The sequence below is a fragment of the Notamacropus eugenii genome, chromosome 2 (genome assembly GCF_028372415.1).
Source record: "Notamacropus eugenii isolate mMacEug1 chromosome 2, mMacEug1.pri_v2, whole genome shotgun sequence".
NCBI classification, from domain to species: Eukaryota; Metazoa; Chordata; class Mammalia; order Diprotodontia; family Macropodidae; genus Notamacropus; species Notamacropus eugenii.
The window spans coordinates 184,007,851-184,229,260 of NC_092873.1; the positions used below are offsets into that span (position 1 = coordinate 184,007,851).

A 221,410-nucleotide genomic window follows, 5' to 3' on the forward strand; every position below is an offset into this window, starting at 1 on the left:
TCTTCACAAAAGCCAAATAGAACACTAAAGCAGCCTTGGATATAGCCTGATTGCTGAGGGGTGAATAATCATTTATGCTAATTTCATTCAAATTGCTACTAGTCAAAGCTATCAAAAGCCAAACATTGCAGCCTGTGGCATGTAACTAACTAGCACTGGATTGTCAGGTGATAAAAAAAGTGCAATTCTATACCCAGCTACTAGAATTGGCCTTTGAAAGAAAAATGAGCTGGATTGCCCTACAGAAGAAATAGCCATTTGCATGGAGCAGAGTATCTTAGTTCAAGGGCAGGGCTATGGTCCTGAGAAGAGATTGCTTCTTGCCCTCCTGTGTACATCACGTGGAACACTGCAAGCAGTCCGTGCATTTGAAGGACAATAAAACCTGAGAAAGGTGCACTCCCATCCTCCCAAACTTTGCAAAAATATAAATGGCTAAAAATTGAGATAGCATTTTCATAACTGAATTTATGTCCTTATTAGAAGACTTTGCATGATTCTTTTTATAGTTGATAGAGAAAACCAAAAGAATAATGAGCACCTGCATACCACCCAGAGTAAGCGAGTTGTGTTCTATTTTTGAGTGCAATGTAGGGAAAGAGATCAAGGAATGATCCTTGTGACTGATTGGCCCAGCATGTTAGTAGCTTCAGTCCACCTTCAAACAGAGGATATTTTAATTGCCAATCTTTTTTCTTTCTTCTTATTATGGCTCGAGTTTATTTTGCACCAGTGCTATCCCCAAGTTACTTACTGCTAGTTGTATTTAGTTTTGTGAATAGAGACCCATAAGTGTTAATAGACTTTGTAACATTCACTGTAAGGTGAATTATAAAGGACATGGGAAATCTCATTAAGTCTTAAAATTAATTTAAATTAATTTATCTGTTTCTCTAAGAAATGTTTATCATAAAAATATATGTATTTCCCCTTTGGTTATAAAAACTGGGAAAGTATGTACATGTGCAGAAGCACTGACTTTAATTTTCTAGATGTCTTAATGAGATTTATTTGTTTTAGAGAACACCTTGTGGAGAACATCCAGTTCTCTCTTACACATCTATCAGCAACCTCTTTGAAGATGTGGTGGTTGTATTAGCTGTGTCATAATTGTTGAGATCTAGGAAGAGGTTGATCTATGAATGTTTAGGGCTTTTTTTCCATTTTGTGCTTTAAATGGGGCTGCAGAATTTAATATTATCATTCAGAGAAAGAAGAAAGAGCTGAGCTATGTTCTATACCTGTTGCTTAACACAGTTTAGAGAAACCAGCTTTAAAATAATCGTGTTGGGCTACCTCTTGAACTCCTTTTTAGCAATTATTGGCAACCACCACCAGCCTGGCTTTAACTAGTATGTGATGCTTTATGATGACAACTATAACCATACTAGAGACCAAAGTGAACACTGATTTCTATTTGTCTTTAATACTGTGTCTTATCTAGTGTTTTTTAAATTATCCTATGTAGTGTATAGATTACCTCATTGTCCATTTTGACTCATGTTGTTTACAAGCTAAAATAAAAATCACTTGAATTGTATGTTTTTAAAAGGAAGAAAAGAGTTAGATGTTTTGAAGGGCATTTCATCGGTTTATGGTCATCTTGCTAGACTAAAGCACTGATTGCCTTTCTGCATATCATGTATTTTATATTCTCATTTCATGCCTAATGTCTTATTTCTGTCAATCATGGATGTTATGAGGTTTCAAAGAAGTACTTGATTAAAAATAAAACATATAACGTTGGCATTTATAGTGGCCTTTGGAGCTTGTCTGTGATTTCTGGGGTTGAAGGATGATGGCTGCTCTCCTTAAGTGTTCACACTCACCCGAATGCAGAGAATGGTTTATAACATCTCATCCAGTAAAGGCCATTTTAGTATGAAAATCACTGCTTATTCACAACCACATGTACCCAAATGGATAAGTTATTTCGGGGTTGGGTCAGCTGTAAAAATTCTTCCCACATCCTCCAGCCATGAAGCCATAAGAGGTTATTGCTTTTTAAATCAGTCCAGTGCATGTAGCCTGTAGTCATCCCAAATCATCAGACCTACCCATTTTCAAACACCTTTGGAGGAACTCTTTTCTCATTTTCCTTCATCTTTTTCCATCTACTTTCAATCATATGAAAGCATAGCTAAAGTTACTATGTCATAGCACTGTACCTGATATGTGAAATTCTAAGTATAGATTTAATGTATTATACTTAAAGCTACATTTGTTATTCATCATGTGACTGAGACCATAATAATGAATCTGTTGGATCTCTCAATTACACAGTTCAACCCTGCAATTAGATGCTTAAATATTTTAAAATAGCCCTATGAAAGACTATGTATTTGGATGTTTCCATAAAAGCTATTATATGAGTATATTTTCATGACTTTTTTCCCCATTTAGGTTTTCTGTTTCTAGGTGTAGCTTTCTCTTAGCATAAGCTTCATCTTTTTTAACCTGTTGAGGAGACTTCATTTTATAGAGAACCCACATAACCAGAATCTTAATAGTTCACACTTATGTAGCCCTTTAAGGCATACCAAGCACTTTTCTCACAATTCCTTATTCTACTCACCTCACAACCCTTGTAAAGTAGGTGATATACTTATATTACCCATATTTCACAGATGTGGAAACTGAGGCTCAGAACTGAAGGGACTAGTGCAAAGAACTAGAGCAGGGGTGGGGAAATGGTGACCTATCAAAGTTCTCAGGTGTGACCTTTTGACTGAGTCCACATTTTACAGAACAAATCCTTTTATTAAGGGGATTTGTTCTGTGAAGTTTGTATTCAGTCAAAGGACTGCACTTGAGGACCTAGAGGGCCACATATGGCCTCAAGACCATCCCTGAACTAAAGCTACTAAATGGCAGGTTTTGGATTCAAACCTACATCTTAGGACTCTTTCTGCTACATTATGCCACCTCTAACAGTGTAAAAATGAATACTACCTGGAACATCTATGTTATAAGTAAAAGTGTAAAGTACAGAAAGACAGGGATGAGCTTGTATTTTATTGAATTACAATACATTACTTTTAGCCAGTACGCAAGAGGTAGATATCTCAAATTCTTGTTGGCCACCATACAGAGAAGCACCATGGCATCATGTTACCTACGGGACATTTTTCAGTCAGTGTTACAGACATCTTAGAACTAGCTTCCAATTGCTTTAGTGTGTGGTTGTTGCTTCTGACCCAACCTTCTACAGCACCTTTCTCTATGTTCTCTGAATGCTCTTTATTATCCCTTGTATTAGACTTAAGTTCATACCCTAATTGCTGAAATTTCATGCCACCTTTTAAACATTTCCAAATTACAGAATCCTTGTCAGCATAGTTTAATGATGACTAAAGCTAAGCAGTGTACTTTTGAGCTAGTATGGCTGACAATCAGCTTTTATCTTCTCCAAGAAGACTTAAACCCAGTGAAGAAGATAGATCATGTCTAATTGGAAAAGGTCTGGGTTTTGCAGTAAGAAAGCAATATCCTGGGATCATAAATTACTGAGTTACCATATATTAAGTTCAGCCTTTCGGAGTGAGCTAAACTTAGTATGTTGATTTAACTTATTTTCCTTTGTTCTGATAACTGTTTTCCTTCGGGAAATAAGCAACTTAGCCTGAGTCAATAATACTCATTTGGTCTTTTCCAACAGTGTAGTTTTTCCAACTGCATCCTGGAGACTAAGTTCCAAGCAATATGTTTCACAGAGAAGTGGTCCAGGGTTACTTCTCAGTTTTCACGTTGAGCAGATATTTTTAGGGAATCGGGTTTTACTTAACAGGTGTAATCACTTGAGGCTGAAAGGGTGAATTTTAATAGTGGGCCTGCAAAGTCTTTTATCTATGCAGATTTAACTCCACTTAAAGCAAGATGTATTTCTGAATTATAAGTAAATCAAAGAATTTTCAATATAGTGAGATAGCTGGCTATTTGCCCATCACCTCCATAGTCATTTAATTGTTCAATGTGTGTTCACTTTCTTAAAGTGAACCACATCTTTGTACCTTGCATTGTTTTTGCACTACTAAATGAATCGTGTTTAGTCAGTTCCATATTGTGAGACAAAACACTAAGCATTCTCAGATGAAGAGTATTAGCTTCAAAAGTTTTTTTTCCCCTTTACTTTGTTTCTGGTTGAAACATACATTCTGTAAAAACAATTCCTTTCTCTTTTTGCTTTTCCTTCTGCATTAATTAACCTGTAGCCGTGGCACACCACAGTCTAATATGTATGATACTGAATGTTGACATAGACATGGTGGATATTACAAATTTAGCTTTGTGATAGAACCAGAGAGCCTTGTAGAAAGGAGTGGGCATGGACAATGAAACATTTGTCCCAACTTTATAGAGCTGAGTGATCTGACTTGAGTTAGAAGAGCTGCTTTGGAGATACAGCTTTGCCCTTTAATGACACTGACCAAGTCTTCCCTTCTCTGATGTTCAATTTCTTCACATGGAAAATTGGGGTAACGGTACCTGCCCTACCATACTCAGTGTTATTGGGGTAATTCAATTAAAATCTGCAAAGAAGCTTCCTTAAATATAAAACCCTATATAAATGGAAGGTATTATCATGGTTTATACTCCTTTAAGACTGTTTTAAGATAGTGTCCAGAATCCCACCTTCTTTGAAGTAGATGAAATTTGAGAGGATTTTTAATTTTCTTTATTTTAAATACAATTTCTTTTTTTTAAAGAGCTTCTAATTTAACTGTTTCAAAAACAATGTGATTTGAAGGGGAAGTGTAACTTCACAATATAATTATTCTCATTTATACCACCTTGCAAAGAGTGGTGCATTTGGCAGCGCAATTTCTTTTTCATCATAATCTGCGATCTCTCCAGTTTATCATAAGTAAAAAGCCACATTCCAGGTCTATCTACTCATTGGTGTTTCGTTGGTGTTGCAATAGCGGAAAAAGGCTGTCCTGCGAGGAAATCAAATTAATGGCTATCCACATTAGCAAGGGGGAAAGGTTTTGGGCTTTTGTGTTCTCATTTGGACTAAAGTAGAACTTCTCAGAGAGCAGGCAAAACATTAGACTATCTAAAATGTGTCCTTGAGAGTCCTCAACTCATAGAATGATTCTTAGTAAACAGTACCCTTAACTATGACCGTATGTATCTCCATGGCCAGGGTTGATGACAACAGCTGCCAAGCTGTGTAAAGCTTCTTAATATCCCTCTTTTCATGCAAACTACTATTCCCTAGGCAGTCCCTTATAGAATCTCAGAGCTGGAAGGTACCTTAGAGGACATTCTAGTCCAGTCTATACTACCAAGAATCTCTTCTAAGTCACCAGGAGGTCATCCAGCTTTTGTTTAAAGACCCCCCAGTGATGGGGAACCCATTGCCTCTCATAACAGCTTTTGGGGGGAGCTCTAATCATTACGAGGTTATTGCTCACATTGAGCAACTTGCACTAATTATTCCTATTTCTTCCTCCTGGGATCAGACTAAGAGCATGAGTCTCATCCTTTATATATGACAACCTTTCATTTGAAGAAAGCTATCACATCCCTACATAAGTTTTCTCTTCTCCAGACGAAACATCATTAGTTTCTTCATATAATCCACCCAGGGTGTAATTTTTAGACTTTTTGTTCTTCTAGATGACCTCCTCTGAATGCTTTCATCTTTATTGGCATCCTTCCAAAAATGTGGTTCCCAGAAATAAGCACAGTAATTCAGATATATTTTCCCCAGGGTAGACTCTTGGGATTAGCACTGTTTTTTGTTATTTTTTGTCATAGAGCTGAACCTGAGAAATTGACCAAGAATTCCCTTGCATAGCACTCAGGAGTCTGGGATGGAGCCATACCCAGGTCGGATGTGGGAAACAAAAAAGCCATAATGCTGCCATAGTGGAGCTTGAATGAAGTAGACAAATACCATATCTCCTGAATGACCTCTTGGAAATCGGGCAAAGAAGGAGCAAACCATGACTCCTACTACAATAAAAACGTCAGATGGAGTAATATAGGTCTCAGGCAAATATAATGGGACTAGGCAGATGATAATAGGATCATAGATTTAGAATTAGAAGGACCCTTGAAGCTCATCTTTTCCAACCACCTAATTGTTATGAATTGGGAAACAGACCTGGACAGGTTAAATAACTTGCCCAAGGTTTCATATGAAGTAAGAGCTAGGGTTCAATTCAAGGTTATCTCACTCCAAATCCAGCATTCTTCCCATTGTGCCACAGCATTGTAAAGAAGCAGAAATGTTATTGGAACAAACGCACATGTAATTAAACTTTGCCTGCTGAACTTGTACATGTAACGTTTTTATTAAGTTTTACCATATGAATATGAATATAAGTGTTGAGAAAGTTATGGGGCAAATAGTAGTCAACCTCTATTTCCTTGGATCTTGTGATCTAGTTGGGAAAACATGAAAGAGATGGATAATAACATATATGGTAAAAATTTCAAATCTGTACTAAGTACAGTAAGTAATTCAGGAATTAAAAAAAGGAAAATATTGTGATTTGGAGAATAGTACAATGGTCAGTAAGCTACAGCCCAAGGGTCAAATGTAGCTGGCTGCATGGTTCTGTATAACTTGCAAACTAAAAATGGTTTTTACATTTTTTAATACAATACAACTTTTTTTTAAAATGTAAAAACCATTCTTAGCTCTTATCCTACAAAAAAAGTTGCAGCTGGATTTGGCCTGCAGACTGTAGTTTGCTCATCCCTGATGAGGGAGATGGAGTTTGAGCTGGGTCTTGAATGAGGCATAGGCTTTAGAGATGAGGAAGGACATATTAAGTGAAGAAAGAGACTCAACAGAGACAAGGAATTGAAAAGAGCATGTCACTTTCATGAACCATTATGTCTCTCAGTTTGGATTAGAAGTTGGAGGTCTGGGAATATAGCAGGTTCAAATTATGTACAACCATGCTAGATAGTGTAGTGAATAGAGCTCCTGGCCTGGAGTCAGGAAGATCTGAGATCAAATCCAGACTCAGATACTTACTAGCTGTGTGATTGGATGGTCAATTTAGCTTCTGTCTTTCTCAGTTTCCTTATCCTATACAAAATGGAATAATAATAAAACCTATCTTCCAGGGTTGCTTTGAGGGTAAAATGAGATAATATTTGTAAAACACTTCATATACTTTAAAGCACTATGCAAATTATTTGGAATTTACTCCACAAGCTGTGGAACCAAATAAAGGTTTTTGAGGCAAGTGAGTCATAACATGAGGATATAGGTATTTTTGAAGGTTCATTTAGTAGCAATATGCGGGATATGTTAGGGGACAATGTAGAGACTGGAGGCGTGGAGAACAGTTGAAGGAGGGGATCACTCACCACAAGGATGGTGATAGCTGGAGCAGAAAGGAAAGGATGTAGATTTATTCAAGAAAGAATATGTATGAGATAAAAAAAGAGAATGAAGAGTATTTAATTTTAGGCTTGGTGGCTGGGACATTGTGCATTAGTAGAGATAAAGAAGACAGGTATCCCAAGATTCCGAGATCAGTTGCAGACATGTTGAGAATGAGATGGTTGTTGAGACATCCGTATGGAAAAATATACCTGGAGTTCAGGAAAGAGGAAAGTTTTGGATAGACACATTTGAGAAGTCTTTTCCATAGAAGGAAGCATGGTATTAGTTGATATTGCCCTGGACTTGGAGTCACAAAGACTTGAATTAAAATCCCACCTTAATAACTGTGACCCTGGGCAAATCAGTTCATCTGTCTAGACCTCAGTTTCCTCAGTTGTAAAATAGAGTTGGACTTGATGAGCTTTGAGGTTAATTCTGGCTCTAAATCTCTGATCCTATGAAGTCTCAACTCTGAGAAGAAATGGTTGGGCTCCCAAATTCCTGAGCCTGCTGGTACCTAGATTTTGTAGCACTTTGGGGCCCTAAGTCTAGATGCATAGAAGGAAATTATTCATCAGGAGTACTCCTTAATAACCCCCAGTGAAATGGGGAAACTAGAGTTCTGGTATGAGGATTTGGCTAAAGTGACATAGGAAGTCAATCTATGTAGTAGAAGTTCTTAATCTTTTGCATGTCAAAGACCCCTTTGCCGGTCGGTGAAGATTATGCATCCCTTCTCAGAATAATGGTTTTAAATCATTGAAAGAAATGTTAAATTTCAGTTAGAAGTTAGTGAAAATAAAGATGGACCTTTTTTCCAAGTTTCTAAGTTCCCCAAAACAAATCATTCCATTTACTCCTTAGGGGTCCATGGACCCCAGGGTAAGAACACCTGTTCTATAAGCTTCATAAATGCTTAGAAATACACAGCTGGTTCAAAATATTCCCAAGTGTCCTAGTAGAAATAGCATTAGTTCATCCCATTTTTTCTGTCCAGTGAGTTCTATTAGGAAAGGTACAATTTTTAAATCCTAGTTGGGAAAAAGAAGAAAATAAGTAATGAGTATCAAGATACCTGATGTGCATGATTTATACATACAAATAATAATAAATCAAAAGCATATTTAAGACAAAGGGCCCCAGAAATGTTGTCCCTGAATTATATGGGTATGCACCCCATCTTCAGGCATTAACCAAGGGATCTTACTGTGGCCTTGATGTGCCATTTTTATAAGCATTTTTTGTGAGGAGCTTTTGCTTGCTTTGCTATTAAATCAAAGAATTGCTGAGATGACAACCCATCATTTTCTGATCGATAACCCTCATGTTTTCTTGTTATTTTCTTGAAATTGAAAATGTCTGTCAAATGTCCTTTCCATGGGCTTGCCTGCTCTGCTTCCTGGAAACAATTAGGGTTAAAAAGTAAGCATTCACTCCTCAAATTTTCATTTCCATCTTTTTCAATTTAAAGATCAGCATATGTTATTCTTTGTCTAACTAATTCTTCCCCCCTCCCTCTGCTCACCCACACATGCATTTTCTCAAGTGGTTTCTCTGTACTCTGGGGAACTAAATGCAAGGCTTTCAAGAATGTACATCCTATGGGCCTCTTAGCACTCACTCTTACCACTCAGAAATGTCTTGCTCCTCAGGCTCAGTCTTCCACCATGGAAACAGCACTTATATGTGTGTTTATTTCTAAAGTGACCCGAAATTCTTGAAAATATGTGTGTGTGTGTGTGTGCGTGTGTGTGCATGTTTCATGCTTTCTGAAGATCAAAGGTCTCAAATTTTCTTTGGCTTGGGAACTGCCCAGTAGCTGTACTCTAACATAAATGCTCCTAGGCTCTCTCACTGGCTCAGACCTGCTGTCTTAGGTATCTTTTCCCATGGAAGTGCTGGCTCAGTCTCTAGTATGAAAGCCATCAAAGGTCTGATCTCATGGCTGGTACACCAGGGCTTATTTGGGACTACTGGGAACTCTGCTAGGGACGAGTTAAAAGTTTTAGGGAAACTCTAGTTGACGTTTCAACTGTTGTTGTTCAGTTGTTTCAATCATGTCCAACTCTTTGTGACCCCATTTGGGGTTTTTTTGGCAAAGATATCAGAATGATTTGTCATTTCTTTCTCCAGCTTATTTTACAGATGAAGAAACTGAGGCAAACAGGGGTAAGTGACTTGCCCAGGGTCACACAGCTAGTAAGGGTCTGACGACACATTTGAACTCAAGTCTTTCTTATGCCAGGCCTGGCACTCTTTCTATCCACTGCACCACCTAGCTGCAAACATTTCAATCACTGTACATCAAAACTTTTTTTTTTTTTTTACATTTGACAGTACCCTTTAATCTTTTCTTTACTGCTTTTCTAAACATAATGGCACCAGAAGCAATGTAGAAGGTGGGTTCTCCCCCATTATTGCTAGAGTCTCAAAAAACTATTCATCATATTTCTCATTTCCTCTCTTTTCAAGGAAATTTGGATTGAATAATAGGATCATAGATTTACAGCCATCAAAGGCCATCTCTCATTTTATAGATGAGGAACATGAAACCCAAGAACATTAAATGACTTGCCCAAGGTCATATGACAGCTAGCAGCAGAGAGAATGTGAACACCAGCTCACCCTAAAGAGACAATTCTCTTTCCACTGAGATGGTCGCAGAAATGGAGATTTGTATTGGTTTTGCAAACCCTCTCTCTTTCTTTCATGAAATTCATTGTGGACAATTGTTTTTCTTTGTTTATTCTGAATCTCTTCTTATTTCGCTCTTATGAATGCTGCTTATCATCAGTCTCCCGATGTGACCCACCTCTAAATACCTATGCTTTTTTCACCTGTCCTTCTAACATTATCCAGACATACTCTGTACTACTTCCTCTATTTCCTTCTTTATCAAGGATTCATACAAGAGCAGGGCTGCACTACAGAAGAAAAAAATCTATAAATGACTGAGGATAACAAGCATGACAAGAAAAGCTATTGGAGTAGCTTGAAAGTACCGATGGAATCAATATTGGAGTTCAGTTTGTGCAGGCCACAGGAGAGGTGTTTCACCCATGAGCCCACAATGGCTATAATTCCCCCCATCCGAGGACCAGGGAAACAGAAAGGCAGCTGCAAGAATTCCCCAACTGTACAACATCACTATATTTCACTGTCTTCTAGCTGTTGGACCCTGCAGGGATTCAAAGACCTTTTGGACACTTTTCTTTCCTTCCCAGAAGCTTGTCACTTGCAATCCAAGGAGCAGTTAAGAGAATTAGTAAAAGCCTACAGCTAGGGATCATCTTTGAATTTCCATTTCTCCTGAGCCTTCCCTGAAGGATTTTTCCCAATTCAGCTTCTAATAATGATGTGTCTGCTTTCTAAAATAGCCGACTATAATAGTCTGGAAGGTCAGAGTAAGAATACATGGGATACATTCCCAAAGGGGAATATTCCCAACTTGGGAAGTCATGAAGCATAGTATAGGAAAGAGGATGTCTGTTTTCCCTGTTACACTGAAGATCTGATTATGACTTACCACGAATGAGAAGATGGAGATAAACCCAGAAGATCAGATTTTCCTCAACAACTGTAGGATATATGGATTAATTCTGGATCTATTACTTGTGCAAATGATGAAACAACTAGGTCTATTTCCAGAATAACCATTATGGGTATTCAGAGATTCAGAATAAGAATACAGTGGTTATGTAGGTCTTGGACTGTAAAAGAAAATTCGTCTAACTAGTTGTGCTTACTTCTATATCCAAGATGGGATACTTAATTTACTTCTATCCAAGTCTAGCCAGTCACTTGAGTTTTTCTATGAAACAGACAACAGGTACATACATTCATTAAAAAACATGACTCTAACATGCCTACTTCATACAAGGCATGGTGTGAGAGTCCCCGAAGGGGCTTCTGATGTAGTAAGTAAAAAAGGATGAAGCCTATTTCATTTCTATTCTTTAACTCTTACAGGATCAGAGATTTAGAAATGGAAGAGACCTTAGAGATTATCTAACCCAATCTTCCCATTTTACAGATGAGGAAAAGTTGATAATGGACCTAAAGCACAAATAAGTCAGACTATATCATTCCCCTGCTCAGTAAAATCCAGTGGTTGACTATTTTATCTAGGATCAAGTGCAAAATGCTGGCCTTTAAAAGCCCTTCATGATCTAGCTCCAACTTACCTTTCCATTCTTATGGTCCAGCAAAACTGGTCTTCTTGCTGCGTTTCACCTACGCCGTTCCATGTCCTGACTCTCTCTTTTTGCACAAGCTGTCCCCCATGCCTGAATGCATTCCTCTCAATCTCTTAGAATCCCCTAATTATCTTCAAATCTCAGCTCAAGTGCTGCCTTCTAAATAAAAATATTTCCTAATTCCATCAGCATATTTTAGTTTTGTATGTATTTCATATATGATTGAGAAAGAAACAGAGACAGAGAAAGATGTGCACACACACACACACACACACACACACACACACACACACACATCTTGTCTCTCCTGATAGAATATAAGCTCCTTGAGAAAAGGGGCTGTGTTATTTTCTTGTATCCTTAGCATCTAGCTTGGCTCCAAAATAGGTTTTAAATAAATGTGTATTTATTGATTAGTGGCCATGGCACAAATAAGTAGTAAGTGGCAGTGTACAGCTTCTTTTATTTAGAGAAGCAGTGAAAAGCCGTGGAAGGACTCACGTGATAACGTGATCCCAGTTACTTTTTAGTCTGCTATCGTTCTCCTGACATGTAGGTCATATTTAGAAAAGAAAATTTTTTCTTAGGATAAAGTAATCAGAAAGAACTTTGGGACATCACAGTACCATAGATAAGAGTCTAAACTTTTTAAAAAAACTACCAGAAAAGGAAATTCCACCAGCTCTTGTAGGAACTAATCAAAGCCTAACAATTTCACCAACAGTCCTCAGGAAACCAAGGTCCATGTTGGGCTAGTGACATCATTCCATTTACAAGCACAAGGCTGAAAGTCTAAATTGGTCCTTTTGAGTCTACCACACTGCCTCCCCAAACACACACACAGTGGTTTCTTAATATGACACAACTCCATCTAGAACTTTTTCCACTGCTAAGAAACAGCGATATGAGTAAACGATAAGACACTGCCTAGACTATTTCATATGTGCCGTGACCTAAATAATATAACCCACTTGTTGTATGACATGTATCTCAGCCCATTGCCACACTGTCATTCTATACCGTGGTCTTTTAGAAGTGTAAAAATATGGCTTGTGGTGAGGATAAAGTTAAAACTGTTTATGAAAACGTGGGTGGACTGTCATTATGGTGGTCTCATGATTAGAGGCCAGGTGCAACTCAGTTTAATGGCAACAGATTGCCACGAGAGGGTGCTCTTGTCTTGCTTGCTTGTACCCAGGTTTGCATCTTCTCTTATCATAGAATTTATTATTGACAGAATTACCTAGGGAACCCCATGACCACATGTACACATATATTTATATAAATATATAATTATATGATTTCATATACTTATTTTTGTGCAAATGGCTGCTTCAGAGACAATTTGGCCCATCTGGAGCTAATGTGGCACCCTTCTAAAGTCCAAGGAACGGTAAAGTGGAACTCACCTAACCTAGCCAGTGGTTCCCACTACCATGTGCTCTACTGGAAGAAATTCAGAGTTTTGTGTGCCAAAAAGCTTCAGTACTTTGAATGGACAGAATCTTAGCTTATTAGGATTTTCAACCTTTCAGTTTCCATCTGCTTTCAAGAAACATAAAATACAGTGATCCCAAAACTAAGCTCTTGGTTGGATTTTACAGTTTCTTATAGCTTCTGCTGCTTTCTTTCCCATGCAGACACAGAATTATCACAAGAATTGGGGTACCCAGCAAAAATTCATTTGGGAAAAGAAAACTCAGGGATAGACCTTGGGACTTTGCATACTAGACTTCATAGGGAGAGACCTCATGAAACTACCACTGGGTGGGTGGGACAGAAATACTAGTTCCCATGTGTTTAGATCACCTCCCTTGTTCCCTCCTCCGCTTCCCCCAATAGGGAGCCAAGTAGAGCACAGTCATGAATGGGCTCACCAGGAGTGTAGCAGGGAAAGGTAGGTGGGCTGTGGGACTAATTATTGTTGCTAACTAGGTACCTACTTCCAAGGAGCACAAGCGCCATTGGTCACCTGGGTCAAAGGGCCTTGATTTGAGGAAAAAGTTCCTGCTATCAAGAAACTTGCATTCTATTAAAATGACATTCTCACAGATAAATAAATAAAGATATCTACTTCTAATCCAGTGTCCCTCTGCCCAGTACATTCTGGGCTTCCATAGATTTGGGTTTATCCTGGGGTCATCAGCCCCAAAAGGGTGTCTGTCTCTGGCTCTGTCCCAAAACCTCCAGGGAAATCTCTGAAACAATCAATCTTCCCCAAAGCAGAGAGTTTCCTCTGAACAGAAATATTCAGTGTATAATATGGTACAGTGTATAATATGAATCACATTTTTCTTTCTTCCAATGTGGAACTGCAACAACAGACAAAGGACCCAGAGGTAAGTATTACCAAATGCAATGGAAAACACTCAAATAAGCCCATTATACTCATCGTGCCAAAGTGATTTTCCTAAAGTGAAAATGTGACCATGTCACCTCCTAACTCAATGAATTTCATTGGTTCTCTATTACCTCTAGGATCAAAACCAGATTTTTTTGTTTGGCATTTAAAGCACTTCATGAAATGTCTTCCTTCCTCTCTTTCCAGTCTTCTTATACTTTGCTTTATACTTTCCTCTCATACTTTACTATATGCCATCCTTGCTGGCCTACTTGCAGTTCCTTGTTCATGACATACAATCACCTCTCTCCAGGTTTTTGAACTGACTGTCCCACATTCCTAGAATGCTCTATTAGAATCCCTGGCTTTTATTAGGATTCATCTCCAACACCGTCTTCTTCAGGAGGTGCCTCCTGGCATCCTTCTGAATACCCCCTCCCTCAAGATGATAGAGCCTTCCCCTCCAAGATTACTTTCCATCTACTCTGTATCATGATGAGCCTAATTATTTACATGTCTCTGCCATTAGAATATAAGCTTATTGAAGGCAGGACCTATTTTTTTTTTTTTGCATCCCAAGCACAGTGTCTGGCTTATAATAAGTGGTTAATAAATGCTTGTTGATTGATTGGTTCTCCCCCTCCCTTAAAGTAAAGATCCTTTGTGAGTTGCTTAAACAGATATTTCACATTCACTTCAAATATGTACCATCCCAGAAAATCACAGCAATTATCATGGAAGTTTGACAAGGTTCAAAGTGGGACTTTTAAATATGGTTTTAGTCCTTTTGCAGGATGATCCTGTTGGCTCCTTTCTCCAAGAAGCATACTGTTTAGACAGTCTCCCTCTAGAAAGCAACCACCTCACTCAGGAACTTGGGAACATTCAAATTCAGTATTACCTGGGAGTTAATCAACAAGGCTAGGAACATCCATATCTCAACATCTCTACTCACTGACCTGTGCTCATTCAAGGAAAGAATAAAATAGAATAAGGTAGACAGGGTCTTCAGTCTCAAGCTTCCTTGGCCATGCACAAATCTTCCACTGCTGAGCATTTCTGCTCTAAGTCATCATTACTATTTGGGATAGAAATCCTCTTCTTCTACCCCTTATTGAAAGAATAAGGAAGGTAAAAGGTAAAAAAAACCAAACAAACAAGAAAGGTTCAACACACCAAAAGAGGGCAAAATAGATAGAACCATATTAATTTGCTTTTCAGGGAGAGTTACTCTAACAAGAATCCATCTTCCTGGAACTCAAGAGGGAAGCCCCAGTCACAGGCGAACAATCAGGAATTGCCTCTGGCCTTTCAACAGAGGTGAAAGGAAGCATGTTGAGTTCCATGAGAAACAAATTTAACACTCACCAATCAACAAAGTCCTCCATTAAAGTCCTTTCCTATAAAAGTATATGGATCGGACTAAATAACCTCTAAGGTCATTTCCTCCATTAATATCCTCCGCATAAAAGTATGTGAGTTGGACTAAATAATCTCTAAATTCATTCCCTCCATTAGCATTCTATGGTTCTATTTTGGAAAATATGAATAGCAATGCAGATCTTGATATGGATACATTTTAAAATATACTTTAATTGTCATCTTTTGCCACTTCGAATTTAGGGTCATAGGTAAAGATCATCTAGTTCAAGGGTGGGGAACCTGCCTCTTTGAAGCCATAGTGTGGCCCTTTGACTGAATTCAAATTTCACAGAATAAATCCTCTTAATAAAAGAATTTGTTTTATAAAACTTGAATTCAATCAAAGGCCAAACCAAAGGACCTACAAGGCTACATGTGGCCTCGAGGGTGCAGATTCCTTTTCCCTGATCTAGTTCAATTTTGTCATTCTGAGGTAAGGAAATTTGACAAGGAAAGATGAAGATGTTAGGACTTAAGCCACTTAGGATCCCATGACAGTTTCTGTAAATGGAATCAATCTCTAGCTCTTGTCAAGGCTTAGCTTATGTGCCAACTCCTAGACCAGCCCTTTCTGGTTCTTAGTACTCTCTATTCTCACCCCACCCTTACCTACCATCACCAAATTGCTTCTATATTTTGTTGTTATTCAGTCATTTCTGTTGTGTGACTCTTTGTGAGCCCATTCTCCTGTTCATTTTACAGATGAGGAAACTGAGGCAATAGGGTTAAAGTGATTTGCCCTGGGTCACACAGCTAGTAAGTGTCTGAGGCTGAATTTGAACTCAGGAAGATGAGCCTTTCTGACTCCAAGCCCAGCACTCTATACACTGTGGCACCTAGCTGCCCACTTCCATATTGAATATATTTTGTATTTGAAAGGCAGTGACAAGAAGACTAGCCCAGGATGACCTGGGATCAAGGTCTGACTTTAACATAAATCTGCCATCTGATCTGACCCCTCAGCAAGGTATTTAACTTCTCAGTATTTTAGCCAACTCTTGAACACTGTAAGTTTGGGGCAATTCTCTAAGACTAATTTTCTGAGGAGTCTGCACTGGTGGAGAACATTTCTGCACCGTGAATTAGCTATACCAGTGAAGCCACACATCTGGCTAATTGAATCAGTCAATAAAAATAGAATTCACTCATATATACATTTATTTTTTTCCCACCCTGAGAAGGTAAGTGAATTTAGCGCATTACTCACTTTGTTTTTATCTTTGTAGTGTAAGATCCTAGGACCATGTTTGGTACAGGGGAAGTGCTTAATAAGTGCTGATTCAATTGGAATGAAGGTAGGTGGTGGGATTCCAGTTCCTTGGAGATTTGCAAGCAAAAATTTGCTTTCCGGACAACTTGTTCAGTTGTAGTCAGGCAGTTAACAAGTATTAATTAAGAGCCTGATATGTGTCAGACACTGTGATGAACACTGTGATGCAAAGGATCTCTCAATGAGCTCATAGTCTGAAGGGGGAGACAACATGCAAACAGTGGTGTACAAATATACAGGATAAAATAGGCATAATCAACAAAAAGCAGGTACTAGTTTTAAGAGGGTTCAGGAGAGGCTTCTTATAGAAAAAGAAATTTTAGCTGGGACTTGAATGAAGACAGGGGATAATGGAAGAACTCCACGCATAAAAGAAACAGCAGACATTCGAAGAGTCAGGAAATGGATTGTTTTATATGAACAGCAAGAACTGTGTCACTAGATTGTAGTGAGTGCAGCCTGGAGGCACACAAAAGGGCCACACTTGAGGACCTTGAGGGCTACATGTGGCCTCAAGGCCATAGATTCCCCAGTCCTGGTTAAGTCTCTCATTTTCCTCATCTCAAAAATGGGAATAATGAGACCTCCAGTACCTGCCTCATGGGTTTATTGTGAGACTCAAATGAGATCATGTATGCAAAGTACTTTGTACACTTTAAGGTGACATATAAATGTCAGTTACTGTTGTGCTCTTGCTGAACTCAGTTCAAACTGATTAGTATAGTGAGTCCTCAGTTTTAAATTTTGAATTTTGAAGAGCAGATGGCATTACCAGGTACTTTTAAATCTTGTGCATGGCTGTCACCACGGAAAGGTTAAGCTAACTTCCCATCATTTTTCTACCATCGAAACTCTAAGAAGCATCATGAGCAAGATAAAAACTAGAGTGAAGCTGGAGTCAAAGATGTGGGGCCAAACCCACCTCTAACAACTTTCTGTCTGTGTGACCTTGGCCAAGTCATTTTTATGCCCTTGGGCTTTAGTTTCTGCATCCATAAAATAAAGCAACTGATATAGATGACCTCTGAGGTTTTCTCTAGCTTGTAGATCTATGATTTTAAGGAGAGGGAAATTAGAAACAACCTCAAATGCTCTCTATTCAATTGTTTTTGAGCAAAGAAAAATCTTCTTTTGTTCAACATTGCCATCTGAACACTGAACTCCAGTTTTCCTAAGTCAAGAAGCACCCTGGCATTGATTTGAGTTCTGAAGTCTTTAAGGGTGATTTTCCTTTATCTCTTGTGAAACTTAGCAATTCATGGGTAAGGTTGGAGCTAGAAAATGATCTTTGGCAAGATCCTAGGACTTCTGGGTCTTTGGTTCTATGAAGAAGAGCCAAGGATACATTTCCTAAAGTTAAAAATAAGACTTTTGGCTTCTTAAACAACTTTACTGTAAGGACAAGGCACTAATAGAAAGAGTACAAGGTTAGAGTTCTAATCTAGGGCAGAATAACAGAGATTCCCCTGTTTTAGATTCCAATACATAATTTTAAATGTCACTGCCCCTTTGCTTTTCAAAAGTATCTAGGCGAATTTTTAGGACATTTCCAGAAGACGGTGAATTTTAAAGCTCTCATAGCTTAAAATCAGAAGAGCTTTAATAGCTTAAAACCATACTAAGATTTCTGGAACACCCTGTGTAGGCATACATATATATACACATGTATATAATATAAATCAAGTTCTTTTCTGTTTCAAGATGGAAGTTCCTTAAATAATCCAAGGAAAACAGCTACGACCAATCAAGATGGCAGTAATTATACACACAAAATCACAAGGATTAGAGCAGAAAGGGAAAAGAAGCCTAGGAGAAATTTGATTGGAGTAATTAAAAAAAGTGAATGACAGGCCCTCAGGTTGCGAACAAGTGCCAATTTGAGAAAAATAAATTTAGAGAGGATGAAATGAACAGTAATCTTGCTTTATGTACTACATAGCCCACGCGTAGAAATCAAGAGCAGAGCATCTAGAAAGGTAATAATAGCTAATATCTATAAAAGGATTATACAGTTCACTGTAGCATTTCTTGAGATCCATATAGATGTTTTGTACTATTATATTCACTCAGACATAAATGTATATTTATTGATTATCAATTTTTAAAAATGTTAATGCATTTTATATATTTCACTTGTTTCTATCTTCATATTTCATATTTTTGTTATAAAATTTTACTACAACAGCTCAATACATTCTATAATCAATCAGCAGGGCAAATTCTCACAGCTGCCCTTTGAAGTCCATGTGGATGGTGAAGTCAGGATTTTGATGTTCTTGGTGTTAGGCCACACATCAAATGGTGCCAAAGATCTCCTCTCCTATATTCAATTGAGGTAATCTTCCATGAAGAAGATGGTCTGCTATCAGTGTGTGAGCTCATTATTGAAGTTGGTGATCAGATGTGGTTGTAGTCATTCCTCTTCACTTGTAGGAAGAAGGAGGAGGTGAAGGTCATGTTGTCCACATTCATTGTGTAGAAATCTGGCTCTTTGATGAGGCAGGCATTGGTCCCCAGCCACTTGGAGTCAATCACATTAATGAGAGGCTCTTAGATGGCCATGTCTTCAATACAGAATGTGTCAAAGCCATAGATGTCCTCCCCTCATTGGATCTTGTAATTGTTGCACTGCTGGTCCTAAATGGTGGTAACACATAGTGTTGCCTAATGAGGAAAGATGAGCATATCAGGGCCCAGCCACTTGTGTTGGATGTATAGAATAAAGTTGAGCATGGACTCATTGAATAAGCAATACTCTATCCACTCACTACTGATCACATCCACCTTGTCCATGGATATTTCCATCTCCTTCATACTTCTCTTGATGATGGTCAACACACAGTCTAGCTTTTTGGCTTTGACAATCCTCATAGAGTAGTCTGAGGTAACAGAGCACTCAGTCCCAGTGACCTTGTGGGCCCCAGTTTTGGTTGCAAACATGAAATAGATGTCAATACCTGGGCCTATGTTGATGGATTTTGTCCTTAAGCATATGCCAGTTATGGAACATGAAGGTATGGTAGGTAAGCATCCATAGCTCATCCTTGAGCATCTCCTTGTACATCCCAAAGTGGCCAAAAAAGTCTAAGAAATAATCCTTGGATGTCAGGTCCTCAAGCATTGGGATTCTTACTGTCCCTTGGATTATAGGCAGGGTACCTCCATGATGTATTCAGGTCTTGACTGCTACCACCACTCTCTCCCCTATCATACACACCTACTTCTGTAAGAATCTTCCCCTCAAAGAAATCTGTTTTATGTTTCTGTTAACTTACTCGTTGTGGTAGATGATGACTTAATTTTGTTTATTTGATTTGATTTTGTTGCAAGCCAATTCAGGCTCCTTTAAGAAGTTAATTTGAAAAATACTGAGTCATGTTGTGCCATTCAGTGTAGGAGAAAAATGAGAAATAGTAGACAAAAATGAGAAAATAAATACCTCCAACATAAAAGACAGTTTGGAGTAACCTTTTGAAAAATGCAGAATGAAGAATAAGAGAAAATGGCATCACCACTGAGAGTTGGGCAGAGGTTTGGAGATCTGTAAAATGTAGCAAATTAGTTTAGGGGAACTTGAGGTATTTTTGCTCCTAGTAATAGCAAGGAGATAGTAATTTGTTATTTCACCCTTGGAATCTAATTTTTTTATTATTAATTAATTTTTAGTTTTCAACATTCATATCAGATTTTTGAGTTCTAAATTGTAATCTAATTTCTTAGTAGCTGAAAAAAGATGGGAATATAAAAGTGGCTAAGGGGCAACCTATGCTAAGAAGTAGCACAGATGAAAGAAAAGATTCAAAACTGAGCTTTATATCAATTTAAGGAAAATTGCACAACTTTTTTGCTTACTTTTTCTTTAAATCCCTTTTTCTTTCCACTTGCTATATGGTATTTCAGAGTTTATATTTAGAAAGTGAATTTAATTTAAGTAAAACCTAGTGATATGAAACTGTAATAACCAAAAACAAGAGGCCTTACCCGACTTCTTTGCAGAGGAGGGTTTTGGCGGGTGAAATATTGCATATAATATCAGATTTTTTCAATACATTGGTTAATTTTGCTGAACTTTTTCACCACATACACACACACACACAAACATCTTTTAAAAAATTGTCATAAAGATTGTTTTCTTGGGCTAGAGAGAGGAATACATTAAGAAAAAGTGTTGTAAAGAATTTTACTTTTTTTAAAAAGTGAATTTAAATAATTTCTGTTCTGGCCTCTTCATAAGAAGTGTGTGTGTGTGTGTGTGTGTGTGTGTGTGTATGTGTGTGTGTGTATGTGTGTGTAGTGGTATATCTTTGCTGAATTTAGTTTGTTGATACTTGAAATCAGCTGGGGCACAGTTAATTACATGGCAGCAACTACCAGGTAAGGACAAGAGTCCAAAAAAATAACTCTGGAGTGCGTAGGGTTAGGCTCTTCTTGCTGTCTTGGTTTTCCTACAGATCTCTTGCAGAGTTTGTCCTAGAGTCTTTGCATCCTAACTCTCCTCACACCCACCAAAATTCCTGGAATACATAGATGACTTCTAATGCCATGCCTTGCACAGTCTTGTACTTGTAGGGACTGTATAACTCTTTGAAGATTTAAAGGGAATTAAATTATTTACCTCATTCAAAATGGCTTAGGTACCCTAATCTGTTGATAGACAAAAGCTGTACCTACCCTAGGGATGGTTCTCTTTGGCTCTTAGAGGGCTGACTACCTCTCTCCTCTAGCCCAGACCCTTTTGTAGGTCACAGATTTTCTATGCAGTCTAAGAGTTAAGAATATATGTGTCATTGCAGGTAGGAAATTGGATTTGTCTTGCATATTATCACTGGAACATATCTGTGTAAACAGGGTCTTGGGGACAAAGGATACTTCCCACTACCTCTTTCCCCAGATATGGCATCTTTATCTGAATAGCATTAGATAGGCTGTGATACTTTAAGTGGTAGTGTGATGAATCCAGTACTTAAAACAGACTGGCTACCAAAGGAGTCTGACAATTAATTTATGACAAATCATACTGCTTCCTTAGTCATCACTGATAATATTACCATTTGAAATGCTTATACATGGTTCATTAAGGTAGTTAATGTAGTTCAAATCAACTTAATATTCACAGCTTTGAATTACAGTCTGGTCAAATGAATGAATTTTCAATGGGTTTGATTAGAATAGCCAAATGAAATAAGAGAAGAAGGAACCGCATTGCACAATTTCCTCATTTCTACTACTTAATCAAGTGTGCTCCGCATCAATCTGAGTGATATTCTAGCCCTTTCACTTCTGTCTGACATCCACATTCACACTTCCATCAAGCATTTAGGAAGATGAAATGTCAGGGATAATTAATTAAGACAATGTGCTTCTTTTATCCCTTAAGCCTTTATCTCTATTAGAAACTTTTCAAATCAGAAATAGCTATGGCCAACTTTGACGAGAGGGAAAAATATTTGATTTATGAATATAAAAATCTGTGTAGACTGTATGTATGTAAATATATACATATATGCAAATATATACACATATATATGTAAATATATACATACATATAAACCCAGAAATAACTGAATAACATTTACTGTAATTAATTTATGTATGTGCATATAATGTATATGCATATTTAGGCTTTATGGATATATAATTAATATAACATTTATATTGGCGCCTATGATTCTAAGTAGTATGACTGCTTGTTGACTGATAACTACAATTCAGGAAGCTTGTATACATAGCTGTTAGCCAGAAATGAAACTATTAGCCAGTCACTGGCATAGGAACTGATAGTTAGATGGGTACATTTTTTGCCTGATGGCAGATTAGTGTACCAAAATCATTTTGAATGAAATAAGTTATTTACTCATCAAATTTTTGTCAAGTCCATACCAAGTACAAGACTCAGCATTTAGCATATTCATGATTTCAGATACCATCCCTGTGCTCCAAAGTGTGTGTGTGTGTGTGTGTGTGTGTGTGTGTGTGTGTAGCATATTCAATCTTGTTGAAATCTAAATAAGGTACACCTTTGCCTGCACACATGCAACCTGCTTTTTCATTGATGTAGGAAACCTCCTGATAAAGTAACTCTTTCTTCCAATTCAAGTTAGCTTTTTTTTCTGTAACTGAATAGTCTGAGAGTTACTTAGATCCTCCTTACATACACATAGGAAATTGAGTTAACAAGCTTCTCCACCTCTGCAGGCAGAGAATCAGCTCTGAGAGATTAATGACTTACCCAGGTCACACAACCAATGTGTGTTCCAGATGGAACATTGTTGTTAATGTTGCTGCTTGTCCTTTGTTCTGGAAGAGGACCGTGACCTCAGAAAGGCGATGCCATGATCTACAAGTGAACTGGATTTAAGTGAGGGAGGGCTGTGCAAGGTCGCCAGCCTCACTTTTTCTTCCAGAACCATCCGAGTTCGGTGGCAAGATATAGATCAGGGCAACTGGAGATAGGCCCCCAAAGATGGAACATGACTAAGCTAGTGCTCTATCCACTACACCATGCTGACTAGAGTCTAGAGCATAGTTGGAGACACAAAAACAAAGCTGAAACATTTTCTGTCCTCTAAGAACACACATTCCACTAGGGGGTAGGGGTGAGAATGTGAGGATGGAGTGGTGAGTACAGCGCAAACACAGATAAGTAAAGATAAGGTAATAAAGTTAGTAAAAAATCATTCTAATAAGCAAATAAATTATTTCATTTCATTTTATATTGTCCCTAATTTCAATGACTGCCTCTTTATTCTGGTAGGATGCTACCTACTCAGAGCTCTGTTTTCTCTCTGTTGCAGTGTTTGAACAGCACCAAATACCTTAGCAATCATTATGTCTGCATCTATTTCTGAGTTTGTGTTTTTAATGAGACTTTATCTGTGACTAGGAATTGTTACATTCAGAAATAGGACCAAGAACCTCTGAATGATTTTGATTCTGGTACATTCAGCATTCCATAGTTAGTTCAGTGGTACAAATGGTCCCAGTGCTTGTGATGGCAGATCACAGGAGCATTTGTCCTCAACTTGCTGGGTTTTCACCCAAACACAACTCATACTGGCATTGAGGTAGAAGTTCTATTTTTTTATGTTAGACCAAAGAGAAATTGTTTTGGATCAACTAAAAATTTCATTAATCATTTGATTGCTCAAATAACTCTAAAATTGTAGACTTTAAAACTAAAGCTAGGTAGTACAATGAACTCATATCTCATCAGTACCCCTTTGATACTGAAGCCCTTACCTCTGATTGGAGGGAGTAGAGATGTATGTGTTCATCCTTTGTTTCCAAAGAAGACCATGCCATCAGAGAAATGATGACATGACTAGCACTTGACTTTGTTTTCAGTGAGGGAGGGCTGTGCAGGTCACCAGCCTCACTTCTCCTCCAGAGCCTTCTGAATCTAGTGACCAGATATTCATCAGGATGACTGGAGATGACCCAGGATGAGGCAACTGGGGTTAAGTGACTTGCCCAAGGTCACACAGCTAGTGAGTGTCAAGTGTCTGAGGTGAGATGTAAACTCAGGTCCTCCTGACTCCTGCACTGGTGCTCTATCTACTCCACCACCTAGCTGCCTCCAGGGAGTAGAGATAGCTCCTACCAGAACCCTCATTTAAGGAGGGCACTGAAGTCATTCATCTCTTCATTTCCCCCTCAGCTTCATTCCTATGAACTTCTCATCATTTCTGTGATATATCCCTGCCCCACCCCTTGTAATGCCAATGAGATATTCACAGCACCTACAGCAGCCATGAATATCCTGGTGCAATTCTGAATCATGAAATACAACAGATTCTCCACATAGAAGACAGAACCAAAACATTTATTCAGACATCAGAAAGCCTAATCCATCATAGTAACAAAAATCTATACACAATAACAATGCAGAGGACAAAATCATCCCCAAGCCTTCCTCCTAGTAGGGTTTCTTTAAACAAATCACAAACAGGCTTCCCTTAAACTCTTATCAGCTATCTGACTTTAGGCAAATAATCTCTTTGAACCATTGGCAATTTTGGGTTTTTTTTACACTTCTCTTTGGAGTTGGTTTGGAGAATACTCACCTTGACAAAATCACAGATATTTAACTATCTGATGTCAGTTTTGAGTTTCATTTCACTGTAAAATAAAACTGACCTAGAGTGATTAAGTCCCAAGCTGCTAGACCTGTGAACAAATAGTTTTCTAATCCTCTCCCTAAAGGATCTATTTTCCTTGATGCACAATCAGCAAATTCACTACTAAGGAGACTCGGCATAGATATCTACTTCAGAAGTCACACTGGATGTGGTGTTGTAATGCCAGTGCAATGCCCATAGCAGCTGCTATGAACATGCATGCCTATTTCTAGGATAAATTTGCAAAATATAATAATAAACTCTCTTCCTCAAAGGCAAACCCAAATTATTTATTTGGGACATCATTAGAGTACCAGGAGGTAAGATTTAACAGGTTTCTTATCACTAATCCAAGGGAATGCTGACATCTTAAACCTTCTTTCTGTCACAAAAAACAAGCTCCCTGGACAAATTTTCTCGCCCTCCCACTCACAGCTTGCTTCTCTCTCTCTCTCTCTCTCCCTCTCTCTCTCTGTTTGTGTGCTCTCTCTTTCTCTCCTCCTGGGGCAAGCTCCTCCCAGCCCATGTGGACCCAGGCTCTATGTGACCACAGGCTCCATGTGTTAGGCCTATTAATGGATGGGGAAGACCTTCCTATTCTATTAACATTACAGGTATGATCCAACCAATCCCAGGAGCCATTCCAGTGGTGCTTATTCAAGGGAGGTATACTGGCATCATTGAGTTGACTGTCTGATATTTGCTTGAAGAATCTATGTCTCTTGGCCTCTTGCAAATTTATCAAGTATTGAGGAAACTTTAGTGGCAGGCAAAGAGATAAGCAGCCAGGTATCCATTGCAAGTTGGCCAAAGTAAAATTTTGGAAGGAAATCCTTTGTTCTTATGCTACAGGTAAAAGAATCAGACTCTTCCTTTCACTTTGAAGAGACAAAGGGAGGATATTCTTCTGTTCCCAGTCAGGACCAGAAAGCACACAGTAGCAATCAGTAAAAAGCAGAAGAAAAGGTTCCCATTGCTTGAAATCAAGAGTTCTTATGTATGTGTCATGGACTTGCTTGGCAGTCTGGTCAGTATGTACCCATTTCACAGTGTTTTTAAATCAAGAAATAAAATTCGTGGAATTACAAAGGGAAAAATATTTTGAAAGTTATTAAATCCACATTTTTTTAATACTCAAGGACCCCAGGTTAAGAACTTCTGCATACCTGAGACATTTAAAATCAAAAGTTTAGTTGGGTTTTTTAAACAGCAATTTTGAAGGCCTTTCAGGTAAAGTGTTGGATCAAACCCAGTTTATACAGGCTGGATCAGCAGATGCATTCTGTTTTTGTTTTACTGCTCCCAAATAAGGGCTGATTCGCCTCACTTCAATGCCACAATCAGAATCTTTGCAACTGGATGTCACTTGTTCAGTTATACATACTTCTTAGAGTTCTCTACCTGACCCAAGGTAGAACAGAATGTGCCTCCTTTTCCCCAGGGTATGCCTTAAGCACCTTTAAACTCAGTGTCAAAAATATAGCAATTGCACTTTACCTCTGAAATTAAATTGATTAATCTGCCATGTTCTTTGGTTCTTTTAATGTAATGAGTCCAAATAGGAAAAGAAAAGAATGGAATAGACAGCACACTGAGTTTAGAATCAGAAGACCTTGGTTTGAGTTCTAGTGACAAGATCATGTGCAAGTCCCTTCCTATTTCTGGGCCCAAGTTTCCTCATCATTAAGACAGGGATAATACTGCTTGCATTGCCCTTCTCACAGAGAAGTTCAGAACATCAAATAAGATAATGCTGGGAAAGCATTTTATATCCTTAAAAGTTTAATATAAACGAGAGAGTATTATTATTTTTTAAAAGCCTCCTAATTAAGAATTATTTTAATTGGTTAATCAATCAGTAACTATTAGGCTCTTACTACATGCCAATCACTACTTTATTAATGTTGGTAAGGATGACATTCACAGAGAATGGGACTTTTAAAAGAGATGCATTGTACATGTATGCTGGGAAATGTTGATAGTAAAAAAAATATTAAAAAATAAGGCATCAATAAAACCTTAAGAAACATTGCTGCTGAAGATTCCTCTTGCAAACTTCCGACAGATAACCAGTACTTGCATCAATTTTTCAGAAGGTTGCAGGTCAGGAATTCTATACGTTGAGAGGACTATGCCCTTCATCTGGAAGTACCCAAGGAGAGGTTCACAAGTTTTATGCTCCTTGATTTGTTTCCACTTTAGATCTGACTATAATTCAAATCCTTCAATAACCCTTACTGAAATATAACAGTAAATAAAGAAAACTTTATCAGTCAAAAAGCATTTATTAAGCACCAAAGTATGTGCCAGGCACTATGCTAAGTGCTAGAGATATAGAGAGACAAAAGATAGTCCCTCCCCTTGAAGAGCTCACAATCTAATGGGGGAAATAACAAACAAATACACACATATGTATACACACACACACATGCAAAGGTGTGTGTGTGTGTGTGTGTGTGTGTGTGTGATAAATAGCAGATAACTGGTAGGGGGACAGTACTAGAATTAAAAAGGATTACTGAAGTTTTTCTATGGAAGGTGGGATTCAAATTGGGACTTGAAGACAGGAAACTCCAGAGGCAGAAAAGAGGAGGGAGCATTTCAGACATGGGAGAGAGTGAGAGAAAATTGTGGAACAGTGAGAAAGCCAATGACACTGGATCAGAGACGCTGAAGGGGTATAAGATCGGAAATGGAGAGAGGAGGGAGGATGTTATGAAAGGTTTTGAATATTTGATCCTGGAGGTGATAGGGAGCAACTAGAGTTTATTGGAAATGGGGGTGACATGATAAGACCCGTCTTTTAAGAAGATCATTTTGGCAGCTGAATGGAGGATGAACTGGGGAGAAACTTATGTCAGGTAGACCCACCAGCAGGCTATTGTGAGGGTTCAGCTGTGATGTGGTGAAGGCCTGCACCAGGACGATGGCAGTATCAGAGGAGAGAAGGGAACATATTTGAGAGAGATGTTGCAATTTGTGATTAAAAAGCATTTCACAGGCTTTTTTTTTTTCCAAAATCAATACTGTGCAGGCAGTAATGGATAGTAGTATAGTAAGCCACATTTTTATCCCATAAAAAGAAATTTAGGAATTTATAAATTCATCAATGGAGATTTTAAAGCAGAAACTTGATGAGCACTGGTCAGGGATATTGTAGAACAAATTTCTGTGTAGGAATGGGATGGATTTGAAAACCTCTAAAGTCATTCTGAGATTTCTGTGATTCTGTAAGGTTAGTTTTGTTTTTTAAAAAGATAATTAGGTCTCTCTGTATCTCATTAAAATTTAAGAATTAAAAAGAATAAAGATCCATATACTATGCAGAGTCTTCCTAAAGGCCCTGTTCACTTTTAAACTAAAGCTATTTCTTTTTGTGGTGGCTAAAAATAGGAAATAAAGTGGATGCCCATCAATTGGGGGATGGCTAAACAAACTGTGGCACATGATTGTGATGGAATATTATTGTGCTATAAGAAATGATAAGCGGGATGATTTCTGAAAAACTTGGAAAGACTTACATGAACTGATGCAAAGTAAAGCGAGCAGAACCAGGAGAATGTTGTACACAGTAACAGCAACATTGTACCATGAAGAACTGTGAATGACTTACCTATTCTCAGCAATACAGTGATCCAAGAGAATCCCAAAGGACTCATGATGAAGCATTGTATCTGCCTCCAGAGAAAGAACTCATACTTTCTGAATACAGACTAAACTATGCTATCTTTCTTTCTTTCTTTCTTTTTCTTCCTTCCTTCCTTCCTTCCTTCCTTCCTTCCTTCCTTCCTTCCTTCCTTCCTTCCTTCCTTCCTTCTTTCCTTCCTTCCTTCCTTTCTTTCTTCCTTTCATTCTAGTCTTCTTGTACAAAATGATTAGTATGGAAATGTTTTACATGATTGCATATGATTTCTTGCCATCTTAGGAAGGGAGGAGGAGAAAGAGGGAGGAAGGGATAAAATTTGGAACTCAAAATTTTTAAAAAGTTTAAAAATTTATTTTAACATGTAACGAAGGGGAAATAAAATATTATATGACAGAAAAAATTAACTAGAGCTGTTAGGAATAATAGTACACACTGGAAAAAATTCATGAATTCATGGGGCAAGTACATTGCATAATTTTTTTATGCAACTTATTTTTTATTACAGATCCAGGACAAACAAAATATAACTACCATGCCTTAGAAAATAAGTTGTCTTATTGTGGTAAACAGAATAGATGTGCCTATTAGACATGGGAAGAAAATTCACTACTAATCCCCTGGTTTCTAGGTGGCAGCCATATCTATAACTAAAATTGTTTTTAATTTAATATTTATGTATTAAAAATGCTTTTAAATGTAGTATGTGTTCATGAAGACTATGTGAATAAGGAGTCACAAATTGCGGGGAGGGGGAAAGAAATATTAAATGAAATGATTAAACACTCCTCTTACAAATTTTTCTCTTTCTCAGTTGTTCTTAGAAGTATTTTAATAGTTATGAATTTAGCAGCCCTAGTTAAGTTTGTAAAAAAAAATTTGTTGATTTTTTTTCTTAAAGGTTAAAATCTACAACCTTTCATGTTATGAGTACCAATGTGGTTGGCTTTTTCAAATTCTTGAATAAAACAGACCTCAAAGGGTGTAAAATATTACCATGATTCACTTAGTTTCGTATTCAAACATAGGGCATTTCTGGTGAGATCAGTCAGTCAATCATAAGCATTTATTAAGTATTTACTACGTTCCAGAACAGTTGGTAGGGAATGGGGATACACAGACAAAACGAAAAACTTCCTACCTTTAAGGAATTTAAAATTTTTATTAATAACATTTTATAATACATTATTTAAACTACATTCAACAACCAAAAACAATTCCCCAGTGATTACAAAAACATAGCACACATTTTTATGTTAGTAGCTATGTTTTGTATACATATTTGTATAGTTAAGTGACTCAATGAATTTTAGAAGGCCTCCAAGAAAAGGATTATATACTCAAGAAATTTTTCTTCCCTTTCTGAGTCCCCCACCCTTTTCATTATTTGTATCTGTTTTGTTTTGTTTATTGTACTTGTTTTTCAGCCTATGCATGAGAGAATTAAAGTCTATCCTCTTCTCTGCTTTCTTCACAAGTCATTTCCTTCTATAGCTGGTTGCTGTTTCCTGTTCAGTTTCAGAACTTTTAAAAAAATTTCAGATCTTAATACATTCTTTATGGGCACATCATCTATTAACAACAAAAAACCAGACAAAGCTCTGAGATCTATTCATGTCAGCAGTTTGCTTCCTTAAAGATTTACTCCCAGAGTGGCAGGGGAAAAAAACCCAACCCTTATCCAAGTCAATTTCAAGTAATTACCCTCTCATCTGTCTGGAAGAGTAAAGTGAATCCTGCTTGAAGGGAAGGAGAGAGATTGATTTCAAGCTCCCTTAGATTCAACAGCCCATGTAAAAGCTTGACCCATCAGCATTCGGCCCCCAATTCCTATCTGGTTATTTCCAGTCTAAAATGATTTGCGTACCAAGGACCATTATGTCAAATGGGTTTATTTGACATTCTGGAGTGATCTTTGTCAATTAGTCTTATGGAACTTAGAGCTAGTATGTCTTATTCCAGTACTTAAAAGAAAGTTGTTTTAAATTCTATCTTAATATAAGGATTCAAATGTTCTCAATTACCCACCAAACTACTTAAATTCTCAAAAAAACCACATCCCATTCTAGGTACTTCAGTTTGCAAAAATAATTTCTGATTTAAAAAATAGAAGGACTACAGATATACAAAGTGAAAATAGTCCTTTTAGTCTATGAATTTAATATTTTAGGAAATAAAAAAAAATGACAGGTACCTTGGCTAAAATTCACACTTTACTGGTGAAGGGCAAGGGAGTTTTTGTTTTTCTGATATTTAGAGAAATACTTGCAGTTCTTTAGAAACATATTCACAGGAGAGGCAGCCTGGTAGATAAAAAGTAGTCCTCAGAGCCAGGAAGAAGACATAAGTTTAAGTAGCACCTATTGTGTCTTTTATACAGGTTCTGGGACCTTAGGTAAGTCATTCAACTCCTTGATGCCCCAGGCATCAGTTTAGGACAAGAAGTTGCAAGCTTTTGCCTCTCTGCTTTAGTAGAAGGATTTTCTTCTCTGGAAGTTGCCTAATGAAATCTCAGACCTGGTTTTCTTCCCCTCTTCCCCACTGTCTCCTAATAAAAAATGGGTAGAGGTGATGAACTACAGGTATGGAAGGAAAAATATTTTGTTAAAAATGGTCAAAGAATTTAAGAATACCTCGAATGGCCAAGCTGCATCCATTGACACAGTACTTTTAAAAAAGTCTATAAGGTAAGGAAAATAGATGTAGAATGAAAATTTTTATTTTGAAACAAAAGTACTAGATAATTGTGTCAATTCATGCTCTGTTCTTATAGATTTTAACTGTATTTCATTGTCATAAGGGAAGATTATATTATGTGTGTGTGTGTGTGTGTGTGCTTGGCAGGGGTGTGACTTAGGAGGAAAGAGACATTAATAACAAAGAAACAATAATATACATATATCTTAAGTGAATGCATTCTGAAGCAATTATTTATGTTAAATCTTAGATAATAAATACAAGAATTATGATATAGCAAACATTTGAAGATAAAGAAACCCAAACTTTCTTGTCCACTTTCTGAAAACTGAAAACCAGTCAACTAGATTTCCTTTTTTCCCCTGTTCCAATACACATTTCTAAAATACATAATTTGCATGTCATCTATGCAAACATAATGCCATTATGTGACATGAGTGAACCAGTGAGAATTTATTCAAAATTAAATTATTAAGATAATTGACTTGGGAGTTTAGGTTAAATGGAATAAGTATATCTACAGGCACGTCCCGATATATATATATATATATATATATATATATATATATATATATATATGAGTGTGTGTATGTGTGTGTTTGTGATAAAGAACTGCCTCAATCTGTATCTATGTATGTGAAATAAATGGACACAGGACATAACCAGTTTGTATAACTCATCATGTTTCGTCTGCTCAGACTACTCTGATGACCATCATTCATTCTGACCCAAGTCACACTGTGCCTCTTCCACTTAATGCCACTATTTGAACAGCCACAATCCCAATTAACAGATGAAAATTTAACTTAAAATCACATCCTATAAAGCCCTCAGTGAATTTTTGCATTGCCTTGGCTATGCATCTAAAATGATCTTTTGTTACTAATTTGTTTATTCTGCCTGAGATGAAGCTTGGGGCTCAAATTTTGGATACACAGCCCATGCATTAAAGAAAAGCATGGTAAGGGAGCCCCAGGATGAGAATTCTGAAAATAGAATAAAATGAGGTTAATCCTGGTAGTCCGGCATCCCTGTGGCACCACCCTCTCACCCCCATCAACAATGGGTCCCTCTGCTTCTCCAGCTACCCTTAGCATAATGATACCAGGCCTGGGATGGAATGGGAGTGAAGGGGCAGAAGATAAAAATTAGATGAAAAGTCATAAGATTGTCGATAGAGACTAATGACTGAAAACAGATTCAGTATACTTTACTCTGGGATTGACATTTTTTAATCATAATGCTAACTAGATCAAATGGTGAGTGTGAAGAGCTGTGTTCTTATTAGGCTGACAAAATAGTGCATTTAGAAATGGAAACAGTAAGTTATACTAGGGAGGACTAGGAAAAAAAAGCAATCCACAACAGCCAAACTAATCATTTCTCTGAAATCATCCAATAAAATAAGAAATCTTGTAGCCTCACATAGACAACCCAAGTAAGTTTGTTGGCTTTTCAGTGCCACTTAAAATGAACTTTATTATGATTCAATATGATTAAAATTGTCTTTTGAATAACTGAAAAGGATTGTAACCACTATAGCTGTGCTTCATAATGCTGAATTGATTATTGTTTATGCAAAACAAAAACAAAAACCTTGGGCTAGAGTCAAGGCAAGAAGACCCTGGGAATGATATCTGTGTCATATGGTGACACATCCTGGCAAAAGACCATAAGGCAAAAAGTGTGGATGGTGATCACTTTTAGGGGGAAAAATATGCCCCCACTCCAATTTTAGTACCCTGGGGCAAAGCCCTGCTTGTTCCTTGCTAGTGATAGCTGTTTCATAAAACATATTAGAGTATTGTAGGAGTCAGAAGACCTGAGTTCAAATGTAGACTCTACCAGTTACTAGATGTGTGATTTTCAACAAGTTATATAACCTCTCTGAGCCTTAATTTCTTGCTCTGTAAAATAGAAAAAGTAATATGTATTTGCACTACCTACCTCACAGAGATATTGTAAGAATCAGATGAGGTAATACAGGTTAAGGGTGTCATAACCACAAAGCACTATGTGAACGTAAGCTATTAAAATAAAAGATGGGAAGTTCTATATTAATTATAAACCAATCTAAGAATGTTGGCTAAGTTATAAAATGTCTAGAACACATGAACATTTGTAGGGCTAAACAGAACTTTGCTCAAATCAAGACACATAGTAAAATGAACTATTAAAAAGTTAAACAGTAAAAAATAAAAAAAAAATATTTAAAAAAAAACACCTTATCATCACTGACCGCCAAATTTCAACAATCTGGATTTATCATGGAGTTCAGTTTGAAAGTAATGAAGAAAAAGAAAAGTGCTGGTAGTTTTCAGGATCTCTTTAAGAAGACTTTCTGAAAACTGATCAGAGCTTCAAAGTCTTCTTAATCTTGAAACCTTTGTATTCTTGGGTGCAATCAACGAACTTTACTTTTGACTGGAGATTCTGGTTCAAAGACGTCATCTTCAACAGCTTCTTCAATGGGCTTCATTTTTTCAGAGCCTCTCATGTACGGGGAGGGTATACCTGTCAACATTTCATAGAGAAAATTGATTAATATATCCTGATATCCATCTTCAAATTGTAAAATCTTCCAAATGTATGGAAGTCTAAGGATTGGCCATGACTCAGCTCAACATTTTGTTAAACACCTCCTATGTGGAAAGCAAAGACAAAATGAAAACTAGTCTCTATGCGGAAAGGCCAGCAATTCTGCTGTTTTTAAGGAAACAGAGATGTGGGGAAGGGAAATTTGCCCTAAGTCTGATTTTTCTTTGTCATATAACAAAAAAAGCAAAAAAAACCCCTCAGAATGGGGAATAACTGTTTAGCTGGGCTTATCTATTTGGGGGAACATTCTTATATTGATTTTGGCAAATGTGCTTGTGTAATATGAGTTTTATTGAATACTCATTCTGACTAGAACCAAGGCAATAGTTGGATATTTAGGATGTTAGTTGAAAAACCGAAGTAAAGCATATGGAACCCAAGGAACTGATACGGGGGAGTAAGTTGTCTAAAAGTAGTAACAGACATGATTAGAAGTAGCATGGGATTTTCTAATAATGCAGCAAACTCACCAGTTTTATGCCTTTGTTTTTCTTAATTAGACAAAATAAGGACAAAAATATTGATATACTTATGGGGTATTTAAAGGCCTCTGAATAAATGAATGTATTTTATAGATAACTGTGAAAGCTTATTGGTGGGTGATTATGATGGAATCAAGATCTAACAGGGTTCTACCCCTCCATGTAAGTTAGAGTAATTTTTACCTAAAAGTTAAAAAAGGCTCTCCTTTAAGACTTTATGGGCCTAGAGGCTAAAAGTCAAGGACCAAGACTACTGACTGTGAGACCTAGTTTCTTCTGTGTTGATATGGTTTCCAGATTATCCAAGGTCTAGATTATCTAACAGATCCATCTATCTGTAGTCAGGGTCTTTCAGACTTGGCTGATGATCCAGGGCCCTACACTACACCCTGCACTTCTATATTTCCATATGGAAGTGAGGCTCCCTTTCATCCCTACCCTGGTCCCTACCCTTTTTTCGATAACTTTTTTACATTATGGCTAAGTAAACCTTTTATTAACTGTTACAATGATCTGCAAGTGTCATTGGACCTAAAGCACTATAGGACCAACTTGAGTAAGGCCTATACCTCAAGAGTGATAATAGATGATCAATATACACCTTTTTTACATGATATCACAAACAGACCTTCCAACAATGCCATATTCAATATCTGGATCAATTTGATCAGAATTTTGAATCTGGGTCTTTCACACCAACCCAATGTCATGTTTACTGCTCAGAAGTAGGACCAAGCTGACAATGATGCCATCAAGTTAGAGAATTCGGTCAGCCCATAAGCCCTGAAGAAAAATTCACTGTACGGCTGACTTTGGAAAGCAATTTGAAGCCAGTCATGTATTTGCCTCACTGGGAGCAGAAGCAGAGTAATCCCCTTCAAGGCAGAAAGAAAAAATACTAGAATGTCCTCCTGAAAGAGTATAAAATCCATGCCAATGCCAGCTAGGAAGGGACAGCAGTGATCACAGCAGCTGGTGGTCTGCCTACATCAACATGCAGCAGTTATGAATGGAATGGTTCCCCCTGGACCAACCCACTATTAAGTAACCAAAGGTCTGAAAGCAGCTGTGGAGGTAGCAAAAAACCCTGATGTAATCCCATGGACTACCCATGTGGCACCCTTCCATCTTTAAAGCTGTGCTCAGACTGAGCTGAGACCGAGAAGAAACGTCAGCAATAACTGCAAACACCAAAGGACAATTTTGATACAGAGCATTTCAACTTTCACATACTTAATGTGCAAGCCTCTCAACCTTAATGGAATAGCTCACTTAGTAATATAAGGGCAGCAGTACTGATTGTGGAGAGAACACTGGATTTGGGTTTGAATCCAGCTCTGCTGATCACTACCTATGTAACAACTTTTTGAGCCTTCATTTCCTCATTTATAATATGAGGACTACATAATCCATAATATGACCTTTATGGCCTTTTCCAGATCAAAATTGATCAGTCTAGCCAGGACCCAAAACCCATAAGTCCTTTGACACCCCCCACCCCCCAGGTCACCACTCCTTCTTCCAGCTGTGGTTGCAGCCCTTGCCTCCTCAGTAGCCACAAGTATTAAAGACCTGGAAGGGAAGATTTTTGTCACCAGAGTTTTTGTCACTGTCAAATGGATATTGTTATCTCAATTTTATTAAAAAAATTATCAAAAGAAATAACACTAAAAAGAAGATGCTTGCTTATCTTTTTTACACTTAATCCAAACTGAATGTCTTACCGTTTGGATCTCTTGGCCTTACCCCCTACCCTGCTGCTGCACCCTAATCACCATGAATCATTTTTATCCACACTTCAACCATTATCAGCTTATGTATTTTCTCTCTCCCTATTAGAATGTGAGGTCTTAGAAAATGAGGACTATCTCACTTAAAAAAATTTTTTTCTAAGCAATTAGCATAGTAATTTTACATAGTATGTATATACCAAATTATTTTTCATTCATTAATTCATCAATCAAACATTTATTAAGTGTTTACTATGCACTAGGCTAGGTGCTTGGGATACAAATATAAAATCAACAGTCCCTGCTCTTCAAGAGTTTACCTGATTATTGCTGAGTAAAAACAAAATAAATACAAAATTATTTCAGAAGACAGAGTCCAAACAGAGCAATCAGAAAATAGCTTTATAAGTGAGAAAAGAAAAATCAGAAATTAGAGAAGTCAGAAAAAAGCTTTACAAATGAACAATGGTACTTGACCTGAGATGGAAGAGAACTAGATTTTCCTAGAGAAGAAAGTAAAGACAGAGAGCATTTCCAGACATGGAGGATGGCCTGTGCAAAGGCTCTGAATTGAGAGAAAGAAAATTATTACAAGTACAACAGTTGGGCTGAAGCCCAGAGACCATGACAGGTCACAATGAGTAATTAGAATGGGAAGAGTTTTAAATGCCAATCGGAAGAGTTTGTATTTTATTCTAAAGACAAAAGGGAGCTATTGAAGCTTCTTGAGGAGAGTAGTACTCAAGATCCTAACAGAATAAATGGCAAAGTAGCATTGGCCACTACAAGTTTCCTTCAACCAACCATGTGGTCTCTGCCCCCCACTACTTGAGAAAATGCTCCATGTCTGTGATGGAAAGTCTCAAGAATCTTTTGAAAACAATCAGAAAACATTAGAGGTAGCTAGGTGGCACAGTGAAGAGAATGGTGGGCTTAGAGGCAGGAAAACCTGAATTAAAATCTACCCTTAGATCATAACTAGCAGTGGGACCCTGGGCAAGTCAATTAATCTCTGTCTACAACAGCTTCCTCTTCGGCAAAATGGAGATTTTATGTAATAGAAATTATTTTTCAGGGCTCAAATGAAATAATAAATGTAAAGCACTTAGCGTAGTGCCTGGCACACAGAATGAGATAATAATTAGAAGGCACTTAGCATGGTCCCTAGCATGTGGTAAGCACTATATAATTATTACTTATTACTATTAGCTTTCATTCTTAGTTTAGGCAACAAGAGAGAATTATCTGAAGTCACCATGGGCTGGTTCAAGAACCTTTCATTCCAATGCTAATCTGGATTGGTGTCACAGATAGCACCATTCCACTCCCTAAACCAGGGGTGGAGAACCTGTGATCTCCAGGCCACATGTGGCCCTCCAGGTCCTTAAGTGTGGCCCTTTGACCAAATCCGAATTTCACAGAAACAAATCCTCTTTGTAAAAGGATTTGTTCTGTAAAACTTGGACTCAGTGAAAAGGACTGCACTTGAAGACCTTGAGGGCCAATATGTGGCCTCGAGGTCTCAGGTTTCCCACCCTTGTGCCTAAATCTTTCCTGTTGTGAGAATCCCAGAATGGTCTTGAGTGCATGGACTGATATTCAGAGGAGGTGAAAATAGGAGTGGCAACCTATTTCTCTGTTTGCAGCAGTCACTGCCAGATCAGTCTTCAAATGCTGGGAAAATTATTTCTCAGGCTTGGTGTTTTTTTTGATAACAGATCCAAGTTCTTTCTGGGAAAGATTTAGGTTTCAACATAAAATAAGAATGAACATTTCCTTCACTAAGTAAATAAAAAAAACCCAATTTGGAGTTTGAATAAAAATGAGAGAATTGAATACTCTGAGAAAACATTTTATATAACTCAAGCTGGATGGTGATAAATCCTTTTCTATTCCTTTGCCTTGTTTCCCACTAACTTTTATAACTCATCAGGACTTTGCCCAGAAGGTGCAAACTAATGTTGTTAGAAGGAGGGGCTGGTGGTGAAACAGAGCTTATGCTCTTGGAGATTGGTCACCAGGAAGTTGAGCACCTCATTAGTAAATATCCAAACAACACATTTATCCAATACCCTCAGGAAGGCTCTTCAACATTCACACTTTTTCTAAAGAACAGAAATACTTCCCTAACTTCTTAAATAGAGCATATTGAACATAATTTAATTTTTTCCTCATGGCTCAGAATAATCATTCTGAATACCAGATACATCTGGCCACTGGACCCAGATGGCTCCAGAGCAAAAAGTAAGGCTAGGACTTGGTACAGCCCTGTCTCACTTAAATCCAATTCACTTGAAAGTCACGGCATCACCTTCTTGATGTCATAGTTCTCTTTGAGAACAAAGGACAAACCAAACACACACACATACACACATACACACACACACACACACCAACAACACATCTTGTAAGATATCATAGGGATCTGTATACCCTCAAGGTTGTTAAAGAGGGCAGAACTATCTGTCTACACTAAATGACTCCAGTGGTCTATGACTTAGTATCAAATTCAGATTTATAGTTTTTGTTGCTCCAACTTTGCTGTTTTATGGTACTTTTGCTTCTATCAACCAGAATCACAGCTATTTCTCTGATGGACAGTGGCAATCACCTTTTAGTCTTCTATGGGGGCACCTAGGCAGCACAGTGGATAGAAAGCAAGGTCGAGAGTCAGGAGAATCTGAGTTCAAATTAAACTTCTGACAGTTATTAGCTGTGTGTAACAGCAAGAATGTCCAGAATGACCTATTAGTACAGGTTCTTGGACCTGATTTTCTTAAAGGAAAGCAACTTTAAAGGGGTCAACCATCTTACTTTAATCAAACACACATATTATTCACTTAGTTCGGGGCAAAAAGTCATCACCCTAAACTTCAGAGAAAATCCAAATAGAAATTACAAGCAGAAGTTACAAACAGAGAAAATAACATAAAGACCAACAGACAGGGCTTCTAACTGTATGACCATAAGCAATACATACATCACAGATCAACAGACAGATTCAACTGTTTGACCGTTACATACATACATACATAGTTACCAGAGAGAGAAACACCAACATGTGGGTTTTCAAACCTAGGAAGGCTCCTTAATGGCTACCTAGTGTCTGGTCTGGCCAAATCACAAAAACATTTTTCCAATAAGTGAGCCCCAAAGCAAAATGCTAATCCTAGAATATGTATAGAGTGAGAAGGTATCACAACTCAGTACCTCAGTGCCTACTTAACAAAAGGTATGAAAACCTTCAAGCAAACAAGCCTCCCCTAAGCAAACTTCCCTCAATGGGCTCCAAGTGAAGCCTTAATGGGTCAAGAGGAGCTTTGACTCCCATTAACATTATACTGTATGACCCTGGGAAAGTCACTTAACTCTGTTTGCCTCAGTTTCCTCATCCGTAAAATGAGCTGGAGAAGGAAATGGCAAACCACTCCAATATCTCTGCCAAGAAAATTCCAAATAGTGTCACAAAGAGTCAGACATAACTGAAAATGACTGAACAATAACAGTCTTCCTTCCCACATAGCTTGTTGAAATTGTATGTAAAGATAGAGTAAACAGGTTCTGAGTAAGGGGCCCTGAAAGACTCACCTATGCTTTACTATATAAACTTTGACATCTGTTTCAGTCTTATCTTCTTCTGGTTTTGAGGCTTGTTCCAGGAAGGTGAAATCACTAAAGTCTCACCTTAAACTAAATAGAACATTACTCTATAAAGTTTGTCAAGGAACCTTTCCCCTCCCCTCAAGCAATATGCTTAAAATATATATGATTTTGTAAACCACGAAATGAAATGCCTTGATACTTCTACATCCTGGAAACTTTGACGACATTTTAAAAATTTCTTTGAAAATGTTATTATTTTGATTATGTTAAGCCATCTGGCCAACCAATTCAGTAAGTAATTAAAACCTTCACAGGCCTTTGAAATCTTCTTTAAACTTATATGTTTCTTAGATTTATTTATTCAAATTAATTAGAAAGGGAAAAGCTTTAGCACCTTCTGTAGAAACATATATATATATTTTTTCTAAAATTTGCACTTTCGTCTTACTGGCTTGTTTCCTCATTAATTGAAGGTGCTCAAACTATTACCTTTGACCCTTGTTAATGATCATGCTGAAATGGTTTTATATTCTTTGTTACAGAAAAGAATGTTCCTGGAAATAGCTCATAGGATCTGTATGAATCTATCAGAATGCAGGTGGAAGGTGTAGAGCAGGTGGGGGAAGAAATAGAAGAGTAGTTAGTTGCCTTTTAAACATGGAGTTTCCTTAAGAGAGCAACCCAAAAGTCATAGTAGAAAGGTTGCATTTAAGGTTGCTACTAAAAAATTCTGCTCTTTCAAAAAGGGCCATTTATAGTGTTGATAGAAGGGAATATTTGATAGAGGTTTTATCTCCTGGGTGTGGGTATTTGAAACTATTGGAAACACTGGATTTTACATGCAATACACTCAAGCTGAATTCCCTGAAAATTCAGGTCTCAATTTGCAGCCTGTGACTTGCAAGGGGTACTGCAAAAGGTAATGGGAAGCAACGTAGGATTGGAGCAAAGGATGCCTCTCTGGGAGATAGCTAGCTCCCTTTGCTACTTCATCATTGTGTCTGCCCAAAGTCAGGCCTGGGTACAGTGAACCCTGGGAAGGGTGGGGAGCAGGAGGGATGATGAAAATTGCTTGAAGGCACCAATAGTCAGGATGTGTGATTTGATCTAGCTCCTAACAGTTTTCGATTGTGTGAGCATTTACACATCACAAATTGGCAACACTACATATCAGAGCTTGATCTATTGTTGTGTTCATTGTCTCGATTTAAGAAAGTAATGGAAATAATGTAGATTAAATTATCCCCCCTTTCGCTCCCGCAGAGAGCTGGTTGTTAAACATTTACCAGTACACATTGCTTATATTATGACAAGAATACTGAAATTCATTCAAGAAATATTTCTTGAATATCTACTACATATCATTAATATATTCATTCACTCTGCTATTTGTTGTTTTTTTCATTTTGTCATAATTGGGAATTTCACTCAGAAAAATGTTGAAGGCCTTTGTTCTTTGTTTTCAATGGTTCCTTCTCTTCTCCCATCAATTCAATTCATTCAAGTCAACCAGAAAACATCTATTAAGTGCCTATTATGCACAAAGTATTGTACTATATGCTTGGAATATAAAGAGAAAAAATGCTCCAAGAAAGAGTGCAGCTAACAATTATTCGAAAACAATGCATTGAGGGATGATTACCTTTCCTCCTCTTTTCCTTCTTTTTTACATTAATTATGAATAAGGAACTTTTTTCTTAAGATTTTTATCCAAAAGAAATAAATCCAATGGACCCTGCTGATAACAGCCAAGGAGAATGCTCTTTTTCAGACGATTTGTGTAAATTTGGGCGTTATCTCAAATCTCTAGACCTCAGTCCTTCTTATTTGCAAAATGAAGGTCGGACTAGTCTGTTCTGTCATTTTTCAGTTTTGTCTGACTCTTCATGACCCCAGTTGGGGTTTTCTTGGTAAGGATACTGGAGTGGTTTGCCATTTCCATCTTTGGCTTATTTTATAGATGAAGAAACTGAAGCAAATGGGGTTAAGCAACTTACCCCGGGTCACAATGCTAACAAGTGTTTGAGGCCAGATAGGAACTCAGGAAGAAGAGTCTTCTTGACTCCTTGCCCAGCACTCCGTCCATTGCGCCATCTAGCTGCAGATTTAATAGAATTTAGAGTTGGAAGAAACCACAGAATTTATCTAATTCCTAGGAGTTTTTTTTTTCCAAATTTTTCACGTTTTTATTTAAAGTTTTGAGTTCTCAATTCTATCCTTCCCTCCTTCTATCTATCTCTATATAGATATTCTCTATCTATTCCTCTTCCCCCCACACCGCAGAGGTAAGCAATAAGATATAGGTTACACGAGTAATTATGTAAAACATTTCCGTATTAGTCATTTTGTATGAGAAGACTCAAATAAAAGAAAAAAAGAAAGAAAAATTAATTAAGGAAGTGATTCTGTAACCAGACTGGCCCTAGGTGATAGAAAGAATAATAAATTTGGGGGCAGAGGATTTATTATTACTCAATACTGTATTACCTCAGGTAATTAAGCCTCTCTGAGTCTCAATTTCCTCATTTGTAAAATGAAGGGGGTTAGATAAGATGATTTATAAGTTTCCTTCTAAGCTTATATCTGTGATCCCATGATCACTAACCTCCCCCTTCTTCATCCTTCCTTCTATGATTCCAAGCACTAAGTATCCACCCTTTAAACCTATCAAAAATTTCTCACAAGAAAAGGAAAGCTAAACTGATTCATGTTAATGTACAAATGACTGATAAGACTTCATAGTTACTACACTAGGAGATGTTTCCATGTTAACAGAGGACAAGAAACCTTAAGTATGAGCCTAAATATAGAATTTCAGGTGCTAGAAAATAAGCGAGGTAGGTAGTCTTTTAAATATTATCACTAGCAAACAGATTTTAGTCCTCAAATGGGCAAAACACTGAGAAGGAAGAAAAACTTTCTCATTGTACCATGAATAGTAAACCACAGAATGAAATGCCTTGATACTTTTATGCCCTGGAAACTTTGATGGCATTTAAAAAATTCCTTTGAAAATGTGATTATTTTGATTATGTTCAACCATTTGGCCAACCAACTCAGTAAGTAATTAAAAACTTCACAGGCTTTTGAAAGCTTCTTTAAGCTTATATAGTTTAGCTTAAATAGTATAGGGGGTGAGGGAAAAAATAGAAGAGTAGTTGTCTTGTAAACATAAGGTTCCTTAAGAGAACAACCAAGAATTCATAGCAGAAAGGCTGAATTTAAGGTTGCCACTAAAAATTCTGCTCTTTCAAAAAGGGCCATTTATATTTCAGTTGATGGAGAGGAAGACAGACCAATTCAATCTCCACATAAGGTGGTCACAACCTGATATTCTGAAATAAATAGTATCATGGTATTTAGAACTGGAAGAAATTTTGCAGATCATGTCAGATAGTCTCCTTTTAGAGATGAAAATATGAAGCTCATAGAGTTTACATGATTTGTCAAAAGGAAAACAAGCAATATTGAAATCAAGTTTCTCACTCTGGGGTTCTAGTCACTAAACTATTCTGAGAGTCAATTCAATTCAACCAGCATTTATTAGGCAAGGTCCTGAGCTAGGTGCTTAGGATTCCAAATACATGAAATGGTCTAGTCTTCAAGAAACTGGCACTCCATTGTAAGAATTGTTGGACCACACTACGTTGTTCTGAGCCTGCAAACTTGATATGGAGTGCCTGCTTTGTGGTGTCAGCATGAAGGATACTGGCCATGTTTCTATTAAACTAATTGCATTTTCATCAACATGGAAGAAGAATGGTACAGTGATGTTGCCAGAGAAACAAAAATTAGAAAATGCAGAGAGACAAATATGTGAGACTCACATATTGAATTTTAGGAGCAAACATCTATTTTGACATAATTGTAAAATACTTTTTTTGTAGAATTAATTGTCTAAAGAAGAGGATTTTAGGAATGGAGAGAAATTTCATGGCAATAGCGGTAGCAATCAAAGATACTACCTAGAAGTTTTTAAAAAATTACTTCTGAGGGGTGGAGCCAAGATGATGGAGTAGAAAGATGGACCTGCTCTAGCTCTCCCCCCCATAGTCCATAAAATACCTGTAAAAAATAACTCTAATCAAATTCTAGAGCAACAGAAGCCACAAAACAACAGAGTGAAAGAGATTTCCAACCCAAGAAAGCCTGGAAAGTGGACAGGAAGCACCAGGCTCAGAGCAGAGCACAGCCCAGGTTCAACCATGCAGCACTGTATGGATAGGACTGGAGGAGGCTTCAGGGCATGGGGTCATGGGTAGCATCTGTGGTTCCCAGATTTCACTAACCACAAAGGCCAAAAACAGCTTCAAAGGTCAGTAAGAAAGCTGTTTCACCTGGGCAAGAAGGGAATGCAATCTGGCCCCAGTCCTGGGGCAGAAGCAGCCACTGCAGCAGCAGCATTCATTTTTGGAGCCCTCAGCCTAAACACCCTGGGGGAATTGAGCAGCTAATCTGGGTCTCAGTCATCAGCAGCAGTCATGGGGTGAGGAGAAGCACTGGCATGGTAGAGCTGGCTGAGGCTCTGGAAAGGGAATCCTGCTCTCAAATCCTGGGAAGAAAAGAGTGCTTGTGGTTGCTCCAAGACCAGAGCTCAGGTCAGGAGAGGAATAAACTCTTCTTCCTTGATGGTGCCACCTTGGAGGAACTGAGAACTTACAGGTCCCCAGAGTATACCCTTCTCTTGACAAAGAACCTAAAAGTCAAGTAACTGATTGGGAAAATGCCCAAAAAAAGGGAAAAAAGACTATAGAAGGTTACTTTCTTGGTGAATAGGTATTTTTTCCCATCCTTTGAGAAGAGGAAGAACAATGCTTACCATCAGGGGAGGACATAAAAGTCAAGGCTTCTGCTTCCCAAACATTCAAAACAAATATGCAATGGGCTCAGGCCATGGAAGAACTCAAAAAGGATTTTGAAAATCATGTAAGAGAGGTGGAGGAATAATTGGGAAGAGAAATGAGAGTGATGCAAGAAAATCATGAAAAGTGAGTCAACAGCTTGCTAAAGGAGACCCAAAAAAATAACACCTTTAAAAATAGGTTAACTCAATTGGCAAAAGAGGTCCAAAAAGCCAATGAGGAGAAGAATGCTTTCAAAAGAAGAATTAGCCAAATGGAAAAGGAAGTTCAAAAGTTTACTGAAGAAAATAGTTCTTTAAAAATTAGAATGGAACTGATGGAAGCTAATGATTTTATGAGAAACTAAGAAATTATAAAGCAAAACCAAAAGAATGAAAAAATGGAAGATAGTGTGAAATATCTCATTGGAAAAACAACTGATCTGGAAAATAGATCCAGGAGAGAGAATTTAAAAATTATGGGACTACTTGAAAGCCATGATCAAAAAAGAGCCTAGACATCATCTTTCGTGAAATTATCAAGGAAAACTGCCCTGATATTCTAGAACCAGAGGGCAAAATAAATATTAAGAGAATTCACTGATCACCTCCTGAAAGAGATCCAAAAAGAGAAACTTCTAGGAATATTGTGGCCAAATTCCATGATTCCCAGGTCAATGAGAAAATATTGCAAGCAGCTAGAAAGAAACAATTCAAGTACTGCAGAATGAGATAACACAAGGCCTAGCAGCTTCTTCTACATTAAAGATTTGAAGGGCTTGGAATATGATATTCCAGAAGTCAAAGGAACTAGGATTATCGTCTACACAGCAAAACTGAATATCATACTTCAGGGGAAAAATGATCATTCAATGAAATAGAGGACTTTCCAGCATTCTTGATGAAAAGACCAGATCTGAAAAGAAAATTTGACTTTCAAACACAATAATCAAGAGAAGTATGAAAAGGTAAACAAGAAAGAGAAATCACAAGGGTTTTACTAAAGTTGAACTGTTTACATTCCTACATGGAAAGATAATATTTGTAATTCTTGAAATTTTTCTCAGTATCTGGGTAGTTGCAGGGATTATACACACACATACACACACACACACACACACATACATATAGAGAGAGAGACAGAGAGAGAGAGAGAGAGAGACAGAGAGTACAAGGTGAGTTGAATAGGAAGAGATCATCTCTAAAAAATAAAATTAAGAGGTGAGAGAGGAATATATTGGGAGGAGAAAGGGAGAAATGGAATGAAGCAAATTATCTCTCATAAAAGAGGCAAGAAAAAGCTTTTCCAATGGAGGGGGAAAAGGGGAAGGTGAGAGGGAAAAAGTGAAGCTTACTGTCATCACATTTAGCTCAAGGAAAGAATAATATGCACACTCATTTGGTATGAAAATGTATCTTATACTATAGGAAAGTAGGGTAGAACTTGATAAGTGAGGTGGGGGGATGATAGAAGGGAGGGCAAATTGAAGGAGGGAACAATTAGAAGTAAACACTCTTGGGGAGGGACAAGGTCAAAAGAGAGAGTAGAAGAAATGGGGGGAAGGATAGGATGGAGGGAAATATAGTCAGTTTTACATAACATGACTATTAGGGAAGTCATTTACAAAACTACACATATACAGCCTGTATTGAATTGCTTGCCTTCTCAGTGGGGATGAGTGGGGAGGGAAGTAGGAAGAGAAGTTGGGACGCAAAGTTTTAGGAACAAATGTTGAGAACTGTTTTTGCATACAGCTGGGAAATAAGAAATACAGGTAATGGGGTATAGAAATTTACCTTGCCCTACAGGAGAAAAGAGAAGATGGGGATAAGGGAAGGGAGGGGTGTTAGAAGGGAGGGTACATTGGTGGAAGGGGCAATCAGAAAGCAAGGTGTTTTGGGGTGGGGGGAGGGGAGAGATGGGGAGAAAATTTGCAACTCAAAATTTTGTGGAAATGAATGTTGAAAACTTAAAATAAATAAATAAATAATAGTTTAACCCAAAAGACAGAAGAGGTCCAAAAAGCCAATGAGGAGAGGAATGCTTTAAAAAGCAGAATGGGCCAAATGGAAAAGGAGGTTCAAAAGCTCACTGAAGAAAATAGTTCTTTGAAAATTAGAATGGAGCAGATGGAAGCTAATGACTTTATGAGAAACCAAGAAATTACAAGACAAAACCAAAAGAATGAAAAAATAGAAGACAATGTGAAATATCTGATTGGAAAAATGACTGACCTGGAAAATAGATCCAGGAGAGACAATTTAAAAATTATTGGACTACCTGAAAACCATGATCAAAAAAAGAGCCTAGGCATCACCTTCCAAGAAATTATCAAGGAAAACTGCCCTGATATTCTAGAACCAAAGAATAAAACAGAAAGGGAAAGAATTCACTGCTCACCTCCTGAAAGAGATCCCAAAAGGAAAATTCCTAGGAATATTGTAGCCAAATTCCATGGTTCCCAGATCAAGGAGAAAATATTACAAGGAACTAGAAAGAAACAACTCAAGTATTGTGGAAATACAATCAGAGTAACACAGGATTTAGCAACTTCTACACTAAGGGATCAAGGGACTTGGAATATGATATTCCCGAGGTCAAAGGAGAGAAGATTAAAACCAAGAATCACCTACCCAGCAAAACTGAGTAAACTTCTTCAGGGGAAAAAATGGACTTTCAATGAAATGGAGGACTTCTAAGCATTCTTGTTGAAAAGAACCAAGCTGAATAGAAAATTTGACTTTCAAATACAAGAATCAAGAGAAATATGAAAAGGTAATCAGGAAAGAAAAGCCTTAAAGAACCCATTAAAGTTGAACTGTTTACATTCCTACATGGAAAGATGTTATTTGCAACTCATGAGACCTCTTTCAGTGTTAGGGTAGTTAGAGGAAATATATATATGTAAGTGTGTATGGGTATGTATGTATGTATATATTATATATGTGTAGGTATGTATATGTACATATATGTATGTGTGTGTATAAATATATACACACATATACATAGACAGAGGGCACAGGGTGAGCTGAATATGAAGGGAGAATACCTAAAAAAATATAATTTACTGTTGAATGGAATGTACTAGGAGTAAGAGAAAGAGAGAGGTAGATTATAGCAAATTATCTCACAAACAAGAGGGAAGAAAGAGTTTCTACAATGGAGGGGAAGAGGAGGGAGATGAAAGGAAATAACTGAGCCTTACTCTCATGGGACTTGGCTTAAGGAAGAAATAACATACACTCAGTTGGATATGGAAATCTGTTTTACCCTGCAGAAAGGCAAGGGGGAAGGGGATAGGAGAGGGATGATAGTAAAAGGGACAGCAAATTAGGGAAAGGGATAATCAGAAGCAAACACTTTTGTGGGAGGACAGGTCAAGGGAGAGAATGGAATAAATGAAGGGCAGGATAGGACAGTGGTTAGTCTTTTACAACATAATTATTAAGGAAGTGCTTTGCATTGTTACACATGTATGACCTGTACTGAATTGCTTGTTTTCTCAATGAGGGTGGGGAGGGAGGGAGGGAGAGAGTATGGAGCTCAAAGATTTAAGAATGAATGTTAAAAATTGTTTTAGCATGCAACTGGAATTTAAGCTATACAGTCAATGGAGCATAGAAATCTATTTTGCCCTATAGGAAAATAGAGGGAAAGGGGGATGGAAGAAGGGTGGATAATAGATGGGAGGACAGACTGGAGGAAGGAGTGGATAGGGTGCATGCTGTCCTGGGGTGGAGGGTGAGGAGAGATGGGGAGAAAATTTTGAATTCAAATTCTTGTGGAAGTGAATGTTAAGAACTGAAAAATAAAGATATTGTATATTTTAAAAAATTACTTCTGGTCTCTATGCCAAGGATGTGAGCCTGACAGTAATTACTCTTTGGAAACACTTTAAACCTTTGATTGCTTCTGAATCTGTTACTCACTTCCTCAGAGACTAAAAAAAAAATCCTGACTGATATGAAAGACAATGGAGAAATGGAAAAAACAAAGAACTCGGTCTCAATTTCCCACATACGAAAGTTGGCCTAGGATCTCTAAAGTCCATTTCAGCTCCAAGGTCCTTTAACTGCACTGTTTTTTTTTTGTTTTTTTGGTTTTTTTTAAGCAAGACAGTTGGGGTTGAGTGACTTGCCCAGGGGCATACAGCTAGTAAGTGTCAAGTATCTGGTCTGAGGCTGGATTTAAACTCGGCCCCCCTGTCTCCAGGGCTGGTGTTCCATCCACTGTACTACCCAGCTGCCCCAACTTCAGTGTTTTTAAATCCTTGACTTTCCATTTAAAAAAATTTTAAATCTTCTAATTAATACTGTATTTTACATATGGTTCTGCTAATCCCAAATTAGACCATACCATTATTATTCAAAGGTAATTAAAAGGCTACAGAGTTATTTTCTTATTTTAAGCAGAAGAACTTAGAATAGTGGCTATTTTGACAGAAATGATTTTATGCTCTGTGAACAATGAGTATATATAGGATGTTCTAGGAGTGAATAGTTATCATTTGATAAAATTAGTAAAAATATAATCCACATCTGCAAGGAACCTACAATTATTGGATGGATTGTAATGGAGTAAACAATCTGAATAATTTGGATTTAAAATTTTGCTTTCTTTTTATGGAAACATATAGCACTAAGGTTTCTTTTTGCATTCTGAAACATTAAGATAGAATATTAAAATAACAGCCTTGTCTAAAGTCCTTAGGCTCACTTGAACCGAAAACCTTATTTGTACTTCTTCAAAACACCAATAAAAATATGCTAGTTTCTTCCTTATCAAAGACCTAATCAAGTTTCTGTAATAGAAAACAATCAAGTTCAAGGAAGAACCTCCTAGAAAACTGAAAAGCTTTTATCTTGTCTGTGGTGACCAAACTAGAAGAAATATCTTTAACTCACTGAAGAGAAGCGTCTCTTGAACACACCTTTGAATACACCCCTAATTTGAAGTGGGGGGAATCCTTTGAGAGAGGAGTTTCAGGAGGATTGTCCTTTTGTTGACTAAAGCAGGTAGTTTTGTCCTGGACTAAATCAAGGGAAGTGACCTTTTTGATCCACCTTGGACTTGACCTTGGTTTTTCCTATGTAGCCAGATGTATAACTTTCAAAGTAGACATTTCTATAGGTCTTCTTTTAAATCAACCTTCCAGAATGAAGTTTACCTTTGCTTTAATCTTTCTGTGGAATTTAACGTTGAGGTCCCAAACGCTATAAGTTGCAAGTCTCTGACTTGAGGCACAGAAAATTCCAAAAAGAAAGAATAAACTGCACTTTGGTCCTCTGTCTCAGCATAACAATATGTAATTAATAAATTTGTTTCTGTCAAATTTGTGTCAGAGCTCTGTTTTTTTCCACATTTTCAATAGTGAAGATTATCTTAGTTTTAATTTTCTACCTATCTTTGCCTGTGCACTTGAGGCCCAATGATGACCAGGTAATGTAGGATAAACTCATCAAGCAAAAACGATGATTTTTTATTATTTCAATGACCTGTAACTTCACTGGTGTAGAAATTGCCTCTACCAAAGTAAATTATAACCCATCCTCTCAATTCTCCCAAACGGAAAATTTAGATATTTTTTAGGAGTTGTCTCTTAAAAACTCCACCTCAAACCTTCTTTGATGCATACAATTAAGTAATGAACCTTTTTAAATATACATGAATCTCTAGAAAAGAGACATATAATTGATCGTCAAACCCATGCCTGAAATCTTTCCAGTTTGGAAAGAAGCTACCAGGTTTTGGGTTCTGCTGGCATAGCTTCTAAAAACACTCAAGGTCACTCCTCACTCTGATGAGGCATCAGAATAGAACATTATTGATAGCATACATCAAGCATTAGAAAACAATAACTAGAAATGACAGTAATGTCACTGAAGGGGGAAAAAAGCCCCACATTTTCCTTAAATAGGGAGGATTAAAATTTTTTTCTATAAGTACATTTCTAAACCTTGAAGCTATGGCATTTGTTGTAAACAGGTAATTATAGTTCTCTTTGCCATTAAGAGAACTTAGATAAATGTGATCTGAGCACAGTTATGTAACTATGTACATTTCCAACAGACAGTGCCAGGGGACTAAATTGATTCTCTTTACCATCTGTGACAGTCAAGGGTCAGTCACTGTGCCTGTCACTGAAAATTTAATATACTCTGATGTCCCCTGACAAATTCAACTTTAAGAAAAATAATTCCAGCACTGTTAGTCCAACCCCCAAGTTTTATAGACCTAGTTCTCTAAATAGATTCCAGTTAATACCACAACTCTTTCCTACAACCCAAGCTAGTTTCATGGGAAGAAATCTTGTGTTAGTGAAATAATGAAACCAGTAATTCATTGTGGATGATGATATTGGATGGGATGGGGGAGGGAGGGAATTTAACATCATGAGATTTAGAGCAGGAAGGGACTTCTTAGAGCATATGCCCCACTTTTCCCACACCTACTTTACAGAGGATGTAATTGTGACACAGGGATGTGAAATAATTTACCCACAGTTACACAGATAATAAGTAGAAAGGCTAGGATTCAGATCCAAGTTTTCTGACTCCAAAGCTGTGACTCTTTTCACTATATCATGTCACTCATAAATCAGAGTTTTTTTTTAAGAGCCTGTATTATATTCTTTTTTTTGGAGGGGATGAGTCAAGGCAATTGAGGTTAAGTGATTTGCCCAAGGTCACATGGCTAGCAAGGCTAGATTTGAACTCAGGTCCTCCTGACTCCAGGACTGGTGCTCTATCCACTGCACCACCAAGCTGCCCCAAATCAGTTTTTATGGGCTCTTTATCTGGCACCTTTATATCAAAATTATAATGAGAAAAGGATAGGATAGATGTTCTTGGAATGTAAGATGGGTGGCTAGACAGAAAGGCAGAAAGGGGTTGTTTGACAGCACAGTGGATAGACCGTTGAGTCTACAATCAAGAAGACCTCGGTTCAAATCCTGCCTTAGATACTTACTCATTGGTTGTATAACCTGGGTAAGTCACTTAATCTCTGTTTGTTTCAGTTTCCTTACCTGTAAAATGAGGATAGTAACAATACCTTATCGTGAGATTCATAAATGAAATAATAATTGTAAAACAATGGGTACACAATAAAAGTTACATAAATGTTAGCTATTATCATGATAGCATTTACCTTACAGGGTTGTTGTGAAGATCAAATGTGATAGGATTTGTAAAATCATAATAAAAGCACTTTGCATAGTACCAGTCATTAGTAGGTATTCTATACACAATGCTTATTCTACCCTCTTCCTACTATATTTTAAAAAAGATAACTTACAATTAGAAAATACAATATTTCAAGGTTGGTAAATGTTTTATAAACATCTGATTTGATACTTACAACAACTATGTGAAAATAGGTGCTATCCCATTTATACATGAGAAAACCGAGACAGCAAAATGAAGTGATTCTCCCAGGGTAACATAATTAGAATACATCTAAGATGGAAATGGACATATATACACTGCCGTCTATTTATGGATAAACCTGTCAACAAAGTTGTATCCTAATTCTGCCTGGTGGGATTAGAGGTCTTAAGATCACAGAATGACAGAGGTCATTAGTCTAACCCTCTCACTGTATAGACATGCAAACAAGCTCAGAGAATTTACCTGACATGCCTATGACAAGTCTATAGGCAGACTTGAACTCAAACCCTCTGGCTTGAGAACTAATTGTTTTTTTTCAATGTTGCAAGATGCTTTCTCTCAGGAAATTGCCCAGAAAGAATAGATTTATCATTCCATTTTCTTGCCACTTATTTGGCACATGGAGAAAGTAGGATGCGTTGTTGTGTTAGGTCATTTCAGTTATGTCTGACTTTTTCTGGCTCCATTTGTGGTTTTCTTTGCAAAGATACTGTAGTAGGTCGACATTTCCTTTTCCAGCTCATTTACAGAGCATGCAACTGAGACAAAAAGGATGAAGTGACTTGCCCGTGGTCCCAGAACTAATGTCAGAGACCAGATTGAAACTCAGGAAGATGCTGAGCCTTCTATCCACTATGGCACCACCTAACTTCCCTCAAAACTAGAATAGCCAAATGACAATGCAAACTAATCAGTTGAATTTAAGCAATAAAGAATAGTTTGAATTAAGTGACTCCTATAGTAACAATTAACCACTTTCCTATAATCCTTGTATGTTTCCGAAATAGTACAAATATCTATGCATGATGTATCTTAAAGAAAGGAAAACTGGCTAAAAGTCTTAGGGTGCTTAGATATTTGCCTCAGTATTTATATTTTTCCTAATTATCTGTGTGTGTGCATGTGTGTGTGTGCATGTGTGCATGTGCATGTGCGCACGTGTGTGTATGTGTGTGTGTGTGTGTAGGGAAGGACATTCTATAGCTATCCACTGAAAATTCAATGCAAAAATGCAAAAATAGCACCATCCCATTTATTTTTAGTCCCTCCCCTCAAAAAAGTGAAATGCAATTCAGAGACCATTCTGGGACATTTGATCCATTCTAGAAAGTTTCTTAGTGGTCAGATTGATCTTGAAACCACTGAGATTTCTTCAGGATGATTTGGAATTTGGGGAAGGATTGGTTTAAAGGGGAAACATGAGATATCTAGTAACTATCTTTCATTAAAAAAACAAAATGGATTCTAGACTAGCTGTTACCAGGTGGTACCATTGACAGGTCCTTCCACAGCTGACCGTACATAACTTGGGGAATCCTACCAAATTTCACAGGAGCTACTGGAGTTCTTCTGCTAGTACTGGGAAATCAACTACTGTGAATGGGCTTCTGAACCATGCTTTAAGAGATGCCAATGACCTGCATTTTGCATAATGCAGAAAACTGAAATTAGGCTAGCTATTACTGTGGGACATGACAGTATTGATAAAGATGTGTGTGTATACATATATGTGTGTGTGTGTATGCACACACACACACACACACACACACATATATATATATATATGCAAACCATTTCCAAGGTGTTTAGTTTTTCAAGGGAAATACTTGAAGTAGGCACTTTAGAATGACATAATCTTTCTTTAGGCATAGATATTCAACTCTGATGAATTTCACAAAGGAAGAGACATAAGAGGTTGTTGGCCAAGGGAAGAAGAACTTTCTCCATTTGTGTTCCCTTCTTTTATTTTCAGGCTAATTATCAAATACGCTCCCATAAGCTGTCCTCTGGTTATGACAAAAATTTACCTGACATTACAGATCTCTGCACTATGCTGAGGGCATTGATTCTTTTCCTGATGTCTATTTAATTTAGAGTTCATTAACAAAAAGATTTCTTTTTTGCCATTTTACTTTTTTTGGTGCTCAGCTCATTTTAGGATTAAGGAAATTGAAGCAAACAAGGTTAAGTGACTTGCCCAGGGTCACATAGCTCTTCAGTGTCTGAGGCTAAATTTGAACTCAGGTCTTCCTGACTCCAGCCTGATGGTCTATCCACTGTGCCACTTAGTTACCCTCTCCTTTCTGCTACACAAGAATGTCCAGTGTATTAGAGGTCTTTAGTAATAATAAATAATATAAAATAAGCTCCAACCCTTGCTATGTTTTCAAGAATATCTTGAGGAAGTACAGAATGTTTTCTCTTTAGCATGTCTAACGAATTTCTATTTTTAATGACCTATGCAATATTTTTCAGAGCAAAAGACAAAATAAAAGCTTAAAATATCAATAAAGTTTTGTTTGTTTTAAGGTCTACAACTTTCTCATAAGTAAAGATCTACTTCCAAATGACTTCATTTCAACTTTATAGCCTGTTCATTTGACAATCTATTGTCATAAGTTACAGGCCTATCGTGAAGCATCCATTTTTATTAACTTTGTGTTCTACTTATTACTGCCATTTACAACACTTTACTTGGTCATAAAAATAAACCACTCTCAAAAATTCTACACCTAACCTGGGAACTGGTTACATTCCAAAGTCCCTTTCTAAGTAGATTTAGAACACAATTTTCCAAAGAAATGAGGCAATATGAATCAGTCCACTCACAAAAGCCTATTATACAAAAGAAATGCAAAGCTCAGTGGCTTGGTCTGTAAGTACATATATCCTGTACAAGTATTGTATACCAGTGGATATGACCTCAGCCCAGATTTCAACAGAATTTAGGATCGATTTGCATTTGGGAAACTTCACAAGGTATTAAATAACCCTAAACTGCTTGCTATCAGAAAAAAGTCTCCTTTTAATGTGGATATTCTCCCAAAGATGCTCTAAGTCTAGAAATCACAGAATGTCACAACCTCAGAATTAGCAGCATTGCAAGAGATCCAGAGGAGAATCGAAGGGTGCACAGCGTAAAGAGGCAACGTGGCCACCCGTGACTTCGATTTAATAAGTGGCGCAAAAGCATCTTTAAGAATGTTAAGGGGACCTGCCATAGTGGAAGGAGTGATAGAGTCTGTGGCTCCTGCTTCAAATCTTAGTTTCCAGTGTCTCTGTGACCTTCAGCAAGCTACCTGACCTTTCCTGGCTCCGGAATGCTCATCTGTAAAAAGAGGGTGTTAGACGAGATGCCCTCTCAGGTCCCTCCCAGATTTAAGTATAATACTGGAAAACACGAGGCAGTCATGAGAGAGAGAGAGAAAGAGAGACAGAAAGAGACAGAGTGACAGAGAGAGACAGAGAGACAAAGAGAGAAAGAGAGACAAAGAGAGAGACACAGTGAGACACAGAGAGACAGAAAGAAAGAGAAACAGAGAGACAAAGAGACAGAGAGACAGAGGGAGACAGTGAGACAGAGAGACAACGACAGAGAGAGACAGTGACAGAGAGAGACAGAGAGAGAGAGAGAGTGACAGAGAGACAGAGAGAGAGAGGGAGAGAGAGACAGAAAGAGACAGAGTGACAGAGAGAGACAGAGAGACAAAGAGAGAAAGAGAGACAAAGAGAGAGACACAGTGAGACACAGAGAGACAGAGACAAAGAGAAACAGAGAGACAAAGAGAGAGACAGAGAGACAGTGAGACAGAGAGACAAAGATAGAGAAAGACAGTGACAGAGAGAGACAGAGACAGAGTGACAGAGAGACAGAGACAGAGAGAGACAGTGAGACAGAGAGAGAGAGACAGAGAGAGAGAGAGACAGACAGACACAGAGAGAGACAGAGAGAGACAGAGAGAGTGACAGAGAGACAGAGAGAGAGAGAGACAGAGAGAGAGAGATAGCAGTTACGCTGGCATCCATGAAATATTGGGTAATATCACTTACTACCTCCTTTGTATAGCAGCTACAAGGGTCAAATGAGATGTAAGTTAAACATCTTGCAAACTTTAAAGAACAGCGTTAATGGTTAGTTACTAGATTAGATCTGATGTGGAGGATTTATGGAAATTCTCACGCAGGTTGAGAAGGCAGGGATGAGTCTGATTTCTTCCTACTACAGCACTTGCTATGTGTAAGGCAATGTGGATGATCTGAGTTGCTGGAGGAAGTATTCACAGGAATGCTACCACTGGTCCACTGGTAGAACAAATACCTAAAGCACATTTAATATTCTTAGTAAGACAAGCTCTAACCACCTGGTTTCAATCAGTCAGTAAACATGTATTAACCACGTACCTTGTGCCAAGTACCGTGCTAAACCCTGTGATTACAAAGGCAAAAAATAGTCCCTCTCTTCAAGGAGGTTATATTCAAATGGAGGATAGAACCTATAAATAGATACATGTGATACAGACATACATATAACACATCTGTATACACATATATGTGTATACACACACACACACACACACACACACACACACACACATACACATTGGCAAAAAAGTAGCCTTAGCGGGAATAACCTTAGAGAGAGAGACTAGGAAAGGCCACCTGGTTTAGTATTGTCTCTATGGCAAAATATGTTCAGAGTTCCAACTCTGGATACCCAGAACCCATACTTTACAACTGAAGTGAGGCTAAGGGCTCCCTTTCCCTTACCTTTCCATCTCCAGGCTCTTCAGGATGTCAGAGGTATGTAGCTGTGGTGCCTCCTGCCATTGTAAACAGTCCTTGCTGGTGCGGTCACCCACCCCCTCTCTTTTGCAGTTCCCATGGACCCCAGGAATTCCCTTGGCTGCTGGTGCTTCTGACTAGAGGGTATCTGTTCTCCCTTGGCCCTCCACTGGAATGGAATGCAGCCCTCCCGAGGTTTTCTAAGGGTTTTTACTGCTAGTAACAAAAGGGAACCAGACAGAGGATCAAAAGGTTCCTTTTTAAGTCCACTCCAAGTTTTCCCCTTTGACCAGACAGGGAAACACGATCACACGTAGGTGCTATTGTCGGGTCTTTGTCCAGAAAGGGCTAAAATTTATCTACATTTTAAAAGAAAACCCAGCTGGCCTCCCTTCTCATTTCCTCACTTTAGCTGGGAATAGGGCAAAGGCCATTAGTTGGAAAGCAAGGTTGGGTCCAGTAGCAGGTAGGGGAATGAGACCAGGATGGTGTAGGCAGCATAGGTAGATCTTTTAAGAGCATTCTTGGGAACAACTGTAATAGTAGCTGTCAAGTATATAGCACTTCAAGATATGCACTTGCATTACATGTATTATCTAATTTGATAGATTGATTTTACAGGTGAGGAACCTGAGATTAATAGAGGATAAGTGACTTGTCCAGGATCACACAGCTAATAAATTTCTGAGGTATAATTTGAAACACACTTCTTCCTGATTCCAAATCCAAATCCCAGCTGCCTTAAAAAAAATCAGCGAGATTAAGGAAAGGGGAAAGGAGCAGTTAAGAGGTTTGTTTCTCTTACCCCAATATGAACACTTCTTGACTTAGAACAGCAGATTAAAAAGTGCCACTCTGGACCACCTTTGGTATAAGAGAAGCATGGGTGTTAAAGAAACAGAGAGGTGTTTCTAGAAACTAGTGAAGGGGGGAAAGGGAGACAAAGAGAGACAAAGGGAAATCCCAGAGTGGCAACGGGGTGGGTGAGAGACTTGCTGTGGCCATCAGGTATGCAGGCACTTTGGTATGAGGAAGCAGAACATGGTTTCAAGGCTAGCTTTAATGCTCAGACCACTTTCCAACATCCTACTTGCCCTATCCTAAATCATCCACTTCTAGTTGGTGAAGTTCTGTGAAACTAGAAACGATGTGAAAATTCTTGAAATAGGTTATTGATTTAGGTGGATCATTTCATTTTGAAATTGCTTCTGGTTTGCTGGAAATACCCGTGTTAAAATTAGATGTGTGATTACTGCGCCCTGTCCTAGGGTAAATAGACATACCCTGGACCTTAAAGACATCTGTCTGAATTGTCAAGGCAGGCTAATTTGGTCAGCAAATCACAAGATCATAGACTTAGAGCTGGAATGGAGTCATCTAGCCCAATTCTTTCATTTTAAAAATGGGGAAACAGGAGGCCCAGAGAGGTCAAAGTGATTTGTCCACTGTCACACAGGTAACCCATGGCAAGACTAAGATTTGGACATATGTCCTCTCTCTCTCTCAAACCAGTACCCCTTTTCACAATCCCATAGAGAAGGTCCAAGATTTTTAAAATTGATAAGAGAATCATATACCAGATCATCAATAGATCTGAACACAACCCAGATCAAATCATGTCCTCTAAGAAAGGGGTATATCTCCTGATATAACATGCTTAGCCTGTAACTGAGTCAGCTCTGCCCCTGTGACATTAATACTATAAAAGATTCTGCTTCATATTTCATAAATTAAATTAATTTGCCTGATTGGAAACTGTATTTGGAAATATCCTTTAATGAGTTAGCATTAAAAGGAAGACTATTTTCCTTTTTGTTTCTTTTCAGCTAACTGTACTAAATTCATAGCAGCAGAACGAGCAGACGCTCAGGCAAGCATCAGACTATGCTTGCCTTTTCTGATAGGGAGGGTACTTTAGCAGAAATACAAAAGGAGCCCCCATAGGCACACACAGACCATGTGAGTGAGCAGCTAACGCACAGCCCCTCTGACAGAAGAAAAGCAAATACAGATAACCTGGTGAAATGAGACCACTCTGATGGCCAAGGACCCTGTCTCGGCAACAACCACAATAAATAATAACAACTATGAACCTTGAAGGAGGGGGGGAGGTAATTTCTCCTGCCTCTTGGAAAGTAATTTTCTGATTTCTATTCCAGAGGGCCCTAAAAGAAAGACAATAAAGCCTGAAAAACTAAAGAAAAAAACAGCATGCTTTCATAATAAAACCTTTAAAAGCTTAAGCCCAACTGATTGCTGAAGAGTATGCATCAAGATAAAAAAAATCTACCTGAAGTTATTTAGCCCAGATCAACTAAAAAATGGAGGTCTGAGGCTTTCAAGAAAAATATAAAATATCTCTTGGTTACCATGACAACACCACTGCTGTTCACCACTTGTCAGTGATGAGATTGCCTTGGCAATCTCTTTTCTCTCTGATCACTAGAATGGTGAGAGTTGAATACCTCCATTTTCTAGTGGCCCAGACTGAGAACATAGGGGGTGATAAATAGTGATAATGATAATAATAATAGCTAAAATTATACAGTCCTTTCAGGTTTCTAAGATGCTTTGCATATATTATCTCATTTAATTCTCCTCACCTACCTATGAAGTAGGCACTATTATTATCCTCATTGAACAGATGAGGAAATAGACTGAAAGAGGCTAGGTGACTTGTTCAAGATCACATAGCTAATAAGTGTCTGAGTCAGAATTTGAACTCAGGTGTTCCTGACTCCAAGCCTAGTTTCTACTTGAGGTTCAGCTGCAAATACCAGAAAGCTTCAGTATATTTTAAATAATTCATTCAAAATCTTTCCCCAAATCCATTAAAAGATCTACCTTTTTCTCATCTTTTCCAGCAACTAACCACTCAATAAGAACTCACATTTATATACTTTTTCTATATTTTTCTTACACACAACTTCATGAGATAACTACACAACTAATAGGAGTTAAAGCCAGGACTAGAACCTACATGTCTTTACCACGACACCATGGCTGCCTTCTATTTGTATGGTTCCTTACCCAATAATATGATAAAAAAACATGAAATTGAATTCAGTTCAGCACATACTAAAAACCTATCATCACGTGCAAAGCCCTGGGAGATGCAAAGACAAAAATGAAATATTCCTTGCTTGGAAGGAGTTTGCAGTCTACTGAAGAAATCTGTCATGTGCCCAGATAAGTAAACAAAAGGTACTTTGAGAAGAGAGAGAGATAGTTAACAGGGGATCACATAGTCTTCAAGAAGGAGATGGCAGACAAACTGAGCCTCGAAGGAAGATGAGAATTTTGAAAAGAAGAGTAGAAGTGAATTCTAAGACTTGCTGTTCTAAGGCATGCATTTAGGAGACAGAATGCTCAATTCCGGGAGGAGCTAATAATAATTCAATTTGGTAAAACATTGGGAAGGTGTGGAGGGAATAATGTGAAATAAAGTTGGAAAGGTATGTTGGAGACATATTTTGGAGATTTCTCAGTCCGTACTGAGGATGTTGTATCTTATTCGAAAGACAAGAGGGAGTCAATGAAGTTTTTTGAGCTAGAGAGTGACACAAACATATATGTTCCTTAGAAATTTTGGATGAGACTGGAGACAAGAGAGATTGGAAGTGGGATGTAAACATAGAAAGAATCAGGTAATTTTCAACAACGAGTTAAAAGTCAACATTAGCCTGAAGAACTGGCTAAGGTTCAATGTGAACAAGCAAATCTGACTGTTTCAGGTGTCAGCAATGGAATTTACCAAATCAATTGGGTAAGAAGCAGTGTAAAGAATATTGGATACAGAGAGGACTCTGATCCAAATTCTGACTCTACAGCTCGCTACTAATGAAACCTTGGGCAAGTTATATCACCTCTTGGGGTCCCTCTTTCCACATATATAACATTACAGCATTGGACTAGATGACTACTTAGGTCTCTTCCGGTTCTAAATCTGTAATTAGGCTCAGGACAGAGCCTTGGGGGAATGCATCCACACTGGGGCAGGAGCTATATGATGTAACAAAGAATATTGAAGTTTTGGATATATGGGAGAACCAGAAAATAGTAGTTTCACCTAAGAAAGATAGAATAACCACGAGGAAGGGGTGGTAAACAATATAAAAAACTCCATAGAGGACAAGGAAAATGAGAACTGAGAAAAAGGCCATTATATTTAGCTGCTAAGAGGTTATGGATAAGCTCTGATGAAGCAGTTTCAGCCTAACGATGGGGTCAGAATTCAGATTATGAGTGACTGTGAAATGGTTGGCAAGGAGTGGAGGTAACCACTACTGACAATTCTCTCCCGGTCACGTGAAGGTTTTTTTAAGGATGAGGGAAACTTGCACAGATTTCTATGTAGCAGAGAAAGAACCGGTAGGAAGGAAAAGATTGAATATAGAAGGGAGCAGAGAATAGTTAATGAGAAAAGCTTCTGGAGGAGAAAGGAGAGGAGCTCAAGGATAAAAACAGAGTGTTCGCCTTGGCAAGAAGAATCATCTTTTCCTCAGAGAGTGGAGTGAAGAGTTTGACAGGCAGAGATATAGAGGGTTTTTGAGGTACAGGAAAGGGGAAAGGAGGGAACTCTTGAAAGATAGCCTTGATTTTCTCAGTAAAGTAGGAGACAAAGTCATTTCCTGACAGAGCATGGGGGCACCACTGTGGGGAGACTGATAAATCAATTAGAAAAGTCCAAAAAGATAATTGTGTGGCACTGAGAGTCTAGTTGAGATTTAACGAAATGAGTTTGTGGTAGACTTGGCCAGCAAGTTGGTAACTTCCAATAGTGGGATTCAGGAGCCTTGGGAATAGGCCCATGCTTCAAAAATAATGCACCCAATATAGTAAAACTGGTAAAAATACAGTATCAGGGACTGCAGATGGAAGAACGAGAGCCCAAAATATGGATGATAGATATCCAAATGAATACTCCTAAATTCGTTCAAATAAACATATGTAGCTTCAGTGAGGAAATCTGGAATTATAAAAGGTATTGTCTCCTTACAAAACCCTTTCTATCTAAGGAGGCTAACATGCTTTAACAATATACTCTAATATCATCCTTATCTTCATCTTCACCCACTTCCTATCCCCTTCGCCCATGTGATTTTATAGTTCAGAAAACTACAGAAAGTTTAAGGGACTTAAGTGATTTCATGTAATTCAATTTGCTTAATCTCAAAAAATATCTATTAACCATTTATTAAGAGCAAGGTGCTAGGGATTCAAAACCAACAAAACCAGTCAAGAAATTTGCAATCAAATCTGGGATGGTGGTGAAGGCGGAGATACAATATGTACAGAAATAAACACGATAGAATGTAGAAGGTATGAAAAGCAAAAGACAGATCCAAAGTGATCTAGAAAAATGAGGGTGGTATCATTTTCAGCTCCTACAGTCAAGGAATCAAGCAAGATTCCATGAAGGATGTGTTACCTAGATCTAGATCCTGAAGAAAGAGAATTTCAGAAGTGAGAGAGAGGAGAGACAGCATTGTCTCTTCATAGAAGATCATTTGAATCTATTTGAAAGAAAAAAAGTCAGAGTATGGCACAAGATCAGGAGTGATAGAGTTTTGCTGAAATGGCTAGTGTATGAGAGTCCTTTGAAATAAACCTGGAAATGTCCATTGTAGTTGGTCTTAATATTTGACTTATATAATAACTCATATAACTTATATAATATCTTAATAACTCAAGACTGAGTTGGAATTTTGTTTTCTAGATAAGAGATCCAGAGAGGTTAGTGATTTGCCCAAGGTCAGATCTATATATTAAGAGAACTGACTTGATTGTTGAGTGAAGGATGAAGTGGAGGGGCATAACAAGAAATTACCATAATACAGTTGAAAACTGATGAGAGGCTGAACAAGAATTGTAGAATAAGAGTAGAAGAAAGGGGTGATGTGAGATGTGAGATTGTGGAGATAAAATTGACAGCATTTGACAATTGGTTATATTTGAGCAAGGGTGTGAAGAAAAGTTTAATCAACTTTGAAGTTTCAAGTCTGGGTAACAGGGAGAACAGCAGTGTTGATCACAGAAATGGGAAGTTGGAAGCAGGGGCAGTTTGGGGTGGTGGAGGGGAATGAATGTGGAGAAGACATGGAATTGGAGCTCAGGAAAGAGACCCTGGTTGAAGATACAGATTTGGGGATCATCTCACCTACACAGTGATTATCTTTTGAGCCATGGAAGTAAATTAGATCCCCAAAGAAGAGAAGAGGAAAGGGTTAAGGGCAGATATCCATGTTTGGAAAGAGGAAGACAAGGAGTCAGAAAAGAACATGAAGGAGTGGTCTGATGGAACAAAGATAGACTGACAGATGTACGCAGAGACAGAGCATTAGAAAGGCTTCCCATCAACTGGGGAATTGCTGAACAAGTTGTGGTATATGATTGTGATGGAATACTATTGTGATATAAGAAATGATCAGCTCAGTGATCTTAGACAAGCATGGAAAGACTTGCACAAAATAAAGAGGAGTAAAATGAGCAGAACAAAGAGATTGTACACAGTAACAGCAAAATATACACATACAGAAACAGAGACACAGAGACAGAGACACAGAGACAGAGAGAAATCAAGAAAGTCAAAGTGGACATGGAAGGAGAAGAGTATCCATAAGGAAAGGGAATGAAAAGAGCTAAATACTGCAAAGAGATAAACCAAGATGAGGTTTGGCAGGACAAAAGCACATTGGATATGGCAATTAAGAGGTCATCTGTGACCTTGAAGCAATCGGTTTCATTAGAATGGGGTGGATGAAAACCTGACTACAAAAGGCTGAGGAATGAATAGGGATGGGGGGAGGGGGTGTTCTATTAAGTCAATCTGTCAATAACCTCACCCTACTTATTCTGATACCTTTATGAGATAAGAGAATATATCAATGAATTCAATCAGAAGTGTGAACCAGGTGTGAACAAGTCCTAGATATCCACATAGAATCAATCAAAGGCATTTCAATTAATTTCTTGGACTTGTAGGGGAGGAGTCCCTGTAAGAGTTATATAGTGTGGAGTCATCCAAGTACCTGGTAGCAGAGTGGTGAAAGTCTCATGCCAAGCCCTTGCAAGGAAATTACTTTGAGAAGGGAGGGGAAATGTTTTATCCACCCCACTCCAGCCATTCTTTTAACTGGAGGAGGATCTTGTGAACTTCAAAGAGTCTAGAAGATTTTGAACTTCTTATTAAGACTAGCATACCCAGACAAATGGTTGGTCTACACTGGGAGCCAAGAACAAGCTGGATATGATAAGTAAAGGCAGACTGAAAGTTCTACAAGGAACCTTGCAGAAAAGATCCACTATAACTCATTGTAGCACCTTGAGAACTCCAGCAAAAGGACATTCAGGAGTTGTGAGTTTCCATTTTACTACGTGTGCTCTTTTCATTTGATTCCACTTTCCTCTGGGTTCTATATCTACTTAGGTGACACCAATTCATAGATTTTATAAGAGGGGGAGAGGAGGAAGGGAATATATTATAACAACTGCTCTTACTATAAGCACCTCAACAAATAGCCCTTTCTAAAAGCTAGTTAAAGTTGGCTCACTAATGAGTAGCAACTGACAACACAGTTAAGAGAATACTGGATGAGATACAGTATTAGGAAGACACCTCATCAATTAGGGAATGGTAGAAAAGTTGTGATATATGATTGTGATGGAATGCTATTGTGCTATAAGAATGATAAACTCAGTGATCTTGGGCAAGCATGGAAAGACTTGCATGAAATAATGAAAAGCAAAATTAGCAGAACCAAGGCAACATTGTATATAGTAACAGCAATGTTATTGTAAGGATGACTTTGAGTGAATAAGTTATTTTTACTATTATAAATACCCAAATTAACTATAAAGACTATATAAAGAAAGATGCTATCTGCATCCAGACAAAGAAATAATAGAAATATGTGCAGAATATTTTTACATATATGTGCATATGTGTGTGTATACATATATATGCACACACATATATGTATAGATATGTATACATGTGTTTTATATATGTATGTGTGTATAGATATACATACATACACACATGTGTATGTGTGTGTGGTTTGTGTCTACTGGTGACCATCTCTAGGCAAGGGCATGGGGAAAGGAAGAAAAAAGGAAAAAAAAGAAATTTACACAATAATTCTGTTGTATATTTAAAAATAAATAACGAGTTGCACATAGTAGATTTGCAGTTTCATGTTCAATCATCTTTTGCTTTGTACTGTTATGGAAATGCTTGTTCCATAAACTAAAAATAAAATAAATTTTAAAGAAGAAAACTACTTTATGACACCCAAACCCTTAGGGTTACCATAGAACCCTGAATGAAGACATAGCAGACACCCTCTGGGGCCCAGCTGGGGAGTATAAGCAGTGTTTGGAAGGACAGCTCCAGAGCCTACACTACAAATGAAGGGTGAAGATGTAGACCCAGTGATTGCAGATAGAGCTGGACATCTGTCCATGACTGAACTAGTTATATAACCCAGGTGCAGTAGTTAATAGCCTCTTTCCACTCACATGAAACTCTGTTCACAAAATAAGCATTGAATAAATAGTTCCTAGGATCACTGATTTAAAATTGATAGGTACCTTGGAAGTCATCTGATTTGATCTCCTCATTTAAGGATGTTACCTATCACACAGAGAACCAGAATTCAACTCCTAATTCGTTTATTTCGAATCCAGTGTCATTTTCACTCAACCAAGCTGCCTCTCAATCATGGATATCTTACCCAATCTCATGGCTTCCATTGCACCTCTACGCAGATGATTGACAAATCCTTATCTATAGCCCAAACTGTTCCTGAGCCCTAATTTTGAATTTTCAAGTGCCTGTTCCACATTACCTGTATATATTGGTGGTACCTCAAACTCAACAAGACCCAAACTGAATCAGTTATTTCTCCCTCTTTGACTTCTTTTTCCCACATACACCCCAAAAAAAAAGAAAAGAGAAGAAAAGAAAAAAGAAAGAAACCACCCCTTTCCTGCTAACTTTTCCCCGTCAGCTAGTCAACAAACATTTCTTAAAACACTTCCTATGTGCTAGGTACTGTGCTAAGGACTGGGGACACAAGCATAGCAACAGTCCCTGTGCTCAAGGGGTACACATTTTAATTGGGGGAAGATGTAAATATCTAGATATATTAATATAAGACATATACAGAGTTGATGTGTGTGTGTGTTCATCCTTCATTGCCAAACAAGACCATGCTATCAGAGAAATGATGACCTGACTTGCACTTGACTTTGTTTTGAGTGAGAGAGGGCTGTGAAAGGTCACCAACCTCACTTGTCCTCCAGAGCCATCTGAAACCAGTGACCAGTGATCAAGATGACTGGAGATGACCCAGGATGCACTGGGAGTTGATGTAAGGTGATCTCAAAGGGATAGGTGCTAGTAGCCAGGATGACCAGGAAAAACCTTGTACAGAAGATGGAATGAACTGAGCTTTGAAGAAATCCAGGTAAACTAAGAAGCAGAGATGAGGGGGGGTAGGGCATTACAGTCATGGGAGGTGAGGGAGAGGGAGAAACAGCACAAATGCAAAGAGATGGGAGATGATTTAATGTGTGTGAGAAAGAGCAAGTAAGGCACTGCAGATATATCTTAAGATTGCGAGCAGGGTAGTAAAGTGTAAAAACTGGAAAGATAAGATAGGATCATGTTACAGAGAGATTTAAATACCAAAAAGAGGAGTTTGTATTTGATCCTGGAAATAATAGGGAGTTACCGAATCTCAGTGAGCATAGAGAGAGACATGGTCTGCTCTATACTTCTGAAAAATCACTTTGGAAGCCAAATGGAGCATGGATGGAGTGGCAGCAGAGAGAACAATTAGAGGCTATTGCAATAGTCTGAGTAGAGATGATAAGGGTCTGTGAATTAATGGCTGTATGTGGGAAGAGAAGGGCATGTATATGAAAGATATGAAGTTGGAAATGATAAGATTTGGCAAGAAGGAAAGTGGCATCACATCGATTCAGGCTTGTAACTTCAAAGCCATGTTTTATTTTTCCTTCTTTTCCAATATTCCCACATCCAAATGAATGAATTCTGAATGTTACTATTCACACAAAAAACAAATTTGGCTTGGTCCAACAAATTCTATTTTTGTATCTTAAAGTTATTCCTTATTTAAGAAATAGGTTCACCCCTTTTTCTCAACCAAAAAAGTTACTCTAGAAAATCTCAAAAGGTATGAATTTTCTGTTTCTCCAATGAACAGATTTTTTTTCTGGAATTCCTCCTTCACACTAAACACTTAACTCTTCAGATATCTTCAGATTCTACAGACACAAAGTTTGCCATCTTTGGGTATGAGATAAACACATTTGATTACATACGGTTGAGTATTCATAAGATCATAGGTTGGAGTAAAGAAGGACTTTGGAGGCCATCAAGACAAACTAACTTCTTCATTTCATAGATTAAGTGACTTGTCTACGGTCACACAGGAACTACAAAACTACATCCCAGAAAATTTTTTACTCTTTCCATCATATTACTATGTACCCTTTTTAAAGGACAAGGAAGAATCAAGGTGTAGCGGAGAGAGAACTGGCCTTGAAATCAGGAAGACCTGGTTTTGAGTTCTATCTCTGACATACTAGCTGAACAAGTAAATTAACCATTCAGTTTCTCAGGGACAATTTTCTAAAACTATAAACTGCAGAAGCAGTTGTTTCATCACTAAAGTTCTTTCCATCAATTAAATCCCAGGTGGTTCTGATGAAGATAAAAGCAAAAGCAAATAAAACCATCTTTCCTCCTCCCTCCCAAACAAGGAAGAATTAAATGATTTTTCTTCAGCTAAAATTTGTTGAAGGCAACTTTATCAAGTCACGTTATATGTGTGTGAGTGTGTGTGTGTCTGTGTGTTTCCAGTATTAGGCAACATAATTGGTAATATGGACGAAATTTAATATTAAAAAAATGACCTCCAAATATGCAAAAGCAGAGGCTATACAGAAGAGAGTTTCAAAGGGAAAAGAGAAAACTATATTCAGGCTCCACTGAGTCTCTGAGACCTAAAATACAAACAAGATTCAAATCCAGGCCTGGATCAGTTCTTAAAAATCCTCTTAAAGAGAATGAAACAACTCACATTTAATATTAATGTGCTGATCTGCTTCAGTTTCTCAGTACTCAAATACTAGTATCCCATTAAGCAGGGGAAGAGGCCAAGAAATTTAAAAAATAAAGTCAAGGACTGTCAGAAAAGTCCAGTACACACTACCTGCAAAGAGTTTATTTTGTAGTGTTTTATTTCAAAGAATCTGCATCAGGGACCTTAGACTTAAAACAGAGGAGATGCAAAAATGTACAGGCAGGGAATCCCTGAGTGCCGCACAGCTGTGAATGTGACAGTCAAGAAGATGAAGGGGGAAAACATAGAAGTCAGATCCAAGGTAGGGAAGATATACTTACCAACAGTTCTTTGGGCGGGGGGAGAGAGGAATGTTCAAACCTATAATTGTCCATGAGCAGGCAGCTAGACAGTACAGTGAATAGAATGATGGAAGAACTCAGAGCCTGGAATTCCTGTGTTTCCAACACTTATGAGCTGTGTGACCCTGAGCAAATCACTTTACCTCCCCCAGCTCCAAATGGGGCTAATAATTAAAAAAAATAACAATAACATAAGGGATCAATAGTAAAAATAAAATAATAATTAAATTAATAATAAAAATAAATAATTTATTATATTATTGAGTTGATAAATTAATAATAAAAATAAAAAAACTATCTCACAGAGTTTTTGTGAGGATCAAAGCAGTATGTGTGAAGTGCTTTGCAAACCTTTGACCACTATCTCCAAGCTAGCTATTATCACCATCACCATCCAGGTTGAGAAATATAGAAGATAATTCCACCCCTCAGCTACCCTGCAGATTACTGCTGCTGACGGGAAAGCCTTCCTAGTCATTTTTTTTTTTCCAGCTGCTTTACTTTTAGGAGACGCTGCTTTTTTCAAAAGTGGCCATAGGCAAGGCAGTATTCAGATTAAATACCACTATTATCAATGCCCCAGGAGGCTATTAGAGGAAATAAAATGGAATAAAGGGGCCAGTCCCAGATGAACAGTACTAGACCTGAGAGCCTGAGCCATTTAACAAAGAGCAGCCAAGAAGGGTTCTGGACCAGCTGGATGTCCAAAAGACTGGCTTGGAGACTGAACAGGGTAAGAAACCCAACCTTATTCCTGATTCAAAGACTTTCCTTCAAAGCAATGTAAAGTAGGTTTGAAGGACTTCTAGATTTATGTGGTTGATGCGGTCTCGGACAATCTGGGCTAGATCATATCTATAGGTTTTATTGTGTTATGCCTGTCCATATGTAGAATTTCACATATTCCAAAAAACATCCTGTACTATTTTTTGTTAGAAAGGTACAAAAGAAATGAGAACCAAGTAAAGTCCATTTAATCTCTGTTACATATGTGACTGTTCCCAGGAGAAAAGATATTGTACAGGGAAATGAACCAATGAACTGAAACCATTTTCTTTATATTTTTATTTTACCTTATTAAAAATTTCTTACAATAAAAGATCATATGTCAACAAAAATAATATATAAATAACGATATATACTATGAGGCCTGCTTTTGGTATATATCCAGTGCTAATTAAATTAATTAAATTAATTAATCAAGGAATTAATTAAATTAATTAATCAAGGAAAATATGGAATAATAATTATTGCATAACAATTTATTCAATAGGGAAACAGGTCAATCACATGGATCTTAATTTTTGACTTCACAGCTACCTTTGTAGTGGTATGAACTGTAGACCTCACTCAGTTCAACCATATACCTTTGTAACTTCTATCCATACAGAAAATTTCAATGAACTCCACAAAACTTTTGAACACATAGGCCCATCTAAAACATTCTGCTTGCTACCCTATCACTTCAAGACAGTAGACAGTCTCAAATAGAATGGAAGGTCTATCTTCATACGTTAGAAAGTGTTCTAAATTTAGTCAAAATCAGTTAACTCCTTTGAAAATTATACTGGAAGAAACCTAAAGACAACTCACTATTTTGTATCTGAGGTGAAATAGAAACTATATAATTTTTTGGTCATCAACAATTACTGTCCATGCCTAAATGACTCTTTGAAGGTCTGTATGTGCCTTGGAAATCACTTTTTTCCTCCTGAATGCATTAATAACCAGAATCTTTGACCTAATTTATCTATAACATATAAATTAAATAAGATTAAAACACATTCAAACACATTCAAACACACAGACATTTAGGTTTGGGAGATAAAGTCCTTTGTTACTTAAAGTTAATGGAAGTTTAAAATCCAATCTAAAGCATCAATAGAAGTCACTTAGTATATGCAAGTGTAGGAAATCCACAGATTTTATGTTTTCCCTTGGATTTGTTGAATAGTCTTCAATATGCAGTAGCAGCAGTAGAAACAGTGGTGGTGGTGGTGGTGGTGGTCATAGTGGTGATGGTCGTAGTAGTAGCAGCAGCAGCAGTAGTAGTAGTAGTAGTAGTAGTAGTAGTAGTAGTAGTAGTAGCAGTAGTAGTAGTGTTAGTCCAGAAGGCAAGGAATGATAATTTAGCTTTTGATCTTCAATATATATTTATGTTGTTAGCGTTCATTAATCGCCTTTTAGCTATCTTAGACACAGATGAGTCTTCCCTGGGTAAATTATTGTCTTGTAGCATCAGCAGCTAGAGTAGTCTGAAAGGTGTCATTCACGAAAGCTGTTAATTTCTCCCACTCCCACTCTCATCTTCAGGGATATTAAGCTTCCAAGCCAGCTGCTCACACCTGGCTGCTCACACTAGGAAACAAACAGCCAAGATACAAATATCCAGCTGTCTTCATTACCATAGCTCTTAGTGGAGAATTAGAACTGTACTAGGTTGTACTTCAAAGGTCTAAACAAAGTAACAGAGACTAGTCATCAAATTAGGTCCCAGTGAATATATGGATAAATATGCTGGTTTTATGTAAGTGGTTCAATGTATTAAAACTTTGAATATAAGCTTGTATATAAAATAAGGATCACAAAAATTAATTAGCTCTGGTTTTCTTTCTTATTTTTCCCTTATTTATGAATGACCCAATATTTACTTGCAAAATTAAGAGACCAAGCATGCAACATTCTGTGGTTCTCTTACTACCTCTGCATGAGGAAGTTAACTACCCATCGTTTGTCATCTCTCCATTCACATTTGCTCATATCAGATGTCTTCCCCATGAGAACGAATTTTTTTGAGAACCATTTTTAAATCAAGACATAAATTTACATCATCACTTTTTAAGTTTACTTACGAATAGAGGATGCTGTGGAGGTCCCGCGGAGGAAATGTTGCAGGCCATCTTCACTATCACTTGAACTAGCCATACTATTTCTCATCTGCATCACTGAAATCTGTGAGCAAAGACTGGGCTTGCGTTCCAATCTTTTGGCATTCTATAAAGCAAAGATTTTGGATGTATCTTCAAGCAGTGTGTATGGTCAATAAATGAGATTCTTGAGTAGAAATTCAGATTCTTCCTACACTGAAACAACTCCTTCATTATAATTTAACTGTCTTTCTAAGGGAAGCTTTTACCTTTGCAGGTCTCCAAATGATTACTGACAAAACTTACTTCTTCAATGTACTATTAAGTAGAGTATTTATCAAATTCTTTAAGAATACCCAATGAAGAATAAAATATGTCAATGTTTATTGTGACATAATTTGTATTAAATCTTAAAACTGCACCAAGACTTTTGGGATAGCACACACACACACACACACACACACACACACACACACACACACTCTTTCTCAGCTAGATTTTAAAATCCTCGAGAGAATCACTTTTATCTTTGTCTAGCCAGCACCTATCACAGCACCTGGCCCAAGAAGGTGCTTAATAGATACTTGCTGGCTGATTGCTAATGTTTTTAAAGAAATGTTATTAGAAGTAAACTATTCACTTTGGGAGATGGATGAACTTTCTGGTAATGCTATTTAGCTATGAAATATATACTAGCTTCAATATGCTATTATCATTGGTGGCAGTTTACAGTGCATGTCCCATATTCAGGACCAAAATAAAAATGCAAGAATAGACAAGTCAGAACCAAGGGAACTGTTAGGGATGTTATAAAAAAATAAATAAAGTCATATGTACTTTCATCCAAAACAATTTAACAAGAGCAAAAATATGTAGGGGGATGGTATTCTCAATATAATTTTGATGTACTTTACCATGAGAAACTCTAGTCTGTGAAAACCCAAATTCATAAAAATAGAAAAATGAGATTACTATTTATAATACTGTGAGGAAACAATGACATACACCTGTTTTATACAAACTACCTCATGTTTAAACTGTGTTTTAAGATATTTAAAGGGTGAATGGAAAGGTTGACTGCTTTTAAAGATCAGATTGGCCTAAAGAGGTTTTACAACTGTACGGTTTAGCAAGGAAGTAATTCAATGACAGCTAATACCTGCAACAGAAATGAACTGTTAGTGATTTGGTTGCTAAGGTAACATTTTTCCCAATGAAAATAAATAATCACAAGCTTAGACATAGACTTTATACAGATGGCGATAAGATAAGTGTGGACAAAAAAAAGATAATGACAAGCTCCCCTCTGGCAGAAAGCCTGTGGATGGATATCCATCATGGTAAAGTGGATGGGGCTGGAAACTGTCTGAATTGAAATACGGGAAATCGCTGGAATACCTCCCTCCTGCTCCCTGTGGCTTTTTCTTGTAAACACCCTCCCTCCAACTTAGAGGTCCTCATTTAGAAGGAAATCACAAGCCTTTATCATGTTAACCTCACATTTCCAGCCTTATTAAGTAATGACAAAAGTCATTTCTTAAATGCTTTAGTACAGATTTAAAAAAAATATCTAAGAATGATTCCATTCACAAAGATTCAAAGTATTTATAATATTTATGAACATATTTCACTAATTCAAAGATCTATGATTTCATTGGTGTGAGTATTCCCCTATCAGCCATGCAGATTGCAATCCTATGCTTTAGCAAATGATTTAATAAGTTGCTGTGGCCAAAGACATTCACTGCTTGGTGGCCAACCTTCTGGTAATGAGCCTCTTGGAGCTTAGCCAGGCTGATCCTTATGTAATAGACATACCGGTCATCACAATGTCTATATCTGAAGCATTTCCACTTGGTATGTCCTTCCAAAGTTTATTTTCAGCTGACAGGTTCTGAAAACCCAGAGTTAAATTTATGCCATTATAGATATCAGTATAGATGTTCAGTGAACTTTTGGGAACTTATATAGCTTAATGTATAAAAAACTGTAGTGTGTGTGTGTGTGTGTGTGTGTGTGTGTTTACAAAGGAAAAAACACAAAAGACTACAGGTTGAACTTCTAAGATATCTTTTAACTTTGAAATACAGTGACTTACCTTATCATTTAATGTGGGATCATTCAAGGAGTATAACTTATTTGTGATATCCTTCCCAATAAGGTATCTAAATATTTCATAAAGAAATGGTTCTGATTCCAGAAAAAAAGTTAATCTCTCTCTTGACCAACACAAGAATCTACAGGTGTCATCCGCAACAATGGTGACCTGGAAAAGATACAAACATGCAGGGGAAAGAAACTGAATAGATTTGGTTATGTGAAGTGTGACGATACCACGCTAGAAGAATGGACAAATGGGACAATTTAACAGAAATTATTATTGTAACAATTATTTGTTCAATCGGTTCAATTAATTCAAAATAGATCCACAACACACAGGTCCTCTCCTGTACATATAAAATTATAAGATATATTAAGCAGTACAAAAGCAATTGCTCAGCTAAATAAAAACAACCTTACAGAGATCTGTGTTGCACCTTTCACATCTTAGATATCTTGTAAATAGAACAAAGGGGTTGGAGGGGCAACCTCACAGGATATCTAGGTATAGATCAGGGTTGTTCAATATACTTATCACAAGTGGCCAATCAGTTGATTAGGGACCTGTGGTGAATTGATATTCCTGGTGCAGGGAGGATTTATGGCAACTGATCCTGAATAAAGTTTAAAGAGACAGAAGCAAGTTTCTCAAGGCAGGAAATGGATTAATGAACTAGGTTATCTTTGCACATTCTTTCATTTTTAACAACTGGCTCTTGTGAGAATTAATTTGATATCCCATGGCTGGTTGCCAAAGCAAAAGTTTGGCTTGTGAGTGGCCCTCTGTTGGGAGCAGCAGTGGGGAAGAAGGGGTAGGGAGCTAGCTCTATTGTTTAGCAATCCATCTAGTAGTACTTTATGGATGACCCAGCAGGACCAGTCACAACAGTTACTCTTACAAACTGGGAGATAAGAGCTAAAAACCTAGACCACCTCTTTAAACTTGATTATGGGAAAAAAGAAAGAAAACTTAAGAGTTTCCAAGATAAAGCATGTCCACTAATTATGTAATATTAAATTCTGTACCTCCAGAAAGACATTCAGAAAAGCTACCTTATCTACATTTTATTTGAAAAAAAAAACCCACAAAAATAAAATAAACGTATCACTAGCCCCTTTGTAATACAGGAATTTTTATGGAAAGATAACAGTGAAACAATTTTCTCTCCTTCCTCTCTGGACACTTATACCCCTAAATAACTGATACTTAGCAAGTTGGAATATTTAACTTTTTAAAGGGGAGAGATTGGATTCAATGAAAGATTAAAAAAGGGGTGTTGGGAATTCTTCTAATCCAATCTCTCAAATTAATTGAGGCTCCAATAGGCTAACTTGTCTAAAGTCACAGAGTAAATAGTAAAGCTTTGATTTGATGAATGAGTGTATTTAAGCATTTACTGTGTGCTAGGGCAGGGGCAGGGGCAGGGGATTTGGTCTGTGAAGTTTGGAGCCAAAGGCCAGCACTTGAGGACTAAGAGGGCCACATGTGACTTCGAGGTCACAGGTTTCCCACCCCTGTGCTAGGCATTGTGCTGAGTGCTGGGGATGTGAGCAGAGAAAGCAATCTAGTTTCTTCTCTTAAGGAACTCATATTCAAATAGGATAAAACATCATACAAAGGAAAGTTTAGGTACAGGGTGGATTGAAAGACCCAGAAGTCCTAAGGATGCAGCGTCTGGGCAAACAGCAGGGACCAGGGATCCTTAGGAGGACATCGTCAGTAAGTCATAGAACAGTTCATAGGATCTGCAGGGCACAGAGGCAGTAGTGGTAGGTTAAGGGTTTAAGACCTACTGGTCCTTCTACTTATTGGTAGGAACAGAGTTGGTGACTCTCAGTGCATCCAAGCCAGGTGAGTAATAAAGCTGCCCAGGTGGTGAGCAAGCAAGCAGCCTAGGTTTGAAGTGACTGGGACTGGAGCACAGGAAATTGAGAAACTGAACCCAAGTGCCTTGACTTGAGAATCAAGAAAAAGGAATGAGGGGTGACCAAGATAAGTTTAAGTATTCCTTAAACGGAAATCAATAGCAAAAAAAACCAGTGTAATGAGTCTTAAGATTCCACAAAACTCTGCATTAGAAAGCCATGGTAGTAAATAATAGTACTGCAGATTTGAAGAGTATTTGCAGATTCTTCATAAACTTTCTTCTACATCTATGAAATGATGCTAGCAACACTCTAATTGAAAATATCATATACTAATTTTAAACCAATTTCAATACTAATTTAAATTTAATTTAACTAATTTTAAAGATAAGGAAATGGAGGGATAGTACAATAAATGGATGTTACAAAGCTAACTAGTGATAGCTGTCTAACCTGTTTACTGACTACTAGCCCAGAACATTTCATAGGACTAAGCATCATTTATGTCCAGAACTTCCTCTAAAATTCCACTCCAAAGACGCTTCACAACCTAAGGGCCATCTTTGGATCTTCAGGGCTATGCTAACAGTGCAAAATCTCTAGCAAGTTGGAAAATCTTTAGGCATAGTCCTGGCAACAGACAATGTCTATTATGTCTACTTTTTGGAGGAATATAGTAGCTAAATATGGAGAGGCTCATTAAGTAGGCTAGCAACTTGGAGATGAATTCTTTGGCTGGGGCAATCCATAAAAAAAGAAAAATATAAATGGACCCCAATCTGTGTGATTTCCTTTTGTTTCTATAGTGATATTAATTAACAAAGTTACAGGAAAGGGGGCAAAAGGTACTAAGAATTTTTAGAATGTCTACAAACATTTAGCTCTTGGTACTTTAAATGTAAGATTCATGTACAAATAAGTGGATACACTATTGAAAGAACTTAATTGTATTAATCTTTCACATTCATTGTGAATGAAAGCAGAAAACAAACAGGATACTACTGTTAAATGGAAAGATGACTCAGAAGTTCTCACAGATGGACTTAGCAGAGATGGTTTAATTGTGGCAACAAGAATTTCACAAGACACTCGGTCATCTTATATTTCAGTACTCGTGATAAATATTTGCCAAAAGACCAAGACATTTTGAAAGATAACTAAAACTTATGTACCAGCACATGTTGAGGAGGATGAAAAGACAGAGAAATTCCACAAAGAACTCAGGAAGACTTTCCAAATTATATAAACATATACCTTGAAATACAGTAATATCAATGCAAAGAGTGGTTATGTCAGGAACTCATAAAATATATATTGGAAACTTTGGTTTTGTAGCAAAATACAAGAGAGGCTACAGATAATAGTCTAAGGAAAACTTTCATGTGTACATATCATAAATACTTTTCTTCTTAAAAAAAGAATTGGCAGATGCTAGCCATGTCAAACACTGACAGCACAAAATAATGCAACTGGTTATATACTTTAACAGACAGTAAGAAATCTGTTACTGATAATGGGAGTCATTCTCAAATCTTATGTGATCCTATAATCTTATACAGTCAGACTTCTAATTTGTAAAGATCGAAATAAGAAATGAAATGGCATGCAACTAAAACATTTCTCTTCCAACATTTAAATAGCTGTTGGTGCCAAAAGAAACTAGATGGAAAAATGGATGTTGACACAGATTACAACCTTTTCTTAAAGAAATTTAACTGGTGGCCAATAATTGCCATAATGAAGAGACCATAACAGCTGAAAAACCACTTGAGCCAGTGAACATTTAATCTCCTTGTCAAATTGAGGGATATGGTAACCAAGGGCAATGCCAGTTTAGAATACAAACTCATTTATAGAATCTTATGGAGAAGATATATATATATGTATATATATTCCTATAAGATGTTTAGCACTATTAACAGGGGAAGTCCAGTTCATAGCCCAAATAGAACAGTGAGTCTCTAGAAATCGCAGGATCAGAGATTTAGAGCTAGAAAAAACTTTAAAGGTCGGGTCCAACTCCTTTATTTTATAGTAGGTAAAGAAACTGAAGTCCAAAGATATTAACTGATTAATCTAGGGTGAAAACTAATAAGTGTCTGAGAAGAAATCCAAATCAAGATCTTCTTGAAGCCAAGTCCAATACTCTGTCAACTCTAACTGCAATTCTCTGGATTCTCCTATTTTTAGATATAATTATACATCACGCCCTAGAATACTGTAGTTTCCTTAATGAGAACCATAACTATTCAAGAGTACAGTGTACTCAGAAAAAAAATAAGTGAATGAAGAATGCTTATTGTCCAGATTACAATATACAACTGCATGGGCTGCCCAAAGAGCCTGTCTGTGAGGACACAGTAACAGAAAGGTAACACAAATAGATAGCGAGCTGGACCCGCCACAGAACACCAGGGAGGGCAGCAGACCAGACTGCCTTTGGGGAAGTGCATGGTTATTTCAATGACACCAAGCTTCTCTCTGAAACAAACAGCCCATTTTTCGAATACCATTATTTGTCTGTTGGTGAAGCATCAATGCAAGTCAGAGAACAGAAGCAGAGAGTCTGAGTTAGAAGAATCTCAGCAACTATCAATTAAACCCATACGTGAACAAGTGGTCAGTTAGTCTCTGAAAGATAAGGAAACTGCCCTCACTTGGGTCAGCCCATTCCATTTTGGAACAGCTTAAATTGCTAGGAAGGTTTTCCTGCCATCAAACCTAAATTTTCTTCTGCCTTTTCCACACATGGCATCTGATTCTGCCCTCTGGAACCGAATACAATAAGTGTAATATTTCTGTTCTCTGTGAGCTCTTCAAACACTTGAAGACAATGAGCACGTCTCTTTTGAGTCTTCTCTTTTCCAGGATAAACATGTTAAATTTCTTCACTGATCCTCTTCTAACATGGACCCAAAGTCCTTCACTGCCCTAGCTGCCCTCCATGGGATATTCTCCTTTTTATCACTGTCTTTCTGTAACATTCAAAACTGAAGAAAATACTTAAGATTAGGTCAACAAAGGCAGAGTGCAGTGGGACTATGCCCTTTTTCTTGGAAACTATACTTCTTTTAATCCAGTCCAAGGTCCCATTAACTTTTTTTGCTCCCCACATGCTACTGATAGCTCATATTGTGCTTATAATCCACTAACAACACTCTTCCCAATCTTCTTCAGAGCAACTGCTTTCTAAACATTCTTCCCTTATCTTGTACCTATGAAGTTAATTTTTTAATTTTCCTAAGAATGATATTTTATATTTGTTCTAATTGAATTTCATCTTATTAGATTCAATCCAATGCTTTGGCTTGTCAAAATTCTTTGGTTTTTATATAGTCTATTATTTTTATTTTTCGTGACAAATTTTTAAAATTAATCTGTTCTTCTCCTTGCTCCCCCCACTAACAATTGAGCAAAAAGAAAATTTTAAGCCCCTCAATATATAGCTGTGTAGTCCAGCAAAGCAAATTCCTGAATTAGCCATGTCTGTAAATGTACGTCTCTTTTTTTCATTTTAAGATCAATGACTTCTAGGAAGAGAGTAGCATGTTTCATCTTTATTCTTTTGGACTCATGGTTCATTGTGTTGACAAGAATTCTAAAGTCTTTCTACATTGTATTTTCCTATAATGTCACCATTGTATAAAATGTTCTAGTTCTAATCACGTCACTCTGCATCAATTCATAAAGATCTTTCCAATTCCATGATGAGCAGGGGGACTTCAGACTTCTGCCTGGAAAAACTTTTATCAATTGATGCTGAGTGAAATTAACACAATCAGGAGAACATTGTACACAGTAACAACACTGTGTGATGACTAACTTTGATACACTTGGCTCTTCTCAGCAATGTAAAGATCTAAGACAACTTCCAAAAACTCACTATGGAAAATGCTATGCTCATTCAGAGAAATAACTTTGGAGTCTGAATGCAGATGGAAGCATACTATTTGCTCTCTTTTTCTTCTGTTGTTTTGTTTTGTTTCTTTTTTCTTGTGGCTCCTCCAATTAGTTCTAATTCTTCTTTACATCATGATTAATTTGAAAACATATTTAATATGAATGTATAAGTAGAGCCTATATCAGATTGCATGCCATCTTGGGGAGGGGAGAGGAAAGGGAGGAGGAGAAAATTTAAAACTCAAAATCTTATGGAAGTGAATGTTAAAAACTAAAAATAAATAAATAATATATATGTATATCTTTCCAATTTCTTTTGAAATCATCCATTTCAGCATTTCTAATGGCACAATAATATTTCATTACATTTCTATACTACAATAGGTTTAGCTATTTTTCCAACAGATTTGTATATTTATATATATTACATATATATTTATAGATAAATAAAATTTCTCTAGTATTTTTATATAGAAAAATACCAACTTAGTTTCCAATTTGGGGCTACCACTACAAATATACTGGTATACATAGAACTTTTTTCTCTATCTTGGCTTTCTATTTAGGTCTATCTACAGAATCTGGTAACCTTTTAGGCATACTTCAAGACCCAAAAGTAACTTGTCTCCATCATTCAGTATATTCGTTCTCATAGGTACACAAACCAACTAATGCAAAAATAGATAATAGAGTCAGTCAACAAGTATTTATTAAATGCCCATATGAACCAGGTACTATGCCAAGTGTTAAGCAAACAGAAAGATAAAAGAAGTTCTAAAAAGTAAAGATATAGTAATTATAGTGATGCAATTACCATAAGACTGACTTGTATCAACTTGCTGTATAGCACCAATACCAATGATAGTTGAATCCTCCTGTCTAAATGATGAGAATCTCCAGAGCCTGATGAATACAATGGTGTATTAAAGGCTAATTTCTGTGTGACTTACAGAAATAGCAGGATAGGTACATGAAGAGCAATTGATGATTTTGTAGACATTAATAGGGAGATGGCAGGCAAACTACATGAGGACTGAACTCCAGTAGTCAAGCTGTTGTGACAATAGGGGTAGCTTGACTGAAATAAGCGAGAGAGATCTTCCTTAGTCCTATGAGTTATCATCAGTGATTTTAAAAAGTGCAGTTCATATGCAGTAGAGAAATGGGATAACTAGGTTGGAAATATTCTAGGAAACAACTGGCCCTAAGAAAAATATTTTTATTGCTGCATCTGGAATCTTAATTGGTCTGTCTCAAACCTCCCTCCCCTCCAATCCCTTCTTCACAAACTGCCAAATAAATATTGCTAAGATGCAGATCTAAGTCATTCCTGTACCCTAGATATTCTAGTGGCTCTCTATTGCCTCTAATATAAACCACAAAGTCCTCTAGATGATATTCAAAGTCCTTCATAATCTAGATCCAACTCACCCTTCTGGGTCCATCACACATCACTCTACGTTTCAGACAAACTGGTTTACTCAGCGTCCCTCAACCACGACATTCCACCTTCTAACGCCTTGCTATTACACTGACTTTCTCCTAGGCCTAGAAATGGCTCTCCTTGTATCTGTTCCTTAGCATATCTGAACTCTCCTCAAAGTGGAACTCAAGCCAAACCTCTGACACAGGGCTTTTCCAGATCCTCAAACTTGCTAGTGCCCCTGCCTCTGAAATAAATTTGCACTAAAATTTGCAATGCATTTTTATTGTATCCTCCTACCAGGGCAGTTTTGTTTTTACTTCTAAGTCCCCAGTGTCTGGCACACAGAAAGTGCTAAATAAATATTTATTGAATGAATGAACAAATCCTACCAACCAATATTTGGACAATCTCCCTGAATTTTATACTGAAGATTCAATAATAATTTTAAAAATATATTTATATCTGAAAAATAACCATTATCTTAATTTTAACTCATGTCATACTTTATTTTTTAACTTCAATAATGTAGTTAACATTATAAATTTTATATATACATATATATATATGCTTATATTCTATATGGCTTTATCAAAAGCAGATCATGCCAGATTAATCACATTTTCTTTTTTTGGTAAGAGTATTAGATGGATAGATAAGGGAAATGTTACAAACAATAATTTAACTAGATTTTAGCAAAATATTTAATACTTTCACACTATTCTTGTGAAAAAGACAGAAAGATATAGGCTAAGTAAAAGAAAAGTTAGGTGGATTTAATCAATCAATCAACATTTATTAAGCACTTACTGTGTGCCAGGCACTGTGATAAGCACTGGATTTAGAACTTGTTGAATAGCCAGACCCAAAGAAAAGTCATTACTATTTCAATGTCTGCTCTGAAGAAGGTCTCTGGCACAGTACAGTCAAGCTAACACTGAAATAAGGACCACCAAGGATCCCTGTGGAATGCATATTGGCTTAGAAAACTACAGATTTGCATAATCTATGTTCAAGTGTATTTTTTTGTTAAATATTTTCTAATTGCATTTTAATTGGATTTGAGCTATTGTTAGGAGTGTATCAGGCCCCATGTTTGACACTTTTGCTACAGTGTACACACCAAGTATGAGTGCTTGGCACTGTCACATTTTCACTAATGCCTTAGATAAAACATATATGTCATGGCTGTTAAATTTATAACTGCCACAAAGTTGGGAAGCCTTCATGCTCAAAGAGGACCAAGCCATCAAGATGACATGACTTGCAGTTGACTTTGATTTGAGTGAGGGAGCACTGTGCAAGGTCACCAACCTCACTTTCTTCTCCAGAGCCATCTGGGTTCAGTGATCTGATATTTATTAGGATGACTGGAAATGGCCCAGGATGCAGTGGGAGACCCTGGCCCTTTCAGGCTAAGGTCTTATCACATTCTCAGGTTAAGTGAGATATACTCATTCAATGAGTAGGCTTCTTTAAATTGTTAGTCAAGGGATGACCCATTTAATAACAATAAAAAAAGTAAAACTAGGAGGGGAAGACCCTTAGGGTTCCTGGATAAAAGAGAAGAAATTACTATTTAGTAGGTGTTACACTGAAGGACAGATCCTAAAAGGTTGAATGCTTCCTGAGGCTATCCACCAGGATGATGATCATGCTTATAAGGACCAATCAAAGCAAATGGGACCAATTAGTCTGAAAAAGACAAGATTTAGTGGGATTACGATAGTCAAATTCAAATATCTGAACACTGGTCCATGGAAAGTGGAATAGACACTTTCTGACTGACTGCAGGAAAAGAGAAGTAAGATCAACGGATATAAATTGTAAAAAAGGCATATTCAGTCTGGATGTCAAGAGTAACTTTCTAAAAATAAGAATTATCCAACAGAACAATGAGCTCCCTCATACAGATAAAATTACAAATTGCAAATCCTATATCTCATGTGAAAACTTTCCCATTGCACAGATTAACAATTCAATCGTTTTAGAATTATCTGTTATTTAGAAAGTAAATTTGATTAAATCCAGTATGCTGACCTATTAGAGACCTTGGTTTAAAAAGGCCAAAATCTTCCACTGCATCCAAGGCCATCTCCAGTCATCCTGATTTGTATCTGGCCACTGGACCCAGATGGGTCGAGAAAATAAAGTGAGGCTGATGACCTTGCATAGCCCTTCCTCATTTAGATTCAATTCACATGCACATCATGGCATCACCTTCTAGATGTCAGGGTCCTCTTTGAGAGCCAATGACAAAAAACAGCAACAATCTATGTCTAATACCATATACATCCATACTCATGCATGCATCTCTACTTTCTGCAGAATTGCCTAAAAGACTAGCCTAGAATTAATTTTATTATTAATCTTAAGAATCAAAGAATAGAAAAAATTGATAAAACTAAAACTGTATGCATTCTTTTGGAAAATTATTAATTATTTTTGTCTAAGACTTTCTTATTTATAGACTTTACATTTAAATGAATATCCTTAAAGCCTTCTAGCCACATCTAGTTCTAAGACTCAAAATTATCTAGATATTTTGGTTCTAAGAGTATAGAACCAGACTGAAAGGAAAGCTGACTTACTGCTATTGACTAATTGGTTTAAAAAATGTGGTCTGAATGGGCAAAGAATCTTAAGTACAGGATAATTCTTCAGGAAATACAATTTTATTATTTTTAAATATTATTGAATACCTAGAACTAAAAAATGTTATCAAAAAGAGATACTTAGAACTGTTTTAATGGACAAGAATGATCTGCAATTCATAAATTATGTTTATATATCAATATGAGTTTTAAAATAATTGAAAACTCAAGTCTCTTTGGTAAGTCAAACATTTTCTTTGAAATCTTCTGTACTAATTTATTTATTAAATCCCTGTCCCACAAATGGTATAAAGGTATATTTCAGTTTGGTCCTTAACTGATGACAAATTCTGAGTTAAGTAGAATTCAAAATGAGAATATTTTACTGTAACATTTATCCACAAGGTTTGAGAGGTAAATACTTCTTTCTATTCCTCATGAGGTTATTTTGATATGGGGTTGGTCACAAGCATAATGACTAAGGCCATTCAATTTTGTGGGTAATGGTTTATTTCTGCTAACTGAGCAGTTTTATCTAAAAGCAGAGCTGTCTCACCAGTTAGCTGACAACAGACTTCTATAAAACATGAAAGTTTTATAATAGATTCCAGGAATTTTTAAAGCTACAGTAGGCTAAATTTGCTTCCAGACCAATTAGTGGGACTCTCTTCAATGCCATATTTGAGTTTCTGCTGAGGAAATATAGCTCATAATGGTATCAAGTTAGAAGCACAAGGATTTCTTTTTGGTTTGGGAATTACAGTAAACCTTCACAAACTTCCTCTCCTGGGCCCATACCCAGGGGAGGGGCTGCCTGGCAAGCAGTCCATCAAGTCCTGACTTTAGATTCCAAACCCATCCCACACCCTTTCCAACATAATGAGACTGTAGCTTATTCAAGCCACCCATGGCCACACATCAACAGTTTCTTTATTCTTAACATTTCGAGAAAAACATTCCCTATTTGCTTGTTGGCCATAAAAAACACATATGTTCTCAGACTCTTTGCCACCTAAAAAAGGAAAGTGGATTTGACAAACAAATAAAAAAAAATACTAGCATGAAAGGGGCAAGAAAAAGAAGGAATTTCTCAACAATTTAGAACTGGAAATATAGAACTCTGTTTAGTCGGGAAGTGTTGGCTGTCTTCATTCTGTGGAAAATTTACCTAATCTTTTTGGGCACGGTGCCATATTACATACACCAAGAACAAGGGAATGTGTCCTGAGAAAAAAGGTTTATTCATTCTCTTAATACTTATTGAATTCCCATAGGGTGCCTGGAACTGTATACTAGGTACTAAAAGATATAAGTTTGGAAACTGGCCAGTGACAGATGGAATTACTTTACTGCATAATTTGAAGTTTTGCCTTTGTAAATTAAGATCCTGTTTTATGTGAGTCCTGGTTAAAACTTAAGAGTTCACCCACTTCCTACCAGCTTGACAGCCTGTGAAATCAGCCAGGTCACTTCTACTCTGGGTTTGAATTTTTGGCAAATATGGAACAGAAGCAGGCAAGCTGTTATCCATGGAAAAATCCATTCTTCTAGAATTCCCCCCTTCCCCACCTCCCTTTGGACCAATAAAGCTTTGGTTTCCAAGCCTTCAGGCCACAGAACAAGCTGTTGATTTTGCTAGAAAACAACAGCAGGGGGGCAGTTTTTATATAAAGTTTTATAGAAACCTCAATTTACATAAAAAACAGTTCCACTGCCAGAGAGACCATCACCCAAAGAGATTAGCGTTCTTCAGTTGGTGACTTTAGGAATCAACTAGCTAACAAATCATCTGTGCTCCATGGGAAAGGGACAGAACAGAAAGCCAAGTGATCAGACTGCTCAGTTTTACACACACACACACACACACACACACACACACACACACACACACACACACACACTACAAATAGCGCTTCTGGCAGTGTTACCCCAAATCTTATGCTCTGTGAACTATCATGTTCATCCTGTCCATTTGACTTTCCCCTCCTCCTAGCTTTAATATTTGTTCAATCTCTCTTTTATGACAACTGACAACTTTTACATTTTTATAATATTTAAAGTTTATATTAATAGCTAATTGTTTTAGAGCGCTTTATGGTTTGCAGAGTGTTTACAAATACCATTTCCTTTGAGTGTCATCACAGCTCTGTAAAGAAAGTGCTATCATTACTATCACTCCTATTTTACAAATGATAAAACTGAGGTTGAAAGGGATCGATTGGACATGATCAGGGTCACAATGCTAGGAAACGGGCAAGGCAGGATTTAAACTCAGGTTTTCCCCGACTCTTAAGTCCAATACCCTATCCAATACACCACCTAGCTGCCTAACAATAACAAAGAACTTTCCTTTTAAGGAACCTTGGGGTGGGAAGGGCAAGAATTGCATCTTCATTTTGAAGAGAAGGAGAGGTTAAATGAAGTGTTCTCTGGGGGGAAAGGTCACAATTCATAGCTAAAATGAAGGGGAGAAGAACTATGATCCATGGATTCAATCATTCTCTCATTGGCACAGGTAAGAGAGCTGGCTACATGCACAGACTTGACCATCTGTGAACTAGCTTGGCACATGGCGGACATAGATATCTGAGAACTATTTTTATTCTTGAGCATTGCCAGCAATAGAATTTTTGAAACAACAAAACTATAATGTCTCTCATGAGCTTACATTGGCCACTCCTTTTTCTAATTATAGAATTCTAAGGCATGGCAAAGTGGATAAAGTCCTGGACTGGGAGTTAGGAAGGCTGAAGTTTGAATTTCAAGTCAGACATTTGTTAGTTATGAAGTCACTTAACCTCTCCGAGTCTCAGCTTCCATATCTATAAAATGGAAATAATAACAGTACCTACCAAATAGGGTTATTTTGAAGATTAAATGAGATAACATAGGATAATAAGCATTTTGAAAATTTCAGAGGTTCTTTTTCTATAACCACAATTATCATCATTATCAATAATAATCCATTTCTTCACTGAGAAATAGCCCTCTAGGCACTTTCTACAGAGATAAGCTGAGCAAAGCCTCTGGAAAAGTGAAGACCACTATCCTTCACCATGCCATATTTTATTAAGAATCAAATCTCTTTAATTCTCAATTTCCAGGAAGAAATAGCTTAAATTAATGGAACAACTTACTTTGGGAGGGTAGGGCATGGGGCAGTTTTATATTAACTACTTTGCTATCAGGAAGGGTAGAAAGTCAGTAAGTAACATTTATTTAGGACCTACTCTGTGGCAGGCACTATGCTAAATATTAGGGATACAAAGAAAGACAGTAACAAGTCTCCATTCTCAAGGAAATCACAATCTAATGGGGAAGACAATATGCAAACAACTATGCACTTACAAATAAGATTTATACAGGATGAACTAGGGGTAGTCTCAGAGGGAAGGCACTATGGTGAGTCTTTAGCAGAGACCTGACAATTCATGAGTCTCTGCCTTTCTCAAAAACTCTTTCTGTAAAGTTGCAAAATGTAAAATTTCACCAATACCCATTACTTGACCTTTTCTTCCCAGTCACCTCTATACAAAGAATTATGCCACCCTGTTCCATTCTACTGTTTCCTATATATTTCAAGACCCATATTTTTCATGAGATTTAGCCCACTCATAGCTTAGCCATTTCTAAATCACATAGCTTTTTGTTGCAAGATGATAAGATGGAAGCAATATCCACAGTGATGAAATCACAGATCTTTCAAAGTATGAATGAATCAAAGTTATCACTTGGCCAAGAAGGAAAATAACAGCTAAGAAAAAAAATCCTTCATTATCTTCCTAGCATTAATGAAGTAATGGTTACTAGTGAAAAGGGGCAGCAATTTTTTTCTTTACTTTAAAAAGAAAGAGAGAGAGTGCCAGGGTATGAGGTAGTTATTCCTTTCTGAGGACACAAAAGAAATTAAGCATACTGACTTGTTCACATATAAATTATCACCACTATAAAGAAACTCATTCTTAAGTGTGTTCATTAAGTATAAGGAAAGTTAATTAGTCTCTCCTCTATAATAAGGATTTTCAAGGTTCCATTAAGTTCTATAGAACCAAACCAAATTGTAGTTTTGTCTGAAAATGAAAGTCATTGATTTTAAGTGAACTCTGTATCTATCCCATGGATGTTGTACACTGATAATTCACAGCAACCATTACTTATGGCCATCTATTTGACTTTTGTGGCATTATGAGACAGTTTTGCGTTTTCTTTGACCTATACCCAGTTATTATAAATCACACTGAACCATACCTGAAATTTTTCACCCCGGTTCATTTGAGTTGATCGAAATTCAGGGGAATCTATAAAGGCACAGGGGTAAATATTATGCAGAAAATGTCCTCGATAGGAGACCTTCATTCTGATGATAAAAATATTTGTTAATAACATGCATATAACATTTTAGCAACAAATGGTAATATGAATTGAATCTGAACATTTACTATCCTCATCACTTCCTGGGGTTTTGAAGTTCTTTTGTTTTTGAAGACTGACCACAGGTGCAAGACACATCTGAGTGTTCTCACTCGATCTCTGGACAAATATTTAACCAATGAATTTTCTTGACAGTGCTTTCTAGAGCACAGAACATCTCTCCCAAAGGCAGAATCCATTTTTAAAGCCGTGATATCTCAAGTCATGGTTGTTTTAACATAATAATTTCAATCCTATGATGTCTGGCATCACTCTTAGAAGTTCGATTTCTGGAAATCAACAAAGAATAAAACAACCAAACCTGCTTTTTTTCTCCCCAGAGGTAAGACTTAAAACATTGCATCAAAACTTGAAGAAGAGATGTTATTTCTTATTCTAATTTTATTGTTATCCCTTATAGCAAGTGCAATTCTGACCCTCTAACTTTAAAAGGCAAAAAAATAAAATATATATGGAGAAATAACCATCTTAAAACAAGTGAGAATTCTGTGAATTCACCGAAGTGTATAGAAATAAATTCTAACCATCTCTACCAGTTATAACAAACAAATCCAATTGTTTTCAACAATTCTAACATTTACTGCTATCTAAAGTAAGAACCTCAATTTTCGTATAGCACCTACTTTCCCTTCAGTAAGATACTTAGGCGGTCATCCACAGATGTTTTATCCTCGGCAGCATAGGTCTGGCCCCTTTTTAGGGTCTGAATACTGCAAAACTGTCCAGTTAATCTTTTGAACAATTCTGGGGGTACATGTAGTGGTTCAAACATTCGCCGGTATACACCAGTGAGTTCCTTTTCGATTTTTATCTGGAATACAAAGCATAAGAACTAGTTGAAAGGGTTGATTCAGTAAACATAAAAGATATGTTTCTATATTCTCTTCTTAAAGGGTAAACATGTTTCTAATTTATATTATGGATCTTCTACTCATCTCAATATACTGCTTGTGGAAAGATGAAGTAATGATACTGATTTCTATTTTACATTAATTTTTAAAAATAAGATTTATTGATACCTTTTGTTTTTACAAAGTCATTTCTGGATATGCAACTTTCTCCTTCTAAAAACAACCTGACCCACAATAAAAATCTTCCTCATAATAAAGGGGAAAAAATTTAGCAAAAGCAACGGATACTGTAACCTTGGCTGACAACATAGGCAATATTCTTGCCTATGCTCTACTTCAAGGCAATAGTTTCACTGAAATTGAACAGTGTAAAGGCATAAGAAGGCTCTTTATATTCATAACTTCTCTTCCTATGGGTTGTGAAATAACCGAGCTTTTAGTCACAATATATTATCTGTTGTCACAATATAGCATAGCTGTCCTTTCTAGTTCTATCAATAAAATGCTGAAATTTGCCATAACTGGAATACCTTTTTAAATAATATATATGGACTGAAAAAATAAAACAAAACATGCTCACTTTTAAATACTGCATCACGATTAGAAATAGTCCACAAAATAGCCACTATCAGAAAATATGCAGCAGTTCACTAAGCATAGTCTATGGAGTTCTGGGATGTCCCCAAGGTCCAAATTATTTTCATAGTAATACAAAGACATTAGTTGCTTATTAAATTACTCTTCCCTTTCCAATTATTTATCTGTAGGAGGCCAGATTTTCTTCATACACTTGAACCAAAACAAGTCACACAGATTGAAAGCAGAAGTACGTGTAAGAATCTAGCTATCTTCTATTAAGCCAAACAATTAAAGAAATTTTCAAAAATGTGTAAAACAAAGCCACTCTTCTCACTATTTTTTTTTTTGGAAAATAGTTACTTTTCATAAAAATTATTTATGTTGACATGTCATGGGTCTATTGTCATTTTTAAATGATTTAATATTTTTAAATGCAGGTTTTAATTTTTAATATGGTAAATATCAATAGATGTAACTCACACAAACAAGCTCTTTGGAGTATCCTCAATAATTTTTCAAGAGTATAAAGAAGTTCTGAGACCAAAAAGTTTCAGAACCACTGGACTAGAGAGCAGAGAAGTTAACTGACTTGCCCAGGTTACATAGCCAATATATGTCATAGACAGCACTTAAATCAAGGCATTTCTTAATCCCAGGGCAATTCTTTATCCAGTATTATTCTCTGCCTCTCACTTACATATCATTTTTTTCATTACTTGTCAATATGTCACATAGGCTATTATAGTATAAGATATAATACAATACAATATAGTATGGCATAGCATAATATAATTAATATACCATTCTATAATATGATAAAAAGGTAGGCAACCTCTGGATCACAGATTATTTAATCTTTATAATTCCCCTTATATGATCAGCCATGTTTGGCACATAGAAATACTTAATAAGGTTTATAAAACAGTGCTTATTGGAAAACAGTCATTCCGAAACCACACTGCACAATTTAAATGTATCTATTGTTTGATTATTCTCTGATCTGAGCTCCTCTCCCTCTCTAAGAAGTGACTCTTGAATCCAATGACCTACGAGAACAATGAAAAATGACATAGCAAAGCGTGCACAATTGTAGGGCCTAACGCAGGCCTGGGGAACCTGTGCCCTGGAGGCCACATGAGGCCCTTTAAGGTCCTCTGACTGAATCCAAACTTCACAAAATTTGGATTCAGTCAAAGGGCCATGTGTGAGGACTTAGAGGGTCACATGTAGACTCGACCCCACAGGTTCCTCACCCCTGGCTCACTCAACAGCTCTTTGGAGCACCAGAGAGCCTACAGGGCCATGACTCTACTGAAAGTTCCTGAGGATTTATTCTAACTTTTGGCTTTTATGAATTTAATTGAATGAGGCCCACAAAAGTGAGAAATGCCCACAAAAGCAAATTGATATTTACAAGATTAAGAATCATACATACAAATATGGTATCAAGCTAGTGCTCCTGAGAAGTAGTATTGTGTGTGTCTAGTTCAGATTAAAGATGCACGCCCCTTGAAGGGTTTCCTGAATTTTGTGGCTCTGGGAATAGGAAATGCTTGGGGGTCCTATGAGAACTGGATTTCAGTTCACTGAAAATAATTCGAGATTAACTCATCTCAAAGTTACTAGCTACATTTTCCACAGGCAATCACTTAATTTCTCAGAGCCAGTTTGTTCATCTTTAAGATAATGACAGCTTGGTTTCAGAGACCTGGGTTCAGGTCTTGCTTCTGACATGCACGGGCTATGGGACCCTGAAAAAGTGACTTCTTAGGTCTCTCTCTAAGGCTTTAAGCTGCAGACCAGATATCTCTTGCAGCCATGGCCTCATCATCCTTCAAGTCCCAGTTCCAGTGGCCACATGCTCAGAGAATCTTTCTCTATGAAGCCTGTCCCCATTTAATTCACCTTTCCCTGCCTGAATTCCTATTGCACTATTGCCTGTAACTCATAATTTTCATTTTGTGCTCTAACTGTACTTTTGTGTAAGTTCAGTCTTTCCAAGAATAATGTAAGTTTCTTCAAAGTATTCTGTGTGCAACACTCCCTCATGCTGGGCACAGAATAAGCAACATCAGCTATAGTTATGATAAAAAGATGACATTTTCCATATTCCTTTCCATTATATCTTTAGCATCATGTATTCTTATTTAAAATTTTTTAAAAAGCCAAGCTAACTCATAATGTAGAAGGAGATGCTAAAATGATACTTTTGGAATAGCTAACAGGATAATAATATATCTAAATTTTAAGCGTAGGAAAAAATTGAAATAAATATTGCCTGAAAGGCAGAAGTGATTTTGTGAAAAAAGATCCCATAAACTAGACATCACATTATTGACTAGCATTTAGAATTTGCTGATTCTCAATCAAATTTTCTCCTAAATGAGAGGTATTCAAATGTAATTCAGGAAGATTAATATACCCCCATTACTTAGCTTGTAATTTTTACCTTGCTTTATGAATTCTAAATAAACTCTTAGTTTTTATAGAACTTTTTTGTGTGTATATGTGGGGAGGGTTTCAACCTGTGATTTCATTGGTTTGAGGCAGGTGTGGGGAATCTGCAGGCCACATGTGACCTTCCAGGTCCCTGGGAATGGCCTTTTGACTGATGATTCCAAGCTTTCCAGAACAAATCCTTTTCTCAAGGGGATTTCTTCTGTGAAGTTTGGATTCAGTCAAAGGGCAGCACTTGAGGACCTAGAGGGCTACATGTGTCCTTGAGGTCACAGGTTTCCCACCCCTGGTTTGAAGAAACTCACTCTGCCAACATGCAGTAATTATTCTGCAACTTAGATTCTTAGGGAGTTGTTTGATCCAATGAAAATTTAAGTGATTTGCCCAAATCATACAATTAATATATGCGAGAGGCAGAGCTTGAACCCAGGTCTTGACTTCAAGGTTGGTTCTCTATCCTCTATACCATGCTACTTTTCTAGGAAATGTTCTACATGTTCTAAAACTACAAATTTCTGTAGTTTCCAAAAATGTTACTTTTATATGTACAGAAACAGAAAATCCACTAGAGAAGTCAGAATATAGAAGAACTGAAATTATAGGAAACTCATACATGAACCCTAAAAACTCCTGTTCAAAATTCCCTTTAAACTTATACTCATTATTAACCTGTGAGAGGAACTACATACTGGTCTCTTTTTGTACAGCAGGTACAGAAAATGCAACAGGTTGATAATCAGGAATGCCGAGTTCCAGATCATTATATCCAAAGCACACCGGTAGAGTGTAGCCCAGACGATAAAAAGGGCACATCCTGTCAAATAACAAAAAAAGATAATTCAAGTCTAATTTCAACACATATGTAAAATATCTTCTCCAATATGAAATAATACCTGACAGATATTTCTGGACCACTTACACATTGCGGAAAAGTGAAACATTACATTCATTTTGTTTTGTTTTGTCTTGTTTTTACTGCTGACAAAATGCCCTAGGAGCTTTCTGTTTAAGGCTTTGATTTTGAATGAAAGGATTTAATGAATAATTAAAACTTCCAACTGATAGAACTGGAAACTGAGAGAGGTACCTATCAACTGAGGAATAGCTAAACAAATGATGATATATGAATGGGGTGGGATAATAATTTTGTCATAAAATGATGAAAACATGATTTCAGAGAATTCTGGGAAGACTTGTATGAACTGGTGCAGAGTGAAGAGAACAGAATGAGGAGGATAATACTGACAAAAACAACAACCTTGTAAAGCTGCCAGCTTTGAAAGAAAAGACTTAAGAACTCTGATTACTGCAATGACCAGTTATGATCCCAGAGAACCAATGATGAAGTTACTACTTGCCGACTGACACACAGGTGATGGGCTCAGAGAACAATATATAATTTTTTTGGACATTACCAATATAGGAGTTTATTTGCTTGATTTTGCATTTTTATTACAATGATTCTCTTTAGATTAGAGCGAGGTAGAAGGAAGAAGAAATTGTTTTATATTAATTAAAAAATAATTTAAAAACTCCAAATTGTTAAAAGACTAAATTTATATCTAGGAACATAGGAACAGAGGCAATCTAATTCCCAACAACAATAAACAAAAATAATTCATTTAAGAATTTCATCTGACATTTTTGTATATCATTAATAGGACCCAATTTATGGTGTATATAGAATAGGTATGACCCTGATCAAGTCACAATGTATAATACTTGATACAACTCTTATGATGTTCTGTGTCAACTCTTCCTAACCTGGAGTTACCTATTCTAATAAAATTACAAGTCTGGTCCCAAAAGTCTCCTTAGTGTACATTCAATAATAACAAATTCAAATGCAGATTTTCCCCCCATTTAAACTCTCTAAGTTTTTGTTTCTTTTTACATGAAATATAGCGGCTGTACTAGGTCATCTCTGAGAATCCTTCTAGCCTTAAATTCCATGATTCTGCTTTAATATATTCTTAGCTTTATTAAAATAATATAGAATTATCTCTTCCCTTTTTAATAAGGTTAGCTCATTGACACACTAAAGGTAAGATTCTCTGTCAAAGACCACAGAATCTTAGAGCTGGAAGGAACCTTAAAGGGCATCTAGTCCAGAACTGAACACCAGAAAGAGAAGGGACTTGACCAATGTGACAGAGGTAAAGACTGTCAGTCAGGATTTGAACTCAGGCTTTCTGACTTCAAATCCAGGACTTTTCTGTCACATCATACCTAAATTGAGGCTGTCATTTATATATTCCAGGCAAACCCTCTGATTTTGCCTAACACCCAGATAACCAAGTCAAAAAAGGTTTCATTAGCACTGCTGATCCTGAATAGGTAGGTGATTCAATCCTCCATTTTGCATTACTGACATCTGAAACACTGAAAACAAGCCATCAGAAAAGCCATGTAATCACAGAAGAAAAGTATGGAACATAGCAAAATAAAAAGAACACATGTGCCTTTGCTCAATAAATCAGCACCTCAGTTGGCTCTTTAGGTTGTCTGGAAATAATAAAACCTTTGATTTCATTTCGTCATATATAAACCTGACAAAAAGATAAGATAAATTGATCAAACCAAGAACCATATCATGACAATGAAAAAAAATGATGAAAAAATGTTATTTCACTTACCTATAGTTAACAACCCTCTAAGAAATATCATATGAAGGGTCAAAGTAGTTGGAATAACCAAAGCAGTTGCAAAACAGATATTTGCTACATGGAAAACCAGATGATGTATCTCTCTCCAGTTTTCACAAGTGGTTTCATTGGAGGGCACAGGCATGAGGTTTTGAAACTCAGATGCAAGACCGCTTGTTGTTAATTCATTCAGTGAACTGGGATCTGTGTGATTCATTGTGAAAATTCCTGTTAAGAAAATAAATAAGAAATGCTAAAATTTAGTCATATTATTTAATACTCCATGAGAGTTTCTTGCTTACTTAGCAACAGAACCATTGGCTGACATTATAGAAATAAGTTATGCCTAATTTTACTCAAATGATTTTCTTGAAAAATTTCTTAGAAGTTGAATTGTTAAAAATGAAATCATACTTCAAAATGTATTGAGTTTCAATTAAAAAGAATCCCAATTATAGTTACTTTGACTATTGTAAATACCCAAATTAACTATAAAGGACATATGAAGAAAGATGCTCTTCTGCATCCAGAGAAAGAACAGATAAATAGATGTATAGAATAATTATATACATATACACATATATGTATATGTATGTATGTGTGTATACACCTATTTTTTTCTAATGGTAGCCATCTCTAGAGTGGGGGTAGGGAAGAAAAAAAGAAATGTATGTAATAAATTTGTTGTATATTTGAAAGGAATAGTAAATTGTGCACAGTAGACTTGTAGTTTCATGTGCCATCATTTTTTTCATTGTATTATGTTATGGGAATGCTTGTTTTATTCCATTAATTAAAAATAAAATAAAAAAGAATTCTAATAAAAAAGGAATCTTAATATATTCCATATGTTAAAAGGAATCCTTATAGTGAATTATTCTGTGAAATGAATATAGTGGAAGCACCTCCTAAGGTAGATTTAATTACTTCTTTAATTACTTGAATCATCAAGGATCTTTGATTTCATCAATGTGGATCCTTTCAATGATGCAGCTTTAAACTCTTACAGTGTGTTAGCCAGTGGTATTCATGGGTTGCTATAGCCATAACACTTCATCACCTGGGGCTAACCTTCCAGCAATAAGCCTTTGCTCACTTAGCCAGCCTAGTCCTCGGAGGAGAGACAAAAATTTTGGCCATCACTGGGTCCAGACTTCAAGCCCTTCTACCTTGGAAGGACCTGTTAGACCTTATACTCCATTGACATTGCAATTAAGAATTCAGGATCACCTCCATGGACAACTGGAATGGGACTTTAATAGAGAAAGTTATAGATGAACTAATTGGGGTATATATAACAGAAGCTTACATATCACTGGAAATATCATAAATTCCAGCTGCCTCACTTTTTGCCTGAAGTGGAGCATCTATTATATCCAAAAGTACTAAAAGGAGGAAGGAAATAAGCGGTTATTAAATTCCTACTTCGTGCTAGAAATTGTGCTAAATGCTTTACAAATCTTATCTCATTTGATCTTCACAAGGCTGGGAAGGCTATCATGCTCAGTTTATGATTAGGCATAATAAAAGGCAAATAAAAGTTAAATGATTTATCGAGGCTCATGTGAGGCATAGAGTGCTGGGCCTGGAGTCAGAGAGACCTAAATTCAAATTCAAATCCAGCCTTAGATACTTACTGGCTGTGTAACCTTGGGCAAGCTACTTAACCCTGTTTGCTTCAGTTTCCTCAACTGTCAAATGAGTTGGAGAAAGAAATGGCAAATTACTCCAGTATCTTTACCAAGGACATCCCAAATGAGATCACAGAGAGTTGGACATAATTGAAACAACTTGCACAACAGCAGAAAAGGTGCCATACCTAGTGTCTGAAGCTGGAATTGAATTCAAGTCTTTCTAACTTTACACTCAGTATTCTATCCTCTGTACCATCTATCTGCCTAAAAGAATTTAGATCTAATTTTGCACACAAGATATAAATCTTCTTTTGTCTTTTGTTTCTTTTTTTCCTGTAACGAGAGGGAACAGCATGAGCCTGTGTTTTCACTGAAGTGTAGAAAACTACTTCTTTCCAAGCAGAACAGCAACCAGTCTGTAACATTTAATATTAGAGAACTACTGAAGGCATTAAAAGATTAATGGTCACACAGCTGGTCTGTATGAGGTAGGATTTGAATCTAGGACTTTCTGTTCCAAGGCCACACTCTAACCAGTAGAGCAGAACTCTACTTCTCTTATAAACTACATTGTGAATCCAAAAAAGCTCATGACAGGCAATAATAATAATAACAATAGATATAGAAGTGAGCCACAAATTTGTTAATTTATTACATAATTAAAATAAGTTAATTCACTGATCAGGGAGGGGAAAACAGCATAGTTATAAAAGGTTAGTCAACAAAGTTCACTGGTTAAAAACATTACAAAATTCTTTGTATAGAAAAAGAATAAAGCTGGTAAAGTTAAGCTTCAAATGTTTCATGTGACCAAAATGCCTTTATTAATTATTTTTGAAAGCAGCAGATTTTTGTAAAGGTAATATCAATTTCTTCTTAGTTCATGAACCACAGATGATAAAGTAATCTCTGTCTCTCTCTGTCTCTCTCTCTGTCTCTGTCTCTCTCTCTCTCTCTCTCTCTCTCTCTCTCTCTCTCTCTCTCACACACACACACACACACACACACACACACACACACACACACACACACACAGCTTAATTACTTCTATTATTATCATCATTAAATCTTGCTTTACTTTCCAGGTAGAGATTTCCCTATGATGTACTTCAGAAATAAAAATCATACTTCTGTGCAGTGAAGCATTATTCCCTCTTCCTGGGGCAGAGGTGGTGGCCTACAAGTGAAGCATTAGGTATATACAGTTAGACATAGCTAGGAGGTTGGTTTATTTCACTTAGTTGTTCTTTGTTGCAAAGAAGGGCTTAACTGGATATGGAGGTAGGGAAGTCACTGGAAAGTTGTGAAAAAAAAATAAAGAAGGAGTATCAAGGAAATAATAATTAAAAAAACAAGGTCATATGAATAATAAAATTAAAGATATAACTTGAGTATTAATTTAATAAAAATTTTAAAATGAGAAAAACTATCTGTTTTTAGAAGTCTAAAATTTGAAAACTTAGAAATTCCTTCTTGTAACGCAAATATCTTATTTTGGTATACATGACTATTTAATAATTTTTTTAAAAGCTTATGTCTTTACCTAATTGCCTAAATCAAATTAGTTTCCAACCTTATACCATTTTGCGCTTACTTCTCAGTTATCCAACTATTTATTTAAATACTCCTATCTTTAATAAACATGGTTTGGAGAAAATTCATGTGGTTGGTGCTTGCTTATATAAAACTCAACACCGAGTGGCACCATTTGCTGAGTCCTTTATCATTTATCTTTAACAAAAAGGTTTTATTATGAACTCTCTGAAACCTGATCCATTACACAAACTACTCGGCTTTAGGGGGAAAAACTTAAAATATTAATGTAGCTGTTTCAGAAAAATAATTACTCAAATGCGAACAGTTTATTAGACAATTTTACCTCTTTCAGTTACTGAAAACATGCAAAATAAAGATTTTAAGAAATAGAGTAATTAGTACAAATTAGGTATTCTGAAGAGTCAGAACTTATAGTCAGAGTTAAACGAAATTTTTGAAGAATTCCACATCTATTTAAATGCTGAAAACTTTTGTTTTCAGCTTTTGCAAAATTTACACAAAACATAATTAAGGTATTTGGAATTCAACTTCTTCATATAATAGAAGAGTTACTGAAAAATCATTAAATAGCTCTGATAGATATCTACTAGAAGCAACATCTAATTTCTGCATTATTCTGAAGCTCAAATATATAATAGTACTAGCAAAAGGCTAGTGCTGACTTACACATCAGTTTGCCAGAAAAAAGAAAATAAGATATCCTAAAATCCAACTACATTTAAAATGTCCATGTAATAAATGCATCCCTATTGAGACTTACCTAATGATTTATTTTACATTAGAATTCACTCATGAAATTCATGTTTTTTGATAGCCAACCACATCTATACCCTATGTAGAATACAAATACTGCAACTTCTTTCACTGCAATTGAATAAACATTCATTAAACCTGTACTGTCTGCAAAATATTATGCTAAGTACCTGGAGAAAGATAAGTTCTGATAAGATCCACCTCCTCAAGGAACTTACTGTCTAGTAGAGGAATAAGAAACATGGAAATAACTAAAATGCAGGATAATCTCATTAGATAATCATAAAACATCCAAATGTTATAATTTGAGAAAGGAAAAAGCCTGAGGTTAAATTTCAATTTCTTTTCTAATTTTCTAATTTCTAATTTCAATTTCTAATTTCTAATTTTCTAAACCTCACAGTCCATAAATTAGCTCTGATCACCCCAGGAAGACATATTAAATATGTTTGTTGACATGAGTGGTAGCTGATGGAGCATTTCCTGTTAGTGAATGCTCCCCCACATTAGGCTTAATTTTCCCTGAATAATCATTCTTTTTTAAAATCCTGGAGAAAAAAAAAACAGATATTCATATTCCAGCTACAGCTAAAGACAAGTCAGGAAGAGCTGAAATCAATATGATCAATAGTTTTTACTAACATATTTCTATGATATTTTAGCCTACTAATTTCTCTTACTGAATTAAGGACAGGGAAAATTGTAGGCCACATTATTATCAATTGCCATAGCTTCCCTGTGGGCATGATTTCATCAATGAAGTACATACAGGAGATCTGATTCTATACTACAAGATGTCTATAAAACTAACTCAATCAGATGACTGGAAGAAATGGACCTTTTGTCAGGTAGAATCTCAGAAGGTTTAACGTGGAATTCTTAGTAATGTTACTTTTAAGCTGTCAATGATATAGTACACTATTCACTTACATAAAACATATAAAATATACTTGCTATATATATATATGTACATATATGTATTTATGTATTTTAAATATCTGAAGAATCAACTGAAATTGTAATCAGTATCCACAGCAACAACAAAATATTTAAAATTTCCTGAAGAGGAGCTTAAAGTCATATTTCCCTCCCAATACACTAAAATTAAAATACAAACAAAAATTATATTGTGATGCCTTGATTACTGTGAATTAAGTTTATTTATAGAAAATGTTATTTTAATAGGAGACTACAGATTAAGATGTAATTACTTTAAAAAGTATAGCAAAGTAAACAAACAAGATTAGCTGAAGAGTTAAAGAAATTAAATTAAAGAAGAAACAATGTTAAATTCCAAAAGACTTCACTGTTTTGCCTAGAGAGCAATTAATGAGATTTTCTGTACTGAAAAGATTTGTTATAGCATGTTATAGACATAATTTACTCCACAAAGGAATTCATTAAGTGATCAATCCAAAGAAAGTTGGAATATGCTATGACTACAATTATTTGCCACAATTGAGACTACGCAAAGAAAGTGGATGTAGAATTTTTTTAATCCACTTTTGTAGATTAAATGAGTCACTCTTTGGGAATCCCAGAACTACTTAGAAGAGGTGTTCCTGAGCTTTTGGTTATTGTGATATATTATCATTACTGTCATTGAGAATTTTTTTTAAAAACATCCTTTATTTCTCATCATTGCTTACCCCAACCAGTTTCTTAACAATAAATATGACAAAGCATATTTCTACAGCTCTTTACAACAAACATTATTACAATGCTATAAGGGAGTTATTTTAAGCATTAGAATTGCTACTTCATATATAAAGAAACTGAGTCTTGAAGAAGTCCTTTGCTCAAGGTCGCAAATGTTGGAGGCAAAACTTAAATACAACGATCTATTTACTATACTGTTGTAACAATGTGACATGGCATATATTCTTAAAATTAAAGTTAATAAAATTAATTTTACGAAATTACCCCACTGAGGGGTTGAGTCAGAATTGTGTTTCTGAATCTCCCTATGCCAAAGGATGGTATTTAGTTTGTGATGGAGAACCATGGATGTAGAGAACTATCTCTACATTTAATAGTTAAATAGAATATTCACCAGTCTTGCACAGAATATTCACATAGTCTCTCTTGGAGAGAGAGGTTTGTAATCCAGCAAGTATGGTTGTAAATTATAAGACTATTAAACTATTATGAAAGGCATAAAGGTATTTCTCCCACTTTTTAGGTCAAAACAGAACACTGAACAGGTGGCATTATTTAACAGATAAACTGATTTGAGTCAAAATCTTTGCTTTCTGTCAAATTCCCAATTATAAATTCTCATGTTTTAAAGTATAAAAGTTCAACACCACAAAACCTGGTCCTGCTTTTATAGTACCAAGATTCTTCTCTTCAAAATAAGAAACATGGCAGCATTTGAGGGATGGTATGAATATGCATGAAATCTGACTGGATGATAAGGGCTTTCAAACTACTTTATGCCAGTCAACTACACCATTTAAGAATTTTCTTCTTGCTCTAAGTTTTCAGAAAAGTTCTACGGAGAGCCCAAACCAGTTAGTAATATACCATAATGTGCTAATTAAAAATGCAAAATCTACTGGTTGATGGAAAATGCAAAATCTTTCATAAATTATATAAAATTATACAAATATAGTTATAAATACACATACAAACATGTAATTATTTCATGAATACATTTATAATCATACAAATTATGCAAAATTTAAATAGCTCACATGTATGTGTTTTATAATATTTTAAGAGCTTTCCTCCTTCTAAGACAGGTAGTTCATTCTAATTACTTTTACAGATGAAGAAACTGAGGCAGAGAGATTAAGGCGACACAGCTAGCATTAATAATATCGACATTTCTATGAGTGTCTTAAAATTTGCATAGCACTTTTAAATGTGTAAATGTATTTAATTTACATCTTATTTAAGATGCACAACAACCCTTTCAGGTAAGCACTACAAATATTATTTATTTTACAGATGAGGAAGTTGAGGCTCTCAGAGGTCACAGCTAGTGTCAGGAAGGAATAAAGTCTAGGTCTAACTGACTACAATCAGCATTCTGTCCACTCTCTCAGGAACTTGTGAGGGATCTTTGAGACCATTTCAGAAGGTGTGCAAGGTCAAAACCAATTTCATAATACTACTAAGAGGTTTTAATGTCTAATACAGCAAATATAAATAGATATAACTCACATAAACTAAAACTCTTTTCAAGAGGGTAAAAGGGTTCAGAGGCCAACAAGTTTGAGAATCATAGCACTTTGTCAAACTGGCTTTCAAGTATTAAACATCTTAATATATTATTTGGCAACAATACATTCTTTTTTTTGAGTATGGAAAAAATAAGGATAAATGAATAGTAATGTTGAGTGAATACTAGTCAAGTCAATCAACATTTATGAAATCCCTATTATGTGCTGGGAGCTGGACAGCATTTTTTTTTTTTACATTTCTGGGGTTTCCTGCCAACCACCAAAATAAAAGACATGATTAAGTATTTGGTATGTGTTGGGGATATGCGAGAGTATTGTCTTTTGGTCTGACCTATGATTTTATCAGCTTAAAAACCTTGGTATGGAAACTCCCTCTATTGATGGAGATCCAATACTTCATAGTAATTTAGTAACATTATCAGTAAGGGGCAAGTTTTTGAGCTCAGAGATGTGGAAACACTAAAGCCATGGTGCTACTGCACCACAACTGTCTTACATACTAAATAAATTTCTGTTACAAAAACATATGCCCTAGAGAAATTCCATGTTGCCAGTTGTCTATAAATGTTGAACAGATCTCTCAGCTCCTGGTTTACTAAGAGGGCAATTTAAAAGAATTTAAGAAAAACAGCCTCACCCACCCATCTTTCCTTCTGCTGTGATACATATTACATTGTTCAATTGTTACACATAATTGGAGTGATTGGCTATTAAAATGGCATACTGGGGGGGGGCAGAATTTATCAAGAAATTATGACCACCATCCCATTCATTTTTAAATCTCTATTGCTATAATTACCTGCTTCACAACCTATTTACATTTTTATCATGTTTATATCTGCTATGCCAAATGGTATAGGTGATGAGGAAAAACACCCCAAATCACCCCTCAAACTGAGTAAACACAAAAACCCAAAGAAGTATGGGTGTGGGGAGAAGAGGCCACTTAGGATCCCTTTGGTCAAAGTTTAGGATTACTTGTTTCTCTTGAAAGTTGACTACATTCTGTACACCTTTTGGAGAAGCTGAGGGTCACTGCAAATGGTGTTTCACTGCTGACAATCACTGGGCACAGGTCTCGTTCTTCAAAGGAGGGCCCTGCAGCTTTGGTGCCCAACCTGTTAACTAACCACCTTCAAACTTAGGCCCAAGGGGGGTGTTTCCACTGAAGCTCTTATCCCAGATGCAAGTTCACACAAGATCTAGCTTACCTTGTTCCTTCCGGAGGCAAACCTAAATAGCTGTTCTCATGTTCTTCTCAGCTTAAATTGTATGATTCCTGGAGGATGAAGTTGCTAGTTTCCCCCCTGACCTTCAGATTTCCTGGACCCTAGCAGGACGGAAGAAAGAGCAGCCGGATCTGGTGAAGGGAACCTGCAGGTAGTTCGACTTGACCAGAAGTCTCTCCACCTTTTCTGGAGGGCCAGACTAAATCCTCTGGCCAATCCCCCTCCTCCTGGCTCCACCAGGGCTTCTCGGACGAAACATAAGTACTTTCAAAAGTAGGGGTTGAAGGAATGATAAGGTGCAAGGGACCCAGAATGTCCATCAAGTTGGGCACGATAGCCAAAGGGCCATATGTTAGAGGTCCAACTCATTTTATAGGGTAGGAAACCGGGGCCCATTGCTCAACAAAATCCTGTAAATAGTAAGGAGTCAAGCAAGGCCGCGGTCCTGTGACATTTAAACCTGCGGTGATTCTGAGCTTACCCCTGGGAGTAAAGGACGCAGGGAAAAGGAGGTGCCGCGAGTCCAGAACTGGGGCAGAGGAGCCCAGCCACGGGCTGTCGGCTGCATCCCAGAGCAGGGGAAGGAAAGAAGGGAGCGGAGTCCCCAGGAAGGGCAATCTGGGGCGTGGGCAGAGCCTTGCCCTCTAGAAACCTCGGGAAAAGTTATTCCTAAACCACTGCTCCTCCAACTTGCGCTTCCAGTTTTCACCCACAAGGTGCAAGGTGGCGAATACCCCCCTACCCTCGCGGCAGGAGTGGGGAGGACATAGGAGAAAGGGACTGAAACTGGGGCGCTTATCTCCGCAGCCTAGAAGCTCTTACCTTTCGCTCCTCACCGCGGACAAGCGAGCTCACATGGGCCAAAGTTTCTTCCAAAGCAAGCGAATCAAGCGCTCCCAGGATCTGGAGCGCAAGGTTCGGCGTCGGCGCTGCGACTCCCGGGGGGCCTGCAGGTGACGGTCCCCAGCCACTCTACACTGCTCAGCCCCTTGCCTTCGGCCCCAGCCCCTGCTCCCAGCCGCAGCTAGGACTAAAATAGGCATCGGAGCCGGGAGGAGGTGGCGGCAGTGCCCGGGCACGGGCTGTCACGGCGCACGCGCCCCCCAGATGCGCCTACAGCTGCAAGTGCGGAGCAGCTTGGCAGGCGGAGACACTGAGCCCCGCCGCTTGCTTAGAACCGCTTAGAGAGAAGGAGCAGAGGAGGGAGCTATCCAGGAGTTCCTCAGAGGTCTCGAGCAGGGCTCAAAGGTTATCCCACCGGCTTTTCTTTACTGGGATTCATTTCCGTGCTCCGTTCTGTTTTCATTTTTGTTCAAGGATCGGAGAAATGAATAGCAAACAAATTACTTGCACTAGGCGCTTTTCACGGCAAAAACGGGTAGCCCTGGTGGCACAAGATGCGCCTGCAAGTTTTGTGTGATTTCATAAATTTATGAAAGTCTCTCATCAGTTACAGATTGGATACTCATCTGTGACTTCCAGGGATAGACGTTTTCTCTGGCGATGCTAAGAGAAGTTAAGGCATTTGCCCATGGCCAAGTGGTTTTCTGAGAGGCAGAAATTAAATCCAAATCACTCACTCGAAAGCCGACCTTGTGGCCATTAGTCCATGCTGCCTCTGTAAGACCAAGTAACCAAAATAAACCTCGAGGTGTGCTTCTTTCCTTCCTGATTCCTTCTTGGTTTACTTTGAGGCATTCACCTTCTCTGTGACCCAAGTTGGGTATCCACCCCAAATACTCACTTGGACTATCTGTACCCAACTTGTGGAAGAGAATTCTGTGCTGGTATTGGTCTGATCAACCACAGTCAGACACACTGAAACTTCATTTTATCGTGGTGATGTCATTTTGGTGCTCTTCCAAAACTAAGGACAACAACCAACCTACCCAAGTTGGTCACAAGTCGTAATATGAAATGGAATACTTCATTTCCCCTCCAGTTCCATTGACACCATTTCCTACTTTTGCCCAACTCCTTGCTGAATCCTTCATCCCTCCTTCTGAGAGTCATCTGCGGTGAAGTCCCATGAAAGTATTGTTTGGAAGCTAATAAGTTTACTTGCATAAACGTGCTTTAAATAAATAACTTGGTTTAGTATACTTTTTTTGGTCTAGCTTCTTAGGCATCCATTTCTTTTAAGACACCTTAGGGTATGGTTAAAACAATTTAGAGGAAGAAGGCATGTGAGGACCTAAATTTAGAGCTTAAAGACTATCTAATACAACCTCTTCATTTCAGAGATAAGGAAACCAGGAAGGTCAAGTGACTTGCCCAGTTATACAAGGCATAAATAGAAGGGAAGATTTGAAACCAGATTTGAAACATCTGATTCTAAATCCAGCACTTTTTCCACTGCAGTCAGATCACAACTCAGTAAGTTTTTACTGAAGACCTACTATATGCCCCTCTACTGTGATACACAATGTAATATTCTGCCTTATCAAGGATTATATGCCCTTTAATGCCAACTTTGGGTGAGTCTAGGTCAGAAGAACAGATTCAAGAAGAGGTTCCAGAGCTCCTTTGGTCCAGAATGTGAGCCAAAAATCCTTGCAAGTCCAATAATATTGATGGTGCTTACCATACCATAGGGACTAAATAATTTACTGCCATTTTTCTTCAGTCCAAGTCACAGCGAGACAATTCTGGAACCACCATTGAGATGAGGCATGGGTAAGATAGGTAACAACATGAAGAACATAATGGAAAAGTTTTTGGTATTAATTATTATCCATATTATCAACATAATGTATTACATATTATTACTTTTACATCATATCAATGTTACAAAAATTCCATGAGATGGAGGTATTTATTTGTGATGGGTTAATTTTTTTTAGACATTAACCAACTGAGACACAAATAATATTTATGTATGCTAACTTCACAAGCCCTTGACCTACTTGTTTCCACAGTATTCCTAAGAATTAAAGGACCCTAACTTCTTGTTGTTGGTCTAAAGTCCTAAGTCTAATAGCTTAATTTTAGACTTAATCTCAGATGTTCCCCTACCAACAATCTCTAATTTAAAGGGTCTGGTATTAAGCTTACAAACCTTTTGGCTATAGGAAATTGCCACTAAGAGTAGGGACAATGCAGGGAACCAATATCTCCCCAACTTCATGTCAATTCCAGGTAGGAGCAGATTGTCAACTTGCATTCAGTCAGGCTTAAAGTCTGCCAGGTGTCAGTGGGGAAATTGAGTTAGAAGAATACTACTTCAGCCCAGGCTGAACAGCCGCTCTCTCACCCTTCCCATGAGATCACCTTTTGCAGTTCATACCAGCATCTCACAGGCTTACTGGCATCATGGATTGGGAGCTCAGACCTCCTTTCTTGCTTTCCATACCTGGAGTTAGACTCAAAAGAACAGTCACTTAATAGTCCCACAGCATCTTAAAATAGCAAGTTCCAATAACCAGGTTTCAAATACAACTGTAATTGCACTTTGGCTAAGGAACATCTTTTGAGGCAAGTCTTAAGTGACTTACATGCCTTTCTATATATGTTCTAGTTCCTGAATAAATAGCAATCATAAAATCAAATTTACCATTAAAACCTCAACTTTTCCAGGAAATTTAGACTAAAATTCTTTTCCCCAGACTGAAGATGTCTTTGATTTATTCTCAGTAATTAATTTAGTCAATTGTTTTAATACTAATTGCTTTTACATCACTTTGTAACATGTCCAGTTTTTCTCCCCATCACTCCCCTTTCCCCTGTTTCCTAATACCTTGCATTCTAATTACCCCTTCCCTCAATGTACCTTCCCTTCTATAACACCCCACCCTTCCCTTATGCCTATCTTCTCTCTTTTCTTGTAGGGCAAGATAAGTTTCTATATCCCATTCCCTGTATTTCTTATTTCCTGGTTATAGGCAATAAAAATTCTAAACATTCATGATTAATACTTTGAATTCCAACTTCTTTCCCTCCCTCCCTCCCTACCCATCCCCACTGAGAAGGCAAGCAATTCAATACAGACTAAATATGTGTCGTTTTGCAAAAGACTTCTATAATAATCATGTTGTGTAATACTAACTATATTGCTCTCTATCCTACTCTATCCCCCCTTGTTTTTTTTTATTATTTTTTTGTTCCCTCATTTGACCTTGTCCTTCCCAAAAGTGTTTATTTCTAGTTACTCCCTTCTCCAATTTGCCTTCCCTTCTATCATTCCCCTCACCCCACTTGTCCCCTCCTCTCCTACTTTCCTGGAGTGTGAGACAGATTTTCACCAAATTTAGTGAGCATGTTATTCCCTCCTTAAGCTGTATGTGGAGAGAGTAGCTTCACTTTTTCCCTCTCCCCTTCTCCCTTTTCTTCTCCATTGAACAAGATTTTTCTGATCTTTTTTATGAGTTATAGCCTGCCCCATTCCATTTCTCTCTTTCTCCTCCCAGTATTTTCTTCCCTCACCCCTTAATTTTTATTTTATTTATTTTTTGTGTGTGGATATCATCTCTTCTGATTCAACACAACTTGTACTCTCTGTATATATGTGTGTGTGTGTGTGTGTGTGTGTGTGTGTGTGTGTGTGTACAATCCCTCTACCTACCCAAGTACTGAGAAAAGATTCAAGAGTTATAAATATTTTCTTTCCACGTAGGAATGTAAACAGTTCAGCTTTAGAAAGTCTTTTATGATTTCTCTTTCCTGTTTACATTTCATGCTTCTCTTGATTCTTGTATTGGAAAGTCAAATTTTCTATACAGTTCTGGTCTGTTCCTCAATATAAATGCTTCAGAGTCCTCTATATCATTGAATGACCATTTATTCCCTTGAAGTATTATACTCAGTTTTGCTGGGTAGGCGATTCTTGGTTTTAATACCAATTCCTTTGCCTTTTGCAGTATCCTATTCCAAACCCTTTGATCCCTTAATGTTGAAGCTGCCAGATCCCATGTTATCCTGATTGTATTTCCACCATACTTGAGTTGTTTCTTTCTAGCTGTTTGCAGTATTTTCTCCTTGATCTGGGAACTCTGAACTTTGGCCACAATATTCCTAGGAGTTTCTCTCTTCGGGTCTCTTTCAGGAGGTGATCAGTGGATTATTTCAATCTTTATTTTGCCTTCTGGTTCTAGAATATCAGGGCAGTTTTCCTTGATAATTTTATGGAAGATAATATCTAGGCTCTTTTTTTGATCATGGCTTTCAGGTAGTCCCATAATTTTTAAATTGTTTCTCCTGGATCTATTTTCCAGGTCAGTTGTTTTTGCAATGAGATATTTCACATTATCTTCCATTTTTTCATTCTTTTGATTTTGTTTTGTGATTTCTTGGTTTCTCATAAAGTGATTAGCTCCATCTGTTCCATTCTAATTTTAAAAAACTACTTTCTTCAGTGAGTTTTTGAACATTCTTTTTCATTTGTCTAATTCTGCTTTTTAAAATCTCCTTCTCCTCATTGGCTTTTTGGACCTCTCTTTCCAATTGAGTTAGCCTCCTTTTAAAGATGTTATTTTCCTCAGCATTTTTTTGGTTCTCCTTTAGTAAGCTGCTAACTCACTTTTCAAGCTCTTCTATTGCCTGAGTCTAGTTTAAGTTCCCTTTGGAGGCCCTGGAGGCAGGGGCCTTGACTTCCTCTGACAGTATGCCTTGTTCTTCCTCATCTGGAAGGATGGGAGGAGACACCTGTTCACCAAGAAAGTAACCTTCTATGGTCTTATTTTTTTCCCCCCTTTTTGTGCATTTTCCCAGCCAGTTACTTGACTTCTGAGTTTCCTCTCCACAACCACCTTACCTCCAGTTCTGCCAAGCCAGCACTGGGGGTTGAGATTCAGATGAGCTGCTCTAATCCCCCAGGGGCTTTAGGCAGGGGCAGAGCTGCTATTCAGTGTGAGATTAAGATGAGCTGCTCAGGTGGGGGCAGGTTAGCCAGACAGGGCTCAGTTCTCTCAGGGGCTTTATGATGAGGCCTTCAACTATGAATGTGGGCTGCTGCCTGCCTTGGGAGCCCTGGTCTGCTGCTGCCTCCACTGTTGCCTTCCAAGGAGGCCTGAGTTATGGGGACACTCTGCTCCCTTGGTGGCCAGCCAAAAAAACCCTCTCACTGACCTTTAGCACCTGTGGGTTGAGAGATCTATGTTGCTGCTGGAGATTCTGTCCCTGAAGGCTGCTTGGTCCTGTTCCTCCTGGTGCCAAGCCCAGGGCTGGGCTGGGCTGGGTTCCGTATCTGGTGTGACAGACCTTTCCCATCAGTCTTTCAGGTCACTCTGGGCTAGAAATCTCCTCCACTCCATTGTTCTGTGGCTTCTGCTGCTCTAGAATTTGTTGAGAGTCCTTCTTTACAGGTATTTTATGGCCTGGGGGGGAAGAGCTAGTGTATGTGCATCTTTCTATTCCACCATCTTGGCTCTGTCCCTCAGGTTATTTTCTTAAAGTGTGATTTTAATCATTCCATTCTCCTTCTCAAGAAGCTTTGGTGGCTCCAGGTTTTTTCTAGGATAAGAACAAGCTCCTCTGTTTGACATTTCTCCTCCTCCTCATCCCCTTGTCTTCTTCCTCTTCCTTCTCTCCTTATTCACCATATTCCATCATCCATCTATGTATCTTTATACAGAATGTCCCTATGCCTGGAATGGATTAATTCTCACCATCCCTACTTCTTAGTATCATTAATTACTTTAATAACTCTGCTCAAGAGGTACCTCTGACATGAGACCTTCACTGACACCTGCTGATTACTAGAAGCACCCCCCAAATTACTTCCTACATATTTTGCATTTGATTATATTTATACATTTTGTTTTCTCTGGTAAAATGTAAGTTCCTTGAAAGTAGCATCAAGCACAAAATAAGTAATGATTAAATGTTTGCTTACTGACTGATTGATTAGTGAGCCAACTGTATGTATGTATGACAGTGAAGACTCAAACCCTCTGGTAGACAGTAATATGGAAAGGGTTACATTTTTAAGACATGGGAATATGTTTTTCAAACCTTTTATAGGATACACAAATGTCATGGATTAGCACTGTCTGGGACGTTGGAGGAAGGGGGTAGATGAGAAAAGAATAAGGGAGATATTTGACCTTGAGCTTTCTGCCTGGATCATTTCTTGAGCCCAACCCCAGAACCCATTGGTAGAACTAGGGTCATAATCAAGAGCAAAACAGCATTGTAAGAAGTTGAAACATCGTTTTTCAAAGTTTTTTTTTCACTGATTTTGTTGAGACTACAGGAGGCAGTACATGAATAGAAAATGAAGGGAAATTTGAAAGTGAGGAAAAGGAAAAGACAATAGGTAGAAATCCACTGGACTTGTTAAAGGCTGGTTGGTTGGTTCCTAAAACATATGGGTTGGTAACACAAAAGTCTAATCTTAACATTTTTAACTTCCCCTGATATTATATAGAGCATATGTCAAAAAAAAAGTTATTTAAATAAGCAGAATTAGGGATATCAGAACAATTCTCAAGAAGAAAAATAGCAATGTATGTATGTATGTGTGTGTGTGTGTGTGTGTGTGTGTGTGTGTGTGTGTGTATCAGAAGCATAGTATCATGGTGGATAGAGTCAGTTTAGAAGTAAGGATGAGCTGGTCTCAAGTCTTTCTCTGACACATACTGGCTGTGTGACCCTATGTAAATCATATATTTTTTCAATGCCTTAGATAAACCTCTAAGACCATAAGATGTAGACTGGTTGCCAGTTTTCATTAGTGGAAAGACTTTTCACACTGGGACTTCCCTTCACTCTTGAAATTATAGGTCCAAAGCACCATCTCTGGCAATACTCATGCATAGGTACAATGATCCTTTTTATTCAAAACTGTGATGATTTTTCATGAGGAAACTCCTGCTACTGATGTAGCTAGGCACCTGCCCTCCAACTTAAGGTCTTAGACAGTTGCCTGGGAACAGTGACCTACCCAGAGTCACAAAACCAGTAAGGGACAGTGGTGAAATTTGAACTCAGGTCTTTATGATTCTGGAGAACTGCTGTCTATGGACTATGCACCCATTATGTCTCTGTCTTGCTGCTTCATTGCCTTTCTGTGTCTTGCTCTCTTTATCTTTGTATTTCCCTTCATTGCTTTCATTCTTTATCAATTGCAGGTGTTTTATGAGTTTTATTTGGCAAGCATATAAAAGGGTATGGCTAATCCATTACATGCTGCTTATATCTTTCTAGGTGTGACACAGGAAGAACTTGGTTCAAATCTTGCCTCAAACAATTGCTAGCTCTGTGACCCTGGTCAAGTAATAACCTCCTTGGATCTCAATTTCCTCATCTTTTAGATGAAGAGGTTGAAACTGATGACCTATAGGGTTTCCTCCAGCTCTAACTCTGTAAAGCTATTATTCTATGAGCTTAAGATTCATTATATTTCTGGTCTCTGGAACCAAGTATTAGGACAATTCTTTTTTTGATGAGAAGATGATGATGTACCTGAAGTTGATCAATTTGAAATTATAGTCAGAGCCTCACCTCAAAGCTGGATAGTACTAAATATTATAAGCTTCTCATATTATTATAAAAAATTATGATTACTAAGGGTATCAAATCCAAGTCAGGAATTCTAGCCATGGGATTATAGGTTTGTTTCCTCTCATACTCATTGGATTACTCAGGCCAGCCTTGGAAAGGTGACAGTGACAAAATTTCCTAGCACTAGTTGAAAACCAATATGAAACAAAAGACATTTTTCACAGAAGTGAACAAATGAAAAAGGTAGGGGGGTGGGGGAGAGGGATGGAAAACCCCCTTTTAATAGGCTTGTCTATCTCCCCTGCAGAACCAAGTAGCTGGTATAATTTCGACATAAGCAGCTATTTCTATCATCACCTTTCCAGAAACCTTATCTCTTCACTAGCTGAACAAAAGAAAATTGATGAGACTTTAAATTTGAGGAAAGAGTGTACTTTTGCGTAATTGAACAAGATTGAGAGGTAATTTTATTTTTAAGAGTAGAAAAAAGTTTTGAAATCCCTGTAAAGTATAATAAGAACAAAATCACATACTCTTTTGCTGCTTTGAGTACCTCCCTATAAGTATGAATCAATGTGACATTTCTTTAGGTGGCTAGCTTTAAATGTATAGGAACTGTACTTTTTCAAGAATTCACTTTTTTATAATAACTCTTTTTAGTTAACCACACAGTGCTAGGCGGCCACATGCTGTTAATTGACTACTAAACCAGGGTCTTTCTGTTTAGTTCTTCCTTTTCTGTATTTATGAATCTCCAGATGCTGCATTTATGTGTTAATGTTAACATGTGTATGTGTAGAATCAATGCAACAGCTATCTCAGTCAAATACTTAGTTTTAGTTTGATCTTTTTTTTTTTGGTTTCAAACTGATTTGCTGGGTGAGGATAGTTCCTGAAAATAATTGAATGCATTTCTTCATAAAAATGCAGATGTCTACTTTTTGCCCTGACTCTGGCTTGCTAGACTCACAGAGTGGGGGTTGAAAATGGCAACTTCAACTACAGTACATCAAGTGGATAAATTGTCATGTAAGGGATTCCTGCCAAACCATCTGCCCCCAAAAGTAAAATACCAAATATGGACCACATGAAACTTGGCTTTGAAGCCTGAGGAAAATCTGACCCCATATTTAACTTTTAATAATTAATTCTAAATTAATTAATTAATAAATTAATTTTCTTTGGTAATGATGAATGGCTTAGAATAATGGAACACAGCCTCCAAAGAAATAAAGTTGAGCAGCATTCAAAGAGTGGTAGAAAAGATGTATGTGGACAAGCTGCAACTCGTAAACAAAGAATGACATAGAGAAAGTGGTACAAATGATGTAAGAAAGTAAATCTTTGACTAGAAAAAAAAGATGGGTTGGTCACATTGGGAAAGTGAGGGATAACTGAATGTATAACTCGTGATCTCTACTGAAATCTTCTCAATATAAATAGAAGAGGAAGATCTCCAGCACATTGAATGAGATCCTCGTATGATAAATAACAGGAGGATGTGAATGAGGACTTGAAGTCAGGAAAACTTATCTTCATGAGTTCAAATTTAGCCTTAGACTAGCTGTGTGACTCTGGGCAAGTCATTTAACCCTATTTGCTTCAATTTCCTCATCTGTAAAATGAGCTGAAGGAAATTGCAGACTACCCCAATGTCTTTGCCAAGAAAACCCCAGATAAGGTCACAAAGGGTCAGAAACAACTCAAATGACTGAACAACAACAGGGTGGATAAGGGACATTTGGGCTGAGCCTTCCCAAATGGGATGCTATCTTCATTGTTGTAGTGGATATCCACGTATCTGAAATCATGAAGCTCTTGATGTGCTTATATATGACATAGATGACTGTTTTCCCAACCAACTGGATGCAAGAAAGCAATAGCACAGGAAGAATTCAGAAAAAAAGATGATGCCTGATGCCTACAGGACAGCATCTAGAACATTTCTTGCTTCTCACCTTCCCCCAGAGTATCTAATGCTATGCTTCATATAGTAGGCACTCAATAAGTATTTATTGAATTGGAATGAATTCCAAACATTAACATTTACTGGTTATCTGAAGGAACAAGTCAAATATCCTATGCATCTGAGAAGCATCATCCAGAAGCTTTGGTCAATCCCGTTTTCTTTAAAAAAAACTAATTTTCTTGTCTTAACTGTTCCAAATGAATTGGATATAGCACACATAAGGCCCTATTGTTTCACCCTAAACAGATGGGCAAATTGCAAAACTTTAATGAATGCACAAATTTCAGTGGGTTAGGATTTCCCTGGGGCATCTAGAAATTAGGTGCTGGCTCCAGAAGCAAACTTATGAAATAAGCAATAGCCCAGATTCCAGAAAAAAATGGATGTAGCAGGGCTGAACTATAGTAATTCACTGACTTGGGGTTGGGAATAAGGCACCTGCAAATAATTGCAATGTCAGAAACTATTGGCTTGATATTTTCTCTTCCTGCTCTTTCTCATATATCTTTTGTTCATTTCTGTTTGCTTTTTTGTTTTTAAGTGAAAAACAAGGGAAAGGGTGAGAGACAGATGGGAAAATGTTTTGTGAGTTGTCTATTGTAAAAGGTAGAGGGGGAAACAAAGATTTGTAGCATTTGACATTGTTAACCACAGCTTCTTGGCATTTTCTCATTCCTGCTTTTCTGTGTGCTGTTCCTCCTACCTGTTTGATGGGCCCTTCCTTTGACTGGTTTCTCTTCCATAGGGCATCTCCTTGGTTCTATTATTGGCCCCTTTCATTTCTATGAAGATGAGAAGTAGTGTGGTATAGTTCCTTGAGAGATGGCATCAGGGTTGGAAGACCTGGGGTCATATCTCATCTCTGGCGTATGTTGGAACATCATTCTTCATAAGTCACTTAACTCCTCAGTATCTTCTGACTATCTCTGACTATAAGTTGCAGAAGAGTTTTCCATCTGCATTGGTTAAAGGGGTTTTCTCATCAGGGAGTTCTTATCCCTATGCAGGTGGATTCCCAAACCCATATTCCACCCCTCTACCTCTCTTCAGTTTTATATTTCCAGGTGCCTGCCAGACACTGCCATGTTCTACCTTGATGTGATAGCACCTCAAGCTCAGCTAAACTCATTGTTTATCTGTAAAACTTGTAATTTTTCCACGTTTTTCTGCTGACATTATCCAAGTTAGCCAGGCTCAAAACCTCGGAGTCTTGTTTGATTCTTTCCTCTCACTCTCCCCTACATCCAAACAATCACCAAATTCTATTGATTCAACTCCTGAAATATCTCTCACATTTATCCCCTTTAAGTCCCCTCCTACCTCTCTGTCACTTTCATATGTACCCACCTTCTATCTAGACAACCTCTACAGCTTCCTAACTGATTTCCTTGTGTCTAATCTCTCCTCTTTTCAGTTCAACCTTCATATAATTGCTGAGGAGCCAATATGACAATATAAAAAGTTCTGGATTTGGAGTCTGAGAAGTTGGGTTCAAATCCCAGCTTTGTGACGTGTTAACTGTATGATTTGGAACAAATGACCACCTTTCTCTTTCTCAGTTTTCTGAGTTGTACAATGAGGATGTTGGACTAGATAGATGACGTAGGTGATTTCTTTGAGTTTTAAATCCTGTAAACCTATCACGTTTCTAATGCATGGATCTGACCATGTCATTCCTGCACACGAAAAATTTCAGCATCTCCTGATCGCATAATATTTACTAAACAAATGTGGTCCTTAGCCTGACAGAACACTTCAGCAATCTGCCTCTAATCTACCCTTTTTTTTTTAGCTTTAATTCACATTAGTCCCTTTCATGTATTCTATTCTCCAATAGTTCCAATGAACTATTTGCCATTTTCCAATCTCATTCTGCCCTGAACATCTCTTCATCATGGAAGACTGTCTCAGCTCACACCCCAAAAGTACTTTCTCTCCCCGGGGTCCTTTTCTTTCTTTTTTTATTGTATTTATTTATTTATTTTTTAGGTTTCCTCATTCATTTCCACAAAATTTTGAGTTCCAATTTTTCTTTCCATCTCTCCCCTCCCTCCACCCCATAATACCTTGCATTCTGATTAACTCTTCCCTCAATATATCCTCCCTTCTATCACATCTCACCCTACCCTTATTCCCATCTTCTCTCTTTTCTTGTAGGGCAAGAAAAATTTCTATACCCCATTACCTGTGTTTCTTATTTCCCAGTTATATGCAATAATAATTCTCAACATTCATTTCTAATACTTTGAATTCCAACTTCTCTTCTTCCATCCCTCCCTATCCATCCCCACTGAAAAGGCAAGCAACTCAATATAGGCTATATATGTGTCATTTTGTAAAAGACTTCCATAATAATCATGTTGTGTAATAGTAACTATATTGCCCTCTGTCTTACCCTGTCCCCCACTTTTTTTATTCTCTCATTTGCCCTTGTCCCTTCCCCAAAGTTTTTACTTCTAGTTCCTCCCTTCTCCCATTTGCCCTCCCTTCTATCATCTCCCTCACCCCACTTGTCCCCTCCTCCCCTACTTTCCTGTAGTGTAAGATAGATTTTCATACCAAATTTAGTGAGCATGTTATTCCCTCCTTAAGCCATACATGAAGAGAGTAAGCTTCACTTTTCCCCTCTCACCTCCTCCCTTTTCTCCTCCACTGATTTTTTTTATCTCTTTTATGAGTTATAGTCTGCCCCATTCCATTTCTCCCTTTATCCTCCAAGTATTTTCCTCCCTCACCCCTTAAATTTTTTATTTTTTTTTCTATGGATATCATCTCTTCTGATTCAACTCAACCTGTACTGTGTGTGTGTGTGTGTGTGTGTGTGTGTGTGTGTGTGTGAGTGTGTATAATCCCTCCACCTATCCAAATACTGAGAAAAGTCTCAAGAGTTACAAATATTATCTTTCCATGTAGGAATGTAAACAATTCAGCTTCAGAAAGTCTTTTATGATTTCTCTTTCCTGTTTACCTTTTCATGCTTCTTTTGCTTCTTGTGTTTGAAACTCAAATTTTCTATTCAGTTTTGGTCTTTTCGTCATGAATGTTTAAAAATCCTCTATATCATTGAATGGCCATTTTTTCCCTTGAAGTATTATACTCAGTTTTGCTGGGTAGGTGATTCTTAGTTTTAATGCCTGGGGTCCTTTTCTCTGATTAGAGCAGGAGAGATTCCTAGAATCTCCCTTTAAGGAGGGTGCCCAGGTCAGCTGTCTTTTCATTTGCTAACAGGCTGCTCTCCTCTGCACTTGTCTCCTCTCCCCAAACACATACACCCCAACCCTCTTCAGTTTTCTTTTGTTTGTTTGTTGTGCTTGGCACAGAGTAAGTACTTAATAGATGTTTGCAAACTAAATGAGTGACACTTCTAAATCATTATACCCACTGTTCCCTGTGCCAAAACATAAGCTCCCCTACTCCCTCACCTTCTCTAACCACTGATATTGCTCTTCCTTTTTAGTCAGTTCAGGGGTCCCCTCCTTTTTCATGCCTTCCTGGTTCTCCCAGCTAGGGATCATCCCTCCCTCCTTGAATTTCTTGGCTTATGTTGACCTACTTGTTTATCTACTCTAACATATTGATTTTAGAAAATTCTCGATCCCAATTTTCTCACTGAAACAAAGGCTCAACTTTTTAATTCCAGTATCCTATGAGTTTTCTTGTATAGCTAAAGGTCACAGAATACTTCTATCTCCAGTTAATAGCGAGTGTCACTCAGAGGGTAATGGAAGTGTCTATGAGAGATGTGAGCAGCTATAATACATTTCCAACAAGAACTACAGAGAGGACTGGCTTTAGGGAAGTCATCAAAGAAATATATGATCAAAAAGAACCATAAGCTGTCACATAGCAAGACTGAAGAATTGATCACTAATGGACAGCCATGTGCATCCCTGGTATCTGCACACTGTCAGTCATTCAATCAACAAGCATTTGTTAAAGGTTTATCATATGCATCTTATTAAGTGCTGAAGATACACAGGAAGAGAAAAAACATCCTTGTCCTAAAAGAGTTTACATTCAAATCGGGGAGAGTACATTCGAACGACAATGTAGGAATAAAATACATACAAAATAAATGGGAGGCAAAAAGTAAAAAGAAGTCAAGGAAGGTCTTGAACTCATTGGCTGGAACCCCTTTGATAACTTTGACAATAGTTAACCCTGAATAACTTATTGGAGGATATGATTAAGAATTACACTAATTAAGCAGGCATAATGAATTGTCATCTGCTTTGTGGGAAGGAATATTGACATCAGTGAGCTCATAGATCCATTTGAGTATTTGAACGTAATTTGCATAATAGTTAATTGTGTGTAGTTCATCTCCCTCCCACCAACTGATTTAATCACAGAAAGCAAGAGATAAACAACAGAACTAAGTTTGGTGATAATGTATAAATAAATTATAAAGACAAATCTATAACCTGTTATTCTTTTACAAAATGTGAAGAAATTTCTCTGATGGAATTAGAAGAGCAGATGGATATTGGCTTACAAAAAATTAGCCAGGGTCATGATGGTCTTTTAAAAACTAAACCTGCCACCTATGGAAAAAATCAAGAAGTGACCTCAAGGAGTGTGAACTTTGGCAGTAGAGAAGAGAGTCAACTGTGGACCCAAGAGAGAATTCACCCAGTCACTTAGGAGTATAAACAGTAACTGTTTCTCTTTTGGCTAAGAACCTTGAGGGTCTTCCTCTCCCAGTTTAATTTTTTTGTTGTTGAAGGGACCATTCCTTGACTACCTTTTTAAAGAGGCCTATTCACTGAATGGGCATTAACTTACTCAAAGTGAGAACCTGTAAAGACCTTAACCAAAAAGGGCCAGGGTCTCTGAATATATCCATCTGCAGTCATCATGATGAATATCTCACCACTGGATCCAGATGGCTCTGGAGGAGAAAATGAGACTGGTGACCTTGCACAGCCCTTCCTCTCTCAAATCAAAGTCAAATGCAAGTCATGTCATCATCTCCCTGATGTCATGGTCCTCTTCCAGCACAAAAGACAAACATAGCAACAACAAGATGTATGGAGAAGAGCAGGCACAGAGAGGTCACCTGAATGACCCACATAGTAGAGATGCTGTGCCTATTACAGAGCAGTGTGAGGACTCCACAAGAGAAGAAGACACTGAGATCCTGCAGTAATGAAAGTATGAATTGTCATGTGTTCCCTACATGCGTGTCTCATTACCAAATAAGGTTTATAGCCACTCTTCCTGCTGAAATTCATGTGTATTTGTGGGAAAGCATTCTCCAGCTTCAGAGAGATAACATTTTGTAGCCACTGTTTTTTACTTAGTAAGCCTAATTTGCCTTACTAATGATTTACTTACTGAGTAAATCATTTTGCTTTGAGCTAATTGTATCTATTAACTGACTATTAAGATACTCAGATAGGGTACTATGTATGTATATAGATCATCTCCTTGATTAAACGGTTAATTCCTTGAGAGTGTGGGCTGTGCCATTTTTCATCTTGGAAAATAAATATTTGAATTTGTTTTAATTTTTCAGAAAACTATTTCAAAATAGGGAAAAGGAAATCATTAGAAGTGATTATGTCCAGGAGAATTGTGCTAAAGGTGAATAAAGTCAGTTATGAAGACAGGAACAGGCACTGAGAACAGAAGATGAGACTGAAAGGTTGAAAAAAATGTATTTATCATGGTCTACACAATCTGAAAATGGGTGTCTGAGAAAAGGATCTTGTGCTTCTCAAGGAACCTTTAGATGGGGCCAAATGAGCCTTTCAGAATAGCTCTAGACAAGAATAGATCATCCTTTACTGAATTTATCCTAGTCTGAACCTGTGATCCTGTGAAGGAACTGCTTTCCCAGAATATACCTAATCTGTGTTTTGGGTAGATTGCTCCAAATGGCTGGAATGAACTAGAAGATAACTTTGGACAACTCTGCTTCACTCTAGGCTGGGGATGGGGAGGCTGGGGATGGGGAGCCTGGATCCTCGAGGCCTCATGTGGCCTTCTAGATCCTCAAGTGTGCCAATTTGACTGGATCTGTTAGGATTCCGGTTCCCCACCCCTGCTCTTGGCCTTTCTAGTGGTTCCTAGGGGAAGATGAAGATGACAACCACTGATTCTTAGGGAGAAAGCTTTTAGAGCCCTTAATATCAAAATCATCTCTCTACTATCCTTCCTTCATCAACAGTCATTAATATAGTTAAGTACCTATTATGGGCCAGGCTTGAAGATTGAACATATAAATAACAAATAGTTTTCTGCCTTCAAGAAGCTTACAATTGAATTATCTCATTAGAGCACTTTTTTTCCTGAAACATGGAGTTTCATCAACTTTGTGGGTGTGTGTTCACCTGGGGAAGGAATGGAGTTTGGGGGAGGTGAAAATGGACTCACCACTTATATCATTCTTTAGATGTGCTTTAAGTCTTTCAAACCACAAGAGTTTGAAAGGTACTTTAGGCCTGTGGAAGAAGAAACTTAGAAAATTATATTGTTGTGACTTGCAAGAAAAAATAACTAGTACTGGAAAACTGGGGTCGATTAATTTGGGGCGGGAGGCAGGTAGGTAGTGCAGCAAAATGCAAAGTGGGGCTGGAGTTAGGAAGACTCACCACCTAGAATAGAGCTCTAGCCCAGAAATCAGGCAGACCAGAGTTAAAATCCAGCCTTAGACACTAGCTGTGTGACTCTGGGCAAGTCACTTACCCTCATTTGCCTCAGTTTCCATACCTGTAAAAGAGGTATGGAACTGGAACTGGAACTGGAGAACTGGAGAACTGGAGAAGGAAATAACAAACTACTGCAGTATCTTCACCAAGAAAACCCAAAATGGACTCACAGAGAGCAGGATACAACTGAAACAACTCAAAAACAACAATTTCCTGGCTCAAAGACCTGATCCCTATCCAATATAGCATACTGCCCTTCAGTGGATGGATATCTTTTAAATAAAAGTTACTTACGTAGTGGTATGGATAAGATAGCTACCAAAAAAAAGAAAGAGAATATGTCATTTTATTCCGTAATCAGTAAAAGGTCTCTGTCCTCCATGGAGGAAGTGTTCCTTATTTGGAGTTAAATGTAATGTCTAATGATATTCAGAAAAGTAATTGACATGGGACTGAAAAACAAAAACAGCAAACAGTACATTAAAAAGATGGAATAATAACAGAAACTCAGGATAATGATGCAGCCAAGGAGCATTAATTGATACACTCAAGCACTCTCAGCTCCCAGAGGGATAGAAATGATTTAAATGCAAATTATTATTATTACTACTACTTATATTGTTGTTATAAATTCATGAAAATAAGACACCTCACTAGCTTAATGCATATATAAAGATGATTGAAATATTTATAAGGTAATTTTTTCCAAAATATTCCATTCCCACCAATGTATTCACTGAGCATATAATGAAAGATAACTGACTAACAAGTTTAAACATTTCTTTAGTTCAAGGAAATGTATTTTCTGTGCTTATTTACCTTGCATAGGTCAGGGTTGGAACTGATCCAGAAATCTGCTATAAGACCTGTTTAACCATTATACCCTGATGGCAATAAAGATTGCCCAGACTGTTGGTTTCCATATCAAAAATCCTGAGAAATTGGAGGGGAATTCTTGGGGGAGAAAAGTTTCTTTTCCTCTTTGTATTTATAAATTCCTCTGCTGCATTTCTAAGAGAATCACTGAAAGGTTATAATAGTTAGTATGGGGATCACAAAAATTCTTACAATATCACAGGGGAAATAAGGTTGTGGCATATAGAGAAACCAAGATTTTTTCACATTTAAAAAAATGTTTATTCATATTCTTCTATTTTATCATTAGTCAAAAAACATCATCCATTAAAAAATTTTTTTAAACTTTTTTTTGAAGTTTTGAGTTCCAAACTGTGTCCTTTCCTTCCCCTCCCTTCCTTTTCCCCCTCCCTGAGATATGAGTAATCAGATATAGGTTATGCATGTGCAATTATGTAAAACATTTCCATATTAGTCATTTTGTACAAGAAGACTTGAATAAAAGGAAAAAATGAAAGAAAAAGTGAAAAATAGCATGCTTCAGTCTCTGGAGACAGATAATATGCTTCACCACTAGTCCTTTGGGACTGTCTTGAATCATTACCTTTCTGAGAATAGCTAAGTCATTCACAGTTCTTCACTGAGCAATATTGCTGTTACTATGTATAATGTTGTGCTAGTTCTGTTCACTTTGCTATGCATCAGTTCATGTAAGTCTTTCCAGGTTTTTCTGAAATCATCCTGCTCATCATTTCTTATAGCACAATAATATTCCATTACAATCATATACACAGCTTGTTTAGCCATTCCCCAGTTGATGGGCATCTCTGTGATGTCCAATTCTTAGCTACCACAGAAAGAGCTGTTATAAATATTTTTGTACAAACAGGTCCTTTTCTCCTTTTTTTGAATGTCTTTGAGTTATAGAACTAGCAATGGTATTGCTGGATCAGAGTATGCACAGTTTTATAGTCCTTTGGCATAGTTCCAAATTGCTCTCTGGAATAAAAACCAAGCATTTTAAATAGCTTTTTAAGTTTATTATTTGTGACAATAATGGAAACATTTGGGGCAAAATACTTCCTGATAGTAGATGATTTGTGGCTTGATGCTATGTTAAAAGATATAGAGCCAGGGCCTAGAACCAATCATGGCTACTACAAAACATTACTTTCTACTCAATTCTGGGGGCATTTAAAAATCACCTATACTACATTCAAAGTATCTGAAGACAAGTGGCAAATATTCTAAGTCCAGAGCATAGGTTTTTTTAAACCATCAAAGTGTGACAATCTCATTTAAGAAATTTTTCTTGGTTTTCTACCTGAATTTGTTTCATAGCCAAATGAAATACTGAATTCCAAGGAAATTGAGGTGTCAAATTATAAAAGAAAACATATGACTAATCTAAGACACTCAATGACAAGCCAAGACTATAATGAGATCATTGAAGATGTCTTAGTGAGAAATCAACCGCAGTTCCAGGGAGGCTAGTCGTCCTGGCAATTTAGCTCAGTTGGAACCAGGGGAAAGATCATGTATTCCAATTGGTAAAACAAAAATCATAAACATTTTTCTACTCTTGTGGTTTAATTGCTGTTGGGATCCCTGGCTGAGAAATTTTCTCTACCTATGCAGGTGAGTAATTTTTGGTTTTAGAGCATTGCCTGGGACACTGAGAAGTTAAACAACTTGACCATGATTAAATAGCCAGTGTATGTCAGATGCAAAAATGAAAACTGCTAGGAATATTATAGCCAAATTCCAGAGTCCCCAGGTCAAGGAGAAAATATTGCAAGCAGCCAGAAAGAAACAATTCAAGTATTGTGGAGCCACAGTCAGAATAAGACAAGATTTAGCAGCTTCTACATTAAAGAGTTGGAGAGCTTAGAATATGATATTCTGGAAGGCAAAAGAAATAGGATTGCAACCAAGACTCATTTACTCAGGAAACTTGAGTATAGTCCTTTGGGTGAAAAATGGACATTCAATAAGTAGAGGAATTTCAAGTATACCTGATAAAAAGACCAGAGCTAAATAGAAAATTTGACTTTACAATATAAGACTCAAGAGAATTATAAGAAGGTAAACAGGAAAGGTAAAATCATAACAGACTAAATTAGGTTAAACTGTTTACATTCCTACATGGGAAGATGATATTTGTAACTCATAAGTCCTTTCTCATTATGAGGGTAGTTAGGAGTATATATAGACAGAGGGCACAGGTATGACTTGAATATGAAGGGATGATATCTAAAAAATAAAATTAAGAGGTGAGAGAGAGGAACATACTGGGAGAAAGAGAAAGGGAGAGGTAGAATGGGGTAAATTGTCTTACACAGAAAAGGCAATAAAAGTTTTTACAGTGGAGGACAAGAGGAGGGACGTGAGGGAGAGCAAATGAACCTTCCTTTCATCAGAATTGATTCCAAGAGGGAATAAGATACACAGCCAATTGGGTGTAGAAAACCTGTCTTACCCTACAGGAAAGTAGGAGGGGAACAGAATAAGAGAAGGGGAGGCATGACAGAAGGGAGGAGAGATTAGGGGGAGGGGTAGTCAGAAGCAAAACCTTTTGATGAAAGGAGAGAGAGAATAGAATAAATGAGGGGATACAATGGAGAAAATGGGGGGAGATTCAGTTAACAATAGTAACTGTGAAAAAAAATTTGAAGCAAGTTTCTCTGAAAAAGGCCTCATTTCTCAAACATATAGAGAATTGAGCAAAATTTTAAAAAATTAGAACCATACCCCAATTGATAAATGATCAAAAGATACAGTCAGGTTTTCAGATAAAGTAATCCAAGCTATCTATATCCATATGAAATGATATTATTGGGGGCAGAGCCAAGATGGCAGAGTAGAAAGACATACCTATAGAAGTTCCCCACTCATACTCTATTAAATACCTATAAAAAATTACTCTAAACAAATCCTAGAGTAGCAGAAGCCACAAAATGACAGAAAGAGATTTCCAGCCCAAGGCAGCCTGGAAGGTCGACTGGAAAGGTCTACTGCACCAGGGTTGGGGAGGAACAAAGCCCACAGGGTACAGCCCAACCTTGGCACCATGACACCAGTAGGAACAGGACTGGCAGCAGCTATGATTCTCCCAAATGCCAAAGAAACCTTCAAAGGTCAGTGAGAAATCTTTTTCACCCGGGTGAGAAGGGAACGTGGTTTGGCCCTGCCAGCAGCAGCCACTATAGTGGCAGCATCCATTTTTGGAGTCCTCCACCTAAAGACCTTGGGGGAATTGAGGAGCTGATCAGATTCTCAGCCCTGAGTGGTGGCCCTGGGAAGAGGAGAAGTACTGGTGTGGTGGAGCTGGAAGCAGTTGTAGAGAGGGAATTCTACTCACAGATGTTGGGCAGAAAAGTTTTTTGTTGCTCCCAGATGAGTACACAGGCCAGGACAAGAGTAAACTCCTCTCCCTTGATTGTGCCACATTGGAGGAACTGAGAACTTACAGGTCCTCAGAATATACCCTCCTCTTGACAAAGGACTCAAAAGGCAAGCAACTGGCTGGGAAAATGTCCAAAAAAGGGGAAAAAATAAGACTATAGAAGGCTACTTTCTTGGTAAACAGATATTTTGTTCCATCTTTTTGGGAGGAAGAACAATGCATACCATCAGAGGAAGACACAAAAGTAAAGGCTTCTGCATCTAAAACTTGCAAAATAAATATGCAATGGTCTCAGGGCATGGAAGAACTCATAAAGGATTTTGAAAATCATGTAAGAGAGGTAGAGAAAAAATTGGGAAGAGAAATGAGAGCAATGCAAGAAAATCATGAAAAGTAAGTCAACAGTTTGCTAAAGGAGACACAAAAAAATACTCAAGAAAATAATACCTTTAAAAATTGGCTAAATCAATTGGCAAAAGAGGTCCACAAAGCCAATGAGGAGAAGAATGCTTTAAAAAGCAGAATTAGCAAAATGGAAAAGGAGGTTCAAAAGCTCACTGAAGAAAATAGCTCTTTAAAAATTGGAATGGAGCAGATGAAAGCTAATGACTTTATGAGAAACCAAGAAATTATAAACCAAAACCAGAAGAACAAAAAAATAGGAGATAATATGAAATATCTCATTGTAAAAACAATTGACCTGGAAAATAGATCCAGGAGAGATAATTTTAAAATTATGGGACTACTTGAAAGCCATGATCAAAAAAAAAAAAAGAGCCTAGACATCATCTTTCATGAAATTATCAAGGAAAACTGTGCTAGTCTTCTAGAACCAGAAGGCAAAACAAATATTGAAACAATCCACTGACCATCTCCTGAAAGAGATCCAAAAAAGAGAAACTCCTAGGAATATTGTAGCCAAATTCCATGGTTGCCAGGTCAAGGAGAAAATATTGCAAGCAGCTAGAAAGAAACAATTCTAGTATTGTGGAGCCATAATCAGAATAAAACAGGATTTAGCAGCTTCTACATTAAAGAACTGGAGAACTTAGACTATGATATTCTGAAAGGCAACGGAAATAGGATTAAAACCAAGAATCACCTACCTAGAAAAACTGAGTATAATACTTCAGAGGAAAAAAATGATCATTCAATGAAATAGAGGACTTTCAAGCATTATTGATGAAAAGACCAGAGCTGAATAGAAAATTTAACTTTCAAACACAAGAATCAAGAGAAACATGAAAAGGTAAACAGGAAAAAGAAATTGTGAGGGACTTACTAAAGTATAATTGTTTACATTCCTACATGGAAAGATAATATTTGTAACTCTTGAAACTTTTTTCAGTATTTGGGTAGTTAGGGATTACACACACACACACACACACACACACACACACACGTACACAGACAGAGAGCACAGGGTGAGTTGAATAGGAAGGGATGACAACTAAAAATAAAATTAAAGGGTGAGAGAGGAATATATTGGGAGGAGAAAGGGAGAAATGGAGTGGGGCAAATTATCTGTCATAAAAGAGGGGAAAAAAGCTTTTTCAAAGGAGGGAAAAAGTAAGGAGGTGAGAGGGGAAAAGTGAAGCTTACTGTCATCACATTTGGCTTAAGGAGGGAATAACATGACACTCAATTTGGTATGAAAATCTATCTTACACTACAGGAAAGTAGGGGAGAAGTTGATAAGTGGGGTGGGGGGATGATAGAAGGGAGGGCAAATAGGAGGAGGGAGCAATTAGAAGTAAACAGTTCTAGGGGAGGGACAAGGTCAAAAGAGAGAATAGAAGAAATGGGGGGCATGATAGGGTGGAGGGAAATATAGTTAGTCTTACACAACATGACTTTTATGGAAGTCATTTGCAAAACTACACATATACAGCCTATATTGAATTGCTTGCTTTCTCAGTGGGGATGGGGAGGGAGGGAGGGAGGGAGAGAAGTTGGAACTCAAAGTTTTAGCAACGAATGTTGAGAATTGCTTTGCATACAACTGGGCCTCCTAAGTGTACATGAGACAGTGGCATGAATAAAACTGGAATCCAGAGCTTCTGATTCCTAGTCCAATTGTCTTCACAGTGTAGCTTGCCTTATAAGCACAGTACTACTTATTCCACAGTGATGACCCCAGCATGCCATTTTCTCCTTTTCCTTTCTTAATTGTTCCCTACTCCTTACTCTTCCCTGCAACCCCTCATAATTTTTGCAGGATGCTTCCTTCCTAAATTTAAAAGGTTCATTGTATGGCCCTGATGTAAGCCTTTGGGAAAAAGGATGTAGTAGAAACCTGATGCTGTAAATCAATAAATAAAACTAATTCATGAGCATGGCTTTTGCATAGAACAGCAAAGAACAAAAAAAGATTTTTTAAAAAGCCTGGAGAAGTACTTTAAGGTAAGATGAAAGGCATTCCAGAAAATATATGTAACTTGATATAAGTAACTCAGGGAAAGCAAACACATGGGGGAAAATGTACCAGTGCACGTTTTCAGAATAAAAAGGAAAAAAATGACAAGTGTTATTTACTGAGGGCACAAAGATTCATTCAGTGTTCCACTCAACCTTCAGTAGCTCTTCTAAGCCCAGGAAAAAAATTAGAGCATTGAAGCTAATAACTTTCCATTCTTAACAAGAACTGATGAAACCCACTTCAACATCTCCATTAGGGAAAAAAATCGTGTTCTGCCAAAGTTCTTTTAGTAATATTAAACTTAGAGTAGTCAGTACAGTTGAGACTGTACCAAGCTTAGGATTTTATTTCTTAAAAATATCCTTTCTTTTGGTGTATTGTATGCCTAAGATCAATATGGAGGCAGAAAGAAGAAAATCATGCTGATTCAAATAAAGAGACAGGAAAAGGTAGAAGGGGAAAGTTTTGTAGACATTTAAGAAAGAAAAAGGAGGAACTTGGAAAAATAAGTGCTTATCCATGGGCTAAGGCATCATCTTTAGATGAACCTATTTATATCCAACAATAATACCCTGTTTCCAAAGCCTGCCCTAAAGGCACACAAACTAATTTAGCAGAAATGTAGTTTCTCAAGTAACAAAAGACCCAAAGGACAAGAGGTGCAATCTCAACTGCATCCGGGATATCTCAGAGATCCCCTTTTGCAAAATTTCATTGTATATACAGTACCCTACCTCCTTCCTCACTCCCAAATTTTGAGGATAAACAGCACCTTAAAGGGCAGTGAACTAACTCTTTCACAGTGCAGGGCCTTCTGAAAGGATATTAAACTTAATGGATTCAGATGAAGACTTCTCTTAGGAAACTCCCAGAAAGGTCACAGACAAACCTTGTAAGTGCCTGGAAAGTGACTTGGAAAGACCCAAACCTTGAAGAGTTTATGTAAACTGACTGCATCGAAGGAGCTCACTCTTTTAACATTTTCTGCAATTTTAGTGAAGCATTGACTCAGAATTGCTGTGAAATGTAAACCAGTTTTCAGTTCAAGCTGGTTTCTGGGTCTTCGCTAATTATAAAGACTCATGTTTGAATAATGTTCCTGAAACTATTATTAATGGATCTGAGTAGAATTGCCTCCGGTATTTTGTGCTTGAATTCTCCTTCTATTTGACTTGGACAAATTCCCTTTTCAGATTTATGATACATTACTTTCCTTTACTCACTCTGTGGTCCAGAGCAACTGGCCTTTTTGTTGTTTGTCACACGTAATGACATAATTGCTCTGGACCATCTCCAGTGGTCATGATCTATATCTGGCTGATGGACTCAGATGGCTCCAGAGGAGAAAGTGAGGCTAGTGACTTTGCACAGCCCTCCCTCACTTAAATCCAATTCACTTGCAAGTTATGCATCACCTTCCTGATGCCATGGTCCTCTTACAGGATAAAGGACAAACACGTAATGAGGTAGTTAGGTTGTAAAAAGGTATAATGCTAGGTTTGAAATCCGAAAACTGGAATTCAAATCCTCCCTCAGACACTTAGTTGTATGACTCTGGGCAAATTACTTAACCTCCCCCAGCCTCAGTTTACTCATCTGTACAGGGAAAAGGATAGACTCAGTGACCTTTAAGATTTATTTTTTAGCTCTAAGTGTACAACATTGGCTGTTTCTTTGTAATTTGGCAGAGGTTTTCCCCACCTTCCTCACCCCCATGCCTGATATCCTTCCTTACCTCTACCTTAGACTCCCTAACGTCCTTTAAATCTCAGCTGAAACACCATGAGACCTTTCCTGATCCTCCCATATAATCTTCCCACTTACTGTCATCTCTCTCAGTTATCTTGCCTTTATTTTGTAAATGCTTATATTTTCATATGTCTCCCTCAGTAGAACGTACACTGTTTAAAAGCAGTTTAACTATTTAATTTTTGTCTTGTACCTCTTGTACTTAACACAGTGCCTGACACATGGCAGGAACCAAATAAATAGTTGTCGATTGACAGAATTCAAATTATCTTTGAGATGTACTTCAAATACTCCCAACATAATCTGGGGAATATTTTGCATTGCCTTTTCCCTTAACAACACTTCAAGAACTTGGTCATTTGATCTTCTCCAGCCTATGACTGGAATCATGGGTCAGTTTGGGGCACCACATTTTAGAAAGAACATGGACAAATTAGAGCATATCCAAAGGAGGGCAATTAGCATAATGAGAGACCTCCAAAGTATAAAATATGAATATAGTTTAAAGGACCTGGGGATGCTCAGCCAGCTTTTGGGACAATACAATCCTTAACCTTAAATACTGAAAGGGTTATTATTTGATAGCTGGATCGGCCCCAAAGGGAATAACTAGAAGCAATGCGTAGAAGAAAGTTGCAAAGAAGTTGGATAACATCTCATGTTGAGATTTCAGCTCATTTCTACCTAATGATTAGAATTGTTTCAAAATGGAGAAATGGCTCAACTTGGGGAAATACTGAGTTTCTTATCATTGGGGATTTTAAGGAGAAGCTGGGTGATCCTTTGGCTCAAGTGCTGTGGGACAGACTTGTGTTTCTGATTCTAAGATTCTATCATTATACAAGTCATGAGACTGGACAAGGTTGTTTCTGAGATTGTCTCAGGGATTCCATGGTTTCTAAGTGTGCTCAGGAAAGGTAACTCAAAACATCAAATTTTATATCAACCAGGGCTGAATCCCTACTACAAAATGATTCAATAAACAGTGTTTTGGTTACCATTAGGATAACCGTCAGTATAATTTGGTTAAAATCACCAAACTTTAGGTTGTAATAAGAAAGTAAAGAGACAAGTTACACAACTTCTCTTCACATACAATTAGAGTCAAAAGAAGATTACAATATTAATTTTCTTTCTTTCAACAAGCCTTCAATAAACACCTACTGTGTGTCAGGCCTTGAAGAGAGCAAGACAAAACCAAAACAGTCCTTACCATTGATAAGCTTCTATCTTACTGACCATATATTCTAAGTGATACCCCAAAAGGAATCCCCACTATATCATACCTGACAAGTAGCTACCTTTATCCAAGAAAGGGGTACCTATCAGCTCCAAAAGCATGCCTTTCCACTTATGGACAGCTCTAGTGGTTAAATTTTTCCTAATATCAAGGCTAAATGTGTTTTCCCCCCAAAAAATCACTACCAATGAAAGTGCCTTATAATTTTGCCTGTCTTTAATTGACAGCAGAATGTAAATGTATTTAGATTTAGCATAATGATAAATTCAAAATTATATTCAAGTGCCATGCTATTTTATGCAAATGTAAAACTCAGTCATTCTTGCCCGGTTTACTATGGGAGATTTGCAATAGGACAAGGACAAGAGACTTGAAGACATGGGGAAGTCACAGTCTGCACTGGTGGAGGCAGGAACTACATCAATGAGATCACAGATCTGGTATAATAGAAATAACATAGACTTTGGAACAAGAGAGGTTGGGTCCAAATCTTCAGAGTGCCACTTACATCCTGTGTGACCTTGGTCAATTTAGCCTTTCCAGACTTTCTAGGTGCCTCGTCTCTTAAAGGAGGCAATTGGATTGGACGCCCTCTAAGGTCTGTCCAGCAAAAAGTCTATGATCCATGAAAGTAGAATTCAATATTTTCAATTTTTAATTTAAAATTTTTATTTTAAAAAATTGCTATGCTTGTGGACAGGTGGGTAAGATCTGACGTTTTCTTCCTTGGCTGCTTTTCACTACTTTATTTTTATTTGCTTTAGAATGAGTGCCCCATTCTGTCAGGTTCATTCTGGCATGAAAGCTGCTCATCCACTTTGGTGTCTACCTGGCACTCAACTCTCACCTGTGGCTCCAAGGGGCTGTAGCATGAGCAGCAGCCACACTCCAATAAAACTGTTGGCAGATGGGAAACCAGTTGGTGAGTTAGGGGAGTGTCTAGCATGTGAAGACATCCCTAGAATGGGCAGATGAGAACAATTTGTACCATGAAGGAGGCTGAAACAGGTGCTATGGAGCTCTTAGAGCTTAGTTAGACATCAAAGACAACAAAGTCATCCACTACATAGGGAACCACTGCCAGTCATCCTGACCTTTATCTTACCACTAGACTTTATGACTCTGCAAGAGAGAGGCTGATGATTTTGTGCAACTCTGCCTCACTTAAATCCAATTAAGACATCACCCTTATAAAGTTATTGGTCCTCTTAGATAACAAAGGATGAATGACAATTACGGCATTTAATCATAAAATGTACAAGTGATTCTAGAGTCCCATGCTACTTTTATTTGTTTCCTATTAATTGTATGTATCTAAATTAAACAGAATAAAGTATGATGAAATAAAGCTAGTCAGTTGGTCTTCCTATAACTAAGAAATGAAAATAAACTTTTTGCTAAGAAATATTTTCTTATTTGAAGCATTTTTGATGGCCTGTTTTTGATTTCTAAAGAGCAAAGAATACAATTAAATCCCGCTGAAAAAGGTTTTCCTGCATGAGAGATTGGGTTATCTATGAGTCAGAGCTTGTCTCCTATTTTTGAGTTCATCTGAAATTCCTGTTTCGACATTCAGCTTGAACTCAATCAAATGTAAACCCTTCAGAAGAATTTCATGAGAGCAAGAGTTGTTTTCACTTTTGTCTTAGCATTCCTAGTAACTGGCATCCTTTGTTGTAATTGTTTAGTTGTGTCTGACTACAGGCTTTTCTGACCTAAGGGGTTCATCATCATGGCTTTTCTTTATTTAATTTACTTATTTATTTTTAGCATTTTTAATGCTGTCCATGGGGTTTACTTGGCAAAGATACTGGAGTGGTTTGCCATTCTTTCCCCAGTCTTATGCAGGCAAAGGTTAAGTGACATGCCCAAGGTCACATAGCCAGTAAATGTCTAGATCAGATTGAATTCTGATCTTCCCAACTCTAAGCCCAGGGTTCTATCCATTGTGCCACCTAGATGTTCTAGCAACATGTATAGTACTTAATAAATGCTTTTTGAATTAAATTGACTATACCTTGTTTCAGATGACCTGTCTTTTACAGTTGTATGAGTCTCCTAATTATAATTGTATGGGGCATCATAGTGGGGTAGCATGGGGTGGTACTTTGAGTACCAGACTTGGAGTCTAGAAGACTTGGGTTTAAGGTTCACCTCAGGTATGAGCTATGTAATCCTGGGCATATCACTTAGGTCTTATTTTCCACATCTGTAAAAAAGAGTGGGTTGTGCTAAGTTGCTTTGAACATTACTTCTGGCTTTAAATTTTTGCTTCTATGGTCCTACTTCACTGGGCTCTGAAATCAGAGACTAATTCTTCCCTTTCTGTTCTTTAGGATATTACAATATAATTATATAGAGAGCTTACTGAGGGGAGGGAACTTTGGGGGAAGAGGACAGAAATACAAGGAAGAGGGCTCTTCAATGACTTTTATGAAAAGAGGTGCTATCACCCTGCATATTTTGGTTATGGTCACAGAAATGCAGAATCTTTTCTCCACTACCTTCAGAGGGAGTCATAGCTTACATTTCATTATCACCTGTACCTGTGCTACCACCATGAGCTTACACTTGCAATCTGAAATTCTCCTCCTTGATTAAAATTTTCAATCCTTCTAATTCTTTCTGCATTAATCTTCCTAAGCCTATTACTAAAGCAAAAAAGATTTATTGATGCTTTTCTATGTTGCAATCCTTTCTAGACAGTTCTATTCACCTCTACTTCCACCCTGCTCACATAGAATTAAAGTCTTTTTAAAAGAGAACATTTTTAACTCATACATGGAGAATTTTATCCATGTTTATTTATGATAAGCCTCAAGTAAGACATATGGTGCCTGAGAAAAGTCTTATTGTGCCTACCCACCCCATCATCACCATTTCCCAGTGTTTTTGTACAGGTAAATTTCAAGAAAAGTGCTAAAAAGAAAAAGAAATCACAAAATATGGAGCCTAAAGGAAATGTAGGAAAGGAGAGGAGAATGCCACTCAGATTGCCTTGGTGATCCAGGTTGGAGAGCATATATAGGCTGATTATATAGAAACTCAAAGCTCCAGAAACACCAAGAGCCCCAGACAGCAGGAGCTGTGTGCATGCTCCATGTGTGGAGTAGCTTCTGCGTTTACTTCATCCCTTTACCATCTTAGGATGAGACCATAGAGATTGAACCTACTATGAGTTCAGTTCAAGTCTGGCAACGTGATAACTAGATATTTACTCACCCAGATTTCAGGCCAGAAATTTCTGCCCACCACTCTGTAGGGTTCAGAAGAAGTTGATGACACTGTCCCTACACTGACACCAGTTCAATTATAAAAGGACTTTAAAATGTGGGGCTCCTGATCAATTGGTTCTACCAATTCTATATCTGGAAAAATCCTACCTTCTGTCCCTTTATCCCTGTGATTTAGGGTTCATCTTTGGGGGCAGAAATCCCTTGCCCTGTTTCCTTTCATTCCCATCCCTATTCAGTTCAATCCTTTCCCTCCATAGTCCCTGTCCTTCCCTGCTACCCTTTTCCATTTTATCTATTATTTATATATCATTTTATTTCAATAAAAGTTGAGGGTAAGAGGGAAAGACATGGATTATCCTTTGTAACTTCCAAAAGCCTGAAGCATAGCAGGTTATAACTAACATAGCATGACCTCTAAGTGGAAGAAATGCTTGCAATGTGCCTAATGGAAAACATAATACAAATTCTCCTGAGAAAGCTAAGAAATGGGAAGATTTGAACAAAATACCAGAAAAGAGAAAAATGGAAAATGGATATGGATTCAGGAAGCTGCTCTGCATCTGTCAGTAGGTAGGTGGCACAAAGGATAGAACACTGTGTCCTGAGCTAGGAAGAGGTAAGTTCAAATCCAGCGGCCACACAACCCTGGACATGTCTTACTTAACATTTGCCTGCCTTGTTTTCTCCAGATGGAAAATGGAGATTAAAAAGTACATCTACCTTCCAAGGTTTTGAGGATTAAATGAGATAATATTTATAAATTGCATAGCACAGTAAGCTTCTACACTCCTTGTTTCTCACCTTGCTGCCAAAGGAGGGAAGCAGAAGAAATGTTCAAAGAAATGATGTTGAATTTGACCCAGAGAACAATGGAAAAGTTCATGGAGAACACAAACAGTTGGTCATGTTACATAGGATGAATTAATTATTCAAGAGAAATACCATGAAGAAGCTACACATGACACGTATGACCAGACAATGTGAAGTCACATAGCAAGACGGAGGGATAATCCATAGAAAGCTCATGTGTTTCACTGGTATCCATGCTACAAGAAGAGAACATGAGGAAGGCCTTCTGAATGTTGGATAAGTACTATGGGATGGATAGGAATGAATCTGCCGCAGTGGCCTGAATCCTACTGGCAAGAGTATCAACACTGAGGAGCTCATCAATCTGCTAATGTATTGGAAGCAAACAAATAACAATGATAATTATAATAATAACAATAACATTTAATAAAATATTTGAAGGTTTGCAAGGCAATATACACTTATTATTTCGTTTCTCATAAGAATGTGTTTTTGAGGCCGAGAGAAGTTAAGGGACTTGTAAAGAGTCACACATCTTTGTGCTATGCTAGAAGAAGACTCTACAGTTGACTCCATAGTGGCATTTCAAGATGTAGCCACTGATTGCCAGATATAGTAGTTGCCAAGAGCTAAAATCAGCAGACCTGGGGCTGAATACTGGCTCTTCTGCTTCCTCTCTATGTAACCATAGATGAGTCACCTTATCCCTCTGGGCTCCAGTTTCCATAGCTATAATACAAGAGCATTAGATTCAATGGCCACTAAGATCCCATTCTAGGGACATGCTCTGAGGTTTGCGAGAGCTTGATTATGACATTTTCACTATGAGCATTTACACTTTGGAAATTAGCAAACCTTTCAAATCAGAGTTTGCTTTATTGTTTTGTTAATTTTCTAAATTTAAGAAAATAATGGGGAAAATGTAATGCAGACTAAATTTAAAAGTGTGTCATGGCCCTGGAGTCAGAAGGACCTGACATCAGATCCGGTATCAGACACGTACTAGCTGTGTGACCCTGGGCAAGTCACTTATCCCTGATTGCCTCAAAAAAAAAGTGTGTTGTAGGAATGTTATTGGTTTTTATTTTTGTTGTTGTTTTTCTCTGGAGATTCAATTGTTAAATACTTATCAGCAGACCCTGAACATTTTTAAATTATATTTCTCTGACCCTAAGAAGTAGGAAGACAGTATTTCTGTGACTTAAGTCAAGTCTGCCTCAATGGAGCAAAACCCAGCCTATGGGCAATCTTTTGAAAGGAGGAATAAAAAGTATTGAGAGCAGCTCAGTGCCTAGGGGCTTTTGCCTTTTGTCTCTTTCTGACAAAGCTGATGGAAAGAACTGCCTTAAAACAGACTTCCATGTTTGTATTCTTGTTTTATAACATTTATTGTATCTCTAGTGCCTTTGGAATTCTTGCTTTTTCAATATAACATGAACAATAGAAGGAAGCATTATGTAACTTCTTTCTAATTAGATGACTCTTAACAATGACACTATTGGCATCATTTTTATAACAGTATTCTAGAACCTATTTGCATGTAATGTCTTTTTCTTTGTATTATTCATAGTTACAAAAATAGTCTTTTAAAGAGGCATTTTTATTATCTAGAATTTACTTTATTTGCACAGTAACATCAACTAATATTACACTGAAAAAAAAAACAACCTTTACCCACTATAAGGCAAGAAGTTGTTTCTATCAATAAGGGACCAAAGCAAATTTTTCAAATATCAACTGTGAAAGTCACAGCTGATGTAGCATTTACTTTGAGCTAAACAGTGGTAGGAGAGGGAGGGAGGGAGGAAGGGAAGGAAGGAGGAAGGGAAAGAGACATACATACATACATACTATATATATATAGAGAGAGAGAGAGAGAGACAGAGAGAGACAGAGAGACAGAGAGACAGAGAGAGACAGAGAGACAGAGACAGAGACAGAGACAGAGACAGAGAGACAGAGAGACAGAGACAGAGACAGAGACAGACAGACAGACAGACACAGAGAGAGAGAGACAAAGAGACAAAGACAGAGAGAGAGAAGTTGACCAGCGTAGCTCCTCTAAAGAAGTCACTGGGCATAGACTCAAATAAATTGGATAAAGGATCTGAGCATATAAAATTTTGCTTTTCCAGTTCTGATGCAAGGGGCACCAAATATATACCACGATTATTGATCTCCCCCTGCCACAAGAATAACAATCAGAAACACCAGAGAAATCAATACCAACTGTTTAACTGTGCAAAGCACTTGAAATGCATAAAAGTGTGGGCTAGTTGCCAAAAAATATATTGATATGGTGCATGAAAATAGTTGTTCTTAACCAGAGGCACTGGCCCTGTGACTTCCCAGCATAATTTTAAAAAAATATTGTGGTGAACTCAACTTTTGCCATTTCATTTTTCTATTTAATTCTGGGAATGATAAAGAGAGAATTTTTTATATTTAAAAAAAGTTGCCATTTGGAAGTGGTTAGCTTAGTATCTTCTGGTGTTTTTCCGAAAATGTTCTGTCAGGGGTGATCTGGCTATTTCTGGCGTGGCAGCTTGATAGAAGTTAGGTAACCGGATGTCATAGCGATAGCCTTTGCCTATGTGTACCCTGTCATTCAAGGCATAGAGTTTGTCAGCAATATCACTGCCAATTAATACAGAAAACAGGCGGGAGATGAAACGATGCTGAGCAAAGAGCAAATACAGTTTCTTTCGCCTCCAAGCCACGTACCGACAGTCTGTCTCTGCTATGAGGGTTACCTGCAAAACATAAGATCACAAAAAAGCAGATTAAAGGAACCAAATATAAACATTTGCGCATACCATCGACTTGGTTTTGTTGGCATCAGAAAAGAAAACCATGCTACCATTTTATTTCCACTGTTCTTCATTTAATTCCCTTTTAAATTTCAGAACAGAATTTGGTAATCTACAACATATTGCAAAAGAGTGTGTGTGTGTGTGTGTGTGTGTGTGTGTGTGTGTGTGTGTGTAAGGGTGGCGCTGTTATGAGTTATTAAGTATCCAAAATGACCACAGCTACTGAGAATTTAATAAGATGTTCTGTGTTTTAGAGACTTCTGGCCCTGCTGTGATTTAAAACCATGGATCCCAACCCCTTGGCTGAATTATCAGGTCTATGAATCCACATGCGAATCCATAAAATCCTTCCCTACACAGGATACATAATGTCTTCTATATTTTTCAAATATATGTAAATGTTATCATGATTAATAAAATAAATTCATTTAAAGACATAACTGATTCCATCTTATATTTCTGTCATATACACACATACATGTGTGTATACATATATATGTATATGCACACATATATATGCTGACAGTGTATGCACATATATATGCATGTATGTACATATATATATATTTCCAAACAGCAGATGCTAATAGTATAATTATCATATTGAGGGGGAAGAAGCAATTTGTACAATTTAGACTTAAAAGATCCTTGTCAAACAAATTGCCTTATGTTAACCAAAATACATACTATAATATAATTAAGACTGAAAATAATGAGAAATATAAATATAGAAAGACTTTTATGAAATAAGACAAAGTGAAAAATGGAAACTCTGAATACACTAACTACAATCATACAGGAGAGGAGTGAATAAATGGATAAACAGAGTTCTGATGGAGAGTTAGAGGAAGTGACTGAAAAGATCTGATGCTATTTTATGCATTAAAATTAATTTTTAAAAATACATAAACTATTACAAAGCAAGTTTAATTGGTTTTACTGATGTCCAGTATTACTTAAATAAAACCATCTTGGGGCAGCTAGGTAGCACAGTGATGCTGGCCCTGGAGTCAGGAGGATCTGAGTTCAAATCCAGCCTCAGATACTTACTAGCTATGAGACCCTGGGCAAGTTACTTAATCCCAATTGCCTCCAAAAGCAAACAAAACAAAAACAATAAAATAAAACTATCTCAAGGCCCGTACTTTTGGATTCCATACATATAATACCATAGGTAGCTTATACAAAGTGTTATGTTTCAGATATGAAACCATAGAAATAAAAGCAAAACCTAATGATGGGGTCTAGTTTGCCATTAACTTTCAAAATAACTACACACAACTGAGCCAAACAGATGTTACAATTTTTCATGATGCCCAAGAGAATGGCACTTTCTAGAAGATACAAAATGACCTCCCTTCTAGCAATAAAAATGTCTTTGGATTTTAGTTTATTTCTAAATTGTCCCACTAATGAATTTCAGAGTCTGATCATTGTTCTCCAATGATTTTAAAAGTACAACCTGAATTAAACACGATTTGGTTATCTAAAACAAATTTTCAAATTTGTCATTAGTTTCTTCTTATCATATACCATGTGCCATGGCTATAGTCAGTTTTATGTGTGTTCATATATTATAAACTTGAGCATAATTTAAAAAGCAAATTTCATTTTTTTAATAAAGACATTACACAGTAAGTATAATACTAATCAAAACAAGTGATTTTTGTACTATTTTTTTTTTACATTTTCTTGTCTGTCTATGATCCATCTATTAATTTGTCCATAATGCAGTTCAGTCATGCTTTACCTGAAAAATGCCCTCTTCTGTGGGTCTAAGTGAATCCCATTCAGGAGAATCCAGGAATTGAAGGGGGAAAATATAATGCAGAAATTCTCCATCCGCCGTCACTCTGATCCTACACCAAGTACAATGGGCATGAATTGTACAATTATAGGAAATAGGCATTCTAATACTAGGGACCCTTTGAATCTTTGCCCCATTTTTTTTTTTACCAACCCAAGACTTTTTCTCTCAATCTACACAAAAGATGGAGTGCCTACATTGTGAGAAATTGACAAGCATTTATGAAGTGCCTCGGGGCACTAGTTGGTGGCTAGGAGGTGGAGTGGATAGAGCACTAGTGCAGGAGTCAGGAGGACCTGAGTTCAAATCTCACTTCAGACACTTGACACTCGCTAGCTGTGTGACCTTGGGCAAGTCACTTAACCCCAATTGCTTCATCCTGGGTCATCTCCAGTCATCCTGATGAATGTCACTGGATTCAGATGACTCTGGAGGAGAAGTGAAGCTGGTGACCTGCACAGCCCTCCCTCACTCAAAACAAAGTCAAGTGCAAGGCATGTCATCATTTCTCTGATGGCATGGTCTTCTTTGGCAACAAAGGACGAATACACACCCCTGGATGAAGTGCCTACTATATGCCAGGCACTGTGCATCCAAACACAAAGAATAAAACAGTTCCTTCTCTCAAAGAATTGACCTAAATAACTATACATTCAAGCAGACTTCAAATTAATGGTCACATTTCAAAGTTCATGCATAAATTGGTTGTGTGGAACAAGCAACACATTTTTTCCCATAGCAATCCAGGGATAAATTATAATTAGGTCCCCAGGTCAACACACAAGAGCTTAAAGGTGCCTAAAGTTCAGGACCATACCAATAGTACTGGAAAGGGATAAGCATTATTCTATGAGGTAAAGGAATATAGGTTTTGTTAATCTGCTCCCTAGGTGAGGAACTGAGGCCGAGTAAAGTTAAGAGGTCACATAGCAAGTAAGAGCCATAGGCTGGATTTGAACTCTCTTGACCCTAAAGCTCAGCACAATTTCCATTATTGCACTTTCTCAAGTAAGAAAGAATTTCAGTTTTTGAAGTTAGTAAGGATAAAGAAATTATTCTTGTGACCTGTAGAGACTGTGTCATGTTTCTGTTTCTTTCTCACACTATCAATAAGTGGTTATTGTTCACAAGTTTCAGTTGTGTCTTCATGATTCTTCATGACCCATTTTGGGGTTTTCTTGGCAAAGATACTGTAACCATTGGCCATTTCCTTCTCCCAGTCATTTTATAGATAAGGAGCTGAGGCAAGCAGGGTTAAGTGAGACTTGCCCAGGGTCACAGAGATAGTAAGTGTCTGAGGCCAGATTTGAATTCAGGAAGATGAATCTTTCTAACTCTAGGCCTAGGGCTCCATCCACTGTGTCACTTAGCTGTGATCAACCAATATATGAACATTAAGTGCAAACTAGTCTTGGTGATGAGGTAAAAGGGCTGAAGGAACACCTCTGCTCCCTCGCATTCTAAGAAAAGTGGAATGATCTCCTACTAGGTCCATCTGTTATTAGCTCCGGAGAAGAAGAGTTGTGCCAGGTAATTCTCTGTAAAGAGGTATATAAGCATTTATATGATGACCTGATATGGCCCATTAGGACTTATGCTATTTTTCTGTTCATACATTCTGCATGTTATGGAGGGCCTCTTGAGACTGACCAAATCTGAAGGTTGGGAACAAATGATACTTCCAGAAAGAACCTGAACAGGAAACAGAAGTCAGAGGCGCAAGCACTACTTACATCAGTTCTTCCAACTGAAGGCAAGGTTTTTAGAAGATCAGGCAGGACAGAGGAAATGAGTACTTGATTTTAAAAATGGAATTAGAGAATGAGATATGATTGTCTGGACAATAGCATAAAAAGGATGCTGAAATAATCTGCAGATGTGATTGTTGAATGTCAGTAATCTTCAAGGAATGAGGTGCTAAGAGACAAAAGATGGGCAACCATCTCATTTGCTCTACCTTGCCTTGCTAAAACTGAGTATCACCATCTCTCCCAGGCTGGAAGTGCAAGGGTTGCTTACTGGCATGGTCATACTCTGATCAGTATAGGAGCTGTAACCTTCTGTTTCTGACATGGGCCAGTTCACCTCACCTTAGGAAGTCCTGTAGGATTCTGTTCCCTAAGATTCACCATATTCGCACCAAACTTAGCATGGATACCTAATCAGTTTATCCCACTGCAGCTCAGAACTCCTGAGCTCAAGAGATCCACTAACTTCAGCCTTCCCAGTCACTGGATTACAGGCATGAACCATCACTCCTGGCTACATCTCAATTTTCTAAAAGGGGATGGAGGTAAGTATTTCAGACTCAAAAACTTGATATTGATTCCTAGTAAAATCTAAAATGTATAAAGGTACTGTTGTGCTTTAAGATGAGAAGAGACCATACAAAAGGAAATAAATCCCCGCAGGCCAGAAGGATTTATCTAAAAACAAATTGTCAGACCAAATTAGTTCCTTTTAAGATGGAGTCCCTACCTCTAGTAATTCAGGACAATATTATGGGTGCCATCTGTGAATTGCAGAAAGACATCTGATAGAATCTCTCATGTTATCTTTGTGCATGAGATAAAGGAAGGTAGACTATTTGATGCCATTGACCATCATCTGGATACCTTCTCCTCTTTGGATTTTCATGACCTCATCATCCCTCGGTTCTTCCCTACCCATCTTGTTGCTCCTTTCTCATTCTCCTTTTCGGGATCATTAACAATATGCCATCCTCTTACTGTGGAGACACTCCCAGTGTCTCTTCACTCTCTCCTCACCTCAGTTTCTATGGTCCAAGGGCACTGGCTTCCCAGGAATCAGTGCTAGAGATGGAAGTCAGAAACTGAGGTTGAAAACTGGGGGACTTGGACTCTGGGCTTAAGAGAAGAGCTAGAGCTACGGAGACCTCTGTAGGTGTGTCAGAGATAAGAAGGCATAATCAGTCTAGCACACATAAGTCAGCGGACTGCCTCTATGATACTTCCTAAAGTTCAGGTTATTTTATGCTACAGGTTTATCCCTGAAAATCTAAGTGGAAAATCAAGTCCCAATTTTAACTGTGCTAAGGGGGCTCCCACCTGCTGTGAATCATTTTAAAGACTAAGCAATCCTTTCTATACAACTAAATAATCATATATTTCCCCTTAACCTATCTTTCCTTCTAACTTCACTATTTCTTTTCAGAGAACAGTATGAGGACTAGTATTTATGTGGTACTTTAAGGTTTGCAAAGAACTTTACAAATTTTTATTTCATTTAATCCTCACAACAACCCTGGAAGAGAGATGCTATTATTATTCCCATTTTAAAAACAAGGAAACTGAGACAAATAGTGATTTGCCCAGGGTCACACAGCTGGTAAATGTCTGGGGCTGGATTAAAAGGGTATACTACTACTGCTGATTGCATCTTAATTTCCTAAAAGGGGAAGGAGGTGAATATTTCAGAGCTGAGAGCTGGATATTGATTCATAGAAAGACTATAGAATGTATAAAGATACTATTGTGAGCTCTATTAAGGGAAGAGACTAGCCAAATGGAAATTAAATCACTACAGGCCAGAAGGAATTCATCTAAATATAAACCTTGCCCAACCAAACTCAGTCTTTTTTCTAAGGGGTTCCTAGGCTTAATAAATTAAAAGAATGTTTCTGACTCTAGATATACTGCCCTATCCACTGTCCCCTCTAGCTACCATTTTGACATCACCAAAGTTCACAACCAAGGAGTCACTCTTGATGCGTACCCTAACCTCATCTGTCATACATGATCAGTTTCTGAGTCTTGAGAATTCTACCACCATAACATTTTTCACCTTCATCCCCTTCTTTCCACTCAAACTACAGTCACTCTAGTTTAGGTCCTTAGTATCTCTGGCCTGAACTATTGAAACAGCCTCCTAATTGGTCTGTGTGCATTCAAGCTCTTCCTTCCAATTCATCCTCTACAGAGTTGCCAAATTGATATTCCCATACCATAGATCTGATCCTGGTGCCTTCTTGCTTTGCTCCAATGGCCCTATGGCTCTCTCTTGTCTCTAATATAAAGAAACTCCTGGTTTGACACTGAGTGATTGCCAGTCTCTCTCCAAAATGTCTTTACTGGCGGATGATACATTAGTGTCCCTTACACATAAAATTCCAGCACAATCAGCCTTCTTGCTGTTTCTTGTGTACCACATTCCAGATCCTACCCCTTCACTGACAGACTGGCCTTTGGGTGGCCTTCCCTCTTCAAATGTCCATCTGGGAGCTCCTGGTTCTCTTGAAGGCTCTCTGACACTTATTTGAAGAGGACTTTTCCTGATTCTTCCCTATTGCCAGTGCCCTGATAACATAAGTTCTTGTTGAATGGTTGATGGGACACAATGTGGTATAGTGGATAGAGGGTCAATCTGGAGTCAAGAAGACCTGGATTCACATCCTGATTCTGACATTTAATGATTTTGTGACCATGTGCAACTTAGTAGCCTAGGGATGCTTATAAAATTATGTTATATGGGGGCTCTGGACCTGAATCACTGGAAGGAATTTCCATACTAGGATCTCCTTACATAGATAAAGGAAGGAAGGAAGGAAGGGAGGAAGGGAGGAAGGGAGGAAGGGAGGGAGGAAGGAAGGAAGAAAAGAAGGAAAACCTGTTTTTTCTCCATCCCTACCACCAATTTCTATTCTCTAAGTTTGAATTTTTGGAACTTAATTTTCTAGGAAGGCATCTGGCATGTTGAATGGATTCCCTAAGGGAGGAATATGGGTAAAAGTTACACAAGATAGGCAGCCATGGGGTGGTTTTGATTTTCACTAATGGAGGAAACTGCCTAATTCACAAGATCTAAGATTCATTTGAGAATTTTAGAATTTTCTAAAATGGAACATATTGTGCATTGTTTCATAATTGCTAATAAGCATTGTAATTGGGATAGAATAATAAAATTCACATTTTCCAGACTTAGAAGGATTACATATTTACATATAGGCATATATAATCAATAAGGTGACTTGAGAGATTTCAGATTTCTGGGTATCATTCTCCCTTTGGCTAGGCATGCTTTAGATTGGTAATAAACAAAGCATGATAAAGTGAAGTAAATAGATGCACACTTTTATTTGAATTACCACTTCTATAATTTTCTGAGAAGAAATGTATGACCTGGAGCATCACCTGCTTCAGCTGCATAATTCCTTGTCCTACCTCTCCTCACTGATAGCTGTCATAGCCAAGAGGCCTCTATCATGGAATTTCCTACTACATCAAAACTGACGTGAAGGAAGGCCTCTGTAGCCACAGTGTGGGATGATTCAGTTGACCATTATGACAAAAATAGGGAAGAGCCAGGGGTAGCAGTTAAAGACTAAATCTTTTTCTTGTTAAACTCTATGTTGGGCCACTGCACACTAAGATGGGAAACAGATTAACACAGAGAGAATACATACTAACACACATAGAGAATATGAAGATGTGGGTACAGACCTTCCTGACACAAGTAAGGCAAGTTTATCGATGGGTGTTTTGCCCTGCATGGCATAACAATGCTCCTTTTCCAATGACACCACTTGGCAGCACAAAACGATCTTCCTGAAGACAGGCAAAGTAATCCCCAGAGGCTGGAACAGAGAGCTGTAGAGCTCACTGAATTCTTTGTCAAAGGTGACACTTCGAACCTGATAGGCCACGTGAACAAACTGCATGAAGCAGATGATGAACAGGATAAAGTTCCAGGAGAATATGTCAGCAGCACAGACGTCTACCCACGCCCAAACTGAAAAACAGAGGAAGCCCAATCCCAGCAAACTGAATACAAAGAGGAGCCCAAAGAATCCACTCCCTCCCATGAAACCAACTACGAATAAAATACTGGCAAGGTGATAAATGGAGCCTTCTGCCTCTTGCTTCCAGGCTGTGCAGAGTGGATGTTCACCAAGCAAGTTCCACCATATGCTTGCATTTTCTCCCATGGCTGCCTGGGACTGGCTCTGTTCTGAAAGCTCTTAAGCAGATAAATGAGTCTTTTGCTGCACCATTTTCAGATCTTAGGCTAATTAGTCACTAGGCCAGGAACATCTCATGCTTTGGGTTCACATAGATGACTTCAGTCTTTGTAGCAGTGAAAGCATTCAGGAAACCATCCTAATCTCTGTAGGCTCAGCAGACCTCCCATTTTGGATCCAGTCTTTACATGGTATGATCTGCCCTGTCCAAAGGAAAAAAAATGTCTATTTAATTAAGATGAAAAAAATAGAGAGACATATTGAAAGAATCATTAGAATAACTTAGACAAGTAAATGCTTAGTTGCAAATTTTCACTTGGTGTCAAGTAGGATACCTAAAACACAAATGTCTGGGGAGTAGTCAGGAAACAAATCTGTTAAAGACTGATTTCTGTAGACAGAGGGATGTGGTTCAGAAATGGACTCTGTCTCCTCTTACATGTGTGACCTCAGTAAACTAATATCATCTCCCTTACTAGATCAATCAATCAGCAAGCATTTGTTAGGTATCTAACTCTATCCCAGTCACTGATCTGGACATAGGGGGGGTTACAGACAAAAAGGAACTTATCTCCTTCTGGGGGAGATATTGAAGTATGTGGATAACATAGGAAATAAATACAAAGTTAATTTGGGAGGCAAGGCACTAGCAGCTGGTTGGTTGGTTGGTTATTGTCCTTCATTCTTGAAGAGGACCAAAATGACATCACTATGTTGGGGTCAAGGTACAGTGTGTCTAGCTATGGCTGATCAGACCAATATAAGCTCAGAAGGCTCTACCACTGGCCAGGCACAAATAGTCCATATGGACTAGTCATATGAACTAGCATCTAGGAATATCAGAAAAAGTTTCATGTAGGAGGTAGGGTTTGAGTCAAGCTTTGAAGGAAATGAAGGATTCTAAGGGGCAGAGGTTATGAAATGGTTCATTCCAGCCTGTGCAAAAGGAGTGATGATGGAAGGTGGAATGTCACATATGAAAAATGAGATCAATTTGGCTGGAATAGAGAGTGCATAAAGGAGACTAATATGTGACAATCCTAGCAAGGCAGACTGTAGCCTGGATGTGGAGGACTTTAAATTCAAAATGGAAATTTGTGTATGATCTTAGAGATAACAGGGAGTCGCTGGAGTTTATCAAGCAAGGAAGCAATATGGTCAAACCTTTGCTTTAAGAACAGCACTGGCAGATGTGTGGAGTCTGGATTATGGAAGGGAAGTTAGTAGGAAGATCAGTTAGTTCATGGGAGAGATGAAGAGGTCCTGAACTTGAACTAAGGTAGAGGTTATGCTAGTAGGGATAAGGGGACAGAGGAGGAGAACTGTTGTGGAGGCTGATTGGACAAGACTTACTTAGCACCAGATTGGATGTGCAGAGAAAGGCAGTTTGAGGAATCCAGAAAAACTCCAAAGTTGTGGACCTGGGTCACTGGAAGGATGATCATACCCTTCATAGAAATAGAGACGTTTAGAATAAGGGAAGATTTAGAAAGAAATTATGACTTCTAATATTCATTGCAGCTCTAAATCTTTGACTTCTAGTCTAAGATATGCAAGAAAAGTTTAAATAACTTTTTGCTTTACTAATAATATGCCGTGATATAAAAGTTTGGTTTTTGAAAATATTTGTGTATTTACATATTTCTCAAGAAACAAAAAAATGAAAAGTACAGATACACTGAAATAATAGGTAAAAAAATTTATAATTCTGAAAACAATGAAAATATACCTATTAAGACATAGCTTAATGAGATAATTTTTCAATGAGGTATTTTGAGGTTTTTTAATAAATCACTGAGAGCCACTGTGGATTGTTACCCACACTAGTAAGACTGGATGATGAGCCTTGGAGTCTGGAAGACCTAGCTTCAGGTTCTGCCTCCGATACGTACTAATTGTGTGACTCTGAGCAAGTAATTTAACCTCTGAGTGCTCCCAGGTGACTCTACTAATCACAGACAAGCTGTTGGACTGCATAAGCAGACTCTCTCACTGTCCTCCAACCCCATTCCCATTAATAAATCAATGGACAGAAAAATAATTTGAACATGGGCCAAATTTTAAGAAATTTGAGAAAAACAATTTCGTCTTAGCTTAATGTATCAGGGGTTATTTCAGGTTAAAAGCTGAGTTCATATAGCTAAACAAATGCTATGAATACCCCTGGCTCCATGCATTGTATACTGATTTACCAGATGGTCAAAAATGTTACTACCAACACTGCTCTGTTACACATACATTCTCTTCCCTTTAGGCCATATGGTAAAAGAACTCTCATTCTATGTGAGTCATGCAGAATGAATTCCCAATTCCGTAGGAGCTGCAGGATCCATAGCAATTATCAAAGGCACTCAAATGCTCTGGACAACGATGGTGTCCAGTAGACAGATGAGCTTGTTTTTCTTCCTATGATAAACTAAAGAACTGAACTTTGGGGCTATTTTTAGTAATTTTATTTTTAAAACAGTCTATTAGCAGAGCTTCTGTTGATGAGATATCAGGTATCATGGCCTTGTTCCATGGACAAACTACATAGAGAAATGAAATGACCTGGCTGGCCAGAGGGAAAGGGTCACCAGAGTCATCACTGCCACAAATGGAGTTAGAAACCCATGTCCCTAATTCCTCTGCTACTGACTCCTTCCTGGAGGGGAGGAATAATTTCTGAAATAGGTCCTTATGGACTCCATAACCATTTATGACAAAGGTAGGACATTCAAATATATAAGAGTAATTCCCCAAAGGACAAGTGGTCCATTGGACTTATCCCTATGAACAGACTCTTCTCTAGTGAAGAATTGTTAACTCCTCACAACTATTTGAAAAATTGTTCCAAAGTCAATGATGATAATGAAAATTAAAGTAAATCTGAAAGCTTACCCTACACTCAGCAAATTGCCAAAGATGGCAAAAGATAGAAATAATTCATGGTGAGGAGACTAGGGGGAGATAAATATGCTGCTGCTTCTATCGGGCACTACTCTTGTGATCTTGGACAACTCACTTTACTCAGAATCTCAAATTCCTCACCTGTAAAATGAAGTGAATGGAAGAGGCCAGAGGTTCTTAACATTTTGCACATGACATTAGACTGACCTTTTGTCAGTCTAGTGAAGGTTATAAACCTCTCAACAGAATGATGTTTTTAAATAATTGGAGAGAATGCTAAATTTCAGTTAGAAATGAGTGAACATAAAAATGTAACTTTTTCCTACCCAAATTCATGAACTTGCTGAAAAACCAAACGTGGAATCCTTGGTGGTCCATGAATACCAGGTGAAAAACTCCCAGAGATGACTTCTAAGGGTCCTTCAAATACCATGATCTTATGATATGGGCATTACTGTTACTGAGTGGGCATTACCTCACTTTAAGAGAGGACCTGAAAAGGTCAGTCATCCTGATGACCATCTGGTCACTGGATTCAGATGGCTCTGGAGGAGAAGTGAGGCTGGTGACCTGCACAGCCCTCCCTCACTCAAAACAAAGTCAAGTGGAAGTCATGTCATCATTCCTCTGATGTCATGGTCCTCTTCGAAAATGAAGGATGGACATAGTTTTATGATATAGGACTGGGGGCAGGCTGTGAATTGGTCCACCTATGCCGGAAAACAATTTGGAACTACAAAGGGGAAAAATGACTCAAATATCTACACTCTTTGACCCAGGTATTCCACTACTGAGTACATATCTCAGAGATCAAAGATAGAAAGTAAGTTCCCACATACATCAAAATAATCATAGCAACACTTTTTGTAGAGCAAAGAACTAGAAATAAGATAGAGGCCTAATGAATTGTAGTACATGAATATAAAGGAATATTAATGTACCATAAAAATAATAAACATGAGGAATTCAGAGAAATATGGGAAGACCTATGAACAATAAAAAGAGGAAGCAAATTATTATACACAATGAAAATGTTTTAAAAATTTAAATGTTATATAATTATGATAACCAAGCTTGACCATGGAGAAGAGATGAGAAAGTACACGTCTCTCTTTGGTTGATGAAAGTGAAGAATATGGATGTGAAATATTATATATATGGTCAGATATGTTTGAAATGGTGGTTTTTCAGGACAGGTATTTTTGTTTTGTTTTGAATTTTTGTTACCAGGGAAGTCTTGGATGATTAGAGAAGGGTTTATGTGGAGTAGAAGCCATGAGGACCTCATGCTTTGTGGCTACTATGTGATTATGAGATATGGAATGTTTCCTATTAGGAAGTTGGACTAAATTTATACCTAGAGTGATAGACTGTCAAATCTGGAAGAACTGTTAGAGATCAAGCTCAAACTGACCATCTCTTCCATATGTCCCCTCCTCTTTGCTCACATAACCACCACCTTACTCCAGGTCCTTATCATCTAATACCTAGAGAAAAATTCTCAAAGAGCAGATTGGGGACCACCATGGGTACCTGAGACCCTTTCAGGTAGTCCCAGAGATCTTTTTAGGTTGTTCATGAGGTCAAAGCTGCTTTTATAATTATAATAAGATGCTTTAATATCTAATACAACAAATGTATCCCACACATACAATTTTTGGCATCCTCAATTTTTTGAGTGTAAAGAGATCCTAAGGTCAAAAAGTTTAAGAACCACTGGCCTAGACTATTGCAATAATTTTTTGATTAGTCTTCCTCCTTCAAGGGCCTCTCCACTAGAAACCATCCTCCATATAGCTGCAAACGTGATTTCAGGTCTGACTTGCATTTTATGCAGGTATGTCACATAACACCCGCACATTCCCCTTTTACTCATTAAAGTCAGTGGTTCCTTACCACCACTAGAATCAAATATAAACTCCTCTGTTTAGAATTTAAAGCTTTTTATATCTAACCTTATTACATATTATACACCCATCCATGAACACTATGGTGAGTCCAACTATTTTGTTATTTGTGTCCTTCAGTCATTTTAGTTGTATCTAACTTTTCGTGACCCCATTTGGGGTTTTCTTGGCAAAGACAGTTGAGTGGTTTGCCACTCCCTTCTCCAGTTTATTTTACAGATGAGGAGTTGAAGCAAACAGGGTTAAATGACTCGCCCAGGATCACAAAGACAGTAAGTGTCTGACGTCAGATTTGAACTTAAGAAGATGAGTCTTCCTGATTCCAAGCCCAGGACTCTATCCACTGCCCACCTAGCTGCCAAACTACATTTCTTCTGTGCCTTCACACTAGTCTATGCCTAGAATATTCTTCTTCTTTCCCTTTGCTTTTTAAAATTACTGGTTTCCTTCAAGACTCAGCATAAGAGCTACCTTGTGCCTTAGACTCCTGGTTCCCAGATTATTTTGTATATGTCTTTTATGTACATATACATGTATGTATGTGCATAGGTAATATGCATGTTGTCTCCTTGATTAGAATATAAGCCCCTTGAGGTCAGGGACCATATTTGTCTTTGTATTTCTAGGCAGTGCCTGGCTCATCATAGGCATTTAATAATATCTGTGGATTGATTAATTTTATAGAAGAAACTGAAACATCATATCCAAGGTCACAGATGATATATAAGTGGTTGAGTTGGCATTTGAACTGTTAATCTAGTGTTCTACATTAACCTCATGCTAGGTCAGATGATTAGCATCTCAAAGAGAAAAGATTCTCATTATTGCAGTGCTCTAGAGAAATAACAGTATTGGAAGAGGATCCAACCAGACACCAAGTGCTGTGGGCTTTACTGCTGTGGTGTCCCTTACAATCATACCATCTTTCCCATTGCTACTGCCCTCATCTGAGTTTATGCCCTCAGTGCTGGGCTAGGACAACAGTCCTTTCCATTTCCCCAACATCCAGCCTCTTCTGCATCCAGTCCATCATATTTGTGAATCGATCTTCCTAATGCGCAGATCTAATCACATTATTCTACTTCTCAAAAATGAACAAATGGTCCCTACTGCTTCCTAAATAAAATCCAGCTGCCTCCTGTCTGCCATTTAAGAATCTTTACAATTAAGTTTCAATTTACCTTTCACGTAGCCTGTGCTCTAGCATACTTGTCCCTAAACTGTCCCTTTCCTGGCATATGGTCCTTGCCTCCTTCATTCACTTTGGCAGGAATACCTTTCCCTATCCTCCTCCATTTCTTCCAGCTGCAATTTTACCCATATTTCAGTACCCAACTCATCCAGGATAGTTTCTTATGGCAATTGTTCCAGCCTCGCTCCTGTGAATTTTTTTTTTTTTTTGCATTTTAATTATGTTGTTTTTAATTGTATCTGGTTCTTTGTGACTCCATCTGGGGTTTTCTTGGCAAAGACACTGGAGTGTTTACAACCAAGAAAATGGTTTGCAGTTCATTTTGCAGTCGAGGAAACTGAGGCAAACAGTTAACCAACTTGCCCAGGGTCACAAAACTAGTAAGTGTCTGAGACCAGATTTGAATTCATGAGTTTTTGCTATTCTGTGAGGAAATATCATTCATAAACTTCCACAATTGTCCCCTGCAAAGTTTTGCATGTACATGCTTAATCTAAAGTAATATTTCCCTTGGCTGCCAACTCTCTCTGTTTGGCAAAGAGTTGAAAATTTCACTGGCTAAAATTGATTCTGGATCCCTTTGGTCTCCTTTTGGTGACTATTACTTAAAGTTATTAAAAAATTCCTTAGGAAATGGTCATAATTGGAGGTAATATCTTCTTCATCCATTTCATCATCAATAGCTTATTCTGATAGGTCTGAAATTGTCCATAGTGTGTTCTCACCTTTATCCTTTGTTTAGTTTGACATTAATTTTGATCCTTTGATTGCACACTGATAGTTGACTTAGACATGCCTTCCACATGGGTAGCTAGCTATTTCCTGTCTCCTAACATGTAGTCAGTTTTATAATTGGCAATGTTTCAAAGTCTGAAGCCTTCTAAATTTCTTTTTGAAGTGTGAGGCTTCTGAATAGTCAAACAAAAACAAAACAAAAAATGAGCCTCTGGTCTTAATTCAATTAAATAACCAATTATCACAAGGCTCTGAGGCCAGCACTCTATCTGATTTACCATCCTGTTTCTCTAGGTCTAGTGCCTATCATTATCCTATATTCAAAGCACTGCGATAGGTACTAGTATACAAAGCCAAGACACTCCTTTAATCATTGAATATTCCTGGTCATTAGTTGAATCATTAGAGCAAGGGAAGATGGTGAAATGGACAGAGTGCTGGCTTGGAGTCAGAAAGACCTGAATTCAAATCCAGCCTCAGACAATTGCCAGCTGTGTTAAGGGCAAGTCACTTAACCTCTGTTTGCCTCAGTTTCCTCAGCTCTAAAGTGGGAGCTTTACCCCCACTTACCTCCAAAGGCTGTTGTGAGGATCAAATCAGATAATATTTAGGTGCTATATAAATGCTTGTTTCATCCTTTCCCTCCCTCCCAAGGGTAAGGTTATGTAGAAAAGACTTAACGTGTTTTCAGATATTTATATATGTTCAGAAGTGCATGTATTTGCCTTTCTAGTCAATACATATTTGGAATACCACATACTGTAATTGTGACAATTTACCTTCTCCGAAATTCAAATCAAGTCAACTCCACAAGAATTTATTATGGGCCTGGTGTGTGGCAGGCACTATTCTATGTACTTCAGATACAAACGAAAGCAACAAACATACAAACCAAGAAATAGTCCCTGCTCTGGAGAAGGTCATGTTTAATGGGAAAGAAAACATGCAAACAATTAGGTACAAACAAGATACAGAAAATGTCAGAGGGAGACAGTAAGAGAAAGGAGGACTGGGAAAAGCTTTTTACAGAAAGTGGCATTTTAATTGGAACTTGAAGGAAGCCTGAGAGAGATGGAGATGAGGAAGGAGAGAGTTCTAGGCATGGGGGGAGTGCAGAAAGCCTCAGTAGAAAACTTTACTCAAATACCAATTCATATTTGAATATTATTTAAGATAGCATCAATTCCATACAATCAATGGAATACAGGGCAAAATAGGCCAAGATGGCTACCAGCCATGCTATAGTTTTAAAATGAAAGGTTCCCCTGGTCCAATAAATGAATAAATGATGGAATGATGACCCACGAAACTAATCCAAAAGATCTGTTAGGATGCCTTTGCTATTCCAAAGTCACAGGAAGCCAGAGAAGTGCTCAAACATTTCCCTTGGTTGGAGAATGTAGGGAGCCATAGGAGGTATACTCTCCATGGGCAAGGCAGTGGAACCCATACATCTATTCTAGAGATTAGTAACAAGGCATTTTGTACAGAACCCAGTCTTCAGATGCTACTGCACAAAGATGAGTGGTTAGCAAACTGAAAAAACTTTTAGTTGAATGTCTACACTTATTGTACTACTAGAAACAAAGTAGATGTCCATCAATTGGGGGATGACTAAAGTTGTAATGGAATGTTGGCTTACCGTATGAAAAGACAAATGTAATAAATACAGAGAAACATGGGAAGACTAATATGAACAGATGCAAAAAGGAGTAAGCAGAGTCAGGGAAAGAATATACACAATGCCTACAACGATATAAATGGAAAGAAAAATAGCCACAAAATAATGAAAACTTGATGCAGTGAAATTGTAATGACCAAGTCTTGCCCCAAAGAAGGGACATGACGAGGGACTTCCATCTTTTTTATAGATATCCGATTTCTTAGATGTATTATTGAATTTTGCTGAATTTTTTTCCATCTTTTTTATTCTTTGTTATAAGGGATGGCTTCCTAAGAGGGGGAGAAGGAGAAAGAGAACTAGATTGGGAAATGTGAGTGACGTGAAAACAAAGATATCAATAAAATTACCTTTAAAAAAAATCAAATGCCTTGTATTAATACTGGATTTATATGAGGACCTTGTCTTCTTATAAGCCAGAACTCCCAAGTTAAAGTATTGATTTAGTTGGAATCAATGACTTTAGACAGCATGCATCATTGAGCTAATTTTTGGTTGCTAGGCAATCCAGAAGAACATAATTATACCAATATTTTACTCATTAAATTAGTAGTAGTTTCGGTATATACTCCAGATGTCAAATTACCATGTCTCTAAATTGGTTTCCTCTTCTTTTCCCAGATTGTAGTTAAACTAGAACCTACAAGCCCTCATGGCTTCTAGTCCCTTCTATCCTACTTACTTGCAATGCAAGCACAGGCAAGTCAATTAACCTCTCTGAACCTCAGTTTCCAAATTTGTAAATTGTAGACAATAATTATTTCTCTTCCTACCTCACAGGGTTGTTGTGAGGATCAAATTTGATAATGTTCATTAAAATGCCTTGAAAGGATTAAAGCACTATACAAAATATCAGGTATCATTACTCCAAATTGATAATTTTAATGTAAAGTATAAATATCCACATGGTAACATGCTCCGAATCACCACCAGCTAAGAGCAATGTAAATTAAAAACTGTAAAGTTTTACTTTACAACCTGAAAACTGGCAAAAATATAAATAATCAATAGTGGAGGGGGTGTGGGAAAATAGGTAGACTATAAAACTGCTTCTGGAATTGTGAATTAGGCCAAGCTTTGTGAAATTCAATTTGAAATTATACAAGAAAAACTACTTGAGGTAGTGTTTCACTACTGGGGATAGAAAGAAAGAAGGAAAGGAAAGAAGGAGGAAAGGAAGGGCAGACTCAATAAGTATGGAAACATTCGTTGCAACAGTAATTGTGGTAGCAAGGAATTGCAAACAAAATGGATGTCCATCTATCGGGAAGTGAATGAAAAAAAACTCATGTAAAGCTAATGAAATCTTATTGTACAGTAAGAAATGATTCATATAGGGAATTCAGAGGAATACGAGAATATTTGTATGAAACAAGCAGAATCAAAGAGAAGAACATGAGCCATGACTGTGACAATGGGAATGAAAAGATTATTAGATGAGATCAAACTCGAAGTCAATGGAAGACTGATAATGAATGCAGAGAATGGTTAATGAAGCATACTGTCCATCTCTCCTAGCAGAGATATTGGAGACAATGTGGTATAGTAAAAGCATGGCCTCTGGAGTTCTTCTTGAGTTGAAAGTCTTGGGCAAGTCACTTTACTTCTCTGGGCCTCAGTTTCCTCATCTACAAAATGACAGGATTAGATCTGAATCCATGATCCTGTGAACCGCTATTGCAGAATGGAAGAAGATCACAAAATTAGGTGTTTTTGCCAAATGGTACAATGGTTTATCAGGTAGTGGACTGGGATGATGCAATGTAGTACTTTGAGAAATAAATATGGTGTTAAGACAAAAGGCATTAATAGCATTTAGAGATAGTTATTGACCACCAATATATGAGTCGATGGATTTAGTCATCTACATGTAATACTTCAAAAGCATCTTCCTATATAGGCTATATGGAATATATGAAAGAGTCAAATGGAATACTATGCAAAAAGTAATACTGACACTAGATGGTAAAAAAACAACAACAAACCATTCATAGTAGGAAAAGCTGAAGATATTGGGGTTTTGGGGCTTTTTTGTCATGACCAGAAAGAAGGCAAAGAAGAAAGAGATAAAAAGGACTGAGAGGCCTTCCTTCTTGGTGGAATGTAGTGGCTACTGCTTAAATAGGCCTATTCAATGAATGCCTGTTGCCTCCCCCTGAGTGAGTGCCTGCAAAGACCTTGGCCTAAAGCACCCACGGTCTCCCAGGGTATCCTGGGTCATTTCCAGTCATCCTGAGGAATATCAGGTCTCTGGATTCAGATGGCTCTGGAGGAGAAGTGAGGCTGGTGACCTGCACAACCCTCTCTCGCTCAAAACAAAGTCAAGTGCAAGTCATGTCATCATTTCTCTGATGGCATGGTCTTCTTCCATAAGGAAGGACAAACCCAATGTGCTTAATAAATGCTTATTTCCTTCCTGCTGTTAACTTAAAGGTTTGAAGTGATCCTAGTCGTGATCATCCTCAGAACTAAAATATTGTACATCATTATTTACAATTTTGTGTTACTGATTTCCTTGCTAATAAATTATCTATTTGACAAATTTATTGATTCTTAGAGATCAAAGGATTTAATATGTAGAGGAATATAAATGATTGCTATTGGGAAAGGAGGTTTCTTTAGTTTGTTAATATCTGATCAACTGATAGGGGCTCTGAGTTCAGTTGATTGAGAGGTATTAAAACTTAATTAGCAAGAAAATATCAAAAAATATTTTTGCATTGTCCTAAAGAGTAGGATGATTAAACATTACTGAGAATTAATTAATTGAATTAATTAAAAAAATTAAATATGAAAATGAGTCAACTTATATGCTTAAGGAAAACATCATAATCCTTGTCAAATACAGGACATAGAACAGATAATCCTTATTAGCAGGAAAATTACAAGGTATACAATACACAAATATAAATTATCTTTTCTTCTTTTAAGATTCTCACCTGTCTCCTTTCTTACAATATTTGGAAGTGCCAGTGGAAACCTGGTCCAACATCATAAATTTACAGATGGAGGAACTGAAGTCCAGAGAGGAAATGCCTCACTGAAATTCCCACATCTAATAAGTGGCAAGGCCAAAATTTGCATCAAGGTCTTCTGACTCCAAATCTTTTCACTTTGGACATCACCCTGCCTTTCCTTTTCCATTTAGCCAAAGGAAATTGGTTCTGTTTCTGGTGTTTTACTGTGTTGGCTGCTTTATGTTTGTATTTGCAAATGGACTTAAGGTGCATGAAGTAGCACCAGGGTCAATAGAAATAATACCTTTATGTCTATTTCATCTCTCATTATGAATGATTTTATCATATACTGGGCTCATACAGAAAAGGAGTACTATGTGATTTAGGCACTGGGGTCTTGTAAAAATTATCACTGTTACCAATTTTTTGTCTTATTACCTCTCTCACTGAGAAAGTATTTTATCTATGCTGGGATCATACAGAATGAATGGGATACCATCTTATTCACTGTGGCTTCTAAAACCATCAATAGCTGTAAAACATTAAGAACTATGGGAGGAAAATTCCCTTGTTAATCAAATGGAAACAAAAACATAGGCCATGGATCTAAAACAGGAAAGGACTGGAGAAGTGTGGCCCACCACTTTCCTTCTGAGGAAACTGAGGCCTAGAACATTTAGATGACTTGCCCAAGATCTCACAGGTAGTAAAGTAACAGAGACAGAATTGAGACTCAGAACCTGGGATTCCAACTTCAAGGCTTTCTCTACCATACCACCTCCAATAATAATAAAAATAAATAATTACTTGCATAGCAATTTAGTATCTTATCTTAAAGAACTCTAACAACTTACAATCCAGGCATTTAGAAATTGTCTCATCTAACACATTTCTGTTGGTTTCATTTATCTCCAGTCCAAGAATAGCAATCATAATATATTAATATGATTATAATATGTCATTAGCTGACATTTATATGCTATATTGAAGTTTACAAAGTATTTTACCCAAATTATTTCATTTGAAGGTCACAACAACTCTACAAAGCAGACCGTAGAGTTATTATCATCTCCATTTTTATAGAAGATAAAACTGAGTCTCAGAGTGGGTAAGTGACAATTATGTTCTGGTAAGAATCTAGGTGATAGATAGTGTACCAGGCCTGAAGTAGGAAGACTCATCTTCCTGAGTTCAAATCCAACCTCAGATACTTACTAACTCTGTGACGCTGGGTAAGTCACTTAACCCTATTTGCTCCAATTTTCTCATCTGTAAGATGATCTGGAGAAGAAAATAGCAAACCACTCTAGTATCTTTGCTAGGAAAACATCTCAGTGGGGTCACAGAGAGTCAGATAGGATGGAAACAACTGAACAAGAAAGAATCAAGGCTGGTGTTTGAACTCAGGTCTTCTGACTCTGGCTGTATTGAATGAATGCCAAATAGTCACGAAAGTTTGCATTTTTCTTTTTCAAATTCATGTCAAAAATAGTGACAGGAGGAATAATGGAGAGAGGGACCTTTGGCAGAGTTAGATTTCTAAACATAACCTGTAGGTTGTTTTCCTGTACACTTTGCAGCCTCCAGTTACCCTTCCTCTTGCCCCTTAGTCTTTGGCAATCTGGCTTTCCAAGGGATACTACTCTCTTCAAAGTTATCAGTTGAAAGAAATAATTATTAAATAAATTTTTCTGGAGATCTTGGACCTTCCCCCCAATTTTCCCCACCTAGACCATGTTATATATGGTGGAGTTGTTGCCCCATCCAACTAGAAAATCCTACAAAGAATTTAATCTAAGGTGAATTCTGGCCCATTGTGTTCCACTCAAGCAGATTTGGGCAGTGGGGTAAATCCTTTGCCTAGATTGCCCAAGGCTGAGGGTGATTTGGAAGTAAATGACCTAATCAAAGTCACAGCCCCCAGCTTCTCATTAGAACAGGTCCACCTCTCAGGGTATTCATTCTTCTCATTAATTGTTAACTAGAGTTGATTGGCACCCTCAGGAACATCCAAGTCTTCCAAGGGCATGCAAGCATTGATTGGGTTCCATGAGGAACCTTTGGAGTTCGAGAATGTCACTGACCCCTTTTATTCACTCTATGGTTGCATGATTAATAAAATGATTAATTACCCAGAAATTATGTCTCTTGAACTTTTTATGTCACATGATGATCTCTTAATTGGAAAAGCTGATGGCTTTTTCTCAGTCATTATCATTCTCAATCTCTTCGATGTATTTGACACCATTAATTAATCACCTGCTAATCCTAGATATTTTCTGCACTCTGCATTTTCATGACATTGTTCTCTCCTCATTCTTTTTCTACCTGTCTGACCATTCTTTCTTTGTTTCCTTTGCTCATCACTAACTTTAAGATGCTCATCACTAACTTTAAGATGCTCCTCACTATGAGTATTCTCCAGTGTTTAGTTGTAGGCCTTCTTCTCTTCTATCTCCACACCAGGTCTATATAAGATACACCCCACGGGACGCTTGAGATCAGTGAAAGGATTTCAGGTGGCCTACCACAGTGCACTTGCTCCTGTTTGTCACGTGACTCACAGCAACCAACTATTGTCAGTCTGTCTCTAGTTACCTTTACCTGGGGGGCAGCTAAGTGGTACAGTGGATAGAGCACCAGTGCAGGAGTCAGGAGGACCTGAGATCAAATCTCACCTCAGACACTTGACACTCACTAGCTGTGTGACCTTGGGCAAGTCACTTAACCCCAATTGCCTCATCCTGGGTCATCTCCAGTCATCCTGAGGAATATCTGGTCACTGGATTCAGATGGTTCTGGAGGAGAAGTGAGGCTGGTGCACTCAAAACAAAGTCAAGTGCAAGTCATGTCATCATTTCTCTGATGGCATGGTCTTCTTTGGCAACAAAGGATGAACACAACTTTACCTGGAAAGTGGGCTGCCAAAGTCCTATCTGTGGCCCGAAGATGTTTAGTTTATTTTAATTTTTGGTCCTGACCTACTGCCAAGTGTGGGTCTGCTCTGCACTGTCTCTTGATAACTTCATCAGTTTCCATGTTAAACCTGTATTTGTGCTGATGACTCACAGATCTATCTATAGATATAGATAGATACACATAGATATGGGTGTGTATGTGTACACATTTGTGTGTTTGTCTTTGTACATGTGGGTGTGTTTCACCCTGATGAGTGTGTGTCTTTCTTTTTTTATACCAAAGGTTATCTCTCACTAAACATTTTCTGGAAGTGACTTTCAAAGATCTAGGAAATCCGACCACATTAGAAAGGCTTCAAATACAACATGACTTAATGGAAAGAGTAGTAGATTTGAAGTCAGGCATCCTGGGTTCAAGACTTGACTCTTTTGCTTATTAGTTATGTGACTTTGGGCAAAGATTTGACCTCTGCAAGCCTTAACTCCTTCATCTGTAAAATGGAGATCAAAATACTTGTATTACCTGCCTCACAGGCTTGGTAGACCTCAAAATGCTAGAGAAATGGGAATTGTAATGTGAGAGTGTCCTGGGGATGGTCTATACCACACAGCTGTCATCCAAAGACCTGCTTAGGTAAATCAGGAGAGAATCATCATCAGAAAGGTAGCCATGTTTTAGACACAGAAACTCATAAAGAGCATTCTGAAAGGAGAGGGTTCCTGATCTGTGTCCTAGAAGGAATAACCAGGCCAATTAAATAAGATTTTTCAAAGCACTGAAATAAATAATACACACACACACACACACACACACACACACACACACACACCTGACATGTACACATATTTTGCAGCAATTCTGGAGAGGGAGCAATATAAAATTAAACAATGAAAATGTGTCCAGTTCCAAAAGGGCCACAATATCCTAAGTGACTAAAAAACATTATGTTAACAAAACACTTTACATTCTACCTTTGCCTCAAATCCTCACAAAAACAGAGCAAAGTAAAAAGTGCCAATATGATTACTTTGAAGATAAGGAAACTGAGGCTCAGGGAGATTAATGGATTTTCTCAACATAATACGGTAATAGTTTGAAAGCCAGAAAGAATGAAACAGTGGAAGTTCATTGGATTTACGGTCGGATAACTTGGGTTTGAATTCTGACTTTGCCACTTACTACCTGTGTGACCCCTTGATGTGTTACTTTGCCTTTCTAAGCCTTAGTCCCTTCCAGCTCTAATCTATGATGCTACAATCACGATCATTCGACTTTGGAGATCATTTGAATATAACATACATTTTTAAATGTTCACTGATTGTATCCTTTATTACAGGTGGCACCAATGTGCCTGAGATTCACCATTTGATTTCCAGGTGGTTCATTTGTGGCATTCTTCTTGAAGTCTGGTCTAGTGAAAAGAGTACTAGATTTAGATTTAGAAGATTTGAATTCAAGTCCCAGCTCTGACTACGACAATAATAATAGCTGAAATGTATGTGACTTTGAGGTTTTCCAAAGCACTTTACACATATTTAATTGTATGTGGTAAGTACTCTTTTTATCCCTTTTTTGAAAGTGAGGAAACTGAGGTTGAGAGAGAAGAGAAGTGACTTGCCCAGGGCCACAAGGCTAGTAAGCATCTTAATTCAAATTTAGATCTCCCTGATTCCAAGTATGGTGCTCTGTCTACTCAGAGATGTGAAACTTGAGGTCTGCAACTAGCCAGCAAAACTCCCCAGAGCAAACAATAATTCGCAGTTTCATGTACAATCATCTTTTTTTTTTAAAAAAAAACTACTATGTTAAGGAAATGCTTATTTTATTTTATAAATTAAAAATAAAATAAAAATAGAACAGAAATATTTAAAAAATAAAGAAATAAAAATACAACATAGATAATCTTAATTTTTGTTTTTCTAAATCAATATGTCTATAGGGATCTGCTTGTATTTGAGTTAGACTCCATTGCAAGACAGCATTTAACACCTGAGTGAGAAACTTCAAGTCTTAATTTCATCATGTGTTAAAATGTCAGTAACAATGCCCACTATACCTACCTAGCTATATCTATATAACCCAACCAACCTAAGGTTGCCAAAAAGAACAAACTCATTTAGTAAGTCAGAAAGCCATTCAGAAATGTGAGCTATTGTTATAATTCAGTCCAACTCATTTGACAGATGAGGAAACAGATGCCAAGAGAGACGAGCTGTGTGGCTCAGTCATATAGGTAACATATGGTGTTGTCTGTTCATCCTTCATTGCCAAAGAAGACCATGCCATCAGAGAAATGATGACATGACTTGCACTTGACTTTGTTTTGAGTGAGGGAGGGTTGTGCAGGTCACTAGCCTCACTTCTCCTCCAGAGCCATCTGATTCCAGTGACCAGATATTCATCAAGATGACTGGAGATGAGGTAATTGGGTTTAAGTGACTTGCCCAAGGTCACACAGCTAGTGAGTGTCAAGTGTCTGAGATGACATTTGAATTCAGGTCCTCCTGACTCCTGTACTGGTGCTCTATCCACTGCACCAACTAGCTGCCCCCAATGTATGGCATAGCTGAGGCTCAAATACAAGTCTTCTGATCCTCAGTCTAGTGCTTTCTTCCCTCAAAACACATAGACTCTCTCATGAATGAATATGCTAACAAATGGAAATAGGAGAGTCTCTGTCATCATCGTAAAAAATGTTCTAAGCCTATGTTTGAGGCATTTCATCATGAGCATCATCTGAAGGATGTCACTGTATATTATCAGCCTCAGTTTCCTCCTCTGCAAAATGAGGAAGAGTGTATGAGATGAGCACTATAGTCTCTTTCACTTCTGGATTTATGACCCTGAAAGAGAAAGCTTTCCAGAGAATTGGTCTGCAGGAATTTATAACGGAAAGAACACTGAATTTGGAGTCAGAGTTGGTTCAGTTTCTAGTCGTGGTTCAAATCTCCACCCCACTATTTGTCATCTGTGTGTGACTCTGAGAAAAATCACTTCATTATTCAGGTTTCCTCATCTGTAAAATGAGGGGATTAAATTAGAAGACCTCTAAAGTCCCTTCCAGATATAAATCTCATAATAGCTAGCATTTGTATAGTACTTGAAGATTTGCAAAGTGCTTTACAAATTTTCTCTCATTTTATCCTCATGACAACCGTAGATGTTATTATTTTCATTTTCATATGAAGCTGAGCCTGACAGAGATTAAGCGACTTGCTCAAGTCACACAGTTACAAGGGTCTGAAGCAGGATTTGAACTCAGGTCTTCCTAACTCCAAGTCCCAGGCTCTATTCACTGCATCATCTAGCTGGATCTATGATCTTATGAGTTTAGTATCTGACTCGGTAGTCTTCTCCATCTCAACCTTTTCCATCACATGTGAGGACACCACTATGCATTTCATTGTTCCCTTGATCACATGCTAGTTCATCCTCCTACTAAACCCTCTGGCCTCTGAATAGAGGTGCTCTCATGCATTTCATCTCTGCATCACCTTGTGCTACCTTTAGGACCCAGAACTCTGAAATCCCTTTCTCTCATAACTTTCAATCCTTTCATCCCTTGCTAGGCCTCCACTTTTCCTAAGCTTGTTTTTCATCCTGACCATGACCTCTAAGCCCTCAGCTTGTTCTCCCAGTCTAACAATTCTTGCTCTGTCCTCACTTTCTTTTCTTCATAGTCTTGACTACACGATTGACCAATCCAACTACGCACTAACAAATACCCTTGAATTACTTGCCCCCCTTATCCTACAGTTACCCACACCTAGACAAACTCCAGCCCTGAGCTGACCCCACCATCCAAATTATCTGCTCCTACTCACAATCAACAATAATTCATTAAGTACTTACTTACGTTCCAAGGATTGTGCTAATCACAGGGTTACAAAAAACCAGCAAAAATCATTTCCGTTTATAGTCTATGGAAACATATTCTAATTGGGGAAACAAAATACAAAAGCAGTACATACAAAATAATTGCTAAGTAGATGGAAGGTAATTTTTGAGGGTATGATACTAACAGCTACACAAACATGCTATTTCGGAACCCAATTTGATCTAATCTCAACTGCATCTTCATTTATCATAACGGCTATTCTTTTATTTTTCCTCTTAGTCGTTCTCTACCCAATCCAGATAACATCTTCCAAACCTTCTTTTATCCTAGAACTCTTCTCCCTTTCAAAGTCAAACTTGTAGAAAAAGACATATGCACTTCATTGCTTTGAAATCTGAATTTTCCCTTTCCTTCTCAAACTTTTGTATTCTGGCTTCTGACCTCATCACTCTATTGAACTTATTATCTATAACTATCTCAACTGGTGAATCTAGTTTCCCTCTCTCTTCTCATTCTATTTTCCCTCTCTCCAGCAGCTAAGTGGTACAGTGGATAGAGCACCAGTGCAGGAGTCAGGAGGACCTGAGTTCAAATCTCATCTCAGACACTTCCCACTCACTAGCCGTGTGACCTTGGGCAAGTCACTTAACCCCAACTGCCTCATCCCGGGTCATCTCCAGTCATCCTGATGAATATCTGGTCACTGGATTCAGATGGCTCTGGAGGAGAAGTGAGGCTGATGACCTGCACAGCCCTCCCTCACTGAAAACAAAGTCAAGTGCAAGTCATGTCATCACTTCTCTGATGGCAAGGGCTTCTTCAGCAAGGAAGGATGCGCACGCACACACATGCACACACACACACACATACACACTCTTTCCCTCTCTAGCCTGCAACACTGTTGACCATCCCCTTCTCCTGGAAAGTCTTATTCCTTGGTTTTTGAACCATTGCTCTCCTTTGGTTCCTTCTTACTTTATTACAGTTGTTGTGATGATCAAATGAAAATATGTGTAAAGTGCTTTGCAAACCATTAAGTGCTATATATTATTATTGTTATTATTATTTTAAGCTAATTAACATAGTGATAGGATGCTGGGCCTAATGTTAGGAAGATCAGAGTTCAAAAATGGTCTCAGGTCCTTGCTGCTTGTTTGACCCAAAGGAAGTCATTTAACTTCTCCCAGGGTTGTTGTGAAGATTCAATGAGATAATACTTGTAAAGTGCACAGTATCACACCTAGCACACATAGTAAGCACGACATAAATATTAGGTGTTATTATTAATCATATTATTATTTTATCTCTACCCAACTACTCCTTAATCTTTTTTTCTTTTCCCTGAAAAATCTTCAGTAGCTCTTTATTGCTTCTAAAATATAAACTCTTTAGGCTGGTATGTCTGCCCTTTCATAATCTGGCTCCCACCTCCATTTCCAGATTAATTATATCTTTTTGCCCTCAAACACACTATATTTTGGCCAGACTGGTATGTGAGCTATTCCTTTAATTTAACATTGAAAAGCTTCTAATTTTTATAAGTAATAGATAGATGTTTTAAGAGGATAAAACAAGAAGCTTTTAAATTCAAGAGTCCCTCAGTTTACCACAAAGAATATATTTCGATTAACAAAAGAATAATTGCTTCAATCTATTTGGAATAAATCCATTATTGTAAATCCAAAGTATTACCTCAAGCCTCACTTCAAGTCTAAGGTGTATGAATAAAAATGTAGTTCTTTGACTGTTACTTAGTATCTACAGACTGGGTAAATTAGATTTCATAAGCACCTGGTTTGCATTCTAATTAGAATACTTCTCTCCCCCATACAAAAGTCTGCTAATCCTCACTTGTAGCTGTATATATGTGTGTGTGTGTGTGTGTGTGTGTGTGTGTGTGTGTGTGTGTGTGTGTGTGTGTGTGTGTGTGTGTGTGTGTGTGTATATATAGTCAGCTATGCTGGGAAAATTAATGACTCTGTCTCCTTTAAGGCACATTAAATTTGTCAACCATTCAAAATTTAGGCGAAGTCAAAAGGACCAAGAATTCTCCAGGTTTCAACATGGTAGGTTTTATCCTGTTCCCATACTTACTCAGAAGCCAGACATATAGCCTTCTGTCTTCATCAAGTCACATCTGTTAGCTCTATGAATAATTTAGTTGCACAACTTTATCTATCCTCTATGTTTTTCACACTAGCAGTGGTTTTATGCAATATAAATGCTCAGCATGTAAGGGCATAACTGGGAACTATTAGGCCTAAATCAGCAGCAGATTTGTCTAATAATAATGAAATTAAAGTTTTTATAAAACACCTATGTGATTTTTGCTTTGAAGCATTTTCTTGTCTATGTATTGAAAAGAAATGGGGAGGGGAAGGTGACTAAGGAGAAATCTTAATTTTTTTTTCTTTACAAAGGTAATTTAAAGATTTAGCATGATCTCCTCACTAAACTCTGAAGCTTTCCTCTACTTTTTAAAGGATAAATCTCAGAAATTTCTCAAAGACTACTTTAAAGTTTAATATCACTCCATCATAATGGGTAGTGTTCCTATTGCCATGCTTATATGTGAAAACTGTTTCATAGAAAGGTCTTGCCTTCTTCAGTCTTCTTAGGCTTCCTTTTTGACCAAGTAGCATTAAAAAGATGTGCCAACCTTATTAGTCAGCTCTGTGGTACAAAGTCTGGATTCCAGTTTTGGGTGACACATTTTTAAATTTAACAACATAGAATGTCACCATTTAAAAGTTTAGTTTGTTCTATGATTCAGATATTACAAGAGTTTTGTGTAATTAAAGAAATTCAACTGCTTACCAAATGTCTGAGGGCTTAAATACACACAGTTTTAGAGAACAGGTAATGCCTTATATTAAGTTGGATTTTGGAAAATACTGTCTTGAAGTTACTCTATGTTATGGAATGCTAGAACTGGAAGGAATGTTGGTCCAATGCTTCATTTTATAGGTTGGAAAACAAGCTCATAGATGCGATTTGATCAGTCTTGTTTGTGTTCTCAATTTAGGGTTCTCGTTTGGTTCTTTATCTATTATCCAAAAGAACAATTTCCAACTACAATACTATAGTATTTTTTTCTTACCCTGAAATTTCAAAATGCTTAAAATATAATGGTTGACATTTTTAAAAAAATCATCAAATGTGCCTGTTTGGCAGGTTTTGAATTGTTTCCAAAGTTGGTGAGTTCCTCCTTGCTGAAAATGATTCTCACCATCTATTTGTGTTTTCAATAAGCACAGGGATCAAGGATCACCAGAGCTGACAGAACCTTAAAAGTCACTTAGTTCAGTCCTGTTATATTTTGCAAGTGAGGAAACAAAAAAAGAGAAGTGAAATTGCTTGACTGTGGTCCCACCAAGGATTCGTCTCTTGAATATTAGAGATCGTTTGACCTGCTTACAAGAGAGAAGGAAGGAAAGAAAGGAGAAGGGAGAGAAAGGAAGGAAGAAAAGAATGAAGAAAAAGGAAAAGAAGGAAGAAAAGAAAAAAAGGAAAGAAAAAAGAAAAGAAAGAAGGAAACTCTTGGAGTGACAGTAATCTCCCTCTTCACATGCCTTCCAAGACTGTCTTGACATGTCAAAGTCCTTACATAGAACATGGATGGGAAACATTAAGAATCACGTTTCTTTTTGTTTTTCTTCCACCACCAGACTTGTCCATAGGACCAGTGAGAGGATGGAGATGCATAGCTAGATGTGGCAGTTCTCCCAAGCCGGTATGCAATTGAACCAATCCTGTTCCCTCTAGGGTCCAGTGCAGGAGACTGACGGCAGCTAAAAACACAGACGCCTATGAGAACCTGAGACGGCTCTTTTCCCTCTGCTAGATTCCCTCCCCAACTCTCTCAAGGGGGCCCTGAGGACACGGAATAGTCAGGATTGATAGACAAAAAGGAAGGAGGACCAAGGCAACACAGAAAGTAGTGATGGAGGACTAGGGTAGGAAAAAGGGCAAAACGCGGGAAGGGGCTGGCACCGACCTGGGGCAAGAGAGGAGGCAGACGAGTAGCTGCAGAGCACGGAAACGAAGAGGCAGAGACTGGGGTTGGAGAGCTCCGGGAAAGTTGCTCCAAAGCCCGAGGTGCCTCCAACTTTCGCTTCCATTTTTAGCCCTGCGAGGTGCCAGGCTGTAAGTCGACACCCGAGCAGGAGGCGGTGGCAGAGCCAGCAGCTCCTCTCCCAACTCCTTCTTACCTTTTTCTTTCGCTCGGCACAAGCTCCAGGGTTGCATGACAAAAGTTTCAGGTCCTAGCCCGACTCTGGCTGGGAGGCGGAGAGCCTGGCACTGACCCGGCTGCTCTGGCTCCCCTTCTTATTTAGGGTGGGTGCTGGCAGCCCCGGCCCGAGGGTCAGCTCCGGACCCCTTAGCACAGATCCCCGCTCCAGGCGGGCCCCGCGCCCCGCCGCGGCAGCTTGGACTAAAATAGGCAGGGCAGCGGGGAGGAGGCGGCGGTGCCCGGGCATCGGCTGCCAGGGCGCACGCGCCCCCCAGATGCGGCTGCAGCTGTAGCTGCAGCAGCTCTTGGCAGGCGGAGACACTGAGACCAGCTGCGGAGGGGTGGGAGCAGCTGGAGCCACATCTGGGAGGAATCCTCGGGGCTAGAGCCAAGAAAGTGGTGAGGAATCCCCAGCTCGGAAAACAGCAGGCGCTCGGGAGAACGAGACGACTGTTCGAAAACTTTGATAAACTCCAGTTACTCTTTACAAATGCATTAGGGCTTGAGAACTTTGTACCCACGACTGGTAACATTCCACGTTATGGAATATACACCATATATGTTCAGATTCAAATTTTAATCTCCATTTGGCATTAAACATTTGTTTTAAGAGAATTCTAGGAGATGGTGATCATAGTTTCTAACCTTGTAGGATCATGGACTTAGAGCCACAAGGAACTGACATTATTCAATACTCAGATTTTGCACATAAGGAAACAGATTCTAGAGTGAGAGCTACTGTGATTGCTGCCATCATCACCACCACCACCATCACCCCTTCCTCTCCTGACAACCATTTCTTCACAATTCCTACTGCACTAGAAAGGGCAATTCACAATTTTTCTGGAATGGCCCATGTAATTAGAAATCGATATGAATGTAGGTATGAATTATTTTTATTGATAGCAACAGTGAAATACAGCCTGCAAGCTGCTAAAAAAATATTAATTTCTTAGCAGTAATACAGGAGATGTCCTCAAATTCCCAGTTTAATCAAACTTCAAGACAGTTAAAATCTCACCTTCTGCAGGAGGCTAGTTCTGATTTTCACAACTGCAAGAGGTATTGCCTTTACCTCTCAGATTTATTTCCATTTACTCAATATATATCTTATGTATACCTTATTAATTTTCATGTTTGTCTTGACCATTAGAATGTGAACACTTTGAGGATAGGGACTGGTTTTTGCCTTTCTTTAGAAGTATCCCTAGTGCTTAGGAACAGAAAGGAAGAAAAGTGCCTGGCACAATGGTAGGCACTTAAAAAATGCTTCTCCACTGACTACTCATTTTAATTCTTTTTCCAAACTTACAACATAGATGATGGTTTCTAACTTCCATTTAAGGGTTCTGTGAAAGAAAATTTACTGTGGGCTTAGTTTATGGACTTAAGATTTGACAACCCATAACAGGGGGTTATTCTCCATTATTATTTTTCTCATAACTACATCCAAACTGATTTTTCAAAACTCAGGAAGGTAAAAAAAAAAATTCACATATGAGTCTCATATAATAATCCATGACTACATAGAAAAATGAGCCTATTTTCTGGTAATGCTCAAATTAAAGAGCATTTACTCTTCAAAACTTATCCTATTTGCTAAATGGAACTTTTCCTGAGCTTCACAGATACTAGTGCTGACCTTTGAAATTACCTAGTATGGATTTTATATCTACTTCTAGATGTGTATGTTACTGTTAGGCCTAGAGGCCTAAGGGCTACCCGAATCTTTCCTTACCTGTCGCAGGTCTTCGGCTGGCCAAACCGGATAAACGTATGAGAGAAGAGACTTTCCAGAGTCGAACAAGGGTTAGGCTTTATTCAGGGTCTTGGTTACATGTTCAGGGAGAATTCTTCCTCAGGAGAGAGGAATCCTCCTCCTCCCAAGGAGGCAAAGATCTTACAGTAAGAGAATGGGAGCATGGGAGAGGGGAGAGGGGAGAGACCCTCTGCCCTCTAAGGGCCCTTCAGCGCAAAGAGCGCCTTCAGGCTTTCCTGACCCTACTTAAGCTCTCCCACCGCATAGTTTGCACGTGAATACCGGGCGTGCTCTCAGCCTTTTGTTAGTCAGCAACAGGTGTGCTCGGACCCCGGGCCAATCTCAAGGGTGGGATGCTCTCCCCAGCATGTATCCCACAGAGAAGAGGCGGAGATGCAGAGATAGCCCGTATCTCACGCCTCAATTCCCAGCTGTTCCCTGGGGGGCCTCATGAGAACTCTGAGGTTAGAAGTCCTCACTTTTACCTGCCCGAGACTGTCCACATGGAACTGAGCTTACACCCCCAACATGTTACTTCAGGGAATGTGTGATTTTTGTCTTTGCATCCATAGGGCTAGAACAGTTCCTGGCATATTTTAGGAATTTAATAAATGCTTATTGATTGATGGATTAGGGAGGCTGTGTGGTTGTAGCAGTGAAGTGGACATTATTTCCCCCCCCCCCCCCAAGGCCCCTGGGTTGAGAAATGTCTGTTGAGTTTCTAGGCAGGGTTGGGCCGCCCCACCCCTTTGCCTAGCAGCCCCCTCTCTGTTGTGCCCCCTTGCCTAGCAGCAACTTGGGCCCCTGTCAAAACTGTTCTGTGAGATATGTTTGCTGTTAAAACCACAAGGCTGTACCTGGAAGTGCAGAGATGCTTAAAAGGCATGCATACCTTTGTTCAGGGCTGCCTCCTCTGGGTTTTTCCATGAGACAGCCGCCGGCCCCAGCTAATAAAGACGCTCACAAAATTCCCAATTGACTCTTGCCTGTGCTTTTTCTTGGTCCGTCCATTTCAGCAGTAAACCCCCTAACACATCCAGGATGGCCTGCTAGCACAGGTTCTTACATCTGCTTTTCTAAAAGGAAAGCAACTTTTGAGGGGTCAACAATCTTCTTTAATTACAAATACCAATGGGGAAGATACAAACAGAGAAATAAAGACCAACAGGGCTTCTAACTGTCTGACCATAAGCGATACATACATCACAGATCAACAGACAGATCCAATGTCTGACCATTACATACATACATAGTTACCAGAGAGAGAAGTACCAGCATCTAGGTTTTCAAAGGGGGGTGGGAGGTGCTTCTTAATGGCTACCCAAAGTCTCACATCTGGCACATGAACCTTCTTCCACAGAGTAAGCCCCAAAGTAAAACTTCATCTCATTTTTCAGAGCTGGAGGGCATGACTACTCATGACCCAGTGCTTCATTAGAAATTAACAAAAGGTGTGGGCCTTCCTGCAAAACAAGCCTCCCCTCATCAAGCTTCCCTTAATGGGCTCCAGGTGAAACCTGTTAATGGGTGGGGAAGATCTTTAACTCTCATTATAGTGGTACAATAGGAAAGGTACTGTCTCTGGAGTAAGAAGGCCTGTGTTTGAATCCTGCCTCCAACACACTTGTGTGACCTTAGAAGAATCACCTTGGCTCTCTGGGCATCAGTTTCTTTATTTGAAAAATGATGGGTATGGACTAGATAATCTCTAAGGATCCTTCCAGATCTAGACCTATGGTTGCTATGATTTTCATACTTTTGCCAAGACTTAGCTCTGATCTTCTTCACCAGAAACATACCAAAAACACTAGAAAGACAGCAGTGGGGTATATTGGGGGAAATGCAGGATATGGAATTAGAGAATCTGGGTTCAATCTCAGCTCTGCTATATACTATCTGTATGACCTTGAATAAGTTATTTCCCTTCCACGAACCTTAATTTCCTCATCTGTAAAATGTGAGTAAGGATTAAATGACTCTAAGGTTCCTTTTAGTTTTAAGTGTATGATCCTATGAAAAGCGGTAGAAAATTGCAAGACTTCTCAGAGTACATTTATCAGGGCTTTGACAAGGGTGGCCAAACAATCCAAGAAATCCCCTCTTTTCTAGGATTCCCTTGATAGGAGGGAAGGAGGAAGGGAGAGAGAGAGAGAAACAGAGAGAGAGATAGAGAGAGACAGAGAGAGATAGTAGGCATCTTGAGACATGAAATTGCCCAGGAGGGTGCCTTATTGCCACTTCTTTGATTAACTTTTTGCTGACTACAAGTTTTTGATTAACTGTTTCCACCAGGAAAATCAGGAGAAAGATTTCTACTCAAAAGACCAGGATCACAGAACTTATTGGGATTCTTCTATATCCCTCCCTCAATCTATTTACTGTATTACATATAGCATAGGCAAAGTCATTTTCATGGTGTTTCTTTTGACCACAGTGTAAAGGATTCTCAAGCTCAAATCCATGTGCCCATTAAGTACCTGTGATCACTTCACACAGCACTTTGTTTAGTAACTATCACACTTACCATGTAAAAGTTCTTACTATAGCTATGTTAGGTTCTTATCGCTATGAGGTTATGAGCTCTTTGAGGCTGGGGACTTGATCCTTTCTAAACTTTGAATTTTCCTAGAAACATGCAATATTCTGGCAAACAATAGGCATTTAATAAATGTTTGTTATATAAAAATTAGCTTGGCACTCAGAGGTCATTAATTCTCTCTAGAGGTGCAGAATGAAGCATACTTTTTCACTTTATTTTTCTTGCTTTTGTCATAACATGGCTAATGTGGATATGTTTTGCATGGCTTCACATGTATAATTGATATTGCTTGCCTTCTTAGTGGGTGGGGAAGGGAAGGAGAATTTAAAAATCAGAATTTTTAAAATGAATGTTAAAATAAATGAGGTATAATTATTTTAAAAAATCAGCTTGGTGCAAGATTCAATCATTGTACTTCCCTCCCTTCTCTGAGGAGATGAGGACTTATAGGTATATAATATTGTAAATATTGTTGGATGACATATTTGTTGGCAGCTAATGTATTAATTGGGTTGTCTGAATTGTTTTTCTTTTTAAAAATTTTTGTGGCAAGGATAGGCTCACTTGGTAGAGGGGGAGGGAGTGATACATTCATAAATGAATGTGATATAAAAATTAATGTGTTATCACTGTGTTCTAGGCTCCTATTTCATTTCTATTTCTATAGGCTGGGGTCTCCTCTAACCCCAATCCTTGGGTCACTATTCTTTCTTGGCAGTTCCCTTGATGACTAAAAGCTTAATTGAATTAAACAATAAATATTCATTAAATGCCTGGGAGGTACTAAGTTCTGTGAATACAAAAGATAAAAAAACAGCACTTGAATTCTAGAAACCTTCTATTTGGAAAGACAGTGTTTACATTACAGTGTATACAGAAGAACAAAGTGTACAATACAGCTCATGTATGAAAAAGAAATAGAAAATAAATAGAAGACATTTTAAGTTTCCAGGTCACTTGCAGTTGAAAGATTCCAAAGAGGCTTAACACAGGAAGGCAACACTTGAGCTGAGTTTCGAAGGAAATAACTCGTTCTATCAGGCAGAGGAGAGAAGGGATATATTGTAGACATGGGGGACAGCCATGACAAAGTCATGGAGATGGGTGATGGAATATTCTGTGTAAGCAACATCGAGACCAATTAATTTGGAACGGAGAATGCAGGGAGGAGAGTAGTACCTAATGAGGTTAGAAAGGTAGGTTGGGTCTAGGTTGTGAAGGGATTTATTTCAAACTCAGAGTTTTTCCTAATGACAGTTATTGCTAATAGCAATTAGCATTTATGCTAATGGCAAAAGGGAGCCTCTGGAGTTTATGGAGTAAGGGGGTGATATGATCACACCATCACTTAAGGAAGATAACTTTGGCAGCTATGTGGAGGATAGATTGAAATGTGGAAAGACTTGAATCAGTTGATCCAATTAGAAGGCCATTTTGATAGTTCACATGAAAGGTGGTGAGGGCATAATTATACACAGTTGCCTGTGTGAGTATCAAGAAAAAGTTAAATATGAGATATTATAGAGGCAGAAATGGAAAAATTTGGCAACGATTTGGATTTGTTAGAGAAAGGATAGTGAAAAGTAAAGGATAGTGACAAAATATGAAGTTGAGAGACTGAAAGAAGAGTGGTGCCCTAGACTGAAATAGGGATGTTTGGAAGGGAGGGGGACTTTTGAGGAAAGATAATGAATTTTGTTTGGGATATGTTGATTTTCTTATGTTTATAGGATATCCATTTTGAAATGTCCTGTAGACAATGGTGATGTGGGGTTGAAACTAAATAAAGGGATAGGTGATGGAGTCATCTGTATGGAAGGATCATTAAACTCATGGGAGCTCATGAGGTCTCATGGGATCACAGAGCAAGAATTAAAAGGTATCTCAGAAATTATTAGTGCAACCCCCTTGTTTTACAGATGAGGAAACTAAAACCAAGAGAGATTAAGTGAATGGCCCAAAGTCCCATAGGCAGTAGGCATCAGAGGTGAGATTGCCCTGGGGCTTTTGATTGAACATCCCCTTCCCCATCACCACCACTTTACCATATTGTCTCCATGAGTGGAAAGAAAGATGGAGAAGAGGAACCAGGATAGACCCTTGGGACACACTCACAGTCAAGGGACATGATATAGATGATTAGCCAATAAAGGAGATTAAGAAGCACCAGTGAGACAGGTAGGAGACCCATGAAAAAGCAGTATCACAAAAACCCACAGAAGAGGAAGTATCCATAAGGAGAGAGTTACCAATAGTATCAGATGTTGCAAAGAGACTAAAATGAAAGAGAGAGAGAAAGAGAGAGAGAGAGAGAGAGAGAGAGAGAGGGAGAGGGAGAGGGAGAAGGAGAGGGAGAGGGAGAGGGAGAGGAAGGAGAGAGACGGAGAGAGAGAAGTGAAGTTTGAAAAAGACTATTATATTTGGCAAAGAAGATATCATTGATAATTTTAGATATAGTGGTTTCAGTTGAATGATGAGATCAGATTGCAAAGGGATGAGAAACCAGTTAGAGGAGAGGAAGTAGAGGCAATCAGTATAGTGGATAGCTTGGCTTGGGGGGGGCGGGGCTAGATTTCTTTAGAAAGTAAAGAGAAGTATTAAAAGATGGCTTGAAGGGATGGTACAGAAGGCTTTTTTTTTTTTTTTAGGATTGGGGGACTTGGGTATGTTTGATGGAAATAGGGAAGGAAAATAAGGAGAAAGTTAAAGGTTAGATAAAAAGAGGGAAATGATTGAGGTGGTAACTTGTTGGAGGAGTTGGAGACCAAGGGCACAGAAAAGGGATTGGCAAGGCGAAGGATCCATTTGATTATCAGAGACTAATGGAATGGACAAGAGAGTTGAGAATAATGCCAGAGGGCTTAAGTTGAAGAAAATAAAGAAAATGGTGACCTCCCTTAAAAAAGCCTCAATTTTCTCAGTAAAGTAAATAAAGAGGACTTTGAGAGTGTAAGGGAAGTGGGAGGTGTGGAATATTTGAGGAGAGAAGAAAGGGTTTTGGAAGCCTATGTGGAAAATGGGATAGGGAATTAACTAGGGAGGAATAAAAAGAAACACCTGCCTTTCTATAATGAAAGCCCAGTAGAGGTTAGATAGCATAGATTTGTAGTGAAGTAAGCTCCTTTGGAACTTTTCTAGCTCTACACAGAGGTGCATGAGTAGGAATGGAAGGAGGAAATGATGAAAGTAATTCAGTGCTTGGCTTTGATTAGGTAATTAGAAGCAATAGGACAAAGGCACAAGGGATTCAAGGGCAGAAGACTGTAGAATTGAACTACTTAATACGGGGTTGAGATTAGGAAGGGAAGAAAATTTATCCATATTGGTAATGGCCTAAAAAGTACTGAGGGTAGAAGAACTGGAAGTCATGAGAAGGATAAAAATAGGTTTGGGAGGATTAAGGCAGAGGCAGAGATAGAATAATAGGAGGTTATGATCAGACAGAATAATATCAGGGTTTTCAATTAGGGAAAGGGAGCACTGGTGAGTGATGGCCAAATCTAGGGTGTGACCATCTCACATCATATCATCAAATGATGATAGAGTGGAGGGAGAGTACAGCAGTTCATAGCATTTGAAGAGATCAGGGAACTAAGAGATTAGAATGTTTGAAGGAGCATCAACAGGTAAGCTGAGGTCCCTGAGTATAAGGTCAGGAGTTGGGTATGTGAAGAAGACAATAAATCAGGTCAAGAACTCCTTGAGAAAAGAGGGAAAATGCCTGGGGACCAGTAGGTAGTAGTAGCCTCTCATATCTGGATTTAGTGATGTATTTTAATAGAATGAACTTCAGAAAATAAAAGAGGTTGCCAAGCAATGGTGCAAAGGGGAAGGAACCAGGGGTATTCTGATTCTCCATCCATGACCAGAGAAATAAAACTGTAATGAGGGGTGTAGAGTAGCACTCTCATCCTTGCTCTGCCTAGAGCATATCCAAGTTGAGCCTGCACCCAAGCCACTTACAGGGAAATGTGCGGCTTAATGCTGAAATGACTTGGTGTTTTGGTATGATGCAGCAAACTGTCACAGGGGTCAGGAACCTGTGGCCTTGAGACCACATGTAGCCTACTAGGTCCTCAAGGGCAGCCTTTTGAAAACTTGAAGTTTTGATTCAGTCAAAGGACCACACTTGAGGACCTAGAGGCCCACTTGTGGTCTCAAAGCTGCAGGTTCCCCACCCCTGCTCTAGATGATCTCTCCCATGGCCTTGGACAGTGAGAGGAGCCAGGGCACTGCATCAGTCTAAAAGGAGTTATAACTTCCTTCCTGTCTGTGGAATGTCTGATAAGTCACTGTCTCTCCCTGGAATTCCTGTGAAGTTCCTGTGAAATGTGAGGGAGGGACAGTGATCTTCTACCCACTCCAGTTCCATGACATCTTCAAATACATGGCAGCTAAGTTGAGTGATCTTAATTTAGGCTTTGGATCCCTGCCTGTCTTTTCTGTTTCTTTTCTCAACATAAGTAACTGAATAGTGATGCTGAGGTATCCCTGTCTAGCCTTGAAGGCAGCCTTGTGAGAGAGGCTAGAGCTCCTGGGTCCCTTGATAACAGGAAGTTTCCGGTTCAGAGAGAATGACCACAAGCAAAATGATGAGGCCAGTGCACATGGGCTTGGGGGGAACTGTTTAGATAATGCAGAGTTAAGGTGAAATATAAAATCTCCACTCAGTAGTCTCAAAAACAACTTCCTTTTCTAAGGTTTATGTCTCAACCTCCCCAGAGACTATACCCATAGTTATTTTACCTGTTTTTCTGTCAATGAATGCCTGTGAGTCCCATGAGCATTTACCATTTCATTTATGTAGAGGAAATTAATAACTACTCTATACCTAATTTATGGTGTACAATAAGCATGTTTCTATTTGGGGGAGATCCTAGAAATGAGACCAAATAAACCATAATTTCAAATGATTCTCCTTATTTCTGGAGTCAGGAAGACCAGAATTCAAATCTGACTTTAGATGCTTAATAGCTGTGTGACTCTGAACAAGTCACTTAAATTCTGCCTCAGTTTCCTCAACTCGATAATGGAAATGATAATAGCATCCACCTTACAGGGTTGTTGTGAGGATTAAATAAAATAATATTTGTAAAGTGCTTAGCACAGTGCTTAGCACATAGTATGCCCTTAATAAATGTTTGCTTCCTTCATTCCTCTCTTTAGGGACTAGGTTCCCGCAGGACTGAACCAAGACAGTGGGTTCCCCAGTCCAGAGAAGAGGGGCCCCTTAGAAGAGGAGAGGGAAATTACTATTGTCTGACCAGCCCAGCAGTGATTGTTTCTTACTCAGAATGCAATAGAGAAGATTCTGCTAGTGCTTGAGGAGAGGACCAGAGATTCAGTGTCATGTAGGGAAAGTCAGGTCTCAGTGAGTGACAAAAGGAGGATAGTGCATGAAAGTAAAGAAACCTAAATGAAGGGAAGCTTGTTAGTTATGGAATGGAATTGCAGAGATGTGTGTATATGTATATACACACACCTATATATACACACATGTGCATATATATATGCACATATATCTGTACATATGGGTGTGTATGTATGTATATATGTGTATATGATATAATGTAAGGGAGAGACAGGGTTGTGATGAAATAAAAAAGAAGGGGTAGAATTGAAAGTAAGGTGAAAAAATGAGGTCAGGAAGGAGAGTGTGCTTTCCCAACAATATTTGCAAAATAATGAATTCTGTTCCAAATCTCTCCCACCTTCTAGCAAATCGATTGCCCCGCCTTTTCATCCTCATTATCTCTGCTCTTTCATCTCTGTTTATCTACCGGCTCTTCTACTGTAAGGAGGCTTTTCCTGGCTCCCCCTCTCCCCACCCCACCTCCTACCCTACCTCTACCCCAGCTGCTAGGACCTTCCCTTCTGAGGTGGTTTTCCATCTATTCTGTATTTGTTGTTGTTATTCAGCCATTTTTTCAGTTGTGTCTGACTCTTCATGACCCTATTTGGGGTTTTCTTTGCAAAGATACTGGAGTGGTTTGCCATTTCCTTCTCCAGTTTATTTTACAGATGAGGAAACTGAGGCAAACAGTTGAGTGACTTGCTCAGAGTCATACAGCTAGTTAGTGTCTGAGACCAGGTTTGAACTCAGGAAGACGAATATTCCTGACTCCAGGTTTGGCACTCTATCCACTGCACTACCTTGCTGGTACTCTGTAGTATTGCTTTTCTGCCACCTATTCTGTATGCATTTTGTATGTACTTTCTAATTTTCACATTCATCTCCCTTATTAGACAGCGAACTTCTGGAGAGCAGGAACTACAGAGCTTTGGCCTCTCCTTTTATCCTTTGCTTGTGTAACACAGTGCCAGGCATGTAGTAAGCACTTGGTAAACTCATATTGACTTACTGACCGATCGATATCTAACATCTCTTCTAGCTCTAGGTTTCAATTATGCTAGGATTTTCATTAACACTAGAGAGAATTCCCAATAGGCTTGTTACCTCCAATGAACACCAAAATCAAAGGAGATAATATATGTAAAGCACTTAGCACTGGCACATAATATGTGCTTAATAAATGTTCTCTCTCTCCCTCTCCCCTCCCCCTCTCTCCTTTGTTCCCTCTCTCTACCTTGTAGTCCTGGTATTACAGGTCTCTTTTAGTTAGACTCTCCTCTGATCCTCTGGGTCTTAAAGGGTTTGGGTCTGTTAGTTCAGATTCTGGTCCCCAATGAAAAAGGCTGCATCCTCATCCACTCTGACATCAGGGTCATATCCTTTAGAAAGATCTGAGCCTCAACTGGAGGGTTCCTTTTAGTCTGTCAATACTTGATGATAATTTTTTAGGGCTTTTCAATTCAACAAACTTTTTTTAAGGGTAGACTATGTACAAGACATTATAATAGGCACTGGGGATGCAAAGGCAAAAGGGAAAAAAATCCATGATCACAAGGAATTTACACTCTAGGAATGGGGAGGGACTTCTTATGTATACCTGGACTAGACAATTTCTGGGGTTCTCTGATTCTATCATTCCTCCCTTCCTACATGAATCTTTTTCTACCATAGTCCAGACCCTTCCTTGAGTATGGGTAGGAATTGTGGCAGTAGGGATGTTGACACTTAATTCTCCTGAACTGTGTCTAATATTTATCAACCCAGACATGAAGTACCGATATTCTGAAAATGTGTCATTTTCATTTTATGATGAATGAAAAAAACTTAAGAGACAGAGTTTCTGGGTAATTAATAATAAGTTTATTAATTTGGCTAGCTAATAATCAATAAATTGATAGTCAGTGGTTTCTTTTCACAACCGAAGACAAAAGAGAAGAAGAACCTGAAAATTTTAGATAATTCTTGAAAGAGAATGCCCTTGACAACTGAAAATCAACCCTCACTGGTGAACATTTAGTGAGGAGGTAGGCTAGAAGTCTTCATTTCCTTCTGTTGAGAATGTGGTTTGATCATGAGACTTAGTCACCTCCAGAAATCCATCTCCATTCAGACCACTCTGGTTGATTTTCTCCTTCATGAGCTTAAATTCTAATGAAGGGATACAGGGACAGGGATCCTTTTCTTCAGGGTAAGAACTCACCTAGACTGGCTTCTACTTTCTCACCTAGACTGGCTTCTATTTACACTCTAAACAAAAGTAAGTTCTTCTAGATGAATGGGGTCTGGTCCAAGATCAAAGAGCAAGTTGCTGGAAGATTAGGGTTAAGGTCTATCAGCCATGTACTTCAGAGGCTGACCCTCCACAGTAGCTGAGCCTCAATAGAGAAACAGAGGAGAAAAAGCCTGGATTCTACTTTAATAATTGGTTATAATATAATAGAAAAATAATTTTTCTCAATTTGATCATATCTACCTCTGGACATCTATGGTCACCCAGGCAGGTAGTACAGTGGATAGAGTGCTTAAGTCAGGAAGACCAATGTTCGAATCCTGGTTTAGGTACTTATTGTCTAGGTGACCTTGGACAAATCACTTAACCTTGTTTCAGTCTCAGTTTGTCTTCTGGAAGATAGTTATAATATCATAATTACCTACATTACAGGGTTGTTGTGAAGATCAAAAAAGGCACTTTATATACTCTAAAGCCCTGTATAAAGTCAAGATATAATCATTTTATTATTACCTATCAATCTGTACTGAATTTGAGGAATGGTGAATCTAAGATTCCTTATTTTCAGGAAGCCCCGATTTTGTAATAGTGAAAAAAAATTATTATATAATGGAAAGAGAATTGGACTTATTTGAAGAGCTCAGTCAAGTCCTAGTGGTGTTATTTATTAGCACCAGGGCAAGTCAATTTACTTCTCAGAGTCTCAGTTTCTTCATCTGTAAGATGGACATAATATTATTTGTCTCATGGGGTCATTCTGAGGAAAATACTTTGGGGAAAAAACATTTATTTGCAGAGGATAAAGGAGCTTTCACAGAAATGCTTCTTGGGAACCCAGGATTTATTGGTACTTTTGCCACTGTTGGTTTAGCTGGGACCAGTGCTGATCCTGCTTCCCTCTGTTGGTGGTAGTGACAGTGGTGGTAGTAGAGTCAGTAAGATGGATGAAGAAAAGAAGAAAGAAAGGAGTGGTTTTAGCAACTGTATTCCTTCTCTCTTCCAGAGAGGTGACTTTTAGCTACTTCTTAGTTGATCCATCAATCAATGAACAGTCTGGAAACCACAGTTTAAGGAGGAAACTGATAAGCTGCAGAATGTTCAGAGGACAACCAGGATGGTTAAAGGCTTTGAGTTCATGTCACATGAGAATTGGTTGAAAGAATTTGGGGTTTTAGCTTAGAGTAGGGAGGGGCAGAGATAGAGACATAATAGATATTTTCAAGAATTTCAAAGACTGCCATATGAAAAATGAACTAGATTTATTCTGTATTATACTAACCCAAAGAGAAGAACCAGGAAAAATGGATGGAAATTGAAAAGAGCCAATTTATGCCTGATGTCAAGAAGAGTTTTCTAGACATTAGAGCTGCCCCAAAATGGAATGGCCTGCCTCTAGACATGGTGGACAGCGTCCCCCTAATTCAAGATTTTCTGGCACAGCAGGGATGAACAATTATTGGGTAGGTTGTAGGGGAATTCCATTCATGTATGAGTTGTATCAGATGGCCACTGTTATTCCTTCCAGCTCTCAGAATCTGTAATTAAATGCCTATTATCTGCCAGACCCTTCGGATACAAAGAAAAAAAAGGCAACAATCCCTGCCTTCAAAGAACTAACTCCAGAGTAGTGATTCCCCTGTCCATACTTCCAGGTAAGGATAGGGTTTTTGGTAACTGCAAACATTGGGAATGACTTTCTAGAGTTCTAGTTTCTAAACTAGAGTTTAGAAAGATTCTGTATCCTCCAAGTGGTGACATCTGCCGCAAACACAAAAGTTCACACTGGTCACTTTGGGGCCAGTCCTCAGTTTGGCATCTCTTAGTCTATCTGAGTCTTGTACTAAAATATGTTTGAAGTTCACTCCTAAACTCAGCTTTCAATGAAAGCCAAACAGAAAAAACAGAGCTGAGTAACTCTTCTTCAACAATCCCTACCCCACTAAGTCTCACTTTTTTTTAAACCAAGAATTCTTAACCTGGAAAAATCCATGTATAGAATTGAAGGGAGGTCTATGAACTTGAATGGGAAATATATATTTTTATTTCAATATAATTGAATATATAATTATAATTAATATATTATAGATTATACTTATGCCACATTATATTTTATACTATATACTTCTTTGTAATCTTATGTACTCTATTGTGTGAATTAAGAAACATTTTTCTGAGAAAAGGTCCAGCAGACTACCAAAGGGTCAGTAGCAACAACAGCTAGTGTTTACATAACACATACTATGTGCCAGGCATTGTGCTAAGTGCTTTACAAATATTATACCATTTGATCTTCATAACAACCCAGTGAGGCAGGAATAGTTATTACCCCCATTTTTCATTTAAGGAACCTGAAGCATACAGAGGTTAAGAGACCTGTTCAGGTTCATCCATGCCATAAAAAGAATGTCATAAACCCTAAGTTTCTGCTCATTTGTTTGATTGCTTTAATTTATGGAACCTATTAGTGAAAGGTATATATTTTTTTCCCATCTTTTAAGTAATGGATGGAACAGAAACCCAAAGAAAAGAGGGGCAAAAGAGTTACACAGAAGAATCTTACACCCTAGAAGGCCATATATTTAGGACTTATAAGACCATGTTAAAATTCAGGAGTCATAAGAAGTTTTTTAAAAATACATAAATTATCACTGCGTTAGAGGAAGAGTAGTTTGTGTCCAAAGAATCACTGGAAAAAATAAAAAGTAGAAACAAATAAAGCTGAGGAGGAGAGAAAAAAATAATCTGAATGGCCTACTTCGATGTCAATTTTCAGAATTGTTATCCAATATCAAACTGTGCAAATATATTGGCCAAAAATATAAAATGCTAGAGGCTATAATTCAAAATTTATGTTCATGGAAAATGGGAATTTTCTTTGTTTAGGCCTAGGGGCCTCAGCATTTTTTTCCTTCAAGATCATCAGTATCACTTCAAGCGTTGATATTGGCATCAACTTTGGCAGCCAAAGGAATCCCCCCAATGGAAAATGGACAAAATAATCACTTTTTAGAGCATCTTTAAAAAATACAACTAAAATCTAAACTTTAGGTTATATAGAATCAAATCATTTACCTGAGAAGTAAAATCATGGTTAGGTCTCCTGAGAAAAAGCAAAAATACCTGTTCTCACTAACTGAGCTTTAAAAAGGCATTATTCACACAAATCTGGCCCCGGGTGTGTTTGATTTTGCTTCTATTTTCCCCAATTTTTTCAAATTTTTATTTACAGTTTTGAGTTCCAAATTCTATTCCTCCCTCTGTTCCCCCTTCTCCTCTCCCTGAGACAGTATCCATGTCCAGTTACGTAAAACATTTCCGTATTAGTCATTTTGTACGAGAAGACTTGAATAAAAGGAAAGAAAGTGAGAAATAGCATGCTTCAGTCTGTATTCAATCAATATCAATTCTTTCTCCGGAGGCAGATAGCATGCTTCATCGTGAGTCCTCTGGGATTGTCTTGGATCACTAGGTTGCTGAGAATACTTGCTTATATTTGAAAAGATTTTATGTTAGCTCTAATATTGTGGCTAAGACAGAGATTAGATGGCTAGCTAATCTTAACATCAGCCATTTTGGATCTTAGCTTTAATGTGTTTATAGCATTGAAGTATGCTTGGGAGGAAGAGAGGGAAGGAAAAGGGAGGGAGGGATGTTACAGAAAGCCCCAGGCAGAAAGGAATTGGCATCTGTCTGGACTGAGCTACCATCTCTTTAGCCCTAGCTCTGGGGGCTTTACTCAGATAGCTGATACAGCACTTGGCAACAGTAAGAAGATGGCAATTCTTTCACAGGGAGAAAGTATCCATAATTTTTCCCATAAGGGTAATATTACATCATTTTTTTTCTTTGCAGTGACAAGTGCAATGGATAGAGCACTATTCTTGGAATCAGGAAGACCTGAGTTTAGATTTGATGTCTAAGATTTACTAACTGTAAGACTCTGGGCAATGCACTTAATTTCTCTTGGTCTCAGTTTCTCATCTGTAAAATGGGGATAATAGTAATAACAGCACCTGCCTCTCAGGATTATTTTGAAGGTAAAAGTTGATAATATTTGTAAACCTTAAGGTACTATATGCTACTACTACTACTACTACTACTACTACTGCTACTACTACTACTACTACTACTACTATCTTGGTTCCAGAAGCACAACTCCAGAACTTCTGAAGTTTTGTGGACTGCTTGAGGAGAAAGTTAGGACTGGACCAGCCCCAAGAGACCTGCTGCTTCTTTGGAATTCGTTAAACTGGAATGTGAGGACACCCTCTTGAGGAAATTGGTCTTGTGGAGATTCGGTCCATTCTGAGGGAGTCCTAGTTTGATCTGAAAGACTTAGCACCATTTCTGGTGCAAATCTTTCTACTTTCCTCTTCCTTTCTGTCTCTTGTTTCTGGTTCCCCCAGGGTTTCTAGAACTGACTTCTTAGAATCACAGAAACACAGAATCTAAAGAGCTAGAAGAGAACTTACAAATCATCTGTTGCCATCATGTGTAACCAATGAGAAATTTGAGGTTAGAGATGTAAAGGGACTGACTATATAAACAGTCTCCAAAAGACATAGACTTCAAGTTATCAGTAAACTCAGACACCATCAAGTACAACCTCATCATTTTACAGATGAGGAAACTGAGGGTCAGAGAAGTTAAATGAATTGTCCAAGGTCACAGAAAAAGTGAATGGAAGAGTCAGGCAGGATGTGAACCCAAGACCTCTGACATCAAATCCAACATCTTTTCTTTCCCTGGGGCCACATAGCTTCAAAAACTTACTTTGGGATTGGGGGGATTTGGCCTGTCCCCAATTATGACATCTTCAGGTTTCTTGGTACTAATTCACTCTTGAGCAGTCCTATGAACTTCGGATGCTCCAGAGCTAACCCTGGTTTGATGTGTTGGCTATGGGTAGCTGCTAAGTTCACTTTTTGTAAGACTGATTTATATGGTACATAGACAAAGTATATTCTTGGAACCTGCTGTGAGAAGCAGTGGATTGTAAAGCTGGAGACCTAGGCTACAATCCAAGTCTATCATGGTTGGTCAGAATCCCTCAGGAAGTCTCTTTCTTTGTTTATCGAGTTTTTGAGGTCTCTTAGCTTTATCCTTAAAGTTTCTTTCCCTCACAAAGGCATTCTGAGGGTCGACGAGGTGGTTATTTGTAGCACATTTTTGGTTTCTGGCAAACAGTGCCTTATTTTTACCACTATGCATCTGCAATTTGTACTAGTTGATTTGTGGTGTTATAGAATAAGGCCGCATGTCAATTTCCCAATGACCTAATAGAAACGTAACTTAACCTTCTAGAAAGATGCTTTCTCCAGCAACATCTTTAGCATATCTAACTACTTGTGAAGTAATAGCTAATAGCTAAGATTCAGGTGCTTTAAAGTATATTTCCTTTGAACCTCACAACAACTCTGTGAAGTATGCTTTTATTAAATTTACTTTATATATGAATACAGTAAGACCAAGAAGTGTGAAGTGATTAGCCCAGAGTCACACAACTACTAAGTATCTGAGATGCTATTCAAACTGAGGCTTTCCTTCCTGAGTCCAGTGCTTTATGCACCATGCCAATCATTTCCTTGAAGATGCAGGGCTATTCTTCTAGCCCATCGATACCCCTAAATCTCTATATACCCAAATTCCTCTTTGTGTAACCCTTAGACCAGTTCATTTTATCCACATATAGCTCAATTTCTCCATATTCACTTTAGTTCAATTCACCAAACGTTTGTTACTGGTCTACTATGGGCAAAGTGGAGAGGCATCATGGTACAGTGGAAAGAGGGCTGGTTTTGTAGCAGGAAGCCCTGGGTTGGCATTCCACCTCTGACACACACTGACTATTTAACCCTGGGCTGGTCACTTAAAGTTATCAGATAAGTCACTCCTTCAAGTCCCAAACAAAATCCTACCTTTCTACAGGAAGCCTTTCCTAATTCCTCTTAATGCCAGTGGTTTCCTTCTCTTGATTATCTTCAATATATGCTGTAGAGAGCTTGTTAAGATACAATTGCTTGCGTATGCGTCTCCCTTACTAGATTGTGAGCTCCTTGAGGGCAGAGGCTCTTTGCATCCCCATTAACTTCACTGAACAAATCTGATTTGTTTGGATTCAGTCAAAGGGCCGCACTTGAGGACCTACAGGGCCATCTGTGGCCTTGAGGCAACAGATTCCCCATCCCTGCATCTAGACCAAAGCAAAAAAAAAAAAAGCAAAAAGGGAGAGTAAGTGTAACACAATAGATATATTGTCGAACTTGGTGTCCAGAAGGCCAATTAAAATCTACCCCTTAACGCTAGCTATGTGCCCAGGGGCAATTCATTATGTACCTCAGGCAACTCTTTAAGACTTTGAGTTATAATTGGATTTTTACCTGCTTTAATGGAGGATATTTTCACACCAGAAAATTCCCTCCACAAGTCATTAATGAAGTGACAGATGTTCATGGTGCCATGCTTGGTGCTGAAGTTGTGGAACCTCAAAAGTAACGTAGTTTTCTAACAAAGGTCTGATCTATTCTGGGTAGTGTCCAAATCAAGGCCAATCTGTCAATCTGTGATCATAGATCATAAATCAATCTATGAGCATGGAATCATAGATTTAGATGTAGAAGGAACTTTAGGAATCATTTACAGCAATTCTTTCATTTTATAAATGAAGAACCTGAAACCAAGGGACACAAAAGGATATTATAAGTAAAAGCTGAGCTGAGATTTGAACTCAGGTCCTCTGACTCCAACCCCAGTCATGGGACTTGTTTGATGGCTACAGGCTGTTGTGCCCTGAGTCTAATGTAGCCGAGGGCTTCTAGAACTGCCATCTTCATAATAAAGATCTTGAATTTACACAGTGCTTTGCTCAAGGGCGTTCAGATTGATTTGCAGACATGTTCTTGACCCATAAAACAATTTAAGCACAGTGTTTAAGGTGAGAAGTATGGTGAGTTCTTAGGGGAAATGCAAGCCCTGAATAAGGTTTACCTCCATCCAGATTATGGGAACAAGATTAAAGCAACTGACACTGCTTCCCAAATTTCATCAAGATGCTGGCACCCATGTGATCTCAAGAAGGTTACTTTATATCCCTAGGCTGAGAGGAGAACTGGACTCAATAAACTCCTTCCATCTGTAAATCTTTAATAGTATAATTACTTTGACTAGGTGAACTGTAAAGCCCTTTCTTACTATTAATCTATGGAAGAATCTATGATTTTTCTAGTCTCTGTCAGTGAAATAGTGATATCTGTTATTATATAATAATTTATGGTTACAAAATGCTTTATATGCAGTATTTTATTTAATCCTTACAATAAACTTGTGAGGTATATGCTACAGGTAATATTCATTATTCACATTTTACAGAAAGGGAACCTGAGGCCCAGATAAGCTAAGTGACTTGCCCCGAGTCATATAATAAGTCAGTAAGAGAGGTAAAATTTGAACTCAGATTGTTTTCTGACTCCAAATCCAAAGTGACTTGTCCACTATGCCAAATTGCCTTAAGGAAAGCAAGATATCTCTCAAATTTCTTTAAAAAGACTAGAATGTAACTAATATAAAAAAAGATGTGATCTAAATAGCTATTACTTGTTTAGAGCAATGCCATAGCAGAAGAGTAGGGGCAAAAGTTTGTATGAGTCTAGAAAAAAGGAGCACCAAGTAGACACTCTAAGGCTATCTTCAGCACTAATCCAGAGGAGAGTCAATCCGGTCAACCTTGAGTGGTTTACATGAGGATGTCTACTTGGCAGATATATTCCTAGAATGGAAACTGATGATTCTCTTTATCAAAGTCACCCACCTCTTAATTCTGGCCATATTCCCAATGAGCAACATTTACCAGTACATTCAAGACAATCTATTTTCTTCTTCCATATCTTTGCTCAGGCTGTCTCCCATATCTATGATCTTCTCCCCCATCTTTGCCTCTTGAAACTTTTCTCTTTTTCAGATTTCTGCTTAAGTACCACCTCTTTCAAGAGGCCTTTCCTGATACCTCTTGCTTTCAACAATGACTATATACTTTGGGATACGTTTTATAATTACTTGTGGTTTTGGGGGTGGGGTGGGGAGGGGTATATTCTCCCTAGCAGACTGCATGCTTCTTGAAAGCAGGAACAGCTACATTTTGTCTTTCTATCCTGAGTGCCTGGCACACAGTAGGTGCTTATAAATGCTAGCTGAGTTTAACTCCATTGTGTTCATAATGTGGTTTCCCAAGTATATTCCTATTAAAAATAGCCAATAGCAACATTACCAAAAACTTGGCTTTTAGGTCTAAATTAATAAATTGTCTTTCTGCTTTATCAGGCAGGATTTCTATGAGTCTGGTGAGTGTGAATCAGCCCATCTGAGTCTGAATACCTTAGATGAACTGACAAAATCAAATTCCTGAATATGCAAAGTTGAGGACCAGAACTTGGACCTATAGTGAGTCCAACCAGGTGCAATTACTGCATGATACCCTGACCAAGCAAGCAAGCAGACAGCCTCTTTCACCTTCTTTATTAAACTTGGTGCTTTTGAGGGAAAGGGAGAGGGAGAAATTGTAGGGGAGAAAGATGTCTGATCCTGTGATTTTGTTGGTATAGGAAGTTCTTGGTGTGGAAGCTCCCTCCACTGACATAAACTAATGACCAGTATGTACTGTATTAAAAAGTATTCTAGAGGTAATGAGAAATTAAGTGGCTGGCTCATGGTCACATAGCCAATATAAATTAGAGGCAAGAACCCAAGTTTTCTCAATTCCAAGGCTGGCTTTGTAGGGCAACAAATGATTCTGGTTTTGGTCACTTAAGGTTTATTCTCCAACTTTTTTTTTTTAAGATTAAAAAAATGAATTGATACCGTTTGTTTTTATATTACTGTAATTTTAAAATATATTCCTCCCCTCGCATTCATAGAATTATCCCTTATAACAAAGAATTTAAAGGAGGAAAAAAGAAGTTCATAAGAATTAACTAGAATATCTGACATTATCCCTTACAACAAAAAAGGAAAAAAAAAGAAAGTGGGAAAAAAACAGTTTAATAAAATTGATCAATAAACCCCAAATCCTTTGTAAAAACAGTAGGAGAGGTGCCTCTAGATACCTTTTCACTGGGGCCAAGTTCGGTTATTATAATTACACAATAAACAGTTTCAGTTTCTGTTGTCTTTGCAGTTCTTTCTGTTTACGCTGTTGTAGTCACTCTATATGTCATGAAGAAGTCTGTTTCCTTCACTCTGCTTCAATTCATGTCTTCCCATGCCTCCATGTACTTTTCATATTTGTTGTTCCTTATGGCTCTTTACTATCATTTCAATTACCTTCATATAGCCACAATTTGTTTAGCCGTTCCACAAATGGTGACTCTTTCACTCATAGGAGGAAAAAATGAGTACTGAGAACTCTGGAAGACCTCCCTTTCCTGTTTTCTCCTCTTCTTACTCATCTTTTTTCAAAACATAGTCAAGGTTGGTGGAAAAGAAACCATACCATTTTCCCTTCTGTTCCTCAGCTCCCTCCCCTTGTTTGAAATTCTGGCTAGTAGAGAAATTGATTGTGTATATGTGTTGGGGATGGGAGGAAGGAGAGAGGTGGAATTCAGAAAAAGAAACTCTTCTTTCATACTCAAACAGCAACCTATGTTACCACCAGAAATGTGCCTCTTGAGTCAGTGTGTCTTAGTCAAGTCATAAAGCATTCATAAGCATCCTTGTACTACAGCTATCCCAGATGCATAAGGCACCATTGTGATCCATTAATGATATATAAATCAGAAATGTGTGAATGACATAGAAAATTAGCTATCAGAACTAACCCTCAGGGATAATGCCCTCTGAATTTGTAAAATGAATTTCAAGTATTTCCTCCCATCATTTACATAATTACTTGTGCTACCCCCAAAATTTATTATACCTATTTCATAGTTAGGTACACTGAGGCTCTAGAAGAGTGAGTAAATAATGGCTATGTGGCTTTCAAATTAATATTAAAGACCAGATTATGCTATCCAATCTCCAACTTTCCTGATTTTAGTCAATATCTATGACCTAGAATTATTATATCACCATATCTACCAAGTTGCTTATCTTCTGAGCTATACTGCTTCTGCCGATCACCGTCTAACTTGAGAGGTTCCATCCTTTAACCTTTACTTGCAACTCTGATTGGAAGGGTAGATGAGAGCTAGCTTTGTAATTCTTCTAGAACTCTGTGATATGAACAGGGAGCTGAAGAAAACCAGTTCATGCTCAGACAGAAGGCTGGCATTGCTTCTGACTCCCTGTTCCAAGTTATCTCACCGTGGCAGTGGTAGTAGCAGAGCTTCTTTGGCGGCTTTTCTTCTCATTTGGATGAAGGATTGAGGTTTGCAGAAATCTTCCCCAGATTGCTGTTTTGTTTTTGGCAAGCAGATGCTACTAATTCATCAGCAGGATGAGCAAGCCGTTCTTGTGAGGCAGCCAGAGCTCCTTTGCTGGAACAGAGAGCTATTGCAAGCTGTTCATGGGGAAAGTCAGAGAAAGATCACATTAGACTGCTGGCTTTATTTGGCCTTCCAATTAAGCTGCCCGCTGACAAGTACAGGTTTTTTAATAGATATGAAGAGCAAGTGGAGATACTATTAACAAGATACCAGTTCCAGGTCACTCCCATACATGTTATGTACTTATCAAGTGCTTTTTCTAAATGCAGACATTTGTACATACACACATACACACTCACTGAGGCAAAATTCACAGCTGCTTCCTCTAAACAGCTCATTAAGATTATCTCACAAGGGTGACCTGCTGATAGTCAAATAGTTCGCTTTTTTAATTATTGAGCCTCATTCAGGAAGGGTAGGGCATCAAAAAGATACTGAAAAATATCAACAAAGGAGCAGAGAACTGAGGAGTAAAGCCCAGTGAAGTATATTTCTCTTTGTACAGCTTCCTTTTATCATATCGGTGTGGTATGAGTCCTTCTTAGGAGCATCCTTACAAGCTATCTGTCAGAAACCCTTCAAACAGGACTTTTAGCATCCTACTTATAAAATAAATGAAAGCAAAAGAGTTCCAGGCTGGACCTGACTCAGCCAGAGCCCTGGCGATTTAGATTAGATATTACTTAGGTTAGATAGGAACAAAATGAGATAATTCATAAGTCATTCAGTAGTTGACAAAAGGAAATTTGTTTAACCATAGCAGGCAAAAGCTATTCAACAGGGATAGGTGTTAAACACATTTCAAGTTGATTCAACTCAGTGAAGCTCCCTTGTCTACATTACCCATCATGATCAGCCAGCCCAAACCTCCAGTGTAGCTTCTCAGATACTCATGGCTGCTTTCTACTCAGTAGATGAGCAAATTATGAACCCTTCATTCCATGAACCAACCAAATCTCAAGCAACGTCTCAATACCTTTTAAGGGAAAGCTAACCTGCCTTTCACAGAGAAGGGAAGTCAGGATATTGCTCCTCCTTTCCTTATAAGAATAAGGAAATATGTCTACTTCCTCCTCTTGGGAAACTCCATCACATAGGAGAGAGAAGAACCCCATGAAAAATGAAATATGCCATTGAAAATGTTAATCAAGGTATGAAACCCATCAGGAAGTCCAGTTCTGCATGGTATAAGCATGGAATGATATTCTCTTGAGGAGTTAGTAATGAGTCACTGTCTGAGACAGTAAGCTGATCTTTGGAACAAGATTGCATACTCCCAGAAGCAGCTTTGATGCTTGCAGGCCACTAAGGTAGCATTTAGTAATGCTAGTAGATGAGTATTGACTAAATGGATGCCCAAGGGACTGGGAAATATGCTCAATTTGGCCATAGTATGACAGGAGAACTGGGCTTACAGTCAGTTCTACAGCTGAGTACATGAGGCAAATCTAGAATACTTACTCACGGACAGATGAGGAGCTGTGTTATCAAAATCTAGGACTGTTTTCTATCCAGTCTGAGGCTTGGAATTCTTGAGCCTACTTAACCTTATGCAAGATGCAGCAACAAACATGGAAATAAAAATAGTAAAATTAAATTGGAAAATAAAAATAGTATTTATAGGAGGTCAGAATATGTAAGCAATTTTTCAGTAGTAGGTCTTTGGATGGAACCATTTTAATCATTGTACTCCACTGGGGATTCTTTCCAGAGCTACTTTTGCTTCTTGTGCTTCACAAAAAAATCACTATGAAATGATGAACTAGCATAGCGAATTAAATACAAATATGCAGTTTAGTTGAAATTATTTCAAACCCCTACTATGCCTAGTAATCCATTATTTTGTTTTGTCTTGACTGGAGGTATCTGAAGGACTGGTAAGAAGAAAATTAGGAAAAGAAGCAAATATGACAAATTACTTTTCAGATTTCTCTTACTTTGTCAAGAACAAAGGAGGAGACAAATTTAGAGTTGCAAATTTCTCCCTTAGTATTTGCATTATTCTCGAGTGTTTCCTTAAAATGGGTGGGAACTCAGAGATAAATAATGTATTAGATTGTTCCTATTTGGCAAAAAATTACCTCACTCTCTGGAGAAACCCTTCCTTCATGTCTCTTCTGGATTACTTGAGGCAATAGAGCTTATGTCCCAAGTATCTCTTTGGTACTGTCACAGCTATATTAATTCAGCTGGGAAAATGAGCAGAGATCTTTTAAAATATGATGAAAACCAGTGCTCATAGGCAATCCTTGGAATCACAGAGGGAGTGGAGGTGGGTACCTGCAGAAATTAGTGCAGGGACCTTTTACATTGCTATTTTATAGGTGAGGAAACTGAAGCCCAGGAAGATGAATTGACTTGTCAAGGGCCACATAGTTAATAAGTGGGAGGAGCCTGAGGTTAAATGAGGTTTCCTCATTCCTAGTTCAGTGTTTTTCCAATACCGAAGTCTTTTACTCAGTGTGTCAAAATTTAAAGGTCATTCATTGATCTCTTTCAGCCATGGTAGAGGTTTGTAGGCGGGGAACCTGCAGCCTCGAGGCCACATGTGTCCCTCTATATCCTCAAGTATTACCTTTGCCTGAATCCAAACTTTACAGAACAAATTCCCTTAATAAAAGGATTTGTTCTATAAAACTTGGACTCAAATCAAAAGGATTCACCTATGGACTGAGGGGCCTTGAGGCTGCAGGTTCCCCACCCCTGAGTTAGGAGTTGTTGCTGGTGGTGATGAGAAAGGTGGGCCCCTGCTCCATAATGATTTTTTATCTCAATGATAGCCTTAGAGACTGGGCTAGAAGTAGATCTGCAGTCCCTACCTCACAGGATTCTATATCCCACTGAGCCAAAAAATCTTGGAGGCATCTTCTTTCCCTTCCAGGGAAGGATATTGATCAGATCACATCTCATCCCTTGGTGGAAACATCTCAAAAGTCTTCTAGAGTACTTTTTAAATGGATTTATGGCCATCACTATACCACACCACATATGAACACAGGGAACCTGGCATGGGCAATACTGGAGAAAAAAGAGGAAACAAACTTAATTAAAACAAATGAGCAAAAAATTTAAAGTTACCCAGAAGGAATGACCAAATGTAGACAAAATTGAACAGAATTCCTAGGCTTTACCTCCCTACTTTATAAGGACCAAATCCCATATCACTAAAATCTGTTCCAGGTGGTGAGAGAAGCCAAATGTTTGCATCTCATAATATATCTCTTAATATAATAACAATAAACAGGAGCAACACCATTTAGAGCCACATCGTAGATAATTACATCCCTAGCATAGTCAGCAATTCTTCATCACAGGTTGGAGTCACCTGTAGTAATGTTAGAGGTCTTTGCAGCTCACTTTGGATCTCCTGATAAAAAGTGATGATAACGAGCAAGAAAAGAGCCATGAAAATTAGGGCCACAGCACAGATGATATGTTTAGCAAAGCCAGTTCTTCATCATGTATCTGGGTCATCTGTGATAAAGCAGCTGAGGGGTCACCACCCTCTGGAAAGCAACCTTTCCCTCATGCCAGCATTGTTACTAAGACTTGCTCTGTTCCGCCACCCCTATATTATTCCTTACAAGTCCCACTGTGGGAATGATAACAAACTTCTAGCTCTTTTGAATCCTCTGCTGAGAGATTTCCCCATTCTTTCACAGAGATTGAAAAAGAACTCTCTCTTATCTTCCTGGGGATGACTTGAAGATTACCTCAGGATTACCACTAAGTCATCTGGGGATCCCATTTCTTTGAGTAAATACACATTTTCATAGTTATTTAGTGACGGTTTCACCTGCCCCATGCTGTTAGAAAGCAAGCATCTCTCCACAATAACAACACTTGACCTCACAAGACCTTTCTATAAATGAGACCCCAAGAAGAAAGGGGACCTGTATATTGAGAGGGATCTGAGTTGTTTTCTCAGGATACATGGAACCCTCTGAGAGAGCAGGGACTTTAAGGCCTCAGTAACTCTATGCCAGAGAAAGAATAAAGAAAAACTGGAGTGGGTCAGCTGGAACTATGCCCAAAAGCAGACTGTCTTTACTGGGTGTCTTGCTAAGGCTATATTTAAGAAATTGATAGAGACAAGGAAGATCTCTTTCCTAGAGTGACATTGATTCACCACAGACATGGCTTCTGGTAGAGTCAGACATCCAACTTTAGAGTTCAGGTGCATGGTGATGAAGCTGATGATCTCGTCCTGAGGTCAGATAAAATCACCAGTTTGCTGGTCAGTGTTAGATTACAAGTCTCAAGAGTTAGGTGGGCACTCTGATTGACATAAGGAGTCCATTATCAGCCTCATCCTTTGTTAGGGAGATCGAACTGTGTCCAGCACAACATGATATCACACTCCCTATATCCCCATGGGTAATGGACCACTGAAAATTAATTATAATCAAACCATAAAGTCAAATCAACACGCATTCATTTTAAGTACTTGCTTTGTTGTAGGCATTGTGCTAAATCTTGGGAATTCTAACAGAAGTAAAAAGAGACAGTCTCTTCCCTCAAGGAGCTTGTTGTTGCGTTTGTCCTTCGTTCTCAAAGAGGACCATGACATCAAGATGATGACAAGACTTGCACTTGACTTTGTTTTGAGTGAGGGAGGTGTGTGTGAGGTCACTACCCTTACTTTCTTTTCTTGAACCATCTGGGTCCAGTGGCCTGATATTCATCAGGATGACTGGAGATGACCCAGGATGCAATGGAAGACCCTGGTCCTTTCAGGTAAAGGTCTTATCACATTCTCACTTTGAGTGAGATACACCCATTCAACGAATAGGTTTCTTTAAGTACTTACTCAAGGGATAGTGGCTTTTTTAGTAAAAAAAAAAAAAATTAAAGTGGAAGGGGAAGATCTTCGGGGTTCCTGGCTTCTGCTTTTGTATGTATGTACGTAGTTATTTACAAAAGGTCACCTGTTTTCTTATTCCATTCTTGTTATCCCAATAGTCTATAAGTTGATAGGTTCATGTCAGCTGCTTAATAAAGCTTATTGATTGGTAAGTTGACTAAGCACATTGGAAAATGAGTTTCTTGAGGGCAGGGGTAGTTTCATGGCATTTTGTACCCCCAGCACTTAGCCCAATGCCTGGCATATAATCAATGCTTGTTGAGATACCATGAGTGAGTCCAAAGATCATGGGGTATGGAGCCATGTTCTTATTTCTGCATTCTAAGATGTGACAATATCAATTATACTCAAGGATGGGATCCTGATCTGAATCAAAGCTGGGATCTCCTGAGTCTGAGATGGCTCAAACATGTAACTTCCATATGTGATATTCCAGGTGGAATCTTATAATTTTCTTAAACCACTTTATTACTTTCTTTCAGCAATTGCTTTCCAAGGATGATAAGATGATGTAGTCTTGTCCAAAACAAAGTCCCAAACTGAGTCCCCAAAGATAAGGGGATATTAGAGGCTTATATTCTAATGGTGGAAGACCACTCAAGAGAAAGCTGAAAGAGTGTAGGAGGAGGAAAGGGTTCTTGATGATGAGCCATAGTAGAGAAAGAAGTCTAGAAGGGTAGGAACAGGGGCCAGAGAATAATAAAAGAGTAAGTTTATCTGGCCTGAGTATTTTCCTTAAAATGGAGGTTCTGAGAACCGTCCAAGGCAAGGAAAGGACTATAGGGGAAGAAGGATCTCCTTAATGAGAAGGCTGTTAGATCATGGTAGAGAGAGTCAGAAGCAGAGTCCAGAAGAGGAATTTTACCAACTAGTCTTTGGTCTAGAAAACAGATGATAGGAGGAAGGGGGTGGGGCATGGAGAGAAGGGGGGATTATGACTTGGTAATGTTGAATTTGCTGTTAGACTCTGTTTTAGCGGTTTTTGCCGTTATTTTTGCTGTTATTTTTGCTGTTATACAAGAGAAAGTTAAAAAATGTGGCAATATATTATGAAAAAACTGTCATAAAAACAAAAGGCCTCAATAATACTTTTCAAAAAAACCCTGTTTGAAATGATTTATTAGTAAAGGCAATATATAAACATTTCCTCCATAGATGTATTAGAGTGTCCAAATTGCTTAGGAAGATGTATCAAGTTTTTATTAGTAATGCTGAATTTCCTTTTTGTGTACAAGAATGAATTCATGAGATATGTGGTAATAAATTCTGGGAAGCATAGGTTTTAAATTCTAGTCTCAATGACAATATATCATTTTTAAAAGAATCATTGGAAACATTTTAAGTAAAAATTTAAACAATAATTTTTCCATTGCCACTGATGTTATAATCATATTTACCAATGTTTTCAGATTTGCAAAATACAGATTCAACTATTAAATATTTTAAAACTCATAAGAATACAGTAATAAATATAAAAAATTGAAATTTCAAAAATACCCACAGAGCTAACTTCTATGCAAACAAACAACTTTATGACAATTTTGTTTTTTTTTAAGAATCACAAAAACTCAGAGTTGAAGGGACTGCAGGTTGTTTAGCCTAACCCTTCTCAAGAATCCCCGCTACAAGAAAGGAGCCAAATGGCTATCTAGCCTTTGCTGGAAGATCTCTGGTGAGTGGAAACCATCTACTTCTTGAAGTTCCACTTTCTGATAGTCTCATTTTTAGGAAGTTTTTCCTGACCTCAAATTTAAATTTTCCCCTTTGCTGTTTCCACTCATGCTACCTAGTCATATCCACTGGGCCCAAGTGGATGGAACAAAGATGGAACAAATTTAACCTTTCCACATGCCAGCCTTTGAAACTCCTCCTTCTTACCAATGCAGGTCAGCACCTTCTTGGCACCTTCTAGGCTTTGAGAGTTGCCTGGGAGCAGAGTGCCACACAGCCAGAATGGCTAGATAGGTAGGGCTATAACCCTACCCCAAGGCTAGCTTTCTCTCTGTTATACTATGTTTCCTCCAACTGAAATTCTCTAATGACTCTAGCACCAATAAAACCCACAATTTGACATTTACATATCACTTCAGACTTTATACTTATTCCCCTCAAATTTGATCATATTACTTAAATTTGGCAGATCATTTCAGCCCATCAAGATCTTTTTCACTTTCTAATTCTATCAATCCAATTTGTTAGCTATTTCTCTCAACTTCATGTCATCCAGAAATTTGTTGCCATACAATGTATGCCTTCATTACAGCCATTCAGCGAAATCTTGAATGGAGCAGAGTCAAGGATAGAGCCCTGTGCAACTCTATGTCCTAGGTCAGGGGCCAGCAAACTGTGGCCTATGGGCCAGATCTGTCCACCTGTCTTTGTACGGCCTGTGACTTAATTGTTACATTTTTGAGCTAAGAATAGTTTTACACTTACATTTACTTTTTTTTGTATTTAAAAGCATAAAAACTGTCCTTAACTCATACCATATAAAAACAAGGAGTGGACCAGATATTACCCATGGGCTGTAGTTAGGCGTCCTTAGCTCTAGATTGACATTGATTTATTAATCACTCCCCTTTGGGTCCAGATATCAATTGACCTAATTGCTAAATGACTTCTATACCAAGAGTGTAAGAGGCTTCCAATTGTTTGCCATTCAAACTCTAAAGTGGATTCCACTTCTCTTTGTCTTTTTCCTAAGTTGTTATTTTTTAAGCAGAAAAGTAGTGCTGATTATATGAGGTATACTGAATGTATGGTCCTGTGGTAGAGAAATTGATTTATCTAGGAAAGTAATCCAGCCTTACTGACCAGAAATTTGTTGGTATATCCTAGAGTTCTTTTCATGGACAGCTTTAGCCTTTCTTTTTAATTTATGACCTTATTTTAAACATAGATTATTTGTTTTATCGTTGTTTGTCATGATTTCTACACTTTTCATTTTAACCTCATTTTCTGCATCATAGGTTTCCATTTTGAGATAGATATAAATCATGCTGTCCCAAACTGTTTGTTGTGCATTAATCATCCAGTATTTTTCAATGGGCTGCTCATATGGTTGCCCACTTTTACATCTGTTCCCTTGCTTTTCAAATACAAGATGTTGAGTCTACTTCCATTTCCTTTTGTTAAAAAAATATTATGTAAACACTGAGCCTTTTCCCATAAACTTGGAAAATGCTGATCAGTAACCATTCACATGATGGAGTATAATCTCTTCCCTTAATTTCTTTGGGCTGAACTTCATAGATACAAGAGTGACCTATGGAAACATGACTGTGAATCCTGAGGGGCAAACAATTCACAGGGTCTCAAAGGGCGGTTCTTGTTCAACTTCATTTTCGAGGTAACCCAGAGGTAAATATCAAGGTTTATTTCTGGTGTCAAAGTATAGAGAGGTATTTACGGAGTTGACACTTAAGAACTTTCATCTTTCTAAGATGGGCTCCTGTGAGAACTGGCTTGAGAGGAACATAAATCCTCTTTCACGACAGTATCACTGCTTGGCCATGAATGTAGTTTTAAATACAGCATCACTGTTGTTGTTTGCGTCCAAACCAAATTATACCAAGATGGAAGTCATTCTCTGTACTACACACACTGTTCTCAGACTATGGTTCAGTTATCAACAAATTCACTAGGCCCCTCCTGCAGATAAAGGAATAGTCTCTTTCATCAGAATATGGGTTGCAGCAGAAATAATATCTTTCATGCTCTATTGTATGAGATGTCTATTATTTCTAAAAGGCCTGACAAATGACCTGTGCTTTTGTCCCCATGCATCCACCTAAAGACTGTGCTTTGGACCATAGCAATAGCTACCGTTTCAGAGGCTGGTCCTGTTTGTCCATGCCATGTTAGCCTTTTTTGAAAAACGATCATAGGATCATGGATTTAATCTGGAAGGGACTTTCTGGTGGTCATTGAGTTAACATCTGCATTTTGGAGATGAGGGAACTGAGGCCCATAGAGGTTAAGTGACTTGTCCAGGGTCATACAGCTAGTAAATGTCTGAGGCAGGATTCAAACTCAGGTCTCCCTGACCACAAGTCCACAAGTGTTCTATCCATTATGCCACTTAGCCCCCTCAATATTAATAGTAGTACTTGTAATGATAACTAACATTTGAATAACACTTCAAGGTTTGCAAAGCATTTTGTATTTATGATTAAAATAAATCTGAACCTGTGATTTCATAAGTCTAGAGGACTCTCAGTGAGAAACTCCTTCAAATGAAAATTGGCAGCTCTTCAGCCATAGTCTTTAAGAATCTGAAGGCACTAAAGAACTTAAGAACCTGAGGCACTAAACAGTTAAGTGACTTGCCCATATGTTCCATTTATGACAGAAGTGGGACCCCAACTCTCTAGCCACTCTAGTGGCTATCTATACACTAAAACATGCTGCCTCTCATTCACATACATTATGGTTAGTCCCTCTTAGGTATTATTTTCACATTTTGGGTAAATGTCAGGGTATGTAGACAGTTAAGTTGTATAATACTCACAGATAAATGACTTCTCTCCAAGTACACCATGAGTCCCAAAGAACATGGCACATAACACCACAGGACCAATTAGAGTCTTCACATGGACACTCCACCATTCTGTGTCCCAACATACACTCTCTTTAGAAACATAGTCCAGAGATTTTATTTCAATGGAAAATGTTCTCTAGGTCTCAGATATCATGGGAACTAAAGTACTAGAGAGTTTTCCCCTCAGTCATACCACTATACCTAGATCTTTGTCTTCCAGTAGTCATATCCTATTTGGAAAGTGGCAGAACAAGATCTTAGTAGGACTCAAAAAGACTAATTGAAAAAGATCACAATTTCTATTCTGATCAAGGCCAGAAGAGTAAAGTAGGAAGAAAAAAATGTTCAAACTCATTCCTAGGGTTATTTCATGAATGATAAATAATATTGAACACAGTGAAGATGTCCCATCATCAGTGATGTGAAGCTAGAGCAGACCTAGTGGGTTAAAAAAGGCTAGAAACAAAGCAGGAGTAGGGACTTTTCAAGAAGTCAATAGGTTGGTCAATAAGCATTTATTAAGCACCTATTGCAAATATAAAACTTTCCACTGGGCTTTTGAAGCCCTTTATAATCTGGCCCCTTCCAACCTTTCCAACGTCTTACATCTCATGCCCACCATGTACTTGACATTCCAGAGGTACCTATTTTCTTGCTGTTCTTCATACAGGAGGCTACGTTGTCGAAGTCCATGCATTTTTATATGGTATCTGAAAGCTGGCCATATGGCTCTAGCCCATCTTGCTAGCTTTATCTCTTAATGTTCCCCTTCACACTCTCCACTTTTGCTAAACTAGACTATTCACTGTTTCACAAAGTCATCTTCCTCTTTCCCACCTCTATGAAATTCTTCATGCCATCCAATATGCTTAGAATACCTTCTTGTCTCCATCAGACAGAAGCCTGTAGAAATCCTACCCATTCTTTAAGGTCCATTTCCAATACTATTTCCTCTGTGAAGAGTTCCCTTCTCTTTCCAATCAGAAGTAATCTTTTCCTTCTTAAATTTCTCCCAGCAGTTTTGTGTACTTAGACAGTTTTGTAGAGTTATTTTTATATGCTACATGCTTAAATGGAGGAGGAGCTCTATTCCTGAAGCTATATGTGGGTGTATAGGTGGGGCATGGAAGCTGCCATGCAACTCCCTGCAGTTCTCTGGATCTAAGAGACTGTGGCCTCAGGCCCTGTGCTGGTTAAGTGAGTGGTTAGACCAGACAAGAAGTGGTGGTCTTGAGAGATCCTCAAGAGAATTAGCATTTGTTCTGAGCAGGCATTGGCTGCTCAGAGATTTTAATAGCAGTGAGGAAATGGCAACTAAGAGAATGTAGAAAAAGTGATCAATTTGGACGATTGATTCAGTGACTACAAGGAAAAGAGGCAGAGTAAAAGGAAAAGGGAGGGATAGAGAGAGGAAGTCTGTGGTGAGGGCAATTTTATTGAGTGTACATGGGCAAAAAAAAAGGGTCAATGTGTCCCAGGGATCATTGCAAAGTCCGAGCTCTGCAGTGAATCAGAGAGTTTAGAATTGGAAGCAACCTTAGTGGCCATCTAATCCAACTCATACATGAAAGGTACCGCTACTATATCATACCCAACAAGTGGTCATCCAGCATCTGTTCGAAGACCTCCAAAGAGAGGAAACTTCTCAAGGCAGTTCCTTTCACTTTTTGATAGATCTAATTTTGAGTAAGTTTTAGCTGACATCAGAACTAAATCTGATTTACTGCAATCTCCAATCATTGTTCCTTGTTCTAATCTACTACTACAGGAATGAAATATCCAAGACTACTTTTATATCTTAAAGGAGATGCTCTGTATGAAAATACATACACGTTTGGGCTACTTCAGTGATTGTACCATAGCAGTTAGTTTTCAAGTATTGAACAGTAACATTCTCCACCAACAAACAAAAGTCTGCCCATGATCAGCACCTTTGTAAGTGATTTATTTTTGCATGGTTTCACATGGGTTCAAGGCCAGTAAAATCTCTTCCCCCTATTAATGGGAAATAATTATTCTTCTCTGTTACCAGTAACCTGCTCTCAAATACTATTAGCAAAAGCCTGCCAATTCTGGAAACATCCATATCTACCCTATCAACATGATCACCCCATCTGATAGATGGATTATGTTTATTTTTTGTCAAGCACCCTCTATATTCTAAGCCCCAGCTAAAAATTAGGATACATTATCTGATGAAGGATACTCCTTTTGCAAAGTCTTATTAAACATATACCTTTCCCCCTTAACATTGAGAATGTCCTGGAAAATTCAAGACCTATGATAGTTCTACCAATAGATAGTGAGAAATAAATTATTACTTCTCTCTTGTATTTAATAACTAATTATTGAATCAAGATCAAGGAAACCATTTTCTACTTCATTTAGAAATTAACCAGTGCGGGAAATCTTTCCTAAAGATTTACCCAGGCTAAAGATCTAATCAAAGTCAGCAAAAGAAATTCTAAGTTTAGGCTAATGGATAGATTCCTGCTTGTTGTGTTTACTCTAACAGGTTTGGGAAAATGTTGATTCTCTCCTTTGTCAGACCAGCGAAAAGGAAATTGATGTCTCTTTGACCAAGACCTGAGTGATCCAAGTCATCTACCCCAAGGCCCTCATTGTAATATAGCCCACTTCTCATTAGAATATTCATTCTCTCATTACTTGTTGATCAAATTGCCACCCTCAGGAACACCTACTCTTCCAAGATCATATAAACTGTGAGCCTGTCACCATGAGGTGTCTTTGGCATTCAAGAGTACCAATGACCTTTTATTAAAATGCTAACTTTATTAATAAAATGATTAGTTACCCAGAAATTATGTCTCTCGAACTTCTTAAATGCCACAATAGATAATATCCTCACTATCATTTTAGAGGCAGGCATCATAAGAGTGATGAAATAGCTTGGGAAGAGTTTCAGTGATGTTCTATCAATCCGATGTCATCATATCTGACTTTGGAAAGGATAATGACATAGTGTGGTGAGCAGGAAATCAGTCTCTTTGACATTTTCATATAAACAAAAGTGACTTTACTTCTTATCTCTTTCTTATGACCTTACTTGTCAGGGCAGTAATAACTTGCATCTGTATAGCACTTTCATAAAAACACAGATCTTGAAGTAGAAGGGACTTCAGAAACTATCTAGTCCAAATCTTTCATTTTATGAAATGAGGGAACTGAGACCCAGAGAGCCAGTGTCTTGACCAGGATCACACAGCTAAGTAAAAATCAAGAGTTGAACTCAGGTCCTCTAATTCCCAATCTTTTGCATTCATTCTCCCACTTAATACTGCTCAAAGTAGTTTTACCTGTGTTACATGGGTTTCGGGCTGTATCTTTAGGACTATTACTACCATCTTATCCCCACACTACCTATCCCTTCTTATTTCCACACCCCATCTCCCCCCCCATCATACACACACAGCCACAGACAGACAAACAGAAAGATAGACAGACAGACAGATAGACAGACACACACACACACACACACACACACACACACACACACACACACACACACACACACACACCCTTTAGAAAATTGCAAATTATAAAAGTTCAACATTTACTTCCATGGTGTAAAAATAGTCTTAGGCCCCTTCAAGTATCTCAACATCATTCCTCCAATTCATGTGAACAGGTTCACACTGCCAAAATAAACATTGCTGGAAACAGTTTCCTAATGAATAATTGTAGACAGTGTGTCTTTTCTTTGGTGCCTTTGATTAATTATGTGCTTTTCCTCCTTTATGGACTATAAATCCACATGTAAATCAGTATTAAGACAGCAAGACAATGGAATCCTTTTAAGAGTTCTTAGTTCTATTGAGACTTGATCAGAGTACTCCATTCAACTTTTCCTAAACATTTTTTAAACACTGAATGTGACTCACACGGGAGAGTAGATGACATCCTGAATAAAACTCCATGGTCACTCAGCTTTAGACTTAAAGAGTGTGAGGAGTGTGAAGTCATCAAATATTAACATAATCTAAAGCAAAGGTTTCCAAACCATGGGGTGGGGGTGGGGGGGCATCCTCTGGGGGTAGGGAGTATTCTAAGACCTAGGTTGTAGTAAAGCAAAGGCCATGATTACTGAATATTTCAGGGACAACTCCTGCGTACATAAAACCATTTTCCCCCGATGAAAACAAATGTGGCAAATTTGCTACAACTGACAATTAATGCAATACAGATAGATATTACACTACACTATGGGCAGATGAGGTCAGATCTGAGTCCTTACTTGTTAAGACTTGATGAGGGCACAATCTGTCCTACCACTGTGAGTTGGATAGGCTCATGACATTTTTTTAAACATTTGTATTTAAAGTTTTGAGTTCCAAATTCTATCTCCCACCCTTTCTCACAATACTCTGCCTCAACTGAGATAGTAAGCAATCAGATATAGGTTATTCATGTGCAATTATGTAAAACATTTCCATATTAGTCATCTTGTACAAGCAGACTTGAAAAAAAAGGAAAAAACCTGGAAGAAAAAAGGGGGAAAAGAACATATTTCAGTCTGTATTCAATAAATATGAATTCTTTCTCTGGAAGAGGATAGTGTACTTCATCATGAGTCCTTTGAGATTGCCTTGGATCATTGTATTGCTGAGAATAGCTTATTCATTCACAATTCTTCATCACACAACATTCTCCTGGTTCTGCTTACTTCATTTTGTATCAGTTCATGTAAATCTTTCCAGGTTTTTCTGAAATCATACTGCTTGTCATTTCTTATAGCACAATATTTCATTACAACCATATACCATAGCTTATTTAGCTATTCCCCAATTGATAGACATCCCTTTGATTTCCAGTTCTTAGCCACCTCCCAAAAAAAGCTGCCATAAATATTTTTGTACAAATAGATCCTTCCCCCCTTCCCCTTTTTTTAGATATCTCGGGGACATAGACCTAGCAGTGGTATTTCTGGATCAAAGGGTATGCACAGTTTTATAGCCCTTTGGACGTGGTTCCAAATTGTTCTCCAGAATGACTGGATCAGTTTACAATTACACCAAAAGCATGTTAGGGTCTCAGCTTTCCCACATCTCCTTTAATAACCAATGTTTTTCTTTTTTGTCATATTAGCCATGCTGATAGGTATGCGATGGTACCTCAAAGTTGTTTTAATTTGCATTTCTCTGATCAATAGTGATTTAGAGCATTTTTTTATAAGACTATAGATAACTTTTATTTCTTTGAAAATTGCCTGTTCATATCCTTTGACCATTTATCAATTGGGGAATGACTTGTATTTTTATACATTTGACTCAGTTCTCTACATACCTGAGAAATGAGACCTTTATCATTGGTTTTGTTCATGCAAAAGCTTTGAAATTTGATGTAATCAAAATCATCTATTTTACATTTTATAATGCTCTCTCTATATTCTTTGCTTCTAAATTCTTCCTTTATCCATAATTCTGACAGGTAAACTATTCCATGCTCTCTTAATTTGCTTATGGCATCACCCTTTGTGTGTAAATCATGTACCCATTTTGACCTTGTCCTGGTATACAATATGAGATATTGGTCTATGCCTACTTTCTGTCATATTGTTTTCTAGTCCAATACTGAGTTTTCTTTCAAAAGCTTGGATCTTTGAGTTTATCACATATTAGATTACTATATTCCTTTATTATAATGTAATTTGTACCTGATCTATTCCAGTGATCCATCACTCTATTTCTTAGCCAGTACCAGATTGTTTGGATAATTACTGCTATGTAATACAGTTTGTGATCTGATATGACTAAACTACCCTTCTTTTGCATTTTTTCATCAATTTGATATGCTTGAGCTTTTGTTCCTCCAGATGAATTTTGTTATTATTTTTTCTAGCTCCATAAGATAATTTTTTCTAATAGTTTGATTGGTATAGCACTGAATAAATAGATCAATTTGTATAGAATTATCATTTTTATTACATTGGCTCAGCCTACTATGAACAATTAATATCTTTCCAGTTGTTTAGATCTGATTTTATTTGTGTGGAAAGTTTTGTAGTTGTGTTCATATAGATGTTGAGTTTGTCTTGGCAGATAGACTCCCAAGCATTTTATATTATCTACAGTTATTTTAAATGGAATTTCTCTTAAGCTCATGACATTTGATTGATGATTGGAAAAGAATGAAGACTGACAAAATCATCAATGACGAGATTTACAAAACTGCTCTTTAAAAAGCTCACACATTAGCAATAGTAATATGATTATTGTTTTGATAAGTGGTAAACATGGACATTGTAAAGGAGTTTAATAATATAACATGTCACATTATTTCAGTGTGCATTTAAAAAATCAGGCTGTTGGTCCAGCCAAACTGATCCATTTACTGTTCTTCAGACACAACATCTTCCTTGTCTTGGTTTTATTTTGGGTTGATTCACAAGCTTAGAATGCACTCCTTCCTTGCCTCTTGCCCTAGCTTCCCTTAAAATTCAGTTCAAGCTCTATCTCCTCCATTAGAACTTTCCCTGCTCCTTCCAACAACTAGCACTCCCATGATTTTGTATTTTGTTGAATACAAATGTGCTATTTCCTCAGGTAGAATGCAAGTTTCTTGAGGGTGCCTTAAAGAGTGCAGGTAGTAGACCTTAATTGATCAAATTAGTGAATGAGCTTAGTTTAAATTCCTGGTAAAAGTCTAGAACATGTTGTTAATAGTAGTGAGATCCTGAAAAGGAAGTGGTGACCACAAAGTGCCAACATGACTTCCTCATGAGTAAGTCATACCAGACAAATGTTAATTCCTTTTATGACATGGTAACCAGATAGGTAAATAATGGAAATGTTTTAGAAAAAGTACACTTAGATTTCAGTAAAATATTTTATAAAATTTCTCCTTCTAGATAAAATGAAGATGCATGAGCTGGATGATAATACAACTAAGTTGATTTGGAATTGAATGAATGAATGAACCAGAAGAGTTGTCAAGAGTTGACTGAGAGATGTCAATCAGTCAACTGGAGAGAGGTGGCTGTGGAGTATCCCAGGGGACCTATTTTGTCCTATTTTGTTTCCTATAGTATAGGAAGTAGAAGATAGAATTTAGGATATGCTTGTCAGGGTTTCAGATAACAAATTAATTAAAGAAATATATGCTAAGTATTTAATTTTTGCAATGGAGCAGAGAGGTGGTACAGTGGCTAGAGTGCTAGGTCTGAAGTCAGAAAGTCAAGAACTCATCTTCCTGAGTTCAAATCCTCAGACACTTACGAGCTGTGTGACCCTAGGTAATTCACTTAACCATATTTCCCTTAGTTCCTCATCTATAAAATGAGCTGGAGAAGTAAATGGCAAGTTACTCCAATATCTTTGCTAAGACAACCCCAAATGGGGTCATGAAAAACTAGACACAGATGGAAATACTGAACAATAGTATGATAACTGCAAAGCATAGTACTATTCACTGGGAAAGACAGATGAAAATACAAGTTCTTACCTTTAGTGAACTTATAGTCAAATTGAATAGGGCAGGGCTACGTATGGGAGAATAACATACAAAAAGGAGGAGGAGGAGGAAGGAGATGAGGAGAAGAAAAAGAGGAGGAAAAGGAAGAGAAGAAGAAGAAGAAGAAGAAGAAGAAGAAGAAGAAGAAGGAGAAGAAAAAGGTGAAGAAGAAGGTGAAGAAGAAGGTGAAGAAGGAGACATAGTAAGATGAGAAGGAAGGGAACACTAAAAACTGGAGTGATCAGTTAAGGCTTCATAGAAGAAGTGGTACCTGAGAAGAAAAAGGAGGAGGGAAAGGAAGAGAAGAAGAAGAAGAAGAAGAAGAAGAAGAAGAAGAAGAAGAAGAAGAAGAAGAAGAAGAAGAAGGAGGAGGAGGAGGAGGAGGAGGAAGAAGAAGAAGGATGAAGAAGGATGAAGAAGAAGGATGAAGAAGGATGAAGAAGGAGACATAGTAAGATGAGAAGGAAGGGAACACTAAACTGGAGTGATCAGTTAAGGTTTCATGGAAGAAGTGGTACCTGAGCTGAGCCTTGAAGAAAGACGAGAATTCTAAGAATCAGAGAGAAGGAGGAATGGCATTCCAGGCAAGGGTTGTAGTTCGTATTAGTGCCTGGAGGGGGGAGATATAGTGTTAAATTCAGGTCACAGTAGGAGTACAGTTTAGCTTGAAGGTATAGTTCATAGAGGAGTGGTATGATACAAAGATGTAAAGGTAGATGGGACCCAGATTTAGGACATCCTTAAATGTCAGGTTGAGGAGTTTGTATTTTATCTTATGAGCAATGAGGAGATGGAAGGGATAACTGACATATTACAAGTTCAGGATCAAAAAAATTGACAGGCAAGGATAATACACCAAATCTAATTGCATGAAATTTAATGTGATAAATATCAAATTTGACATTGGGATTCAAAAGCATAAACTTCGCAAGCATAAGATGGAGAAGGTGTGGCTGGACAGTAGTTCCTATGGGGGTTTTGTGGATTACAAGATCAATAGGCATTAACCATGTGACACGTAGGCCAGCAAAGCCTATTTTCCCCTCAGACTCCACTGAGAGTCATAGTATACAGCGAAGGTGAGAGTTGTACTGTGTTCAGGGCTGAATAGAACACATCTTGAGTTTTGTATTCAGTTTGGCTTCCCACACTTTAGAAAGGACATAGAGAAGTTGTAATGAGTCAATAATGTTAATAACTAGCATTTATACAGCAATTGAAGGCTTGCTCTGTTTATTATATCATTTGATCCCTTCAATAATCCTCTGAGGTTGGTGTTATTATCATCCCCATTTCTATGTGAGGAAACCTAATCTGTAAGACTAAGTGACATGCCTAGCACAACACAACTATTAAGTTTCTGAGGCAGGATTCGAACACTGGTCTTCCTGGCTTTAAGCCCAACACTCATTGTGCCAACTAGCCATCACCTATAGTATACACAAGCATCTTTGAAGGACCTGATGGGAAAAATTAAGACAAAAGGAAGAGATGATAGCAAAATTTGAAGAGTTCTCACATGGAAGAGAAGTTAGATTAGACTTGTTCTGCTCAGCCCTAGAGGATGTAATTAGGATCAACAGGTGGAAGCTGGAAAGAGGCAGTTTTAGCTTTAATATGAGAAAAAAAAACTTCCTTGAATAACAGACATGGCCAAGGTGAGAAAGGACTACAATTCCCAGGATTCCTGGGTATAGAGCATAAGTGCAGATGGAAGAGAACAAGGATTCCATTTCCCATTAAGTCTGTGAACTCATGACACAGTCGTTACTGAAACGTAGAGAGTTCCAGTAGACTACAGAAGAAATCTAGTTCTCTGCAAGGTTTGTAACCATAGAGAAGGAGAAACAAGCCAGAAACACTTGGAGAGAGCAGAAGCAGAGTGAATGATCTATGATGACTGAGACAAGCCAAATTGGAGCTACATATTGACATTGAGATCTGGGAGTAAGAAGCCAGTAGTATGATCCCAGTAGGATCAACTTTTGAGTAAGTTTGCTAAAGTTGGCTGACTTTACTAAAGCTTCCAAATTCCTCATTCTTGCTACCCAGAAAAACTGTGTATCACATTCAGAAGCTTGGAGATACTCAGAAACCAAAATACTATAGGAAGAAGTAGCAGAGATTAAAGACGGGGGATGGCAACAAATCTTTAACCACCAAAAACTGAGCTGAAATTGTCTTATGTTGCCAATAATATTGATGTCTTAATTAAATATTTCCTTATTTCAGTGTTATTCCTTTCATAGGTTTATTAGCACAATGTATAGTTGACTATCTAGACCTGTTACTTTCAAAAGTTCCTAGTTTCCTAACTAGATAGCTTATAGAGAACCAGAGAAATAAATTACCATTGGAAATCACAATGATTGAAACCCAAATCCATGATGATCCAGAGCTGGTTGGGCCACAGGCTATCAAAAAATTGAATGAGCTTCCTTGAGAGGTAGTTGGCTCCCCTTTCCTGGAACTCTTTAATCAAAAGCTGGATGGCTAACCATTAGTAACACTATAATAGGGAGGATTCTTGGAATCATGAGAGACTTTGGTTTAAGTTAGTTCTAACATTTACTAGTTCTGTGACTATGGGCAATTCATTTCATCTCTTTAGAGTCTCAGATTCTTTATCTGTAAAAATAAGGATAATAATATCTATGTTATCATAGTATCATAGCTGCTCTCCCACCTCACTGGCTTTGCACACTTTCTACCCTCCGTCTCTTAGTTCCCCAACCGAACCTCTAGTTCCCATCAAAGATCAATACATTTGCCACCTACTACTTGAGATCTTAAGCATTCTCACAACTTCAGGTGTCTCTCCCCCATGCCTGAAATTACCTCATATTTATTTCATATATATTTGCACATATTTTGAGTGAACAAGTTATATCCTCCAGTAAAATGGAGGTTCCCCAAGGGCACGGCTTGTTTCCATTTTTATCTTAGTGTCTCTAGAACCTACCATAATATTTGGCACACAATAGGCATTTTATTGTTGATTAACCAATTGCTAATACCTGCTTTGTGGAGGGTGAAAGTCAGAAGGCTTAAAAGTAAGTACTACATCAGTGTTAGTTATTATTATTTTTAATATTATAATTTGTACTAGATGCCCCATGATATGCTTTCCAATTCTTAGAAGTTTGCCTTATAGCAGAAGCCATCACACTGTGTTTACAATTTAAGTAGATGCTTCCATTCAATCTTCAGGAAGTTCAAATGGGAGGCATTAAGGAATTCTGGACTGTGACCAAAAAAAACCCTTTTCCTGAGTTAAGAAAGGAAAGGAATATTAGTAATAAATTGGGAAATTGCTAGGTTGGGCCATTACCAAGCATAGGGTGTTAAAGATTCTGAATACAGAGTAAAAGGGAGAGATTTTGCAAATTGTCATGTCTGTCAGTGTCTTTTTCTGATAGTGGCCTTGACAGATAAGGTTTTATGAACAAAGTGAGCTGTCAGAGTTGAAGGGGAACTTAAATCATATCAGCTTTCAGGTTTATTTTTAGGGAAAAGAAATAATGCCTTTCACAGGAACAAGAGTGTGACTCAGTAGAACAAAATGCAATCTTGAGACTCTCCTCAGATGCAGCATTTCTCATATGTACATCAAAATAACACTCTGTGAGAGATGTGACCATAGAAAGAGCTTTGTTCAGTCATCCTCTGAGAATTGATTGACATTAAGAGAAATCTGAAACACACAAGGTTAGAAGGTCTTCTGAAAATAGCTTCGAAAACATCCAAGCACCAGATATCAGAGGCAGCTGGATGGGTTAGTGGTTAAAACCTTGGGTTTAGAATCAGGAACACCTTAGTGTAATCATACCTCAGACACTTACTAACTCTATGACCCTGGGCAAGTCACTTAATCTTGGCTTGCCTTAATCCACTGGGGAAGGAAAAGGTATCTTTGCCAAGAAAATTATATGGACAGTATTGTCCATGGGGTCATAAAAAGTTGGACATTAGTGAACAACTAGACAGAAATAACACCAGGTAAAAGTTTACTGAATTATCCAGCTACCCAGAGGCCACAATCCATTATTCCCTTTGTCTTGAAGATAAAAATGAAGTTCCTTTTGTTAGCTGAGTTACTGTTGCATAGTAGGTAGTGAGCCAGCCTCAGAGCCAAGAAGACCTGGATTTAACTCCTGCCTCTGACACATGTTGACTATGACCTTGGCTAAGTCATTTAACCTCTTAAGGCCCTAGGCAACACTCTAAGACTGTAAGGTGAAGAGCAATTGTAGATTTCCATTGGGAGAGGGATTTTCTTCACTTGGGAGTTCCCTAAACCAGTGAAATCATAACTCAATGAGTCATTTGGTCAAATTTCCAGATTCAGTGGAATATTGCCAAAATAACAAGGGAGCATAATCTATTCTGGAAGATGGACCAATTTTTTCTTATCTTCTTTACATGAAGATCATCCTTCAAAAGTGTTTCTTTGGCAGACTTCTGTAAATCATCCTATTTCCTGGGGATCAGAGGCATATCAAGAAATGGAGAGGCCAAACCCAGGGAGTGCTGAATAGCAGAGAAGAGCTGAATGTGGCTATAGCTCAAGTAAAGGGCCCTAGGCATCCATGTGGCAAACAGATTCTCTGTGCCCACCTTGGGAGATAACTGATCAACAAGCTTTGCTGAAATAGCATGTGAGAACTTTGTAAAATGTCCTTTGCTGAATTTTTAAACCTTTGTATCTTGGGGTGATTGGGATCTCCAGTCCCACTGGCAGTGGTAGGCCTGGGATCTCCTTAAAGAATACTATGTAAGAAGTATACTTTGTGGACTTGTAGGACTACTTACACTGAATTTAGGAAAGTGTCAAAAATACTACCTTATGGACCTTGTGGAGACTGTTTTAACTCAAGACATTAGGTGAGGTACTTGAAAGGACAATGTTGGAGCCTTCCAGTATCCCATAGTACTTTCCAGAATTGGAAATATGGATCTAGGTGCCAATCATACCTCAGTATATTTGCTGAGGATAGCAAATATTTACCTGTGGGAAGAGTATGATGGAAAGTTGAGCCCCATGGAAGATGTAGGGAAAAGGTGGTGCCTTTAGGTAGGATGTGTGCTGTAGCTGTTAGGTACTGGCAACCATCATTTTGCTGAAGTCGCCATATTGCTGAGGTGGGAGGAAAAGGCACTGCTTGTCTCTCAACCCCTCCCTTAGAAGCCTAACAAGGGAGAGCTATTATTATTATTTGCCATGTAAGAGAATTGAAGAAAGTGAGATAGAAGGTGGAGTTATTCCTTTTTAAAGGTATATTGAGTGTGCTCCTAGCTTAGTGACCAATCCTATATGATGCCTTTGACAAGGACTCACTCTTCTTAATCTGTCCAGGGACCAAAGGGTTTGTTGCATCATCCCAAAGTAACCACTCCTTCAGAGTTGATCATATATTTTCCCAGATGGAGACAGAAAGATTCAGTACATAATCCATTCTGCCCCCTCCTGGAACATTCCTATATAAGTTACGTGGAATATAACTCTAAGATTTTTACAACATCATTCCCAGATAATCAGGAACTAACCAGCCACGTGACCTTAGGCAGATCACAGAACCTCATTAGGCCTCAATTTTTTATCTGTGAAATAAGGATGGTCCTGATTGTACTACCTACTTCACAGGCTTGTTGTAAAGACATTTTTCCAAAGATTGTAAAATACTGTACAGAGTTTTAAGATTTGCAAAGTATTTTAAAAAATTATCTCATTGTATCCACACAATTATCACAGTAGCTGCTATTATTATCTCCATTTTACAGTTGATGAAACAGAGACAGACACAGACTTGCCCAGGGTCACACAGTTAGTAAATGTCTGAGCCTGGATTTGAACTCATGTCTTCTTGACTTGACTCCTCCTCTATAAAAATAAGCTGGTTGGGCTAAATAGCCTCTGAAGCCCCTTTCAGCTCTATACAGGGTATCCCAAATGTTTTGGTGGTTTTAATTCTTTCTCTCATTTAAATTAATTTAGTTGTTTTCAGTTTTCTACAATCACTTCCATAAATCTTAGATTTTCTCCCCCACTTTCCCTTCCTTTTCCCCTCCCTCCTCACTCCCGCTGTGAGATGGCTTGCAGTCTTGTATAGCTTCTACACATCCATTCTTATTAAATACATTTTCACCTTAGCCATGTTGCATAGAAGAATTAAAATGAATGCGAGAAACCATGAAAACAAAACAAAACATAACACAAGAGAAAATTGTCTGCTTCTGTGATCCAATGCCATAGTTCTTTCTCTGGATGTGGAAGACGTTTTGCCTCAAGTCCACTGGGAATTTTATAGATCTTTGTATTGCTGTGAAGGGCTAAGTGAAGTCTATCAGAAAAATTCCTCTCACACTGTGGTTGTTACTGTGTACAAAGTTCTCCTGGTTCTGCTCATTTCACTGAGCATCAGTTCATATGACTCCTTCCAGGACTCTCTGAAGTCTTCCTGTTCATCATTTCTTATAGCACAGTAGTATTCCATTACATTCATATACCACAACTTGTTCAGCCATTCCCCAATTGATGGGCATCCCCTTGATTTCCAGTTCTTGGCCACCACAAAGAAAGCTGCTATAAAAATTTCTGTGTATGTGGGACCCTTTCCAATTTTAATGATATCTTTGGGATATAGTCCTAGAAGTGACATTGCTGGGTCAAAAAGTATGCACATTTTTGTGGCCCTTTGGGTATAGTTACAAATTGCTCTCCAGAATGGTTGGATCAGCTCACAGCTCCAACAACAACGAATTAGTGTTCCAACTCTCTCACATCTTCTCCAACAATTATCATCTTCTTGTTTTGTCATGTTAGCCAATCTGATAGGTGTGATGGGGTACCTCAGAGTTGTTTTGATTTGCCTCTCTCTAATCAATACTGATTTAGAGCATTTTTTCATATGATGATAGCTTTAACTTCTTCCTCTGAAAACTACCTGTTGGTTTTAAATCTCCCTCTCTGTCTTTCTCTCTTTCTCTCTCTCTCTCTTTCACTCTCTCTGTCTCTGTCTGTCTATCTGTCTGTGTTTCTCAGTGTCTCTCTCTCCCTCTCTCTGTCTCTCTCTCTGTCTCTGTCTCTCTCTCTCTCTCTCTCTCTCTCTCTCTCTCTCACACACACACACACACACACACACACGCACACATACAGCTCAGATAATATTTTTTTTCAAACTTTGCAAGCTTCAAAGTACTACATTAATGTCAGTGGTTATTATTGTCAAAGCAGATGTTCACTACTGACCCTGCTAATTTATGTGGGGACAAATGGTACTGCTAGAAGGAACCTAAAAATCAATGTTAGTAATTCTGAGTTCCTGGGTAAGAGATTGAAGACCTTAGAGGAACAAGTGCCATCACTATTGCCAATTTAAAGGTAATGCCTTCAGAATAAAAGCAGATTTAGGGAGTGAGCACACGGTTAAGAAGATGATATCAGAAGGCTGGATTTGCAGTTCAGGACCGCAGCTTAAGACAGATAAATGTTGGGTCTGAAGATTTTCAAATATGATCAAGAAGACTTTAAAACTGAAAGTGCCTATCTATATCTGCCAACCCAGATGCCACAGAAAGTAATAGGTGGGCCATATTAGGAGCAGTAATTATCAAATGGCAAGAAGAGAGATAGCCATAAGACATATCTTCTAATGTCTAAATATAAACTGCAAGGCATGGATAGCAAATAAGTTTAATTACAGCACTCAAGGCAGGAAAGTAAATTTGACATCAAGGGTATTTCTAAGACAGTGGTATGAGTCATGACTGAATATGCCTTTGAGAAGGAAGACCTTATTTCAAGGAATATATTAGAATTAAAAAAAGATAGTGAAATAGCATTGAAAATTCCATGTGTTAATGTGAGGGAATGTAGGAACCAATACGGAGAGGCATGTTCTGAGAAATGATCAGCGAAGTGAAAAAGAGAAATGTAATTTGCCATATAAATATAAATACAAACCACCAAAGCAGAGGGAGGAAATAGACAATGAGCCTGGAATCAATGAACTACATCATGAACCTAGCACGGAGGCATGAGTCAGTAGTAATGATGAGCTTCAACTATCTGGTCATCTAATGGAGGTCACTTTCTGCTAAAAGCAGAGCAGCTCAAGAATTCTTGATTTAATGAAAATTTCATTCTTCAAAAGGTAAAGAAAGTAAGAGAGTGAGTTATTATCCTTGAAAGTAAGTGATATCTCCATCTCATGGGAACGTTGGTGATAGAGGAGGAGAAGGTTAGACGTCATTTAATTTAAAACCATGTTTTCGAAGTATGTATTTCAAAGACTTCAGAGAAGGGATAGCCAGAATCCAATGGCCGGAAATTCTACAGGGCAGAAAGCCAAACTAGGGGAATAGGATGCTATCAAGAATTCAATTCTTTAAAAAATGCAGCCACTCATTACTGATGCCCTTTTTTTGCACTACTATCACATATTAATGATGGAATTCTCTCCTTGCAACAAAAAAATTATATTTAAGTAAAACATATCAACAAATAGACCACATATGTCTATAATTCAGCAACTGTCCTTAAAGAGAAGAGAAATATGTTTCACTGCTAATTATCTGAAGTGAAGATTACTAACTGCATTGATCAGTTTTGATACATGTCAGTCTTTTATCTATCGTGGTCTTTAAGTAATTTGTATGCTTAGTTCTGCTTACATAATACTATATTAATTCTTGTATATATTCCTAGCTTGGCTGAATTATTCATATTCACCATGTCTTATGGGTCAATAGCATTCTTTTACATTTACATATTAAAATTTGATTAGCCACTTCTGATGGAAATATACTTTGTTTCTAGTTTTTACTAACATTAAAAGTGATATAAGTAGTGTTATAAATATATATAGGACCATTTTGTCTTTGACCCTTAGGATGTAAACTCAGTTGTTGTATCTCAGGGTCAAAGGGAATGTAGAATTTAGTGATTTTTCAAGAGTATTTTCAAATCTCTATCCAGAATAGTTGGAACAATTCATAACTTCAAAATCAATGCAATTGTGTGCCTGCCTTTCCAAAACTTCTCTAACATCTGTGAATGTGCATGTGCATGTGAAGTGAAACTTTGGAGTTGTTTTATTTTGTATTTTCCTTATTATTAGTGATTTGGAACATGTTTTTTGTAGGTCAAGATAGTTGGCAAATCTTTTTAAATTGACTATTCATATTCTTTAATCATTTATCTATTAGGAAATAGATCTTTTTTACATAATTCTATCAATTCTTTATCTTAGCAAATCTTTATCAGTGATATTTGATGTAAAAATTTTTCCTCCAATCAATAGCTTCTCCTCTCATTGTAGCTGCATTGATTTGTCTGTTAAATTTCATGTCCCTGGAACTGTTCATATAAGTTTTTATGGCCATTTCTGTCCATATTCTTCTCAAAGGCAGAATAATAAAAGATACCTCCTTCTGTTCTCTACATTTTAAAAATTATATGACCTTTTATGATTATAGTGGTTGTCTACTTGGTGCTTATTTTAGTATGTAGTATAAGTTGTGATATATAATATAAGATGGCAAATTGCTTTCTGGTTTTCCAGTTGTTTTTATTGAATAGGAAGTCCTTGTCCTGGCAGTATTTTTCCTTTTCTCTTTTTAGATTAATTAAACAACAACTGTAAAGGTGATCTTCCTAAAACCCAGATCTGACCATATTACCCCTCTATTCAATAAACTCCAATAGTTCCCTATCACTTTCAGGATCAAATATAAAATTTTTTATTTAGAGTTCGGAGTTGTTCATGATCTGACCCTCTCCTACCTTTCCAGTCTTCTACACCTTTGCTCACCCCTCATACTCTTTGATCCAGTGACATTGAGATTTTTGTTATTTCTCAAATATGACAATCCATTTACCAACTCTATGCATATTTACTGGTTGTCCTTCACGCCTGAAATTCTTCCTCTCCCTCATCTCTTGCTCTTAGCTTCCCAGACTTCCTTCAAATGCCAGTCAAAATCCCACCTTTTAAGAGAAGACCCTTTAATGTTAGTGAGTTCCCTCTGTTGGTCATCTCTGACTTATCTTCTATATATTTTCTTTGTATGTAGTTTGCACATAAAATCCCTCATTAGACTGTGAACACCTTGAGACCAGGGACTTTTTTTTGTCTTTCATTTTTATCCCCAGCACTTAGCACAATGCCTGGCCCAGATAAAGCATGCTATAAATGTTTCTTGACTATGTTCAAGTGTTCCTAGGTCAAAAATACAATTCTGATGACACAAACACAAATGATTCTAATCAGGAAGAAAGGGAGAAGCTGTACATAGGAGACCTATGTAGATGCATGAGCAATTCAATGACTAACTTAGACTTAAGAAGACATATATGGAAAGCAAAGCAGACAAGTAATGGAAGAAAAATGGGAAAGAGGGTGATGATCCTTTAAGAATAATTTCAAGAGTATTAGAGTTGAAAATAAATGAGATAATGCCATCTATAATAACAAAGACAAGTTGAGGAAAAGAGAAGGATAATAGGAGGAGTAGTGTTGGTACTTAGGTTGGACAGCATAATGATAACATATGACAGACCTACTCAATTTTTGGTTTCTTTAGTATGGAGAATTACATTGAAGCTGAAAAGGAGAGATATTAAATAGTTAACAGGGAATTGAAGCAGCTCTGTGGTACAGTTGAATAAGTGCAGATTCTAGAGTCAAGAAGACATGAGTCTAAATCTTGATGCCATGTAGTCTCTCGAGGTCTCAGTTTTATATCTGTTTTTGTGAGTATCAAATGATATAATATAGATGAAGTATTTTGCAAATTTCTGAGCATTATAGAATGCTATTATGTTATCAATATTAATGAGTAGAATGTAAGAAAGCAATTATTTTTCCTTGGCATGCTCAAGCCCAGATGAACAATATTCTAGCGTACATGTTTGTGCACATGTTGTATTCTCCCTCTAATATGTAAGCTCTTTGAGGATGGCAATGTGTTATATTTTTGTTTGTGTCTCCCCAACACCTATAACAGTGCCTTGAACTTTGTGGGTGGCTAATAACTGCTGAATTGAAGATGATTACTGAATTACTGTTCATGATCTTTAAAACCTTCATGGATCTATCAGTTGACCCAATCCTGAAAACAAGTGGCTAATGATCTGTGTTAATTAAGGGAATCGTGGTACAAATAATCCAAAAGAGCAGTAATAGCAATAAAAATGATGACTAAATGACTTAAAATGTTCATGCGCTCTGACCCAGAGGTTCCACTTGTTAAGCATATAATCCAAAGTAGTCAGAGATGGAAATATCCAATTTGTAAAAAAAAAAAACAAACAAAAACAAACCCCATAATAGCTATGTCTGCACATAATAGGTGCTTAATAAATGCTTATTGGTTGACTTTTTTTTGCAATAGCCGAGAACTGAAAACAATGTAAATGTCCATTGATTGAGGAATGGTGTACCAAACTGTGGTTAGTCATGAATGCAATGAAATATTACTGTGCTGTACGAAATGATCAATACACAGAAGCTGCAAAGAGGTACCTTTAGGCTCAATGTGAGGAAAATACTTCCTAAAAATATGAGCTATCCAAAAGTGGAATGGAGTGCTTCAGGTGAGCTCATGTTTCCCCCCTCTTGAGGTCTTCAAGCAAAAGATGGATGACCAATTGTTTGGTGGGATTCTGGTGTAGGAAATGGTTGGACTAGAAGCATGACTTCTGAAGTCCATGCTAATTCTGAGATTCTGGGAATATTTTTTATGATATTCTTGTGAATAAGATGAGATGTGGGTGAGGTGATTGTACATTTAGCTGCATTTGGAACTGTTTAATGACTGAACTCAAAGAGCCATCACTAATGGATCCATTTCAAATTAAAGAAGGCTTCTAGTGGAGTGCCCCAGGAATCTCTTCCTGGACTACTGTTGTTCAACATTTTGGCTAGTGACTTCGATACAGCAATGGACTGTATACTTGTCACATTTGTAGGTTGCAGGATCCTGGGAGAAATAGCAATAGAAATCTATTGCTGGACAGTAGAATAAGAAGTTGGTGAGTTCCCGGTCATTGAAGTGTCTTAGTACTGCACTGTTGACCACTTGGTAGAGTGCTGTCAAGGATGTTCAATTTCAGGTTTGGGTCTAGGGGTGGGAACCTGAGGTCTCTAGGGCACATGTAGCTTGAGTGAGGCCTTTTGATTGAGTTCAAGATTTACAGAACAAATTCTTTTATTATTATTGGACTGTTGGGCTTATAAGGTACAGGTTGGATTTTATAATTTCTGAGGTCCCTCTCAGGGTTGTGACTCTGTGATTCCTGTCAGTCCTACACAGACAAAGAGAGTCTATCTACTCTTTTCAAAAATGAAGAATAGGGAGCTACTAGATGACTTGCTTCGAGTTCACTGTAAATACAGTTTTACTATGTAAATCCTCAGAAGTTCTTGACAGGAATGTGAGACTCTTGCCTCCCTCAAAAGGCTCTTTTTTTTTATATTATAGACCACGAGTTGTGTAATAAGATGGCCAGAACAATTTGTTACTATCTAGTTCATAGTCTTGGTGACTCTAAATATAGAAGGAATTCAAAGCAACATGCTGTACCCTTAAAAATATATCACTTTTATTTCTCTTTTGGATTATTTGTACCATGATTCCCTCAATTAACACAGATAATTATTGACTTAAATACTGAGAGGCAGAGTGGTATAAGAAAGAATGTTGAACATGGAAGTAGAGGGATCAAATTTTGAGTTTGACCTCTGATATTTGATAACTGTGTGACCATCGGTAATGGTCTTAATAGACTTAATCTCTCTGTGTTTAAATTTTTTCTTCTATAATATGAGCATAATGATATCTGCAATACCATTTTAAGAGTTATTTTAAGGATCAGTTGAATATATGTATGTATATGTGTAATTTTAATATGTTATGTTAAATATATTATATGTATTATTTTATTATTATATATTTATATATATTATATATAATATAAATACATTTTACATGTATGTATGTATATTTATGTATGTGTGTGTTTGTATAATTTTGTGAATCTGAAAGATTGTTCTAAATGTCATTTGTTATCATTACATTACATTCTCATTACTCATTATGTAATGGACTCTATTCCATTGGACTATATTCAGGAGTAAACTTACAAATTCATATTTTCACATAAAATTTTAAAATCACATTTTTAAACTGAGCTTTACCTCTTCAGATCCCAAGATGCACACAAACTTTTAGTATAACATTCATAGTTTAAAGACCATGAAAATTGATGGGTCCATTAAACAACTGCCAACATTTGTTTACTTCTCATTAATGACAAGGACATTCAACAGATACAGATGGGATCCTTTTTAGACTCAGGGATGTCAGTAATTCAGTCTTTGAAAAGTATGCCATATGGTAAAGTGCCCTTTAAGAACTTTTCCCAGCCTGTACTACCTTCATTAGGATAGAGCTCTAAGAATTCCTGTAACTGCCATGCCTGAAATATCTATTTGCTCTTGGTCCATCTAAGAGCATACAACCATCCAGTACTAAACTGGCTTATCTTCTCTCTCCCATGTGGTATTGCTCACTCATCAGTGCAGGTACAATTTATCTATCTATTTCTGGAAGGAGAATACATGGAAACTTTGATCCTTTCATGTGTTTTTAGTAAGAATGTATATATACATATATATGTGTGTATATATATATGTGAAGCATTCATTATATGTTCTACGACATTTTGTGTATACGTACAAATATGTACAATGTATTTGTATTATTTGTCAATGTATATAAATTTACAAGCTTACCCCCCCCCAAAAAACCCTCATCTTTTCAATAAATCATTTGTTATATCTTAGTGAGACCTAAAACACTGTGTTGTGACACAAAGGTAGCATATCTATATACGTATGCATGGATGTAGTATTATTTATGTGATATATACATAGAGAGTTAGCTAGATAGACGTATGTCATAGAAACTCACATGCCAAATGTTCAAGGCTACACTTATACAAAGAGGTTTTCAGAACTACTTTTTTGGGGGGGTAGATACAATTTAGGGGGAATTTTATTATATCCTTTCATATTTGGAACATATATAAGAGCAATAATGCTACAATACTGAGTTTTCAAAAATATGTGAAGATTTTACTTTGAAACAAAAAAGAAAATCATGACAGGAAGCCATCACATTTTATGAATTATGATACTGGGTTCACAACAACCTGGGGGTAAAGACACATAGTGAGAACAAGGTTGAAAAACAGTAATAAAATAGCTTCTTGCTCCAAGCATAAACACTAAATTTCAATAATACAGCAAAACTTTCTGAGTAGAATAGTTGGGAGAGATGCCTCTTCTACTGAAACTGTCCTTGGAAGTGCAGAATATCTTCGCCAAGTCACTCTCATTGACTCAACTTCCCCCTGCTCAGAGTTCATTCTAGGAAACCTCAGAGTAACCACCACAACTAACGTTTACATAGTACTTACTATATACCAGGCGTTGTGCTAAGCACTTACTATTTATTATCGAATTCCATCCTCACTAAAACCCGGGGAGGTAGGAGTTACTATTATCCCCATTTTACAGATGAGGAAACTGAAGCAGATGAAGGTGAAATGATTTACTCAGGGTCCTACAGCTAGTAAATGTCTGAGACCAGATTTGAGCTCACATCTTCTGGACTCCAGACCTAGCACTCTATAACTCTATAGATGTAGTTAAAAGCATCCCTACGGGTCTCCTGTTCAAGGATTCAAGATACCAATGAAAAACTGGTCAAGGATAAGCTATTTCGTCACCACAAAAAATACAGAAAATATATGAAGGACTCACAGTAGCATCTAAAGAACATTTATAATTTGCCTCACTTTCCAGGGAGTGTCATCTTCCCCCCATGTCCTAAAAGGTCCACAAGATTCATGGTACCAACCTATATTTGTACTCAATTCAGAAGAGAAACAGTCTCTTGAGATGCAACACCCCTACATTTTGATGAAACTTGTGTTTACCCCAGGAATGGTACCATTACATGGGCTTGGACTCCCTCCAGAAGGAAGGCAAACTTGGGACTGCCAGAGAAATAACCTTATTCATGTCAGGCCTGTGTCATCCTAATAACTCATGGTGGTAATGAAGGGGCAAGTCCAGGTCTTTTGCTGTCCCACATTGGAGATTGGTCTCTTCATAGTCTTCTGGATCTGAGAGATCTAGAATCATTTTCCTATTTTCTCCCCCATTAGACTGTGAGAACACTCTTTTTTTTAGTCTTTCTTTATATCCCTAGGCACACAGTAGGCACTTACTGACTGACTGACACATAGGGTCACAGTATGATAGCTTTAGAGCTACAAGATTCCTCAAAGCCCATGTTGTCTAACCATCTCATCTTGCAGATGAGAAAACTGAAGCCACGGGAAATGAGTTATTAAGGTCTTGCAGGTAGTGACTGTCATAATGAGGCTTTGGAATAACACTGATATTTTTACTTTTGCTATATGCTACCTCTTCTTTCTACCTCAACTACAACCATCCTAATTTAGGTACTTCTCATATCTTCTCACCTAGACTACCTACTGTAATAGTTAGCTAAGTGATATATCTGCTTCTGGTCTATCTACTCTCTAGCCTCTAAATCACAGCTTTAGATTACTTCCAAATGCATCACCATGACTATGTCACTCTACTCAAAAATCTTGAACCACTCTCCGTGACCTACCAAATGAAGTTTAAACTCCTGACCTTGAAATTCAAGGCCCTTTAGTCATTTCAGCCTAGCTTTATTCCTTACTATTTCTTTTTATATATTTTATGTTCCATCTTTTCTAGACTATTTCCTGGCTCCCATGCTTGTCTGTCTTCTCTCTCTCTTTTCTTTTTAGTCTCATGCTTTATATCATCTCCCATGTAGGGAATGGATTGACCCCTACCACCATCTCTGCCTCTTGAAGCAAACGTTCAAAAAATCTGTGGTCTTAGTGATTTGTGTTTCTTTCTGTATTTGTAAGTCTAGTGCTTAGCACAGTACTTGGCACATAGTAAGTGCTTAATTAATATTTGTTGACTTGAATATTCTCTCTAATGATTCAGATGGTAATCCTACTGAGGTCTCTTATCCAATGACACTCTTACCAACGTCCTCTCACATGCTTCCGCTAGTACTCTAGACCAGGGCTTAAACTTTTTCCATTTGGAGTTGCAACCTGTACTTTAAGAATTGGATGGACATTAATGGAACGTTCAGGTTGACCAGTAGTTGCCTTCTGGCCATGCATCTCTCCAATAACAATTTTTATGCGTTTGTTTTTGCTCAATAAATATCTGCAAAAGTGAAGTGAGACTTTAAAAGCCTTTCCTAGTATTTTACCAGATGGAGAAAGTAAACAATGATTTCCATATATCAAAAGGCTAGCTTTAAGCTTTTGTACCTAGAGAGTGCTACACTGAAGCTCTTTGTAATCCTGCCATAATCATGCTATAATTTTTATACTCATTTTAAAAAAATCTAATGATTCACCCTTTACATAACTTTGACTGTATCTGTGTCAAAACTACAGCTATACCATTGCCATCCTAATCACTTTGGTCATCCTCATACTTTAATGGTTGATGCTCCTGATCAATTAGGACACCTGGGAATATCAAATTGATTCTGACACTAGGACTGATCTAACATTTATGTTTCACAAAACCTTTACTAGGCCTACTTAATGTAGGACTTGTGTAGTAGAACAGAAAGAGATCTACGAGTA

The 221,410-nt window shown here is 37.8% G+C and overlaps 2 protein-coding genes and 1 pseudogene across 8 annotated transcripts; all 3 read right to left on the minus strand.

Annotated features, from left to right (window-relative positions):
* Positions 1-18,802: 18,802 nt before the first annotated feature.
* LOC140522894 (protein arginine N-methyltransferase 1 pseudogene) lies at positions 18,803-19,701 on the minus strand (annotated as a pseudogene).
* A 9,416-nt stretch (positions 19,702-29,117) lies between these two features.
* POPDC1 (popeye domain cAMP effector 1) lies at positions 29,118-102,900 on the minus strand. 5 transcript variants are annotated; one of them, XM_072642942.1, is made up of 8 exons: positions 101,754-102,386; positions 93,402-93,638; positions 91,455-91,579; positions 87,502-87,689; positions 86,696-86,804; positions 72,663-72,830; positions 70,550-70,691; positions 29,118-33,551 (listed from the first exon to the last, which is right to left on the minus strand). In XM_072642942.1, the coding sequence occupies exons 2-8, from the start codon at positions 93,625-93,627 to the stop codon at positions 33,442-33,444; spliced, it is 1,068 nt and encodes a 355-aa protein (XP_072499043.1). In that variant the 5' UTR covers positions 93,628-93,638; positions 101,754-102,386; the 3' UTR covers positions 29,118-33,441. The 5 variants fall into 5 exon arrangements, with proteins under 5 accessions (XP_072499043.1, XP_072499042.1, XP_072499044.1 ...); XM_072642941.1 differs by lacking the exon at positions 101,754-102,386 and adding an exon at positions 102,594-102,900 and having other exon boundaries at positions 29,119-33,551; XM_072642943.1 differs by lacking the exons at positions 29,118-33,551; positions 101,754-102,386 and adding exons at positions 68,747-69,652; positions 102,594-102,900.
* Positions 102,901-131,285: 28,385 nt separating this feature from the next.
* On the minus strand, positions 131,286-165,757 carry POPDC3 (popeye domain cAMP effector 3). 3 transcript variants are annotated; one of them, XM_072642947.1, is made up of 5 exons: positions 165,474-165,757; positions 144,498-144,592; positions 142,627-143,347; positions 137,111-137,219; positions 131,286-135,300 (listed from the first exon to the last, which is right to left on the minus strand). In XM_072642947.1, exons 3-5 carry the CDS (start codon positions 143,109-143,111, stop codon positions 135,025-135,027), a joined length of 870 nt encoding a protein of 289 aa, XP_072499048.1. In that variant the 5' UTR covers positions 143,112-143,347; positions 144,498-144,592; positions 165,474-165,757; the 3' UTR covers positions 131,286-135,024. The 3 variants fall into 3 exon arrangements, with proteins under 3 accessions (XP_072499048.1, XP_072499049.1, XP_072499050.1); XM_072642948.1 differs by lacking the exon at positions 165,474-165,757 and adding an exon at positions 165,260-165,383; XM_072642949.1 differs by lacking the exon at positions 144,498-144,592.
* Positions 165,758-221,410: the final 55,653 nt, after the last annotated feature.

Coding starts and splice junctions, on each gene's coding strand:
- POPDC1 (XM_072642942.1), bottom strand. CDS start 93,627: ATGAATCACACAGATCCCAGTTCACTGAATGAATTAACAACAAGCGGT. Junction 91,580..93,401: donor TAGAGGGTTGTTAACTATAG/GTAAGTGAAATA, acceptor GTTATTTGACAG/GATGTGCCCTTTTTATCGTC. Junction 87,690..91,454: donor TGCTGTACAAAAAGAGACCA/GTATGTAGTTCC, acceptor TTTGTATTCCAG/ATAAAAATCGAAAAGGAACT.
- POPDC3 (XM_072642949.1), bottom strand. CDS start 143,111: ATGGGAGAAAATGCAAGCATATGGTGGAACTTGCTTGGTGAACATCCA. Junction 137,220..142,626: donor GCCTTACTTGTGTCAGGAAG/GTCTGTACCCAC, acceptor TACTTGGTGTAG/GATCAGAGTGACGGCGGATG. Junction 135,301..137,110: donor CAGAAGAGGGCATTTTTCAG/GTAAAGCATGAC, acceptor TATGTTTTGCAG/GTAACCCTCATAGCAGAGAC.